General features: G+C 36.0%; 1 protein-coding gene and 1 long non-coding RNA gene across 9 annotated transcripts; both read left to right on the top strand.

Moving 5' to 3' along the window:
- Positions 1-50,130: 50,130 nt before the first annotated feature.
- LOC308069159 lies at positions 50,131-126,353 on the top strand. 4 transcript variants are annotated; one of them, XR_013930302.1, is made up of 4 exons: positions 50,131-86,396; positions 93,491-107,437; positions 111,569-123,726; positions 124,406-126,353. It is a non-coding gene; the product is annotated as an uncharacterized lncRNA (long non-coding RNA). The 4 variants fall into 4 exon arrangements; XR_013930303.1 differs by having other exon boundaries at positions 111,569-122,653; positions 123,556-126,353; XR_013930304.1 differs by having other exon boundaries at positions 93,491-93,556; positions 100,129-107,437; positions 111,569-126,353.
- A 78-nt stretch (positions 126,354-126,431) lies between these two features.
- Positions 126,432-201,860, top strand: LOC308069158 (heparan sulfate glucosamine 3-O-sulfotransferase 1-like). Of its 5 annotated transcripts, XR_013930300.1 has the most exons (3): positions 126,432-134,899; positions 188,733-191,332; positions 192,500-201,860. XR_013930300.1 is itself a non-coding variant. In XM_080400984.1 (2 exons), the coding sequence occupies exon 2, from the start codon at positions 188,852-188,854 to the stop codon at positions 189,779-189,781; it is 930 nt and encodes a 309-aa protein (XP_080257110.1). In that variant the 5' UTR covers positions 126,432-134,899; positions 188,733-188,851; the 3' UTR covers positions 189,782-201,860. The 5 variants fall into 5 exon arrangements, 4 of the variants coding, with proteins under 4 accessions (XP_080257110.1, XP_080257111.1, XP_080257113.1 ...); XM_080400984.1 differs by having other exon boundaries at positions 188,733-201,860; XM_080400985.1 differs by having other exon boundaries at positions 126,432-134,314; positions 188,733-201,860.
- Positions 201,861-205,539: the final 3,679 nt, after the last annotated feature.

Raw genomic sequence — 205,539 nt, forward strand, 5'->3', positions numbered from 1 at the left:
CACATCATTGTACCAGCTACTAGAAAGAAAATTAACTCTGTCCCAATCAAACCCAGGGCACTCACAAACTATTCAACAAGTTCTGTTTGTCCTTCATCTTTTCCCTGGTCTTTGCTGCTTTCGGTTTGCATGGCCACTTCCTTGTTTGAAGGTTGTGTGGAATCAAGTGAAAATGGACATTGTGCCACCCTGGCCTAAGGTGCTCTGCTAAAGCCAGATGTTCTCTGTTCTGGTATCACCTCACATAACATCAAATCACAACTGGAAATGCTTTTTGCCATGAATGTTATTCAAACCTTTTCAGAATACTTAATTTAAAAAAAATATTTAATGACTTCTTCAACCCGTTAAATCTAACAGTATTTTTCACCTAATGCCTCCAAACAAATAGTATTCTCAAATACTACTGGTAATACAGACATTCCATACATGTTTCATGGGGGGGTTACTGAACTACTTATCCCAGAATGCCGGGTGCCTCGGGTAAAGGCTGGATCACTTGGCTGATCAGCATCAATCATACCTGCAGCTGGTGACTGACTATGGGGAGAGAGATCATGGGTTAGGTAAGTACCAAGGCTCCCAGTTTGCTGGGGTTTAGTAAGTAAAACGACTTATTTGAAAGATAAGCTACTTCTTAAAATTGTTGCCGGTATTTGATTCAAGTTCCTTTGTGCAGCAGGAAATACTGTTGTATGGTATATTGCCTTTTGAGTTGCATTCTCTCCAAAATCAACAAGTTAATTCAAAGGAATTTTTGGAAATGGTGAAGCTTCCCAATTCCTTTGCCATCATTTTTAAAGTTATAAGGGAAAAATGCCTATATGAAACCAACTCAGAAGCGTTTCTATTAAATAAAGAAAGACTTTCTAGCATGGGTAACATTATTTCATGTATTTCTTGCTATATATACATATGCTATATCCAAACTATTCTAACTTTTCAGAGTATTTTTCTCTTTAGGAAGCTATGCATTAAGATATAATAGAAAATATCAAAGGAAGTCTCTATTTTTAAAGACTAGGTGATTTCTCTGCCAGGGGAGGTGTAGATTATATTACAGAAATTGGTCTTTGCAACATCAGGGAAAAAAAGGGCAAATAATGAAAGTGTTATTCCAGCACTTAGAAGATAAAATAGTAATCTTTGTCTATTTCTAAACACTAAAAGAGAGATGAATTGGGATTGGCTTCACTCCTGGGTAGAGAGACTGCGGAGTTTCTATAGCTTAAAAAAAGGACAGGGTTCTGTAATGGTGTGACTAGGTGGGAGTGTTTCTGCAGCTGGAAACCATTGCTGATGATACAAGTCTGGGAGTGTTCAATTTTTGGTAGCCTAAGCATGGGTTGAAAGACCATATGGTCCTGTGGCTTCCATAACTGTATTCTATGAATCCCACACTTCAATATGCAATGGCTAGGAAATTTTGGTTCTGCATTCCTCTGAAACACAAAAGATCAAAGAGATTATGTTGAGCAGGTTAGCTAGGATCTACTGCTTCCAGTGATCCTGAAAACGTTGTGTCCTGGTTTAAACTATAATTTGATACATGAGTTAGTTGTCTATGTTTCAAACTAAACTAAGGTGTCTGAGATATAATTTGGTGCCTTTTGCACTATGCTTTTATGTGTGTTAAAGGCTACTAGAAAGTATCTTTTGTTGGCGTTTTGTGAGTGGGAAGTGGTTGTTCTGGAAACCCTTTCCAGGCTAGTTGCAGGGCTGTAGCTGTTGCAGGGCTCTTGACAAATGATGGATGATATAATTTGAATCTTTTATGATACCAACACTAAAAAAGAAGAGAAATACCACAAATATCAGTATCTGTTTGGACAAAATGTCAGAATGACAGGAGGAATACAGGTATTTCCCTCCCACTTTGCCTCACCCCTTGCCCCCAGTTAAATCTGACTTTACTAGGGGAAGAGGACATGTACCTGAAGAACTCCACTGTTAACCACAGAACAAGTTCTCTCCTGCTCCCTTTTGAAAGGGGCTTATGACCCCTTTCTCTACCTACTTGCCTGAAGGACCCAGAGGTTCCCTTTGGCTGCATGTGACCAGAAAGTGGAATGTTGAATCTTTAAAGCAAATTTCTGTCAGATGCAAATACATGGGACCTAATGAACTATGTATTTAAAAAATGATGCTGCGAGCTACTCCGGTACATGTGTGTACACAGGGAAAGATTTTTAAAAACACCCAAGTGAGAAAGAAAGTGTAGATGAGTGGGCCACTCCACCATGAATTTTAGTGACAGATGGCTGCTAAGATAATCCACACTAGATGATAAATGACTATACATTAAAGCTTATGAACCACAAATAAACGCAAAAAATGCCTCCAAGATACATTTGAACTGAAGTTTAATGATCATACAAAATTACTAGCAAATCAAGCATCACGAGCTTTTAAAAAGAAGAAAGGCTGAACAGAGAATAAACATTATTCTAATGTAAGAATTTACATTCTTCTAATGTAAAACTGACTAATCAGAGCTGTCAGTGATGTGCTTAATATTTAAATTATTTCAGTCCCTGAGAAATCAAAAGAACCTCATGACATGTGGTAAATCCCCCTAGAAGCAAGTACTTCTCATGCCCAATAACATGGGTACAGACTAAATCCTGCAAAACAAACTTTGATGTATAAGGTAGGGCAAATTAGCCACAGACAAATGAGCTAGAATCATGAAAATGAGTAATGATGAGCTACAAATGTTAAGATAAGGCTGTAATATTTGTAAAACAATAATGGAGGCTCACCTGAGAGCTGACATAAATTAATTAACAGAATTCAAGAAAAGCAAATGACATGAAAACTCATAGTATGATAAACACCTATCTCAATGGGGTAATTGTGACAAACCACTATTATAAGTAATTATTTTTTACTGATGGGAAAGGGGAGTAGTATCTTCAGAAATATCCAGCTTCCAGATTCCATAATCTCAGCTATTCCTTATAAAAGAAGCAAATAGCATTCACAGTTATTCTTTTTGCAACAGGAGAACTTAATTGGAGAGTGTTTAAGTAGTAAATCAGGTTAAAAAGGGACATGAATTTTGTATGAAAAGAGCATATAAAATAATTTTCTATAGGCAGAGTTTACCATACAAAAAGGAATACTGTCATGGGTAACTCTTTCTTGTAAAAATACCTTTTATTCTCCACCAGATTCCCCCCAGACTAACTAGTGCATTGATACTAAAATCTAAATTACAGTATTGGCAAGAGCTAGGAATTGTTGAAAACTATTAGGTCTAGGGAGATTTTAATTGAAATAACAGGGCAAGAAAGTTCTAAATTTACTTTAGAAGACACTGGATCTGTATCAACAGAGAAATGTATTCAAGTCTGTATGCAAGGCCCTGTTAAATGTGATTCAGACTGGATGAAGAATAAAACTGCATAACCATTTTACGTTACACACTCATGACATCTTTACTTTCTTTTTTCTTTTCACCAACATTTTCCCCTTTATTTCTCCAACTTTTTGCTTGTGTAGATGGGGAAGACTGTTTGTTTCCCCCTTTTTATTTCTTAAAAAAGGTCACACAAACAGCCATATACTGCTGAATATCTGAAATGATTATGCTGATACATCAGCCATGGGATGGCATCGGGTTCTCTAAGGGAACAGAAGTTTAAGCATAAAACTCTTAGTTTTCTCTGTGTGATTCATATTCTTGCTGTTGTATGAATTTCTTATTGTAAAATACAAAAGTCATGCTTTTGGTTTTCATATAAAGCTGATCAAGAAAGTATTATTAGGAATTGCAGTGCCACATCAGACCAATGGTCTTTCCACTGCTGTGTCTTTTCTTTGATCTGGGTTGTTCCACGAATCGTGTAATGCTTCCTTAACTCCTTAGGGCACAGTTGAATGTGCTGGTAATTTCTGTGTAAAACCAAGCAAACTGTGTAAAACCAAACAAATATTAAGACACTTAGCAGCAGCGTGGTGTTGGGCAATGATTGACTTACATGTATAAGGAGATGTTTGCTCTCACCCAACACAAGCCAATCTCCAGGCTTCTGAACCAGGAGACCTGGTTCAGCTCACAGTGTGCTGATTTTAAACGGATGAAAAGCTATTGTATTTAAAGAAGGCTGGGCATGCTTATGACAATGAAAGAACTGGATTACACTTGCAATGTTTTTGAGGGATGGAAAAAGTAATGTGACAATAGGAAGTTTGTTTGAACCAAGAAAAATGTGTAATCATAGTCAGAAAGTAAACAGAGAGTTCATTTAGGTGAAAATATACCCTGGATGCTATAAAAACAGATGAGTGTTGAGACCTATATACATTATTTGATCTATCCCTTTTATGAAGTTACTTAGCAGGGTATTCCAGACACTTAGCAGCATTTTAGATTCCAGGATCCCAAAACAATGGAAAAAATAATGTAAATTGAGAATAAAATCCAAAATAATTTGGAATATTTTTTAAAAAAAGATATGTAACAGGACCATCATCATGCCCAAGAATAGTGAAGTTAACAACTTTAGATAGCAGCATGTTGTTCAACTTGCAATTATTTCACTTTATTTATGCCTGTGAGGACTTCATGAAGTAAGTTTATGAAGTTTTGATTCTGAGACTGTTATTACTTGGAATTAGACCATAGCTTAGAAGATTAGGAATTCTTACAAAAGTAATTCCATCTTTGAAGATGATTATTTAACAACCACAAACAGAATAAATATGCACAGATCAAAGCTAATAATGAAGTGTTATCTCTCTTGACCCCCTTTTTTTTTTATTCTTGTTTTATGAGAAATCTTACCTTTCTCTGCAACTGAGAAAAAAAATTTGGTTCCCTGATTGTATTATCAAACTTATTTTTACAAAGATGCTATGGCTATTAAAAATATCTTATCAAAACACAAAACTCAGTTTATGGAATGCATTAGCATTCCTGACTGATAATGCAAATGTGAATTATGTCACGGTACACTCAATATACCATCTGCTCCAAAAAGAAAAACATCTGCTGGTAAACGTAAACTGTGGAGCTTATGTGGTATGCAATATGCTCAGATACTGTATGGAATAAATAAATTGGACGTTGACAATTTATTGTGTCAGAAGCATTCAACTATTTTCTTTTGCTGAAAAGAGGAAGAGCTCAGCTGCAAGTAGTTTTAATATGGTGGAAGAAATTATTGTGCCATGTCCCATCCAGATGGCTTTTGCTGAAGCCAGTCACTGACAGGCTGCTGCAATCATCATCAGCAGTTATGCGATGCTTTCACATAGCATGGACATAGATGAATGTGCTCTTCGACAGTAGAAGTTTCTGTGCTTGAATTGTCATGATGGTGATGACCCTGCAATTTCTGATATTGTTGGAATTGGCTGTATTTTTTGTCTTCTAGGATGAAAATCATGATCAGAAAACATGTATGAATTATAAAGAAGACTGTTGCATCTTTAATAATGATAAATAACACTAACACAAGAATATAACTGTATATTTTCAATGTGTTGCACTAATATAAAAACAAAAATTGGGAAGTAGTTAGAATTCTAAGGCCCATGCTAGCCCTTATAAAATCTAACCTAATCTTGTAAAATCAAAATCTAGCCCTTGTAAAATGCTTCCCGACCCTCCCCACCCCCACCCCACCCCCGATTTAGAGTATTCTGTTTTCATATCCATTTATTCAACTGATTTTAAGCACTTAGAGAGTAACTTTTTTTTTTTTTTTTTCACCATTGAGTGGAACAGCTGATGCAGAGGTAAAATCTTGGAACATCACTATTCTGCATCCATATGCTGTCATAGAAAAGGGTAGCACCAGCAGCACTTCAGAAATTTCCTTGACAACTCTCCATCCTTTCCTTGTCAGCTCACGGAAAGCACAAAGAGTTTTTAACATATTTTAAAAACTGTTAAGCATGCAGAAATGCATATTTGAACATATATCTAAAAAGGCAGAAAACAAAAATGTCGGGATTCTTGTTTCAGTTTGAACCTTTTATTTTTTTCTCCCATATTGTGAGAAGGAATTTATCATATTGTTGTTATTGTTAGCCAAATTAATGTTTGTGCTAGTGATGGTTTCCAGGTTCTGCTTGTTTAAGCATCTTAAACTGGTAATGTTTATTTGCCAGGCAATAAAAGCCATTCTGTGGTACGCACAATACTGGTGTTACTCCATTGTGGAGTAATCCAAAAGACTGGGAACCCTTGCTCCAGAAAGAGGTTTGGGCTTCCTTCTCTGCAAGAACCCTTACTAGGCTTTCATAGTCATCTCCACATTGTTTTCAAACAGCTCTTAAGCTTTTTACTCCGGTGTTTTTCTTGCATGTCCCTGGTTTTTTTCTTCAGTTTTCCATCATATTCACATTTTTTTTCAGGCCACAGATAGTCATGGAAAAATGCTGCACACAAAATACTTTTTAACTATTTGTTTAGATCAAACTCATCAGTCTATTGTTCTTTGTGGTACTACTAATACCTGTAGTACTCTTAACTCCATGTATACATTATCTGAGAGAGCTTTTTATCCTTAAGGTTGTCGAGTGAAGTGAGTCTCACAAATCTTTGTATTAGTGTGAGTTAGCATGTTTAGTTACCCACAACAGAACCGACCAACCACATGACAAAGAATCTTTGCAAAATAAACACTAAAAACAGGGTAGCTGTAGCAGTACTTAAAAGCTGTACGTTAAACTGTTTCCAAATATTGGTACACTCTAAGAAGTATATTCTGTGGATTGATATTCAAAGCACTAAAAGGGATCAATGTGTAGACTAAACTCTTTGCTACATATGCTTTGTACTGCCAGTGCTCTAGTCAGAGTACCTACTTTTGACCCATTATCCGTGACCTAAGTGAGCCACACATCTCTTAGCAGACCTAGCTTCAAATTTTGCTTCTGTCAATCTTTCCTGGGAGTTGTGGTTTATTCTGTACTCCATTTTGAAAAACTGGGGTGCAGATATGTTTTTCAGCTCTTCTCTGTACAAACAGAGGTATGCTCTACTGTTGAACATAAATGGTTTAGAAAATTCCAGAGAAGACACAGGCAACAATATTGTTTTACAAGCTCCAATTTGTCAAGAAATACATTTGGAAATATGGACAGGTTCACAGATGTATTGCTGTAAGAAATAAAAGCACAGCCCAAGATATCAATACCCAGATAATAAGAGAGGTCTGTCTTTCTTAGCTGAAATAAAGATGAGTTAATAGAATGGACATAAGCCTTTAAACATCAATCACCAGACTAGCAGCTCTCTTGTCTTTTTTGTATTTGCACTGAATGTTTGATACAGGAATGGTTATGTATTAACAGCTAAACAACCTTTGCCAGTAAGAATAACCTGCACTTTTTTGTTGAATTTAGATGGAAATGTTACAACAATCCAGTAGCGGAGATCAGACAAATTATGTAAGAACAATAAAAATGCCTGAGGGACAGAAGGTGTTGAAGAAAGATACAGTTGAGTACCAGCATCCATGCAGGGGCACGCAAACATTGCCAAATGATTTGGCCTCTAAGTGCCAGCACAGAGATTAGGAATGATGCTGGGCCAAGAATGGAATACTCTAAGGGACATCAGAGCTGAACTTATGCTTTATAGGAAATTGAAAATCCCACAACAGCCCAAGGTCAGAACCTGACCACTGATCTGCAAATTACAGTTAGGCAAGACTAATACAGGAAGTGTAGGAAAAAAACCAGTACTTTAAATCTCCTCATTAGAGTCCTATGGTGCAGTGATGACTGAAAGAACATAAAGAAGTGCATAAAGAATTGGAAGTATTTTTAAAGTTTTCTATTTGCTCTGTCACATAATTCTGAAATAATTCATAGCAGACTTAAAGGAGGTATGGCCTTTGGATCCAAAAGACAACTAATTGAAAGCTTAAACAACATAGGTTTCTTATGTGAGCGAGTGCCCTTGCAGCAAATCAAAGCAAAATGGCAGTCAAAACAATCTGACAAAAATTTAGAAGGTATAAAAAAATTATCATCAAAGAAGTTTATAAATTATTACTACAATATTTCAGCTTGAGAAAACAAAATTAAAACTGTAGCTATACTATCAGTGTGTTTTGTATTAGTGTAAGTTGCACTCTGAATCTGGGACCTTTTCAAACAGACCTTTTTAAACTTGGCAGGAGACGTGGAAGTGTGTGTTGAATAGTAGGTGCTGGTGACTGCTGTGAGATGCAAATTACAACTCGATCATTGTGGATCTGTAGAATATGTCAGAAATCTTGTTTAACAGTCATTAAAATGAAGGAGGAAAGTCTGAGAAAACAGGCAAAATAGTGAAATCCTAGAAGCAAAGGGGTGTGGGGAGTGAGACAGTAACTGAATTCACAAGAAACTGATCTCTCCTGGGCGAGAGTGGAGGTGCTGGCAATTGACAGGCTGAGATGAAGGGCTGTCTTATATGCCTGACAACGGTGGAAAATGGACATAGAAGAGCTGAAGGAATAAAAGTTTTAAAAATAATGCTTTAGTAAATAAGGCCTGAAGAGAGCATGTTGCTATAAAGCTAAATATAAGTAAAAGTGTGAAGTAAATGAAAGGCTTATAAGGAATCAAAGCAATGGTTGTGATTCTCCAGATCTCAGTTCACCAAGCAGTCAGCCTGTCTTTTTTGCAGGGCTGCAACAGACAGGACAGTGAAGGAGGTCTTTTCCAGTGCAGCGTGAGATTGAAGTATGGTCCAGGTTGCCATGTGTCCTCCTATGTGATGACAAAAATCCTTCTCTTTTATCAATCTAAGGTAAAAATGTCACATTGCAAAGTGAAAGCAGATCTAAGACTCATAAGAACCCTCCCCATTACAAAGAGGAGATTCAGTGGTTAAAATGGGATCAAATAAATTAATAAGCATTATGCAATTTACCTCTAGTTATGGAGGAGAATTTTCTGTAGCTTTCATGTTGGCTACATCCTGCACTTGAAAACACTGCATTATTTATTGTATGCATAAAACTTGATTCTCTAAGGTCTGTTAAGAGCTTTTTTATTAAAAAGTGGCAGCGTGTTCTGTTTCTTGATATCACACCAACAGCAAACACTAAAGTCATGAGTGCTGCTACCTCCCTTGATTCATGTCAAGAGTATATTTAAAATTTACATTAATCTTGTTTCACAGGATCATGGTTCTAATAGACTGTTAGATATTTAAAATGTGAAAAATGACAGGTTGATTAGTTTTTGTTTGTACAACTTTTAAAGCTAAGAATGTAACATAAATAATACAGTATGTTTATTTCAACTGGTGAAGAAACAGAACAGCAGTTACCTGAGAACATCAATTGCTGTTTACCAAGATATTTTGGAGAAACTTTCTACTGTGGTGAGAATATTACATACGTATTCAAACTGTGCATTTATTATACCCAGTAGTTAAATTTGAATTATTATGAGCTAGTTGGCATTCTATTTGGCATCAGAAATTCCATGGTTTCTGGCTTTAAAAGTTAAGTGGATTGTATTTCTAATAAAGAGAGATCTAGTAGTATGGTAAACTATTATTTTCACTAGGTGTCCAGATATGGTTTTAGCCGTGCTATAACTCACTTGTCTGCTCTTGTTTCCTCTCTGCTTATGTTCTGCTTCTTTCTACTTATCTACCAATTACAGACATTTTTAGGTCACTGTCATTTCATTTTTTTAAAACATTGTAATTTTCAAGGAAGTAAATGAAATATGAATGCAATATGAATATATAATATGTAATATGAAACATCTGGTTTGTTTCTATATTGCTAGAAGTGAGATCCAGCTCCTGGGTTAGATGATGATTATAGTCACCCACAGTATCTCAGAAAACTGCAAACTGTTTTCTAGTTCCATATACACTGATGGTCCTAGGGTGTGTCTAATGCAGGAAGAGTTGGAAGCTGTGATGGTGACACAAGGCAGCTCCCAATGAGATGAAAGAGCCTGCCTGGAAAACAGCTGAAACATAGATCTGGAAAGATGAATGAGAGATTTTAAAATGAGGGGAGATTAAAACAGGAAGCTGAGAGAAAGAGAGGTGACATTACAAAATGTGCTGGTTTTCCTCTTCTGTTTGTTCTCTATACTAGCCATAATAATGTTGCTTTCATATGCTCTTTAGACCTGTGTGGTCTCATCACCCATTAAATCTTTTTTAATGGTTTACACTGCACAGCTTCTTATTCTGTGTTACCAGTCCATGTTCCCTTATTTGAAGACTTTTGTGATAGTTTTGTCTTCCTAATTGTTCCAGTACTCTCTCCTACACATCACAAGTTTTTTTCATCTTCTTTCCTACCTTTTTGTCCCCTGGACCCATTGTTTGCAGCTTCCTGTTACTCCTGTGCCAGTAACCCTCATCCTCTATCACTCAACCCTCTCATCCATTAGACTCCTCTATTGGTCCATCAGTTATACAAATTTTATAAAAATCTGACCAAATTAAGCTTCTTGCTGACATGTTCTTGGAGTTAAGCACTGTGTACTTTTAAACATTTCACTTGTAGTAATGCCTGAAACTTTTAAACAACATATGAATTGTCAAAACTCAACTGATTAAAAACATGGCCTGTTGTCCAGGGCATTATAAGATAACACATGATGTTAATACTTAAAACCTCTTTACAGTGTAGATCTGAATCATTATTATCATTACGTACATTAAGAAACTGAGACACAGTAATATAATCAGTCATTCAAGGTACTTAGTGGCAAAGCAGGGAAAAGATCTTGAAACTTAGTCTTGTCTTTGACACACCAGGCTACACTGACAAAACACTTGTTCTGATTGGACTGTCTTTTTTTACCTGGAAATATTACTAAGACTTTCTCAGGATAGTTACTGTTTTGAAAATTGGAATGATGTTGAACACAATTACTATTTCCTTGTGGGAAGGAATCCTGAATAGAACCATACTGACAATTTTGCCATTGTGCTAAACTCCCTACTTGTGCTCAATGTTTATATTATTTTCTAAAACTACTGAAGGAACAATGACTTAAATCACAGGAACAAAACCAGAATTAATTTCCTCCTTTTAAAAATAATCACAAGATTTCAAGACTGTATGAAACAGCGCTGTGATCCTTGTCCCAAAGAAAATGACCTTTGTTCTTCCTATGGTTGTGCTTTCCAGTTGTTTTCTTCTGTATTCTACATGCTTGAAAAATATTCCTGAAAGAATCTTTCCCAGAAATTGTATGCCAGCTTGGCTCCCTTGGACAAAATGTGCATTAATAAGTAGGATGTATTAGGTACATTTCTGGAGTGCATCTCCTGCCAAAGTGTGGTAAGTAGGAATAATTAGGAAATTTGCTCCAAAAAGTGATTCCAGAGCTGGACTAAAAGAGTAATATAGGTGCACCTGAGGACTCAAAAGTTACCAGAAGATTTATATATGCCAACCCTCTGTCTCCTCCCCCTCTCCCCCACCAAGAAAAAAACAGCACACCTGTGTTCAGCCTGTTATGGTTTTGGTGGTTGTTCTGTTAGTGTGCCTTCTGTCTTAGGAAAAGCGATTTGGTCATTGATGATATAACTGCAAATTAAAAATTAAAGAATGCAGACCCAGTTTCTCTGTTAAGAAAATTATAAGGTAGTAAGAGAATTTGAGCAACCTCTGTTGCACAGTGTAAAATCTATCATAGTTGCTATTTCAAAGGAATTTTCTATCAGTGCTCCATAACAACTGTTGGCAGAACAAAAAGCCAAATGTTGCCTTTTTAAAAGTTCCAAAATCACTGATCCTTTTACTGTAAGGTTAAGGGATTTGTTTTTTAACATTTTTATTGACTTAAAAGATCAGTTATGAGCAAGAACTAGCTTTTTTTTTTTTTTTTTTTTTTTTTTTTAAAATGATTCTGCAATACCTGTTTTGTTCTTGTAGAAAGGTTCCTGAGAAGTAACTAGCTTCCACTTATGGAAGGCAGGATGGAACTCCACCTAGGATTTAGTGTGACCATCACACATGGAGAATGTTAACAAATTATTCTAGAAGCCTGAAAGGTCTCAGAGTCTCATGTCTCAGACACCTCAATTACCATGAACTAAAACCTACACTGAAGTTTTCTCTGAGAAAAATGTTCTATTTTCCCTCTCAAAAATACTTTTGACACCCAGACAAGAAGGATACCCAAGCATTGAAGACAACTTCAATGATGTTGTGTATTCTTGGCTCATGAATTCATATCTACTAGGATGAGTACTGATGTACACAAAATCTGAGAAGCTTCAAACGACTGACACAATGTTCTTTAAACATTCCATTATAATGTTCCTCCCTTGCCTCCTCCTACAGAAAATCATGCTTGTTCACTGAAGGAATGGTGACTTTTCAGACCTGAATTAGTTTTAAGGTCTGAGATAGTCCAAAAGCTTTTAGCTTTCAAAGCCATCACAGTCAGAAATGGACTGCAAGACTCCTGCACATCTCCCATTACATGTGGTCACCAGCTTTTGTTTCTCTCTCTGATCCACAGAAAGGTTTTGAATAAAACATGAAAATGGTCTTAGCTAGATTAAAGGATTTTGTGATCTATAACATATTATTTAGCACTTTTATTCATAAGGCCTCTATGTTCAGACTTATAGAACAAACATAACATAGCTTTTCCCTTTTGGTGAAGGGATTGGATAAAAAAAAGGAACGAGCCTTTAAACAATGGTTTAAAAAACAGGCTTCAAAATAAATAAAACGGCTATCAGCTGCATGAGTACCTTGAATATACAACATGCCCAACAAGACAGTAAATGGCAATAAGAATCTTTTACATAATGACTACAAGTATATAAAACCTTTATAAAAAGAACACTGTTTTTCAAGAGTACCTGGTATATCTGTCATTTCAGCATTCCTATGATGTATGAAATATTACTGTGAGAAACACGTTGGGGGCATGGAAACAAGGTATACACTAGACACTTCACTGAGCAGGTTGTCTAAGAGGTACAGAAGAAGTTACAGGATAGAAAGATCTTTGTTTATTATACGCTATGAAACTTCTGGGATGTTAATGAACAACAATTGCACTGTAGTTTCAGTAAAATTAGTAAGTATTAGGACTAATTATTTATTAGTCTTTTCATAGACTGTGTTTAGATATATTGAAGATCATTTAGATGAATGTGTCATCAGTATAATCCTAAAAATAACAAAATGACAGAATCAGCATCTGCTGGTTTTTGGCTGGGGTTTTTTTGGCTTGTTTTTTCTTTGCTACAGTACACAACAGAGCAAAAAGTAAATCAGTGCCAACTGTATAAATATATGAGGACAGATTTTTGTAAATATTTAAATAATTGTTAAAACAACCTTCCTAGTTTTGTACAATTAGTGCAAACTGGCAAGTATTATGATTCCAAATGGGCTGCTTTCTCAGTTCTGTAATCAATGAAAAGATATAATGGGCTTTATTTGAAAAGATGATTCACCCAAGTATATTGTGTTTGTTTTCATGGTTTTGTAAGACATCAGTAGGATGCTTTCTAAAGTATTTGAAAGGAAAAGTATCATTTTTTGCAGATGTGCCACTGGGATTTAAATAAGCATGCAAAACGTTTTGTCCATTTTTTTGGCTTGGTAGCTAATAATTCTTCCTGAAAAGCAACACATTTCATACCCCCACCCCTTGTCACCTTTCTTTAGGACCAACACACTGATCAGGTAGTCAGTCAGTATTTGCAGTGATGGCTGAATTTTCCGAGGGTGTGGCTGCATCTTTGCCAAGGTCACATACCACCATGCTGACCTAGAAGCAAGCCAATGACTAAATGACTGTTTACTACTTTTTTCCTTGCTCCGGCATATGTCCATCACTGTTGCGCTGCTATGGGTATAGAAAAGTTGTGCAGACTCTGCCTTCTCTGTGCTGCTGCCATACTATGTCAAGCAGCCAGAAGGGTTGTCCGAGGCTTTCTGTACATGAGAAAATATCCCATACAGGTACTTTATATCAGTTTATTGTTGGACTCACTTATTCCCTATAAAGAACGTATCTTTCTTTCACCTGCTTTGGAATTGGATTACAGTCAAACACAAAAAGACAAACATACAGAAGCACAGGTTTGCTTTCAAATGAAGCCAGTGAGAAAGAGCTGTTATGTTTTAAACTACCACCAAAATTGTTTTACAAATGCTTTCTGATATAAACAAGTACTAAAACTAAAGCTTTCAGGGAGCATTAATGCAATATAAACCAGTGGGGAACAGCTGATAGGAGGAAACAAACCAAGTGATTCAATTTAATACTTCTGTTTTAGCAAAAAGTATAAAAAAGTAAAAAAAAAAAAAAAATCACATAAAGAAGTGCCAGAATATTGTTTTGCTTTAAGAATGTATTTTATATCTTGGGATTCATGTTTCATGCCAGATGTCGGATGTGCTGTACAGTGATGAGGGAAGTAAATATGATCAGTGTTATAATAAAAAGGGCTGGCACTATGTTCTGCCCTTAGTTATTCAAGTCCCTAATGAACTGGGTGTATTTCTACCTTTTAGTACTTTCCTTTTGCTCCATTCTGATAAACATCCATGTGTGAGCATGAACATGCTTAAACCATAGATACTTACATATTAGGATATAATTTTCCTTTCTCTGAAAGCAGCGCTGGCTTCCCAGAGATGACCCTCTTGATTATTCAGCATGATGATTCCTTAGAGTACACTTAAATGAGAGATGTCAATGTATTTTAGAGCCACCCCCAATCTTCCACTCCATGTTCACATACCATTACAATGAACTCTGGTAGAGCAAGACCCTAGAGAGTAATGTTTTTATAGTCTCATTACTATCTAGTGTATTAGACCATGGCAAAAACACAGCTTAATGAAAAGTATATCCTGTTACAGTGAATGATCACTTGGCAGCAATGGTTATTTTAAAACTTTATCTAAGGCCTTTAAACTAAGCTTTCACCATCTGTTCTACCTTCTAATTATACATGCAAAAAGAACATAATTCACGAGTGTATCATAGAAGCAGATAATGTAATTGATTAAATGATATTGCTGCATATATGTTTGGTTATTCAGTGCCTCTGATTTACTTTTAGCTCATAAATCACTCTGGATGCATTGTACAGTGACTTTTTCTTGGCAAACAGACAAGAAATGTACTCTCACACTTGAGGGGAGGCAATGACCTGATGATAATGATGGATGGAAAGAGAATAACCAGAGAGGTACAAATACTGTCAAACATAAGTTCTTTGAAGGAGTTGAACCAACCTGCACTCTTGCAGTACTTCAGAAAATGAGGACCTACTTGGCAACAGTCTTACATTAGATAAAGAGCAAGGAAGAAATTACTTGCTTAAACAGCACCTGACAATCTGTATATAACCTTTTGCATGACATTCCAATATCTGTGCATAGTTATGAATGGAAATCTTGGGGCTCTGTTTTGCTAAGTCATCCAGGTGCTTATATTACTTTCAAAAACTCTGCTATGAATTCCATTTCTATTAATGCTAAGATTAAGTTCAACCTGTCTAGGGCTTTAGGGAGGAAAAAAAAGCCTGTAAGTTAAATCAGTTAGGAAAAAAGGAAAAACCACAATAAGGGGAAGGAAAAATTACTTGTAATTTGTTACCATAAATAGGAAATTAACTGAATCCTCAGATTTCAAATAATAATAAAACCTGAATAATAGTGTACCCTTTACAATACTTAATTTCTTTAAAACTAGCAGATTTTAAAGAATCCACAGAAAACTCTGGTTGGAACTGACACCCCAGCTTCAGGTCTGTTTTGATGAGAGCTTGCTTAGGCAAGATGTAGGAGTTTGACATGCCTTCTGCAAAGCTCTAGTAAAACTGCAGAATCCCTTCAGATTCATCTGTTTCAAGATGTACTTAGTACTAACTGCACTTTCTTTTCATGTTCAGTGTTTCTGCAGTAACTTTTCTACACTAATATACTTTAAATTTTGCTACACATAGTGTGTCCTAAGTGCATTCATAAAACTCATTGTGCAAGAACGTTTTTGTCTGAATGGATGAAAGAACATACTCATTATGAAATCTATTTTGAAAGATGCTTAAAATTAAGCAGAAGAAAATGCATTCTTAAATTTTGATCAGTTTATCCATTTATGCTCTAGATTCTGTGATTCCCAATAGGTTTTAGCTGACTTTCACCCAAACAGCTCTTCTCTATTGTTATCTTTGTTCCCTGATTTAAGCAGATGAGAGAGGGAGTTCTTTGAGACGTTAATGTATATTTAATCCAGATCGTTACTTCAGTAGTTTGGCCTCAATCTTCTTCCAAGGACTATAGTACACATCCAGTCATGTCCTGTCATGTCTTTTACTCTTTCTCTAATGTCTCCTTCCCTCATTCTGACAGGTAATTTAGAAAGCCTGCCACATATCTCCCTTGCATCTGATTCCACTGGATGTGAATGTATTGAAAGATGGAATGTAGTGGAAGAAAAAATCTGTAGCATGTTTGAGTATTTTAATAAATACTTAAAAAATTGTATTGACTTCACAAGGATTTCCTAAGTATTAGCAACGCAGTCCAGACAGAGCAGTACTCTGATTTTGCAGGAAATAACATGTGGTTATTTCCTTAAGAGTTTTTTTTAATATCAATAAATAATACTTCCCCCTTGTGCTACTATGTAAAAAAGAAATTTATGCTTAAAATGTTTGCTTGTAGGTAAAATGAACATGTGATGGAGTGTTAGAAAGCAAATGTGAAATGTTAAAGAGGTTTTAAACGGTTTTAAACCACTGCTAAATCCCTAGATGAGTACGTAACACACAGGCATAATCTGCAGTGAAGTATTGCTCAGAGAAGCAGACAAAACAGGCAGGTATCAAACTTGACACCTATATAAATCAATAAAACCCATTAATTAGGTGGTGATCCTTCATCTTAAAATGTATGGACATATGCAAATCTCATCTACTTCACAGGGCTGAGCCAGGGCACATGCAAGGAGATAGGAGGTCCAAGCACAGATTGTAAATGGTAGGATTAGACTCTAAGGACTGATCAGTGGGACTTCTTATGCTGACTTACAGAGGACTGTTAATTGGTCCCTGAATTATTTATTCCATAAATATTTATTCTTTAATTTACCCAACCTGTTGCTCATGAATGCAATTTTGGCAACTAGCCAGTTGTCTGCCATTGGCATACTTGGCACACTTTGTCTAAATGAGCTTCATAGAAGCAACTACTGTCTGAAACGAGAAAAATACCCAATTATACAGAGTGAAGAGCAGGTTGCTATTTTGGGGGTTCATTAAACTCACTCAGATTGATGAACCATTTATTTTTGTTGCTAAAAATGTTCATACCTCTAGAAGTCAACAGCAAGTGAGCAGTTTTCTAGCAAAGCAAGAAATCATACCATTCCAGATGTAGACAAATACCTGCAATCTACAGCTGTATATGAAAGACCTAATTTCATCTTTTTCCTGCTTTCCAAACCACCTTCTCCTTTCACATGATCTGTATTCTGCTGATCTACTATGCTTCTCTCCATTTTTTAAAAGATTTATTTTACATTGCATTTTCCTTCCTTTATATTGTCTTTTTGATAATTTGCTTTTTTAAACTCTAGTGGAATGTAATTCTTATAGTAGAATCAGAGTTTAACTTTCAAAACTGCATTTTCCTGTTAAGTTGAAACTGGGAAAATGAAAAAAACCCACAACCATCCTTATGACACTCAATCTTTAAAAACCTCAAGATAGCCAGAAAAGAAATCTCCAAGCGTTCAGTATTTTTTAAAAAGATTGATTCTTTCTCTCAAGCAATGATTTAATATGGCAGATCTTTTGAGTTTTTTTGTCTTTTTACCTTTTTTACCAGGCATCAGTCTTTTTACTTTCCAGTAATGAACAACCAGAGATACTGGCTTAGCTGGACAATGTTTATAGCAGATGTTATTTAAACTATAATATAAATTATTTTGATATACGATGTCGGTTGCAGAAAGAGTCTAAGAGGCTCTCAGATCAGTGATGAGAACTTGTTCACTAGATAACTGTAATTCATATGGCAATCTGCAAAGCAGAGTTGTTTTGGCCAGCTGCCCAAATTCACTTAATCACATGCTTAAGTCTAATTAGACTTTGTAGACTGACAGATTATAAAACCAAAAGGGGCTATGGGGATCATCCATGCTACCTCCTTTGGACCATGGGCGGAAGACCTTTGCTGAATAAATGCCTCTTTCAAGAAGAGAAGTCTTTTCAGTCAGGTGTCCACTTTTGTTGTAGAAACTGTGGTGATGAGTTGCAGCCCTTAGTATCATTGACCCAGTGTTTCCTAACTACTCTTTTTCAAATATCTTCTTTACCTGAAGCTTTACACCAGCTAAAATCAGCCCTGGAGCTCATTCTGCCACCAGGGGCTTGCCCACAGGACAGGCTCCCACTGGCCAGGCTGAGGCCTGCCCTGGTCTCCCGTGGCAATCCCTAGCCTCCCGTGGTGTGGCCTGCCCTGGCCTCCTGTGGCATTCCCTAGCCTCCCGTGGCCTGCCCTGGCCTCCTGTGGCATTCCCTAGCCTCCCGTGGTGTGGCCTGCCCTGGCCTCCCGTGGCATTCCCTAGCCTCCCGTGGCCTGCCCTGGCCCCCCATGGCACAGCCTGCTGAGGCCTCCTGTGGCATTCCCTAGCCTCCCGTGGCATGGCCTTCCCTGGCCTCCCATGCTTTTCACTGAAGAAATGGCTCCCTGTGATCTCTGGTGGCTGCCTCACAGTCAGCTGCCACACCTGCATGCCAGGTTAGGAGCAGTTATGCAGAAGATACTTTTTTTCTTTTCTTTTTTCCACACCCTCAGGAACAAGGATTTTAGTGTTGCCCTTTCTACTCTGTCATGCAGGGGCAGGGCTGGCACCTTTAAAACGCTGAGCAGTGTGGGCCCGTGGGTGGAGGTGCCGCGGCCATGACTGAATCCCTGTCAGAGCCTGGCCCCGCCATGGCTCATCTTGGGAGCCCAGCTGCTGTCTCATTCCTTCCAGCAAAACTGTGCCCATCTGTGGGGGCCAAGTGGCTCCACATGACACCAAACCAGCTCTCATCTTAAACAAGGTGCCCCACTTGGATGGAGCCCAGGAAGGTGGCAGTCCATTAAAGCTGGATTGTAATATTTCTGAGTTGCCTTTAAATTAGTCAGCAACTTACACAAGGTATGTCCCCAAACTGAGAATGTAAATCTACTTTATAAGTGAGACTTTCAGTTAAATTTAAATGAGTACGTAAGGCATGCAAGGGTAGAAAGGGATTCCATATAACAGACTGCTGATAGTCACGCTTGCCTTAGATACTGAAAGGAAATATCAAATAAATGTTAATAAATGGCTACTTGCAATGGCAACCGGTGCAGATATGTGGAAATCTAATGGTTTGCACTTCAGGTGGTGTAATAAGCACACTGAGAACTCCCTTTCTGGTTTACCAAACTTAAAATTGAGACACTATTCTCCATCCCTTTATTCTGCCTTTGGAAGTATACACGCTTATAATTAATTCTGAAGGGTATTCATTTTTAGGCAGAAAGAATCTATAAAAACTGAATGAACTGAGCTGTAAGAAAAGAGAACAAGAAAAAAAGCTCTCCGTTAAAGTGAAAGAACAGTATTCATGGCTTTGGGGGGGTTGGGGGCTGGTTTTTTTTCCTAAAAGAAGAAATGAGTAATAGCATAGAATTATTTCTCTTGCATGCTTGTACTTACCCACACTTTCAAAAGTTTTAATACTCAGACTTAAAATGACCATGGCCACAAGACCTGTATCTGGACTTGAGCCTGATTAGCATTTACACTCTGCAGCTGATGACAACAAAACTCAGCCGTAGCTTAAAGTTCCATGAGGGTCATGCTGACCACTTTCTGGGTTTGATAATATATGAATAACCTTCTAAGACTAATACTAATTAACTTTGTACAGTTTCTGCTGTAAATTATTTTCTAAGCCACTTAGGATTGCTCTCAGCCAATTGCATACATGGCAAAAGGTTAATTGTTTGTGAAAGACAAAGAAAAGGGCACCTCTGTGACTCCCAGTAGAAATTAAGAAAATAATGAAGTCTTTCTATGGGAATTCATCTACTTCATGTGTGATGTACTGACTGCAAAACTTCCATGATATTCAAATATATTTTTTTAAAAGCAGTGTTTGACAAAACCAGAATGTACATTTATATAAAATAATGGCATGGGTTTCTGTTTTGTTCAGAAACCTGGTTAGTAACATATGTGATAATTTAAGCTTGTCTGTTTTGAGAAGAATTATGTCATGATATATATAAAATGCATGTATTTCCTATGCAGATCAAGGCATGCTGGGCTGTTTAAATTAGCCTACGGAGTGCAGGAATTGTACTTGTATACATAGCAACCACTACCAAACAAATAGGGATTACATAATTATTGTGGCATGAAATATTTATGCAGCACATCATTACCAGAAGAGACATGAATTGCCAATAGCACCCAACAAATGACAAAAGAAACTGCATATGATGCCAAATGATGTAGTTTTTTAGAGGTTATTTAAAGCTGATTGATAATGCAGTGTTTATAGTAACACCTTAATTATTTTTTTAAGACATTCATCATATATTGTATCTTTAATTTCTTTCTGACTTCCTTGTGAAAAAACTCATCTATAGAGGTGTTGGTTGAAGAATCCTTAAAACAAAATAAAAATATGTTTCAAAAATTTTGTAAAGCAGCTTTTAAAAGTAAAGAAATAATTTGACCTTCTCAGGAAATTATTTCTTTATCCTTTAGCCAAGTTACTTGCCCTTTGTTCAAGGAACAGTTGTTTCCTCCTTTCTCATGCTACTATTTGGGCTTATGCTTCCTCCTCTGTTTGGTCTTCTGGAGTTGATTGTGTAAGCAAAGCTGAGATCAGTTAGCTTTGATGAGTCTTCTATGTGTAAAGATCTCATACGTGGGGAAATAAGGCAGGTTTTTGCAATCCAGAATTGTAGAACATTGTGGGGGTCTTTTTACTTGTGTGTACTTACACATGCTGTTCTGTAAAAATAATATTTTGCAAACCTCAGTCTGAAAGCTGTGAAATATAATAAAAAGCATAAAAAAAGATTTTGGAAAATGGATAGGGGTAAGGAAATAAAATAAAAAGATAGAAGGTTAACTCGTGGGAAACCTGATGGTGGAAATAAGGTAGAAATAAAAAAACTGTACTTTTGGTGCTGAAAGTTTTACTGATGATTTCATTTTGCACAGCTGAAATGATTGGTTAGGTTAAAACCTGGGTCCTGAGTGGCATTTAAGGTGCAGTGTACATTTATCTTGGATGACTTAACACTACTTTGCTGTCTTGGTCAACAGTGTATAATCATGTCCTGGGTGAAATGTCATCTTCATTTAATTCAGGGGGTGTTTTCTCATTGCTTTAGAGAAGAGCTAGACTTCACGCTTATATGTATTTACTGCTTTTCTAGGGCTGATCAACCATGAGAAGGAAACTGTTTATACTGGAAAATTCTTCTTTGCTATCTTCACAATTACCATTTCCAGCTGCTGCAGGTTGTCTAAATTGGCAGACATGACATTTCCTTGGAGGACAGGGCAGCAGTTTCTCCCCTTACCAGCTGCAGTAGAATCGGCAACACCAATGGCCAGCAGAAATTCCATTGCCTCTAAAGCTTCTTAATACGTGAGTAACATTTGAGTAGATGCTATTATTCCTGGTGTACAAATAAAGAAAACTAAGCATAGAGCAATGTGTTCTGTTAAAAAAAAAAAAAAAAAAAAACACACTCACATAGATTTTTTAAATGGTCCTTCCTTGGTTCAAAAGGAGAAATGAATCATTGACAAACTAGAGACAGAAGAGAGAAGCTGTAAAAACAATTATTTTTACTGAAAATTTGACAAGGAGTCATACCAGTCTGAACTGACAAAGGTGTTAGTTTCTGGATAAAGTTTCATTTGAAAAACTGGTTTAAGATGATTTGGGAGAATCAAATGGAGGGAGTGTTTAGGATCTTGAATGGGCTGGCTGATTTTCTGATTGTAACCTATAGAAGCACTAGTTTGAAAGAAGTTTTACACCTTTAGTTTACTTATGTTTTTTCTTCTCTGTGGAGCCCGATAAATGAAGGTTTAGTTACTAAAGCTTCTGAAACTTGTTTCTGATTATATGGGAAAGCATTATCTTTATAGGAATGAGGAAAGACCACTACTGAATATTTAGAGTTGTAACAGGAAAAAATAGGAAATATTCACTTCTTATGAAAATGATATCTACCAATTCACTGGAGATGAAGACTGGAGTCTTTTGCAGTTGGGATCAGTGGTTAAAGGGTGTTTTCTGCTCCCATGTAAATAGAAAGGAAATTAAATAGTTTTTGCACTGAACAGTCATGATTTCAGTACGTTTCTTTTGTAGTCAAAGTTGTATGCAACAGGAAAAAAACAAAATAGATGTTGACTTGTTTTTACACTTGAGACTGGCTTCAGATTTTCCCAAAGCCTTTTGCTGAAGTATTTGGGTTATGCAAAAGCAATTAATTTGGCCAACTGACAGTACTTGGCCTTTTTGGCAAATGGTTTCAGCCATACTGTTGTTCTCCTTCTGCAGACAGGTCCAACTGAGGAAGCACTACTCCAGCCCACATACTGATGTTTGAAATCTGGTATATGAAAAATACTAAGCTTTAGCATAGAATACAAACTGTATGATGATACAGTATTTTGATTTTTAGCATGCAAATATACATAGTTTTGCAGTGATTATAATTGAAGACAAGGAAGAAGGTTAACGTAAACATTCTAGAGGGACAAAGCCTATAGGAAGGAATCTGTAAACCTAGATATGTGGCAACTTCTACAGTGAAATAATTTCAGCAGAAATCAAGGAATAGTAAAAAGAGCAAAGATAAGAAATTACAATATTCAGCTATTACTACTCTAAAAAATAAAACAAATACATTATTAAGAACACCTGTTTCATTTAGATTTTTTATTTTTCTTCTTGATGAATTGCTTTCATATTTAGTTCACAACGCTCCAAATAAACCAGAAACATGAAGCTCAAAAATCTCTTGTCTTTTAAAAAATTTTTTTGTTTGCGTTGTTAGGATGCTTGGAGAGGGCAATTTTTCTGCACCTATTTAGATAGTGGTTTGTTCTTGATTTTTCTTGATTTCTTTACATTATTATCTTTTTTTAAAAATCTTATTCTGGTACAACACGTATTCATTTGGTCTAATAGGAACAAATCTGAAAATTTTCCATCTTCCGAGTTTTGATTATATCTACTGACAATCAGGTATTTTTTTACTATATAGAAGGGTTAACTCTTAACCTCCATTGTCCTAGAAATATTCCTTTCTTTTTCTATTACCGGGGAATAGAACTAAGAATGCATGAAGTGCATGTTTTAATACCAGTTACCTTCCTTTGTGAAAATATTTCACAAAACTTTCTTGTTGTGACTCTGTATTACAACACATTTTGGAGGCCTTCCATAGCTCCAGCCGTTTTTCTCATCCAGACGTAAAAAATGAGCTAATACAATGATATCAACCCTGTTTGCAACTGCTAGAAGGGCTTTTGTATTCTGTCACATATTTCATAATTTTTTAAAATTCATCCCATCTCTAAAGCACATTTTTCCAATATTGTCAATCTTTTCCTAGTGAAGTTTCAACATGTTGACTATGGAGTAAACATTCAGAATTATAAACTTCTCCATCTTGCCATTGTTGCTTTTTTCAAAGGAAAAAATAGACAGGGAAATCTTTATATATCTGTATTCTTAAAGCTTTTTCTTTTCTATGTTTTCCCATGTTAATTTCCATTGTATGGTCCCTTTTTAAGGACAATTATAATGCTAACGAGCCATGCATTGTAATACTTCTATAACAAAGAAGTTATAACTATTAACATGACATTATATACTTAATAGAGACAAATAATACCTTTTAAAAGAATGGTAACCCTTATTTTTGAATGCAAATTGAATAAAAAGTCAATAAAAATGTCATAAAGAATAACAAAGAGCACAAATAACATTCTTGATTGTTTTTGATTTAGCTGCTTTTATCAAAATTTGTATTTTAGACTTAGTATTCCTGCAAGATTATTTTAAACTATAAATCTTATATTTTGGTGTATTCTGCCTTTTTAGATACACAGGGTTATTAGGATCACTGCTTCTTTTTTAATTTCTTAAAACTATTTAACTTAAAGTGATTTTGTAAAAATATGCTTGCATTAAGATCCATTCCAGATTAGCTTTTGCAGCCTAAAAGCTACATAGGCTGTTTTCATATGTTCCTCAGTTTAAGAATCTAGAAATATTTACAGAATCTTTTTGTTTTAGTTAATAACAGAGTCACTTTACCAGAGATAAATTGGAAATACTGTTTATTTTAGCATATACTTCTCTTTTTGTTCTTAACAGTAGTCATTTTTTAATCTGTATTTTGCATAACAACCAGAAGGTAGGATGTTCAGGTTTTCCATTTAATGAACGAGCTTACAATTCATTGTGACAATCATGAAGGCAGCTGGGCCACCTAGTGCATTATGTTCTTACAGTTACTTAACCAAGAAAGACCACAAATTTTGTGAAAGTCTTTTGAGTTGAAGGCATAAAAACAATAATAATTTTGAAATTGGTTTATATTGATATGATAGTGATATTTTATTCATGTTTGAAAGCCAGGCGCAGCCTAGGAGATGAGGGGAAAGCATGCAATAACAGGGAAAAACTGCAACTATTTGGCTAAAAGAGAAACTCCACTGGAAGCTTCCAGATGTAACAGAGCTGTGATCACTTCTGGATAAGGAGATGAACTTTCCAGTTACAGCTCTGTGTGAAATTTGTTCAGTGCTACTTCTGTATAGGAAAGATAATAGCTAACCCCTCACCAGCTCACTCAGCCACTCCTATTCAATGGCCTAAAATGTTTTGCTGTCTTCAAGTAATCAGAAAAAATATTTGAGGAAATATTTCTGGAGGTATTTACACAGAAATTCACAGGTTTCAACAGTTTTATAATCTAATGGATCAATTTCATAATTTGCTTTCTCTAATCCACTATAAATGTGATATTTTTCTTTTGTTACAGAAATTACGTATACTGTAAAGCAGTACTCTTGGTTCTACTTGTCTATCAAATCAGTTTTATTTCACTCCTTTAGAAATAAGACTTCTTTAAAAGATAATGTAAATTTCTATGCAAGCTCTCTGCTCATGAGATTGAGGTGGGTGTGGGGGTGTGTGTGTAGATATTTGTCCATAGCTGATTACTTCTAAGTGTATGAAAAGCATTATTTGTATCTGAAGAAAGGAGAAGATATACTAGACTTGTCTTTGAAACACAATAAATGGTAGCAAGGCATTAACATAAGTAGTCCTTGATTATTTCAGGATGCTGGAGAATTTTAGGTTGTAAGTTACTGTCAAAAAGAACTAGCATGGTGACACACTCAACCCTGCAACCAACATTCTACTAGAATTAAAATTAGGCATTATAACACTACTTATATTTGGAAGTTGGTTTATCAGCTTGAAGACAATGAGATGGGCGAGTTTTGAACAAATCACGTACCCTTAGTCATAGTGTTTGTTAACTTCTGCTGGAAATGTTCAAACACTTTCTTGCAAATGTTGTAGCCCAACTGTCTTTCATGTTTGGAGACTAAGTTGGATTTTACAGAGGCTGGATGAATTATTGAACATGTGCATTGTTACAAGTTGAATGTCCCAGTATTAGTAAAAAGTATTATTTTATAGAGGAAGAGAAATCCACTGTTGCAGTAAAGAGAATATTTAACAGCTACGCATGGCATACATGCTCCATTTTTCCCTATCAAGACCAGCTAGGAGAGACTTGTTGCTTTTTGGAAGCTATATGACACGATCTATGCATGCATGCTTCTGAAATGCTTGGACAAGAATAAGTATGATAATGTATTTATCTCTGCCTTTGAACACTCAACCTTAATGTTTGATTCATAGAAAAAAAATTCTGTTTAAAAGTATAAGCACCCCAAAATGGTATCAGCAGGTGCTTAAAATACACTTGCACTGATTTCCTCTCTACATATCTGGAAATATTGTATATGAAGATTTGTTAAAAATAATCTTTTTCACGGTTAGATGTATGATTAGAAAGAAGTTGGTTTGTGGTAGAGTGGAGGATACTGTGTTTCTCAAGATAGGATAAATTCAATATTCTTGGTAAAGTGTTCATATTATAAACGTGTAAATACTTCTACTGTTGGCTGAAGCAGATGGGAACACTGCTAATTACCCATTTAATTAGACATTTTTTGAAATTTGCAGATACAGAATCCACATTATTCAAAACTTCTAAGGATTAAGCCTCAGTAGAAATGGCAAATATAATGACAGAAATCACCTGTACTTGGACAGATGTCTCTGAGTCTACTTACCATTAGTATTTTTAGTGTTCTTCCTGTAATACCATAGATAGCAGCGTGTTACTGACTTTTTGGTTTAAAAACACTGCAATTTGCTATTGAACATGCTGAGAAAAATCACAGCTTTGATAAAGAAAGCTGGAAAGACAAATGCTGCAATTTTCAGTAAGACATTTATAGTTTGTATGTGGCTAGAGATTTTCATGCATTACAGCTTTTATGGTGTTTCACATGTGTTTCTGACTTATTTTTGTTAGTGTTCCATATTTTAATCTTAACATAAACAGGATAATCCTAAATAGGAGTGGCTATGTGTCTGTACATGTAAGAAGATAGCTACTTATTTCATATGCATATAATTGAATATTCTGGATATATACATTCTGTATTACAGTATATTAAATTACATGCAAAATAATAATCTTACCCATTTTCTTTGTAATCCTGTGGCTCTTCTACAAAAGTCAAAACAGTAAAGCTGGCACTGCAAGTGTTATAATACTTCACAGCCCCACATCAGCTTCATATCAAATGGGTTAAGACAGATTTAAGTTCAGGACCATATTTGAGCATCCTAACTTGCTTTCATGAGATTTTATGTCAAATAGAAGAAATCAGTTGTCATCTGATTTTAGGATATTCTCAAAATAAAGCTGAATGCTTGGTTCTTCGTTCTGACTCCAATATAGAACCAAATGGTAAGAGTAAGATTTGATCTATAGAACTGATTCTTATGCACCTCCATCTTTATGATTCCTGTAATTCACAATGCATTTCCTTGATTTGGACCTCTTTTTCAATTTACCTATGTCTACAGAGTGTTATGACAAAAGCAAGCAAGAACAGTTCTGGCATAGTCTCTAGAGCCTCTGCTACTTTAATATGTTAGAAAAACTGCTTATTTATTCCAAGAAAAGGTAATTAGTTGATTGGTCACAACTAGAGAAGTCTAACAAGCATAATTTCTATAATACAATAGTCCTAAATAGACCCAGAAAATTCAGAAAGCCAGGGAAAATAGACTATTGTACCTGGGCAAGAGGCTGAGGAAAAGATTAAGTGTTAGCTGAAACCCATCTCTTTCTGGCTGACCAAAGGCAGAAAGATAGTTTTGAAACAGTTTTTAAACAGTTGGCTTCTCAGGACATCCTATGCCTTTGCTTCCTGATCACCACTTACCACTACCACCACCACCTCTAGTTTGGTTGTGTAACTAATTAAGTAGGTAGTTGAAAATGTGTGTCCAAGTTATGGATATAAATGTAGTTTTAAGCAATAAAATATATTTGAAAAATTATTTATGAATATATTTTTATATTTGATTATATATCTTTATATGTAACATTTTTTTTTATTCATGTACTCAGTGACCACTTTTGTCTGTGTCATTTACCTAGAGCAATTATTACAATGAAATCCTCTATGGATAAAAACATTTATGCTTACATAGGCTTAAATTTAGTCATGACTGTTAAACGTTCACTCCTTCCTGCCTCTGAAACAACTATAAAATAGGGACTTGGGTTTTGTTGGGAATTTTTTACAAATAATTAATAATACATTTGCTGAGAATGTCAACTATGATTTGTAAACAATCTTGATCTTTCAAAGGATTATTCTTACTGTTTCTTTTAGCATTCTCCACAAAAACAATCAATTTACACGGGTTACTGAAGAAACGTTACTCAGTTCACACAAGCTAGGATCAGAATCTGCTGGTGTGTGGCATTATTTTTAAAAAAATCAGGAACAAAAACAATTGAGAGATTTTATTTTCAAGTTCAAGATATTTGAAGCAATGCTCTTTGTGCACTTTGAATTATTTTATGCTGGAGAGCATATTTTCCCTGTATAAAAGTAGAAACTGTTTCTCTCAGTGGTGAGGAAAGTCTGTGCCTCAAATACAAAAAAGTAAACTGACTTCTGAAGAATGCTTCCCTGTGCTTGTAGTGAAGCAGAGTTCTTGGAAGAATACTGTCCTTCACTCAAGTCTCATGAAAAGTGGTGTTCTAAAACCTTTTGCCCCCTTCATTTACAGTGCAGGTGGTGCAAACACTTTATCTAAACAGAATGTAGTGTTAGAATAGCATAGACAGGCTATGATCAACAGACCACAAATGGGAACAATTTGGTTTTGAAAACTTTTTATCTGATTGCAAGGATAAGTACTTGAAAATCAACCTGGCAATATTGTATGATTATAAAAGTGTTGATTTCTCATCAGGTTTCCAAATAGAAACTGATTTCTGCCACATATTACATATCATTTATCTCATAGATGACTTAGTGTGTCTCAGTTTTTATTTCTAAACAATCTCAGCTACACCATGCATGGAGCTGTTCTGTTTTTTTGAATGGCAAAGAGACATCAAAATCATGTATTAGCCACTTTTCCACACCACTGAGTATATATGAAGAGCTTAGGAAAGTGAAACCAGTGAACGTATTTAAATTTTAAGGTTTTCAGATTACATCAATTCTGATGTTTATGTAAAAACAGACTTCTTAGAGAGCACCTTTATATTGAAATAAACACATGTATTAATTTTACCCAACTGAATGACCATCTAATTTCAAATCCTTCATTTCTACATTGTGCAGGTGCATTTAAACTCATAGGTGTGCTTCTGGCCCTAGACACTGATTGAAAGGAAATAGGGAGAGAGAGTGCAGCTGATCTATTTTCATATCTTTGGATGACTTTCTTACATCTTGTTTTGACATTTGCATAATGCCCAAAGTTTAATGTGATATGTTATAAATAAAAACTTCCCCATTTTTTGCTTTTTCTACAGTCTCTCTAATCCACTTTATTTTGTGGGATTTATGGGCATCTAGGCCTGTTCTGTGAGTGAATTTCAGTCATGGACTTGTCTCCGTAACACTTATTTTCATCTTGGTCTGAAGATGCGGAGTCAGTACAAGGATTCTGTCTTTTTCCCTTTAGCCTAAGCTACATATTCCAATAACTTTTACTGAGCCTGCCTGTGTTTTCTGTTGAAAATCAAAATGAATCACAAGTGAGAATCTGCATTTGATGACAAAGCTGACTTAAGTTACAGACACATGGTTACTGAAATTTATTTTTTTCCACTCACAGGTTTTAGCTTGGGCTTCTGTCAGTATCAATCTGAAAATTCACTTGCAGGGTAGAAATTAGTGAAATTATTTCAGTGGAGATGTTTTGACAGTGGAGGCAGGTCATCAGCAGAATCCTTCAAGAGCTTGTTCTAGGACCAGTGCTCTTCAAAAGTATTCACAAATGACTTTATGAAAAGGCATGAATAATGAGGTGTAAAGGTTTTGATGGATTTATTGGTTTACTGATTATTCAGGGTATTAATGAAAAAGGTTAACTACTAAGTAATTTCAGAAGGATACAGTAAGACACAAGACTGAACAGTAAAAAGACAAAATCCAATCCAGATAAATGCAAAATCATGGAAGAAAGTGAATAGTCTTGATATCATATTCAAAATAACGGGCTCTGAGCTGGCCTTTACTACACAGGAGTGAGAACTGGGGACTATGGTAGGTCCATGAATATGTCAGTCCAATATCGACCAAAAAGTGTTATGAATTACTACTATGGAATAAAACAAAGAACAAAACAATGCTAGACTACACATTCATGCTTTATCTTGATAACTGTGGACTGTTCTGCTCCTATTTCAAAAGCAATGGAGTAGAGCTGGAAAATGTTCTGAGAAAGACAGGCAGGATGATCAAAATGATGAAACACTTCCATACAAGTAAACTTGGAGAATTTAGAAAAGGATACACTTAGAAATTTGGAACTGGAAGCTCCTCTACTCACTGTTCCTTACACTTTGATTGTTCTCAATAGTATAAATCTAATGTATTTCCTCTGGTGTTGATAAGTATTCCTGCAAGAGGTTATCAGAACTTCCTCTGGAATGCTATTTCTCTCACTATTGGATTTCATTGTCAAGTGTGCACAACCTTCAAACGTTTGAGGAAGGATGTAATTCATTCTTGTTCTTATTTAGTTAAGTTATAATTAGGCTATATACTTATTTGATTTACTTTCATTCTATGTTTCTGCTGCTTGTATTTTTCCTCATTGTATTACTTTGCTCTGTGGAAATGAAAGGAAAAAAACTCAAAGAAGAAACACCAGAGCTGCTGGAGTTGGCAACCATTCTGAACACTGCTCAACAAGATGTAATATTGTTGTGGAACCGAAGAATGTTGAAGCAGTGTAAAAAAAAAAAATAATCCATAAATTGGGAGGAAAATTGAGTTCAACCAAATAGTATTTATCAAATCAAGATGGAGGAGAATTCAAGTGAATACAAACAATAAATTGACTAATTCAAGTTATTTTTAGCTCTAAATTTTTCCTGGTACTGAATCCTTCTGCTTCTGTGTTCCTTATGCCCATAATTTGATCACCAGTATGTAACACTGCCCATTTTGACCACTGGCTGAACTAGTCTTTCACAAGAATCTATAACTTAGATCTTCCTCTTGCTTCAGATACATTTGCATCCAATGCTTGTTACTTTCATCTTCTTGATCTTGCTCTCCTGATATTGGAAAACTGTTCTGCTGGGTTCTTTTAAATAAATCTATTATGTGCCAGCCTCTGCCTAAACATTGTTATTCTCCACTTAAGGTAATTCTGTCTACAATCTTGTCATAATGCCATAGAAGCCAGAAAGATCTATTCAATAATTTAGTGCAGTATCCACACCAATCACAAAACTATTTAATTTTACCCACCTATTCTTATTTTAAACCTCATAATTTGGACTAGCTTGTTTCTGTATTTTGAAAACTAAATTGTTCCGTGCCAAAGGAAAAAGAATAGGAGAGGACAGAGTCACAAATGACTAAGGTATTTTAGGGATGTATATAGCCAGCATCATAGGTGAAAGCAAAACTTCCAAACTTCTTTCTGTTCTCACATGGAAACAATCTTGTCACAGTGCAGATCTGATCGGCAGTTTGACCCTGGATTTCTGAGCAAGATATGCTAAATAGCTGGGGAACTAAACACTTTTTTTTTGTTGTTTTGTTTGTTTGTTTGGTTGTTTTTTTAACCATTTTTAAAAATCTAGCTCTCTTCTCTGACACACTGCTATTGGTCAAGAGTATCTCCTCTACATATAACAGGGATTTTTATAGGTGCTTTAAAAAATAATTTGCCGTCTTCCTGCAAATTGTCTTAAAATACCTCTCTCATTCCTTATCTATAGGTTTTGACTGCCTTCTATGTTCATTACCCAACAGCCTTCCTTCTCCTCTTTCTGTAGTTTACATCAAAAACTGCCTGTTGTTTGGTTTGGGTTGGTTTTTTTTTTGGTGATGATTTCTGGATACAACTTTTATGACTGACAGCCAGTAAAGTAAACCTGCATCGTATCATTACCAACAACAGTTGTGATTGCTGTTAGTTTTTGAGGTCTTCTCAATGAGCAAGATAGACTTTGGGCATTCTTTCTTTCTGAGGTTTTCTAGATCACACTTGATCTTACTTTAAATTCACTCATTGCATTATGGTTTTAAAATCCAACTCATAGGGAATTTCCCTATTATCAGTTAAGGGTAATGGTCTGAAGTTCAATGAAGGAAAAACCTTTTTGCAGTTGAAAAAAAGCATTAATTGCATGAATTATATTGGATCTGAATTATACATGTCACCAAGAACAAGGCTGCCATTTTAGCTTTGGTCTGTTAACTCCAGTCATACAAAATCCATTTGATTTCCTAGATGTTGCAAAAGGATTGTAGACAATTGACAACATATGTAGTAATGGGGAAAATGGAGAGTAGTTAGGATGACAAATAATAAAAACTTTTTTTTTTTCTTTTTCCCTCTAGTGAAGAGATTTGTTCCAGGGCTGCTTTCATATTTTTTTTTTTGGTCCTTTTTCATACCAATGAACATGTTTGAAAGCTAGGAAGTTCTAAAGCACTGGGGTTTTAGATAGCAGTGACAGTCTTTGGGAAATTATAATTACAGCATTATTAGTCATTCACATTATTTTATATAAACCCTGTGTATGATCATAATTCACCATATATTTGGAGATAGCTGGTACAATTTTGGACTCTTATGACCATCTTGTTCAGAACTAGTGTCATGAAGAGATCAAGGGATCAACTCACCTCTTTTTGTTTGTTTGTTTCTTTCTTTCTTTGTTTTGACACAGATAAGGTATTCCAGAATTGAGCCGATCACTACATCTTTTTCATCAAACTGTAATAGAATGTTGACCCCTTGCCTTCTGATGATAATTACTGGATTTAGAATGTGTCAAAAACTTGTTTTTCATTGGGCAGTAGAGTAAATTGGAAAGGAGGTGACCAGTGTATTTCTTCCACAATTTTAAATCCTAGGTCTGAAAGCTTATGTTGTGCAGTTACAATTCTTGCACCATGAGGGTTTTTTTTCCTGCTAGTTCTAATAAGGGGCTATGTGGATTGATAGTAAGAGTGGTGAGGGCTAAAGCTTAGGGCAAGACCTAAGAAATCAGAATAGCAGTGTGAATTATCTTTCAATGTAACAGAGATTGTGCTGAGTTAAAAATAGTGCTAGCAGGATCATTTGAGGGCAAAAAGAATCCACTGCTCACTATTTGACAGATGCTGATCAAAGAAAGTGAAAGCTGAATGTGATCTCTCAGTAGTACAGAATGAAGAAAACATCACCCATAGTAATATCTTTAACTTTGCCTGTGGCAAAGATGGTAATTTGCTTGAGTTTGCTAAAAAATTGCTTTATAATTTCTCAGCCATTGCAAACTGGAGCAAATAATCTGCAAGTCCCACCCCGTCCATGAAGTGTGTAACCTGTCTGTTTAGCCACTTAGAAAACACTGTTAGAATTATTTCAGTGTGCAGGTAGAAAAGAATATTTCTCTTTCCTATTTTTGCTAATCCTTATGCAAGGACAGATACAAACTTGTATGGCTATACTACTAATATGTGTTTTAAGATGTCCTTGGAATTCTGTTCATACTTGTTACTAATTCCAGTCTTTAAGTTCCATATATTTACTTCCTAGCTATATATTTCTTCTTTTCATGCTCACTTATCTTTGCTTGAAACCAAGCTTCCCATTGCATAAGAGGTCAGCCCTTTAAGCATCTGTATGGGAATGACTGTCAGGTTAGGGGGGGTTTATTTGTTATTCTTTATTTTGGTCCACCAACTACTTTAAAAGGGTTTGTGAATGATGACTAAGAAAATGAAACAACTTGTTAGTACCTTTAAATTAGCTATGTGGACTCTGCTTCTCTATTGGGGAAAAAAGACTCCACTCAAAACCAAACCAAACAAAATACTCCAAACAACAACAACAACAACAATAAAGACGAGGGGGTACAAACTGAAAATGGCTGGAAAACATACCTAAGTTATTTCGGTAGGAAAAATTCAGTCTCTTTTTCCTTGAACTTTTTTACATCTAGAAAATAATTACATAGCTTTAGGCTGCCTGTGTTGAGTTGAGAATGAAGCAAAAAGCCCGTATATTCTTTTTCCATCTTCTGAAAAAATGATAATTTTACAGTTAGAATACATCTTCTTTCAAAGATATAATGACGTGTTTTCCTCTTATCTATCTTTAAAACATTAAATCTTTTATATGAATTGGTTGACAGTTTTTGAAGGATAACCTTTTCAACATCATAAAATAAATGAAAGTGGTGAAGGATTTAGATTCAAAATGCTTTACCAATGCACTAATAATTTGATGAGCACTGCTATCATTTTTCTAAAATGGCATTAGATTAAATCTTATTCATCCAGCAAATTCTTTTGAAGAGTCTCACCTTTAAAAGTTGATGACACAAACCAGCTTGAAAATGTGATTGTGGTATTTGAAATGCCCTGTCTCCAGAGTCAATTATTTATGATGCATGATGAATATTTTGTATGTTTCTTTACAAGACTCATTACCTTAGTGTTGGTATTTTAAAAACTAAACTTAGAAGGACATAATATAACTCCGTTTCCATAGTAAGATCTTGTCTCTGGTAACTTGGCACATTTTTCTCCAGGCATTCATGTCAGCAGCACACGACCATGATGTGAAAGGAAATTGCTTCCAACGCCTCTAAAATTGCTTGCTTGGCTTGAATTAATCTTAATCGAATTTCTGTCCGAGATGTTTAAAAACCTTACAGAATCTCATCTTTTGAGCACAGCTTTGCTAATTTGATTCTACATTCCAAAGTGACAACAAATTTTGAGGCCCTGCAGGGCTGCTGTTGCTGATAATGTTTCTATGCAGGTGGCATGACCCACACTGATCGTTAATGTGACATACTTATATAATGAATGTCCTCATACAATACTTAGGGATGCAAGTTCATTGTTTTCCCTTTTAACTGTATTGACCCCCTGTCTAAGGGACCAAATGTGCATTCTGCCTTGAAAAAGAAAACCTAAGAAAGATAGTGTATTTATCTTCAGATATTTAAATTATGAAGAAAGCCAAATTACAAACCTTATACATGTGTGTGTGTGGGGGGGGGGGGGGGAAATCAAGATTTAAAAAAACCTAGAGATTTACCATAGTAGAGAAAAAATAAAAAGGGAAGAAAGATCTGTATTATATCATCAAATGACTTAGAAATGACTTTGAGTTTGTAACACTTCAAATAAGTTTCACATACTTGATTAATTGAATTGTTTCTTTCTAAATGAGGAACCAGATCCAAGTTTCCAGTTACTGAGTTGTGTGTAATTAATTCTCTTAGGTATTTCTAAACTTTCTAAATGTTTTTTAATTGTACAACATTCCTTTTAATGTCCAAGATGTTCCTGAAGGTACTTTTTAAAAACTTAACTTCTGTAAGAAAAACTCTTCCTATTGATATCAAGTTGGCCAGAATGAACTTCAAACAGTGGATGTTCCTTTTTGCAATAAAAATCAAACATGGTTAAAAATACTAATGTCTCATTATAGTTTGAGAAAAATCTCACTGAGGTAATGTGTTAAAATAAGAATAGCCTAAGTGTGCTTTCTACTAATAAAGCATGTAGAATCATCCATGAAGAAACAGGCTATATGCTGAGGAATGAGGTACTAGGTCTCAGTTTGGATTTTCTATTTTGTATGCAGATTGCTCATTCAAAAAGCAGTGGATATTCTGTAGTGTCCTTTCTGTAAAAAGGATTCTACTGGTTTTAATACCTAATCTGGAATGAAGCTGACAGCAGTAAGCAATGTATTTTCCTTGTATTTGCCACCCATTTTGTCACCTATGGTATATACTATCACAGATTAACATGATGTATTGCAAGCATCCTAATGCAGCCAGGGAAGCCAGACGTGCAGTAGTAGTTAGAGAATCATTTTATTTTTTTATTCTAAGTGATACTTACCTAGCTCTTTGGAGCTATATATGTGTAATTCATGAACTGCAACTTTGTGAGTAGAATGAAACTTTGCCATACTCTTTTTAGCAGGAAAAATAAGTATTCTTTTTTAGAGTTGTTTTTTTTTATCTAAATGTCAGACTCACATGTGATGTGTTATTCCTCAATGCATTTAGATAATTTTGATGAGTATGCTTGCCAATAATTAATATTTTCATTCAGATAGTTACAGGGAGCACAGGCTTTAAATAATGAAACTACCTTGTGCACGTCTGTATACAGATATGCATTTTAAAATCACAGAAGAAAGCTGTGCTATTTGAAGGCAGAGTTACTCTCTAATGGACATTTTCTTATTGTAATCAAGTAATAGTCTTGCTGATTTCAACAACAACATAGGGGTGTCAGTTCCTGAAGTTAACTCTTAACAGTTAACTTCCTGTTTTCTACAGTACACTGGGTTCTTCTGCATGAAGCAACCAGCTTTCCACCTACTATTTTATATTAAATTATGTTCTTCACCACACATCATAGCAATTTCTTTTTTGTGTAAAGCGACACCCGGTCTCTTCTTATCATGTGCTCCACAGGGACTTTCTTAATTTTCACAAGCCTATTATTTTGCTGTTATCTTCATTCGTTCAGTATGTTAACTATGTTAGCAGTTCCTCTGAGTGGGTGAGAAAAATCCTGCTCATGTTTTATAACTTTTATTACTTTTTATGTAATCTGTTCTACACAAATTTTTTAACTTTATTCCAGTTGACCCTGCAAAAATAGATATAGCACTGTACAGTCTGATGACTGTAGTACTGACTGGTAGTTTTTCAGTAAGGTAGCCTGCACTGACATTGGTAACCTGCTTTGACCCCAGTATCTGCAGAGAATGAATTGAGAAAACTCTCTGTGAGTAAATCTCCACTTGGCTTATCATATTCACTTCTCAGACTTGAGAAGGTGTTTTTAAGCACTATGAAGTGACGCCTTGAAAAAAAGGTGACCTTTGAGTATTGGAAAGCAAAAGGTCAGGAAAACGAGTATGGGTTGGCTGGTTGGTGTTTTGCCCCCTTCTCTATATCCCATAGAACAACAGGGAATTTGCACTGGTACAGGCATTATGGTGGTATTACCTCCTGAGACAAATTCTCCTGTGCTTTAAAAACCAATTAAAAAAACCAGGAAAAGACAGTAGTGGCTACGATCTGTGTAGTCTTGCCCTTCTCATGAATCACAGGGTATTGCTTGTGTGTGGTGGATCTCAAAAAAAGCTGCAGATTCTGCAAGCTGGGACTGTTAATGTAATCTGTGAAAAAAAGAATTTTCTGTTCCTTTGTGGGTTTTACCACATTAGGAAATGTTCTGGGTCTCTCTTCAGCATCTTGAAGAACAAACGTTAACTATGAGAGCAAAGCAGTATTATTTTGTTTTGAACTGAAAAACTGTAATTGTTTACATAGGTGATATTACCTTTGTTAAGCTACCTACTGGGACAGAATGATCTACAGTAGAAGAAACCAAGACAATAGAAAAAGTCAGATGTGAATGTCCTTAGATTTCTTAGTGAAATAAACCTATCTGATAAAGGTTATTCCAAAAGACCCAGCCCATCATATGCCACAGCATGAAAAAGAGCCAAGTATTTGTTTAAGTCCTCATTCACCAAATTACCTGAGCTGAGTGCAAAGAGGTGACTGTAAAGCTTGTTTATGACTGCATTTGAAATCACTACTAAATCATTCTTGTGAATTTATTTTTGTGCTTTTTGATACACAGATCAGCCAAATATATTTCCTTATTTGTGTTTCCCTGCTGTGTTTGGCAACAGTGACAAAGTAACTTCAGACATTCGCTAACAGAAGGAGTCTCTAAGACAGAAAGTAAATGTACAAAATACCTCAAAAAACTGAGAAGAGAGGAGTGGGTTGTAGTTCTCCATTTCATACTTGTCTACTTCTGTAAAAGTGCTAATGGACAGTAGCAGAAGTGAACTCCAAGTTAAATATTTGCAGGTATGGCTCCATATTCTGTGGCCCCATGCAGGCTTGTAAGGCTGGTTCCTAACCTGAGTAAAATAAAATATTTTTTTTCCTTAGGGAGCACTTCTTTTTTAAAATACTTTTATACAATCCTGAAAAGCTTCTTTTCTTTGAAGAATATAGTTGAATTTGAGTATATATCTTTGAGATGACCAAAACTTCCTAGTGATCACTTGCCTACGTCATTAGAGTAGGTCTACAGTAGAGTAATTCTAGAGTCCCACTGGCCACAACGTGACTCCTACCTTCAAGCTTATTTGTAAATAGGGAGGACTAATTAGAGGATCATATTGTTTGCAATAGAACATTAATTTCACTTCTAAAGATGGCTCTGAATGCTGGAATGTGGTGAATGGTTCCAGAAACAGAGTGCAAAATAAATCTTGCCTCAGAATCAGGTTCAGTGCTGATTGCCTTTTGCTCAATGCTTTGTGGTCTACAGGCTGGTCTAGCCTCTCCTCTGACGGAGGCTAAGAACCATTTTTAGGAATGTCTTCCTGTGATGCATGTAGTTGTAGCAGTTCTTTGATCTAAGTGACTGACTGTGTTCATGAACAAGAGGTGAAAGACCCCTCTTTGCAAAATTCTGAGCTGTGAGCCAGCTGGGGCCACTTGGTTCTTTGGCTGTGTGCACTCCTCAAAGAGCAGCCATTGCTACCTCCTTCAAGACAATGATGGCTGGCCAGGGAGCATCATCTTGGGGACTGGCAGGGCACTTCCACTTCAGCTCTAATGAGATGTGCCATCCATTTTCATTCAGCAGTTGTGTCTTATTACACTTCTGTGCGCATGACCTTGGTCTTCTACTGATATTATTCACTCTGCAGCTCCTGTAGCATGCTCTGGCAATAGAAGAGAGTGAATTTTGTTTTTTCCTTCTCCTCTGTGCAGGTAATTAGGAGCTGCGATGAAATTTGAGTATGGCTTCTAAATTCATTTGAAATACATAACATTTGCAACATTGAGTAGTACTGGCTATAATTTTAAATGTAGGAAAAATACTTCTTAAAACCTGTTACTAATCTCTTTAAAGTTGCAGTCTTTGTAAGCAGAAATAGAATAGACTATAATGAAAATCTATTTGGATTGCACACTGCTGGAAAGTTAGTGCAATAAAGTTCAGCCCAGTTATTGGATTTCTACTGCTTGGCATACAAATTTATACATTAAGAGGCATATATAAATAAAAATTTACACCTATGCTACTCAGGAACAGAAGAAAAAACAGTCTGAGTAGTTATAAACTATTATTCAGTCAGATTTTTATTTAATTTGCCAAAATTGTAGAAAACTATTTATGTGACTTGTCTGCACCCTGCTAAACTTTCTCATAAAGATTTGCAGGGATGCTGTGCTCTAGGTTAATAATTTGTTTTCCAAACAAGTGCTGTCTTAACCCAGCTCACTTGTCTTTGAGAACTGCCTTTATTGCTTGCTATGATGCTGTGGCTGGTTGGACCATGACAAATAGGCTTTCTTCCTGCTGTTTTGAATGAATGCTTTGAAACTCCTTATGTCCTTTTAAAACTGACAGACCTGATATTTTTTTAATTATTATTTTTAAAGGAAGATTGGATTTCCTAATATTTTGTATTTATCTCTAAATTATTTTTGTTCAGTCACATCTCAGCCGTTTCACAAATCTGCACCTTCTCCCAACTCTCCAAAATCCCGAAGAGCTACTGCCAGGTTTTTTATACAGTGGCTTCATATATGTTGTGCATCTCCACCATTGTTTGTTCTTTTTTTCCCTCACCTCTCACTTCTCTCCTCTCTTTTCTCCATTTTAAAAAAATAATAAAAATATTATTATTATTTCTTACTGCCAAAAGTTAGCTGAAACCTCTCCCTGGTCACATGATGACTAATACTGGGAATGCTCTAAAAGTAGTACCAATAGTTGTGCAGTAAATTTCTACTGACCACTGACCTTCTGAATTTGGCCTGCAAGCTTGCGTCAGTTAAGTGTTGCCTTGCATTTATTATAGAATTTTATGGAGGTCAGGTGTCCACTTCATTTCTCACATTCCTCAGGGATGTAATCAGTTCATTTAGACAGCAATAGTAAGTAGTCCTGTGTGCAAGTGGGAAAAGGAGCAGGTTCATAACTTAGCCTTTTAATAATCCCTTTTCATCCTACATTTCTTCTTTTTCCTTCTTATCTGGGACTGGTACTTTTGCTACCTGTATCAAAAATAGTAGAGAGAACATAAAAAGCAGGTGATCAGAGTAGTGATGGGTAGAATTTTTTTGATATTATAAAAGGTGCTGTCATCCACTGATGTAAAGCCAGCACTGATATAAATATCAAGTGGGAACAGTCTACACCTTCTCTCAAAAACAGCACAACTGGGAGGATTCCAGAAATCACATCTTCCCTCTTGGGAGACAGTACAACTACAGAGTGCTCCCTATATTAGTCATGAGATTGCCTTTGAAATGCAGTCTATCATCTAGATGGAGAGACCTCATTTCTTAAAGCTGTTGATTCTTTGAGACAGCACCCTAGTATGTTCCACAGATAACAGTTCTGAGTAATGTATTTGTTGTAAGACAGCACATGAAGATGCAGAAAGATTAAAGATACATTTTTCAGTCAGGAGAAATGTTTTCATGCACTCTATCCTTTCAGCCCCTGGAGGGTACTTTACATACTTGGTAGTAGTACTAGTCTGCTGCAACTTAGATTCATACAAAAGCTTAATGGTACAGATATCTGGAGGTCATCTAGCAACACCACAGAACAAAACCAGGCTAAATTACAAGTCAGGTTACATTGTGCAGCCATTTATCTGGTCAAGGTAAACCTCAAGGACCTGGGAATTCTACAGTTTCTCTTGCAAACTGTTCCAGTACTTAAACATGCTGTGATATATGTATCTTCCCCCCTGCTCCTGCCCTTATACCCATCTCAAATTTCTCTTGATGAATCTTGTAGCAGTTGCCTCCTGTCCTTTCACTGTGTGTCTCTGACAAGAGTTTGTTTTGACTCTTACCTGCAACTATCTTTAACATAGTGGAAAGCAACAGCTGCATTCTCCTTTAGCCTTTTCTTCTCCAGGCTATAAGACCCCGGTTCTCCAAACTTCTTCCTAACCCTTTTTGATTCATTCTGTCCATTCACTTATGCCAAGTGTAGTCCAGAAAATAAAACTGAACCAGTCTGTATTTGCTTGATCTAGTATGTTAGTTATGCAACTCTGCCGTATTTCTTTTTTATTATTATTTTTCCCCTTTATTTGAGTGTATGCGAGGTAGAAGGCTATAAAATGAGTTATGACCAACCTGGGGATAAAATCTAGGCTTCTGGCTCCTGACTGAAGTGTTCTTACAGATGAGCTATGAGTCTAGGTTTTAATGTCAAGTTAACCATTGTTTAGAAATTTCCTTTTTTAAATTTTGCAGCAGTGATTTGTCATTAAACTTGAGCAGCTAGAGTGTCATTCTTACCTTTGGGTATCTGGGCTGAAAAGAACTGGTTCTGAGAGAACTGCAAAACTCTGAACCTGTCATCTTCTACCCCACCAGTTGTGGAGTAGTGAAAATACTCTGTGTTTCTGCCTTTAGGAAAGAAAAGAGCATAATTTGTTTGAAAAGAAAAGAGAATTATGGTATTTTCTCAAAGCTACTCTTCAAACTGGAAGCAAGGTTTTTTTCTATTGCTGAGTTAATCTTATTTTTCAGGGTTCTCCAGTTCTGTCCTGTGGAAGCTTCTGTATTTTTCATTGGCTGTACTCCAAACATGATTATGATAGTTGTGCATTATTGCTTTCACATAGGATCTTAAAATTATGTATGACCTAATTACCATTGTATTAGGCACTGTATTTTCCCCTGATGGTTTCCTTTTAACTTTCTTTTTTTTTTTTTTTCTGAATGTTCTTCCTCATTTTGATGCATTTTGCTTGGTATTACCTGGGAAATGATCACTCTTTCACTGAGAGGATGCTTCAACTGTATCAGATCTTAATTTTAGATAAGTGAATGCATGAGCTCTTTGGTTCTTTATATTGATTTTAATGTCTCATTGTAGTTTCACTATGCAATGGCTCATGTCTTTAAGTATTCACTGTTCAGAGGTTAATTTTTATGTGCAAACTTCCACTTTTACTGTTGCACTCAACTGAAAAACTCAGAAAATTTAATTTTGGTTTGGAACTTTTGCGATTGTACTGATAAAAATGTATTTTATTTTGTTTTCACTCTCCCATTATCCATTAATGACTAAATGTATATCATACAGAGAGTGCAGAAGGAAAACAATATCCTAAAAAAATATTTCTAAAATTTCTCAGGCTGTTAGAACATGGGTTTGGGGGGCAAAAATATTTTGCTGTCTTATTCTTCCATGCATGTATATACGAGTGTGCACATAGATGCACAGCAACTTACTCTTAAGTTCACACACACACAGAGTGTCTTCACCAAGATTGTCCTAGAGTTAAGGGAGATGAACTACACAGCTGAACTCTTATTCGAGAGCAGTTCAACTCGTTTAGCCCATAGACCAGACTTGTTTTATGAATGTGGTAGTATAATATACCTTAAACAATTGTGGTGTTTGGGGTTTGTGTTTTTTTTTTTAGTTCAGGCAAAGCTATAAACTTCAATACACATTTTTTCTTAAGCAATTGGTGTTGTCTCTTTCTTGCTTTTCATAAAAAAATCGCATGCTGTTGTAGAATAAAGTTTGGAAAGTCTTTTCTTTCAAGAGCCTTTACTGAAAAAAAAAAAGAATTAGTGAGAAATTTCTTTTTAATCCAAATTATGTTGTTAATGTACAATGTCACAAATAATTTCTGGAGAAGCTTACCTGGCAGGAATTTTATTGATTTTATTTTTAGGTGGGTTTTTTTAATACCTAGATTTTAGTGTGATACAACAACCATTTTGTTCTCTTCATGGATACAGGTCTTCTGTTTTAATTTTAAACAGCCAGAATTATAAACAGTTCACTAGAATGTCTATTAGTAGAATGCATATTATGAGTGATTAAAATAAATTTTAAAAAATCCCTTGCAGAAATTTAGATGTCCAGATGTTGCTCTGTATGACTCTCTTGTATTGTTGAAAAATCTGGATTACATTGAATTCTCTTAACTTTTTCAGTGATAATACAATTTTTGCTCTGAAGTTTACAGTTACTCAGAAATCTAGTTTTAATATTAAAGATGCAGAGTTCCTGTCAGAAATTATTGTAGATTTCTTCAAAGGAAAGAAAGATCCTTTCCAAACAGAGTTGAAAGAATAAAGGAAGTGAGCTTGGGTTGCAGGCTGAGTTGTTTTATGTTCAAACAGGGAAGTTGCTTTGTCTTCAGTGTCTTTTTGTCAATCCAAAAAGTTTAGTAACACACAAATACTTCTCATGTTTACTGGTGAACTAATTAGTTCTGTATCTGTAAGCAGCTTAAAGTACTGCATTTTAGTATATAAAATACCATATACTATGTATTCTTGAAAACTACATAGTCACAACCATGAATTGTGATTATTTTTGTTTTCTAAAAAAGAAAAAATCTTACTTTAGTGATTCAAGTACTTTATCCAAGAATATGTAATAATCTGGTATGTTCAGTTAGATTTAATGTCACAATCTAACTGTTCAAAAATATGTTATTTAGATACTCTTAAACCGGCATTTTTTATTTCCTTATAATTAGGATTATAAAAATAAGGTTACTTATTATTTTTCAGTGAATTTATTCTGCAAGATGACAGCAATATAGGAAATTAGAAAAATGGGTGTGAATTATAAATTTTTGATTCACATTTCAAGTTTCTGGAGTTCTTTCTCAGACCTATCCATTTTGTAAACTCTTACAATTACTATCCACATGAGTGACATAATGAAAGTTTCCTCACTATGAAAATGACAAGCTGACTATTACCTTACAACATCAGTGTTACTCGGAAAATTCGCTACAGATTAAGTGCTAGAAGTTCTTTTTTACTTTAAAGCCTATAGCAATCTGACACTAATTTTTCATTGCTGTACATACTTGATGTCTCTTTTAAAGTATCTGATTACCTGTTTATAGTACCTTTCTCTTCAGTCTTTATATATATAATTTTTTCACGTACTCAGCAAGTGCTTTACATTCATTGCTGTTTTCTAAGAATGATGGGAATTTTTAAATCAAGTTCTACTTTAACTCAGATGACCCTGCCCTGTCTCCTTCACTTACCCTCAGATTCTTGTGTATACTGTAGCTTGATCACCAAAAGCTGTCTGTTGAACCATTGTTTTAATTCTTATTTGTGATATTCCTTGCAGTTTGTTTTTTTCGAAATTCAAAAGACCATGATCATGAAAGACTGTAGGCTGTGAATGCTTAGGGAATAAAATTATATTTTGCAGGAATTTGTGCTTCTGTGTTGTCACTATTAATGGAGTCCAAGTTAATTATGTCTAAAATTCATAATAATCTCGTGCCAGCAGAATGCATAAAGAGAAGATAATCAGTTTAATGTGGACTTTAATTCTTTTGCAATAAGGCAAACTGTATTTGTGATATACATAGCAAAAACTTTTAATTGGCATTCCAGTTAACTTGCTCTAAGCAAAACCAAAATTACTTTAAGGAAACTCAGTAACAAAAGTTTAGGGAAAATTAACTAGGAATGCGAGGGAAAACTTACCATGCATACTGAGATATCAGTATAAATGTTTAACTTCAAAAATCTGTTGTTTATGATAGCGCAAAAAATCCTGTGTGGATGACAGTGGTTAATGAAGATGGGTTCTGAGGAATGCTCAGATTGATCTTGCCTAAGTGTAGCTTTCTACAAGTCACATACTTGATAAGAATACCTCTTTACTCAGAGACAAAGGTAGGCATCCCGAAGAGTAATTCATCCTACTTGTTTGAGGCACCTGATAAGATGCATCTAGGGGTGCCTATGTCTTACACTGACTGTAAAAGAAGTCCAGTAATTAACTTAAACTAGATGCCTACCTTTTATACAGCTGACTGTAAATGTGTTAATGACATACAGCTAAGGAAAAACTGCATGATTATTCTGTAATGTTTAGTATGCCTGTGCAGGACGTTAAAACTGAGAAAATACAACCGACAATCTAGTGTTAACAGACAGCCTGTTGGTATAGTTTGGGTGAAGTCCCTTACATTTAAGGGCCCTTTTTCCTTTAATTCCTGATTGCAAATTTGCTTTTCTCAGATTATGACCAAAAGTACTGTTGCCATAGCAGCAAATTTCTGCTTTTGAAGAAAAGAAAGGACAGTGTAGCACAAAAATAAGCATAAACTTTTTGGGTGGGGAAAAGGGTATGAATGGTACAAAAGCCTTATAGAATGTATGTTTATGGATGAATTGGCCCTGTGTCATTTTCCTTCTGCCAAAGACAACTGTAATAGCATTGACTGGGTTTTCTACTAGAGTGAAGCAAGGACCAGACGGGACAATCTTGATGTCTTGCATAGGACATGGTGTGCAAGACACAGCTCATTTATACGTCCTGCAAAGAAGGTTTAGCACAGATTAGATCACCACAGTGGATTAAATGTTAAAATTCAACTACATTTTTTGCTATCCCATGGTTTGTCCCTGGTGTTAGTATGCTCGTTCACCCTCCACTATGCTCTCATTTTCATACCATCTGTCTCTTGCACTAGATGACAGATACAGAGACTTAAGTGGCTGAGTATTTGACAGGTATTATGGAAAGGACATGAGGAAAAGGAGGATCTATTCTTGATCTGGAAGAAATCATCTATTTTAGAACGCTTGGGGTTTATGGGAAAATAAAGGTTTCTAAAAAGGACAATTACAATGCAGATGAAAGGTGAAGGATGTGGAAATGGAGGAGCCAGGTTGCCATAGTAAATTCTTGGGAGCTGATAATCCTTAAAATTCAGGTTATAGTTAAGACAGTCACTACATCTATTACTGCATACCAGTGTTAGTCTGATATGACCTGTTTTATGCTTATTTGCTGCTTTCCATATGTTGCAGTGATCCTCGATCTTTATAAAATTACAGTAAGGAAGAGCAACACTAAAATAAATTGTTAGAGTAACTTATATCCTATCCTCAAAACCCACAACTGTTCAAAGCATTTTGTTCTTTTGCACTTGATACTGTAACTACTTGTTAGTTTATATGGTAATGTTGTTTTGAAGCATTTACCTCTGAGCTGATTTCATGAATCATATATCTTTTCAGCATGTGCTTACTTTGTTACTTCGTAATCTGTTTCACCCAAAGTGAAACTTAAAACCAGAAAGAAGTAGATCAGAAGAAACTTCTCATTAGCAAGGGGAACTGTACTAGCAAGCACTAGTGTGTTACTTTGCTTATTTCAGTTCTCAAACTGTAACTTGGCCTATGCCCAGCTCTTACAAAATATTCAGGCACCCAGATCTTACTTAGTCTCCTAAAGTTTATGAGAACAGAGCATATGCACAAATCAGTCTTGATTTTTGTTCCCATGTCCTGCCTTGACATCATTTACATATGCTGAAGATCAGGTCTAATAGGTTGCCTGTCCAGTTGTGCAGAACATTGCTGTGAAGTCCTTGGCATCTTCACAATTGTTATGTTTTTCACCTGTACTTCCCCTTTAACACACTGCACAATTACAGGAGGCAGAAACTAAAGGTCACATATTTCTAACTCTAGTCATTTTATGTTTTGCTTAAAATCTTGTAAGTCTTTCCAGTAGAAAAGTAATCACCATGTTCAGCTGGAACTGAACTCTTGTCTACCTACTTTAGCTAAGGGAGCATGGGGTACCTTGAATCACTGTGGATCCATGGGGATCAGTGTATACAATGAAGCTGAACTGAAGCAGATGTTACTTGAGAGAACAGTGAGTCCCTCTCTTTCTCTGAGAAGCCTGGCATTTTAGAAAAGGTTTCTGTTGTGAATGTTGTCTAGGTGTCCTTAAAAACTTGGAACTCACTGTTATGGTCTCCTAAAACATGATGTTAACTCACTAGAGTGTATGAAGAAACTATACGATATGTATATGTGGATTTTGAACAAATTTAAGAAGCTCAGTTTTTACAAACCTTTTAATTGGATCCTTGATTACACCACCCTGTAGGACTTACTATGTGATGTGAATGCTACTGCAGCAGTGCACCATCATCATGGGTTTTGTAACTTCAGGCCTACACCTTCTGAGAACTGGACTTCCATTGGATCAGTGCCACTTTCTCTTCTAAGTCTGTCTTCCACAGGCTTCTTGATATTGGCCAACCCTTTAGAATTCCTCTTTTCTTAATTTCCCCGTCTGCTTCTCATCATGTAAAGCTTTGGCAATCATTGTCCTATTATTAAAGAATATTTCCCAGTTTCTTATCATGCACCAAAAGCATTTCTTTTGGTTAAAAGTAATGAATACATTACTTTTTCCAGGAGATGTGCATATAAGCATCTTTCAATTATTAGCATGATAGTTTCATTATCTGCATGTTTAATTTTAGATTGCCTGCAAGATAGAATAGAACTATAGAATGGGTTGGGTTGGAAGGAGCCTTAAAGATCATCTAGTTCCAACCCCACTGCCATGGGCAGGGACACCTGCCACTAGACCAGGATGCTCAAAGCCACATCCACCCTGGCCTTGAGCACTGCCAGGAATGGGGCGTCCACAGTTCTCTGGGCAACCTGTGCCAGTACCTTACCACCCTCACAGTAAAGAATTCCTTCCTTATATCTAATCTAAATCTACTCTCTTTCAGTTTAAAGCCATCATTGGCTTTAAACATTATACATTGCATAACTACTTAATAATTATTTCCCTTTGCCTTAAAAAAAAATCTCATCTGATCTTTATTTCACACTTCATGCTTAATCAGACAATCCACAATCCTGTGGCAAAATAATTTTATTTTCTAGTTCATTTTGACTGTTTCCAGATACTGATTGCCTAGTCAGAGTAACTGAGGCAAATAAAACTTATTTATAAATAGAATAAGTATCGTAAAAGTAATCTTTTTTCTCTATTAAGTATTCCTTTACTGTAATTTATGTGATTGACAGTGGTCTGATAGAATATCTATTCAGCAAATAACAGCAGTGGGGTTGAACAGCTTTCAGACACTGATTGTTTAGATACTCACTTTGAATGTTTATAATGTGTTGTGGCTCACTTACATATTATGTTTTTGCTCCATGAATGAAAGGTTTTGAACAGAGGAATAACAAAGAATGAGTAGCAAATACTGTGTGCTTATTTACTACTCTTGCTTCAAATATACTTTACAGAGAGTAAAGGCTAAAGTGAGTATTCACACTGTCTGTCTTCAGGCATTTAACTGTAATATCTGTATTTAGAACTGCTCTGAATATTGTCAGGTAAGACAGGGAAGCAGAAAGGTTTGTAATTGTATTCTGGACTTATTATTGGAACTATTAAACATTCAAACTAAGCACAGAAGGGGAGAAAATACAGACCTTGTACAATGACCTTGAAGAGAAATGTTGAGTAAACTACCAAAACATTAACATTGTTAGTGAATTTAACAGCTGGATCAAATTCTTTTGTCTACAGCATATAAAGCACACAAGAAATTTCAGACTGCTTATAAGCTTTTCTTACCACCTCTGCATTAGAAGTCAGTAGCCTTTTAACAAGATTTTAATCAATCTCAATAATCCTTTAGAACACTCAGAATAGAAACAATTAACTAAATAAATATGTACCTGAGACTAGGATACAAGATGTAATTACTTTTATCACATTTTATAATACAGACATTGTCTGACTTGGCACAGAATTTTCAGTAAGCATAACTGATCAGTGTTTTGAATATATTGTTTTGATAATATGTAACAGGTCCAGTAGCACACTGGCCCCATTTTAATTAGTTAAGACTATATCACAGTCTTGGTCGACTTTTGAACTGCCATCAGCTGTTCTTAAAATATGCAGAATTTCCTTCAGTAAACCTCCTTTACGTCTTGATTAGATCTAGTGTTGTTTAGATAAACACTGGGACCACAGTTTGAGCTTTAGCTGTTAGAAGTTTCTCCTGAAAGGCAAAAGGTGGGTAGGAATTTTGAAGAAAACAAAAATGAATGAAAAAGTCAGAAATATGAATGAACTTTGCTATATGGGCAAATAACGGTTTGGTGGGAATAGATGTCAGTCAAGAACACATAGCTGCTGCTAGAACAGTTCATGTGGCCTACATCTGGCCGTGTTCCTACCCCAGACTTCCAGATGAGGACAGCAATCAGTTAGGAATTTACTTGACCAGGGAGAATGGGTTGTACTTAGTGTAATCATTAAAAGTAATTCTTGGAAACATCTCACTCCTATCACATCACACTTTGTGTACACAGTAGGTGCGATGTCTGGAGGAAGGGCTGTAGTATGTGATCCTTGAGTGCTAGCAGAAATAGCAATGTGATCTGCAATGGCAGGAAAATAGGGAACCGTTACCATAAAGATATTAACACTCTTGCTGTAATTTCTTTTGCTGATTTGAAGGCTCATACCTGAGGTTGCAAGGTGGTCCTGCAAGCTCTCCACTCACTTGTAGAAAAGACACATCTCTGAAACACAGTATCAGGTTTCTGGTTAACTTTTTCTGTGCTTCTGTTGCTGGCATCAAGCAATCAGCCTGTAATTTGGCCACTATGGTACTGTCTGGTTCATCTGGACCACATGCCTTACTTTTATTGCAAAGGCTACACATCTCTGGCTATAAAGATATTAAACCAGTATACTGATAATGAGATAAGATGAAAAGATTTAGATCTCATTGTCATACACAATTCTTCAGTACCTAGAAAAGTTTATCTAAATTTATTTTAACATTAAAACCTACCTCTATTATAATTATTTCATGGACACCCTTTGAAGAGAAGCACAAAGGTAATGTACAATAGTCTCATAAATAACAAATTCCTTTTGTAGTGGCATCAATACAGTAATTTATCATATTTTTTCTTTTTTCTTTCCTTTTTTATTTTAAACGATGAAAAGTGATTTAAAGCATTTTATCAAAACCTCAGTATGGTTGTAGGAGCTCTGCATACTTTTTAAAAATTATACTTCATCCCCTGGACCATATCTATCAACAGTCATGATTCATTTTGTAGCATCTAAAAAACTTTGAATTATTTTTGAAATGTTTTTAATCTGCCCTCTTATACCCTGCCATATCTTATATCCCACTTGTAGCTTAGACCAGCTGACTTCAAAACATTGAGGGTCCTGCACTTCACTAATAGTCAATTGTTAGCACATTGTTAATAATGTTTTTTACTCTGTCAGATGGTTGCTTCTTTAAATAGTACAGCAAACTTTTTGTGTAAATGGAGCTTCCTAGCTGTGCCTGAATAAACCTATTTCACTAAACCTGTTTTCTTTCAGTTACCTGAGCAGGAGATACTGGCATTCTGTTATTATTGCTATGTTTTGGGGATGCTACATCTGGACCAGGTTGAAAGGAGTGTCATTCCATGTAACTGTGATTTGCAAGGGGAAATTGGAAAGGTTGGTCTTGCTGAAGATGGAGGAGCTGTGGGAAGAGGAGTGGTTTGCAGCAGTGGTAAAATCCAGTGCCAAAGAAGGCTTTGTGGCAGATCTTCCTGGGTTGTGAAGAGGTAGCAGCAGCAGAATACCTGTTGCAGTGCAGAGCAGGGATTCTCTGCTTGGACTCTGCTCCATACCTGGGCTCTGTGGGTAAGGGAATGCTCTGCTGGGCTTCGTGTGTTCACTGAATTCACTTGGGGCTGCCTGGTTGTGCCCAGGAAGCAGGAGCCTGCTAGGCAGGGATGGGGCAGGAGCCCTGGTGCATTTCATATTTGGTCTGCTCTCACCTCACTAGTGAGGTGTATCTTTTCTGCTGAGGTTCCTGATTTATAGCAAGGAGTTAATGACTGTGTTAACACCTGAAGTTTTCCCTCAGTATTCACAAGGTCAGAAAACGCTTAGTAAGAGTAAGGACTGTGCAAAGACTGAATCTCAGACTGCCTTACAAATTTATGAGCCAATATAGTACAATAACATTGAGTTTATTCTCATGGATACTGGGAAATAGTCCTTACAGTTTTGGGGGCAACAGATCATGGAATATAGGCTTTGCCATGTTCATGCATCAAAGAATGAGGAGAGGCCTCTGAGAATTGTTTGCATGAATAAATATTTCACACTGAGCTCCACCTCTGGGGACATGACACCTTTGGGACTTGAGATAGCATTAGCCTGGCATCCCAAGGGCACGGAAGGGACCCCAGAGGGAATGTGCAAATTTTCTGTCTGGATTAGATCCCTGATGGATTTCAGTAAGAGACTCTTCTCCTCCTGCTTAACCCTTCATGTTTGCCACTCGCTGTTTTAATAAGCAAGAATTTTTAGCCCTGAAAGTTCTCCAATATTTCAAGCCAGCTGCCTCCTGGATTTATTCTGGGATTTTATAAATACATCTACAAGCTTTTGAAACTTTCTTTTTCATCAGTTTCATGAGGGATAACTAATTTATTTCAAAAGAGGATTAACTCAAAGGGGTTTTTTTCCAATTAGAAATATGTATTTCTCCATTCTTAGCAACCCTCTTCCATATTTTAACAGTGATCACTATTATTACCTAGTAGTCAGTGCATAACTCTTTCATACAGACAGCATCCCACTTTCTAAACCATATAGTCTTTCAGTGAAAATCTCTGTCAAGGGCAATTCTCTGTCATTTTCCACCTCCATAACACATGTTGTGCGATGCACATTATTCAAAAAGTAGAAAAGGGCTCAAATGATTCTCCATTCTCCCGTATCAACAAAAACCTGCATTATGTACACATGGAGAATCACAGCTTTGGCCACACTTAAACTTCCTGTAATATTTTCTGTATTTAACTTCCCAGCTAAAACATTTATCAGAGAGAAGATCTGGGTAGCTCTGCAAACTGTTCAGATAGTCACTTTTAAAAGAAATAATGGGGGAGTATGTCTTTTATTATAGTTTACTAGATGTTCTTTTTAAACTACCCACATGACAGTTACAAGTTTCTTTTAGGTGCAGTTGATTGTGTTTAGTAATGACCTTTAAAAGTTCTCATAGTACATTTTAGTCACTGCTTCCAATCCTGCAGAAAAAAAGCTAAGCTAAAAATGTCTGGCTAAAAATACACCTAATATTATTATAAATAACATGAAAGATAACTTTGGCCTTTTTCAAAGCTCTTAACCTGTGAAGCCGTAAGCTGCATGTGGTATTACTATTTAGGAACTCCAGACTTTGCCAGAGTCCTTGAGGAAAATTAAGGAAATAAAGAACTGATATTCTTGACACTCAAAATTTAGGAGAACTTGGATAGATTATGTTGCTTCTAAAAGGCTTCAGCTTTTTATCTTTGTCAGACAAGAGCAATAAAGAATAAATTGTTCCATTTTTTCCTGTTTATACTGCTTATTGATACGGTGTTTTCTGAAATACAATAATAAATAGAGAGGCATACTCTGTTGAGAAATATTCTTGATTATGGTAAGAAGAACATTTCAGCTTATTTTATTAGTTAGAGGTAATTGAACTATTAATATGAGTAGCTAATATTTTCATATCTTTCAGTTGGTAGGCTGCCAATTTGGCTCTTCGTTCTACTTTAAAGTGCAGTTGTTTCATCAATTTGAGTGTCCTCTTGACAACAGAAGGGGTCAGGCTCAACTAGTTCAAAGCATCTTGACACAACACTGCTTCTAACTCAGCTTATGTTTGAAAAGAAAAACATTTCAAGGCCCCTATTTTGAATTCAGACCTGTGTGGATGATGCTTGTTAGGGTATCTGTACTGTGCTGTTTTGCAGACAGAAATCCAGGAATAATAACCGAGAAAGATGTCTCAATGAGTAACATGAGCAGTACAAGTGATGATTGTTATTGAACAACTAAATATAAGTTCTCTGTTTTCTATTTTAAAAAGTTCCACATTTGTGCAATCTGCTTTTGATGATATCATGGAAAAAAAAGAAATATGCAAAGTGAACTAAGTTTTGATTAAAGACAACTGTGAATCAAGTTCTTAGACAAAAGATTTTTGAAAAAAATCTGCCTTGCATTTGATAATCTTAAGGTGTTTGGGGCTTTTTTCAAATTGAAGTTAACAAAAGCACAATTAGAAATAAAGCATAGGAACAATAGCACCATATATTAGAACAGTATATCTAACGATAAAAGGAAGTCATTCTAGGAAGTGTGTTGAGGATAGGATGAACTTGGTATTACTGGTAGGAGAGGAAATAAGCAGTAGGAAGCATTTGTAATTAAAAGATTCATTGGCAGAACGTTCTTAAGAACATTCTTATGTTGGATATTGTTTCTAGTATGCAGCAACCTTGTATTTGAAAAATGATCCAGAGCTGAAAGTCAAGAAATTGAGCAGGAAAGGGGTTAGAAAGCAGCCATGTCTCTTGATGTCTTACAAATCAGACTGTGACCTAATTTGTATCTGTTAGTAAAAGCAGATGTACAGGCCTGATAGGGCTTCTAATGAGGTAAGTGATAAGGCTCCATTGGTTTCAGTTTAGTAAGGAAGGTTTGGTCTTATACTTGATATTCAGAAAGGTTTTATTTGCAAAGTGTAATTGAATTCTGTCGATACAGTTTCTCTGAATTTTCACAACAAAATTTTTGCCTGTCTTGAGGAAGTTGGGAAAGAAACAGTCCTGAGTCAAGGTCCTGACTGGGTGCTATAGATGTAGTTCTCTCCTGCTTAGGGGAAAAGCGTTCTCAGTGTTTATAACTCCCCATGACCTGAGAAAGACAAAATATTATTTTTCGTGCTGTAATGCCTAGGATAGTATGTAGTTGGTGTTTGTTTTCAATGTCAGCTCCTCCTTCCTTTTTGCTCCCTCCCTGAAAAGTCTGAACATGCCCCTTCTTTCATCCTGCGCACATTTTCCCTTGTCCTGTTGTAGTGAACAGAATAGACGGGATATCCTGCATTCTTTGGTGTGGTACAGTTTGAAGCCATGGGGATGCAAATTCTTTTGAAAAGCATCACTGTTTTCAAGGGTTACAACACAATGTGAAATTAGCAACTGAGTCAGCTCCGATGCTCCCAAAGAGCGTGTGGAGTATTAGGCTCTTGTTATTCCATCTCATCCTATTGTCAGGCAATAACAGGATATGAACAGCTACTGCATGTTCTCCAAATGGCAAACTGCAGCTGCTCTACACGTGGTCAAAGCACTCTTTGCTTTAACTAAAAAAATTAGTAAGCTGGAAGCATGGCACACATGACATCAAATCAAATCAAAGGTCTGAATGATGTAATAAGATTTAAAATTCTTTTCTCAAAATTAAATTTATGCTGAATTTAGGCTAGGAATGAATGACATAAATGCCATTAACATCAATGGGATAATTTTTTTTCCTTCTTTATAGGCTAGAATTTAGATTTCAGGATCTTATGATCTGCTGTTTCTTGATTGTAACTAATTTTCAATCTCTAGTTATTCACCAATAAAGGCAAATTTATTTCTACTAATGAAAACTCTCAAATCGTCCTTCACAGGTTTTTACTGTAATTTCTTTTTTGGCCTTGGGCTTTGAGAACCATAGACCAAACTGGCTGTAAATTAGCTCTAGAGTAAAGAACAAAATCCTACACCGAAATGTGACCCTGCAATAATTAACAAGATGCCCCAGAGGGTCCCATGTATTGTGATACTCTTTCCTCTTCACGCAAATTAGTGGGCCTTGTGATTCCTTGTAGATTCCAGTATTGTTTTTATGCAGATGACTTTGCAACCTGCATTACTGGGCCATCTGTCACAGACCTTCCAGTCGAAATACAACATGATTCGAACCTTGTTCAATAGATTGCTTAAAAACCAGATTTAACAAGCTGTTCCCATTTCATCTTTACTTTGAATCCTGGAATGGTTGGGGTTTTTTTTGTAAAATATGTCATTTGAGCATAGACCTTTTAGAAAAATACTTTTGTTTTCTTCTAGACATTATTTTTTAGCTTTTTATGTGTTTGCTTGATTACTATATCAATGAATATTGAATAGAATAAATTTATTTCTCTACATTATTAAGAGATTATGTTCTTGTGAAAGGCACTTATGGCTAGTTTCCTGTTTTCCACTGCTACAAATTCATTCCAGTGATCGTGTATGTAGTGTAACTTTTGGTCATTTTTACTTCAAATTCAAACAATGTGCCATACTTCTGTTAGATTTATTTTGATTTTTAGTTTCCTCAGGGAAACATGCGTAGACTGAACGGATTGTGCTGAAATTAAGATTTTTCCCTCCGTTAGTTTATATTTACTCATAGATTAATCTACAGAAACATGCTTACTTGTAAGACCCCAAGTCTTGTATTTTACATATGAGCATCCTAAAGACATTGTTACACTTAGACATTCAAAATTAAAAATTTCTGAGTTTTGGCTCTAGTTACAATTTGTTTAGATAGTAATTCACTGGTGTTCAGTGATCTGCATTTTAGTTTCCATTTTTATAAAGTCCTAGATATACCAAAATGTGCATAAACCATTTGCACACTGGATATACTTTTGTAAATTGTTTTTTGGCTTGGGTAGGTTTTGGGGTTTTTTCTTTTCACTGCTTATTTTACTTCCTAAGTATGGAGGTTGTCATTTAAATGAATGCATGAAGGTCTCCTCAGAGTTTTTGTCTTGTTTAAATAAATTGAATCGAATTGATTTAGTGTTCGTATTCCAATTTGTTAAACTTACTCAGGCTGTTGGGGGACATAATGTCACTGGGCTTTATTATGGATTAAAAAGGGAAAGAAAAGAAAGAGAACAGCTCAGCAGGTTGTTTTGATGTTAATTCATCGTTGTATAACATGCACAAAATTCTCCCTTCATAGCAAAATTTTTGATCCTGTTTAATAAGATCTTATTTTTATATTTTTTTCATAAAACAAAAGATAAATTTGTAGTTTTCATACATAGTTCTTACATTTAATTCAAGACTTTTCATTGAATAATTGTAATAAACATTCTTATTGTAATAAACAATTATAGCATCCCCATCAATAAACTTCTATGATATTTCTTAATCAATCAAGAGAATCAAATAATATTAATTTCTTCTGTCCAAATGTATAGTCATATAGAAACCAGGAATGCTGGCCCCACCTATGACATTGGAGATGGTAGGCTGGAAATTAGTGACCTTGAAAGTTATTTGGAGCCAGGGTAGAAAACTAGTTGAACATCATAGTAATGCTGAAGTTAAAGGGCTAATGTGACCTAAGACATAAAAGCAGAACAATATGAAAGAGAGGTTGAAAGACGGATACTACCTTGGTACAAACAGGACAATAACAGTTCTTGGAATGCTAGGTTTCCTTTTGGAACCCATAATTTGAGGAAAATGCTAAAATATTAGAAAGGTTCAGATTCAAAAAGGTGGATATAAGATTGGAAACAAAGGACTTTGAAGCCCTAACTGGAATCAGTTCAAGGAAATCCTGTCTATGTGATGCAGAACAAACTCTCTGATTGCAATAATCCATTCTCTGCTAAATAACTTTGAACTATTGATTATTTTTATGATGAAATGTTAAGCTATTCCTGAAAATTCCTGAAGAATGAAACCTTTGAGATCTGATGCAGATGTATTTAATCTATTAAGTTTAAAAATTGCTGATTATTAGACTTTGGTATTTTGTGGTTGATAATCTTTCCTGGTTTCATTTGAAGATACCTTGAGTTACAATATTTTTTTAAACTCCTTTTAACTCTGTTATTGTGTTGGAATTATCTAAAAGGCTTTCATCGAGTAATTTTTTTTAAAGGGTCTAATTTACACTAAATACAATACAAAACACTTGTTTTGAGTATAATCTTGATAGCATAACCCTGATGCTTTACCCCTACAATCTATTATCACAGCAACCGTTCTTTGATAATGTCCAGAATGGGAACAATAAATCTTTGGTATTTGTATAACATCTGAAAAACTGATACATTCTATGGATTTTATTTGGCGGTGTGAGAAGGTTTGTGTGTTGTGTTGGTGTTATGAATTTAGTGTTACATAGTCTGTGAAGAAACAGATGTTTTCAGAAAACAACTGAGATTATGGATGGGCCAGCTTACAGAGGGAGGGTGTCTTTCACAGCAGGCCTTTTGAAGTCCTGGGTGACAAGTCCGATGACTTTGAAATTTGAATTGTAAACCTAAGTTCAGAACCCTTATCTCAGAAGTATTTAGGTAACAAACTTTCATTGATAGATTTTCATTTGGATTCAACATCTCTCTACACACTCCCCACTCTGCCCCCCCCCTCCCACCCAACCCCCCCAATTCTTTCTAACATCTTGTTCATCTAAGAGGAGGAATGTAAATAACTTAATGGTTATGAGCTATTCCTGAGAAAGTATTGCTATCAAAAGGGTTTAGGGATCATAGTGTGGAGCCAGAAATACAAGACTTACCAAAGTAATGCTGTAACAAGCAAAGTTCCATGATTTACAAGTAGGCAAATAATGAGTAAAGTAAGTGATGCTGTACTACATTGCATTAATGAGACCATTATAGCTATGCTCTCCATGCTTTAAAACAACGCTGGAAAACTGAAAAATGTTCCTGCAGGAACTACAGCAATGATTCAAGGTCAGGAAACCTGACTCGGAATGAAAGACAAGAAGCTCTGTCTAGTTATTTTATTCAAGAACAAACTGAAAAGCGATTTAATATATCTATTGATATTCCCATGAAGAGAAAACTTCTGATAGTAAAGGGCTCTTTAATTTATCTGATAAAGACATAAGAAGATCTGGTAGCTGGAATCTGAAGCTACAAAAATTCAATTATGTACTTTACACACATTACAAAGGGAAATTTGGGAAAGCAGAACAGTGGGTGCATTTTTCACTGCTTCAAATATTTAAATCTGGATACCTTTTTCAATGTTTCATTTTGATTTTTCTTTTTTTTTTTAATAACTTACAGTAAATTCATAAGGTTATAGCATTGATTATGGGTATATTTGTGTGAAACTGTATGCTATATGATGAAGGTGACAGGTGACAGAATGCTCCTTTCTTACCTTTAGAGTCTGTGACATTCATTTTTTACTGTGTGACTTGCAGTAGCATCTAAAGAAGGCAAACAGATTTTTGGGTATTACCCTGTTAGACATTAAACATGTGTATTGGAAACATTGCTTTTGTTCTAGAGATTTTTCAATAGTTAGTAATGAACAAGCTCTTTGCTGCAGTTAAATGTACTGACTCCCACATATTTGGAAGGTTTATCTGTGGAGAAAGAGGGGCTGAGTTTGCTCATCCGTAGCAACAGTAGTTCTGGCAGAAATGAAGAGTGCTTGAAAAAAGACAAAGCGTGTGCTTTCTTTAGAACACAGGAATTGAACTGACTCTGAACTGCTGCTTTCTTCACTTAGGTTCATTTGACAGTGATCTCGCTAAGCAGTCTGGTAGATGTAATGTTTTTCTGAGTTCCTTAAACAGCCCAAGGTTTTAAAACTTGCAAATGATTTTCAGTGATGTTGGATCTGTCCACAGAAGGAAGATAGATAGAATATAATATAATGGTATTTAATAAATATGCGCATATCCCACGTTATCTAATTTATGGTTTGGAGTATTCCAGCTATTCAGATACTAGGCTACAGATAAACAGGTGTCATTTATATATACTCAACTACCTGCAACTATGGACTGAATTCACAAATTCTATCACTTTCAAAATTCACAAGCAATTGAAATAATGCAAATAGAAAGCCATTAATTTCATAATGTTCATGCTGAAATAGGTTAACTAATCATGCAAATCAAACTGAGTCCTTAGATGATACTTATTAGAGTACACACAGGCTTAAATTGTTTTCTGTTTTTTCTAGTGAATTGAGTTGTTACTTTTGCAGATCTTCAAACGTTATCTCAGTAATCTGCAAATTATACTGTTAAGTGGCAAACATCATGGGGTTTTTTCTTTCTTTTAGAGTGATGTTGTCTTATGGTTTTGGTAGTAGGAAGAAAGCAGTAAAATTCACCAAGGGTGAAATTCACTTCTGGCAAAAAGACAGAAGAGGGAACGTGTTCCAGTTACGCTGTGTTTGAGAAATGTTATGACATGGCATTATTGAAAAAACTCTGGGACTAGAATTCTTGAAGAATTATTCTCAAATGATTTCTGGTATGCTGTGCTGATACCACTGTAATATCAGAACATCTCAGAAAATCAATTAATTTACAGTCTGTAGCACTCATGAGGAACTATTATTTTCCCAGACAGAACTGAGTGAGATTAAAAAGTTTTCCCAAGGTCACACACAAAGTTACTATTGAGCTAGGCACTAACTAGAGCCAAAAGGAAATAAAAATTTTATTCTATTAATTCAGATTTTTCTTTGTGGAATATAGAATAAGAGCAATTGAGAATTCCTATGAAAAGTTGTTGAAAACTCAGATGTGGATAAAAAGCGTTATGCTTTGTTAAATTTACAGTGTTTTTCTTTGGTCTTGGGTTTTTGCACTTATTTTTCTTAAAAGTACAAAATAAACATGAAAATTCTTATTAAAAAATGGCAAAATTGATGTCTTGCTAGTATATTTTTCCTAAACTGAGTTTGTGCAAATTCATGAAACCTCCAAATATTTCTGTTAAAAAGAAAAATAATTTTTTTTCAACATTTTGATGAAACATTTGTGATGAACCTGTTCTTTTTACTGGTCTTTGTGTTTCATGGTCCAGTTCCTTGACTAAAAGTTTGTTCTTATTTTTTACAAAGAACACAGTAAGAGGTATATCATTTTAAAAGAAATGAAACTTGTATGATTTAGGAGGAGAGACTTGGAAAACTTTGGTTTACATGTCATTTTATAGCTGTTGTGCCTATTCCATTTTTCTTTTTATTACCTAAATTCTAAATATGTTAAAGCTGCAAAAATAGGCAATCCTACTGCTCTGGTACAAAGCAGTTAATTTTACATTTAATTTTAAATTATCAAATTAATTTAAAATTATCAAAGATGCGTTCTTTATTGTGGAGAAATAAATTCTTCATACTTAGGTAAGGCAGAAGTGAAAATGACCTATTCGGTCACAGTTTTCCTACCAGTGCAAGAGGTTTCCACTGAACTGCAACCTGAGGCATATTTTCTTTGTCATTAGAGAGATGTATGTATGCCATGTAATTATTTCAGTCCAGCCCTCTGGGGTTTTATAAATTTTTGACAGAAAAATCTAACAATGCTTAATATAATAACAAGGGATATGCTGACTGTCAGATTACAAATCCTTAAAGAGTTCTGACGATATTAATCTTAAGGACATTGGATTTTTATGCTAATGGAATGCTAAAAGGTGGCAAAGAAAAGAATGTTATGTGATTCTTTGCATCACCTTGTGCTCAAGTTTCTTCTTTGGAATGGAGGTGTAATTCTATGACAAACTAAGCACAGAATAATAAACAGACCTGATAAATGTTTGCCCTATTTTTACTCAGTTCTGAAACACTGAAAGAAGGCAATTTTAATCTTGAGTGCATCTTTTATAAGAATCGATCAGAACTTAGTTCAAGATGTTTGCAGACTTTGCAAGCCTTTCTTGTTTTCTTCAAATCCTATCATTTTTTTTCTGCAAGTTCACACTGTTATCTGTACAAATCAAATATGTTTGATAATTACAGCTGGAATTTGGAATGCATTTACATTATGCAGTGGAATATAGTTACAATGTATCCTAATTTCAGATATAATGCTGGCTATCTATGATGCATCAATAACTATGAAAGATCAAAAGAATAATAGATGCCAGAAAAAGTGGTATATAAAAGTCTGCTGGGCTTACATGTCTGTATACAAACTTTTTTTTAAAGATCTTAATTACATTCCCACATTGAAAGCATACGTATTTAGCATTGTTTTGCAGCTTTCACTTTGCTACTTTGAATTTTGTACCTATGAACTTAGAGATTGTGAAGGTATTCACAGATAGCAAGGTTTTTCATACATTTTGAATTGATTTTCTGGCAGAGTTCCAGAAAACACTACAACAGTGGTTGACAGGGAGACTGAGAATCTCCTCATTGGTTAATATGTGCAAACTTCTGCATTTGTCTTCCTGCATCTCTCCATTATTCTCAGAAACGAAGCTGAAGTTCCTGCTCCCATCTCATTGCAATCACAAGGAAAGAGGACAGTGGTTTTGGTTTATACTCCAAGCGACACAGAAGCTAAAGGATGCTGCAACCTAAATGTAACTTTAGCCTGTAAAACGAACCTTTGAAATATGAAGGAATAGATAGATGAGTGAGGTAATGATTAGAAATATGGATATTTCCATGGTTTGTCATTCAGTGCCAATATATGTGTGTTACTGTAGTACATCATTATGGGCTTACTACTGAATACTTGCATAGTGGAAATACTCAAATCCACCTAACTGGATAAAAGTTACTCTTTTTCTCAAAAAAGATTTTGATGTTCAAAGAAGAAAAATATATAAAAATAATAGACATGGTCATAGGACCATGCAGGCAGGAAAAAAAAAAAAAAAGTGCTGAGCCAACTGTCTGCTCTCTATCAGCTTTGAAAAATTGTGGTGATCAAGGAAGGTTCCCCATGACTAGAAAAAAGTCAAGTGCCATGCCCCACCTTCAAGATAAAAGGGCAGAAGGCATGGAATTACATACTTGCTTCAGACCACAGAGAAATCCTGGAACAGGTCCTACTCTAATCCATTTCAAGGCACATGAAGGACAAGAAGAAGACAGTGAACATTCAGTGTGCATGTCCCAAGGACAAATTCTGTCTGACCAACCTGATTGCTTTTTACAATGGGAAGACTAGCTCTGTGGGTGAGGGGAGAATATTAATTTATCTTGACTCTGGCAAGGCTTTTCTGACAGTCTCCTGTAGGATTCATCTAGCCAGCTAAGGAGATACAAGCTAGGTGGATGGACTAAAATTTACATTAAAATCTGGCTGGCCTGCTGGGTTAAAAATATTTGACTTCTGGGTGGCCTATTATGAATTGTTTCCTTCAGGGATCAGTACATGGGCTGAGACTGACATCATTTATAGTGGGATGATGTAACAAAGTGCCATTGTGACCCGTGGAGAGCATCAGACTGGGGGAGCAAATCCTGCACCTGGGAGGGAACTCCTTGTATCAGTTCAGGCTGGGAATTGCCTACAACTCTACAGAAAAGGACTCTGGGCGTCCTGGTGGACAAATGGAACATGAATTAGCAATATGACGTGTTAGTAATAGAAGCTGAACATCCACTTGGCTGCGTTAGCAGGGAAGCAGCAGTGGGGTTAGAGAAATGAATATTCCCCTCCCTTCAGCACTTACAATGATATGTCTGGAACACAATGTCCAATTTTGGGGTATGTGTCCCTCCAAGAAAAAAAAAAAAAGAAAGAGATTGACAAACTGGAGAGGGGGCCACTGCAAGACTTTAATGATACTTAGGAGGCCTGGCAGATATGTCGTATGATATCAAAACGTGTTTGTTTAGTCTGGGGAAAATCTAAGGGAGATCCACTATGTAAAGGTGGATAACAGAGAAGAGGGAATAATACTCCTCTGCGAGATGCAGTGAAAGGACAAGAGGCTACAATTGCAAACTACAGGAGAAATTCCAGTTGCATTTAAGGGGGGGGGCTGGGCAGAATAAATCACGGTCAGAGTGTTTAAGTACTTGAGTAGTTGCCAAGAGAGAATGTGAAATCCCCATCCTTGGAGAAATTTAGTACTTAATCAGATAAGTGGAGGAGTATACACATTGTGTGTGATTCTGTGATTGGTTATTCTCTGCTTTTAATATCCCTCTACTACCACTTTTGGTTAAGTGCCAGGTAATTTAACAGAATAAATACTAGCAGTAGTAACTACTGAAAATTTATTTTATTTTCTTGAGAATATTCCATGGAATTGACTGTTACAGATAGCTGATTTTCTAAATTACAGTAAAACCAAATGCTTGAAATAGCTTAGAAAATAAATTGTCAGGAAAAGGTTCCTTTCACATAAAGATTAAATAAGACGGATAGGACTGTTCATATTCAAATACAGCACATTGTAATTAGCTTACACTGTCTTTCTCAAGGGAAAGAAGCTAAAGCACAATATTTCAGATAGATTTAAATTCTCTATGATGAACATAGCTATTCAGTCGCTGACATATAATGTCCAATATTTTTTACACAAGCTTAGCCTGCATGCCTAATGTTATTAAACAATGCTATAATGCTTATTAACATTAATGTACTCATTTAGTGCATTGGAGTATTGATCTGTCTTTTTAAAAAATTTCAGTGGAGTTTTACTATAAATCATTCTGCTTAAAATCGTAACTGAGTTTTCACTGCATACAGTTCTTATTCTTGATAGACTTAGTAAAATAGTCTGACAAAATATTTTCAGCAGTCTTTCAGTGCACTGACACACATGCTTGGGCTGGAAGTTCACTACCTATATTGTTTTCATGGACTCCTAATAAAGTAGCCTTTATTATTTGAGAAAGATGTTCAATAATGATACTAATTCTGTGGGAATATTACTTGATTAATATTTGTAAAACCCTTTTAGGATTCTTGAGAGTTTTAAAAAAGTTTCATTTGTCTATTCTTCCATTTCCTCTATATTCTTCTATAACCTAAAATGAACTTTGTAATGTTAGTCAGAAAACAAAATTTAATTAATCCAAAACAGCAATTCTTCTAGATGATTACCATATAGATAATAGATTGGTTCCTGGGTTTGACTGACTGGTCCCTAGACTATCTTGCATGATAGAGTGTATCTAGACAGTTTATCTTATTTTGACGGATTTGATAACTTATTGGAACAACTAGTTTTACAAATACGGGTATATAGAAGGTGTTCTCCCATTTGATATTCAGAAAATATTCAAAGTACAATGTGTTGAGAATAGGGGGAAAGTTAAAGCAGAAAGGTTGACCAAGGTTTATGTAATAATCAAATTGAATGTTTAACCGTGTGCTAAGTGTCCTTCAATGAATGGCAGCAACAGCCAGCAAGAATGTGTATTTCTATTCTACATCATGTATGCATATGATTCAACAAAGACATGACATCTGGTTTCTACCTGCCCTAGACTAGTCTAGGGACAAGCTTTTATCTAGTGTAATTTTTGTGTGCAATTTTTATGCATTAAGTAAATTCTGTGTAATTTTTATAAATTAAATGTATAGATTGTAACATCACATGTAACATTAGAGGTTTTGGAACAAACCTTACATTGAAGTCTTTTATTTGCTAATTTCTTATTGGTTTCTTGGAAACTACCACTCTACTAAGGGAATTCTCTAGGTGTGTATATATTTGGCTCAGCAGCTGACATGTGTAATATGGCTAAATTAATCCATGTCAGGAAATTTTCACAGGGTAAGTCCTCATACATAATAATTCTTGTAAGCTGTAGTTTATCCAAATGGTTCAAATACATTTAGATGATCAAGCAGAGCAAAAGGACATTGCTGTTACAAAATCACTAGTGAAATTCCAAATCCTACTGTTGATCATTTAAGGTGTGCCTTTGAAGTCAATTGTACCTTAATCATATCACTCCATTATGCAGATCTCCTGCTACTCAGACACGGACAAATCCTAGACTGAGGTCTGGAAAGTAACTTAATTTTTGTGTTATATTTTATAATAGATTTGTTGAGAATTAAAAAATGGCATTGATGCAAAGCATAGTCTTTGTTGGGGTTTTTTGTTGTTTTTTTAAGCACTTAAGAATACTCATGAAAATAAAAAAAATAAGAATGTTAAAATTATTGAATAGAGAGGAAAAGTAGTTACATAAACACTCTTAAAACTCAGAAGTACATATTTCTAGAATTTGAGCTTAGGACTTTCTTGAAACTTGTTTTGCTGCTAGGTAAACGTTGAGGCTTTTTGTCTTATACTGTAAGTCCCTGTAAAATTATTATCTTATAACAAGATATCCTGGATTACTGATAGATTTGATTATATTTCTAGATTACCTTTAAAATTATGTCAAATGATATGAGGATTGCCTTTTCTTTCCCTGATATCAAATTATCTTGTTTAAGAATCATACATGCACTTAGTATTTTGGTGATGTGTAATAGAGGAGTCAAAGCTCCTGCAGAAGAATTAGAACATTTTTGCTCTATTTCTAAACATATATCCTTACTGCTCTTTAAACTTCAATTTTAAATTTTAGCATTCCCCACGTCCTTATATATTGCTACAAGACCTTGAAAATGAAGGATGCTAAATGAATTTAAGGGATTTTTATTTATTTATTTTTTTTTACTTTTACCAGTGTAGATACAACTTATGTATTTGCTTTTCTATTTCAGTGGTAAAGAAGGAATCTGACTACAATAGTAGGGCAGAAAACCCTCTAATTTGGAGAAATAATTACTTAAACCCACATCTATTATTTAATTGAAAACTCAGTAATATTACAGGAAAAAAGTTTTATATCCCATGTGCTGTCCTCAAGGAACTCACCAAATTGGCTAACTCTGTATTCATGTATTTATTTGGGCTACATACTAAGTGGTTTTATTAAGAATTACAAAAAATTTAGATATTAATATTTAAAAAAACTTACAGCTTTTTAACAATACTTTTAGAATAGTATTCATACAGAAAGTCAAATGGATTATAAATTGTGATTAAATCTAAAACTTACAAATCAATACTTTTCTCCATGTATGATATTAGTATATCTTTTGTTGATATAAATAAGTATAATAGCAGAAATCATACAGACTGTGTGATCAGTTCTTGATTGAAATTAATCATTTAAATTATTCAAAATAGTTTAATTCTTGAATTAATTGCATCTCTCTTATGTTGATGTAGAAATCTCTGTGCAGCTGATGAACAATTATATTGAAATGGTATAGAAATGGAATTGCAACATTTCAAACTGATATCAAGTTCTTAACATTTTTCTCTGGGTCCCCTAAAACCTTGTACTGATATGATATTTGTAGATTTGTGGATGCTGTAAATTACAACAAAAAAAATCAGCTAAGCTTTATGACTTCGTACTTCTGTAACTGACATTCCTCAAGGTCTCTTAGAGCATTAATACCAAAATCTTAACTGAAAATTTGAGGAGGGTGTCTCTAAATTTGTTCTTTTCATCTTCTCTTAATCTGTCCTTAGTCTGTTCTAGTATACCCATCATTGCATTGTGAGGGTTCACTGTTGGTGGTGGTAGTAAAGTTTTTCAGAAAGTTAACAGTTCAGGGTATGTTTCTACTCGAAAAAAAAAAAAATGGGCTAGATTCTGACCTCAGAAGACTAAGCCTGTTACAGCTAAATTAATTTATGTTTGGGCCCCTGCAATATGCTGTTGTTAGTGCATCTTCTAATAGATAGCAATATACCATGTAAAAATTGCAGTCATCTTCACAGAAATGAGAAAACCTGACTGATCTTATCCCTTTTAAGATAATTTTTAGGAGTCCAGTCTAACAACCACAGATATCAAGTGAAATTTCTATCAAATCCAGTGAGTGCTGTAGCACTCTGAGCTAAGAGATAACCCATGCAACAAAATACAGAATTTAAATGAAGAATTTACTATGTAAAATACAGCCTTAAATAAGTCACAAAACTACCAGAAAATTCCAGGCTTCTCTTTAACTATTGGAGCTGATGAAACTCTTGAGATGTTGGTCATCATTTGATCAATAAATCATTATCTTCTTTTGAAAAGCATGTTGTTCTTGTGTGTCTGAGCTGATGTAAAGTTTCACCATCAGAAAGACAGAGAGGAAAAGATCAGGGATTACTGAATCCCAAGAGGGCACTTTCTCCTGCATTTTTTTCTCAGTGATGTTATTTTGGATTTATATATCTGTGACCCAACAAATCAAATACTTGACTGTGCTTTCAAAGCAGAGTGAAATTCTCAACAGCATGTTGATGTGAATTTTCTGATTGTACTTCAGAAGATGTTTAGCAATTCTTAGTAAGAATAAATCACATGCATATTTTACAATTCTTGAAACAGAATTTTAATGTATAGCTTAAATACAGACATCAGGATATATTTGCTATGTGTTAGATTTATTTTTCAGATATCAATCATAAATTTCTGTTTGGAGAAAAATTACTCAAACATGTAAATGGAGTAAGTTTAGAAGAAAGTATCACATGTCATTCCTTGCTTAAAGAATGAATGGTATTCTTGTTTAATTTTGTAAATCTGTGTATTTATTAAACACAGTTGAATCCTATTGCCATAGCAATCAACCCTCCACAGAAAGAAACTCCCATACATTCCTGTTGTATTTCTTTTAAGTATTTTTGCTTCTTGTTTCCTTCATCCTGATACATTTCAATTTGTACAAACACTAAAAGTGTTTAGTAAACAAATTCTCAGATAACGTGTCTTAATTTTGATGACAATTACATAGAGCAGCCAAGTTTGCTTTCCTGTTTTCTTTGGGAAGGAAGGGATAGGAATATGGGGCTTTAAAACAACAAAAAGAAATAGGAAATAAAGTCAGTTTAAGAAATGAAGGATAAACATGCAAGATAAAAATACCAAGAAGGAAGTGATTAGAAAGATATTGTGATGAATGAACATAGGAAAGAAACGCAAAGGAATATTTTATTAAACAAGAATTTGTAATGTGTTATGACAGGGTAAAAGTAAAAGGGTTTGGTTTGGGTTTGTTCTGGGTTGGGTTTTGGTTTGGAATTTTTTTTAGAGTAAGAGGGCTACATGGGAAAGGCAGGCAAATAATACTTTTCTACTGCTTACATTGCCATAGCTTGTAGAATAGTGAAGAAAGTGTTGCATTGTTAGGAGATAGTGCAACATAGAATCATCCCTCATGCAATACTAAGCTTTCATTGTTCGTTTTTTTACATGCAGTGGATAGTGCATTTTGTGAAAATCTAGCAGAGTTGTTCTTAGTGTAAATGTCATGCTAAAATCAATATGGAAAAAACATTACTTCTTATTTTTTTATTAGATAATTCCTTGTGATCTTAATACTGCTAGTAAGTACATTCTCTACTTATAAGTAATAATGTTTCATATGTATCAATTGTGCCTGAAGTCTACTGTCCTTGGTATGTCAAAACTTTCAGTTGCCCATTTCAAGAAATAAGCGTGGGAATATCTATTTAATTAAATCTGTTTATTTCAGTAATGAAACCTCTGTTCCATTTTTTTCTGCTTGCTGTATAATTCTTTTTGCATACTGTTGACAAACAAGTCTGTAATTGCCTAGATTTTTTCTGGGTTTTTTTCACCTGTTCTTAAATATAGGTCTCTTATTTGCAATGCCCACACTGTTAGACACTACTCTTAATACCCTAATATGAGGAATTTCTCTTACCCCACTATTCAGCTGGAGGTACTGAGCCTAGTTTTGCTTTTATGTTATATATAAGCGGTTTGTTTCTTGTCCTCATTTCTGCTAGTCACCTTCCCTTTGCCCTTACGTTTATAGCAGTTTTATTGGAAATTAGGGTAAGGAATTACTATCCCAGATTATAAGGAACTATTACCCCAAATTTCAAGGGTTTTATTGAGCTGTGCTCTTTTCATCTTCTATCAAAATCCTTCTTATTTCCTTCTAGTTTTAGGTTTCTGCCTGAAAAACCTCTTAAAGATATGCTTTAATTCTTGGTGCAAACTCAAATTTAGTGTGATTTCTAACTTTTTTCTCTGCATTTTTTGAATTCCAGGGTACAGTCCTCTTTGGTGGTAATTCCTTTTCTTTCATCCTTTGTTGTGAGCTATCTACTTCTCAGTATTTGGAAGAGGTTTTTCAATTAGAGCTGAAGCATTGTAACACCATTTATAGTACAAGTTTCAGGTTGCTTTTTTCAGTTTTTAAACAAAGCTTCTCCACATTTAAATTCTTGAGCTTTCCATTTCAGAACACTTCACTAATTATTTCCAGCAATTTCTTAAAGTAAAAACTAAACAAAAACTTAAACTTCAGAAATACAAGAAATATAGTTATTGAGCTAGTACCAATTTGTGACTTTAAAGAAAGCTGTTAAGGATATATTCTAGCACCCTGTTGGCTAGTACATTTGTCTTGGATTCTGTATGACACTTCACTAAGTAGAAGAGAACAGTGTAAGAGAAGTTTCTATTTCTGGCTGGTAAATTGTAGTCTTACCACACATACAGTTTCTGTGGAAACTGCTCTGCAGAACCTCAGCAGCTGAGGTTGCTTATGCTGCCTCTATACAGGCATACCAGGCCTTCAGCGACAGGGTGACTTTGCACCCATACCCAGATTCATTCTACCTACCTTTAGACATTAAAGTAAAACCCCTAAACAGAAATCCTTGCTGATGCTTGTCAGAAAGACACATGCTACTAGCAAGGAACCATCTCAAAGGTAAGCACACCCACAAACTTATCTCGGAGTCTTCTCACTCTCTCTTTCCAGCTACAGTGGAAGCCTAGGTTTTCTAGGCTAATATTGATGCCTCAGCTAAATCCTTAAATTAAGAAACAAAATAGTATTTATTTATTTCCTACATTTCTTCCATTTTCAATATATAAGCTCCTTTTTTCTTGGAGGACTAATTGTACAGTTTATGAATATTAGAATCACTGACCAACCTCCTAGTGTTTATATAGACACATATCTCAAACCATTTGCACAGTATAAAAATATAGTTGATGATTTGTTTACACTACACCAGGGCCACCGTCCATAATGAAATTACATGGGAACTTCGGAGTCATGTAGTGAAGCAGTGAACAGTTTCTCCTGGGGTCATCTATGCTGTATCAAAACCTTATTTGACTCTATTCCATGAAGAAGATTACTTATCCAGTCCATATCTATTATTTGTATCTCAAAACAAATTATATCTACAGAATCTAGATTAAAATCTCAGGCTTTTTCGTTTTCCAAATAAAATGCTTTTGAGTATATTTTGATTAAATTTTCAAAGGATATAGCTATAAAACTTTCCAAAGGAAACATAATGGTTTAAAACTTTTTAAATTAAAATAATTAGAAATGTTTTTTGTGGCTATCAACTAATTTTAACAGAAGACTGTACAAATTATTCAATTGAATAATGTTTATACCATTTGTCAAATGATATACCAACTATTTTGTCATAAGTTGTCAGATGGATATTACTCAGCCAGATCCAGATAGCTCCAGATTCTAGGTAAATCACTGTCATCTTTGGACAGTGGCTGATTTTAGAAAATCAGCTTTTTACTTGGAGGTAAACCTGGTTCTAAAAATTCTTTATACTTACTATGAGGGATGGAACAATGTCTGGGCAAATTTCTGAACTTGGATTGACTTCAGTCACCTGCAAATTACAGATACCTTCTAGATGCACACTGAAGTGCTTCTTTATGATTTTAAAAATATGTAGCATAACAGGAAGTAGGATGACAGTTCAACTTCACAGTGTTGTCATGAATCTGACACTGCACAAACCACAAGATCACAACAGTCCTTATACAAGTGTTCTGTATGCAAGCACATATCTGCATATATTTAAGTTTAAACATGTTGAAAAATTATTTTTCATAATTTTTTCACTGTTTTTGTATGACAGTACCATACCATCTTGTTGTTTTCAAATAAAAATTCCATGTTTTTTACTTTTCTGTACTTAAAGAAACAAAGCAGAATCATATCTCAATGATTTACATGTCTTGCAATAAAGTTCTGTGTGTTATTAGGTTACTCTTTTATGGTGTAATTAACACCCAGTGCTGCACTGTGAAATGTCTTCTCATTGAGGAGAAGGGCTTACCAGGCTCCAAAGAGTGGTATGGCTTTTGTGTGAGTAGCTTTTGTAGTTGGTTGTTTCTTCACTAAATGCAAGACAGAAACAATAGGCTATCTTATCCTCCTGAAATTAATTTCTTTTAGTCTTACCAATGGCACCATGGAAGTTTTTTGTGTGCTATTGAAGATGTACCGCTGCCTCAACACCTGCTGGTCTAAATTACTTGGAGACACTGGGAGTATGCTTGCTTTCACAGGTATTTCTAACAACTAATTGCCTGTGAAAATTCATTTGGTTATTTGCAACTTGAAATGACAGGAAGTGTTATGAGAGCAGTAGGTGAAATATATTCCCAGCTCACCCACCTCTGGTTTTTAATCATGTTGATGGAACTTTAGTATATAGACTATTTCTGCTCCACTGACTACTATATCAATAATTAAATAATTTAGATTTGATCTCAATATGAAAGTAACTCTATGCTATATTGTATGTAACACTCATGGAATGGTATTCAATTTTATGGTGGAAAAAATTATTCTAGTTAATTGGAAGAAATAATATTAGCATATGCTATCCTGAACTTCCATCATTATCCCTTCATATAATCAAAATTATAGTCTTGTTTCAATTGGCTTAGTTCAATACAATTATTCCCCTGCAAAAAACTGCTCTTGGCTTCAGGTACTTTGTGGCCATGTGTTTCATGCCATCAGATTCCACCTCACAACTTTTGAACAATTAGCCAAGGATCCAGAGTACACAGAGATATTTTTCTCAGTCTGGCAGCAAAGCCACATAGATCTCATTCTTTTCAATTCACAACCTGTGAGAATTAATACCACCTAAGAAAAACACAGAAAAAAACCCAGACAAGATAAAAGAATTAAATTATACAGCAATGTTTAAAAATCTTGAGGACATAAAAAGACTTGATTACCACTGCAAAGAAAAGCCCCGGAAATGGACTAGATTTGCCACATATGATTCAAGCTTTTCCCAGCAGAGCACTTAAAATAAATATTTGATTTAGTAGAAGTTAAGAGACTTGAGATTACCAGTATTCTCTGTTGTGTGCAAATTACACTTGGCTCCATGCTTTATAAATTTATGCTACAAGATGTTGCACATCTTTAGCATTTATTTGTCCATGAATATACAGATATAGACAAGTTGTTTATTTTCTGCTAAGTATTCTTTCCTAATACCATTTGTGAATTAAATCAGGCATTTTAAAAAGATACTCCAAGCATGTTTTAAATGATACACAAAAGACTTATTTTCATATAGTGTACTTTCTATTTATATTCTCATTTCAAAGGTGTGTTGATTGCCTGAACTTTACTGTGAATTACCTACTTACTATTCATAGTGCAGTGTTTAAGTAGGCTTTTGGTGTTGTACTAGATCAGTATTTTGGAGGAACTACTTTTGCCATTAAAAAAATTGCTTTCACTCTTATAAAAATTGCCTACAGATTTTTTTTAATACTTTGTCTTACTTTTTTCACTCGGTAACTTTGGCTAGATTCTACCATCCCTAGTCACAGGGCTTTCATCTGTTCAAGACCACCAGTTAGTCATGTGCACAATTTTAAATTAATATAAAAGTTTCCTCTGAAATGAATCATTCATTGTGACTATATTTCTTCATAACAGTGTATAATATGTGCTACATCCAGGTGTCTTGGTTAATATCTAAACTGCTGGTCTCAGTAGCACCTCACTGCAAATGCAGACATCCATTATAGCTCACCTGCTTGTTTAGGTAAGCTCAGGGTATACCATCCATTTTTCATGCACTCTACTTTCTGTGGAAACATAACCTGCATAAAAGGGCCAGAAAGGAGCTGTGGTACCCTCCAGGCAATTCCTTCCTTGAATGGTTGGCAGGTTAGACCTATTGGTATGGCTGTGTGCCTCTTGTACTATTGACATGTAGTCCAAGAAACTGTTTTCAAAAGGGTATAGAATATTCATGGTTACTCTCATAACTCTGTCCTGCTTCCAAATCAGAGGTGGTGAATCCATACTGAGCTACACTTTCATTTTATAACTTGGCTTTTTACTGTCTAAAGGATCTTTGAAGCATCATTTTTTATTTTGCTACATAGATATGCTTGCAAACATACATGACTTCTCAGATAATGTGTTCCAAATCTATAGAGTGCTTTGAAGGTGAGCAACCTATTCCTGAGTTTGCTGAATCCATGTATTCAGAGGGAAAACGGCAAAAAGCAGAGCAGTGAACAGATGTGTTGTCATTGTCCTGTCTGGCTTGCTTTGGATTCCAAAACTGATAGCAGCTCAGTTAAGGTGAGCAATGTAATTCTTAAAAAAGGGGTTTATAATGGTCTCGGCTGAAGTCTAAGATCACAACACCTGAGTTCACTAACAAGGGTTCTCATATAGATGCTTCCCTCCCTTTTCCCTTTCTTACATAAGTTTGTAGATTTGGCTTGAATTGTTTTCTGTGTCTTTCCATTTTTTATTGCAAAATACATATATAACTCCAATTTCATACTTTGCTATCTTTTCTTTTTACCTTATCTAGCTTTTTCTGTACATCACCTGAAAATGGAATTTCTGGAAGCTTTTCAGTACTCATACTCATATACTCAAAAGTGTGTTCTTTGCTTGTTTTCATTACTGATTTCTTTATTGATCTACTATCTTCTTTGTCTGCCTTCCATTTTTAAATTCTCACAAATATCTATCTCTTTCTTTTACTAGTTAGATGACAACGAGAAAATTGTCCAAAATAAGCACAATTGATGCCATTTTTTTGCTTGGAATTACTTATTTGATCTGTCAGTCATCCCACCAATTTCAAACACAGCTAGAAATAAAAAGTTGGACTAGAAAATACAGAATGAGGATAAGTACTTTTTAGCCTTATACACTCTAGGATAAGACTATAAATACAATAAGACTTCTGCATATCAATTCTGTCATATTTTTTTAATACTGAATTTAAACACAATTGGTTTATGTATGGTATTTTTGTTCAGTTGCTAAATCAATATCAGATTTGCTTTATTAAAATGTTTAAAAGGCAAAAATATTATTGTATGCAAAGAAAGAATGATTCTGTAAGGAAGAAGTTAGAGACGTTTTAAGGAATATTTAAGCAATATTTAATAAATATGTGAAAGGCAAATAAAAGTTTCTGGTGCCTCAAACTAAGCAGATACATTGTAAATGTTTTGTTAGTTATTTTCCTGAACAATTCCATATTTTGCACCTAATTAAATGCATTTATAGTTTTTAAATGCTTTTTCCATTCCATGTAAACAATAAGCTGGATGGGATTGCAATCATATTAACAGAAATGGCTGTGTCAGAGTTCTAATTTTGGAGGAAAAACAACGGTACATCAAAAAATAGTGAGACTGAAGACAAACAGCTCACCTGTTTGAGCATGTACAGCTAAAAACTTCTATTTTGGTTGTGTCTGCACACCAACTGGTATCATTCAAAGAAGAGGGGTAGCATTAAAAGAGCTAGAGGAGAAAGGGAATAATTATATTTAAAGTATCTGAAGCAATCATTAAAACATGCAAACCATGACACCATCTATCATTCTTGTCTTCAGTTTTCTTCTTTGTCATTGTGTTACCCTGTGTAATATCTAAAATTACACTGTAAATGCCTTTGGGGCAAGTTTTGTGTCTTAATTTATTTTGCAAACTTCCAGCAGTCTTGGGGTGTTGTATAATAATGTGCTGGATCTCGTTAGTTTGTGGGTGTATTCTGATACAAATAACAGCATGTGTTTAGTTTGCTAACAAGGTTAGTAAAAAATCAGTTTATTTCCCATTATTTCCTGTTACCTGCTTCTCTCCCTGTGTAAACCTGCGTGCACAGTCACACAAATACCTCTTTGTAGGACCTAAGACTTGCCTATCTGTTAAAACGTATAGGTTCAGGGTTCAAAAGGACAATGCTTCCTTTTTGTATTTCAGTGTGACGCCAGCCTCACAAGGAGACGCAGGTGCTTAGTATGTCAAAGGATGTTCTTAGGGATAAGCAGGCTGAATTGTTAACTTGGGCACAACTTCTGATGAAATCAGAGCACCTACAGACTGGAAGTCCATGAATGACTGCTGTTTCTAAAGTCTTAGATCTCAGCTGTTGGCTCAGTGGGAGTCTTACCTTCTGTGGTACTGAGTTTCTTCATCTCTTGTTGTTCAGTGAGAGCTGAAAGGTGCTCAGCAGGTGATGGAAGGTACTAGTAGAAGTTTAAATGTTCAGATCACTTTGAGTATCCAAGTATTAACACTGAGAAAGAGTAATTCTGTTTCAGGAGCGATAGGATGCCCCTGAAATCTACCTGCCTATCAATAGTCTGTCCTCAAAATGGACAGTTGTGCTGTCCCCTCCTTTCCCCCTCAATTTAGTGATCTCATGGAAAACAAATGTTTGGGGTGCTTTTGAGATATCTTTTATCTATTAAATTGGTTACAGAATGAGTCCATGTGTGATCATAAATTGGATGGACTGGATCTGAATATTAGACAAAGGACAGAAAAAGCAGAAACTAGCAGTAGCATCCTGCCATTAGATGTGTTTCAGTGTATTTTAAAACTGCACCTAGTGATAGAGGTGACAGAGAAATCTCACCAAATTCTGGTGATTTATTTGCTTGACTGCAGATGGGAAGACTACTTCACTTAGAAATTATCAGCACCTTGATGTTCTGACAGTTTTGTCAGACCACTGCCTAGACACTAGATTGGTTTGTATATCTGGAAATTTCCTTTGCTAGTATTTCCCCTACAGAGTTTTGGAGTAATTCTGCACTTTCAGAAATTTTAAATAAATCAACTGTAAATTAGAAAATAGCTGAATCTTCTACTGGTAATTCAGAAGGCCTTTGGATCATCTATAAGTTTGTTTCAATTTATTGTGATGTTGTGTGAAATTGCAAGTTTTCAACAGTCACGTTAAGGAATTTTGTCATTTTTCCTGTTCTGTCAAATTTAAAAATACTATCATTATCAATGATTAGTAAAGTTATAAGTAGAATCCAAACAATTTCCCAAGATATTATAGATCTCATCCATCAGTGATAACTAAAGAAAGCACTTGCTACAGGACGGTCCATCAACTGTCTTCTCCATTTTGTGGGACTTTTTTTTTTTTCTACATTCAAATTAAAGCTAAAATGGATGGCATTGACAATTACTTTTGCATCAAAATTCTGTAGACCACTTTCTTTGCTTGTAATGAAAACCAGTAATTTGAGCAACTTAGACATAGTGACTCCCATAATGTAGTAAAATTTTCTGAAGACTACATATACTTTTTTGATCTTAGTTCCACATGGTTTTTCTTTTTTGCAATCTAGTTTTTAAGATTCATATTTTAGACTCAAGACCAAAATATTCTAGAATTAGAATCTTTGTTTAAACTGCACTGCTCAGAGTGATCAGTAAAGAACTATGTAACACATGGCCCAAGTTAGTTTTTCTCCAGCATTTCCTTATGCCTATTGAACTCTCTTACTGAAAACATTGCAGTGTTGTTTCTAATACTGTGATACAATGAATTTGTTTCTTCCCAGGACAATCTTAGTTTCTTCAGAAGCACAGCCCTGAATTTTTTGTAATCATATTAACTTTCATCTATAGATTGTACATTTTCTTCCTAGAAGCACCAGTTCCTTGAAAGCAAGTTTAATTCCTTGTGTAACAGAAGAGTTGGTGCACTTTCTTCCTTTAGATTCAGATATAGCCAAATACTAGTGGAATATGCTCTGCTCTGATAAATGTAGAGTGTACTGTTTGTTCACCTAAATAATACCACTTAAATTCAATTGCATCTTGCAGTACTCTAACTCTTTTGTACCACTATGTCATCTGTGTCTCCCACGTTGAAGATGGAAGATGGTCACACAGATAAATAAAATCAAAAATCAATAGGAATAATTCTTATTGATACTAATTTGACTTGGTGATTGCTGAATAACTGAAGACTGGGGAGGGTTTGCAAGGCTGGATTCATTAGCTGATTTAATTCAGCTATGTGAAAGTTATTTGTTATTCTGTTAGTCACCAAAGCTCCATTGGTAACTATTGGGGAGAAAAAGGAGATGCCAGAAGGTTCATCACTTCCACCTTAAATACCTACAAACAGATCCTAGGCAACAAGCTTAGTCACCCTATTTTAAAGATTCCTACATTGAGGTGAAGAAGAAAACCCTTCCTCTGTTAGTGTATGTTTGCTTTAGAAAAAAAAAAAAAAAAAGTGACTTGAAGATTGACCTCAAAAGAACAAGAACTGTGTCTAGTGAGCTAGATCACTGGGCTGGGTTTTTTACTGTTTTAATTAGATACTAACTGATCCTCACTATCTGACTGTAGAACTCTATAGTTAATAGAACTTTGTCATTAGGAACTTCATCAAAGGCTTTCTAAAAATATAAATAAGTAATGTCATCTGCTGTTAAAATTTCCAAGTTCCACTATAATATCCACAAAGTTAGGTGGGTAGAATTTTCCCTATGCTGTACTATGCTAGTTATGCCTTATTAAATTATTGTTATCCCTTAGAGGCATGTTCTGAAATACTTCCTACCTACTTATTTTTTCAATGCTATTTCTCATTGCTAATTACCTGGAAAGATGTAGGTGACATCTGACCCAAATCTTAAGAGTAAAAAAAGTGTTTTCCAGTCTTTAAAAAGAAGCTTGTGGTTTGCTTCTGATCGACGTGAAATTTTATGTTTTGTATGATAGCATCAAAACATACATGAACCACAGATCAGATCCTCTCAGACTCTTTACAGTTCAAATTGGGAGGAAAAGAAGGGGAAAATAAAGGGCAAAGAATTAATTTAAAAAGTCAACTACTTGCCCTTCTGTCTACAATTTATCCAGGGTCTGAAACAACTTAGAATAGCTAAGATGGTTATGAATCTGCTTTGTACTCCCCAGACCAAGTTCATCCAGAGATGTTCCTTACATGCTAAAAATGGGTAATGGAAAGCCCAGTACTCCAACAGAAACATTATCCCAAACTCCTCTTCCTCTGGTTTTTCCTGTAAGCACAATTCCTTTTTTGTTTACAAAGAGATTGGAGTGTGGAATGAAATTTGCAAGCATACTTGGCAAAAACCTACTTTTGTCCCATGAGTGAAAACCTCTACACTGTCCAGAGGCACAATAGCAAATACTTCTTTGTTGAAAGACAGAAGTACAGTATTCCCCATCCCTCTCTCAAGAGGAAGAATATCTGCAGTATGAAAATGACACTTTTCTATTTTAGCAACTTCCTACTTCCAGTACTTTGCATTCAGAGTTCTGCAGATAACTCGCTAAGTGCTTGAGGCAATGTTGATCAAGAAAGTTATGGAAGAAAAAAAAAAAAAAATTAACCAGAACTCATCATTTACATCTTGCAGATCTTAAGTGACTTTGAGTAGAATGTCAGTGAATAATGTTCTGTTGTCTTTTAAATGATGCTTGTCATCAATGAGAAAAGTCAACAGTGTCTAAGCACTCTTCAAAAATATACTGTGCTAACAAAGACAAGAAATTGAAGTGAAAGCCTTACCAGTATATAATATTGCTCTGTGCTGTTAGTAATGATGGTCTTTGAACAACAATCTTTAAGTAATAATTAGTATTTGTAAAGAGTATAAAAATTAATTACATCACTAAATTAAAATGGGCAAGATTATATAAATCGATGCAATATCAATTGTGGTAATAAAACTACTTAATTTATCGATGACCATTTCAGGAAAAAAACATATGTTCATATAATATTTTCAATTTATTTACAAATTTGAAATTACAAGTTCATTGTATATTTTCATTATCTATAACTTTAGGTTTTAGTCTTGTTCTTGATGTTTTATTCCATAGTTGGCCTAAACATTCAGACAAATACATCACCTTAGCAAATAAGGGGACTTTCTATTTTTATGAAGGGGATGCAACTACTTTCTCTCATCTTCATTGGAGAAATTCACAGAGAATATTCCTCAAGAAATGATATTTCTAAAAGCTGATTTGGACAGAAGTCACCTCAGCCACATCCTATTTTTCTTTCACTATCACACCAGCAAAGATCGGCGGCATAGGGCTTGATAGACATAGTTATGGGGGTTTGGAGGTCAATCATTATCACTAAACAAAATTTTAAAACTCTAAGACAGATTATTTCCTGGTTACTTATATAGTTCTCTGTCCTTTGTGGACTGTGGGCTGGCTAGGGGACAGGGATCCTGCTATGAAAAAAAGCTAAACACTCAGTAGGCAGGCCCAGTGCTTACCGATCCTTCTTACGCTCATCAGTCTTACCACTGTTATATTGGCACTCTGAAATTGTGGTCATCCAAAGGCTGCTTGAATTGAATTATGAGACAATAGAAACTGACCCAAGGACAGACAAGTTCAGCGTCTTGAGCTGAGCTATCTGGTCTCATTACTGTAACTGGTTTATTAGAAAGCTCAAGATTTTGCCTGGGTAGGACCAAAGGCTTGTTGCAGGGCATGTAAACACTATGTTGTTTAATTTATAAGATGGCAATTTAATAGTGTTTGGCAGATTTAGTAAGGTCTCTAAGTAAATAAATGGATAGCTTCTGATGAATCAAGGAAAAGAAAACAAACAAAATAAAACACAGAAAAACATCACAAAATGCACTGACTTTTTCTTGATTCATTTCCAGGCACCATTTAGTTGAGCATGTAAGAAAAGATAATTGTTTGAGAAGGATGAAAATATTCTAAATGACAAAATCAGAATGTAAGACTCAATGAATAAAGAGGAGGTCATTTGGGGAAATGCTTAGGGTAGCAGTTTTTTCCAGCCTGATGAGAGATTTCTTGATCCACATTGTTTTGGAGTTTATTGTTGAAAAAAGAAAATCTGTTTAATATTTATTTACATAGTCACATTTGGTGATAGAAATAGGTATGAGTGGAGCTGCCTTATCATTACTTTAACATGCAGTACAAGAATTAAATTCATTGATATGTCATAAACAAAATTATATCCTCTTCTAAGGAAAAACCCAAATGATACAAGTTAAATATATTAACACATTTTACATAAAGGTAACTCATCATATATCTTTTATTTTCATGAGTTATAGATGCCTTCATAACCCTGACTGATGGAGCAAAACAGAGCTGGAAGTGAGTTAGGAAAAATTATCAGTAGAAATAAATGTGTATACAGAATCAGCCAGCTCTACAAGCTCTCTTTATGGAACAACAATATGCATTGCATACTGTGAATCGATGGCCTGTAATATTTTATATTAAGTGCTAAAGCAACATTAATGTCTCGGTTGAAGTGTGAATGCCTGGTGGTACTGCCTGTGGTTTGGAAGTAAGTAGTAAGTATGCATGTAAAGATAAGTAAAGGGTTGGATTGTGTTTTTTATCCTTGCTCCTGAAACTATTATTTCTAACGCAGGCAAAGAGGAAATAATTACAGATAGACAAGAAGGAGGAGATTAACAAATTTTTCATGATTTTTGGTAAACTCCTCATCAAAAATTACAGAAATCCTTTTCCTCAGAATCTGCAGACAGCCCTCTACAAAATACAGAGGCAATGGTGGAGAGCAGGTACAGCCAAAGGAGAAACGGGTAACAAGTTTAGAAGAATTTGCTTTCCTCCTGCTCATTGTTGAAATTACCAGGAAAGTAATAAAATTCCAAGTACATTGTAGAGAGCTGAATTGTCTTTGTGTATATCTCCTAGTCCTACAGTGTTTTATTAATACTAAAGTGTTTCCATATGAAGACCTCAGTCGCTCTGTCTTCTCTATGAGGTAAATGGACATAACTCACCTGAAATATGGGTCATCCTATAAAGGAACCTGTCTTTGTGTCTTGATTATATAGGAAACATAGACAACTTCACTGATCTTCAGTGCCTCAAAAGACACAATAGATGTGCAGCTCAAACTGAATTTTGAAATGATGCTTTGTGAAAATGACTAATGTAAAATATACACAAGGGGTGAATGACCATGGGTAGAGAAGTAACATTACTTTGACCAGTACAAGAAGTAGTGGGTGCTGGTTGCTAAAAATGGGAGGGTTCAAAAAGAGAGAAGTTATTAAAGCTGGAGAAAACTGGCTTATAGAGAAGCATGACAAAAAAGAACTTGTTCTGTATGGCTTCCCAAAGAAGTGACTTGCTTATTATCTAGAAGTGCAAGAAAAAAATATACTGTGTTAAAAGATTAGCAGAAAAAAATATCTTGTAATAGAACTCCTGGCTGGAAGCTGAAGCCAAACAAATTCAAATAAGAAATAAGGCACAATTTCACAGCAGCAATGGTATTTAACCTTTAGAGCAAAAAGCCAAGGGTAGTGTTTGATTCTCCATCTCTCTGCCTTCAAATCAAGACTAGATGTTTTTTCTGTAATACGTTAAACATAAACTACTGAGCTGAGTACAATCGAAAATGAAATTTAATGACCTATGATGTACAGGGTCAGAATGGATGATCTAATGGATCCTTCCTGTCTTGAACTGTGTGAAAAAGTTAATGGAGCTGCACCATTTTACAGAGACAAAGAATTTGTCTTTCATGTCCATTACTCAGCACTTCTTTTCCTATTTTTTTTTCAGCTGGCCTATGTAAATTAATTCAGAACTGGCTTTCTTTGAAGGTTTTATTTCATGTATTACTGTACTGAGATACAGAAAGCCTATCATCTCCTTACATTACAATTCTTTTGCAAAATTATTTCAATTTTCTAAAAGCATTAACATCATCCTCATCACTAGCTCATGCCAAACAAATATGCTTGGCAGTAGGTCTTTGCACTCACATGTTTGTGTCCCTAATTAATTCAGATGTAATCATTCACTACATCTTCATTCCCATATTTCTCCTCCTCTGTGTCTCTGAGGTTTTTTGGTAATTAGAGGGTTGGAATTATGAATTCTTATAGTCTTATGGTTTTTTTTTACCTTCTTTTTCTCACCTCATCTTTAAGCAGAATTTTATTCTCATGTCTCTTCTTGCCCTGGAGGTCTGTACAACCTCCCTAGTGCTGTCCTTATTCTTTTTCCTATCTAGGAGCTTAATCCCAGATTGATTCATTATATTTCTCCAAGGCTTACTATAGCAATTTTTCAGTTCTGATTTTTCTCCTGATACACAGAGCTCTACTTTCCCTCCTGTATCTCTCATGTTTTTGTCTTCCAGAAAGTCTGGAAGCCCTGTGTTTAGAATTAATATCCTTCCTTGGGAATAAATCATGTTTCTTATGTAAGTACTACACTGCCATGCGTTTGATTACCAAATGTTCATATTTTGAATATTGTATTTCTGTAATGGCATCTCCAGAAACAGTATCCTAGTTACACGCTGGATGTAGAGGCACCCCATGAATATTTTATAACTCTGTCCATGGAATATTCTCCTGAAGTGTCTTTTCATGGTGAATCAATTCCCCCATTGTTGAGCAAGTTCTTTTTAAACATTATCATTGGTTCTATTAGTTTAAGACTTAGCTCTCATTGCTACAGTATAAATAAATATACACACTTTTTCTTCTTGTCAGAGTACCTGCTAAAAAAGAGCCTTATTGTCACTGTTTTGTTTAGGATCTGAACTTTCTAAAGGACAGTGGGAGTTCTAGTTTTGGGTAATGGAAATTTCGGTGACTGAGTGAACTAGTGAGTCCTTTTAATTCAGCATCATAACTTTAATAGCAGAAAGTGTCAGATGCTTCATTGGAGAATGAAACAGTTGTTCAAAGGGAAAATGTGGGTTTTAAAAAAAAAAACATGCCAAGCACTAAATACCTTACTTTTTGACATGAAACATATCCATTATTTATACATTTATTTTATTATTTTATTTTATTAGTTTTGGACCACTGAAACTTCTCCTGATGACTTCAAAAAGAATATTTCTTTAGTTGTATTCTTCTTTGAAGGGTATGTGGAAGGTGTGAACGGACATGCATATCCCAAACACAAGTATATTAAAATTATTTCCTTTCTCCAACAGTTTAAGAGGTATACCTCTCTCCCAACATCAAATTATTCCATTTGATATGAGGCATGTTTGATAGTTTTTCACTGATTTCTTCTTGCTGCAAAACTCAGTTATTTAAAATTGTAGAAGATTTAATTCTGTTTATCCTTTTCTCTGAAGCCTAATTATTTCAAAGCCTTCATTCACTGAAGTTTTAGATTGAATATACTTTTAACACCTCTATAAATTGGCAACCTTATTCCTAATTTTGTATTGGGGATGACAGATTTAATAACTAAAGCTTTCAAACAGTAAAACCTTTAACAGCATACAGTTTGGTTCTGGAGTAAGACTTAGACCAGCAGACTGCAAGGAATGACGGTCTCTGAGGAATTCTTTATTCTGGTCCTTCTTTCAGAATGTTTGGAATTGAAGGAAAGTTTAGCTTGCAAACCAACTGTGGAGTTGAAAATAAAATGTAGATAAATTTCAGATGTGAGCTGAACCCGTTGTGGTTTCCTTTTAATGGCTAACATTTAATTAGAATCTTGCTTGTTATCAATTACAGTTGCTACACTTGAATCTGTGGGGGAAAAAGACACAATTTTCCTACCATTAAAATTTAAACTGCTTTCGTTTTGCAGGCTTTTACATAATGGGGTGCTTTCAATTTCTACTAAAATGTCTACAGGTTTTTGATATATTAATCAAAATAATTTCATTTACGAAAATGTTGGAGCCAATATGGTTTTGGTGGAAAAAGTCTTTGTGGAGGTAGCAATAAATGTTGAATTAAAAATTACAATGTTAAGGAATATGTATAAATATGTATATATTTAATATACGTATATATAAATCATAAATACATTTATAAATAACAGTAAATATTGGAAACATGGACAGTTTTAACTAATTTTCTAATTTAACTAATTTTCAGGGAGGAAAAAACCCGGTAGTAGACCCTGAAAACCCTTACATACACAGCGGCAAGAGCAACAGAAAGAAAACTTACAAGTCTGAAATACTCAAGAGTTCACCTAAATTCATAAACAAGAACCATTATAATCCATGAAAAAAGATTAACACCTTTTCCAAAAAGATTATATATTTCTTAGATTTTTTGAAGTTTTATATTATCCTTAGATTTTAAAAAAAGATTTGACAGTAATGCCTAGAGCATCTCAAGAACTCAAACAGAATCAGTACTGATGCTTGTCCAAATGTTATCTCAAGTAGCAAGCTGAGAACTAGGAGTACGCAGGGAATGCTCCCCCCATAACATGAGCACAAGAGTGAAGGGCATCCCCAAGTTACATAGAAGCTGGATCTGCTTATGAGGATGCTTCACGTTATTATATTAAATGACAATATTCTACTTTGTGTATGAAGTTCTTATAACCATCTTTTATGGCACATTCGTTGTGGACATTTAGGACAAAGCAGACCTAGCATCACTAACCTAGAGTATGGATTCTGCTGTTGCCTGAAGCTCTTACTGAAATGTGGTGAAACAAGGATTCAAAGGACTCTGAGTTCCTGGCATTCCTATCCATCCACATTCTTTTAGAGTATCTCTGATCAACATGGTTTGTTGTTGGTTTTTTTCCAAAATGGGGAAAAATCCTTAACCAGATAATCAGTCACATTATCCTGAGAAAAGGTATTATTTGACATATTTAACCTCAATAATCAGCAGAAGGGAAAATTAAACCATCTCCTTACCAGAATTATCACATAATTTACACTACATAAAAACTGGGTTCCAGGAATGAAGTAAATTCATGTTTTTCCTGATAACAATTATCCCGAGCATCTTTAGTATCTTATTCAGACTTTCATTTCTTTGTCCTGGTCTGCTGTCCTTTGCCATCATTCAGGAGGACAGGTAAAGACATAGAACAGAAACATAAACCTGACACTCAGCTTAGCCATAAACTCAATTGCAAACTTAACATCAGAAAAAAAGTTCTCTTGAATAATATTTTTTTTCCCAATTTCAGTGTAGATGTGGAAAGGTATGATTTTGCAAGAATAAAATATTATAATAGAAAAAGATTAAGTGCCTGCCTTTTTCTACCATGCATATGGGTGTAAAGCTAATATTCAGAAATTTAGCACATACATTAGCATTAGGGATGTGTTGATAAGAATACGATATACATTAATTATGTAATATTCCATGTCACTTTTTATATTTCATTTCCCCATAAACATAGAATAGCAGTGCTAATATGACCACTAGTATCAATCAGGAGTCCATTAGCTAGTATTTTGGTATTGTGCGTTCAGCATTTTGCAGGAGTTTGAAGGTAGTTAAGTTAAAGTGACACTGATGTTCTCTAATGCAAACATACCTGTTGGATGATGTGATCTAAGCTTACCTTCTTCCTCAGTCTTTTTAATACAGTAGTAAATCTGAGAGGCTTGAGTATGTGTAGTACTCTGACAATTTTTAGAGAAAGCCTATTTGCTTGAAAAACATTGTGTAAAATGTGCTTAATTCCACTGCTAAGAAATAAGACCAAAACCTGAAATCCTGTATAAAACACTTATTCTCCAGTCCATTTGTGTATGTAATTGTAAATATACAGGAATGGTGAGATAGTCCACTGAAATATATACCTAAAAGGAAACCCCACTGAACATTTCCCAATAATTCTTAGCATTTAATTTAATTTTTTAAATTATATTGGGTATCAAGCTGATGTTTTTATAGAACTACATGTCCAGCAACCACCAGATCTTACTCACACTTGGTAAGATTTTTCTTCCAGCTATCCTTTGATTGTGGGTTGTTGGGTTTTTTTCCTCAGGTGCACTGCTTTACATTTATCTATACTAAATTTCATCCACTGTAGGAGTCTGCAGTCAAATCATCCTGCTGCAAATCAGGACAATACATGACAGTGAAGCTATATGAAGCATGTGCCAGAAAAGTTCAGTTAAGAGTACAATTGTCTGGGAAAGAAGTAGAGTTCAGCAGCAGCTACTTTCTGCAGTAGGTTTTCCATCTCTGGCAGTGGGCAGTCTTACAGATTATGTTTTTCCTTTAGAGCAATAACTTTTGAAATGGAGTAAGTACTGAGGGAATGGAATTTCACAGCCTGAGATTTTTGCATTTTTTTCCTATTTAAAAAAATGTAAATTAAAAGTACTATTTTCAGCATTTCCTTTTAATTGATAGCAGTTCTTCACCAGGATAATAAATACCAAATTATTTACTTCAGAGGATTGAGAGGATTACTCAGTTAATGTTTTAAAAGCACTTTGAAGATAAAAAGCACTATTGAGCTGCTTAAGACTTACTGAATAATTAATTATCTAAAGGTCCCATTCTCCCCCCTACAGGTTATTTCTACATAGGGGAGAGTAAACTCTGAGCTTCATATCATGACTTTCAAAGCCAGGCTTTTTAAATAATATTGGTTTAAAAACTTTGCTTTTTTAGCTGTCTGAATCTGATTCCTTTGAAGTCAATGGCAAAAGACCAACACATTCCACTGAAGCATGCTATAGCTGTTCAGAATAAACAAGTTGAAACAATGGTTAGAGCCCCATCTGCAATATTTACATTTTGTCTTAGTGTGTATATATATACACTCACATGCACATACATACATATATGCACATATATATATATATATGTACACACATGGATGGTGGTTTGTGGACATATAAGTTATGTTTTTTAATTTGGGACTTTAGGTGTATGGAACTCATTCCTTCATGAACAGCCACTTCTAGAGATCCGCACTGTCCTTGCTGGGAACCTCCACAGGCAAAATGGATCCCATTACAAGATCTGAACAGAACAGATGAATGATCTTAGCAACAGTAAAGGGAAAAATGTTCTTGAAAAGACTTCACCTGGCTCCTGTACTCTGTCCATCTCAAAGCTAACAGATAACTCGTATGAAGACATGGAGAAAAAGGAAAGAGTTTCTGAACCCAGCATTTGAAATTATCTCTTGTCCACAACAGAATCGTTGAAGGTAATTACCAGTCCTTCCTTCAGTATCTTAACTTAAAAACGTCGTAAGTGATCACTCTAAGGTAAAAGTTACTCTGTTTGCTGAGGACAGAAATCTCCCTTAAGACTAAATAGTTTGGGAAATACTGTTGCACACATATCAGATCTTTAATTTTGAAGACATCAGTCCCTCAAACACCAATTTTGCAAACATTAAATACATACTTAATTTTACAAATGTTAAATACATCTTGATTCTGGTATGACTGATTAGAAGTCAGATGTTAAGTATTTGTTAATACTAGCATAATTATGGCTTAAATTCATCAATATATTCCATTTGAGAGAAAGTCATGAGAGTTATATATTTAACTGGAGTTCACAATTGATTCCACCCTAAGATAAAGAATAGCGTAGTATCTCAGCCTGAACTCATTTAAATTTGACCTTTTAATGTGCTACAGCAGCATACTATCTTATGCTTTTAGCTGTGTTGGCTCTTAAATCAGGGTCTAGATGTAAAAGGTCATGCTGAATTCTTGAGTTACATTTTTAACGAGAACCGCTCTTAAGGTTTTTCATTATTAATACCAAGAACATGCAGGGATCATAAGAGGAAAGAGCAAAGGAGTGAGAAGGGATTTGATTAACAAATTGGTCTCTGTATACCCTTTTCTGTTTGCAAGCATACACTAATCTGATGACAAGAAGCACAGCTAAAGAAGTGATGGTTGAAACACAATGCTATGAAATAAAAATATTAGTCTATCTTTCTAGCAAGAATGTAAATCTTGAGTTAAAAAAATGAATGTTTGGCCCACATGTGTCAGTTATTTCCAAAGTACAGAAGTTATTGATAAGTTTATGGTTTTATGTTTCTAAAATATTCCTCTCCCACAGGATCTCATGAAATATGTGTGTGTTTACAGGAAATTGTGGAAATAGTGACTCATCTTTTCAATAATTTACACAGGATAATTTCTTGAAAAGCAAGATCAGCATGGGCTTTTTTTCTTGATTGCAAAGGATTTGGTTAGCTACCTCTGGATACTCTCAAGCAGAATTTTCAAAGTAGAATCTAAGTGACATTTGCTCTTTGGCAATACACTTTCACTACTAGTTGCTTCAGTCCTCTGAACCATAGCCTCGTATCTCTTGCTAGGATTTTTCAAAACTTCATTTCTGACTGATGTTATATTTTCCTGACACCATTGTATGTAAATGTCACAAAATGCTCCCAACCCATGGAAATCTCTCAGGTTTCTCCATTTTCATGATGTTTGTACCAACTTTCTGTAGGCCATGGTGTTTTTCTTAAATGTGCTTAGAGATATCAAAATTAAGTGATAGACAATGCTTCTAAAAAGCGATCGAAACCTAAATTATATGTTCTATCCTCAAATACTGCAGAAAAGAATGGAACAATGTCACCAAGGGAAATGGAACACTAAAATATTGTGACACTGTGAAGTTCGATTTAAGTGGACGAAGCAACAAATAGGCTGTGTCAGAAAAAGCTTTTCACACACATAACACACAATTAACTGAAGCCCACCTCTATTACCAAGCCAGCAAGGCAGCACAGTGAAGCCCAGAGGAACATGGCACTCCCTCTGACCAGTCTCTGTGTCAAACTCTTGGGCAGAGCTCAGCACCAACACATAGTAGTTCCACCGCAGGCACTCTGCTTCTACACTGTGTTGGATGTCCACGTAACGTTCCCACCAACCCCAGTCTCTACTGCCAAGCGTTGGTATAGCCAGATGTTGATATAAGCTGCCAGTCAGATTGTAGTACCCACTTCCAGCAGTTTCAGGTACCATTCTGCTGCCAGTTGTTGATACACGGCCCACACCAAGGCTCATTATGCTCAAAACCTCTATGCATGTCAACTATGGCTCATTATGCTCAGGCCTTTTTTGCAGTGTCCTCTTGGCCATGGCTCATTACACTGAGTCACTCAGCCGTCGGTCAAGGCAAAGCCGGGATGATACTGTGTCAAATGAAGGATAGTCTCTCCTCCACTCAAAGTAAGCATTTGTTCCCTTCAGATGGTACTTTATGAAACTCTGGGATGGCTTTCTATTTATCATGTTTCTGCATCACAACTACTGGAGCTGCCTGCGGATGGTCTAGTCCATGATGTAGGTTACAAAACCTATTTGGGCTCCTCCAGTTCACAGCTGAAAACCATAGCTCTGAGGGGAACAGGAGTAATGTGTAAGCAATATAGATATGATGCCATTTTTCCTTGGCTGCATCCCCTATTGCAGGACCTGCAAGAAGAAAGGGCATAGAATCACCACAATAGATAAAACATACCTCCAGTATATTGTTATAATGATGTCAGAAATATAATGAACTATTTCAGGTCTTTCTTATAGACAATATTTTCATTATTCAAGAGCTTTGTTGCTAAAAAATAGAGCAGGTTCTTGCAAATGCTCAAACATACCATGATGTCCAGCATAATGAATATGTTAAATGAATAGCCACAGGTTACAGAATATGTCCTACAAGTCTGCTCCATTAATCTTCTAAGAGAGCGAGAATCTGCTACAACACTGGAATTTTCTAATTTAAAGCTTATTGTAATCTTCATTTCATTCTGAGCCTGCAAACAGTAGCTAATGAAACTTCACCTTATAGACCTTAGAATAAATAATATTAGTACTCATCAATTAGAAAAGCAAAACCAGTAAGCACGCATTTTTAACATATGTATGTAAAAAGTACATTTTTGAACTACAGGAGTATTTTAAATTCTTACATTGACCTGTTTGACCTTCTCATCAATATGCCCCACATGAATAATGCAGCACCCCAAACTCATGCCATTAAAAATCATAATAATTGTCTGACATGCACATGCAACATTACACTGGGGATCAATTTGGCCCAGAGCATTCCATTAAAACACAAAGTGAGTTTCAAATGTATATGTTAAAATGAAACATCAGCTATAATGAAAAAGGAAGCAGAACAGAGTGGGCTTTAGGTATTAGTATGCATTTTCCTTTAGAGAACATTTTGTCATGCTTGTACTATACATAATGCCATTCCATATTTGATGTACAATCAATCCACATTTTATTTTGCTTTTAAAATTATCCTGTGAAAAGTACAAGGCAATCAATGTACTGTGCTCTAGAGAGATGGTGGTATTATTTGAATTGCTATTGCTATTTAATATTTAGTTTTCAATAAAGCCTTGAATATGGTCCATTGTATTAGCTACCATACAAGTACTTAGGAAAATGTGGTCCCTAATCTAAAGTTCAGCATCTCTGAATTACGCAGCTTTGGTAAGCTTAGAAAAAGACAGGTAAAACACAGTAGAGTGACCTGGTTATTTGTTCTTCATGTGTTGCCCCTGAACATTCAGAGATTGAGATCATTCTACCATTCTCATATCCGTTCATATAGCAGGATACTGAAAAAATTATTCTATTGGAATTAATGTTTTTTAAGTTAATCTAAAGACCTCTGGCATTGCACGATAGAGTATTGGACTTCACATAGCTTAAAAAAGATTGTCTTTGTAATAGTCTGCAGAGTTCAATCCTTTAGCAGTGAGGAATTCAGTCACAACTAGATGAAAACTAAAAAAACTATTAGTGGGTGTGTTTACCTTTTACCAAGCACAGGATCTGCCCCCATAGATGTCCTTGATGTGAAAAGTATATTCCAAAGTGGCAAGGCAAGGGTAGATCAATGACTGAAGCAGGTCATTTAAGACTGAAAATCCTGGACACATTTTGGCTTGACCGAAGAGTACGGTTGAGAACTTTAGTGGTAACTTTAATGGGTTACCAGTGAGGAAAGTGGTTCTCCCTGACCCAGATGCACACGGAATTTTTAATGTTTCTGTGAACATATTGTGAGGCAGATTTATTCACAGAATACAATAAATGTACCCTTTGGATTCCCATGTCTATAAAGCCATCGTGGCTATGGTGTATGTTGGTATTGTTAGATCTCAAGTATTATCAATGCATTTAGTGCATAAAATATAGACCTACAATTATGCTCTGCTCCACACTGTAAGGTAATTATTAGTTGAAGGAGGCAGCCAGTACTTCACAACTTGCCAGTCTGCGTGAAGCTTTAAGGACATCTGTATTAAACTAATGAGTTGACGTCATTGTATGTGTGCTGCAACTAATGTTATGTAGCCTCACAGTTTTACGTTAAAAGCAGATTTTTAGTCCACATATTCTTCATTGTCTAAAACAAATTTAGTCTTTCATTTTCTTGCTTCCTGCTTCAAATTCAAATGTAATAAACAATTTCTTAATATTCTGATAGAGAAAGGGCAGATTGGTGTAATTGGTATATAACAAAACATTACAAAATTTTTCTTTTCCAGGATAATATGGTACACACCAAATTTCAGCCTGTAGTGAATTTTGTAACAAAGTGGTAAACAGGGATTTGGAAGAGAAATACTGACAGGTCTGCTCCTAGCATTGTAATACTCTTAAATATGAAAAGTTTCTGAAAGTTTCCATCATATATAATTACAGTAACTTACAAAAGCATTTCCCAACACAGAAAAAGGCTAAAATTAGTAGCAGCCAACCTGTCATTCTGCTTCCTTTTTCAGCATTCCTGCTTTTTCTTGGAGGTCATTTTTAATGAGTATGTACAAGCACCTGAAAAATCAGGTGCATAAATTAACTACCAATTAAGGTAGTTTAAAAAACAAAAAAAAGGGAAAATTTAATTACTAGTTTCTATATATAAGTCCACTCATTATCACGCAGTATGCCTGAATGTTTATCACATAGCAATTACCGAGGCTCCAAAGTAAAGTGATGTTTTCATTGTGTTTCAGTCCTGAAACTGGATATAACATGAAGCAAAAGAATGTGCTTTCAAATTTATGTGTCAGTGGGTACAGCTGAAAGAATGTTACCATGATTTAATATAGCAAGTGCTTAATTATTTCTGTATAGTATTTCCCCCCCCATTTAATATCAGGTCTGGAGTGGCTGTTGACCTAGTTTTCAATTAATTGCAATGAGAATACAAAATGGCCTTTAAAGCAGTGAATTTTTTTCACTGGATTACCCATGACAGCTGAAATGGTGAATTTATAATTGATAAACTTTGTTTAGTTTAATAGTGAACGGGCATTATTACCCCAAATCTTACAAAGCAATAATGGCATCAGAAAATATACAGAATGTTAAGAATAGGATTCCGTAGAAATTATCATATTTGTTTGTAAGACAGAAAGAAATTTAATATCTACAAATACAAAATAAAATGTCTATGTATGCGGGTATTAACACGCTAATTATCCCATGAAAAATGATTAGGTGCTAGCCATGTATTTTAAGCAACTTTGATGGGGTTTGACTGAGTAGCATAATCAACATTTGTCATTACACCCGTAAAACAAGGGAAAATGTTTTTCTTTCCATCAGACAAAGAACAGATGATAAGAAGGTGAAGAAGGAAAATGAGGTAAAAAAGATCCATTTACTGTAAACAATCTTACTGCAACAAATCATAGACTAGGTACAACAGAATGTAGATGCTTATAGCTGTAATTTCAGCGCAGGCATTTAGGTGCCTGGACTCCAGAGTGGAATCCAGAAACATAACTGAAATGCCATGGCTATTTACAAGAGGTAAAAGATAAACTGTGAGTCTCCACTTGGAATCCTGATGTGATGAGTAAATCATGCAAGAAGGAAATGCTGAGAAGGTGAATATAATTTCTAACATTTCATAACTCTCTACTAAGGACCAACAACCAGTATTCCACTCCAGTATACAGCCATTTAATCTTTCTTTTGAAAAATTCAGATAGGTTTACTCTGTTTAAAATCTAACCACTGGAGCAGAACAAAAAGCAGATAACAGGGTAGTGGCAATGCCCCTTTTGTATAACAAACCTTGATCCAATTCTTCAGTTATCTTCTGGGAACTTAACGCCCACTGCAATCCAAGAGAATTATGTACCTAATTACTTCTGTAAATATGATGCTTTGAAGTCAGAACACTATTCAGAATGTTTAAGAACCAAAATGAAGGTCCTCCTCTGCCTAAGGGAGTTCAAACCCTATGCTCTCAAGAGACTGAGCTATCGCTGCATACACCCAGAGTCAAAATACCAGTCACCCATGTGTAGAGTCTAGCTACCATCAGGTGACATCACGATCTTATAGCGATATTCATTTCATCAATTTTATCATGGCATCTCAAGAATTTTAATGCCAATAAAAAACACAGATGGAAACTAAAGTCAGCAGATGGTAAACCCTCCCAAGTACCTGGCGACCTCTCTGTTGTGCATCCAAGTATAATTCCTTCTGCTTTTTTTTTTTTTTTTTAGAAACATCTCAAAGTAAACATTATTAGAGCAAATGGATAGCAATTAGATTGCTGCTGACATCTCAGAATACAGGATACCTGCATACAATTTAAGTAATATGCAGACTGTAATATGGTATTAGAAACATTTACTGTATGCATTTAATTCAGCACTGTAACAGCTATGGACTGTATTCAGCACTTGCTAGCAAAAGTAGCCTTAGAATGTTATTTGACTCTTTCCATTTCATTATTCACCATCATTTGCTGTTGATACCTACACTATTAGAACCATATAAATCACCTTAAAGTAATTTTATTTGCCAAGTTCTCCTGTCACTTACTATTGGTCAACTCAGGCTGCATTGATATAAAGTAAAAGCATAATTTCGCTTAATGACAAAAAATTAAAGGAGATGGTGGCTGTAATATAGATTGCATTCTTACTGTTTGGACTTCAAGTTGGTTGCCCTTTAGTAGGTTTTTTATCCTGTGTAGTTCACATTGATGCCAAGGGTTAACAGTGGCCATTAATAGCTATTAGTGCAATACAGCTCATAGGTACTACCCACTGCTAACTCTCAGCCCAGCTATTATTCCCCATAAAATTACTTTTAAGAATGCAACTCAAGCATGCCAGTATTGTCTTGCTCAGCCATGGACAGTCCATTATCTGAAAATACATAATAAATATTCAGGACTTGTTTCCAAAAAAAATCAATGTATTTTTTTTTTATTCTCAGTGTTTTCCATATAGTATAACAAATCAATGTATTTTTTTTTTATTCTCAGTGTTTTCCATATAGTATAACAGAAGTACTGAAGACAGAAATATATAAGATCAAGGAATAACGCAAGGTAAGTCAGAATTCTGTACAGGCTGTTAAAATTATAAGATCTCATATGATGAAACTTGTATGTTAGACTTTATTCATCAACATGAGACGTTATTGAGTTGTTTGTTGGGAAAAAAAAACCTGTGAAAAAAGCCCTTAGACACCACACAGCCACACTATGTAATATTTTTTTACAGTTTATTTATGGACTTGCACAGAGACCTGTACACTGCAAAATACAGTGAAAGGTACATACGATTCCTCTCTTTACTTTGACCTTTGATCTATCAAAAAGACAGTGAAAAATGACATTTTGCACCAGGTAGCTAACTCCTTGGTTAGTTTGGGTTGTTCCTGCCCTTTCCGCAGGTGTTCTATTTCAGGTGCTGAATCTGCAATACAGAGCAATTTCTGTTGCTTTTGGCTGCAAAGTAATTGGCAAACAACCAGGCCTATGAAGGGTGGGTATTTCACAACTATGAGGCATTTTTCATAAATTGTTGATACTTCTTTTTTAATCTTTAAAACCTGAAAGGCAATGTCACAGGGAAATGGGAATTTAAAAGCATGGGGCCATAGATGAACAAAATATACCCCAGAGACATCATGTGGATGTTTTATACCCATATACATACAGCATTGAAATAGTATCTGTTCTCTGTAACTAACTGCAAATTATTGCATGATGAACAAAAATGCATAGGGCATCTTTAAAGAGTAAGCTCTGCTGCAGACAGCAGCTTATTTTGTGATTGTTTCTGTCAGGACATTAGAGACATTGATAGCACTTAGACAATTACTGGGTTTTACTTGAACAGTTTAAACCGGGGACACTTAATTTGTGAGGCAATGGGAGCGTCAACAGCTCAGACCCATTTAAATTAATCTAAACAGTGGTGTTGCAAAGTCAAAGTGATTTAAAAGACTAAGAAAACCATTTCCTAAGAGTTTTCTATGGAGAATGTTTGATGACAATTGGACCCAAACATTTCCTGAGACCGAAGTGTTTTACTTATTATTCCTTCAGAATTTTTTTTGTAGCCAGGAACAGACACAAATGGTCATTTTAATTTGTTTTTCTGTTCCAAAGCTGTCAGTCAGCTTTTGGCGGTAGGGACTGTTAGGCAGACAACTAGCAAGTTCATTGCACTTTTGTGATCAGATAGCAGGACCCAGGATGTTAAAGGGAGGTGAGGCAGAGAAGCTGAAGAGGTATGGCAGATGAGGGATTTTCCCAACAGACTTCTGAGAAACCAAAGTAATAGAAAGAAGCTGTCAGGATATCAAAGTAATTTTCTTGGGTTTATCAGTGTCTTTAGGAATATTCTGATAGTTCTTGTAAACAGAAGAGAAAAGCCTGTATTTAATTTATTTCCACATCAGTCCTTCTGCACAGGTAATCCTCTCTGCTTGAGGTTTTTCTGAGGTTTTATGAAATAGTTAATCTTGGTCCTTCTGAACTATGCTTCATATAAAATACAAATGCAAGACCTCTGTTTATTTTCATGATAGGAAGTACAAAAATCTCTTTGCTTAAGGATGAGGATTTTATCTGTATATCTTTATATGTAGTAACAAAGAAAATTACACGTAGAAGGAAAAAAAGAATGAAGAAGATTTGTATCATTCTACTGATTCTGCAGCTCTAGATGGTAGAATACTGCAAACGATGCAAACTCAGATAAAGAATCTCAAAGGGAAGCATTTCCTTACCAGGTATGCCTTTGTATTATACCACAGAGATAGATATGACGCATACCAAGAACGAGCATACAGGCCAGAAAAGTTGGAGCTGCAAACAGATACTGTCTGTAGTTTCCTCAGGTATCCCCACAATTAGGTAGTCAGCAGGTAACTAGAAGCAGAAAGGCACTTTCTTCTCCCCCCTAAGTATGGACTCATATCTTTTCTGTTTGATAGGTGAGGAAAGAGGAGGGTGGAAATGTGGCTCCCTGGATGTAACATCTAGGATAAGGTTTAGTATAGTTATCCATGGGGACTATCTAAATACAAGATGTTTGTAGTTTTTGAGAGATCTATTGGATGGGGAAGCTGATTCGTCTGTTATGCACATAAATTTAAAGACAAAAAATGCTTCTGCCCCCAGTGGAAAAGATGTTAGAAACGTCAAAGTTGCATATTTACTTGAGCTTCCATCCTTCACTCTGAAGTCAACTAAATTAAATCAACGTATCTAACAATATAGATATGCTGCTAAGCAGTAACCAGTGCAAGAAGAGAGTTTGCTGGCAACCAATGAATAGCAAAACAAGATAAAAGTCCCAGGCAGCACTAATGGTCCTCAAATAGTCATGTGAAACAGAAATGCTGTCAGTAAGAACCTGAACTTTGAGATTTGCAGTTTCTTAACTGAATAGTATTGGGAAATTCTAGAGCATTTTGTGGAAAATAATATAGCAGTTCCATAACTAAGCTTTTAAAAAATTATAACACTAGATTGTTCTCATTCAAAATACTCCATATTTTATATCTACACTCTTGTATTTTGTATTTTGAATTTTCAATTCCACAAAACCATGTAAAATCAAAACAGCTATTTGTAATTCTTTGCATATCAAAATGAAACTGACATTTTTGTCTCTGAAAAGAGCACACTTGGGGCAGGATAAAAATATAAATATTTTCATCATTTTTTTCCAGAATCAATAGAAAATTGATTTGTTATATCTGCATAGTCCTCGCCTTATTCCAGTCTTAATGTGTTTATGTAACCAGATCAGTTTTGGAGGTTATAGTGTCATAATATATAGAATATTTGAGTATTGATATGTATGATTGTTGTGCCTTTATCATTAGTTACCTTCTCAAGCCTTTCCATCATCCACAGATTACATTAGAAGGTTTTTTTATTCACTTTTACCTCATTGGTGAAAGTACTGAATAGCTTCAGGGTTAATACTGTTATCTGAAGAACTCCACCAGAAATTATTTTTTTTCTAGTCCTTCAATTAGTAAGTTTTTGTTCTATTTAGTGTAAGATCTATAGACAATGTATTGTACTAATTTAATATCAGATGTTCTTACAATACTGATTCAAATGCTGTGCAAAGGCTATTGCATCTGTTCAGTTACTATTATCAACTAAGTCAGAAATTTTATTGAAGAATAAAATCAAGTAGTTTGACAAGACAGAATATGTATAAATTCAATCCTGCCATTTTTGTAAATACAGCTGACATTCTTTTCTACCTGTAATTTTTGTCAGTTGATTTCCATATTAGTTTTTCCATAGTTTCCATGGGATTTATGCCAGGCTAACCAGCCTCGAAGAAAACTATTCTCATCCCCTCTAATTTTTTTTTTTTATTATTAATATTTTTTCCTCCATACTGACACAGCATTAGCACTCTTCCAGGCATCTGAAATTTTCTGGTAGCACTAGGAACACAGTGATCTTTTGTACATTTTTAGTACATTCTTGTAAGTCCTTTGGGCAGGGATACTCTGGGCACCTTGATTATAAAGTATCAGTTCTAAGTAAATGTTATCTAACATCTTTTCCTACATCCTGCTTAGACAATTTAAACATATTGTCAAACTTCTTCCAAAATACAGTACAAACACGTCTACTGAATATTTATACATTTGGTACCACACCTCTAACAGTTCCATAGTTTCTGTCTGAAAATGTCTTTTTTTTCTCTCCTAGTATAGATTAAAAGAACCTCCATATTTTCCTTTTGTTTTCAGCCATACATTTTCCTAATGTTTTACCAGTTACCTCCAAATTGGTTTCTACTGCTATTGATAGTTTTCTTTTCCTATTTTTGATATATTGACTTGTATTAAAAATGACTGCCTTTGGCTAGAATGGACTTTCATCAAAGTTGAATCCATAGCTAAAACAACTATTTTTGTGTTGTAGTGATTATTTTGGCCTTTCACTATCTCATTTTATCTTACAAATGAATCATTTTTCTTTGTAGTCACTTCAATCATAATTTCCAGCAGCTTAGGAAAGTTGCTATCAGTAAAGACCAAGGATGTAAAAGCATGGACCAGGCAACCTGCCTTCCTACATTAACCTTGCCCAGCACAGCATGGGTTCTCTGTCACATGATGGGGGAGAAGCTGAATCCTGGTTTTGTCTTTTAAAGAAATCAGGTGATGATCACTGTTTCCCAGGCAACCACCAACCTCCTATCTTGAGAGTAATCCATTTTAAACCATGGTTTTAAGGACCAAAATAGTTATTTTGAGTTGGGTAAAGTTTTGGGATTTTTGGTTTTGTTTTGGGTTTGTGTGTGTGTGTGGTTTTTTTCCATTCAGTAAATATTTCTTTAGATACATATACACAGAACTTTCAATGCATAGCTCCCAATTTATGTAAAAATAGGTATCTTTTTTTTTATTATTTGCACACACTATTGACAGACATTTTGAAAGGAACTCATGTCACTTTCTGATCTGATAGCCTGTAATAGATTTCTACTTTGGCACTGTTATCATACTCCTTTAGATGAATTTTAAACCTATACTTCAAGTTTACCAGTAATTCTAAAAGAGACAGATGTAGAATGCCGAATACGTACAATGTTTCTCTTGTCTACTCTTCTTTTACATAGTCTACCTTTCTTGAATATAAAATAATCAGTTATATTAACACTTAAGTTATGAAATATCACATCAAGTCTCAGGAATGCAAGTTATGTTCAATTCCTTTTCCACAATGAGAATTTCCAATTCTTTTCAATTTTTATGGAGTCTCTTAAGACTTGCATATAAGCAACTGAAAAATGTCCTCTTTTTCTTTGCATTTTTGTGTCATATCAGTTCAGCTTATTCATGAGGGTGCAGATTTAAATCTAGTACAGTGATAACCAAGCTAGCTGTAAACAAGCTACCTTAGGTAGAAAGCTGTCACGTTGCAACAGCATAACTTTCAGCTTAGGTTAATATACTCAGATATTATTTGAGAGCTCACATGAAACGGGGATTGTATTGTTTGCCTCCTTACTTCATAGCATTGATTATTTAGTGCCCTCCCAGCTGCTTGAATGTGTCTCCAACTGTTTGTATGGTATCTCACAAGAATGTGACCCACAAAGCTAAGCTTTCTGCTTCACACCAGTTCTTCTGTCAACAGTATGGGTTTTGTATTTTCATTGCTAGGCAATCTTCCACAATGTGGAACACATATCCTTTCCCCATCATGATGTCTTCTTCAAAGACATTTCAATTACTGATAGTTCAGATCAGTTCAGAAACCTCTGAAGATGAAGGAGATTCCCAGCACTGATAGGTCGCTAAGACAGTGAAAGAGACCAGGGCTTAAGAAATAATGCACTGATGCACAGATGTGCAGTGATATTTGAAAATCATGCGCTAACCTTTTAAATGTTAAAAATGTACACAGTATTAAAAAAAAATAAAAATCGAAAGTCTCTCATTCTTAGACTTTCTCTTGAAATGCATCACAAATTTTTCCTGTTTACAACATTCACTTCAAAAACACTCTTAACTGCTTCATGCTTATTCTAACCATGAGTGTCAGATGGCACCTGCCCTCAGGCCAAACACACCTTCCATGTCTTGACAGTTCTTTTGTCTTAATGTGCTTTTTGAGAGAATTATATGTTTGCAGAAGCTGCAGCAGAGAAGATGTTAATGCATTTTTCAAAGCTTCTCAGATCCTATAATTTACCCTTTGCTTTCCACTACCTTTACTGAGCACCACGTTGGATAGATAGATGATCCGTGTCCATCTCCTAGCAATCTTTCACTGTTTGTTCACGTCTTGGTAAAGTGAAAAATACGGTGTTAGTGTAGTTCAAATCATTATCAACCCACTCTGATGCCAAGAATAAGTGAAACGATGGAAAAGGAACTCTCATAGTCTGACAGTGACTATAAAAATAATGTTTGATATGTTCTATTTACTTTGTTATGCAATTAAGACCATGCAGGATAGCAAGTGAAAATTGATTTCAAACAGAACTTGATGTCCTCCAGTCATGTAACTATTTCATTAGTACTACATAGTTCTGAAAACTTCAGTACCTTCCTGTCACCCCTCCAGCCTTACACAGTAAGTCTTACCTTCAGGTAGAGTCTCTGCTGCAATTGCTCTTGCACTGTCGGCAGTGTCCCATTCTAAGGCAGTCCATGTTCACTGTTATATTTGCATGCAGTGCCACCATGTCTTTCCCTCCCTAGGTGTCTGATCCAAAGCCTGTTAAAATCAGTCAAAAGGCTGTAATCAGCTTCAGTGGGGTTTCATCATCTGTAGCCAGTCTCTCCTGGTTTTCACCAACTTACATAAGCATTGTTGTGACTAATACAGAGAAATTCTATGGAAACAAACCAGAGAAATGTTTATGATCAAATGCTACAAAAGCTTATGTGACCAGCTGGTACTGAGTATTGGCAATCAAAAAAATTATTTTCACCCTGAAGACCTAACAGTTTACCAACAGACAAATGAAGGCAGTGGGTCAACTTAATATTTGTACAACAGTTTATGTTAATTTAAAGCCACATTATTGGTGTCTTTAACTCAAGTGCAGAGAAGAAATAAAGAACTTTGACCGCTAGCAATTACTCCCTTCTTATATTATCTGTTGCTTTTTTGAGCTCCAGCAAGCCACAGTGAAAGACATTATTGAAATAAAATTCAGTTGCAAGAAAGTGTTGGATTATCTTGGCCCATCCTGTTTAAAAGCTAAATCCAGGGCCCTAGGGACCTTGCAAAACCAAGCTCACCAAGGTGAGTTTAGTTCTGTGTTTTTTTCTCAACTAATCTTGACTGGTTATTAGGACAACACATTTTTTGTATTTTGAAATGTTTAGAACTTTTTAGAAATATTTGGAAATGTATGATTTTTAACTGTAAGATTTTTACTGTCTTTACGACCCTAAAAGGTCACATCTATTATATCCTGCAGTCAAAGCAGCCCTGCAGGGAATCTTATCTCTGACATATGCCAAATTATGCAGAATCTCATCCATCTAATTACATGTCATATATAGTGACTTTTAAAGAGTATTCTTAGGCCCCGAGACTGCTACTAACCTTTAAAAAGTGCTCAATCCATTTGTTGTGCCACCTCCTATCACCTGTTTAAATTTTGTCTTGTATGACTGTTAAGTCAGAAAAAAAAAAAAAAAAAAACAACTAAAAATACCCCAACCAAACCAACTCAACTGGTTTCTTTGTGTATAAGCACAGAAAAATTTTCACCATCCATATTCAGGTGAAAGGATCTCCTCTCTAAACAATCACATTGTTATGGCTCAAATAAGGCACATCTATGGCTTAATTACAGTGCCATCTTTTACACGAGGTTCAAAGCTATTAGCCCCTTTGTGTAGTATTTCCTTAAAAGATTCTCTTGCATGGCCTCAGTGGGTTCCTGTATTTCTATACTGCTAAATAGTAATTGTAGAACCATGCTTTGCATGGGTATTCAAACTATCATATTGATTTTTTCTCTGTGTAAAAAGTGTTGAAATATAAATTTAGTTCTGAAGGAATCTTCACTGGGATTAAAAGGAGTACATAGTAGATATTGAATTTCAATGGCAGCCAAGTTCTCCACTTGCAAAATTATCTGTAAAAGTCTTTGCTAGTATCCTGTGCTTTTGAGAAATTTGGGAATTAAACTTCAACATGTGACAAGGCATTTATTACTGCAATTTATACTTCTAGGAAAATTAATTGTGTTTATATATTTTATTTGTATAAAATATTCACAGGGAATTGAAAACTACCGTATTTTTCTAACCAGTTTAAATTGACTTCATTTTTGCCAAGTTCCTGCAATACTAAAATTTACTTTTCAAACATGGAATCATTATTCTTCATACTTGACGTTACTGATCAAGACAGATTCCTTAACATAATATTTGCCTATCAAAAATTACGGACTCCTCCAAATTCATGAAGCCAAGCAATGTTTACATGGAATATAATTGCAAAAATTTTGATCCCAGACACAATAAGAAGACTTCGTATTTAAAACAGAGGAAAAATGGGTTTGGATGTATCATTTGTTACCTGTATCCCAAGCCCACCAACATAAATATCTACAGGGATCTGTGAGGACTAGAGTCTAAGAAGCTTGCACAGCTCAAGTAAGAATGTTTCACCTACACTAATTCTTCCTTATTATGCATGACAATTAATAGAACCAGATTTTGGGGAGGTTTATTCCATCATGGCTAGACAGACTTTTTGTCAGTGCAAGTTTAGCAGGAGTAGAAATATTTCAGTGTTTGCAGTTTGCTTTTGTTAATCCCTAAAATACTTGTCATCCATACAATGAAACAAAATAACTTGTAGGTCCCCTGTGAAAATACGTGTTTTGATGGTGCAATTTGGAGAAAAAACTTGCACATAAATCAGTGTGAGTCTCAATATATGCATGTAATTTCATAGGCAGAGTATTGTAGTTTGTTAATTTATAGTCTGACATCTTCAATGGATAAGACACTGTGGAGAAAATGTTAAACATTCTTTTTCCTAAAAAATGATATGTGGTTAACTAGGATCAGATTGCACAAACTAGAATTTGAAACATATGAAAACTCTAGTACATACACCAATTCATACAGTAAGTTCGTTCTAACACCATTTAGGATTTCCCAGTGTTATTTGATTTGTAAGAAATCCAGCTATGTTGAGCAATTTTAGTTTTGCAGAAGCAGCGGATTTGCCATGTTGCTTCCTGCAGACATGGACTATACAGGGTTCACAGGCAGAAGAGTTTACCGTTCAGAGATATGAAGATGATGAATGTTTTTATGTGCTGTTCATACTCATTTTAAGGTGAGTTTATGCAGACTGCAATACATTTAAGTTCATGATTACGTTTTAGAATGACTCAAAAGAAAGATCTTTCCTTTTTAAAGCCCTCCATAAAGGAATTTACTACAAGGGTAAAGGGTGACATGATATGGATAATAAATATCACCGTAGGTGTGACTACTGAACATCTTTAAAGGCATACAGAAAAATCCACATTAAGCACCAAGAGTCCCTAGATTCCCCCAATTGCAGTATTTGGTAATGTGATGTTTGAAGTTCTAATCCATCCTAAAAACTAATGAACAAGTAAAGTCTTTTCCTTCCACTTCCAATAAAACAGTAATAGAAAATTATTTCTGTAAGCTCACCTTGCTGCCTAACACCTGCAGGTTTTTTTTCACCATCTTTCCGTAGCATTGTAATGATGGGTGCTGTATCACAAACACTGAGTTGCTTTTTCTTTTAAGAGCAATCTAAGTGGTACTTTTTTGTCTCTTAGCAGGGCCATACCCTTCAGTGTGATCGCTGCCTTGCAGCAAGGTAAGATATGCAGGAGCACTATCTGACCTTCAGTAATACAAAAAGTATAAAAACGTTCCACCACCACAGGAATATCTTAGTACTCCACAGTGTTGTGAAGATAAATATGAAAAAAACATTTTGTGTTGTACAGTCTGATTCTGAGTGATGTTACTCTTCCAACTACTCCTAATATCAATGGGTGCTATCCCATGTGCATTTTGTTAAAGCAGCATTTAACATCAGAATAATAACAGTGTCCAGGGGTGTTTCTGTTCCAGACAACTAATATTTTCTACTTTAGGATTGTGTGTGGTTTTTTTTACAAAGTAATTTAATTGTTAAAAACATCTTTTATTCCCATATTAAAACCAGGAGTGACTCTACAGTTTCTATACTGCAGGAACAGCTCTCTGGATATTTTTTTTTCTTTTTTTTATTCACACAAATATAAGTCCAATAGTATTTCAGATGTATATACTTCTCAAAAATAATTGATTGAAAAGATTAATAGTTGTTTATTTGCTTGCTGTTTCTTAAGAAACGTAACACCATACATTTACATTGCAGGAGTTAATAAATGATGGCAAATTCCTCAAGGCATTATCAAACTGTGTGAATCTGTGTATCTGATCAAATATTTATTAGCTGCAGTCTCTTCCAACACTGATCTTTCTTTTCATTTATTGCTCTAGGCCTTACTGCACAACACTAAGGTGATACTCATGGGCATATGCCCCCAAAAGGCAGGCAATCATTATGAAATACCCAACTTCAGAACCACAGGCTGTCTGAATTTTAATATTTTTTTTCTTTAAGTAAACTGCCACACTATTTAATTATCTTTTATAGCTTAGTTAAGTGACCTATATTAAAATCAAACAGAAACAAAATTTCATTATCTAAGATGATAATAGATATTAATTTCTATTGAATTATGTCTTAAGCTTTTTATATTTATGTTTAAGCTCTTCTCCCTGCTGTATAATTCTACAAAAAATGATTTGTTCTAATTCTTTATTCGGGGTTTACTGTCTTGGTAGAGGTCTGCTCTATATTATTTTCCTTTTCGATAAACATGTTAGAGGTGCAACAGATTCATTGCACTGAACTAGTCTGAAACTTTGTAACTACTAAATGTACCAATAAGGCTTGCTGGAGACTGACAGTTGAATAAAAATGAAATGTCAATGAAAAAGCAGGAAATGTGCGCAGATTTCCCAACCACTCTCAGTTTCAACACTGAGCCACCATTAAGTCTTCTGGGTGTAATGCCTGGTTTCACTGCCGTTAACACAGAGGAGGCAATCTGTGCTGCTGACCCAGCAGGTACACAGTGTCCACTGTATTACAGGAGCACTGAGGGATGGTGCATCTCCTATTTTATCCCATGACCAATCCCTTAGCAGCTTTGAGTAAAGTAGAACTCCCTGTTGGTGGCAGAGACAGACTAACGATAACCCCCTGTTCCACAATGTTCACTTCAGAGTATTATTTATCCTGTCATATTGAATAGGTTCATAGAATAAAGAATGATCTGGGCTGTGATCAAATATGCTTGGCAACAGGACTTTGCTTTTCTCAGGACTGCACAGCAAGTTGTCAGGATCCCTTTCATAATTTGAACATCTGTGTGTCTATTTTAAAATAGATTGAAAGAAAAAAATGTGTTTTGCTCAGGAAAATATTACATCCTTGGGTTTTCTGCATTTCTGTAGGGGCGTAAGAAGCTTTGGAGGAACCTGTTTTCAATAGTTTCACCATAGGAAACGGTAGGTATAGAGAGAAAACCAGAGGTATTATCTTCTCATTCCATTCTTTTTAATGTCCCTCATGGATTCTCCATTTACCTCAGAGGATTTAGGCCAAAATAGGCCAGGGAGACATTGTGTAAATAATACTCTTTATAATATTCTGTGTTATCTAAAATGCAGACATCTTCAGAACTAAGCTAAATTGGCATACTGCTGCAGAATGCAAACAAATGCACATGGGCAAAATAATTCTGAATTATGGCTTACAAGAATATACATTTTATAAGGAACAATAGGGAGAAAGTCTCATGAGAGTGCAAAGTTGCAGACTTGTGAGATCTATGTATTTATTTAGATTCATACAAATAGATAAAGAGGTGCCTATGCTGAGCCCTAGGCATCCTTGACAATTACAAAAAAGTGTAAGCATCGTAAAGAATGAAGCACTCTGCAGCAATCTCTGCCATCCACAGCACTGTATATTACTTTACAGCAACAGGAAATGAAGAGTAACTATGCCTCCATCGTTTCCTTTCTCCCCAGGCACCCTTCCAAAGAGGAACTTAGGTGCAGGACCATATGATGCATGTAATATTGATGTTTGGTTATTTCATTACTGAGATTTTCTTTGCACAAGGTACACAGATAGATAGGTATCTCCTGTGTGCATATATATAGTCTTGTATGAAATGAGAGAAATAATGGTTTCCATTTCATTTGTTCTGTAGTAGTGAATATGAAATCTCCAATAAGTAATCACTGGCCAATACCCTGTTATAGATTCATACACAGTGTCTGACCTGATGTGCTGTCTTTAAATGTTTCTTCCTTGTATAATCAATCAAATGTGCATAAGGACAATTGATACAGCTAGAAGAAATTTAACATCAGTCCTAAGATTCTCGAATGACACATCAAAGATAAAGAGCTCCGGTCCACAATATTAAACCTGTTTGGAGAAATCTCAATTTTATAATTGAAATTGTTAATAAAACAATAGTCATACTTATGTTGTTCCATTAGCTTGGCTGGACACCCCACATAAAAGGGGTGGTATCCTGAATTACTTGGGCCTGATAAACCATTGAAATCAGCGAAGCTTTACCCACAGCACTAGCTAAATATCTAAAGTGGTGATGGTTGTTTTTAAGCCAGGAAGCTGGTTGATCATGTAACTTCATTTAAGTAACTTCATTGGGAGTTTCATTAAAAGAATGCTTCTTTCTTATCAGTTAGTGGCAGTTCACAGTTTACACAGAGCAGAATATTCTGTCTTTCTGTCCTGGGGAGTGCTTCTCTATGCTGATCCTTTTCCCCTGTTTGGTCTTTCCATCCACATTGTGAGAAAAGCCATGAAGAAACCATGTGATGTTTAATGTGACTGCATGAGGCTGAGTCAGAGATGTGTCTTCCTATTTGATTGTAAAAGCAGTCAGGTTTGTGGTTTGATGTGCCCTTAGAGAAAAGTAATTACTGACCACATGCTTTGAAAGTGTCTGTTAAGATGAAGATTACTCTTTTTTCATCTAAATATTTATCTGTGTTTGAAAACAACATAGAGTGAGATTCAAGTTTTTGAAAATTATTATCACCTATTCAGTTAAAGCAGCCAAGTAGAAAAATCTGTAACAAAACTATTAGGACTTAAGAATTTAGTACAAATTAAAATGTCTGAGTTTGAAAGCATCACAAGAAACAATATAGAGTAAAAAAAAAAAAAAAAAAAAAAAAACACAAAAACATAGGCCTCTGTCAACAATCAAGGAGGTGACCGATAGCATTAAGACCAGTAAACACTGAGGAACTGGGGGTTTTGCAGCAAGACTAGAAGGGTTAATTTTCAATAGGGTCACATCATGGATGAATTGCTGGTCAGGTAACCTTGACTCTAAGAACAGAAGATGGCAACATAGTTACAGCCCATCGCATAAGCACTTCCCCTTTGTTATTCCAAGAGGAAGACAGACTGTACCCATACATACACAAATGAGGAGACTGTGACAGTGGACCTTAACCTTGCCTCAGAATGATAGAGGTTGATGTGAGCAAGATTCCAAGGCTGTGGTAGAACTGTTTGACTTACAAAAGGTCTAAAAACCAGTCCAAAACCCAGTCCATTGTTTAGCAATTAAGAAAAACCTAGGAGGTGTAGCAAGGTCTTGATATCAGCCATCACTTGTCCATGCTCATACAAAGGATCTTGACCAGACCAGAGATACACACATCTTGGTGCTTGTGAGTTTGAAAATACAAGTATGTGAGTGAGTGAAATCCAAAAGAATAAGTATGAATGACTAGAATCAGTTTTGTTTAAAATAAGTATCACCTTCCCCTTCCACAAGGTTTTATGGAGAGTTTTTGTTACATTAAATCTCTACAACAGCAGGCACTTATTGTTTCCAGAGACCTGTTTGTATTTTATGAAGCATGTTATACTTTCGTGTCCACAAAGGAAATGAAGCCAAATTTTGTTTCAATGTCCTCATTTTCTTTCTTTCTCTAGTGATACCAGTGTTCTTTGTTTTTCACACAGAGATGATAACTAAATTACTTTCTCCACCTGTTAACATATGATACCTCATCTCTAGGCAGATTACTTAAGGATTTACAGGAGGAGTTTCAAAGGTAGAAATGGCAATTAGGTATCTAACTCAGCTGAGAAAACTGTAAGAACTTTTTTATAGAAATTGATAAACACTTGCCTTTCCACAAGGAAAATGCAAATAAATTTATTTTGGCTTTCTTTTCCAGTATGAACCTATGTTTCTAATGAATGCAATGCCGTAACTGCTGTAAAAATGTTTTCACACTGAAAGCTTACCTTCATCTAAACAACTATAATTACAGAAGAAACCTAAACAAGGTGAGGGGAAAAGTAGAATTTTGGATTGTAAATGCCTTGGGTAAAGTGGGTAAATGCAAAAAGGCAAGAGCATTCTTAACATTGGCTACCATATTAATTTACAAGCATGATGATAACATTTGTCACTATTTTGAGACTTAAATCTCATCTTACCCATGCTGTTAACCTTTCTGAATGAAAACACTAATGATTATGTTATATGAATGGTAAAAATAATATGACTTAATATTTTATATAGAGCTGGGTTTAGATCATTTATGAATGTTATATTTAAACTAAACTAATTTTTTAATCCCATTTGCACTTTTATCAGGGAGCGTTTCTGAGAGCAAAACAATAATAAATTCCACTTTTTTTGCTGGAGCTGGATCTTTAGCCTGCAAAGGGAGAAAATTTTAACTGAATCAAAGAATATTAAATAGGAAGTTGAGATGCTGGATGAAGCCTCTGGCCACTCACTGTTCCAAAACAGAAGGCTGCAGGTAATTTGGAAGTTACAGGACTAACTATTTGCTTTCCATCCATCTCCCATTCATTTAACAGAATCTCCTGAATGACCAGTTTTCTGATCATTCCTAGAAGCATTCCTAGAAGAAACTGGCTCCAAGACAACAGGATTGATTTTGTACCTTTTTCATTGTTCTGGCAGCAGAGAAGAAATGGAGAACTGAACTAACAGATAACATCCTTGGTTGACCAAAGTTTTGCCAAGAGGTGCTGGAGGTATAACACTTCTGGCAATCCCCAGCTGGTGGTGAGATTGGGGAATAAATTTTCACTTAAAAATTTTAGCATTGTGCTAAAGGCTGGTCTAGTCAAAGATCAGAAGAATGGGATGACTTAGATTATTTGGGGTCTTTTTCTATATTAAGGTAGAGTTTAGGTAGACGTAGGATCCTTGCCCCAAATCCTTCCTGGGCACCCACACCAGGTCTGTGGACCTGATAATGAGATTGGACTGACAAAGCACTGTCAAAGTAGCTGGGATAATTCAGTAAGTTTTGTTTTCTGTAAGGGAACTGAACTTTATGGGAATAATTGGCTAGAATTCTTACAGCTAAAAGGCACAGAGTTTTGAATAAAAATTGAGTTGACAGGATATTACAGATCCTATAATGTATATAATAATATAGCAAAAATCACAGTTACAAGAATGTGCAGAAAGCCCAAGTGTGAGGTAAAGTATTAGCCAGCTTTTGTTCCCACTACTTTCCCCTCTAAAATGCGATGCCTTCTTGTGGTTTGGGTTTTGGTTGTGGTTTTGGAGGTTTTGGTGGGGCAGGGTCTGCTTTTTTAGTTTGGGGTTCGGGAGTGGAGTAGGGTTGGGGATGTCCCTGAGGGGTTCTTATGCTTTCTATTCAATTTTACTTTATTTTAATTCTGTAAAGAAGCATTCCACATTAGGGCTTCTGGTAGTCAGTTGAAAGCTTCTTTCTTGGCAATGCATAGATGACTGAGTAATTTTGGTTGAGCCACACAACACAGTGCAAGGCTGCGTAGATATATCTGTGCTTGTTCTGAACCAGTAATCATAGGTGGTAGAAGTCCCTCAAATACCATTTATATTCCAGGAAGAAGGCAGCACTATAATATACTGTCCTCAGCCAAGCTAAGTACAGAGTAAAGCAGCACACAGTTGTGATTATGTTGCTTTTAAAACACAGGCTACTATCTGTATACTTAAGTATAGTCTAAATGCAGCAACATAGTTTACAGCCTGAGTCTTTACTGTAAGGCATAGTCTAAAATCAAAGATGTCCTGTGGAATATTAAAACTTGTCTTTTTGATGGTGCATTACACTGACTTTGCGCAGAAGTAAATTATTCTTAAGTCTTGCAGAACAATGCGGATTTGTTCCCGGTTTATTAATTCATGGTGATTTTTGCTTTGATAAAATTAGTCCTGCATATTTTCCTTTGTAAAATTAGGTATACTGTGGCCCCAAGTACCATCAGAGTTCAGGCACTATCACCAAATTTTTCTTTTTGCTTAGAATAACATCTAGAAAGCTAAAAGCTCATATTACACTTTCATATATTCATTACGTGAATGAAAATGTGAGTTTCTGTAATTAGGAACACAAGCATAGTAACCTTAAATGAAGGGTCATATCCTTACAAGGAGATTTATAATGAGGGTGACAAGTACACATATTGCTGAAACATAACCCTCTAAACTGTACTGCACAGAAGTTGTAGTAATGATTCATTGGTTTTGTGGTTTTTATTAATTAATTCAGTGATGAGTGAAATCTTTTATGTCTTGCTTTTATTGTCTCTTTGTGATATTTGCCATGTAATTATCCTCTTTCGATGTTTCATAGGGTCTCCCAACTATCTTCTGTTCTCAGTAAAATTATTTTCACTGTTGGTTTATAGCATTATGATTGATTGTTTAAAAAAATTAGATCATAGTATTGCAGCACAGACTCCTAATGCCCAAAACGCAAAGCTGTAATAGATCAGCATTTCCCAGGCTTTCAAGGGAAAGTCTTGTAGATGAAGGATTGATACCTGGAGCAGTATTGTGATCTCAAATTTCTCCCTTCATCAGATGTTTAAAAGGAATAGTATTCTGAACATCAATGATTTTTTCTTATTCTCAGACAAGAACTTTTGTTTATGTAAGTTTGAAGAATATTGATCAAATTGTATTTCTGATTAATTTTTAGTTCTAAAAATTATTGAAAGTGGAAACTCATTGGAATCCTCTCAATGCTCTCTAAAATGCTTGGTGCGCTAGCCATTGATACCTAATTCTTGTTTTATTTATAATTCTGTCTTTTGAAATTAAATATATTCCAGCTACAGAAATACATTTTCCTTTGAAACTGTTCCCATAAGTTAGGCAAGATCATGTCTGGAAAATTTTAAAAGGGTTTCTCAATTATTTTTCCAGTTGTATAGGTTTCTATAATATTACATAGAATAGTATGTATTTAAATACTTTATTTTGCCTTAATTTTATTCTGCATTTAAATGTTGTGTACTTGAGGACATTGATCATACTACCATAAACAGAAAAAACAATGTCTTTGGTGAAATGTATGAGCTGTGCTATAATACATAGTTTTCTTAGTGCCTTGCAAAGGCACTATTGAAATAGTTCAGTGCATCAGATAAAAAAAACCCTAGTACAACAGGTTGAAATATTTCTGTTATGAAGCCATGAAAGAGTTGAGACAACAACCCTGAAATTCGTTGTTAAAATAATTCAACATAGAGGAGCAAAAATATGGTCCTTTCAGTGGAACTAACAGCATAACAAGAAAGAATGAAAATTACATCAGGTCGGAATTTTCAAGGGCACAGACCTAGCAGCTTTGAAAGGTTCTTCTTGAAATTAAATAATTTCTACTTTTTCAGTTTACTGCGATATAGAAAACAACATCTAAAATCACTGCTTCCCTTAAAGAGAAGCTCTGCAGTGAATAATATTTTAAGATGCTTTATTAATTCAATTTACTACCTAAAAATGCTTACATTTATGTGTATCAGAATACTGATTTGAGTTCTCTAACACTGAGTTACTGTTTTCAAATGAGCTAAATTGTAATACTAGTAGTTAGTTTTAGTGAGACAGTGACAGCCATGACACAATGTGTTTTCTCACAGCAGTATCTGTTAACAGCACATCTTTGATATCAGCTTCAAATCAGACAGATCTAAGACTGAAGGAATATCACCTGTCTGGTCCAAAACCCATGGCACACTTACACAGGGTGTTACTGGTGTCTGCATGTTTTGGTTTTTTGGGTTGGATCCTAAAGGGAAGGATTTTTGCATTACAGTTCAGCACTGCAGAAGCAGCAGCAATGGAGAGAGCTATCCAGAAGTACTGTATGAGAGTGTTCTTTGACATCAGTTTTGACCAGTCTTTAGCTCACATTGTCAATTGTAGACCCACCTGCAAAAGGAAAATCACAGCCCTGGTAAGCAAGGTTACCTGTGAGATTTCAGAGCCTACATGTTGTGGAAGATCAATGCAACCATATGACTGTAGCCAGCAGGGCTCTGTAGTAACATGCAGCTTCCAGTAAAAAAAGTGAGCTGTTAAGGGCTGCTTCAGATGTCTCTACATAATTTTTCACTGTGTGATATAGACATCTCAAGCTCTTTTTTTTTTAACAGGAGTTTAGGGTTTGGCTTGACGAATGGAAATGGTGCAAGTGTTGCAGTTTTAAAACTTCTCGCTCCTTTTGCTGAGAATTATTGTTAGCTCACCGAAGATGCGGCAATGAAGTGTATGTTTTTCATATCCTTTCCATGGTTTGCTTAAACTGAGGTGAATCCATTTCACTTTGCAGTGAAACTAGTGAGGAGCAGTCACACTGTTATTTTCTGCATCTTGCCTGAGAAAGTGCAATAGCTTCCTTAGTTTCTTTAACTGAACTGCTTGTGATTTTCTTATCATACCATTAATGGCCAATGTCACTTAAACATTTTTGAAAATGTGAATGTAGGCTAATCACAGATGTACCTCTGCTAGTCACGTTTTTCTCCTTTCCCAGCAATGATTTTGGCCAAGTTCATCTTATGAATTCCATTTAACTTTCATTTAAATCACTGCTTCTGAACAATTTAATTTTTTTTTCAGCACTTTCATAATTCACTGGGAAGTTCTAATTGCTGTGGTACTGTCCTAAATTTGCAAAAGGTGAGTCCTTTCAGATTCTTCTTTGCTGTTTACAGCTTCACTGATATTAAATCTTTGGGAAAAGTATATTCCAATTTAAGTTTTTGAAAATGGTCCAAAGAAATTAAAAAGTCTGAAGAGAGTAGTGTGAGAAGTAGATGTCTAATATAAAGGCATATTAAGTGGCAAAAAGATTAATAAAACTTGGCAGACTTTATTCAGCAGAAGGATGTTGTGAAGGTTTATGGATATCTTCTATACTTGGCAGAACTAATGGCTAGGAGTCAGGCCTGGCTGTAAGGTATTATGCAAGTGCAAGATTCTTGGCGAAAACCAATCGAGAACGGAAACTTCATTAAAATGACAGGTTTTTTTAATCAGTCCCCTTCACAGCTGTCTTATTCAAAGGGTACAAGAATGATAGCTGACCTTCTGGATATAAAAATGACATTTAAAAATATGAATAAAGTACAAATTAATCCAGTTATAGAAGGAAAATACATTATATCATTTCTTTGTCTTTGGTATTACTGTTTTGCAGTGATAACCTGTCTCAGTTGGAATCTGTGGGAATTTGCAATTGATTTTAACTCAGTAAACTGTGCCATCCGACACTGGGAAAAGACTGACTGAAGAGCTTAAGGTGTCTATTGTACGGTTTTATTTTTGGAAACTATGCAAATAGAGTTCCTGATGTATTCTAATCCAAATGTAACATATACTAGGCCTGATTTTCATGATTGCTATAAGCAGCTTTCCCACACTGTGGTGGCTAAGTTGTACACTAGGGAAGCAGGAGGCATATATTTGATTTTGCATAGGCTAAGGAGAACAAATTCACAGTTTTTATGCATTTGAAGAGATTAACCCAATTGGTGAGATGTTTTGAAAAAAGGCAGGTATCATCAGCCAGCTAAGTTCCAGAAAAAGGCAGTCCCGACTAATTAAGAGCCTCTCTTCAGAAAATCATTCCAGTCTGTAGAGGCTGCATACAGGGAGGTCCTTAATAAGCAGTGCTGTCACTAGTATATTTGGTGGGGTTTTAGGCTCATTGCTGTGTTCACAGTGGTTTATGAGTATCCTCCCCCACTTGCAGAAGGGTTTTTGTGGGCCAGCCTACTGAATTTCTTATCTGTCTTTATTTACTACTGAGTAAATAAAGTTGGGTACCTGAGTACCTAACTGTGACCCCCTGGATCATCCTCTTAGAATCAGCCACCTAGCAGTTTTTGCTGCTGCCTGAGTTGGAAATACTTTGTCCCTTCCTTTTCATCCTAAGTTAATACTCTTGCTTTAAGGAAACTCTTAATGTCACTGTTTATTACTACATTTTTTGTTCCCTCCAAAAATGGTCTTTCAGGTACTAGTATTCTTGCAAGTGCTGGAAGTCAGATCAACTGTGATAATCACAGTTTATGGGGTAGTAATAATTGTCTTAGGCCTAGACTAAGAGTGGGAGAATAAACTGGCATCAGTCCTTTGAGTGTTGTCCCTGCCACATTAGCCACACTTGTGCTTTCACAAATTAATTTATTACACAGACTGAGACTGTGCCTGGTTAGAAAATCTCTGATGGAACATTTCTATCAGAATGCATTGGTGTGTCAGGGAAAAAAATGGAAATGTGGTAACTGTGATCAATCTTCTGAATGAAACCAGATAAGTTTCTGATAAAGTCCAGTTTAGTTTCCCAACAGCTCACCTGAGCTCACTGGCTTCTTGGTAGCCCATGGGCAATTGCAGATCCAGGGACTATGGGAAAGCCAGGGACTGTGGATTATCCAGATTCCCAGATGGCAGACTAGTCTATTTTCCAATCATAAAACCACAACCTCCCACTTTTTTTAAAGTCCCCAGTAGCTTTAATGCAGAGTACTTTTTGGAGCCATTTTATCAATGGTCTAGGACAAAAGATTCCAAGTTGTAATCTAAAAGCCAGGGTGGATAGAAGTGGCCATGGAATTGCGCAACAGAATTCTCACCTAAAATCTTCTGAAAAGGATTTATTCCAGTTTCTGGAATATGAAATCTGCTTACCTAAGAAGAAAAATGAGGAAGGTTTCTGATTTTTTTTTTCCAGATTCGTTAAGATAGAGAAAAAGCTGTTCAGTTTTTTCCTCTCTTACAGGTAGATTTTTGGTTTTGACAAAGCAATGTGCTAACTCAGTTATCTTAATGGAATTTTATAACTAACTCCTTTGTGCTGTCCTTGGTAATTACAATCATCACCATCAGTTTTGTGAGCTTGTAAATGTGCAGGGATTCATGCTGTATCTCCTCCCATTAATTGTGTCACTAGTATCTTCAAGAAGGCATTGGAGGAAGGATGAGGTAGCAATCTCCCTGTACAGAAATCTGTACTTTGTTAGAATATGGTTTAACTAAATTTTAAAGAGCATTAACTTTTCCTCTCTTATTCTGCAGCATAGTCTTCTACTAAGCTGATGGTTAGTAAAAAAACTCTGAGACAAGCAAGAACTGTTCTTGCTTTACAGCTGCAATATCTGTAAGAGGAAATGGAAAATCCTGGTCTTTTCAAGTAATGTGTGTTAATGACAAATGCATCACTTATTGGTATTGAAGGTTTCATTTCAGTAGTTAAATCAGCTGATAAACTATAGAAAAGTTGGCTTGTTAAAAAAATCTGAATAGAATTGTAAGGTTCTATGTTTAGAAAACATTCTATGTTATTTTTTTCTTTCATGAAACAACGGTAGAAAATGGGGTGGGGAGGCAGGAATCTAAACCTACAAATCTTTAAGTCATAGTTCCATCAACTTGCACTTGAAACAAGTTTTGATGTGATGAAAATCAGTGTGTGCAACGGAAATTACCCCAGTGTGAAAACAGTGAGCTTGATTTTTTTCATGTCCTCATTTTTCATCAAAACCATTGTACCAGTGCAGAATATAACATGTTACTGTATTGATAGTTTCCCTATTACCTAATCAGCCACAAGCCAGCAGTGGGTTGTTATGACAGCTGGTCAGAGCATCATGTACCCATGGTTTCCAATTCTCTCTTTTCTAAAAGAAGGCCTATTTATGCCTATAGCAGCAGATTCACTCATTTTTGCCAGCTAAACTGTATTGTTCAACTAGTGCTTTTCAAACTCCTTATTAATAAAAACTCTGGAACATCGTTTGAGACTAGATCAAGTTTCAGATAAACATTTTCTCATCTTTTTGCTGATTTAGGGATACAAAGTGCAGTCATTGTTCTTTTTCCAGTAAAGTGCAGGAGATAATTAAGTGGAGCATACATGTGTGAAGTACTGAGTACAGCTTCTTAAATGTCTTAATAAAGTTTATTTCACTGTGAGGCATTTACTAATCAAATGCAGATAATTTAAACTTTTCTAGGTCTATCTTTAGATTTCAAAACAAAAATTAAAACAAAGAGAAAGGAGACATGAAGTAGTTTACACCCAAAGTGTGATTTGCCATATAATTAGCATAACAATTTCAGATTCCCGACACTTTCCCACTCCAAAATCTACCCATTTATTGCAATGAAATGTATTTATGTAAATACATAAAAGTTTCAGTATCTCAGATTGACACGTTTTTCAAACTAACAAAGCTTTTCTCCATACAAATTCTTTTTCTATATAGCCCCCATTTTGCATAATTGCATAGTAATTAATGCCATACAAACACACTACAGTAGCTGTATTCATTGCAGCAGAGATGACAGTTGTGTTGCTGAGTTTGGCTTTTTAGCCTAAAGCCATTTAAAAATAGTTAATGGAATTTCATTTTTCACCCTGGTATTTAATCCATGATAAATTTGCCCATTAAAGAGCCCTGACATTCTTATATGACAGTAGATGAAGCTGAGTGACATAAGCCTCTGCCCTCTTGTGGCAGATCAGGTTGGTGAAGTAAGATACCGAGTACGGAATATTGCCTTTAACTTCAGCTTCTGCAGGCACCGAAATCTTTGCCTACTCTCGTAGTTCCCTAATAGAGCAAGGCCCATGGGGAGAAAATGAATGACTGGCCTTTCTGATTCAGCTCTGCTATTCAAACTCTGCTTCGAACACAGGTATTTTCAAATGAAAAAACGGGTCCCTGTGCAGTGGTGATGGTTTAAGTTGTGCTAGCAAAAGATTGCTCAGACATTCTGCAACTTCTCTACTGAGACTAACCAGGCTGGTTTGTTGTGGTAAATATCCTGGCATACCCTGTTTACAGCAGAAAAATCATCAAATACAAGAATAAACCATAACAGTTCAGTGCAATCTTCTATAGATACCAGAGAGAGTTAGCTGAAGGGGTATTTAATCAAGGTGTACTTCATTACAAATGTTAAACAAAGAAAGCTAGTTCATGCATGTACTCATATTACAAGGAGCCTAAGGAGTGTGATTTGGACATTTGGGCAAGGAATAAATTTTTTCCTTCTTTGTTGTCCTAGCAGCAAAGTATTTTTCAATTACATTTTTCAAGACACTTGCTGATTCAGCAAACTCTGTTTCTTATTTTGAGCTTCTGACATAGTTTGCGGGTGGTTCACCATGAAAAGAAAGGGTATAATAATAGAAAGGAGGGGCACACTTGTGAACAGTAGTAGAGGGTCGTGAGAAATTTGTGGAGACAAGCTGAAAAGCTCTGGGTATATCAAAAGCCACAGGGGGTTACAATAAATGAGTGATAATGGTTAAAATGTAGAAGTAGAGAAAATCATAGCTAAGGGAAACTGGAAGTCAGGTTTTGCTTACCTGTGCAGAGCTGCTCTTCTAATGAACTCTTGGAATCAGATCAGAGGGGTTCTTCTTAGCTCTGTAAAAAAACCCCACCCAACCAAACAAACAAAAAAACCAAACACCAAACAAACAAAACCCCCAAAACAACAACAAAAAACCAAAACTCACAATTCTCCAGGTTCAGCAAGTAGAAAAATAAGCTTGCTCCAAGTATAATGCTGTAGTAATGTATTTACTGTCTTGGAATTTTGTGATATAGATTAATAGTAGATTTGAACTACTGCAATTAGTTCTTGTGTTCAATGCTTTAAAATCAGAAATCCCATCTATTTAACTTAATGAGAAAAATATGACGATCATTAAGCAGTTGGTTGTTTTTACTGTAATAGTAATATGTACATGTATAAGGGTCTGTCTGTTACCTGGGGGTTGAGCTCTCACACAGATGCCTTAATGGCCACAAAGTACTATGACGTGCTACATATGTAAATGCTTGCAAATGTATCCACCATAAACAAAACCATATGGTATTCAGATATCAGATTGCCAAAGAAAACTGGCTGTAAACAAGGTAGCACAAAAAACAACTGAAAACTACAAGAATAACAAGTAAAGATGGGAAAGTAAAAATATCAGTTCTTTAAAGTTTGTAAGGCCAGATTACCACTGTAAAAACATCTGTCTATCTGTTTGTAATGCAATATCTGCTGAATGTCCTAGCCAGTCAATACCAGGCAATATTCTAGGAATCAGTCAGCAGAATGCTTTCGATTTGGGGATGTATCAGGAAAAACAACAAAAGGGGGAAGAGAGGACAATGGAGCTTTCGCCATGTGTTTGGCAGAATCTCAGCTTTAGTACTTCTGCAGTTGTCTGTAACGGATGGCACCCTTGATGCCTTCCTATCCAACCCTGCTACTGCACCTTAGACAGTTTAGGATATCTTGAAACCAAAATTATCCTCTCCCAAACAAATAACAGAAAGAAAATAAAAAAGAAAAAAAAAGAAAGGATGTGTGCACAGAGACTGAAAATACACAAAACCCTAGCTGACAGAAGAAAACAAGGGATGTGAGCGGATGGATGTCAGGACTGGGAAGGCCCTGCCCTGGCATGAGTAGGTAGAAAAGCCGCACAAAGAAGTGAATGGGAGAACAAAGGAAAGCCAAAAATTACTGGTGTCTGCAGTGAACCTGGCTTTACAAAAATGATTAGTGTTATTGCTGCCTTACACATTTAATTGAAAATTAAAGAAAGCAGCATTGTGGATTAGCATCCATGTAGTTGTGAGCATATTTAATCCCACTTCCTCATGTCCTTCGCGTACTGCCACCATGAGCAGACAGCTTACCATTTCTCAAACATCTGTTTTGAAAGACTTGTGAATATTTGCTTACAGTAGCATGTATTTAACATTTAAGCACTTTCAGCAATTCTTTGAAACAATTAGCTCATAATGAGCAGCCTCCATGCTAGCAAACTAAACTAAAATGCTTATTAAAAACTTTAAAATGTTAAGACTCTGACTTTAACAAGAAACAGGCCACACAATCATCAGCTCACTCTCAGAAGTCTTTTCAAGGTCCTGTTTCTACAAAGCAGAAAAAACTGCTGCAAGGAAGTTCTATTTCACTGTAAGCTTTTGTGCCAGGACGATGTCTGAAGGTACATCAAAGCCTGCTGAAGTTGAGTGCTTTGTGGCAGATTCCTGAAACATCATATGAACACAGCTTTGACATATCATAAAAGTTATTTTGGAATTTCCTGGTTTCTTCATGAACCTTTGTCTCACTTCCTTCGTCACCAGGCCCAAGGTGCTACCTTGCCAACCTAGCTCTAAAAACTAGAATTTCACAAGATACTCAAGCCAGGAAAAAAGGGAAGACAGAAAGTGTTCCCTGACACCAGCTCTTCCAAAGAAAAGCATTGACAATGAGGTCTTGATACATGGGTAGACCAACAAAAAGAGGAATTTGGCTCATAAGCAGGGCTTTTCCATGTGTTTCTTGACCGTGGAATAGTGTGGCCTGTATTTAAGAACTCCGACTTCTTGAAGCTGTCCTTGAAGAATCACCACAATTTCTTTTTGGAGATTCCTCACAGAGATCCCAGGAGTATTAAAATAAATAAATAAATAAATCCAGATTAAAGTTCAGCCTTGGAACTTGAATGCTTTAGTTAGCAGAACCTCAAAGACAGAAATGGAAACAAGCAAAAAAAATATCTCCTCCTTTCCCCTAAATGTTAGGATTTTATTTTTGCCTTGAGATGTAAACTCTTTTCATCTAAATGAACCTAATCTGTAGTTTGCAACTTCTTGTCACTTTGCAAAATGGAAAAATACCTAACAGGGACTTACCACAGTTCATTTCAACTATTCCATTAAAGATATTGTTTCACATCAAATATGCATAAGAGGGAGCTATTGTGAGGTTATTAGAAATTTAGAAAGCAACGGTGCTATGAAAAATATATGAGGTACATGTGCATAACTGTTTAAAGCCTACATTTTAATTATATTTTTTTAATCCATACCTTTGCATGCTTAGAGCTGGATGTAAATTTTCAGGACCTCAGTTCTTGGGAGACTCATCTAACACTGTTTCTATTATGCTGGCGACTGTGCAATTGCATAGAATGAGATGTTGCATACCATGAAGATCTGATACTTTCAGTAGACAGAAGCAGTGAAGAAAACCTTATTTAGGGATTATAGACGAAGTGAGGGTCAGATAGAATAAATGTCCTTTATAAGACCACATGGCATTCTAGACAAAATAAGATATAACCCTTGTTCACATGCTCTGTCTTCTATAAATGTTGAGTCACTTCAGTTGTTTACTCAATAAGTCACTCAAAGCGTTAACAACAGGTATGAGGTGTCAGCATTCTTTAGCAGAATGTACAGCTTGTTACTTGTGCCTGATGTTTCCTGGCATAATCAAGGGGAGTTTTATCATCCTCTGAAATAAGAACAGGATTTTAGCCATTCGGTTCACCACAAATGTTATTAATGTGTTAATCTTTGAAAAGATTTTCCAACACAGAGCTTCCCTGATTGTTCAGGGTTTGAGATACATCTTTGTTAATTATGTACGTAATACCTTGGATCCAAACGTCTCTACACCCACACAGTAATTCTACCCAGAATCAGATCTTATTTTCTTGAGAATTCAAGCATGCCATATACAACAGCTTCTAGTAGGATGTGGAGACTCAAGACCATTAATCTATTATTGATAGGCCACTTTGGTCCAGAACTAGCCACAGTGCTCCCACTAACAAAACAATTTTTGTCATTTCAGTGGCCTTGTACATGTAGCTTAGACTTTTCACTCCAGCACCCTGTATCTTGGTTCTCTTTGTCTTATGTATGTGAACCACAGTCCCATAGATCGTATTCTGTGCTATTGAAAGATATCACGCTTATGAGGAAGCAATGAAAACTTAGAGACGTTAATTTATAAGAAAGACTTGGGGTGCAAATATTTGGAAGTACCTCCCTTTTTCTTTCATGCTCAAACACATTTGAAAAAGTTATAAAATATGCATTGAGAATCACAGTGATAAAATGTTCCTTCACATTCACTAAACAGACAAAAGAGTTCTTGCAAATTATGCAGATTTTAAAGACATAAATCAAATAACCAGTGCATCTTCAGTGTACCGTGTTTTCTGTGGTTATCTACATGATTACCATGATTGCCCATTGTATTCAATGCATTTTAGTAATATTCTAATTGCTGTTATGTTCCAAAAATGTCATATTTCTAGTTATGTTCAACAGTCAACAGATGGCATATGTGCTTGGCATCATAAATTATATATCATATCAAAGAAAAATACCATTTTATCCCTTGCTAACTTGGCTGTTGGGGGGGTGGGAATGTCTACTTTTTAAAAAAATATTTTAAGTATCTGAAGTATTGCTTTAGATCATGGTTTTGTATACATCATGAAATTAACATTTATGAATAAATTGAGCAACATGACTCAAATTAGAACTTCACCAAAATGCCATGCGAGTATATTTACTTTCAACTTTGATGCCTGCTACCACAGCAGAAAAAATAATAAGGAACATAATAATAATTCTAAAAAACATAATGAGAGAAATAAACGTTGGTCATATTCAGCAAAAAATTCTGAGGTTAGTTCTTCTTCCACTGTTAGATATATATATGAGCATTTAAAGGCAAATATGATTTCTGCCTGCCCGTTCTCTGAAGCAACATAAACCAGCTCTCACTAAATATGAGCCATCCAGCAGCTATATAGCTTCAGTAGCATAACGCTAAGCATAGCTACAACACCCTATATCACAGCAATCTGTGGCTTCTGTTTTGAACATGATTTCCTCTAATCAGCTCAAAATGTAGGCAGGCTGAAGTTGCATCTGGTGGTAAAATACGGTGTACATATATCTTCCGTTAACATCATCAAATTTAGTGTGTCATTCACTAGGCCTGGACTCAGTCTTTTAGTTAGTTCTAATTAGATTTCTACTTACCTTGTTGGGGATTTTTCATATAGAGTCCTCTGGATACCTAGGACAAGCCCACATATCCAAAACTCTCAAGCATCCAGAGGAAAGAAACCCTAAAATTAAGCATTACTTCTTATATTTATAGGTTTTAAGTATGTTCTCTATAATTAAACCATCTATATTAACAATTAGTTAACAAATTACATGCAAAGCTATCATTGCTACTAGTGGCAGATCTGATGAATAAATGATACAGCATAGAACGCTTGTAGATTTTTGTTGGCTTGCTTTGAAATTATTTTAGAACAGTTACTGTCTAAAAGAATGCTATGATATAAAAGTTCACTAAAGTTCCAGAGGATGCACCACTATTCTGCTCCCCAAACCAACTCTGAACTCTAGTGACAATTTTGAATCCCCAATGACAACTGACTGCACATACATTTTGGAATCTCCAGAATGTTTTCTATGGAGGATTGTTCTGAGTAAGAGTGTGGGAACCATTTCTTGGAAGCAAACTCAAAAAAAGTTAAAAAGAACATTTTATTTAAAACCAGAAAAACTGAGCTAGGGAATGACTGAAGACACTATTTAGGAGGTTGGGAGTTTTCTTGTTCTTGTTATATTTTACTTGTATAATGGCATCAGAAGACTCAGATTATGTAAATAGATTTGCTGTACCAAACAAAATTTTGAAGAAGTGCCTCTGGTTTTGATGTCTTAAATACTGGATACTTAGAATAAGACTATTATATTTAGTTATTATGCTTATGTTTAGTATATACTTAGTATAAGAATGGTTTTAGGAGATGAGTACCTACAGTTACCACATCAACATCAGCTGGGTTTTGAAAGCACAAACCACTCTGAAAAATTGGGTCCCAGTTTTGCTAGGTTGGCCACGTCAAATCTGAAGGCATATTTTAAAAGCTTTGTAATTATCTCTACCTGTAGAGTTAATAACCGATTAAGCCTATCTACAACAATTTGTGAGGCAAACAAATCTATTTTCTGTGTTAACGAGCATGGTAGCCTTTGTCTACAAAGCATTATTTCTTAATAGTGAAGGGCTTATTTTTCTCATATGGCTTTTGTTTTGTTTTTAGAACATTATGTTGTACCTAAAACCACAGGAATACAATGATTCTTTGAGCGTTTGGGAGAGGGAGGTCTAATTAAGCAGGTCTCCTCTGTTACAGGTGCACCTGTGAAAAGAACTGACTGGGACATGAGTTATTTATACCAAACTGAAGGCAAAATTGCTCAATATAAGATTAAGTTTATTATTTGAGAGTAGAATCCAGAACAAAAGAGATAATTAACATCAGAATAATACAAATACCATTATTTTCTTGTCTTTGGTGATTTCTTTTTTGTACAACTATGGTAAGTTCTTTTAATGTCAGCCTGTTCTTTTCAAGACTAAAATAATTACTGAGTAAGCTTTGATGGGTTAGAGTCCAAGAGATGTGGATTCTATTTAGTTAAAATATCCCATAGTGTTCTGATGTGTTAAAATGACCCAATTAAAGTATATACTTACCAAGAAAAAAAGCTAACTGAAATAGTATAAACCATCACAAAGAGACCAAATATCAAAACCTAAATGAAGTCAAGGGCTACCCTTTTTTGTTTTAATTACTGTCATTTCTTCAGTTCCTCATCTATAAAAAGTGTGTATTTCCTTGTTCACCTTAATTCTGATATTTTGTAGTTAGGCTGTTCCAGGCAAGGACAGCTTGCCTCAGACAAAGTGCTATTGATCTTGATTCTGTGATGCAAATCTTAAACACTTCAGTCGAATGTTTTCAACTTCCTCTGTCATGGGTCAACGGCAAAGTCTCAGCCGAATTCTAGAAATGTAGGCACAGATGTGAGAGGTCCATTTCACGATACACGTGTAAACAGCTGAAAACGTTTTCAACCGGAAAGCAGGAGTTGCTGAGAACTCTTAACTTTGAAAACTGCAATGTATTAAGGGAGCTGTAGCACATTCAGTCTCCAGGCTACTATAAAATAGACTCAGTCAAAAAATAGTTTGGGAGCTGAACAAAGTGTAACTAGTTCACAAGTATTACTTTTTTATAATTTTATGTTTAGAACTTTCCGCATTTCCTCAGATTCATTTAACCCAGAATGAATATAGCTACATAGGTGAAAATGAAGGCCCAATGATTTTAAACATTAAATTATTTGTATTTTAGATATATTTCTTTATTTTTTACCTTAGGCATTTCCCTTAAATGTTTTCTCCTTGAGACTTATCTGCTACCAAACCTGTTTTTCAGCCAGGGACTTCAACATTTGAGGCCATGGAGCAAAACTGCTGATTTTTAAAAAAGTAATTAAATAACAGTCAGCCCAACCATATAGACAACGGAACTTCAAAAGGCCTGCACTTTACAGACATGGAGAAGTAAGCAGGAGGAAACACAAAAGATGGAGTGAATAAAATAAAGGTATGGGGAATTATTATTGTTAACAACCATCTATCGGTCTCTCACTTGGCTGATCAGCAAGACTTCACATTTTGCTTTGAAAATGGTGGATTTACTTTGTGTTAGTGTCTTCACAATCTTTTACTGTATTCTCTTAAATCATAGCAAGACTTTATCCTGTTAAAAGAATAATGGCCATTCCATAATGTCTGGATAAATAAAATCCCCACCCAACATTTTCTGAGCACCTAGATAAACAAAGCTAATTTTAAATGCAAATTTCAGGAAAAAAAAAAAAAAAAACAAACAAAATTGGTATTTCTTAACAGACTACTTTGCTCTCGTTTTCCTTCTTACAAAAGAAGAGAGAAAATAATTTGCCAAAAAAGCCTAAATTGAAATTGTGCCCTCTTCAGTGAAGCTGTAAAGTTCTGCCTTTTTTACAGTCCTTATAAAGGGCCAAGTACAGTCCTTCCACTACAATCCCATAAGTTCATGGGTCACCCTTTGCCCTCTCCTGTATAATGAGCTTCTCCACAAGGTAGATACATTTGGAGCTATGAGCTTGTACCTGCTTCCCATACGCCACTCAGAAAACTTTACCTGATTGATGGAGTGTGATCCCCCATTGTAAAAGTGTATGTGTCTGCCATAGTTGTTTTAGGATCACTGAAGAGAACGTATCTCCTTTCCTTCAAAGCTTCATGTGAAATGATGTCATGCAGTGCTTATGAAATGGACTGCTCATATCAAGACGAAGGTTATCCTGAAAATTACTTTGATATGGATATGTTTCTTCATATTTACTGTGATGTACTTTAACTGAAGAATCTTCTGGAACAACAGTGGCAAGGATAGTAACTTTTTAACCATGCTATCTGAATCCTGTTCAGAACAGATTTAAGAATAAATGACAAAGTTGTAATAGTCTAATGACTTATCTACATGATTATTACTACTATTGGCAAAGAACAGAAAACAAAAAAAATCTATCATGGATGGATTTAATGAGCCAGCTAAGGTTATTCAGTGTTACCACAGCAATCCGACTGACTGTATATAAAATACTTCTCCATTAATATTTTTCAGCCTGAAGAATAATCAGTTATACATCGATGTAGACTAACCTTTCCATATATCTTGCACTACAGACTAAACATACTGTTTTAAAGCTTTGTCTTTAAAATCATTATTGCATCAGGAGTTCAGTGGTGTAGTAGATGACAGCAAATCCCAGGAATCAAGGGACTGAAACTCTTTACCAGTTGCTTCAAAATACAGGAGTATAATATAAAACAAATGGCTATTTATGGTTGTATAATACTATCGGTATGAATAGTAATTTATTCCTTAAAACCCAAAAGGTTTTTACCCTGATTTTCCAATGCAGTGCTGAAAACAGTAGTGAGGGTCAGTTTCCTTCTCGACTTCACAATATTTATAGAATTGCTGTAGTGTAAGTGATTGGCAACTATGAACTAAACAGAAATAAATACCTTGAGGAATTGTGTTGACACCGTACCTAAGAGTAAAAATATTGATGCAGAGTGAAAGACAGATTTCCCTGAAGCCAATGGGGATTTTGCTACTGGGTTCCACATTGCCAGCATTTCACTGCCAGTACACCGAGTTTGGCTATTTTTACCTTGAATTAATGTACAGTTCATCTGCTTTCCTATCCCTCCCCGCTCATTTTCTCCTCTTCCTACTCTCCCTCCCTCCTCACCTCTCTTTGGTTCCTGTCCTATATCTGCTGCATCTGCCAAGCAGTTAAATTTTAAAATAGCTTTTCCCTTTGAAGTGCTAATGCCAGCACTGCTATTTCTATAGCAAGTAACTTCACTGACTGTTGTGGTTTGCTTTTACTTGTTTTATTTGTTTGTATGTGCCTATGTAGGGTGTTATATGTTTTTTAACAGTGAAGAGCTGGAAAAAAATGGAAAGAAAGAAAAAATCTCCTAATTAAGTTTTATAAATAAAAGTTAAATCCCAGATGCTCCAACTCAGGCTGTGATTTTGTCAGATCTCACAAGCTAAACGGGTCAAACTTGGTGAGTAATCAGACAGGAGACCTCTGAGGAAAACCCAGGGTGGTGTATGTGGTGGCACTGAAGATTCAGTAGCTGCCACTGTTCCTTTTCAGGAAGTGTTCAATCATTGCTTATGTTGTTCTTTCTTCATTCAGTCCAACAGTGGCTATTGAAGGTAAGACTGTACAGAACCTCTGTTTCAGAAGACCTTTACACTGTTTATTGCCAGAAGGTAGGAGGATGTTCCTCTGAAAGGACCAATTTGTACGCACTCTTTTTATAGTCTTTAACCATCTGCTAGTGGCCAAGGATAGGAAAGTAGATGAACTGACAGCTGGCTGAACGCTAGCCGGCAGTGGGCCCAGGTGGCCGAGGCAGCCAACAGCATCCTGGCCTGTATTAGAAATAGGGTGGCCAGCAGGACTAGGGCAGTGATGGTCCCCCTGTTGCTCAACACGGTTGAGGCTGCACCTCAACTGTCATGTTCAGTTTTGGGCCCCTCACTACAAGAAAGATATTCAGGTGCTGGAGTATGCCCAGAGAAGGGCAACAAAGCTGGTGAAGGGTCTAGAGAACAAGTCCTGTGAGGAGCGGCTGAGGGATCTGGGGTTGTTTAGCCTGAAGGATCTTTTTTTGGATCATCTTACTCCTTGCTGTGACTGTTCATTCACCCTTCCTATTTTCTCTCCTGGAGGCTCAGGGGAGAGATCTTCTCGCTCTCTACAGCTGCCTGACAGGGGCTGTAGGTGGAGTGGGTCAGTCTCTTCTCCCAGGTAACAAGTGACAGGACAAGAGGGAATGGGCTCAAGTTGTGCCAGGAGAGGTTCAGATTGTGTATTAGGAAAAACTTCTTCAGTGAAGGGGTTGTCTAGCATTGGAACAGGCTGCCCAGGGAAGTGGTGGAGCCACCATCCCTGGAGGTATTTAAAAGACATGTAGATGTGGTATTTAGGAACAAGGTTCAGTGATGGACTTGGAAGTGCTAGGTTAATGATTGGACTTGATGATCTTAAAGGTATTTTCCAACCTGAAGTATTTTGTGATTCTATGATTCTATAACTATACATTGGAAACAGACTACTGGACCTTTGATCAGTTCCAGCATGGCATTCATATCCTTTTTTAATAGTGAGATTTTTTTGTGTGTATTGAGCACTTGAGCAATCACTGCTGTATTCTTCAAGATGGTTCTTTTTGCTGTTGAGTAAAATATGCATGTGTGTGCTTATTTTAAACATCTATACTTCCCTTATTTACAGTAATAACTGACTGCCCTAATGTGACCATTGCACAATATGCTGTACATTTATGTAGCAAAGAAAAAAGAAAAAAAATGCATTCCATACTTAACTGTTACCCTTAAAGAATATGGGAGTCCTTACTGATACTGTGAGATTTAGAAAGCGCAGAGGTGTCCATTTCAATATGTTTCATACTTTCACACACGGAATGTTTCATCCATGAGTGTGTTGCACCTTCCACATAAGTTCTTTCATTTACCTACAGGTATAGAAAAAGCCCAGCTGATTAATAATGAAGTCGACAGTTACATGTGCATTGAGAAAATTAATCATTTGCATAATCTGGATTATTGTCAAGGTTTGCTTTGGGAAACGTGATTTGAGATAACTGTTTCCTGGTCTGGTTAAGTCAGGAATGTACTCATACTTTACTGAGTTGAACCGTGGGTCTAAGCTTGATGGGTTGTCCTCTTGTACAGCTGTTTCTTTGAGCTGATCCTGTTTGTCTACAAGAAACTAAAAAATCCTATTTCCCTGAATAAGGCAACAGAGTATTCCTTCACCACTTGCTCCAAGCTACTATCAGCCCACTACCCAAAAAGCTCTTTCCTTTTCTAAGCTTTTTTCAAGGCTCTGGGGAACAAATTCAGAAAACACATGCTTACATATTCTTATTTTTTCCTAGATTTGCTGGGTGTTGGGGAGGTTACAGACACCTAATCTTCACATAAAAGTTGAGAATTAAAAACTTTTTCTCCTTTATAGGAATGTCTTTTTGATTTAGCAGGTCTTTGGAGTATTTGAATGATAGCTAGATATACCAGTTTCATCTCCCAAAGCATAAATAATTCTTATGAACACCTTAAAGGAAGGTGTACCTCTGGAAATGTGAATTCTGTAAATCAATTAATAACAATATGTATATTTATATCTGAGATTTATCACTTTAATAATAGCATGTATATTTACATCTGCAATTTATCACTTTGTCACACAGCTCTGTTATTATGCCCAACGGCTGGTCAAAATTTGGAGGTTTGTAGACTATTCCCACTAGAAGGAGGAACTGTTAATAGAGATTGATCTTTTTTCAGAGCAGTCTGCTTCTAAAAAGCAACATTAAAAAAATCCTGTTTCCTTGAGAATAGCAGAAATTATACATGTTGAAAAAACATATTTTTTACAGAGTTTCCAACCCATGTCAGTCTGTGCCAGCAGCCCAAAACCTTTCCAGGTTTTCTCCTGGCAGTAACTGGACATTAGCTCCTTCTACACTTTGGCTGCTTCTACATGTTTATGTATGTCCTACATACATAGCCCCTATTTGTTTCACTTGTATTTATTTCCTGCTTAAGACAGCAAAAGCACTCCACCCACTTCACTCACATTCTCATCTGGCTCTTTCAAGCTTTTGTTTTGTACAGAGGAATGTAATTGTGTTTGGGGTTTAGAGACTACAGTCATTCCAGCTACTTGTTTCTGCAAAGCAGCATAATGACTTCTTACACCTATCTTAAATGAAGAGGGACAGCTATACCCAAGAGCTGCAGTGAGGTTTACCTGACCTATAATTTTACAGTATTATAAACCACATTTCAGCTGAAACTTCAGGGCCAGCAAAACAATAAAGTCTTGGTTCAGCATTGTGGCATAGTGAGTTTTCCTTCCAGTGATCTCATGTCTTGCTCCTTCAGAAGCCATAAATGCATCGAGGTTCTGAACGGAAAGTCTACAACATGCTTTACTCTTTGGCTAAGTGCACAGCTTCAGGAGAATGTTCAGAGGTGCTGTACCTAGACACCAGCCCTGTCTGCAACTTACCCTAGCTGTGTATAGATCATTTTAGGCTATTTTCAGGGTAAGAAAACTACAAAAGCAATTTTACTTTTAGTTATCGTCTGTTCTGAGTCTGCAGAAGGTACAACTCAGCTGGACTAGCAATTCGGACTAATATCTTTTTTTGGATCATCTTACTCCTTGCTGTGACTGTTCATTCACCCTTCCTATTTTCTCTCTTTTCTTTCTTCAGTGCACTGCCTCTGGTGACACAATTTAGAGCAGTGCAATGAACATATGAGTGAGGGTATTTAAAATCAAGGGTAATTTTTAAAGTCAGAAATAGAATATATGGCAAAGTGTTTCTGCTTAAAAAATTATCTACACTTGTTTGGAATGCCCTCAGTAACCCTTCAGGAATGACGGAATTGCCCCATTTTTGGAAAATGAGTTTGTCATCTTTCACCACCACTGATGTCCTCTCAGTACCTTGTGTCTATCACTTTACTGTTCATAAGGATTTCTAACAGTCTTTATGACTTCAGTGAGAAAAAGAAATTTAATGGTGATTAAGATGTCAGGAATTACAATACTCAATCACTAAATAAACATGAAAGAAGAGGCACTTCTCTGGAGTATTTCAAAGGTTGGTACTGTATTGAATACCAGACACTGCCTATGTCAAGCCCTGAGGTTTCATATGATAAAGTCCTGTAAGTTTTATGCAGACTGAAATCCATATTTGTCTAGATAACCTCACTTAGTTATAAAGCTCCGAAGAAAAGGTTTTTGGAGAATGAGGAAAAGTTGAGTCAAATTCACTCTTAGTACAGAAAAGTAGATCTGCTCAATTACTCATCAGATGTTTAATTCACTTAAAAAATAATTGCAAATCAAGGCAAAAGACACCCTTTATGCCTTGAATTTTAGTCTGTGCTTCAGACTGAAACAAATAATCATAATTCAACTGAAACCACGGTTTCTGTGTAGTGGCCAGAATTAGTTGTAAATCAGACCAACTCCATGAACCTTAGTGGATGAATAATTGTACCAAACTTTGAGTATTAAGCCTTGAATCAAGCAAATGTCATATGGCCTTCAGGCCAGGGATATTTCACATAGCTGTACTACTATCATTTGCTTTTAGTTTTACTATATCAGGATTGATCCTATCATAAAATATTCTTTCTTCTATATAATCCATTTTCTAGGAAAAAAATCTAGAAAACATCCATGTTTATATTTTATATAAGCTACTGTAATTAGGGGTTTAATCTCAAACACAGTGAACCCTCTGAAAAACGTCAGTGAATGAAATCCTAGCCCTGATGAAGGAACTAGCAGAATTTCTTTGATTTTTGTGTAATCAAGATTTCATCCAAAGTATTTGATAGAGATGCACCAACTCTAAATGTCTAGATGTGACAGCACTGAAACTTGAAGTGATCCACAACATGAACACACATATTATTTGAAATATTGCCAATGAACCCATGCCCATATAAATTCAGATGTTGCAGTACTGGAACTGTGCATCCATATGTAATAAATCTGTCTATCTTTTAATACCAATAAGGCATCAGCAAGGATGTTAATCATTTAGTAGAAGCATAAAGTGGTACTTCAATAAATAAAAACAACATAAGAAATCCAGGCTTTGAAATTTTGGATACTTTTATAGGTACATATCTCTACAAAAGTAACCAAGATGATTCATGAATGAAACTGTCCATGCAATTGAGCTCTGTGATAAAGAATCTGGAGAATTTCCAAAACCAGAAGAAATAAGTAAAAAGCATTGAAAATAGGTCCTTTCTCCCCCATCTCTAGCAACGGTGATTGTTCTTTGAGTCACAATCCTAGGCCATTTTTAAGAAGGGATTCTAACACAACAGATACACTGGACTTTGGACTTTCACCAGGCTAGCCATACATGTTTTTCTCCTCTATCCTTTTAATTATACTGTACCTTTATCACACTATCACAAGCAATTGACACCGTATCCACTATCTCATTTAGCACCTGTGCTTCTTCCAGAGTTTAACAGTAGCCACCTGCAAGCAGCAACTATTTAAGTGGAAGAGATGAAAACTAGCACAAAAATTGTGAAGCAGACAAGGAAAAGGGTTTATGTTGAAAAGAGATCAATGTGAATTCTCTAGAGTTTTTAAGAATTACTGTTATTACTTCAGTACAGAGGTCCTCAAACTAGGGCCGGATACAACCCCCCAGGATCCTCAATCCAGCCCCCAGTATTTACAGAAACCCCCCACACACACCACCACCACCACCAGGGGTTGGGGGGGAAACCAAGCAGCCGTAGATGACTGCCTGCCACTTCATCCGCATGCCGGCCCCCTGGCTAAAAAGTTTGAGGACCCATGCTTCAGTACCTCTTAGTAATTTCATCAGTAATCTTAGAAAAAAAAAAGAAAACGTGAAATTTACTGTCGATTCCCAACTTGTCAGCAGCACACACAAGACACTGGATCCAAGAACTGGTGTTATATTATAGGATAACAAAATTCAAGAAGAATTTGGGTATAATCTGGTAGTTGGAGAATCAGAAGTTGTACAGCATGAGAAAAATATGTTAGTACTGAGCACAAGACAAGCTATAAGCTATCAACACAGGAAAGTCATGAAAGAAAGGCCAATCCCATCTTGGTGTTTAAATGGAGATGAGAGACTTAATTCTATTACCACATTACTAGTAAGAGTTTACTAGAATGCCAGGTATAAAACTCTATCCATCAGGGTTTAAGACAGACTAATTCAAACTGTAATAGGTCATAGATGTCATCAGGGAAATATAGAACTTGTTTTATTAAGAGATTAAATGAGGATATGGTTCAATTAAATAAAACCTGCCTGTTGTATATAGATACATCAAATGGTGAACAGAAGAGATTAACATGTAAGACCACTACTGAGAGAGAAACCAGTGAGACAATTTCTAATCAGAAGAGTGATGTTCAGGTAATGCCTTCAGTAGGAACAGTGAAACGAACTGATTTTAAGATGAACAACTGCATTACAGAAGATATTAGATAATGTACTCTCCTGAGAAGCCGAGTTTTGGATTGGCGATTGAGAAGTTTTAGGCAAGTCCCACTTTTTTTTTACTTTTTCCTGCTAAAACTGATAAACTTACCTGAAACTTTTGATTCTGGCAAACATTTATGTTGGGGTTTTTTCAGTAAAAACTAGATAGAACAGTTCCACCAAATATTCTATAATCATGTTGGAACACCAGTACTAAGTGTAGTGAAGTAATATGGCGGATATATCCAGAAGCAGTCAGAAAACAATGAATGAAATCCACCTGAAAAACAGGCACCAGAATTAAAAGAAAACTTCATCAGAATATTAATCCAGGACACACACTTTTAAAAACAAAATCAGAAGCAGCACTCTCTGACAAACCTTTGCCAAATTTAATTGGGCTGTGCCAAATGCTGGGATGAATCCATATGCTTAATTTTAAAAGTTCAAAGTCAGCTTTACCTGTGTTCTTATCCTACAGTAAGAATGGCTTGCAATATACATGGGAACCTTCAGAATTCACGAATGTGACAAAAATGTGAACATTTTGAAAAGGAGGACAATTAGGATTTTTCTCTATAGAAGCCAAATAAATATTTTTAAAAGAAAATTCAGCTGTAATTATCAGATGCTATTGTGCCAAATGTGTAGTCTAAATATAAGCATTCAAATATTAAGTAGAGAGATTTTAGTCCTGCTGTAAGTGCAAACCACAATGCAGCCTCAGCTGTGGAGTTACAATAATTACTGTCTTGTAGACAAGTAACAGAAAAATTCACAGCACAATGTGAGAGGAAAAATAACAATAAAATATCATGTAAATGATTTTTTCCCACAAAAGTGCTCTACCTTTTCAATTTATCTTCCTCTTTACACAGCTTTAATCCTCATAGCCTATGATTATCCAACCAAGGGCTTGTGACAATTTGGGGGATCTATGTAAAGCTTATGAATTCTGTTTGATTCTTGGGATTCTCTATATATAGCTGTGTCAGGCTGAAAATTCTTTGCTAATCTAAAATCCTCAAGAGGTGACAGGAGAAACTTTTGCTCCTGGCACACGATCAATAAAGAATTGCTAAACCTTGATAACATCCTGTTCAAACACAGTCCCTCGAAGCATGATGATGTTACCAGGTAGGCAAGCCTGGTTTTATAGATGAGGTGAAGAGGTAATAAAAAATAGGTGATAAATCATCTGTTCTACACAAATTTCATCACCTGATAAGGGAGCTACCTGACTGAGATTATAAGGTGGCTGTAAGGGAGAGTGTCTTTTGCTTGGTGTTGTAGACTACATCTGGTAGCAAGTACTGGAGGGGGGTGGTGGACCTGAAGGACTTCTACCTATGTTTGAGTGGAAAACAAAAGCAGAGACATGGAAAGGGGCTCCTGCCTTCAACAGCTGTTCTGAAAGCTTAAACATCTGAGTGGTTGCTTATCCCTGCTGGGAAGAAACGCCAATTCCAGCGTACTGCAGCTTCCAACAGAGAGTATTCGAAGCGGCCCGCGCTTCCCCGCCGCAGAGGTAGTAACGGCCCGGCCGAGACCGGCGCCGCCGGGCCGGGGCAGGGGTCGGTGCTGCTGCTTACCAGGGCACAGCAGCTCGCGCGGACACCGGGGTGCGTAGCACGGAGAAACCCGGCTCCAGCAGCTGGCCAGCGGCCGAGCCTTTAGCAGCGCTGGTGCTGGCGATGGGGTGGACGGACGCCTTCGCACAAAGCGAGCCCTGCCCTGTTAACGTGAGCGCGGCCACAGGGCTGCTGAGCCGCCGCTGCCCTCGGGGACGCTTGTGCTGCCCGGCCGACCCCCCGGTGCCGGGAGGCGGGCAGCGCGGGCTGGGGCGCTTCCCCGCGGACGAGGCACCTGGCGCGCCGCGGGCAGCCGGAGGACGAGAGGGGCGCAGCTCCGCGCCGAGCGGCGGCCCGCGGCGTTCAGCCGGTGCGGAGCCTTTGCAAGTCCCCGCGGCCGCCTCGCGCCGCCCGCCCGCTCCCGCGCGAGGTTCCGCGGCCGGCGGGCTGAGGGCGCGCGTGACGCGCCCGTTGCGCCCTAACGGCTCCCCGCGCGGGCGGCGCGTGGGGCGGCGACTCGAGCCGGCCGGGCAGCCCGGGGTGCCGGCGGCGCGGGTGGGAGGGCGCCCGCTCACCGGCCCCGGCGGCTCCCCCCGCCCTCAGACCCGGCAGGGCGCGGGCAGCCTCCCCGACCTCCGCGCCGGCGGAGCCCCGCGCCGGGGGCGAACTCGGGCAGGAGGGGCGCTCCGTGCGCCCCCGCCTCCCCCCTCCCCCCGCTCCCCGGGGCGCATCCCCACCCCGGTCACCGGGGCCGGTGAATTCACCGCGGTGCGGCCGCCGTTAACGCACGTCCGCGGAGCGGGCTGTGCCGCCGGCTCGCGGCGCAGCGCGGCGGGGCGAGGGAGCGAGCGGAGCGCCGGCCCCCGCGCTCCGGTGCGGAGCCGCCGCCGCCAGCCGCTCCGAGCCCAGGCCGCGGCCGCACCGCTCTCCATGGCTCCGGAGGAGGTAACAGGCGCCGGGAGTCGCTCCCCGTTCCCCCGGCAGCCAGGGGAGGGGTAGGGCTGGCGGGTGCGGGGGGGGGGCCATGGCGTGGCAGGGCACTTCTAACTTGCGGGGAGGGGGGAAGAGAAACGGGCGGGCGGGTGTGCGGGGAGTGCTCGCCTCACACCCTTGAGGCTCCCCCCGGACCCTGCCCGCGGTTTAAGAGCTGCGCTCGGCACCGCTGCGCGTAGCCGGGCTCGCTTTCACGGCCCCGGCGCCGTCCGAGGCGCGGCGGCTCCGGCAGCGCCCACAGCCGGGCCCCCCCGCCCCGCTCCGCCCGAGGAACCCCGGCCTGCCCGTCCCTGCGCTGCGCCTGCCCCGCCGCCGCCAGGCTGAGGACGGCTCGCTCATCAATTTACATAGGAGGGAACGGTCTCTGAAGGAAGGGAAATGTACCCCGTTGCACCTGCTCCGCCGAGACTCGTCGCCTGAATCCGGAGGGGCTATAAATCATGTGCAGTGTGCGCGGTGGGTCGGCTGCTGAGCGCTGAGGATTATGTACCCAAATGCTGAATTTGTATTTCCCACTAGGAAAAGACTGAAACTCAGGTCAGATGTAAACTATGTAATTTTATTTAAAACGAAACTGTAGTAATTTATTGTAATTGTAGAGGGGATTTTTCTTCTGTCCTGATTAAATGGAAAGTACTGTTAGAGCATGTAGTAATGATTTACACGTTATAGCCTGAAATCTCTTGCAAGTTGGAAGTGGGTGGTAGCGTAAGGATGATGCTTTGGAATCACATATGTCCTCCTATTTTTGCAGCACATGGGAAGACTGAGAATGACCAGGCTGTCAAATTTTACTTTCAGTTTTTAGTGTGTACAAAACCGTATCTTCTGAGATACAGAATAGAGAAAACTTGGACTAGGGAGACCACAAATTCCATTGAAAAGGTTGACTTTCTCAACTACAGCAACTAAAATCTGTATGATGTCTGCTTTACTGCCACCCTTTAAAAAAAAAAATTAAAATGTGATAAGCTACTTCCAGGAACCTAGCATGCTGCCTCTGAGGCAGTACTGCAATAGTTCTTGACACATGTGTGTTAAATGAGCTGAACTGGGGAGAACTACTGTTCAGAATGATGTTTGTGTTTAGGGATATTTATTCCTGTAGCAGGTGTTTCCTCACAAAATAGGAAATGAGGGTTTTAGGCTGGTAAGATGATGGTTTCATATTGTAGAAATTATTAATACTTTAGTTTTATAACATCAGTGAATTTTCATGTATTTGACTAGTTTTGTTGCTGGCAAAACTAGACTTAAGGTTTTGTCACTTCAGATGGAACCAATTTACATTGGGGTTAATTGCTTTAGTAGCCTAACATTTTTCATAATACTGTAAATGGCAAACCTTATTAAGTTCTTTTGTTCCAATTATGTAAAAATACTGTTTTCTGGTTAAAAAGATGTTGTGTGTTATAAATGGAGCCTGTACATTGCATTAAGTCATGTCATCAGAATGAGGGAATTAAGGAGTTTGTGTTCTACGATGGCACATGTGATTTGCAAGTTCCGTAAGTTGTGAGCTTATTGTAAAAGTGTGCATATGTGTGGGGTAAGAGAGCTATACAAGTAGAATAAACTAGTAATAATCCAGAAATCTATGAGGTAAGCAAGAACATATGAGTTAGGCTAACCACTCAGTATGCTTACTTTGAAAACAAGCATGTATGCAGTAGTTTTCATGTGACTGTCTACAGCAACAAAATAAGGGAGCCAAAAATAAGCACAAGCCAGAAATAAAAACAAAAATTTAAAAGGAGACTAGTGAGAGGGGGGGAAAACGTTTTGAATTGGAGTCTTTCTGTCAAATCAAAGACTGCATGTAGTTGTTGAACTAAATCCTACTCACATGTACAGCAGTTTATGACATTTAAGGTGTCAGCCTCACTCCATAAAAAAACAGTTAAAAGAAATTTTGTTGGTGAGGATTTGGTTTATCACTGAAAAAAAGATGGTAGAGGTCAAATGACAGTCAATAACGGTTGACATCATCTTTGAACTTTAAACAGGAGGGCAGTTTGTTTTCTTGGATTCTTCTGTAACTGGAAATTCTGTCATGAACAACATTCCCTGAAGTGACCAAAGCACGCTAAGTGGTGGATGTTTATCAGTCTGATATAGCACTGTGGTATAAATACTTTTTCTATGTATCCAGCATTGTTCTGGCCAGTGCTTTGGCTATGTAGGTCATACGTGGATAACATGGAAGTTCTGAAAAATTAGGGGTTTGAACAATTTCTGTCACTGCTTAAATTTCAGCGCAGTGTATGTTTTTAAGTAAAATTTATGTTTGGCTGCCCAAGTGTGGATCAAGTTACATTGGAAAAGCATTTGCTTATTTTCTAATCTAAAACGAAAAAATCGTTTGTCAGGCAGAAGGATGTAGGGAAATGTGTTTACAGTCACTGGACTTTGTTGTGTGTACAGTAATGACTTGATTGTGTTTGATACAATGGATTGTGGGCTTGGTGACATCAGCGAACGACAGTCCCGCCTACCTCTTCAACATTTGCAACAGGTTGAGCATGCTTTTTGTATCATGAAGACATTGCGCTGCATGTTTCTTGATAGAAATAGCTTTGAAAGAAGGGGAATGGAGAAGAGTTGGATGTCTGCAACACTGCTTCATGTTCTTTTAATGCTATACAAATAATTATGTAGTAACTGGTCCGTATTGGTAGTCATGTGAATATGCCCTTGCTCTTTTCTGTAGCTGTTTTTAAATTACACACTGCCATAAGAAAACTTTTGAACAGGTTACTCAATGATTAACATAAAAAATAGTCTGTCATGAGGAGTGCAGGTAGCTGTATGTCCTAGCAGAAGCTTATGTGAAGTTCTCAGATAGCAATATCAACATAGAAAGGGTAGTGCCAGCATTTGAGATGTATATGCAGAGTACAATTAAATTCCTTTTTTGGCTGTTCATATAGTAAGCAGGAATCCATTAAACTGGCAAGGAGGACAAATATTTAATGAAGACCTAAAGAGGCAATATCATTTCAGTATGTTTGCAGTGCACTGCTCTGTTTAGTTGCTGATTAAATCTTTTGATCTCAAGGAGAGCTTCTAGTCATCTGCTTTGATGCAGTAATCTATAAAAACATGCAAGCTAGATTGGTAGGGGTTTAAGTCTTAAGACTGTTTTCTCTTTAAGATAAAAAATTGCATGTAGTCTTCTCACAGCCCCAGCTGAACTTTAATGGGAACAAAAATACTGGGAAGTGGGAGAGCAGAACAGGGAGCAGTTCTTCACTGTAGTAACTCAGGGCTGAAGAAAAGGTCTTTCTGAGTTAGGCAACAGTCTTATCCAATCCCAGTCATAAAGTCACTGCAGTCTACCTGAAAGCCAGTGAAGTACTTTAGCCTGTTGCTCTTTCTGGAAAGATGTTTAAAAATCTGTCTCCTAATGCTTAAAGCTTGAACTTTGAATAGTCTAAATGCATTCTTTTGGTTCCTGATTTTTAATATCTCAATATTTTTTGTTATTTATAAACAACTCCTTCCTTGGTGTGTAGCCTTCAATGAATTATCAGCATTGATCATGTGCCTTCCTTGGCTTTTATGTGCTAGGATCAAGCAAGCAAAGCAAGCACCTTTCAGTTTGTCTAGTAAAACAGGATAAATAGGAAGATACAGAGCCTAGTAACTTGATTCTCCTGAATTCTGAATGTACCTCACCTGCATCAAACACGTCACACCTGAAGTGTTTCTTCAGCCTTGAGTAATAGTGCTAATGTTCCACTTGGTCTACTGAAAATACTTTATCAGATATTGCTGAAGATCAAGTTTGTTTTAAAGGTATGCCAGGTTGGCTTAATCTTCTTGTAGTAAATTAGACACGGGTATGTGATTTCTCTTTTCCTATTGCTCTCAAATGGTAAGACACCATGTAATCACAGAAATTCTGCTGTTTGTAATCATGTGGCTTTGAAGAATTGCTAAATATTTTCCCATTTCTAATATGCCTATCTCAGTAGTCCTTCAATTTCTTCTGTAAGTTAGCAAAAGCCTCCCCTGTATCAAGGGGACACAGCTTCCTGTAACCAGTTTTTATCAAAACACCTCTACTTTTTGCTGTATTCACAGACAAGAAATAAGGTGAGTCTGAAGAAGGATTTTAAATAAATCTATTCAATATGTCACCATTACTCAGTTTTATGTCCACTTTACACCTAGTCTTTTCCAACTTAGTAAATAATTGCTGAGTGATACCGTGTCAATTTCTTTACTGAAATCTGGAAAGATTTCATTTGCTCTGGATTTCGTTTGCTTTAATATTTGCTTTTAAAAGTTAAATTATTTGTTCCAGACTAATATGTCTTTTTGAAGTTATGTTGAAATTATCCTGATTTTTTTAAAATTGTCCTCCTTATTGTTAATTAGCTTTCAATTGAAAAAAAGAAAACCCCAACTTTTCATATATTGAAGTCAGGATAACAGTTGCCTAGGTGACTTGCCTCTCTTTTACCTAAGTACCACTTCTTTCTACTCTCCAATATACTCTCCACTTTGATCTTGCTTTTTTTTTTTTTGCTATTCACTGTTTAAAAGGGGTAGTATGCTACATATTTCTGTTGATGGTAGTGGGTTCGTTGTAAATTTCCAACCCTGTGGCCAATCCATTCATAATCTAGGGAGGAAGCATGATTTAATAGTTGAGTAGCCATTGTGCCTTAGTTGTTGAGAGCAGGGGGCTGATCCAAATACTTTTTTTTTTTTTTAATACTTGGTTTAACATTCTAAATCAGCTTTGTGTCCCTACCGCTTCTTTCTTTCCCCATTTCCCCCCCTTAAAATTATTGTCCGTTGTGTTCAGCTGCTCAGATGGTGTTTTCTTGGGACTTAACAATCAAATGAGATAGAGGTGAAATATAGTGGGATTTTCATGATGACATGGGCAACACTTGAAAATTGAGTCATTGAATTACTACTGAAAATGCACTAGAGAAGTAGAAAGTAGTAATTGTGACTGCATAATATAAAATTTACTTAGGTTATTCAGTTAAATAATAGACTGACCTATGTTTGTGATGAGTAGTTTTTTGAAATTATTTAAAGATATTGTAGGTCTCTGTATATTACTTCAGAAAAACAGCTGGTTGATGTGGCTCCACAGAAGACAATTACATCTTGCTGGTGAAAGGGCTTTGAAGCCCTCTTCTCAGTTTTACATTCAAGTTTCCTTGACCTCAAAAGTAAAGAATCTCTCCAGGATTCATTTGCTGGGGTGTCTTTCCTGCTTTTGTAGACGTTTCTTTTCTGTTAAAGCAGGTTCCTGTTTTCAATCCAGTCCTTATTTCTACTGGGATGTGTGAAACAAGTGACAGTTACCAGAGCTTTATCAGGCTTCCTGCTTCCTACCGAGTTTTGAATGGAAACTAGAATCTCTTGCTAATATTGCTGTGGGACTGCACCTCCATCTGTAGCCTCAGAAAGCCAGTACCCTTTCATGCATCCTTAGAAGTTTAGCTTTTCTAATTATTAATGTAAGAATCTATTCTGTTCAAATATTGAAGAAATTTCTATAGGGGAAAAAAATGCGGTTAAGCCCCCTTGGCTAAAACTAACAAATAGATTTGGAAGTTTTTAAGCCTGGAGAAGAAAGCCCTTTGTATTAATGAAGTAGGTATTTCCAACTGAAACTTGAAGTAAGTGGAAAAGCTGTTAAAGGGACATATGTGCTGCAATGGCTTGAAAAACAAGCTGAAATAGGAATATAGGTACATTTCATTAAGTTAGTGTGGTTTTGAAACAACTATTTTTAAAATGTTTCATTTTTAAAAATAGTATTTTGCATTAGTCTTATTGCGTTTTGAGATTGCAACATTTCTTTTAAACTTTCATTAGTGTTGATTTTGCTTAATCCCCAAAGTGCAACAAGATTTCCATGGAAATTATGGTGTAGTATTATTCTTACTTCATAATTGAAATTTTCAATTGTAGAGAGGAAAGCAGAGTAGGTCAAGTGATACATTGAAAATTCAGGATAAGACATTAACATTATCATGCTAAATAACAGTAGTCTGCCTTTATATGTGTAATGGAGCTATTTACACAGAAGATCAGATGGATATATAACCACAGAATTGCAGAACTGGAAAAGTTGGAGGGGACCTCTGGAGATCATCTAGTCTAATCCCCCTGCTCGAAACAGTCACCTAGACCATGTTGCCAAGGGCTGTGTCCAGTTGGGTTTTGAATTATCACCAAGGATGGATGCTTTACAGCCTCGTTAAGCAACCTGTTTCAGTGTTGGACAATCCTCACATGAAACATATTTTTTTCTTGTGCCAAAAGGGAATTTCTTGTATTTCTGTTTATGCCTTCAGCCTCTTGTCCTTTCACTGGATGCTGCTGAGAAGAATCTGTGTCTTCTATTCTCCCTCCTATCAGGTATTTATACATACTGAAAAGATCCCTCCTGAGCCTTCTCCAGGCTAAACAATCCCAGCTCTTCCAGCCTCTCTTCATATGACAGATTCTGCAATACCCATGTCATGTCTGTGGCCCTTTAATGGATGCACATCAGTATGTCCATGTCCTTCTTGTACTGGGGAGCCCAGAACTGGACACACTACTCCAGATGTGACCTCACTGGTGCTGAGGGGAAAGATCACCTCTCTAAGCCTGCTGGCAATGCTTTTCCTACTGCAGGTCAGGAAGGTGTTGGCCTTCGTTGCCGCAAGGGCACTTTGCTGGCTCATGCTCAATGTCTTGTTGACCATGATCCCCTACATCCTTTTCTGCCCACTTGCCCATCTGGTTGGTCCCTAGCCTGTTAGTAGTTCACGGGATTATTTCTCTCTGGGTGAGGAATGTGTGTATCCTGTTGCTGAACTTTGTTTCTTCAGCCTGTTGAGGTCCCTCTGAGTAGCAGCACAACTACTCCCAATTTTGTATGGTCTGCTAGCTTGCTGAGGGTGCGCTCAGTCCCATTATGCATGTCATTAAGGAAAACGTTGTGTGTAACAGCATTGGTCCCTCTGGGTGCACCATTAATAATGGGCCTCCAGCTGAATTTTGTGGCACTGATCACAGTCCTCTGAGCCCAGCAGTTCCATGAGTTTTCATTTCCCCCCACTTCCACACTTCATCAGTAGTAATGTAGATTACTACTGCTGTGTGGCCAGGATAATTTACAGGTAAAAATGTCTTTTCACGGTCTTTCCTTGTTCTGATTTAACAGCACTGGCACGTGTGTACATACACACTGACAGTTGTCCTTTTCTCTGTGTTTTAGTGTATGTGTCAAGTATAGACACTGCATTTTTTTGCATTAAATTTATTTCTTCTCCTCATTTGTAAGGGAGAAGGACCCTCTGGGTTTTATATAGCTACAGAGGTTTTGAAATGTGTGGTCTTGAAGTTGATTGTGAAATGGAGGTGAATTAATCAAGCTATGGTTGAAGTTCACGAAGCTTAAATGGACTTTAATTCAGCTGAAGCAACTGTGTATCATGTTAGAAAAAGGCAAGGGCTTTTAAATAGATGCTTGCTTCACATGGTGGTGAAAAAAACTTCAAAAATTGCATCTCTATTCCACATTTTCTCTTGCTATGTCAAACTCACCTTCTTTGCCAGAAGCAGCGAGCAAAAGAGACACTGGACTACCCTAATTGTAAGCAAAGCTTAAGATTTCCAGGGTGATACTCAGTGCTCTGTTTGAGCTTGGTCTAGTATTAAGCTGTTTTGTCTCAGGAAAATTTATTCAGTCTTGCATGAACAGAAGTTTTCTGTTGGCTTATCAAGTCACTGGTGCCTTTTTTTTTTACTAAAAAACCTGTATTTTCTTTGTGTGTGTGTGTGCATAGAAGAATGAGGAAAAGGAACCTTTTCATCACATGAAAGCTTTCCATTTACAGAATACTGCAAAAGATAGTACTTAAGATACTGAAACTGCTGATTCTCTTTTTTTTTTCCCCTCCTCCTTGAAGTGGAGATAACGGTGTCCTAGGGACACAGTGATGAGCTAACTAGCTAACTATACTTTCAACTTAATACCTTGACACTGATTTCGAGGAGCAATCTAGTCCTTGCAATTTGGTTCTGAATTCATGTTCTGTAGGAACTCCGTTAGAAAAATTGAAGAATTTTACTTCTCTGTGTGACTGAGGCACCTTAGAATGCCTCCAGAATTTGGAGAGAAATGGCTCTTGGCATCTAAGCAGCAGTGAATGTGTGGGAATTGGAAAAAAGTACTGATGTGCACCGGTGCAAGTATGCAGCTCTAGCCTTTACCTTTATTTCCAAAATCAACATAAATTCATATGTTTGTAATCTGAATTTCAGAAAAATAATTGCTTTTTTTTTCTTCCTTTTGTTGTCTAAAATTTCCTGTTAAGTGTACATCTGTTTAACTTGTAATCCTTTTCAACTATAGAAGATGCAGATAGAGTTATTAGGTAAAATGTTACACGTTACCTGCAGAACAATGGAGAAATTTATTTAATATTTTTTTCCCTACTATGATTCTTCAGAGTGCTAACCAACCATTTTGAGTATTACATTTAAGTCTCTGCAAGTAAAGCCTTACCTTTCTGTCATCTTAAGAAATTTTTAAAGGGGAAAAGAAGGTGTCCAATTAAACTTTGTATAACCTGCAAATGGAAGACTTTTTCCTTTTTTTTGCAGGGATTGTCCATAGAAAATGTGTTCTAATAATTCTGTATTTATTTACAGAGGGATCTTAGTGGATATCTGAAAAAATTTGAAGTAAGATAATAGGTGGACAGATTGTGTTGATACGGCGAAATACCAGTTAATAGAGATGGTGGGTTTTAGACATGAATGAATAAAGTAACCCAAATATTGAGCATAACTTTTTAGTTTCTGGATAGAGAGAAAATGGGATACTTTTGTCCTTTATCATAATTTAACGTTTATGTAGTGGTTGCTAGGTACAAAACTATTTTTATAGTCATTAATGGTCTTCATTACACGGTCTGAAGCAGGTAGGTGATCTTCTACAAATGAATGGTATAGGGCAAATATATTCTAGACCTAGAAATCTGATAGGAGTTTGAATTTTATATAAATCTGTTTGAAGTTTATAAAGGGCAGACTATACCCCTCAGTATCCAAAATCAGCTCTTTACAAGATGTGCCTTCGTTTTTAAGGAACAAAGATAAAAGGTTTCATTCTGAACATTTGAATAACATCGTATCTCTTTGATAATGGAGTCTAGTCAGATGTAGTTTTTTCTGAATTAATGTGTTGGCTACTATACGGGACAATTTTTTAAAGGTTCATAGAGAACAGATCTTCAGTTTACAAAGATTATGTCAGATTTAGCTTCCATTTTTGTAAAAAGGTGGTAATACATGGAAAGAGTGTCTTCCCTGTCTCCACCCTCCTTGGTTGACAGACTTTCCCTCCAGCAGTCAGTTGACAGCAATCAGTTTGAGGATTATTTCTGGAAGGAAAAGGTTTACAGCTTTACTTCAACAGTTAGATTAAAAAGAAAGTAGCTGTCATCTGTTTCCTTGGCATAACTAGTTAAAAACATAGCCATAAAAATGCCATATTACTCAACTAAGCTGTTCTGTGCATTTTATACAGTAAGTGGATCTTACTAAATGAGAGGGTCGTCAAGCCTTGTAAACAATAGTTTGTAACGCAAAATACAAAAAATTAAATTTTGATTGTAACTTCAGAATTTGTTATTTATTGTTTCTATGTAAACTAATTCTTTAAAATAAGCCTTAGACAGATATTGTAATGAAATATTTTATCTTGTGACCTTGTCTCATATGAAAGAGCCATAGATAATTCTTAGGATAAAAAAGTCCATGTCTTATAATAGCTGGATTCTCAAGCATCTTTGAGACTTACCTCACATTAATTCCTACACCGTGTTTCCTGCTGTACCTTTTGTAAAGGGAAATACTGTCAAGTTTAAGATGGAAAATCATTTGCAACTGTCAACTTTGACACTTTTTAGTGATAGATTCCTAAGATGCAATACGAAAATAAGCATTTAAGATTTTTTTTTTCCTGGGTTGCAACAGTTGGACATCTTTTAGACCTAATCCCCAAACATTAGGTACTGCCAGTCTCAGAAAGATCCGACTGCTTCCTTTGTATCACATTACATTTAGTTTATTCTGTAAATAAATAGCTGTTCAGTTAGATGGTGTTTTGTTGAAGTTTTTTAATCTGTTTACTTAATTTACAGAATTTCATTTTATGGCTTTGATTTTGTTCTGTACTATAAAATGTTGAGTCTTCCAGTAGTTTTGGTAACCTGTGCATCACTGATTTTCCAGCTGGGATATTTTTCCCTCCCCTCCTATAGTAGATTAATGAAATACTCTTACAATGTGTAGAGTTCTTTTGTGCTTCTAGGGTTTTCTAAATTCAGAATCTGACATGTGCACTGGAGAATGAAGAAAAAGAAAAGGCTTGTTATTTTCATACTCTACTGCATTCTTATGTTAGCTCCAAGTTTCTGGATCATAAAGTAAGATCCATGCCTGTACACTGCAAAAAATCCCTAGAGATTAGGCCTCTTTAGCAGGTTAGAGAGCTGAATGTTTTTGTTGTTTTCACCCCTTTTTTTAATCTCCCCTCAGCAAAATTATGGAAGTTTGGAACATTTATTTGCATGTTGGATACCTGGCTTTTTATGCTCGTATTTTATCTCCTGTATCCTGATAGCATAAATGGTGTCAGTGATAGAAAACAGAAATTTCATAACTAAATGTATCTTGAAAAGAGTGCTGTTACAATAATTACTTATGGAGTTTTAGAAATGGAAATAATAAAAATCTTAACCTAAGAGTCGTTCCTCAGAGTCAGGCAATCAGGTATTCAGAAAAGAGCATTCTCAAAATCACTTCTCTGTTGAATCCTTGTATGGCCATATGCACAGAGTATTGTGCTTTAGTACTGCAAGGTATTGTTCTACTTTGCTTCTATAATGAATCGGTTCCCTTTAATCAAACAGAAGCCAATAGAAATACACAAGCATCGAACATAGCTCTATATTGCCTGCTGGGAGATATTTAAATCTGTGCTAGCTTGCACTAGAAGGAAATGCTGTAAAAGCATTTTTGTCTTGTTTCTGTAAAAAATCTAATATTCAGTGTGTAAAATTCCCATTAAAAAATAATCAGATAATATTATATATACTGATTAAGGCAATTAACTGTTCAGCCAATTGTAAAATAATACTATACATGTTTTAACATGTTATTCCTGCACAAGCTGATCATATTGCTTTACACTGTAGATAAAGAAATGTGGGCTGCTCTGCTGTCTCTAATTTACTTGTGAACCTAGGGTACTCTTATTTATTAAATGGAAATAATAATTTGTGTGTGTATATATCTATATATGTGAGGAAGGAAATAACTGTCTAAGTCTTAAATTGCAAGTATTTGTTTTGATGGAGATGATTTTGCATTTATCCATAAAAGATTCCTTGCTAAAAAGGTTCAGAGAAAAAAGGATGTTAGGATTGCAGAGTAATTTAAGAAAATTATGAATAAAAATATCAATTGTCTCTGCACATAGCTTATTATATGTGCATTAGTATTTTGACACAGTCTCTGCCATGCAGTCATGTGCTGTTGATCCTGGTCCCATGAAATGTGTTCATTGTGCATAGTTAATAATAGCAACAAATACTTTATAATTTTTCATTTGTAGATTTTAATAAGAATAATAAGATTGTAACAATGTTTATTTTTACAATCTTATTGTAATCTTATTTTTTTAAAACAGATGGAGCAACCAAAGCATATACAATGATTCGTTATATAGGAAGCTTTGGGTAAGGCTCTTCAGTTTTTTGTTTTGAAGATCTCTTATCTATTAATGAGAGTTAATCACTGTAAGTCTTCACCGAATAGTATGCCTCATGTAGAGTGGTTTGAATCTACTGCAATGTGTGATTGAGGTGAGCTTTTTTTACTGCTTAAACATACATAAAGGAATCCTAGGTGTCAGGGTAGGGCTGGTAAGAAACTTTTGGAGGGAATGTATCTGACACACTACTTCAGCTTAATATTTAATGAGAAAATATTAATTCTGTCTAATTACTGTTATTCCTACTCCTAACTGACTTAAAGGCAACTACAGGTCCCAGGAAACCCAGTTGTAAGGCAGAGCTTACCATGCTGGCAGCAAGCAATCTGTATAGCTAGGAGAGTTTGTTTCACCTAACTTAAGGAAAATCTTTTTCTTTTAACAAAATGCTTGGGGAAAGCTTCTTCCCTTTCTACAAATTATCTAAGACACTTCACTTAAGTAAGTGAAATAATTTCTTGTACTACTGAAGCTTCAGAACTTCTTAGAACATGCATTCCACCTTCCACATAACTGAGTATCCAGGTATAAAATATCTCATCTTGACCTCTTAATGCCCAATTTATTTTAATCCTGATGCTGAGTGAATAACTACTTAGCTTTAATACAGTCCTGTTTAATGTGGGATGGCTCTGAAAAGTGAATGTTGAATATTGCAGTCTAATTTGTAAGGTCGTAAGGAAAACATTTTGTTTATTTGATGTTTTATAATTGGTCCCTTTTTATATAATGTCAAGCAATGAGTTCAGGAAGGCTGAGGGAGGTGGGAAGGGCTATAAGTGTTTTTCCCCCAGAATAACTAGACAATCCTTCCTAAGGCCCATTCAGCGTTATTCAGACAGGTATGGCAGCAGAAGGTCCCAAGCAGCTCTTTGCTGATAAGGTTTTTTTTTCCTCACTTGAATATATAATGCAGCTATTTTTTAAGAAGACACTTTATTCTGTGTTGAAGAGGGAGGAACATTCAGTGGAATTTAGTCATGTTTTCTTTTTAGTTACAGTTTTTACATTTCTTACAAGTTCTGGTTTGTTGTTCATTTGTTTCCTGTTGTCTGTTGTTAAGTGTAATCAATATCTAGGGCAGAGTTCTTTTTATACAGTCTATTTTTTCAGATTTTTTTTTTCTTCTAAATCTGTGGTTCCCTTGACACGCATTTATGCTTTATTTTTCTGGCTTCTCTGGTGGTTTTTTGTGTTTGCTTTTTTTTGTGGTGGTGGTTTTCTGTTTTAATATTTTTTATTTTGCTCACACTTCCTTTCCACTTCTGTTTTTGCTCTCTACTTGTCATTCTTCACCATCTTCCAATCTCTCAGACTTGGTTTTGTGAATTCTGAAATGAAACCTGAAACTCTGTTGAACTGCAGGTTTTGATTAGTGCTGTTGGGATGGAATTTTCTTCTGAAGTATTTCTCAGTAGATGACACCAGTTTGTCAGAACTCCTCCTATTCACCTGCATTTTGACAAAATCAATAATTCAGTGGTTCAGTGCAGCAGGTATTTGGATTGCAGTAAACTGGACAGAATCAGGGCTTTGTCTTGCCACATTTTGCTTATACGTTGCACTGGGTAAATACATGTGTCTTTTTTTTTTCCTCCTTTTTTTTTCTTATTTACTGTTGAGAAACTTGTCTTTATTATGATGCAGCAGAAACTGTTTATAGAGTATCGTATTTCTTGGCGAACAAATCTTTGACTGACTAGCTTTAGATGTAAATGAACTTTGGATTTGGGACTCTTGTCACATCTTAAAGTAAAAAATTTTGGAAGTAACTGGGTGCCAAAGATATAGATGCCTGTAGTTTATTTTTTCTGAAGGGATCTTCAGTATATTATTATTCACTTCTGTGTAGTAGCAATGGGCTATGGCAGTGAGTATATAATTTAGTAGCACAGCATATGCGAGCATAGGACTTATTCATGATTTGAAATCCGAGTTGTCTCCTACATGCTTTTGAATCCACATCTTCTACCTGCTGGGAAAGTGTCCACACTGTTAGTTCATGGGATGTTTTGTGGTAGAATGTTGAATTCAGACTTTTACACTGAAACTGTTGTATTATTTTAAATATTAATGAGATGGAGAGTACAGCCATAGTGCCCATATCCCTCCCCTGAAGAAGTGGACTGCACCTCAGGTTTAGATTTAATTTGGTTTAATATTCCTGGGTCTTCTTATATGGATGTGACCTCAGATCCTGTCTATAAGGTGTACTGTGTGTTTGAGAATAATTACTTTGTGTGCTGCAGTCATAGAGTCATATTATCTCCCATATCAGTGAAAATGCAGACAGGTTAAAAATACTGTTGTACTTTCCTGCCAATTAGCAGACTTGACCTGCTGCATGTGAAACTGTTATTTTGAAGAAGACAGTAGAGAGTAAATAGAATATAATAAACATTTGATGTATTGTTCTTTCTGGAAGGAGCAAAGAATATGAAACACATTGAACAATAGGCCATGTTTTAATGTAGTCTAGGTAAGAGGAATGTCTGGGATTAACCTGGTGATAAAATAGGTTCTAGCCTACTCTTATAGTCTGTGCTCATTGGACTTGTTATTATGTGGTGATCCAGTTTCTCCATAAGACACCAGTGTGAAAGAGGACTGTCTTTGCCTGCAGAGCCCAGTGCCATCCATTTTCCTGCCCTTGGTCTTACAGACCAAAAAGTGATTGTACATTGCACTCTATTTCAAAGTATGGCCGCCTTTGCCCATTATCAGATTCTGCATTTGGTGCAGAAAACCTAAGAACTGAGAGTCAGTTTTGTGTCTACTGGGCTTGACTTTATTGATGAATCAAAAAGATGGGGCTCAGGTTGGCTGTCAGTGGAAAAGCTGAGCTTGCTGCTGTGAATAACCAACAGCTGGTCGGCAGCCGTGTGTGGAGGGGCTCAACTGTAGAGCCTTGTGGAAAGCTAGTGTTTTATCACACACATAACTGGTGTCTAAAATCCATCTGCAGCCATGTGTCGACAGAGAGCTGAGGTTAGAAATTAAGTCTGTAGCACTAATAACCAATTCCTGGATGCTATAAGAATGTGATAATGCTATAGTGTTTAGTGCAGCATTGGAAGTCAGGGGCGGGGGAGAAGGACAGAGCCTTAAGCCAATGTTTTAGTCCCAGAACCTTGGCCAAATTCTAGTTTGTCTATGCTGTCTGCCTACCCTGACTGTCTTACTTAGAAAATTATGTAGGTTGAAGAAAAGAAATTGTAAAATGTCTGTGATGCAAAGGAGCAATTCTAATTCTGGCATTATAAAAATCTGAGACACCCAAAATTAACCTTGTGAAGTTAATCTTGCATGCCCCCCATACTCAGTTCTTTAACGTGAGAAGATGGGGGAGGTTGTGGCAGATGCTTACCTTTTCCCCTGATTTTTATTTGTGCCCATCTTAAATGAATTCTGTGTTCAGTCACTTCCGAGACTAGTGTAAGGAAGTAACATCTGTTTGGCTCAAAATTCTTGCTATTTGCTTTTAAGTAAAATAGCCAGTTCCCTTTTATCCCTCTCTTTTTTATTTATTTTTTTTCTTTCCCAAGCATGGTGAATGTTTTTTCATGGAAGACAGCAATGCCCTTGAACATCACCCTGTCATTCTAATTCTTAAATTGAAACCTTTGGTTTTACATTTATATCATCTTGGTGTATATACTGTCTTTCCTTCTGTTTGTCAGAAAGATTAATGTGAGAGTAGAGTATTAGCATAGCACGGCACAGGATTGTGATAGCTAGTTCTTGTCTCTCTAGAAAGGACCCCTATTCCTTTATCCTTTATTGTATGTTTTGTCTGAATTTTTTGACAGTAAGAGTAAGATCCCACTGAAGGGAAGAATCACTTCTTTGGAAAGCTAACAAAGGAACAATTCCATGTAACAGAAAGAGTCACAGAAGAGTGGTTGTAGTTTTCATTGCTCACACCTTTAAAGTAAAAAGCAGAAACTGATCCAGTCACTTAGTGTGATTCTTGAATACTAGAATCACACTAATTGAGAGTAGTTGTGTAAGTGGACGGTCAGGAAAATGGTAAAAGCACTTTAGTATTTAAGGGTATATGCTGTTTGAATTCTTCCCTGAAGAAGCATGAGGTCACTATTTTTCACACTTAGGTAGGATGACAGAATAATTTAAACTCTATTTGTAACTATGCTAACTGAAGCTGGTGAGCCACTGCCCTTCATTTGAGAAGCACCAAATCAAAGGTATGTCACTCAGTAAGAACAGTACATGTAGCCTGCAGGTTTTGCTGAGTAATTCTTGGGAGAAATGAGGAAATGACACGAAGGTGAAAATGAGCCAAATGCTCATGACCTTGCGTAATGACTACTTGAAGTGTGAATACAGACACTGCTTTGTGAGAGCTCTTTAGATATAATAGTAGATGAAGGTGAGTAGTAAGAAAGAGAAAACAATTGCCTGCTTGCAATTTGTTGTGCTAAGAAAAGTGGAACTTAAACACTCTCTGTAAATAAACAAGATTGCATCAGACACCAAGTTCCATCATGTATTTCTTTCCTTAATCAGAAGAAACCTTGAGAACACTGTAATTTAATGTAGCTCTTTAGGTTAGCTGTAGTTGAGTTGATCCCATCTTTAGCAAGAACCAACTCTTTTCCTGCTAAAATAATCAAGATGAACTTGGTTTTTTTCCATTCTTATCGTGCTTTGAAGCCTTCCGTCTCTGATCTGAGTGATTGTCCCAAGGGATCTCTAGAGAACTTCAGTTTTCTCATTTATTTTTTTAGAGCACCAGGAGCACTTTAGTCTGTTGGGGAAGCAGTTATTAAATCTGCGCAGTGCACTCTAGCTCACTTTTGAGAGACTTGCACCAGCTTCCATTGAAATGTCAGAGAAGCCAGCCTAGGTATTGGATGAGGAAAGGACTGAATGTGCCTCTGCAAGACACATCTGACTTGTTACACAACTGCCTAGTAACAAGAACTATAATTGGGAAAAAAAAAAAAAAAATTAGTCATGTTGAAACTCAGGAGAGAATGATTCTTCCAGAATGAGATGTTGGCTTTTTATGTTGTTTTATAAACTTGGATAATTTTGAAGCTGTAGGTAATATGGCCTTTTATCTAGGCTGGCTTGAAATTATGAAAGTCTGTAATCTACAGCATAGGTAATGTGTAAGATACTGATGTATATCTACTAAAAGTGTTGTTTCCTGTACCATTTTGACTCTTGCTGTATGCCTTGGTACTTAAAACCTGTTACAGAATTAGCATTTAACATTTATTTCTCATACTTACCTCTACTTCTAAGACCATTTTTCCTATTCCAGAGCAGTTCTTGCAGGAATGTGTTATTTGGTGCACATTGTGTGTATTTCCAGGATGTAGATATTGGGTGTTTTGGTTGGATTTTATTGGTTTAACAGTGGTAGAGCTAGCTCAGACCTTATTCAATTCCTTAAAAATGAATTGTGAATACTTTGGTTGTAGATTACAGGGTCATACAATAATTGAGGTTGGAAGAGACCTCAGGAGTTACCTTCATCTAGCCCTCTGCTCAAAACAGGGTCAGTGTTGAAGTCAGGCCAGGCTACTCAGGGTTTTCCCAGTCTGGTCTTGAAAATGTCTGAGGATGGAGACTGTACCACTTCTGGTGGCAACCTGTTGCCTCTGGGACAACTGGTTCCAATGCCTGACTGTCCTTATAGTAAGAAGGCCTTTCCTTACATGCAGTCAGAATCTCTCACGTTTCAGCTTAGACTGTGTTGTGTCCTCCCACCATGCAATACTAGGAAGAACCTGGCTCCACTGTTGTGATGACATCCTTGTAAGCAAGCTCCTTTGTTGTTAACAGTAGTATTACATATGTTCAGGTACACTCACTTTAAAACTCACTTTAAACTCACTTGAACTCACTTTAAAAATGGGCTTCCTGGTTTTGTAGTTCTGATACCAAAAAGGTATTGAAGGCAATTAACCCTATGTGTCTAATCTCTGTCATAAGTGTGCATGCTTAAAGAGAAGGCTCAGAGAGACCTTATCAGTGTTATAAATACCTGATTGGAGAGTGCAAAGAAGATGAACCCATACTCTTCTGACCAGTGGCAGAATAAGAGACAATGGACATAAACTGAAACACCTGAATTCAGTCTGAACGTAGGAAAACAGTTTTTTGTTGTGAGGAAAGGTCTGGAGTGGGAGGCTTGGGGTTTGGGTATTTTTATTATTTGAAAATAATCTCAATCTCATATAGGTAAGTAAATTTTACATGATGATAAAGAGATGAGATACAAGTTAATGAAAGCCAACTGAACAATAGCTAAAATAATGTTGGAAGAAAAAAATTTTTAAGCACGTTCTTAATTAATTGCCTTTTATTCAGAAGCATATATCTGTTGAAATGAGAATAAAAGATCCTGATGTTCTTGTTTCCCTCTGTGAATGCTCTAGGTCTAATCACTTCAGTAACATTAAGCATTTCAGTAAAACTTGTACGTTATGTCTCCAATCAGTTCCTATTGTTCCAGTAAGAAAAAAGGTGAAGTATTCTGAGTCATCATATAACCAAAAAATATTCTTTTTTTTTTCATTACATATCTCTCAGATTTTATAAAGCAAGTAAGGCAGGTAGAAGTTTATTCTATTAGGTCCACAAACCAAAACTGATTTTTCTTTTTTTTAAGAGAGCTATTCAATTTCAGCCTGAATTAAATTTCCACAGAATAAATTAATTCAAAAATGCACTCAGATTTTTAGGAGCATTTTAGGATTTCTGGCTTGTAACTGAAGTTATTCAGAATTACAGATTAATTACTAAATTGCAAAAATAGTGTATATTGAGGGATTGCCAAACATTTCTAAGATGGTATTTAAGTCCTTTATTTGCAGACAAGCACATTTCCTGAAGTATCAATGTTCTGTGCTAGTATTACTACTGTGGTTCACCACTAATGCACTAATTCATCTAGAAGGAAAATTTCTGGAAGATCATCTGACTGGAGCCAGTGTTTTTGTTGCTTATAGACCATCCTTCCATGCTACCTTGATCAGCCAGAACTCAAGCACAGAATGTGTCACCTGTGTTATTCTCCTGTGCCACACAAAGCATGAGACGTAAAGGAAATAGTGTAAAAAATAGCATCAGAATTAAAATTTCTGACCACACTTAAAGTGTTTGTACTGTTTCACTCTGTACACAAGCAGTAGGTGCCAGCAGAGAGAAAAGTGTACAAAAGTTAGTCTTCTCCACTGCCCCGAGTTGTTTCTACTGCATTTGGTGGTTTTAGTTGTTTCTTAGTTCATCAGCAGAGATCCATCAGTACTCGGAGGTGAACTGATGTTGTTTCTTTATGTCTCAAAGCTTATTTGGGAAAGGAAACTTGAGGAGTTGTATCTCATGCTAGATTCATTTGGAGCTGATGATGCCAAGAGCCATATTTAGGTAATGCTGATCCATTAGAATTCAGAATGTTGAAGCCAACTAGTTAGATAACCACTTCCATCATGTGATTACACAAACATCCCTCTTTGTGCCCTATAACTTTGGCACCCAATAAAGTTAAAATTAGGAGTCTAGGCTCTCTAAAGTCAGTGGTGGCTTCTGAGACTGATTCAACTAAGATAGGAATACTATCTGCATTGCTTGCACAGAGGGTGCTAATTTCATGCAAACTTAAAACACCTAAAGAACAACTCTTCAACTGAATTATGGATCTAGGGAGAAGGGAACTTTCCTTCTATTCCCGTCTGTATCTGTCTTCTCCTTACAGAGGAGCTCCTTGCCCTCTCAGAACCTGGGAACGAAAGCAGTTTGCAATAGACTGTGCTTCTAGTTTTGGTGCATGTGGTTTTTTTAGTGTAATTTACCTCCACTCCCCTCAGACTTAGTTGAAGACAGGTCCAGTGTTCCTTCCTCTTGTCCTAGTAGATAGAACTTTTGAGTATGAGACTGAAATTCTTTCAACCCTGTGCCACCCAAAGAGGTGATCTTAGCTTTTATAATCTAACAAGTCTGAAATGTTTTAACTGATAAAAATGGAAGAAAAGAGAATCAGTGTGAATAATTTTTTTAACCTGTAGCCATTCCATATTTTATATATATATATGTATCAATTAACGAGACAATAATATTGCACATCACTGGTGACATGTCCTAAGGCAAAGCTCTGTGCAAGAAATACTCCTTGAGACCAAGCTTTCTCTGCTGGGAGATCACTTCTGCACCTGTGAAACCGTTCTAGAGAAACTAAGGAAATCAATACAAATGCAGAGATAGCAGAGAGAAAACCTTACATGGATTTTCCTATCATAACATGTCTGCCGTGTAAGTTTTTACACAGAGGTTTTTGGGCTTCTACTTTTACTTTAGGAAATGTGTCTCCAGTAGATTGGTTGGCAGGGTTTTATGAGGACTTTATTTTTTAGGAACAGTGAAAATAGAAATAAAAGCTTTCTTTCAGAAGCTAAACCTCTAATCCTTGATTACTTGGCTAGGAAAGTGACAGTTAATCCACTGGTACTATTAAGAATTACATCTCTGTTAAGGTTTTTATTTTCTTCTTGGATAACAAAACCCAAAGAATTTAGTACGCTTGTCACATATCCCTCCCATGCCAAAGTAGTAATCATAGAATGGGTTGGGTTGGAAGGAGCCTTAAAGATCATCTAGTTCCAACCCCTCTACCATGGGCAGGGACACCTGCCACTAGACCAGGGTGCTCCAAGGCCAGGGTGGATGTGGCTGTAACACTTCCAGGGATGGGGCGTCCACAGCTTCTCTGGGCAACCTGTGCCAGTACCTTACCACCCTCACAGTAAATAATTCCTTCCTTATATCTAATCTAAATCTACTCTCTTTCAGTTTAAAGCTGTTATCCCTTCTCTTATTACTCCATGCCCTTGTAAGAAGTCCCTCTCTAGCTTTCTTGTAGGCCCCCTTTAGGTGCTGGAAGGTTGCTCTGAGGTCTCCCCAGAGCCTTATCTTCTCTAGACTGAACAAGCTCAATGCCCGCAGCCTGTCTTCATAGGAGAGATGCTCCAGCCTTCTGATCATCCAGAGGTCCATGTCCTTCTAATGCTGGGAGCCCCAGACCTGAACGCAGTACACCAGCTGGGGTCTTGCAGGAGCCAAGTAGAGGGGGAGAATCACCTCCCTTGACATGCTGGTCACACTTCTTTTGATGCAGCCCAGCATCTGGTTGGCATTCTGGGCTGCAAATGTACACTGTTGGGTCATGTTGAGCTCCTTGTTAATGTTACGATAGCTGCCATGCCGAGTAGACTGTTTTGCCAAATCTTTTACATAGATTCAAAACATCTCGGTAACCATAGTATTCTTCAGGGCTTTTTTCGTGTGAATTTTTGTTCTTGCGTTTTTTGGGTTTTTTTGATACGCACTTCTGTGTATGGTTATATCTGGATGGACTTCACATTGTCTTGACTGGGAGTATGCAACATCTTCCAAAACCAATTTATTTTTTTTTTTTTGCAGTTGTGCACGAAGTTAAGCCAACTGCTTAGGGAAACTATCTGTAAATAATACTCTTCAATTTTACTGGAACTTCTGAAAATGAGGTATTGTACATATTGACAGCCTAGATTATATTTCAGATATGAAACTCATGGTTAGAAGGGTCTAACTTTTGGGATTTAGTTACTTAAAGAGGCATCAGAATCTGTATCTTTAGTGGAGTGATTTGATTAAGTTTGTTTTGGGGGGAAAAAAAAAAAAGGAGAAACAATCTTTGAATAAGAACAAATCTGGCTCAGAAGATACCATCAAGTTTCCTCTGTCAGCCATGAAAAAGAGAATCATGCTTTGAGATAGAAGATTGCCTTTGGATTTTAGAAATTATTTATTTTCGTGGTTGTTCTTTTATTATTTATCTGTGGTGTCTCTGCATTAGGTAAGGTGTTCTCTTGTATTGGTAAGCTTTGCTAGGAAATAACTTGCTGATCATTCCAATTACTAAGTTTTACAGCTTTGACATCCTGGGCATTAAATATAAATGATGTTTTATTCAAGCTTTTTAGTTTCGATGCATTTCCCAGAAAATTAACTGCAAATGCAAATCAATGTACTCAGGTTTAGAGACTGGTGTATAGAGAGAGGTGGCTGTTCTTGAGGAAATGAACCTAAATGTAAATTTTTGAAATATTTTTTTTTTTTTAGATGTGATTATTCTAGTTGTTCCTTCAAAGAGAGAAGCACAAGGTATTGTCTCCACCCCCAAAGCCACTGTCATAGAAGCACCATTCAAATATTCCAATTTTTTTTTGGTAAACATACTTTTGAGAAACAAACAAAAAAATGTCCTGAGTTGAAAAACTAATTTACAGTTTTCCCTGTCTCTTATCATCCTGATTATTAAAAACAGAGTTGTGGGTATAATAATAATAATGCTTTAATTCTATCTCATCTATCACTTTAAAAATGATAAATTTAAACTCTCTCCAGATGTCATCATTTCCTTTTTAAATTTTAGTGTTTATTTTCAGGAAAATATACATATACAATAATACTGCAGATATGCTGCTTCCTACCGACACTGTGTAAAATCTTACCAGATTGCCATCTGTTTCAAATAGATTGTAGAAAATATTGGTTTACATTCTATATTGACTTGGTTTTAGTTTGCCCCTCTCTTCCTCAGGTTATCCTTTTGGCATGCTGTGTATGGCTTCAGGCAGCACCTTTTTAGCATTTGCTAATTGGTAACACAGCAATGAAACTGAAAATGCATTTCTTAAAATGAAAATCAGGAAGGACAGTGTAGAGCACAGATATGAAGTACAGCATACAGTATTACAGAGCACCTGGTAGTTGCTGATGTTTATGTGCTTGAGCAGTTGGCGATACTTAAAACTGGCATGGCACATTGAAATTCATCAGTTTAGTAGCAGTGAGTCCCACGGTCCATGCTGTGGGCTAACACAGACACTGGTGAAGTCTAGTCAGGAATGAAGTACTGTGACTCTAACTGTGACAGACAGTCATCCCTACCAGTTCTCTAAGTAAATAGATACATAAACTTCCTGTTATGCAGCTTTTAATAGCCTAGATGTAATATAGTTAGGCTCTTTTTCCTTGTCTCATAAATCTAAATTAGAAATTATGTAATGTTTTTGAAATTTTCCTTTTTCTTCCTTAATCTTTTCTTCAGAAAAATGAGCTACATTAAAGGTGTTGCAACCATATCAGAGTATTCTGAGCTGCTTCACTTAGTGATCTGTTTTGAAACACAATATACACACAAAGGCAACAGTTTATAACTTCAGGGAAGTAACTGATTTTGAATAGTAACTTTATTGCTAAAGTGATTTAGTAGTATCAGCAGTGGTAAAGAACAGTGCTTATTGTTTCAATAAACAAGGATACCCTCTAGATACTCCACAATAATCTTTTATTTATGTTTATATATACACCTTCACTTACCAACTTTCAAATTAAAATATAGTTGATGAAGATGCATGAATACATCGCTTTTGCTACAGACTGAAGTATTTTGCAATGGCTCAGTGCAGGGCTAGCTAGAAGATTGCTTGTTTTAGACATGAAATGATACCAAGTACACTTTAATTGCACATTCTTCATTACCAATCTTCAAGATTTCTCCCCCCCCCGCCCATCTATAGTGACCTGTACAGATACTGCTGTGGCACAACAGAGCTCTTAAGATGGTTATTACAGATACTGTAAAGTAACATGAGTCAATATTTTTAATGACATCCTAACTCACACCTGTAACTCTTGTTGGTTATTTTGAAGCCCTGAAGATGTGCCACAGAATAGATTATATACAGTAGCCATTATTACTGGAGCTATCCATATTGTACATTGTTAGAATTATAGACTAGTGTACTTTTAATTAGTCAGATGTAAAGGTTTTCCAGCTGTTCTGAGAAACTTCCAATGCTTTTACCACTTCTCATAACTTTGATCTCTGATTAAAATTAAATAATACTAACAGTTGTTTTCTGAAATTCTTGCTGCTTTATAATTGTTTCTAAGAGCATCAAAGACTAGAATGAAATTAATATTCTTATAACTTAATTAAAATGTTGTTTTAGTGCAGAATACTAAGCATAACCTTCCTGATCAGACTGTGCATATGAAACAACTCATTATTAAACTGCAGAAAAGAATCTGCACACATTTAAATACAAATAGAAGATGCAAGCCAGACTTAACTTCACACTTGAATGTACAACTTCTTTCCTTAAGCTTATCTGTTTGCTCAGATGTCTTGACATTTGATGACTTTTCCATGCTGTGTTCACAAATGTGTCAGTTCTAACAACAAATACTCTATGGACAAGTATACTTCATCTCATCCTGGGCTGAGGTCAAATCGAGTAAATCCCTGTGTCCGAGCATAGGCCATGGAAGTCATAAAGCTTTTATATAAAGATGTAAATATAGTTTGCTCCTCAGAGGGATAAGACTTCCTGTGTGTGCACTAATGAGTTCACACATGAGTAGTAGCTCTTATGTAGGATGCAGTGAAGCTGTTGCTGGTGCACTTTGCAGTTTGATGTGAGCATACTTCATGTATACCTGCTACTGTTGCTATGATTGTAGCTCTTACATTGGCTCTTAAGGAGCTGTTTTGTTTATAAACTGTCTTATGCTGGTAGATGATGTCAATTTTCAACGAGCCCAGATGTTGAATAGAAGTGTAATCCCATGCTCTCTCCAGAGATAATGCTGTCTGAGAACTGTAAAAAAACAACTCTTGAATGAAGGAAAGAGAGGAATTTCATATATTTTTAAATGTATTTGGGTTTATGCACATTATTAATACTTCGTGGTTTTTTACCTAGCAGGATGCTTTTTTCATATTTTTTTTTTTTTTAAATGATCAGGAAATGTTCCATAGATAAACAAATACGAGCAATGCCATGCCTTCAGGGCAGGTAGAGAACAAGGTAAGATGTACAGCCAAACTGTGTTTGATGAATTCTGTGTTAAATAATAACTTTCAGCAAAGACTTTTCCCTTTTAATTATATTCAGCTCCTGAGTATCTGAGAATACCTACAGTGACCACTAAGCAGTGTTCAAATTAGCCCATACTGAGCATCTAAGTGTTTGGTATTTTTGGTTTTGGATTGAATCTTATGGAGATGAGATGATCTAAACTTCTTAAAGCTTCCTGTTATACTTCTTTCGGGAAAAACTTAGGGGAAAACAAGTTGATGCTTTGATATCTGTGTTTTTGAGGGGTTTGGTTGGTTTGTTGTTTGGTTTTGGTTGTTTGGTTTTTTTACTATGTTCTTGCAACCATCTGTTCTTTTTAATTCAGTTTTATGCCAGAAGGTTCTTACTCAGGGTAAAACTAGCTTTATGCAAAACACTGTGTGTTTCTCACATCCTAGTAAAAAGGTGTTGGATTCTTGCATAGGAATAACATTCCTTTGTGCAACAGCCTCAAACAGGAAAAAAAATGTTAAATTTAACTGATGGCTTACTTGTGACCTTTTTCTATTGATACATTTTTTAAGAACATGGTTGATAATATACTAATATTTAATAAGTGGCAGTTGTTGTTGCAAGGAGCTCAAAGGCTTTTGTTCTTTGTTCACTGATACAGGATTTCATGTGTGAGGCTGTTGATGGACCGCACTGCTTGCTGTAACATTTCCTATCCCACTTTTGTTTATGGTGTAGTTTAGGTGGATCTTTAGACATTTCGGCAGGATGCAGACAGAATACTTTATGGAAATTAGCTTCTTCCATTTTTTATTTGTGTGTTATTTAAAGTTTGCCTGTTTCAACATATATTTTACAGAGGACAACAGTTACAATCAACCAAGTTTGCTGATTTAAGAAGTAATCCTTGGAAGCTAAAAATGTGGCATAAAGTTAGCTAAATACTTCTTGAAGAGCAAATGGCATAGTTAAAATTTTTCATGACATTTGGTGTTGATTAATCATGCTTTACTTCAGAAACTAATCAACTGACCATATGTGACATGATGTTCTATATGTCCTATATGTACCAGCTTTATAATCAAACAGAAACCACATTATATTAGAAACCCTTGTAGTACAATTGTTAGTCAAATTTTACCATTTTCTGTTTATTACAAATGCTCATTAAAAATACAAATTAAATACTGCAAGTTGGTAAGGGCTTAGCGGAAGTCCTGCTGCCATTCATACAGAGCAAACAGTGCTTTAAACACAAGGGGGCTGAAGCTGATACCACCTTGCTTTTGTTGTGGAGGTGGCTCCTTCCTGCTGATGTGTCCTAGCAGAGAGACTTGCTGTCTTAAATGCATGGAGGCAATAGGTTTTCTTCAGCTTCATCTCTGGATAATTGCTGTGGAATCTCAGGATCACAAGGAGAGGCAATGCTCAATGGGAGAAGGGGACATGAATGATACATGTCTTAAAAGGGACCGTGGCCTTTTCTCATCTATCCAGATAAAATTCTCCTGATTTCTGAGAGCTGGGCTATAAGGAAAGGAAAGTCATAGAGATTTCATGAAGCTGTGGCTTTTCCTGTGTTATTCAGTGGGTGTAAAAGAGTCTGATCTGAACAGAGAGGAAGGAATTTCATGGAGACAAATACCAGGCTTCTAACGCTAACTAATTTGTATCAGACGGGTTCTGAAAAGTGGCCCTCCTCAAGCCTCTTTCTTAAAGGACCATTTATTTACCCTCTGACGGTTTATTTGAATTCGAGTTCTTTAATCTTAAAAAACAATTTCTGGATCTCCTCCTCACCTACCCCAACATTTATTTCACTGCTCACGTTTTTCTTTGAGGTGACAAATATTTGAGGAAAAGGAGTAGCAAGGCAACTTCTCTGTGGATGTTTCAAGTCATTTTACTTGCAGGCAAGTGAAAACTTGAAGATTGACTCTCAGCATGGGTGATTACTGGCAGCGTGCTGCCAGTATTCCACAGCAGAAAATATTTTATTATAGGTGCAGCCAAAAATCTCCGTCAAGAGGTGCATTTCAAAGAGTAACTAACAATTAAGTGAGAAAATATTAAAAAAAACCAACCAAACAAGCAAACCAAAACAACAACAACAACAAAAACGAGCATAAAACACCCATTTACAATGGAAAGGTGAAATAAAATTATCAGAAACAGGGAGAGCTCCCTTTCAGTACAACTTCATCAAATTGAAGTTTAATGGCTTTCTAACTCTTCTGAAGACTTTAATTTAAAAGTTCTGGTAGATATTTTTTAATGTATTTTTCACTGTGTCTGGATTTTGATTCTTTATTTAACACTACCATGTATTCTCTCCAGACAGCTTAGTAGCTCAACCTCATTTATGATTAAGAAACCCAAAAAAATGACCAAAGGGCAGGGAAAGAATACTAGTCTTTAAAATGAAATCTTACATATTTTTTTCCTGAAGTCTTTTTATTCTGTTATCTGTCCAGGGGATCTTTAGTTTGTCACTAATGGGGAAAAATAATTAGGCTTCAATATAAAGTCTATGTAGTTTTTAAAGTACTGTTTACTTCAAAACCAGGTGTACAATAACACTGTCAGATCTTTTTGCCAGCAGAAGTATATTGTAGATCTCATGCTGAGCAAAGTAGACATTAAGAGCACTAGACAGTGCCTGAGCAGGAGAGCTACCTCACCACCTGCGATATCCGAACTAAAATCAAGACTATTTATAGTGGCAAGGGGTACACCACAGTTACTTCTTAAAAACAGTGTGCTGTGGTGGACTGAGGTCTCTGTGTGCCTTGACTTGTCACCCAGTAACACTGTGCTATTGGAACAGGACCCATTGTTGCCAATAGCAGCTGTGGATCCTTTTATTACCTTAATAAGGTAAATAAAGCAATTAAGTAGCCAATAGAAGCTTCCTGTTTCAAGTCCAATCTCTATTACCACAAGTGTGGGAGAGTCCTTTCAGATTTTTAAAGTACTAGATTTTCTAAGATATTTTTTTTAATGCCAGTTGGCTTTACAAGCAGCATCTTCTATTGCATTCTTGTCTTTAAGATATTTTAAAAATTATATTTTATTGCTATATTTCTTGTCCAGAATTGCAGAAGATACATTTTTTTACAATAATGTCAAATTTTCATTTTTAGAGGAGATTAATATAAGGCATAGGTGGAAAAGAATGTAAAAGTTGCAACCACAAATCAGAAACAAATAAATGGTTTTTTTTTATTTTATTTAAATAATTTGGACATGACTTGTAAGTAATCAAAAGCATGCTTGGATGTGGTACTGTTCCTTGTGCAGTGAGAAGAAGCCTTTCAGTCACCTCTGGTAGTTCTACTAATGGCTTTGCCATCTGAAGATTTCTTTCAAAAAAGATTCACTTTTACTGATGTTTTCTATTTCATTACCTACTCAGATTAAACAGCCTGTTGTTAACTAGTAGTAAGATTTGGTTACCAGCCACTCCAGGTTTGTCCTCCAGGCACACAAGGGGCTTTACAAAATAGTGAAATCTTAACTGTTGGAGGAAGACTAATGTGGCTTGGAATTCACTTGGACCACTGGGTTGGGCTGTACAAGTGCCAGAGACTTCTGCCTCCAAGAGTTTATAATCTAAGAAGGAGCTAAAAGACAACAGATGGACACAAACCAAGGAGGAGTAATATGAGGAAACAGTGAGATGTTAGAAGGAGTCATTCAGCAAAGGAGCAACTGGCTTTTGAAGGCTAAGAAAGGAAACAGTTTAAAATGGGGCAATGAAGTAGCTTTTGTTAATAATTTCTAGGATGTTTTGTGTGCAGAAGAGCACCATAAGACAAAACTCTGCAATCCTTCTGCAAGTAAAGGAATGGACAACAGAAATAAGGTGCAGTTAGATGATGATAAATGAAGGATAGCAACAGAAAAGGTAGATTATGAAGCACTGAAGAAAATGAGGAGAAGCAAAAGACAATGCAGATTTTTGGCCTATATTGTGATAGCTTCAAATAATTTTAACATTTCTTCTTTTAAAGAATTATGTTGTGGAGCATTAGGGTTAAAGTATCCATCCTACATATCCATCCTACATACATGCATTCTATACATATATATAACATATATAAAGGATGTTATAATTTATCAGAAAAGTTGCATGTTAATCTGGCATAGTTTTTTCTGTTATCTTTCAGTTGCAGTAACTACAGAATCCAAATGATTTAAAGATCGAAGCCTTCTGAGAATACATCTGATTATTTCCTTTTGTGTGTCAGGTTGTTGAAAATGTCGCTATGTTGTAGCTACTGCCATGCTTAATTAGCAAGCAGATCATAAGAGAAACTGATTCTTCACCGACTGTGACCAGCAGGTATTGACAAGAAAGCCACGTAAACTCTACAAATGACTGCTGGTGTGCTTAAAGCAGCAGAAAAATATGTTCACTTCAGTGTCCCTGGGGCATTTAGCTTTGTATATTAGACAGCAGCTTTTACTGGAAATGGGAGCACAGCACTTGTGAACCTGCAAAAATCTATAGATAATGTTCCAGCTGTTTCAGAAAGCTCACACACACTTATTGATAGAGTATTGTCAATATTTAACTCGGCAAGTTCAAAACTTTTTTCTAGGGGACATAAAACCAAAAAAGAGATAGTGAACTATTTCCACTTTTCAAAATAGTTTTTGATCTATTTTTGGTACCTTTTCTTCCAGGTATCAGGACTAAAGCCTTGATAGTAGTCCCTTTCCCATAACAGCAAAATCTGTATCTGTCTACCACCATGAAAATTTCAATTTGTCTAGTAAAATTATTCTCATAAAGCAGAAAGAAAAAAGAAGGGGAAAAAAAAGTTAGAAGCCTTTGTTAATCTCTATTAAATTCTGGAAAGAACTGATACCTTTACAAATAAAATCCTGTTGTTATGTTTTTAGTAGATAATTAATTCTATATCCTAATTACAAGCAACTGGAATTCCCAAATCATGCTTGCAAGTGAACTGTTGTATTGAGCCTTCACTGCAAGTCAGGATGCAGACAAGTGTCAGGAGCCCACTGGCTTGACCATAGAATCCTCGTTTGGTGAAGGCGCTAATTTATCATTAGATCCTTTGGCTTCAACAGACCTAGACCCACTGAGAATATTTTGCATTATAAATCTGTTTTAAACCACAGCCCACCTATGGAGGATGTTTCTATATACATATGTACATGAAAGCATCTCAATCCTTCTGTATAAAAATAATACTAAAATACAAAAAATTATTTAGCACACAAATTACACTATCGGAGAATGCAGTGTATTTTTACCTTGATTAATTATGAAGTCCTCTGTAACTTAAGAGCGCTCATGATCAGCTATGCAGAATTTCTCTTTTTATAAAATTGAAAACCAACATACATTTTCTAGGCCTAGTCACAGAGATGTGTGCATTGTCTGTGTGAATTCGGGAGTGCCATATTGTGCATTAAAACTGGCAAAGAATTAATCCTGCAGACCAGTGTCAGTAAGAACTGTTTGCTATATTGAGTAGTAGATACAATTTGTAATGGTATTTTTGTAGATTGCCTAAGGAAGCTGTGGAATTTCCATCACAGGAAATTTTTTAAGATTGGGTTTTGCACACATCTGTCAAGAATGATTTTAATATAGTTGAATCCTGCCTTGGGGCAGAGGCAGACTAAATGACCTCTGGAGGTCCCTTCTACCTCAGTTTTCTGTGATTCTGTGCCATTGTAATGCCACGTGCTGTAGATACTTATACAAAAGCCACCCAGTTATAAAAGTTTGTTTGTACTATTTTATCCCACTCCTATTTCTTAAGCTTGAGGGATTCATATGTGTAATTAGGAAGGAAAGGAGAATGGTTCCTAATTAATTATGGAAACTTGAAATACCATTTAACTGGATGGTGCATTTTAAGATCTACCTTGAGACTGATCAAGAACAGAGTGCAAGGAAGAGATAAAAAGCAAAGCAGCATAGATCAAGACTTGAAAGTTCACTAAATCAGCCTTTTTAAAGGATGTTTTAAATGGAATGCTTTCGTAAAGACAGGAAAGAGTATTCTTATGACAGGTTTGAGGAGGAAAGACTAGCATTGCCTGAGAGGAGACTGAAATGTTGGAACTGACAGTGGAGAGATCAATTTAGTGTGAAGTCCCAAACACGCAGGGTGCTGGGGATTCACAATTAATGTTAAGTTTAGCACAATCTTATGGAGTGTAAGAGTTTCAGTGACAAGTACGCTTTACACAGTGGATTGTCTTGTGCCAGTGATTCTCTGTCTGTGCCCTTATGTGGATGAAAGCTAGAATTGAAAAGGTAGACTGCTTCAACGAAGTAACATTTATTGAAGAACATTGCTTTTATTTCTTCCAGACAATGATGGTATGTTTGGCAGAGTTGTTAGCTTTTATTAATGAATTGGTGATACAAATAACATGCTTGTTCAGACTGTTCTTCTGTGAAGGTCATCAAAATGCACGTTTGCAGCCTTTTACTTGTATGCCTTGTCCTGTTGATGAAGTGAATGGTACAGTTACCTTTAGGACTCTTCAAAACTATATATGGCAGCAACAACGTTTATGCCTATGCAGCTATGCCTGCAATTTATTATCAACTTCCCAAGCTCAAGAACTGAAAAGCCAGAGGAGGTGGGAATTAAACTGGAGTTGAAAAAGTATACTGTTCTGTAAGATGTTTCTCCTTTGAGAAAAGGATGGAAAAGCTGTGGTAAGGAGGAGAAAACACAAGCATTATTCCTGAAGTGGTGTGGTCTAATAGTGGAAAATTAGTTCTCAATCAGGCAGATCAAGTACTTGACTGTGCTTCCACAGCCCAGATTAGTGTCCTAACAGAGGCTCATCAAAATACGACTTTTGTTAAACATTGAAGTGTTTCAGTTTTGGTTTTTCTGCAGAAGGAACATCAATTTGAAAGCTTTGGAATTTATATGGCTTTGCAGTAGTGATCTCCAGTACATGTTGTAGCTACAATTAAGATAACTTAGTTGGTGTGAGAAACACAATGTGGCTTCTTTTATCCAAACTAGGCTAAGCATGCTAGAATTAATTGAAATTAAACCTCTTATGAAAGTACAGCAGTGGTTTCACTGGCAGAACAGAATTCTGGTATGTTGACTCTTGAAGCATCCTTACGCGTAAGTCATCTTTCAAGCCTAGTCACAATTTCTTTCTGTGCATATGCACGTGTGTGTTGTTTTTTGGTTAATTGTAGACATGTATTATTTTGGGTAATGGGACTCCCCATGAGCATTACTGTGTCCTGATTTTTTAAATTAGCATTATTTGATGATATTATTTCAAATTTGTCATTAAAATACACGTCTACTATTAAACATCAGTTCTTGAGAATACTTTTTAAATACTACTGTATACTAATGGACTGCAGGTATTTAGATTTTTGCAGCTGACCCATTTTTAGAAATTTTTGCAACATTTGCAGATTGAGAATACAAACAACTACTTCCATTTATAGAACACTCATTAAAAATGAAGTAGCAATTTAGTATAGGAACAGTTAAGAGGTCAATGAAAGTCCCTGTGGCGTGGGACTAGAGAGTTTCATTTTATTTGTCATACTCCATACCATTTTCCATCAGTAAGACTCAAAACTGGTAACATGGAGGTAACATAACCTGTTAGTTACCTCAGATCTATGTGCATGATTATCTTTCTTAATCTGACTATACATATTAAAATAATAAGTACTGATATTGGTAAGCAAATAAGTGAATATTCTCTTTCAAAGAAAATCCTATGAGAAAATATTTTCTGTTGCTTTGAAAAACATTTAACTTACATTTTTTAAAGTACTTTAAAAAGTACTTTGTTGACTTCATGTGTCTCTCTTCTTAGCTGTTTGGTGTAATTCTTATCGTGTGATGTGTACCTGGCTGCTCTTGTTAATTTGGGCCGTATTTGTAGAAGTCTTGCATTTGTGAAAACTTGGACTTTGATATTAAAGGTTGTCTATTTAGAATGGAAAAACTGAAATATACTGGAAGTTTCTGGAAAAGGTGCCCTGTTCCTATCTCTATGGAGTCTTGAAATGTTGTATGTATATTTCTGAATCTAATTTTTATAGAACGTGACTAGTTTGAGCCTTTTTCCTTCTTACTCATTTGTCACAGTTCATCAGGTATTTAAGGATGTGTGAGCAATTCCAATGGATCTTGAAAGGGAGCTCTTAACATGAGCCTAAAGGTTTATACTTGCTGAAGTGACGTCCAAGTGCGTGATACAACAGTGTAGTTAAAATATTCCAGGAATTGATGTGGAAGATATGCCAACTGAAGATGTTGCTGAAGCTACAGCATGATACAGAAATAATTATATACATATTTTGCTTGGTTGTCTTTGTTAGGGGGTGAAATCTCTGATAACAAAATAATGTAAGAAAACAGTTTTAGAGTTAAGTGTGGCTTTTTTACCTCAAGGGATTCTAATGTGTGCTTAAATTCAAGAACATGTCTAAGAGCTTTATTGGATAACTCTCTTCAGTCTTGTCTTTGAATAGAGAGAAAAAGTGAAAATGTAGTTGTAAAAGTTAGTTGAGATATCAACAATTGATCTTAAAGAAATAAGTTGTAACTACCAAATGGTCTTTTGTGGATTGTGCTTCAAATGTGTATTACGTTAGAGAATTTTTATGTTTTTCTTCTCATGGTGAAAAGAATTACAGCTGTACACATTTAAAATGTTATGTGTCAGTAGGTAAGCACTCTCTCTTTTTTTTTTCTTTTTTTTTTTAAGTCAATATTATGTTAATGCTTTTTAAAACACGGTGGAACCCAAAATACATTGCAGTACTCTTGACAAAGGCATAAACTGCTAAGATTCTAATAGCATCAAAACTATTTTATTCTGGTTTAGGAAAGGAGAAACAAAGCCGGTGATATTTATCATTTCCTTACTTTCTGAAGAACCTTGAATCTCAATGCATTAATTTACTTAAGTTTTATACATGAGCATTTTAAGCAAACTTTACCTGTGATCAGTATACTGAACAGCGTATTTCACCGATATCAGTTGCTGTAGTTCATGTATTTTATTTGAATATTCAGTGAAGTTTGTTAGTGGAGCAAATTACCAATGTACCACCATTTAGATTTAAAAAAAAAAAATGAAGTTATGTTGCATAGAAAAGAATAAAAACTTTGTGAAAGAAACAGTAAAGTCCTTAGTTATGGCAGATAAGCTTCTGGGGTTTTGGGGGGGAAGGGTTCAGTGCAGGTGTAATTTTATTTGCAACATAAAGAAGAATCAGTTTACACAAATTTGGTTTGGGCAGTTTTTGTTAGAATGGGAATAGAAACAAAACCTTGAAAGCTTCCATATCAAGGTAGAAATGGCAGTAAAGTTGAGCAGGTTTAAGAATATTCAAAGTTGGATTAGATGTCTTCTTTCTTCAGAACTGCAAAAGGACAGTGAGAAAATGAGAAGGTTCGCTGGGCATCAGATACTAGAGAGACAGCTAAGACTTTTTTTTATCTTTAAAATGGAGTTTCCATGATGTCATGTCTTGGAATTGGCTTCTGGGTAAGACAAATCTTGAAACTACTCCTGCTACACAAGACTACCACCAAGAAATAATTGTTCAACTTTTATCTTTTTAGGATATATTCTAAATTCATACAGTCTGAGTTTTGTTGCATGGGCAGTATATTGTATGGGCAGATACAGCAAGCATTTTCACCATTATTGCGGGTGTATGTCTCTCGTGTAGGTGTGTTCCACCCTTTGATTGAGTTCTTGTGCTGTATATTAACTAATTCTCTGAAGCATGCTCTCGTCCTTTCTTGATTGTTCTGTAAAACTCTTTTGGACAGTAACGTACATTTTTCTACAGTCTGCTAATAACCTGTAAGTACGCATATGTTACTCTTACACAGGTACTTAAGGGAATGTGGGGATGCTGCTGTCTATGCAATCATTTAAAGAAATGCTAAATTGCAACAGTTACCTATAATTTGGGTGCAATTTTAAAGTTAAAATCTCAAACAGTTGGGTAGCAGAATGAAAGACAAATTGCTTTTTGTAATTTGTTGTTTTGTTTTATTTGATGTGACAGGAATAACTTAGACTATTAGTCCTTTTGCTCTCTTTGAGTTCTTCTCTTGTGCCTAGTAGTACTTGTTTCACAAGTATTGGGGTTTTTTTGTGAAGCTTTAAATATGATACAGCTGCAAAGCTGACAGTCTAAAATATAACCACAGTGCCATAGGTGATGGAGGCAGCCAGTGTAAGTAGAGAGAGAGGAAGGAAAGCTCAGGATGAGAAAAGTAGAATCAGGGTACCATTCAGACTAGAAAGAAACACATCGGTCAGTATTCAGAATGCAAAATTTGGCAGTTCACATGTTACTACAGATTTTTCCAACGACGATGTGCAGGCATCCTGTGTGCAGTGAATTTCAATATGTATATTAATTATTGCTGATACTCTGATAATTGTTTTCTTCATGCACAGAAGAGAAGGTTGTGCATTCAGGATTTGCAGACATCAATGGACTGGCCAAGGTAGTAGATTCACTTAGAAGCCTATAGAAGACTCAGAGGGTGGTCAAACAAGGTGTTTGCATGGACAGGTCTGTAAATGTTATGTACAAGTTCCTGTCTTATAGAGGAAGCTAGAAGTGGTGCCTGTATTTCATGTTGCATATTAATAACGTCATTTTTTCATTTTTTCATAATGCACCAGTTACCAGCTATTAGAGGAGACTGTTTCAGGCAAATCATCTAGCTCAAGATGAACGTTTCTCAAAATTAACCTATTTCAACTGGATCGGAGAATTGTTTAAAAATAAAACAGGGAAAAATATGGGTATAACCTCTTAAAACCGGAAAGCTTGAAACCTCTGTTAGTTGTAGAAAGGGTTTCCCTCTATTGGATTCACTTTTTGGAGTCTAGGGAATGGACTGTAAGTGATTACAAGCAGCTAAGCCTCTAGCTCCTTTTTGGTCCTGTAGTATTGAAGCACACTTGGTCTTCCTTTCCAAGTGCCTCATCCCTTTCTGTCTCTCTCTTTTGGCTTCTTCAGCACCCTTGTGGCTTTTACGCTCCCTTGTACCATGCAGTTTTTCATTGTGGTGTGCTTGAGTGTGGCTGCTGCCGCACAGCCTGGGTGCACAGCTGGGGGGTCCTGCTGCGCCTGGCAGCTGCTGTGCGGTAGTGGGGCAGGTCTGAGGCGAAAAAAAGCTGTGGGAAGGTGGAGCAGGCTGTGTGTAGTGGGTGATTCAGAGTGTTTTGGCATCCAGGTTTCAAAAAAGAAGGGGGAGGGGGGGGGAGATGTAAACAGAAGTTAATAGAAACTCTATAACTTGGCCAAATTTCAGTGAAATTGTCATGGGCTCAGTAAAATGCTGACAATTCTTTGCCATATTACAAAACCCCGTTTAACGAAACAACACTAAAGCTTCTTAAGGAGCAAGTTGCTTTATATTTTTCTTATTGTAACCTGAAAAGACAATGTGATTTTCCCCAGCTTCATTCTTGGAAGCAGCTCAGCTCAGTAAGCTGCCATTTTTAAGAAAAAAGAATCACCTTGGGCAGGCACACAAGTGTGGAGAATTTCAGCTGACAGATTTTTGGCAAATTTGCATACAACCAGAAACTGGATTTGCTAATAAACTGTGTTGAGGAGCATTGGTGTAAGTCATTCTAACTGTAATTAAAATGGCAAAGATGGGCAAGACTAGGGAGGGGGAGAACTGAAAAAGGAGGGAGGAATAAAGTGCAGGAACAAAAGGAGAAAGGTGAAGCTATGAAGGTAAATACTGAGTGCAGAACAAGTTAAATAGGAGAGATAAAGATCATGGAGAGCATACAATAGTTGGATAAAGGTAGATGATAGGTATCATTTTACTGTAGACAGGTGTCTGCTTAAGTGTTTTGGAATGAGCAGTGCATAGAGTTGTAGCTCAGTTTCAGAGAAGTTGCATAGTGTTGACCAAATAATAAAATGTCAAGAGTAAAAGCGTTACAGGTTTATTAACATTATTTAACCCATTTTTATGAACTCTTCTAAGGCTATTGAATTCAGTGCAGGTAATTCTTACTGACAGGTGGGGTTTGTATCATATACTTATTGTAGGGGACCTTTACTGCAAAAACATCATCAAATCTCAACAAGTGAACTGCAGAATGCTTTCATCTAGACCACTTCCAAAGCAGTGTATTGGCATCTTGAACCGTCTGCTTGGTTTTGGTCTTGGATTTAAGTACCAAATCAAAATCCACTAGAATGCAAAAAGGTTCCACTGAATTTTTCTAATTCACTATATATTTGAATATATATTTGAAGATATTTGACTATATCTTAAATGGCTTTATTCAGCTATCTTTGATACATCTCTAACAGGTGTATGTTTAGTCTGTTCAACAATTCTGGTTTTGGCTAAACCTTCTTACAAGGAGGCACCAACAAATCAGTATGTAAGAAATGAAGACATGCCTGTCAAATAGAAACATAAACCGCAATAAGATAGACTAAGAAAGAGCTTACTGAACAGTTTGTTAAAGACCTAAGACTAGCATTGTTTCAAATTCACCAGGAACAGGAAGTCTGCTTTATACAGAAAAATTTGCAGGTCATACTAAATTACTCAGAATACAAGAAATGAAAACCAACTGAAAAGAAGCACCTCAGTGATACTGAGTGATAAAGTGGCAAGTGAAGTTCATTGTAAAGAAATGTAAAGTAGTTCTCAAAGGGTAAAAAAAAAAAAAAAGCCTTTTTGTGCCCAAGAATGGACTTCCAAATTACAATTACTGTTCAAGAACTTCACTGTGAGATTATATATTCACAGATATGTGTATTCAGTGTGAGCTATGAAAATAGTAGCAGTCAAAAAAAAGCAAATTTAATAGTAGAAATTTTTAGAAAGAAATAGAACAAAGTAGAGAACATCATAGTTACAAGCAGTGTCAACGGTGCATCTACACCTTGAAAAGCTAAAGAGAAGAATGAGTAGGATGAGTAAAGGATGATTAAATCTTTTAAACAAGGAACAAGTAGAACTACAGGTTTTCATTCTGGGAAGAAGAAAATTGGGGAAGGCTATGACAACTTTATGCACTCATGAGTGGTGAGTAAATAGATTATGAGTGATTGTTCAGCAACTTCTACTACAAGGACATTGGGCATTAGATGTAGCTAGTAGGCGGTATGTTTAAGGTGAACCAAAGGAGGTATTTTTTTCATGTTTCATATAGTTATGCCATGGAACTCCTTGCCACATGCTGAGTTTACATTGATTCAAAAAGTAGGAAGACTGGTTACCGATACTATCTGTCAAGGACTACAAAGATGACAATTCTGTCAGAGCCACTGAAACTCACGCACTGGAGGCTGGGAAGGTCTGCTTGGATGTTTCCCTGGACTTTGTACACTCCCATATATGTCCATGTTGGGCCACTGCTAAAGAGGGGGCACAGGACAAGTGAAATGTTTGGTCTGACCAAGTATATCCTTTCTTAGATTAAGCTTAAGAAATGTTTCAGTTAAAACTGCTGCCAAGATGCAAGTATGCTTCAATTTGCATGTAGTTTCAGAGACGGAATGCTGGCTTTGTTTCTTTTGTGTGTTTGTTTTAATTTGACTTAATCTGAAATTAACATCTCCATTGAGATGAATGGGATAGCATTTCTAGATCTTTTGTGTTATTGTTACATGAAAGTATGTTCCCTTCATGGCTAATTATATTTTAACTTATTGCATATATTCATATATTTTTTTCTGTATTTAATCACGTCAACTGTTGCCTTATATTTCATTCCTATACTTTCTTTTTAAGACATCTTGAATGAGAGTTGCACTGTGTTGTTCAGTCTTTATTGGCAGAAACCTACATCGGAGTACACAGTTTCTGAGCATAGGAAAAACAATATGCAGTATCTTTTATTAATGACCTGGATGATGGAGGAGACATAGGTGACGCTAATTGAGGAAGGGTGAAAAGTCACTGGAGGACAGGACTGTGTGTCAAAATGTTGTTGCTATACTCAAGATATGGTTTGAATAAAATAGGCTGCAGTTTAGTAGGGGCAGATTACGAGTGAAAATAAACAGAAATGTTTAACTGTACAAATCCCAGGTTTGGAGTTATTGACTAGCTAAGAGTGCTGCACAGAAGAATGTCACGTGATTTGATGGATTAGAAACTGCCCAAGAATTAATGCCATCCAAGCAAAAAAGCAGGAAGTATGTAAGAATTATTTACACAAGCCATAGTCTGGAAGCCAAGTGATGTGTTTGGTTGTTCTGTTAGTGAGGTCTTATCTGATGAGAGAGGCCTAGGGGTTCAGTGTCACCATTGATGTGGATATGAAGCAGCAGAGTCTAGAGATCAGTGGGAATGGTCACAAGTCTAGAAAACATGACTCACAAGCCAGAATTAAATGAACTGTGTCTGTTACTGTGTACCTTCTTAGGTTTTTCTTTGCATAGTATAACATCTTCAAATTCATTAAAAGCTGATACAACACAACTGTTTAGGATTCATCAATTGATCATGTTACTTTGTGCCCTGGCATCTAAAATATGTGAGAGGATCTGAGTTCCTAACTTTCTGTTAGCTTGCTTTATTGTTTGTATTTGCAGCCTCTTCGCTGGGACACGACTCTAGTCTGTCATGCTGCCGTCCTTTTTCTTGTCTTCTATAAGTCATCCAATTTTGCTTATACTTTCAATATCAATGTTAGACAGTATGCTCTAATTGTATAGTTCCTGGTCTTCAGTAAAGTTAGTGGAACATTAGAAGTTGTGCGTTGAGCTATGACAGTGGAAACTATGGTCATTTAGTCAGAATTTGAGAATTTTCTCTGCCCCTCTTTCCACAGAACTCAAAACCCAAACTCATCCAAACCTATTAAAATTATTTAGTCTTTATTATATAAAATTTATTCAGAAAATATATTAAAATATGTTATTATGTATTTTATATGATCTACCTCTTAGTTATTATAATCCCAGAAGTGAAGATTTCTCAAATTGAAATCTGTTTCCCCTTGAGCTCTTGTAAAATCTATTTTATGGTAGATTGCTTAAGACACTGTATACTATATTTTTCAAATACAGCTTAAAATGTCCTTTTTCTTTGTTGGCTGTTCTTGCCTTCTTTTTTTATTTGTGTTACATAGGTCTTCAGTAATATTTAGTGGCAATGACACTCCTAGATTAATTGTGCATTTTTCAGAGCATATAACTTTGTCGGGTTTAATTTTGTTGTCTTTTTGTTTCACTGAACCATGTTTTTCATGAACTTGAAAGGGATGAGTAAGGGTTATCCTAGTTCATTTATCTAATGTAGCAGTCGAAGCACAAACTCCTGAGAAAGTCAAAAGATGTGTGTATTTTTCTGTCTCCTTATAATAACAAATTATTTATGCTTGCAACTGCCTGTTGACAGCCGCCTCTGAACTCCCTCTCTTTTGAGAGAGATTGACCGGAATGAAACTCACTGTTTCTAGTCACTCTGAACCATTATTTTACCAAAATACATTAAAACTGTACTGACATTTTCTCTCACTGCTTTTGCATACTAATAGTGTGCTTGCCATTGTCCACTACTGTATATCAAGCTGAAGTTTTCATTGAGATTTTAGAGTGTTTCACAAAGAATCCTAAGGGTAGGGCTTTCCAGGAAGACTGAGGGATCTAGGTGTCCATCTCTAATTTGAAATTCAAATTTCAAATGAACGAGTAACTGAAGCTCCCTTAGGCTTCTTTGAAACTGTCAGCCTGTATCTTTTTGTGAAGAGATGCATGGTGCAAGGTTCTGAATTAACTGGATGCTAAAGGTTGCCTGTGCATTCCTACATTTTGGTTTCTGAGCTATTTTTTTAATCCACATTAAATCTTTGCTTTTTACCTAGAAACTAACAGTGAAGCACTTTGTCAAAAGATCAAGTAAACTATGTCAGCCTGTGCTTTTCCCTGTGCTATTTAGCTTGCATGGTGAATGGAATTTAAAAGCCATGTAAAATTTTGCTCAGCAAAAAGGGATATGTGGTGGATTATATGAGGGGTATAATCTAAATAAATTGATTTAATTTTAGCATATCATGGTTCCCTTCCTTTAGCATATAAGATTCCCTTCATGTTTTTTCAATGTAATTTCTCCCATTTTATTTCAATGACTGTGACTTTTTTTTTTTTGTTACTATTGTTGGTAGCTTTAAAATTGTTATCTTTCAACATGGGGGCTGATACTGCTTGATAGTTTGTCAACTCTGTAATTTAAAATCCCTCCAACATGCTATATTTCCAAATCTGCATGGTGATTTAACATTACCTTTTATCATTCAGCTGTAGCAATGTAACTCACCATTACAATTTTAAGGAATCCATTTTACGGTTGCCTCCACGTTTCCGTCACCTGGACATTCAAGGTATTTAAATTTGCCTTTGTAGTAACACTGCAAGGTAAAAAACACAATTCTGAGGAGCATAAGCTGAGGAAGAAAGGGGAATATTTCAAACTTCCATAATTTTCATAACTTTGCTACTAAGTAAATTATTCCATGGCTGACTTCTGTGGGGCTAAAATTAGACTAGTGTAAATGCTTCTGAAAAGTTTCACACTCGAGGCTTGTCTTCAAGGGGCAATCACCGTGAGAAAGCTCAGGTGTAAATTTTAAAACATATCAGCCACTGAGCTCTAACTCTCCTTGTGAATAGTCTCAGAGTTTGCGGAGGTTTCTCTGCTTGGAGAGCATGTAACCAACTGTAAATTCAAACTCCATCTCACTTTGTTATAGCATCTGCTGTCCAAGGTATGTTTGCTCCAGCCCCCATGGGAAAATGTGGAAATTGAACCTGGATTCATTGTCTGCACTCCAATCACAACCACAATGCCATCCTTACCACTTTTGCCTTCCTACAAACATGCACTATAGTAGAGTCTAAATTTTCCTAAGGTTTGTTATGTGGTAACAAATCTAAGTCCTTCTGTGCTTGAACAGCTGTTCATGTTTCCAGTGTATACACATTTATCTGTTTGCAGTAAACTTTTATAACCCACATTTATCATGCATTCCTCATGAACCCAAGTAATTTAAATTCTTGAATCTGAGTACATTATTTTATATTACTGTTCTTTATTTCTCTGTATGCTATATGTGTGTGTGTTTATTTGCACAAATATAGAACCTAACTCTGGCCATTAATATGATTAATAACATGGTTTTGCCTATGGATGCTTGATATTTTGCTTTTTGTAACTTCCATTGCTTTCTCTACTCCTTTCCTCTTTCACTACCAGTTTTGTGGTGTTTTTGGTAGAAGTTGGTTACATGTTATAGTTTTAAATCCTTCACGTTAATTTTCTCTTGCATACTTCAGAACACAGTAGATCCACAATGCTTTATGAAATAGATCAAACTTCATGATTTATTTCTCCTGGTACTTCTAAATTTGACTGAAATTTTGTTTCTGAAACAATTCTCAGACTGTGAATGACAATGATATCCGTCATTTTTTTAAAAAATGTCAGGGGAAATAGCTTCATTTTATGAATTTTTTTGATGTGCTACTATCTAATTTCCTATATAATTTTGGTGAGCTCCATAGTATAGGAATTGACTCTTTACATTCAGTGATTGAACCTCTTTATTTCTCACACACTGGCACTTCAGTATCATCTTTGATTGTAACATCTTGATTCTGATATCAAAAGTTTGCTCTGAACTGTTTATTATCTATAAACTCAAAGTGACTTTGTTCTTTTGACTATAATTCCCTTTAAGGCATCAGTAGGTGTGACAGCTTTCTAGGTACATCCATATCAGACTTTCCTCCCTGGGCAGAAAGGTTTTGGAAGAAATTTAACCCACTCTTAATATTACTGTTCTTTTTGCTTGAAATGTATTTAATTAAATAGGTGCCATAAAAAATGAGTGGGACATGAGTGTGAAAGTATTTTAGCTAAGAAACATCAAACTACAAATCTAAGATCAAAATTCAGCATTGAAAATGTAAAATAATAAATAAAATTTATAGTTTCTAGAAGAAATACTGTCATCCCTTGAGAGGAAAAGCTATTACCATTGCTGTAAAACAGAGCTCGCATCAATAACCGGTAGCTTACACTGCTTACTTGCATTACCTTTTTTAGCATGCTATAAACAGAAATAACTATTCCGTACTTTATCGTTGCAAATTAAATTTAAAATCCAGATTTATTTTCCCCTGTGGGCATGTTCAGTCCTCTTACCTTAAATATTCATAATCAGAATGCAGAAAAAATCCTTTATTGCCACAAAATTAAACATGATGTTGCTTTAAATAGAAGTGTACATTTTTCACAAACCGGACTGGGGGGAAATAGTATTATGACTATGCTTTGCAAACCACTTTATGTAATGACCAAACAGTGAGATACTAAAAGCTGAGAGTAGGAGGATGGATAGGTTGTAATAAGTAATTCTGGGATTTCAGCAGAGATCCTCTTTCCCAAACTAAATTTCATGTTAATCTTTCTGCATTACTGCATGTTTGTGAGGCTTTTTTTAAAAAATGTGAAGTTCTGAAATGGTGTAAGGTTTGGACATACATCATCAGCTGCAGGTAGGTAGGCTGCAGATGTTTGCTGGAGAATTGTTACACCTGTGTTTGAGTATGTTTCTTGCATCTTGCTGAGTTGGAAAATGATTGTATTGGTGTCTGAGAACAGGCGACTTTTTCAGTGGAGTCCTCAGCTACAAAAGCATCAGATGCTGAAAGAGCTTTAAAGATTATAACCACTATTTACGCAGGGAATTAAGATTCTCTAGTCTTGCATTCAGCACTGTCCAACCCTGTTTTATTAATGGAGTAAAGTACTCTTCACCGAGTAACGGCAGCAGAATGTCTTTCTGATTTTCTGTGCTTTTAGGCAGTCTGATTTGAAAGTGTTGGTTTGGCGCTTCGCTTTCTTTTTTTTCTAGGAATCTCACTGGACTTGCAAGTTAACTGGTATTCAAATGTTGACATTTGTTCTTCAAAAGGCTTAAAGTAACTTCTAAGCTACTGATGAAGGATGCCACAGAAAATCTGCTGAAAATAATTCTGTTAACACTCCAGAAAAACTCATACTGCATTGAAAAGGGAAAAAATCATGTACGCAGAAGTAAAATGTACAGTGAGCTAATTTATTTTTTTTTTCATTGCACCATGCATAGGGACTTCTGAGTGTGCTTATGAGGCAAGAGAAACAAGGATCAGGATGCACAAGATTGTATGTGATGGTTTTAAAAATAAAATACACAACACCTACATCCTTACCTTATATAACAGTGCTTTAGTGGTAATGGAGAACAGGTAAAAGAGAGAAGAAATGATGACTGATAATCAACTTTTCTTTTTTAAATTTCTTGAGAAAAAAATAATATAGAATGTATGGCTGTAAACTATATAGTAAGGAAAAAAAAATAATTGTGGCTAGACAATGGCAACAATAGATCACAAAACTGATTACCTGCTCCTACAGAAAGTAAAGGCCTTTTGCCAGTTTGGAACTGAAATAACAAAATTTAGTGCTTTGTTTTCTTGTCTTTTTTATTTGGGAGGGAAGGAAATTGAGAGGGAAAGGGAGAATGCAAGATAGTGAAAGTACCTTTTGCCTTTATGTCATGTTAATATTGATCCTTGGGGAAATGTCCCGTCGTGGCAATGTAAGACCAGTCTGCTGTCTTACCGTATCTTTTTGAGTAGCTGAAATCATGGGGTTTACAAACAAAGGACATATCCCATACAGCCTACCCACTGGTAAGAGAATGACTTTGAACATTCTCATGCTTTATTGCTCTAATTAATATGCAATTAATTATGAAAACATATCAGAACCCCTCCCTACTGCTGCCTCTTTCTCCTCTGTTACAGGAGTTTCTAGCACCTTGCCAACTACCAGAATACTGATAACACCATTCATACTTAAGGAGAAATATATTAAAAGGTCATTATAGGATTTCTAGGTGCAACATATGTTTTCCAGATTGATACTACAATTTGAAATAAAAAAAGTACTAATTGCAAATTTTAGCATCATAGCCAGCAAACACAATATTTTAATCTAGGAGGGAATCATACCATGCTCCAATTCAGTCTCTGACCACATCTGTTGTGGCTCCTTCTAGTCTTTTGTCACAAGTCTCGCAGATTTCAAGTCTTAAAGTCCAGATCGTGAATGTATGTGATGGCTCCTAAATATGATTTTACCTTAAAGACCTAGGTGAAAATCGTCAGAGCTTAAAGGTTCCGAAGAATTGCTTTAGGCACTCTCAGCCATCAGGAAGCCTTTCTGAGAAGTTGTAACTGATTTGAAGTGAAGCAGTATTAAATGAATAGTGCAGAAGGCTTATCTGGGTGCAAAGTAGCACTGAGCTATGGGGGAGAAGTGATGCTGTATGGCAAGGAACACATTCTGCTTGAATTAACCATGCTATTTGATGCAGTGCTACTGCAGGTATTTTTCCCCTGGGTTTTCGGATCTAAAGCACAACCACAGAAGGTGGGTTTTGTGGGGAGACTTTAAACTTGTAGATTCAGAGATTGGTTTTGCACAGGGAAGTTGTCATAATAACTGGCTGGAGAGGGAGTTGCTTTGTTTTCTGCTGAAGTTTAAGAGGTTTTGACATGTGTATGTATATCTTTGGTTGGACTACTGACACGTCTACAGGTTCAGGCTGTACATCAAGGTTTGAAAGATTGGAACTGTGGAGAAACTTACTCTTTGGTTCTGTCATTCCTAACTAAGAAGTGCAAGGACCCTTACTAAATCTCCAAAATCCTGGAGATAAGCATAAGAAGTGTTTGGTATCTCTCTCAGATTTTTCAATAATGAGTATTCTTTTACTGTATTTTAACATATCACTTTGGCAGTGGGAACAGATCTGACAAAGAATGATTTCTGCTTTTCTATGATATCCAGAAAATAAACTGTCTTCTATTTACTCCATGTTTTCAGACTGTCATCTTTGACTCTCAGTTTTAGCCTAAGGAACAGTGTGAAAGAGGCATGAGTTTGGCACACCTATTTTCTGTGTCATACTCTGGTTATTAGGTATTTTCAAATGTTTCCTCAATTTTCATCCCTGTGTCTCTGCAGCTGCCTGCTGGGTTGAACATGCATGTAACTCAATAATGGATATGTATTGAAGGTATTGAGTTTTAATTCAACAGGAGTATTGTCTATTTGTTTCTTTTCTAACGTGTTTACCTGTTCTGTATCGTGGTACTATATTTACCTTTGTAGCAAGGATTTGTTTACCAGCGTAAGACAGAATTTTGCCTTTTCACTACTTTCTGTGTTAATCAGCTTTAAGGATTGATAGGCGGTTGCTCTGTGTGGTCTCTGACTTCAAGTTCTGCATGTTTATTTACTTTGAGGAAAGGTAGACTATGAGGGGTTTTTTTCGTGTAATTTTGGATTCTTTGATGCCAAAGCCTCTCAGCATACCTGAACTCAGTGTAGACTAGGAAGGTTTCTTAGTTTACAAATCCTGTTATTGCATCAAGCAAGCATACTCAGGTCTTTTGTCTCTGATTGTTATCTTGATCTTTTCTCTTATCAGGGCCTATGCTAGTACCCAAAGTTTCAAAATTAGATTTTCAACTTTAAGTCAGTTGTCTAGATGATTTACGTTTCCAATTTCTCTATATTCCCTCACATCCTGTTTTATAGTCACTCTTTAAAAAAAAAAAAAAAAATTGCTCCTGAGCTCTTTTCTATTTTTCTTCGCAGTACTTTTCACAATCTTGGCTTAACTAGAAACTACCAAAAATATCAAATACTTAAGAAGTAGCTGTAGTCAGAAAAATAAATATGCTCTTTGGCTGCATGCAGTAATGAAGTACTTCCTAAACTTTGTTCAGTCATCCTTTATAAGGCCAGATCATTTGAACTCTGATGGGCCTTTCAACTGCTTTGTTTTACTGTGGATGAATTCTCGGCTCACTTTTTACGGCGGTGCTTTTCAGTATATTCCTGAGCCAAGAAGTTGGCTCCTTCTCTTAGTGTCTCAATTTGACATTAGAAGGTCTCCAATCTGCTGACTGTTGGATAGTAGGACTTACTACCGAGGGAAGGATCAATTTATTTCATATTTTGTACAGTGGGTATATACAGCAGTATTTATCAGTCAACATCATGTAACTACTTCCCAGACACTAATGCCAAAGCCTTGGAAAAGTTCTCCAAAAAGATATTATAAGCAGAGAGTAAGGTACTGACCTTGGCTCTGCAGACTTGGCTGAAGTCCTTAACTGTGTGAGAGCGTTCAAGGTGGGGGAACAGAGGAGCCTCTTTGCCTGTAAGACTAATGCTTCGTGGCTTCTCTCCCTGGCCAGCTCATCACGTGTCACTCCTGGCTGTCTTAGGTCGCTCCCCATGCAGCTGCCAATGTCTGGTGAGCTCTGCCTGGACTGCTCTCGCCCTGCAATAGGACAGTGCTGAGAGCATAAGGTTTAATATTGGCAAGTTCTGCCCAGAACTCTTCTGTGAGACAAAGTCTTCCCTTTTTTGGAGTCCTTGAAGCTGTAATGCTTTAGAGTACCCACCAGTTCAATCAGGGGTTTATGGTTTGGGGGTTTTTGAATGTCAGGAAGCTCTGCTTCTTATAAGACAGCATAACGGTTCTAGGGTCACCTGTCTGACATGGATCTTCTGTGGGAGTTTGCTGTTTTGTACAACAGAGCACTAACTTGTCGTCATCCCTACTGAACGCTTCTGTTGCCATCTCTGACACTCTGAGGAATCTTTCCCTTTGAAAGACAGGTCTCATAAACCCTCTGCAGCAAAATCTAATTTTAATTCTTAAACATCAGTGAGTATTAAGGTGTTATTTATGACAATGAGTGTGGGCAAATGAATAATATTAAATTAATTATACCAGAGGGAGAGAGCTTGAAGTTTTACCTTAGTAAGCTCTGTAGAAATAAAACAAGAGCCAGTTATCAGCCACACATCATTACACCTTGCATCTTTGTAATTACACAGTTACTGCTTATTTGGCTGAAGACCTGGCGTGGCATCTTTGTTACTTCAGTTACTTTAGTCCTGATGCATAATTAACAATTAGAGGTGTAAGTTTAATTCAACTAAATAATAATGTGATTCCATTTGAAATATGCCGGTGTGATATACAGAGTGATTAGACATACAAAACTGGCCTTGTCATCTTTATTAATCTGACCACTATCTATGCTTTACATCTTAATAAGAACAGAAAAAGATTTTATGTCTTTTTAGAGGTATGCTTAGAATGTACCTGGCGTTATGGACTAAACATATTAAGGGTCTTTATGAATTGTAATTCAGTAAGTTTTATGTGGATGGTTTGAATGTGGTATTTTTCAAAGATAACGTAAAACATAACTGTGCAGGCTACAGCTGTAGAAGGCTTATTTAGCTCAGAAATGTATTAGTGTAGTTATAATGTATATATTACTGTATATAAGGTACTGCTATATATTTGCAGTCATATTATCATCAGGGAATTTTCTATCTTGAGTTATCAGAAAAGGGAATTAGAAAATGTAATGCTAGCCTTAGGGGAGCAAAGTTTTTTCAAAACTCATATCTACTAATATCACCTGTCAATGATTTAATGTGTTTATAGTTTATGCTAACCTTTCTTAGCTTTCGTTTTTATCTATTATAGTCTGTGTACCTGGTAGAAGGGAAGCCTGCAGCCAATTGCCATTACTTTGTAGCTCCTATCTTTACTCACCAAATTGCTACTTTCTTTTTTATTCCTTTTTTTATTTCTGTAATGTAGTAACTGTTGGCTGTTATAAAGCTGCAATGTCATTAGCAAAGGTTCATTCAAATAAAGTCACTGCTGATATTAGGACTTTAAAATGTTAATGTCTTTGTATTTCTTTGGGATAACATATGTTTTTATATTGATGCTTCAAGAGACACATCTAGATTCTTTCGTTTCCAGAAGAGTGGTTGTGACAGCAAGACAGAATATTGGAACAGTCTGTGGGATCATGCCTTTTAGGTAGTGCCTCATTTAAAAATTCTTAGTACATCTCCCTATTAAAAATATGTCCATAGTTTTAGGAAAATGAAAGCAACAAAATTCTTAAGTGCATACAAGAATGTTAATGTTCTTCACGAGCAATACAAACTGCTGCGATGTTTGTTTGACTCTGGGATCTGCGGTCCTTTTCATATTTTCTTAGTCCTCTGCTCCTTGTATAACCAGACACCAGTGGAGCTCAGACTGAAGCTCTGTTACAAAATGCCATGTCATATTTTACTCACACTCAACCTTTCTTGCTTTCTCCAGTTTGCATCTGACATTTTTCACAATCACTGGTGGAAAGTATTCTTCATGTCCAATCTGTGCATATTCATTCATGAAGACTGCCTAACCTCTCCTAACAGAATTTGATAAAGCCCGGTAATGACATCACGGGAGTGTTATTTAGTTATTACACTTAATCTGGTAACAGAATGTAGAGTAAATGTCTAGCAGGGCATGAAACTATTCTATCTGAAGATAAAAGGTTATCATGTGCTGGGATAACTGTCTTTTCACACAGTCTTTAGTTTCATGGAATAGTTAATTTGGGATTCTTCTGAATATGACCTCACTGGAACTTTTAGGACACAGCTCTAAACATATTCAATTGCACCTATTTCTAACTGATCTCATTCTAACGTAAACCTAAAGTAATGGCACTGCTTCTAACAAAATTAAGGTCTACTCACAATTGTTTCTATGTAGGAAACTTTTCAAAATTTTAAGTATTTTTCACACTCATAAATGTGTTCTCATTGTCTCCTTAACTCAGTCGAGGTGTTTCTGACCTGTACAGATAGAAGCAGCTGAATTTTGTTTCTTTTTACTTCATACTAAAGAGGATACATTTTTGTTCAAATGTTGGACATGTGCCAGATATTTTTCAATGTCCATTATTTCACAAACTATTCTACAAAGCAGAATTAAGGTATTATAAAGAGGAATTTTGATGTTGTATTACTTCTAACATTTAATGCTTAGAATTAATAGAATTAGTCATTACTTTATTGGATTTGAACAAATTGATATTGGATTGTATTAAGCAACGTGTCCCATATGCACTGGATTATTCATGTGCCTGTTTTTCAAAAAGGTATAAGTCATAATGAGAGCAGATTTGCATTTATTATGCTATGTAACTAGCTCTACTTTTACCAAAGGAAAAAAAACCAACCTAATTTCAGATACTTGAAAACTTTTAGAATTGTGGTGGCGGCGGTGTTATTTAGAATTATTTTTTACGTAAAGGCAGTCTGTATATGGATACTTTACACTGGCATAACTGTCATCAAAGTATGATTTTCTTTTAAAAAATTCCTGAAAAAGTTCACCTTACATGAGCTTTGGTTATGAATACAGTTAGGCTGCTATTTCTATTTATATGGTTTTTTTATATTGTCAGCGTTAGAGATGTACTTATTTATAGAGATAAAATTGAGCTGGTACAGATTTGAGTGCCAGTAAGCCTTAAAATGTTTGAATTATACTCTTCTCAATGGTTGATCTCAGTGTTGGGATGAATTGATATATAATAGGAATAAACAGGAAAAGCAGTACACTTTTTTAAATCCAAACACATTTTTAAAAATAAAGACAAATTTGTGTTTTGTTATACTTGGTCTGACCACTTCCCATTGTTGTAGTTTTCAGTAGTGGACAGAAGTATTTCTGCATAAATACCTTGAAACAACAAAAGTAGGAAGAATCTTCCTGTTCCACAAAATACTCTAATCTTATGCTGAAGCATTGAGGAGTCTTTGCTTTTTAGTTTAGCGTGTAACCCAAGCATTTTTTTTTTTTACCGTAAGAGATGTGAGTGGCTGCCATGAAATGGCACAAAGTTGGAATGGGAATTGGAAGCCCTGAGGCTTTTATTCTTGGTTGGACTATAAACCTGTTATATGACCTTGAGCAGATCACATTAACCCTGACTTTCCAAAGCGTTTGCACTGCTGAACTGGATCTATAGGTTGGTCAGTTGCAATTTCCTGTAAGGTGAGAATGGTACCTTAATAGGGTGTACATAGATCATTAACACAAAGTGCTGTGAAATTCTCCAATGAAAAGCATTACAGGCAGCAGAAAGTATTATTAGAAATTAATAATATTATAAATTAGTAATGATAATCCGGTTAGGTTTACCCTATGATGTTGTACTTTACCCCAAAGCAAGATAAATCATAAGCTGCTTAGAAGGTGGGTTTTTTTACAGTAGGATGCAGCAGTTAAGGGTCTTTAGAACATTTCTGCAATATTAAAATGATTTTTCAGCCAGCATCTGAGCTTCTTCAATCTAGTCTAAGGTTTTAAAAAAGTAAAACGAACAAAAGCCCAAGGTAGTATCTACCTAATTAGTCCTCTCTGCAGCATGAATTTCTTTCTGAACTTCATTTCTGCTTAATAGGTATCATACCTGTTGAGGTTCCTTATGTTACTAAGCAACACCAACACTACCAAATAATGGGGGGGGGAAAAACCGTAATAAGGCACTATAATTCTGATCATGTATCATGGGGTTAATTTCTTAGGAATACTCTGAGATTCAAGGAGTGTGCAGTACAGCAATGTAAAATATATTGTTTTCATTACAGAAAGCAGTTCATATCTTCTAAAACTGTGCATTTAATTGCATAAAGGCAGAAATGCAACACAAAAATTATTCAAATAACATTCCAATTATATTTGATAAATCATCTTTAAAACCTTTACATTTATATAGCAATTATAACCTAACCACAGGATTTAACATCTTAGAGCTTCATCAAAATCAATCAAATATCTTAGGCTGAAGCTGGAATGTTGTTCTGATGGAATTGCTCCCAGAGGCAATTCTGATCTATTTAGGCACCAGTTTTACAGCACATTCTGATTATTTCTGGTAGTGTTTCCCGGGTAAGGTTTTCTTCTAGCAATGAATCAAAGAAATTTCCACTATATAAAACAACTACGCAATTGTAAACTGGTTTAACTAGTATAATTGTTTTCAAAGATGCTACTAATACATTGGTCCATATAAAATGCAGAATCTCTTCTGTTACTTGGCTTTCTACATGTTTTATAGAGAACTGCTGATTTCAGATGATAAATTAATTTAGACTCTCACTCACATCACATCTGAACCTGATAATATTTTGGAAGACCAATTTTCTTTAGTTCCAAGTATGGATTTCTCATTCAGGTTTCAGGCTTCTTTGACAGTATTTGCACCTGATTCTTAGGTACATGAAACCAGATAACTATCATTTAATTAGGGATAAAATAATATTAGTGTTGAGGTTTTTTAAATACATTTTTTTAAATAATTTGAACATTTTTTTATCTGTCATTAGGTCTAGGAAGAGAATACCTCTGTCTATACTACTGCAGAGCCACCAGTCTCAAACACTTTTGTATCTTATTTTACACTAGTTTTAGTTGATTTCAGAGAATTTCCTTCTTTCTTCTCTCCATTTCTATTTTTTGTTTAAGCTGTTAACCTAGTTAGTCTCAAGAATACTTCTTCTCAAAAACTCCCAAAATACTTTTCTTTCTGGTTAAATAAATATGCCAAATCTGCCAAAAATAACTGTCAAGAATCAGTTCATAAAACTGTTTCAGGATGGGATACTTCCAGAATTTAAATTAAATAATGAACTATAAGTCTCCACCTTGGTATTTGCAAGGCATCCTTTGATTGGCAGATATTCAGGCTGGTCTTGCCTTAGTTTCAAAGTTTGTGTAATCTAATGTACGCAGGTGTATACATGTTATAATGTATAATGTACTGTGTGTATAGGCACAAAAAAAGATAAATTAAAAAAATTTTTAAGGTGTTTACAAAAACAATTCCCCAATCTTCCTGAAAGAATTTTAATTTAAAAATGAAGACGAATAGAATCTAAATTAAAACCCAGTGGATTTCGGAATAGGTTAAAAGAATGATTAACTGCTCCTTGCTCCCTTGCCCCGGGCTCCCAAATCATTGGCTACTGGCTAGCATTTTCCAAACTTGCCATCCAAAAAAGTAGTCAATCTGAAAAATGTAGCTACAAAGCTACAAATGGTTTTGGTGTAAACATATCTGTTCTTCCATCCTGTAATTGCCACAGAAACACTTATATTCCCTGGTTTTGAGAACTTTCAATAGAACTTCTGTGTGAAATTCTTAGTAAAAAAAAACTTGTGACCTTTTAAATTAAACTTCCTCTCAGGTTTGTAAAGGAAAGCAGTATTTTCTCCAGTCTCTGATTACAAAGCCAATTTGTACTTGGACATTTCCAATATTTAATAAGTGTATGCTCACACACTTTACTGGTTGAAACTGCTATTTTTGAAGAAGCAGTTGCCCTTTAGGTCTTGCTTGGACATAACAGGGAATGTTCTCCACAGATTTACTCGCTAAAGGTCATAGTTTATTTTTAAATGGCAATTTTAGGGTTAATATTTGCTATCTATCTGTGAGTTTAGAGCGCATTCAGGCTAACAAGAGTCATTCCCTAGATATCCAAAAAGCTGGAGTAGCTTTTAATAAGATTTAGCAAATACATTTAATGAGTCTGCTGCATTGCCTAGACAGTTGTTATCAAAAATGTTATGTTAAATGTTTAAGTCTGTAAAGTAAGCCTCAAAGTAAACAATTTTTAAATAGAAATACTGAGTGCTTCTCAGAGCCATGACAAATGGGAATTGGCTGTGTTTTCTAAGGTCGTTTCTAAGAGGTGAAGTACTGTGACCAATATATTCAGAAAAAAGAAAGACACTGGCAGTGGAACCGAAGAAGGAGCTACAGATGTAGTATTTCTGAGACTACTTTACTTTAAAATATGAGCCGCAATTCAAATAGATTCCAAAAACAGTTTTGTTTTTTTTAAATGACTGCTGCTTCACTATATGCAAAACAGCTTGTTTCCACACTCTGCATTGAAAACAATTCAAGTTAAGGATGTAGATGTATCCTACAAATCTTTAAATGTTATAACTGCTCAGAAATGGAATAAAGTCCAAGAATCCTCTCAATGAGGATTTGTCCTGAAAGATTTTTCAGACACAGAAGCAGGCAATATAAGCGTAGTGGTTCCAGTGCAGGCGTTGCATTTATCTGATTTTTTTTATCACTGCTATCTGTTAGTGATCTGTTTCAAATAATATCCGTGCTCTGTTTTCTCTGTCCAGGTAAACAGAACTTTTTTGTTTGTATGATCCATAGCTCACTGGAAACCAAATGGTTGCACCACCATCCAGTGCTATTATTTAGATTAGTATATATACTATTCTAAATTAAGGGAAAGGCATTGACATTCAAAATGCTTTGGAATTACTATTAATATCATACTGGGTATGGTATATATGGCGAGAAGTATATGATATATGTAGAAAAGAACTAGGGAAATCAAAGCAAGCAAATAATAGTCAGGAATTTAAAATCTGGTAAACAATTATAATGTTCTGCTTAAAGGAAATAAAAGCTGTTGGAGGGTTAGTAGCCATCATTACTCACCTGTGGTTAAGGAAAAACGCACGCAGGGTTTTTCTGGTTCTTCTGAAATAAAGTCAGGGAAAACAAATAACTTTGCTATAAATTTTCTGTTGAGATCACAGATTCGATTTGTGAATTGAATTGTGAGTGCAGTTTCTAACTGGTGATGGGTTTAGGAATACTGACTTGTCTTATTTTATTTTGTAGATGCTTCAGAAACTTGCTGTGTGTTTACCACGGGTTCTGCCAGCCAGCTCGAGAGGGGACTTACCTATTCTTTCATTAGTCGAGCATAACATTATCTTGAACTAATTACTCCTCTCCACATGGCCTTCCTACTAGTGTCAGCTTATCTTCTGCTGACTCATGCTCAGGGTGCTCCTGTTGAGGATGGGGCACTGTTGGAAACACTGAAGTCACAGGTAGGATTATTCAGCAATAAAAGTGAACACTATTCGGCACAGGTGAGACCTCCTGGCACAAGCCGGCAAATACCTCAGACAATCATCATAGGAGTTCGTAAAGGAGGGACAAGGGCTTTACTGGAAATGTTGGATATTCATCCGAATATTGTGGTAGCAGCTACGGAAGTCCACTTCTTTGACTGGGATGAAAATTATGTGAAAGGAATAGACTGGTATAGAAGTCTGATGCCGTTTTCTTATGGAAATCAAATTACAATTGAGAAAACACCAGGCTATTTTACATCACCACAGGCTCCAGGAAGAATTCATGACATGAATAGCTCCATTAAACTGCTGCTTATTCTAAGGGATCCCACTGAGAGAGTTATATCTGACTATACCCAAGTATATTACAACAGAGTAGAAAGTCACAAGCCTGTTCAGCTTTTTGAAGATATTGTTATTAAGAATGGAGCACTTAATACCAAATACAAAGCTATTCAGAGAAGTCTATATGATGTTCATATGGAAAAGTGGCTTAAGCATTTCAGTTTGGATCAGATTCACATAGTGGATGGCAATACTTTAATCAAGGACCCTCTTCCTGAATTACAAAAAGTTGAAAGATTTCTAAATCTTCCTTCCCGAATTATGTCTTCTAATTTTTATTTTAACCAAACCAAGGGATTCTACTGCATTAGAAGCGATGGAAGGGAGAGATGTTTACATGAATCCAAAGGGCGTCCCCATCCTCTTGTTAACAGCACTGTTTTAGAGCAACTGTATTCTTACTTCAGAGAGCACAATGCAAAATTTTACAGAATGGTTAATCATTCCTTTGACTGGCATTAATGCATTTGGAATCAATGTTTCTTAAAAAGGGCCTGAAACAAACTTTTTCAAACGGATCTTTCTAAACTGTAGAGAACAGTATTATGAGAACTTAACATCCTGGTTATATGCTTTGTTGGAATAACACCTCTAACTCATGGAAATGGTACCCTTTATGTTGGGGAAAAACAAGTTTCACATATTTGTATGATTACTGTGAGTCAAATTCTAATCTTCTTTCTCTCATCATGCAAATACATTAACTTTGGCAGACTTATTTCAGATATGTATGTTACAAGATTTGAGCTGTTTTGGAAAAATGACTACTTTGAACAGTGTAGAAAATGTAAATGTTTGAAATGGTATTATTCTAACTGTTCTGTATTTTTTGTTGTTAGTATTTTTTATATCACACAATGATAGTGGCATTGATTTCTAGAATTTTTCATACAGTAAGTTAAATTGTATCTTAAAACAGGGGGCATATATAGTGGCTCCAATAAATAATTCATCCGCTGATAATACACTGAAGTACTTAATTAATAATAGAGGGAATCTGTTTCACTTGTGATTTTGAATAGGTGAACTAGAAGCTCGCTATCAATATATCATTAGTATTAAACCACACTCTTACCATCTTGGGTTTGCAAAAAAAAAATCTCCAAAGAATATAACTGTTTGATGAAGCTTAAACTGAGTCTCCTGAATGTAAAGAAATGAAAATATCCCAGGCAACCTCAATTTACACTGTTATTCTGTACACTAAAAACAACAACAACAAAAAAAAACCTTAATGGAAAAAATATATCAGCAACTGTACAAATATTTGATTATATAAATTATGTCACTTTGCTCTTGAATGGAAAAGGTATCCATTAATACTACCATATTAATCATGTTTGCATTCTGCGACTAGTTAACTCTCCCTCTCCTGGCTTTAGTTTACATATCTCCATTGGTACATTGATTCTTGCTGGGGGAAAAAAAAAATTGCTTGCCCTCCAAAGCATCGAGTATTTTTATTTTGTTATTTCTAATACAGATCTTGGGATGTTCTCAAAGTTAAAACATCTTGTTATACTGTATATCTCAGGCACAGTGTTAAGTATGCTAGGTATGACATACTCAGATTATATATAAAAAAACATCCAACTATACAACTGCATTATGCATTTTTTTGTTTTTAATATTTTCTTTGACAGTATTGTTCTTCTTTTTCATGTAAACATTTTGTTCTATATCAATACCAAAGAAGAAAATCAACTTGAAATGTTAAATATGGTGCCAGATAGAACTACAGGTGCAGATGTGCTTGTTTGACATTGTACCTTGCAATCCAGACACTCTGGTGCACCCCCTAGTAGAAGGGTTCACCAGGCGCAGTCCCTTTAAGCTTCTCAGAACACTGGTGAGCTGCAGCTGTGTGAGCCTGCTCGGAGCATCGCAGCATCAATCTCCGCCTAACCCTGGTGAGGTTCCTGATCTGTGTCCTTCTCTCTAAGCCACTGTTCAAGCCTACAGGAGTGTATGTCCCTAACATGGGATTCAGTCTTCCACTTCACAGGCTAAAAGGTATGTATTGCAGTGCTAATATTTAGGCTTGTAATACTTCATGTGGGGGCTACTTAGATGTTAGGCAGGTAGCAGTGTTCCACTAAAGGTGGACAGAATCAGACCCAGCCAGATTATGTGGAAATAGCCTTCATCAAATATTCCCTCAATAAATGTAAAATGTTAAAAATAACATAAGAAATCTTATTCTTTATCTCTTCTGCTATTTCTGTGTGTATATATGAGAGAAAATTATATTTGTCATTTTATAATTAACTTCTGAAATTATCTTTCTGAAGCCTGATTTTTTTACTACATATCTGATTTCTACAAAGGGCCCAAATCATTATTTATTTCTTCCACCTATCCTGAGATTATGGCTTCTTCATCATTAATATCGATCATGTGGGCACTACTCAGAAGTACAATGTTGATCTGAATCAGGTGCACAAATACAGATATATTTCTTTCAAATTAGCCTAAGAACGGGATGTTTATGCTGGTTTTGTATCGTCTCTACCAGGACACCGGATAGGCAAACTGTAATAAATACAGCTGTGTAGTCTTCCAATATCATCTTTGTCATCTGTCAGGTTAAAAGTTAACTGAGAAAAATTCTGAACTCCAAATAAGCAGGGTGATTTTATATTGGACCAACACTTTGCATTTTGTGGGCACAACATTTTTATCTGATAACAGAAGCCCGAAATCCACATTCCCTGTATTGTTTAACTGAGCCTCTTCTCTCTGACCAATGCAGTCTCAATGATGAACAAAACTCATCCCAGTCCACTAATTTCAGAAATACAGTATTAAAGGTAGCAACATACCTGCAGTTCATATCATAGATGGTGGCTTTCTTTCAGCATTGCTTTCTGTTTCTCATACATTCCAAAACTTTCCATATTCTTCTTTTGCTTCTTCTCAATGATGATTCCATTTAATAGTACTGAAAATAAGAATAAGGTTGTGTTGTTGATTTGGGTTTTTTTGGCAAGAAGTTAATTTGAAAACAATGCGTACTTTAACAAAGGTTTCAGGTAGTTGCCAGTAATTGAAGAGTTCACTGTCTATATGTCACATGCAATTTCATAGGCTTCCTCTGAAGCCTATGAAAAGAAAATAACAAAATAGAAATAGAAAAGAAAAAAAAAAAAATCTAATGTCTTTCTATACTTATGCTTTCAGGCATCAAGTCTTTCTCCTTCTTCTCTGAAGTTTACAGCTAATCTTTAAATGAGTTGAATGCAGCAACACCAGTTGGCAGAAGCTGTACACATCTTTGAAAAATGCAGGTCCCTTTGTGGAATTTACATTTCAAGGAATGCTGATCTGGATGGATTAGTGATGCATATATCTACTTGATTTGCTAGCACTCTTCACTCTTGCTCAGCATTTTTGGGAAGGACGGAGTTGATGGGATGAGTTCAATGATCATTTTAGAGTTTACTAATACTGGAAGAAATATATTCTGCATAGTATAATTTGGGAGAAGGGGTGGTTGTTTTGTTTTGGCTTTACATAAATAACAAACCTCATGTGAAGTTTTGTTTTGGTAAATGGTCTACAAAGATGCAACTTAACCTCTCCATAACAGAATTCAATAAATATAGTAGACTAATTTAACATTACAAACTGTTCCATAAGTTTCTCATTTTGTGGTCTGAAAAATATTATTTCATGCAGTCTTGACCTTCTTCATTCTTACTATCTTCAAAAGATAACCCTCCTTCCCTCATTCTCAGGAGGGGGATCAGATCAGCTTAGAAGATCCACTGAGGCATACTTTAGTAATATTGAAATAAAAAGCACTGAATTTTTGGCACTTGGAGTTAAAAACTAGTAAAATTTTTGAAAAAACTCAAGGCTCACGATCTGTTTAAAGACATTATTAACAAGTCAGTTCTCAATTTAAGAAATTACAAATATCTCTTAAGATTTTCCATAATTGATAGCAAAACATAAACTATTCTTCTCCAGATTATTCATTAAAGGACTTTCATTATTTGATACTCGAGGTGTTTGCAGAAATTAATTTCATATGTTAAGGTTACTTAAAGAGATCATACAATTGTTTCAAAGGTTTTTTGGAGCATCTGAAACAGATGATAGAGTCATGTGTAAGAGTACAGCAGAATTTATGATGGTTTGAGCAGCTCTTTGATGATGTTTTGCATTCCACAAATATTAAGCTTTAACTTTAAATACTGTTCCTTTCCTTTTTAGTTAAAATGAGTAAGTTATAGCTGCTTTCAACTAATGTCACTGAGAATTAGCAATGTCAAGCAACTGCAGCTCTAACTGGATCAGTTTAGCCTTTGCCACTATAAGCAACGCACTCATACTTAACACATAGATGAGTAATATTACTGGGGTTTTAATATGGGCTATATATATTACTTGTAGTACATAAAGACAAAGTGCTGGGAAGCTTAAGTGCTAGATTTTTGCCTCAAAAAGCACCTAGTACTTCACTAATGGGAAGAAAACAAAGAGGTTCTACTATTGCACTCACCTCCATTCTTTCACCAGGAAGAGCGGTGGATTTTTTCATTGTATCCTTGGTATCCAGCTGCTCAAAGGCCTTGGGCTGGCTTCTGGTCTTTCCTTTCACCACTGAGCCTTGATAGAGCACTTACAGTTCTTCTTAAAGAATATCTGTTAATGTAGAGACATTTTTTGGAATATCCATAGACAATATTGTGGAGAACTTTACAGAGGGCATATACTTCATGCATGTCATTGTATGATGCTACACAACATCAATTCCTTCAGTATCCTTTTGATACAAAGCCAATAGATAATCCTATAAAATGCATCAAAGAAAGATTAGATTGAGTACTGTAGGGAAGCATATCTGCATACAGTTTTCAGTCTTCACGCGCATTTCAAGAGCTCATTAAAAAGAAATTTAAAAATTGGGTTGGTTCCAGCAAGTTTGGCTGCTTATTGCCTTTGTAAATTCAGATGTTTTCATGAGTTGGACAAAAATTTTAATATTGTCATAATCCCTATAGTTTCTTGTTTATGTGGTCAAAAACTAAAATAGGAGTTATTACTTTGCTTTGTAGGAGCACAGTTGGGAAGAAAAAAAAAAGACACACACACACACACACACCTCAATACCTTGATTCTTAGTGAGAGTTGCACAGTAACAATACTCACAATAACATTTCCTTGCAGGGAAACAAACATTTAAATTATTTCAGTAAAAATTATACTCCTATAGATTATTATTTTCTGTACTTCTGGATTTGATCCTTCATTTCCTTCAAAAGCCTGAATTTTGTTGTAGAAATGAACAGACACATTGTAATTAAAATCAGTAGTAATTTGCCTATCACATTAATCATTATCAGCAGTTAATGGCCAGATAATTTCCACTTCAATTACTTCACGTTTCAATGTACTTACTAAATTGTTTTGCTATTTTATAACACAAATATACAATTTAGAACCAACAGTGGATAAAAAGATTTTGTAATGTCATTCTGTGATTACAGAGGAATTGTCATGTCTTTAAGGTTAATAAACAGTGATATGAGCTTACCACAATTCCTGGAAAAATTTTGGAAGCCAAGATACTAACGCAACTGCAAACTCTAAATTAATACTTGAAGTTGAATCTGCTACTTAGGGAAAATACAACAGATTAAAACAGACTGACAAAAATCATACTTTCCTGGTGAAATAGATGTCATGTAAAATGTACAGTATCATGCATTAGTTCCATGTAACAAGTACTATGAAGTCTGTTTTCTGATGCAAAATGATTTTATGCTTTTACGTTGTATATTCTTTCAGTTGCATTACAAAAACCTCTCAGTTAAGTGTTTAAAGAAAACCATCTTAATGTAAACTTTTTGCCAGTGGTACAGTTTTTCTCTGAAATGACATTTCTCCAGTTTTGTGTTTTTTCCTCCGAGATAAAGAGGTGGATTGAATCACACTCCAATAAAAGTAGAGAGTTATCATGCCAGAATAAAGAATATTACTTCTGTTTATTACAGTCCTTAGTGAAGAACATTTTTACGTAGGGACTGATAATAGTTTAACAATCTCTTTGTATTTTCTTTCTCTTCATTAGAGAATACAACTATGCCATAGTTTTTCTTATTCTGAAGAATGTTACTGTAAACTCTTACATTGCTACTCTAAAGCATTTACTTACAGATTTAAATCAGGTGGCAGTAATGAAAGGGAAGCACAGTAATTAAGAATCCATTCCCTTTGCCACTCAGACTGGCTAAGATTTTTTTAATTTTTAACTTTTTTTTATGTGAACATTTTGATCCATCATAAATGTTGTATTAGGAATCAGCCAACTTGCAATAGGAAAAAATAAGGCAAAGACAAGTAGAATGCAACAAAACCTGAGCTGAAGGCCCTCTTCTGGTAAACATTTGTTCACGTAATATGGCACAGTTAAAAAAGATTACGATTGGCCTGAGAGGACAATGCACAGGACTAAGTAACATGCTACTCCAGGGATTTATCTAGGTATTCTATGTGCCTGAATTAATTTTTCAATCATTAGGCTAGTAGGGACATACATGAATATACATTTTTGGAACACTGTGTTTCACTTTGTTAGAGAATACTATAATACTTCAGCACAGGTTAAATATATTGTGTCTATCCCTGGGTGAAATGCTGCAGTGCAAATTGGATAGGAAGTAACAACTCTTTAGACAAAGTGTTGGGATTTGTTAATTCCTTATGGAAAATTAGCAGCCCTAGTGCAGCAGGTTTGTTGTTGATTTGACAAGGACTGTCAGCCTAGAAACATGCTGTGCAACTGTCAGGAGAAGATTGAAGATTCCTTTTCTATACTCTGCCAAAAGTAGATACAAAACTACAACTCAAGAAAAGTGATGCAGATGGAAAACTGTAAACTGCAGGGGTTCATTGCTGCCTTGAGTGAAGAAAGATTAAAGGCTCATAAACATCATATGCTATAGCTACACGTGCACACATCATACACAGCTTGCAAAATTCACTCATCTAAAACAAAAACAAGCAGAATCTATAGCTATGCACTGAGTTCATCCTGTGGAAGGCATACTGATCCAAAGGCAACAGTTGCAGTATGAGTTATCTGGAAGTTATTATTTGTGGTACTTATAAAACTGAAGTCTGTTTAGGCCACGTGCTAGGCACCTTCTGTGAGCTAGCACCATATACTGCTCTTACTATCTGACCTGGCAGACAAAGGGTATTGTATTCTTAGATTCAAAGTAAGCTTCATCCATTATGTGTTTGCCAGACAACTCATATTTATGTGATTGAAGTTCTTTGTCAAGTGTACATACAACAAAATGAATAAAACAGATGAACAGATTCTCTGGGAAAAAATCGCTAATGATTTATATACTTAGGGCCTGTTTACATACAGTGAGCATAGCTGGACAGGGTTCAAGCAAACTGCCTTTCATACTGCTAAAAAATAAACTTTCTGTGTGTTTTCATTTCATTTAGAAAAGGGAAAAGCCTCTTCTACATTGTTTAGTAACAAACTTGGAATTTTAAAATGCAAATTCATCTGAGAGGACAGAAATATTTTGATTTGGTGTCTTAAATAAGAAATTACCATTCAAAATTTACTACATTTTTAGCAGCATTAGAAAACTGTTCACATTTTTTTTAGTTCTTTCACACCTTCCTGCTTCTCCCTTAAAAAAGAATATTTTCATCACAAATACCCCTTTTGCCAGCTGATTTCAGTGGTTTATGGGCAGAGTTCAAAATATTGCTTGTATTAAAACTATGAAGATGAGGTAGGGTGATAGCCAAGTCTTACATTTCTACAAGCGGAAAAAAAGGCATATGAGGTAAGACTATGGTCACTTAAAATCAGTACCTGCTGAATCATACCAAGTGTTCTGTGCTCCAGATTATATAGCAAGGGATCGGGGCTGCTTCAGCCATCCAAATGAGCACTTGCAACATCTTTTGTGAGTTTGGGAAGAGTGGCTTCCCCCTTCCATCAAACAGGTATTCAGGCTTCAATCTGGGAAAAAGAAGTCTTTTTTCCAGTTCTTAGGGTGCCTGTGTGGCAATGAATGATTGGGTGTCTTTTCTCCCCTGGAATTACCCACAGGACAGATTTTTGCCAAACTGGAGTCTGTATTCCATTGGTAACAGCAAACTAACATTGGAAGTTCCATTTAATTTCTTTCAGTAGATGCTGGGTCCTCCATTATGATTGTCCAAAACCCCACGTCACAGGTGGTAATTATTCTTAGATAAATACAGGCTCCCAGAAAAGTATGAATAAAATACACGAATCCAGCTTTCTGTAGCTATTAGATACAATGAGCCAGAAATTCAGAAGCTTTTTCTGTTGTTAGGGTCCTTTGTCCATGACCCTTTTTATCAAATAAGAATTGGGTACAGTTATATATGCTTATATGACTTCCTATCCTGATCATCTATCTGTGTATTATGATCAAAGAAAACAGAATTCTGTCACCTCGCTTTAATACTGAAGCCCAGAATGCTTATTTCATATAAATGCAACTTCACTGTCAGTCACCCTCTATCTTTGATTTACTTCTCTATCTATAAATTCTTCTCTGTGTTTTTTTCACTTAGTAATGAATTCTGACTTTTCTCTTTCATGGAATAAATAGTTTTGATCTTAAGTTGAGCTTTCCTGATCTGAGTAAAGTAAAAACTGAAACATATACTATGGCTTTCAAAAATAAATAAATTATGTCTCTGTGCTGTATTCATATGTTGGGGAATCAGATAACAAACTTGCAAGCAATTAAGACAAAATAGCTAGTCCTAACACACACAGCAAGAATAATGATTGAAGATATTTTTTGGAGGATAGGAAAAAAAATCATCTTCCATTTTCAAAAAAGTATTTGATATTGAACAGAAACATTTAGATTCATGTGCTCCACCAATGCAAAGTGGCACTGACTTCAGTCAGCTACGGTGACTGCGGTGAAACTATTCTAATTTGTAGCTAAGGATCTAGCCAAAAAGGTCTATATGTAGAGAATGCTACTTCAGTCTTAGGGAGCTGATAAACCCAATGAAATAACTGTGCTTTTTGAAACATGAATATTCTTAACACTTAATACACAACTTAAACGTTTGATACTAATAGAAGCTATTTCTCTCTTAATTTGATTTTTCTGTTGAAATTCTAGTCAGTGAGTTAGTCAATGACAAGCAATAAACTGCAAGGAGAGGGGGGGAAATTCCTTTATTTGCATCGCTGGCCTCATTCTGTCAACATATCACCCAGATTGCTGGATGCACACAGAGATGCATTCTGGCAGTGCGAGGAAGGGACCTGCGCTTCCTGCTGTCTATTTCAACTTATTAGTAATAGGATGATGCTTCTGGCACATCTAAAATAAATTAATATTGGATTAATTCAATGTCAATTGATTTAAAATGGTGTCAGGAAAACAAACTGCGGATTCATTCATCACAAACTTGAGACCAATATGTTTTAAAAAAAGAGTACTGCAGTAATTATGTTTACATATATAATTGCCTAAAGCTGAGCCAAATGACAGAATACATTCTAACACTTTCCAACATGCCTTCAGTGCTGATTAAGCCACCAGTTCATAAAATAAATATATAGTATTTTCAACACTAACAGTAGCACAAATATTTTGAATAGTTTTGTTTTATTTAACAAAGCAATTTATCTGAACTACCGAAAGATTATATTTTTATTGCTGCTAATTCAAAGTTGTGTTCATTGACTATTTCTTAGTTGTTCACTGATGATCATTTAGATCTTTTTGAATATCAAGAAATGACAGTGCAGCTGTATTTTTTTAAGTGGTAATAGGCTGGGCAAGAACAACTGCCAAACTACGTAATTGACTTGCAGGTAGTACTAGTTTAAAACTTTTATGAGACCATATCTAACCAATTTATACATAGTATAATACATCGCCAAAAGTAAGAGCAATAGTAAAGTCTGAATAAACATTTTCACTTTTATGGTAGCTTATTGATAGGAAAATCAAAGAAAGCAAAAGGAATGGGCGACTGATTCTGTAGGCTTTGACCAGAAAAAAACTACCTGTAACAGACATAACACTTGAACTAAGGTGGCAGATCTGGACCATTGATTTGAATGTGCTGTATTCTGATATTTTATTCACATTACCTGTGTGTTCAGTAGGACCTCAGATACAGTTACATCCTACTCAAGGTAAGTAAACCTGTCAGAATTTCACTGGATGAGAGGATGAATTCAGATTTACTCATCTTGTAGTCATGACAGGCAGATGAAATACAGATAGAGTAATAAAGATACCCCTAGCAGGAGTCCCAGCCTGTTTAGTAGTTTGCTTTTTGTGCATTTTACAAGTGAAAAGCATAAAAATCTTTTTTGTCTGAAGTATTTAATATCTTATGATTTAAAATAAGCAAGCATAATAGCCTCTTAAAGATTCTCAAAAACACTGAAAAGTAAGCTGAAAAAGTCAGATTAGTAATTTTTCATAAGCAATGCCCAAGGCAAAGAAAGATGACTTTAATATTACGTTTCCACAGTCTTTCTTCCTTAGTCTGTTATTTTAAATCATAACTACTAACAGTGAAATGATTACATCTAAAAGTATTGTTGCACAAATCTTTCTGGTTATAGGTAGAAAGTCCATTTTTAAATTTGTGACACATTTGAGTTCTGGAGGGGAAACATTACACACACACAGTACTCCAGAGGAAAAGACTGTGTATACTCTCAGTTTATTCCATTTCAGAAAGCCCTCAGGCCCCAAAATATCTCTTTACTAACCTTCAAGATTGAAATGGAATACAGGACATCAGAAGCTAAAAAATGCACTTGGGATGCAATCCTCTTGGGACTGTAACAATTAATGTGAAAATTCTTAAACCTTGGGCTACCAGGCAGCTAAGACAGATAGCAACACACCGTGAAGCCACGCTCCCTTCTGCTAATCTCTCCTCGCAACAATAACACACGACTACATAGTGAACCAGCTGCAGGCGACAGATCACGTATTCAAGTTGCCCCGTGTTCTGCATGTATTTCTTTAATCTGCCTGCCATTTCAGAAAGCTGTGCATCGTGATTATCATCAGGGAATTCAAACAGCGCTCAATCTCATTTTCATCGCAATGAAGTGAACTGTGACCCCAGGTCCTTGAATTGCAGTCTCTGGTCAGTAACAGCACGTGGACTGCCCAGTCTGCCAGCCCGCAGGAATGGTACCTCATCACAATTCAAAAGGCCTAGGGGAATAACACTTTCCTCAGACCTCCTGCCTGAGCCCATCACGATAAATCTGTAGGGATTCTGTCTTAGCTAACCTCTAATTTTTATCATGTATTTCGGTCATGTAAATGGAAAACAATTGCACGTCCTCTTTAGTTGCAACTGGATATAGATTTGCTAATGATAACTCAGGCCCTCTTGCTCTTGAACTCTCACAGTCAGACTGTCCTTCACGCGTAAGTATAGGAACCAAACCAGACCCCTGTGAGATACAATGCTAGACAAAAACAGGCAAGAAAATAACTAGGTTCAAAGGTATGCTGGCACCATCTGCCATCCCAGGTGGCTTAGAAAAATAATCCAGTCCCAAAGAAATGCAAGACTGAAAGAAAAAACACAGGTTTCTTTATACACTTCAGTTTGACTTTACCTTCCACATTTTCAAGCCTTCAGGGTGTTCCAGTGTCATATATCCATGCTTTTTTTTCTCTACAACCAGAAAACATAGGCATTTTCTTTAATTAAAAAATAATGAGCCAAGATACTTACACTAATATATTCCCAAATTTCCAAAAGCTGAAACCTTTTGGGGAAAAAAAGCAATTGCCTTGACACTTGAACTTCAAACATGGGAGCTGGCAAAGTTGAAGAGATATTCATCACGCACCCACTTTCTAGCTAATCAGCTGAAGAAATGTCCGGACCCGCGTTTCAGAGAGGAGATGATACAAAAAAGTGATAAGGGAAACTGTTATAGATCACAGGGGCCAACCTCTACTCATCAGATCCTCATTTAATTTTATGCTAAATGGCACAATTCAGAGTCAAATTCTTCTGCTAATCTAATCTGTATTTGGCTCATGGTAAGAATTTGTAACACTTAGATCAAACTCTGTGAACACCCACTTTTAATCTAGGGGATATGTTCTTTCCTTGATAATAATCAATGACATATTCTTTGCATTCTTTTTTCCTTACAAGACCTATTCATTAAGAAGATTTGTGCAGTAAGTTTTAAACGGAAACTCCAAATTTTCAATCTCTGCCCTACAGTGTTCTTCAGATTACTTTACATTTTCTTGTAGATTCTGATATTACTCAGTCATGAAGCTTTCCTATATGTTTATGCAAGAAAGGAGATAGATTAGAGCTAAATTCATGCTGTCATGCGTCCTGCCTATGTCAATATAGTCAAGCATCCTGCCTATGAGAATGAAATATAAATATATAATCTAATAAATGTCTGATTTGATAGACAACATAGTTGTGTTTTCATGATGAATAATACCTAGAAGATAGCAAGTCTGTTACAGATGGGAATGACACTGAGTTTGCATTTATAAGCCCAGTAACAAATGAAAGATCAATTTATTTCTTAAAGTGCTGGGAAGCAACAATTTCACGATAGTCTTTTAGTTTATCCTCAACCAAATACCTGTACTCTGGCACTTTATAAAAAATTACAATGTGAAATTTCCTTTCTACTCTTCAGGAGCCAGCAGCGTATGCTGGTAGATCCTAATCTCTCCTCCATCCAATTCACATCTATGTCAGTTTATCCTTACCTCAATCACTGTGACCAAATAACTGGAGAGAAACTAAATTGTTTCAAAGCTTTTTGTAAAGAGGAAGGAACAGTTTTCTCTTCAAAACTTCAGGCTTGCTGGCCAGCTGTTAATTTACTGTGACTTCCTTCAGCAGCAGTTATATAGCATACATGTTTAACCAAGGAAAATTTTGCAGAAAGGAAAGGCAAGTGCTGTTGGGAAAATTTCTTCGCTATATGATGCTACAGGATTAAAAAAAAAAAAAAAAAGCACCACTCTCCCTTTGCAGACAATGCCTTTATTGATGTGGACCACTGTTAGCATCCTTTATGCACATAATTCTGCACTGATCAATACACAGTCACAAGGACTGCATTATTCCCTAAGCAGCTCCCTGAACCGTGCAGACAGAACACAACTGTACCTCTGCTACGGGCAAAACCTCCCCAGGGACAGGTAGCCTGTTCTCTGTAGTGGTGTATCAGTGGTGGTTTATTAGTCTGATCTACTGATAAACATTGACAAAGAAAAATGTAACAAAAAATAGATTGTGTCCCAGATTTCTTAAATGCAATGGATCCATGCCTTGCAATAATGGGGGGTGGGGGAGAATCAAACTACTGGGAATGTCTGAGAAGGAAGAGAGAAAAAGACATGCATTTATTTACTCCAAAAATATTATATTCAACACAGCTTCTGTACAGAGATATTTCAAACTGCACAGTAGAGGTCAACATTAAAAGCATTGCTGTCATACATGGGGCATATAAAACAGTGCCCATATTTCATGTGGGAAAAGTCGAAATTTATTCTGGTAAGATGCAAATTTACTTAGATGCTGGAGGAGAAATCAACAAATGCTAAATAGCTCCTTATTTTAAAAGCAAAAATAAATCATTAGTTAAACAGTAAAGAAAAAAAATTATCTATTATATAAGTAGAACATTAGATAGATAAAATTAAGTGGGGCGCTGTTTCTCATGTAGATATATTATCAGAGTGTGTTTAATTTCATCCATTGCATTGTTATTTTTAGATATATCAGATGGGGTTTTTCCTCTCAAGATTAACCCACATTGTTTGAATACTCACTGTAGTGTAAATAGAATACTGATGGTTTTAGAAATATTCTGTATTCTAAGAATTATCTCTCCAATAAACTTATTTTATATAATATGCTTCTAATGATAGAAAATGACAGTATGAACATTAACAACCAATCACGTTGAATCAGATGCTGAGCCAAAAAGAACATTTTTCAAACTAAAGCCATGGTAGCTGTTCTTAGATATTAAAGATAATCTTAGCTGTATAAGTTTCACCCAGTTAATTAGAATGACTAGCAGTCTGAGCTGGCAACTGCAATTACTATTTCTCTTGCCACAGCAATAGGTTTTTTTTCCAGGCAGTTGCTTGTGTTTCTTGTGGGAAAGCAAAACAGAAAAAATAGCACTTCAGAGTTAGTTTTCCTTGAAGAAGTCCTACCTGTTTCCTTTTGACTAAAGATAAATTTTAATCACAAATATCTACTTTGTTCAACTATTTTTGTGTATTTCTGTGTATTATCTTTACTTATCAGTGTCAAACAGGCATGCAGGATTTTCTGGGTAGTCAAAAAGACTCTGGCAATAAATACGGATTTTTTTTATAGTGCATGCAAGAGTGCAGTATGAATTTCTAAATAAGTGTTATAAAATCTGTTATTTCTATGTAAGTGTAAGGAGAACTGGTACCGACTGTAGGCTCAGTAGAAATTTCAGATGTATCTATTTAAAATGCAAATGTGTGTATATGTGAATATCAGGATCTATGTCTATAAAAAGCCTTTTAAATGTTCAAACTCCCAACTATTTTTTCAAAATATTCCTGGGGAATCTTTCACTCAGATCACCTTTCATTTTTTAATTTACTGTATTAAATTCTCAATAAATCATCATATTGCCAACTTATCTATCTGAAATTCATTAACATATCAGAAGATAATTTATCAGCCACATCTCGTATATTGCTTCTCATACATCAATTTGTCATTCCTCTGTTTTCATTCTCCTTTGTAAGAACTCAGAAAATCTTACCTCATTTCACATTTCTATTAATCCAGGACATATAAAGTTTAACTATTTAAAGTCATCTAAATGCTTGAATTAGCTAAGTTTACATATGTCAAATTTTTAAACTTTTTTTCCTTGATAGATGGAAAATACACTGAACGACTGAAGAATAGAAAAAGTTAAATTTAAGATTCATCAATGCTGGCAAAATCTTTCACTAAAAGATTAGTAACCATCCACACACAGCTAAAATAAATTTAGCTCTGACAGTATTAGCAGCATTGATAAAGCAAAACTTCTGTTTTCTGTGCAGTCTTGGACAAGTCACTTAAACCTCCCTGAATCCCAGAGCTCTTCTACAGGACATCAGTCAGAAGACTGGAGCAGCGCACTAAGTAAAACTCTTTCCAGCAAACCTAAGGCGCTATGGAACAGCTACAGGTTTCCCCTACTCAGAAGAAGCAGTATTCCTATTTCATGGAAGCGTAGCGAAGATGAATCATGCAAGATTATAAGGTAATCAGGCACACACAAAACCTAAAGGAGGCAGATGAGTAACCACGCATGTCTGAACTAATAAGATCAAAGCGATACTAAAAATGCTTTTGGTAGCTGGCCGTCTGCCTCCATCTGCCAGGTTTTCATCTGCACCTACATTCAGGCAAAATACAGAGTGACAAATTGCCTTTACATCTATTCTGAGTTTCCCCTGATGGCAAGGGTGACAGAAAAGCTACTGCGCACGTACATGGGATTCAATCTTCAGACATCAGGAACAGGGTATATTTTACAAAATTCAGTTACAGTATGCAGGCTATCATTAGATAGAGGAGAATCTCATCTGGATTAGCAGCAACTGGAAAGTCACTAAGAATTTTTGTCAGTTAAACATACTATTGTCTGGATTCTGAAAAACACAAAAAAGCCAGCTCCTGTGCACAATGGTTCTAGCAGATCCAAAATAGTCCCATTTCAAAACTTTGTGATATAAACAGAGGACTGATTCCATAAATACCTGATGAAACCCATCACCAAGGATAATAAAAGCTATATGATGCTGTAATCACACTTTTGCAGGAGTGACTATAGTAGAATTTATGGAATGGAGACACCAAGTACAAACAGAAGAGGCTGTACATGATCTTCCTTAACATTTTGCAGGACTGCAACTATAAAAGGCAGTGAGTAACTGCAAGCAATGATCAGTGAGACTCCTCTCACCTAACTTTAGATGCTTACTCACACTGTAGCTACCTGGATGTAAGTTTATTGTCTAGATTTGTTCAGTAAGAACAAATGCAGCAGGGGAAGAAATATTCACTTCCAGAGCACAGTCCATCTCAATACAAATCATGCCCTGAAAGTATCTATTTCCATTCGTTAAAATCTTCAAGAGTTAACATTTGCAAAT

This window comes from Falco punctatus (assembly GCF_963210335.1).
Source record: "Falco punctatus genome assembly, chromosome: 9".
Lineage (NCBI taxonomy): Eukaryota > Metazoa > Chordata > Aves > Falconiformes > Falconidae > Falco > Falco punctatus.

What these genes read in the sequence shown, in the direction of transcription:
- LOC308069158 (XM_080400984.1), top strand. Translation starts at nt 188,852, where the DNA reads ATGGCCTTCCTACTAGTGTCAGCTTATCTTCTGCTGACTCATGCTCAG.